This window comes from Diabrotica virgifera, chromosome 1 (assembly GCF_917563875.1).
Source record: "Diabrotica virgifera virgifera chromosome 1, PGI_DIABVI_V3a".
In the NCBI taxonomy this organism is placed as follows: Eukaryota; Metazoa; Arthropoda; class Insecta; order Coleoptera; family Chrysomelidae; genus Diabrotica; species Diabrotica virgifera.
The window spans coordinates 118,898,662-119,168,772 of NC_065443.1; the positions used below are offsets into that span (position 1 = coordinate 118,898,662).

The 270,111-nt window shown below is 33.9% G+C and overlaps 3 protein-coding genes across 3 annotated transcripts; 2 read left to right on the forward strand and 1 right to left on the reverse strand.

The window, feature by feature from the left end:
* Positions 1 to 13,004: 13,004 nt before the first annotated feature.
* On the forward strand, positions 13,005 to 23,942 carry LOC114324153 (probable peroxisomal membrane protein PEX13). Its single transcript, XM_028271900.2, has 2 exons — positions 13,005 to 13,150; positions 23,502 to 23,942. Exons 1-2 carry the CDS (start codon positions 13,127 to 13,129, stop codon positions 23,898 to 23,900), a joined length of 423 nt encoding a protein of 140 aa, XP_028127701.2. The 5' UTR covers positions 13,005 to 13,126; the 3' UTR covers positions 23,901 to 23,942.
* A 22,022-nt stretch (positions 23,943 to 45,964) lies between these two features.
* LOC114324154 (uncharacterized) lies at positions 45,965 to 175,937 on the reverse strand. The gene is made up of 12 exons (XM_050660782.1): positions 175,922 to 175,937; positions 175,661 to 175,828; positions 159,672 to 159,782; positions 128,602 to 128,744; positions 125,364 to 125,546; positions 103,362 to 103,514; positions 95,880 to 96,206; positions 95,412 to 95,762; positions 94,870 to 95,205; positions 68,939 to 69,385; positions 57,167 to 57,331; positions 45,965 to 47,022 (listed from the first exon to the last, which is right to left on the reverse strand). Exons 1-12 carry the CDS (start codon positions 175,935 to 175,937, stop codon positions 46,675 to 46,677), a joined length of 2,748 nt encoding a protein of 915 aa, XP_050516739.1. The 3' UTR covers positions 45,965 to 46,674.
* Positions 145,916 to 156,917, forward strand: LOC114324155 (serine/arginine-rich splicing factor 11-like). The gene is made up of 5 exons (XM_028271902.2): positions 145,916 to 146,089; positions 146,301 to 146,478; positions 148,812 to 149,160; positions 151,449 to 151,703; positions 156,747 to 156,917. The coding sequence occupies exons 2-5, from the start codon at positions 146,317 to 146,319 to the stop codon at positions 156,848 to 156,850; spliced, it is 870 nt and encodes a 289-aa protein (XP_028127703.2). The 5' UTR covers positions 145,916 to 146,089; positions 146,301 to 146,316; the 3' UTR covers positions 156,851 to 156,917.
* Positions 175,938 to 270,111: the final 94,174 nt, after the last annotated feature.

The window sequence follows — 270,111 nt, forward strand, 5'->3', positions numbered from 1 at the left end:
ACGCCACTGACGGAATTGCTATTTTAGTTTAATTTTTGGATCCTCCAATATTTTCTATGAAAATAATATCCTCTTCATTCGTAACGATAAAGTCATTAGTTTTCGAGATCTTTGAAGTTAAAAATGAAACGACACGGTTATTTTGATTAATGTAGTGTGTCGCTTCATTTTTAATTTCAAATATCTCGAAAACTAATAATTTTATCGTTACGAATGAAGAGTATATTATTTACGTAAAAAGTATTGGAAAATAAAAAAATTACCCTAAAATAGCAATTTCGTCATTCGCGTAGTTGGGAAGGGTCAACCAGCCACTATCCCCTGTCGTATGCTTCTGGTAGTAGCTAGAAACGTTTATTTATCTTAATTTTGTAGGGTATACAGTACCTACACTTTATGCCAAATATGATAAGGATAGACCAAATAGTTTTAAAGTACTGGCTACAAATAATTTTTAAATTTTAACAAAATAACTGTGCCGTTTCATATTTAACTTCAAATATCTCGAAAACTAATGAGTTTATCGTTACCAATGAAGAGTATATTATTTAGGCAAAAAGTATTGGAGAATATAAAAATGGCACTAAAATAGTAATTCCTCCAGTGGCGTACAATTTGAGAAGGGTCAACCATTCACTATCCCCTGTCGTACGCCTCTGGTAGTAGCTAGAAACGTTTGTGTACCATAATTTAGTAGGGTGTATAGTAGTCGCACTTTCTGCCAAGTATGAAAAGGATATGTCGAATAGTTTTAAAATGCTGAACAACAAAATTTTCAAATTTTTAGATAAAACACCCTGTAACTCAGTAAGGAACCACATTTTATTTAAGTGTTTTAAGTTAAATCTTCGAATTTTGAGCTAAGGTTTCTCCAATTACTATATTGACAATTATTAATGAAACACCCTGTATTTATCTGGTATATTTTTCAGAATTTTGTTCACAATTTTTTTATTTAGATTAACGTGTTTTAATACCTGGGATCAGACTGTGGCATTTAGATTAAGTAAAAGTACGTACAAATTATTATAAAATTACAAATAGTCCAGGAACCGAAGCTTTTCACCTCGCAATTTTTACAGAATGGATCGATTTGTTTGAAAATTTGAGAATAAGTAATGGATAGTCCAAGGATCAAAATCTATATGATGCTTAAAGGCGCTTTTACTACGGGGGGGCTGCCACCCCATCTCGGGGGTGGAAATTTTTTATTATATTTTGACCGCAAAATTTGATAAAAACATTCATTCTAAGCAAAAAATGCTCTATATATTTTTTTGATAAAATTAATAGTTTTCGATTTATTCGCTATCGAAATTGTTAGTTTTATATCGAAAATCAATGGTTTTCCAGAAAAAGGGTGTCCAGAAACTCTACCCACAAACGAAGACAGAAGATTCTTCAGATAATTCTAAGACAATTTAACCCTATTCACTTAGTCCGAAAATGCTTCCTAATGGAGCTAGAGCTCTTTGAAGATGGCGTCTTGTAATGAGTTTTTCTTAAATACCTCCAGAACGCTTCTATTTAGAAAAACAAAAATTGGTACGCGTATTTATCTTCTAGAGATAAATCTATTCCATCCATTGCGAATTTTTAGTACCGATCATAGGCGATCGTTTTGGGCAGGGCAACGGTTATTTTATCGCATAACTTTTTTGTCTTTAATTTTTAAGCATTTTTGACACTGTATTATTAAATTGTAAGGTTTCTAGTGCTAAAAGGTACTCTTGTATTAAGCCGGTAGGACACACCGTTTTCTAGAAAAATCGATTTGAAAATTTTTCGTTCTTTGAATATCAAAAAAAAATTCAAAAAAAACCTATTTAGAAAGACGAAAACTGCTACATTTATTTATATTCCAGAGGTGAATCGATTTCATTAATTGCGAATTTCTAGTACCGGTCATAGGCGTCCGTTTTGGGTAGGTCAACAGTTATTTTATAGCGTAACTTTTTGTCCTTAATTTTTAAGCATTTTTGACACTAGATTATTAGATAATGAGGTATTCGAGTACTAAAAGTTATTCTTGCTTTAAGTTAGTAAAATACATCTTTTTTTTTTGAAAATTTTTTTCAATTTTTTTCAAATTCCTAAAACGAAAAACTTTCAAATCGATTTTTCTAGAAAACGGTGTGTCCTACCGACTTAAAGTAAGAGTACCTTTTAGTACTAGAATACCTCACAATTTAATAATCCAGTGTCAAAAAGACCTAAAAGTTAAAGCCAAAAAAGTTATGCGATAAAATAACCGTTGCCCTACCCAAAACGGACGCCTCTGACCGGTACTAGAAATTCACAACTGATAGAATCGATTCATTTCTGGAAAGTAAATACGCATACCAATTTTCGTTTTCCTAAATAGAATCATTCTGGAGTTATTTAAGAAAAACCAATTACATGACGCCATCTTCAAAGAGCTCTAGCTCCCTTAGGACTAGCATTTTCGGACTAGGTGAATTGGGTTAAATTATCTTAAAATTATCTACAAAATCTCCTGTCTTCGTTTGTCGGTAGAGTTTCTGGACACCCTGTATACTCATTTAAGATTCACTTAATTTTCGCCGTAGAAAAAAATTTTTTAAACCAATTTCTTGGGCATTAAATAAACTACAATTTCATATTGAAATATTTTTTCGTATCTCTAATGCTAATCTTTCTATTCTGAAGAAAAAGCCATTTTTTTCCAAACTACAAAAATTCGTTATTCGCTTTTAACTCCATTTTTCAAACTAATCATTCTAACCCGATCAAACTTCTAAAACCTATTAATAATAGGTACATACAGGGTGAGTTTTTAGTGCGGGATCGGTCGATAATTCCATTATGGTATAGAATATCGAAAAAAGTTATTTAGAAAAAATGTAGGCAATGATATTCTCTAGGCTTGGAAAATATGTCCATTTCTACAGGGTGATCAATAACTGCGTGGTATATCAAACATATAATTTTTTAAATGGGACACCCTATATATTTTTTCATATTTATATTCTTCTCATAACTCTTGTTCATATAATATAGGGTTTTGCATTACTATACAGAGTATTTAACAAGTTATGACCATTTTTATTTCGAAATCCCTATGAGATTAACACCATGTATATAAAGAAGTAATTCGTGAACAATAATTTGTTTTACATAATAAGATTAACAATATACTGTAGTTTTTAAGTTAAGTTAAATTGAAATCATTGACAACTATTTGTATACAGGGTGAACTACAACACCAAATTACGATTTTCTTAATTTTTTTAAATGGATCACCCTATATTTTATTTTTTCAATATTTTGTATTTGTGATACTCTTTGATTTTTATATAGCATTCCCTATACCTAAACTCGTCAGTTTCCGAGATATTTTCAGTTTACTTCAAATTTCGGGAATACATTAAATTTTTCTACTACAATTACATGTTAGTATTGAGTGATAATATAACAAAATTATTTTAATTCAATAAATAACTAACACAGAATATAAATCATAACAATATGCAATAAATGTATCAATTAATATGATATTAAGGAATTATCATATTTTCCTAATATACAGAATCGTAAAATTCCTAAAAAAATATGTCTTGTGAGTAGTAATATAACAAGATTATTTTTATGTAATAAACAACTCACACAAAACATAAATCAAAACAATATACAACTGATGTAACAGTTTTTAGGTTATATCAACAGTATTTTAAGCCAAGAAGTTTTTAGTAACACATTCCTAATTGCAGATTGTGACGCGCAGTTATTAATACTATAATTTTCATACTAATTTTCATTAATATGCATCAAGAATTCCCTACTTTGTTTACACTCGTAGTCAAACTAGGTGATCTATAATTGACGGTTGAGGTTTTTACACGACGGTGCTCCAGTTCTTCCAAAATTGATTTTTTCATGTGGGTCTATATAAAAAACCTTGTATACCAGAAGCATCCAACAACGCCTAATGATATGAAAAATAGAATAAGAGGAGCTTTTAATATAATATTAACTTACAAAAATATTAAGAAATGTGGCTCGGTCATTTGAATATCGGTTACAAAATTGCATAGACGTTGAGCGTGGACGTTTTCAACATTTACTTTAGACGTAGGTATATCCTTAACATCACATTGATTGGTACATTCATTAAATATTGTTATGGTTTATATATTTTGTCAGAAATTCATTGAATGCGAATATTTGTTATATTATTACACAATACTTATTTGTTAAGTTATTTCTACTTATTAAAAATTGAATGTATTTCCTGCAAATGAAGAAAACTAAAAATATCTCAGAAACTAAGAAGATTAGGTATAGGAGACGCTTTATAAAAATGAAACAGTATCAAAAATACGACATTCCTAATAAATAAAATATAGGGTGATCATTTAGAAAATCGTAATTTTGTTTTGTAGTTTAAAAGTGCTTATAACATTGAATGTTTTACTAAAAGCTTCTTGGCCTAGAATATTGTTGATATGAACAATCTAAAAACTGTTACATCAGTTGTATATTGTTTTGATTTATGTTTTATGTGAGTTATTTATTGAATAAAAATAATTTTGTTATATTATTATATACAAGACACATTTTTTTTGTAGGAACTTTACGATTCTTGTATATTAGGGAAATATGATAATTTGTTAATATCACACTTATTGGTACATTCACTGCATATTGCTATGATTTATATTTTGTGTTAGTTATTTAATAAATAAAAATAATTTTGTTTAATTACCACTCAATACTAACTTATTTCTACTAGAAAAAATGAATGTATTCCCGAAATTTGAAGACAACTTAAAATATCTCGGAAAGTAATAAGTTTAGGTATAGGGAATGCTATACAAAAATGAAAGAGTATCACAAATACAACATTTTGAAAAAATAAAATATAGGGTGATCTATTTAAAAAAATTAAGAAAATCGTAATTTGGTGTTGTAGTTCACCCTGTATACAAATAGTTGTCAATAATTTCAATTTAACTTAACTTCAAAACTACAGTATATTGTTAATCTTATTATGTAAAACAAATTATTGTTTACGAATTACTTCTTTATATACATGGTGTTAATCTCATAGGGATTTCGAAATAAAAATGGTCATAACTTGTTAAATACTCTGTATAGTAATGCAAAACCCTATATTATATGAACAAGAATTATGAGAGGAATATAAATATGAAAAAATATATAGGGTGTCCCATTTAAAAAATTATATGTTTGATATACCACGCAGTTACTGATCACCCTGTCGAAATGGACATATTTTCCAAGCCTAGAGAATATCATTGCCTACATTTTTTCTAAATAACTTTTTTCGATATTCTATACCATACTGGAATTATCGACCGATCCCGCACTAAAAACTCACCCTGTATATAAAGAAGAGCAAATAAGGTCAATGACTAATTTTAATTAGGGTGGTGATTAGGGGTGGTTTCCGGTCACTTTTTCGCTGAAAAAAATAGGGACTGACTAGAGACTTTCTTTATTGAGCTAGAGACTTTTATTTCTGGAGATAGATATTTTTAAATACTTTAAATTAGTTTGAAGAAGTCATCTTCGAAAAAATGCACAGTTTCCTGGTTTTTTAACTTTGAAACTACAATATTTAGCATTTCACGAAGGCGAGCTAACATTATAATAAAGCATAGCTCGATTACTGTTGGTCCTAAAAAACTAGAAAAAAACGTTTTGTTTATTTTTTCAAAAGGTACATTTTTGTTAAACAAAGTTGTTTTGATTAAACGAAAACTTTTTGAGTTCTTAGCAGAAAACTGATTAAAACATTGATTTTTTTCGATATAAAACTAACATTTTCGAGAGCGAATAAATCAAAAACTATTAATTTTATCAAAACCAACCTTTTGCCAACTTTTGTGGTCAAAATATAATAAAAAATTTCGAACCCTGAGATGGGGTGGCAACCAATCACATTAGGCCACGGTAATAAGACAAAAATATACCCTGTTCGTGACACTTCAGCAGCCAGGGTACTGAAGCTTTTTTTCGACAGGTAATACCTACAGGAACAAATTATAACTATTTCCTGCGTAGGATCTGGCGGCCATTTTTATTTATAAACAATTAACTGTCAAAAATGGCATTTCCCCCTTTTTTTTTAAAGTCAACGGAAAACGGTAAAACTTATGATTTGTTTAGTACACATATCTTCGAGATTATGGAAATGCTTTAAAATGACGTATTACACAGTTTGATATACTCATTTATTGTTAATATAATTTCGAAAAAAGTCGGACTTGCAAAAAAAAATATTTTCTCAATAACTGTTGTAAAAATTAGTGTACAGCTTTGAAATTTTTATCAAATGAGGGTTCTTTGGTGCTTAATGTGTGATAAAAATTTCAAAGCTATTCATTCAATTGTTTAAATTTTTTTCAAATTGTTTATCCCAGAGAGAATTTTTTTTGCAATAACATAAGTCAGAAACAAATAACCTTAGAACCATGCCACAGGTGTCAAATAAAAGAGCATGAGTTATATTTTCAACATGGTTTAAAAAAGTAACTAAAAAATGCATTTATTAGTAATAAATAATTATACAAAAGTATCGTCAATTTTTCTTTATAAACTTTTTGAATAACTTTTTCCAAAAAAATTAACTTTTTTAGCCTGTTTTAAGTGCACAACTACCAAGTAACGTTATCTATATCATAATTATTAAAAAATTGTAATAAATATGTATAATTTCTTATATAACAAAATAAAAATTATATAAGGAAAGATTTACGATACTTTTTCATAATTATTTATTACTAATAAATGCATCTTTTATTCACCTTTTTTAAACCAAGTTGAAAACATAGCTCATGCTCTTTCATTTGACATTTGTGGAATGGTTCGAACGCCATTTTCTTCTGACTTATGTTATTGCAAAAAAATGCTCTCTGGGATAAACAATTTTAATAAAATTTAAACAATTGAATGAATCGCTTTGAAATTTTTATCACATATTAAGCAGCAAAGAACCCTTATCTGACAAAAATTTCAAAGCTGTACACTAATTTTTACAACAGTTATTGCGAAAATATTTTTTTTTGCAATTCCGACCTTTTTTCTTAATTATGTTAACAATAAATGAGTATATCAAATTTTGTAATACGTCGGTTTAAAGCTTTTTCCATAATCTCGAATATATTTGTACTAAAAAAACCATAAGTCTCCCTGTTTTCCATTGATTTGAAAAAAAAAGTGAAAAATGCCATTTTTTGACAGTTAATTGTTTATAAATAAAAATGGCCGCCAGATCCTACGCAGGAAATAGTTACAATTTGCTCTTATAGGTATTACCTGTCGAAAAAACGCTTCAGTACCCTGGCTGTTCGAGTGTCATGGAAAAAACCTTTATTAACCTTAAAATTATCCTGGGCTACATGGTCAAGTCGCCTTTCGGCCTCATATAGATTTTGATCCCTGGACTATCCACTAATTATTCTCAAATTTTCAAGCAAATCGATCCATTCTGTAACAATTGCTAGGTTTTGTCATATTTAAAGCTTCATTACTTGGACTAAAAAGTTACCCCAAAAATAAGAACTTACGAACCACACGATTCTAGTAAACAATAATAATTGGATTCCCAATCAATTTTGTAATAAACGGTGGTTCATTTAGAGGTACTTTTTTGGTGGGAATTTGATGAGAGCTCATGCATGAATTGTATCAGCTGACGTTGCGTTTTTATTTAGTATTGTTTGAGATCCTGAAAAGACTTAGCCATTATTCAGCCGTATTATGAAAATAGGCGTTCTGTGAGGAATATGTTTCGTGCACTTAGAACAACTTATTGTCCACTTAATTGGCCTTTCGAACGTGCAATTCGCTATATAATCAGTGAGTTTGAAACCCAGTTTTCCTTATTGGATAACACACGACCAAATAGGCCACGTGCACGCAAAAATAATGAAACATCGCTTTGTCGCCGTTCCCACCAGCTTGGCTTGTGGTATGCCACAACTTGGCGTATTTTACGAAAGAATCTTGGTTTAGAAGCATGCAAAATTTAATTTACAAGATCTGAAGCCAATCTACCTTCCAAGTCGTCATCGTTTTAGTCGACGTGCTCTTGATAAACTTACAGAAGATCCACTGTTTTCGAAATAAAAAATTTGTTTTCCGATGAGGCTCATTTTTTACTTAATGGGAACGTGAATAAACAAAATGCCCGCATTTGGGTTGATGAGCAACCCAAAAAGGTTCAAGAGTCACCATTACATCAAGAATTTTTTGCAATTGTTTGCTGTGGTTTATGGACCGATGTAATTGTCGGTCCACATCTCTTTAAAACAGAGGCATGTCAGAGTGTTACTGTGAATGGAGACCGTTATGGCGCCAATATAACAGATTATTGGGTATCAAAAATTGAAGACCATGGTCTCGACCATATCTGGTTCCAACAAGATGGTGCATGTACAGCCCGTGAAAGCATGGCTTTACTGCGAGAACGATTCGGTGAGCAATTTATTTCACGCTTCGGACCAGTGAATTGGCCGCCTATGTTCTGTGACATCACACCTCTAGACTTTTCCTTTGTGGCTCCCTAAATTTCAAAATCTACATGAATAAACCGGCTAAGATTGAAGCATTGGACGCCAATATTACTCGAGTCATTGGTCAAATACCAATCGAAATGCTCTAACGCGTAATCTAAAATTGAAACTTCAGAATGAACCATCTTCTTGGTTCTTTTGTATGATAGTATGATAATAAAGGTTTTTAAAAGGTTTTTAAATAAGATTCATTTGTTTCATTGTTTTTTCTTTTTGAAAAAAGTACCTCTAAATGAATTCCCTTTACATTTGACAATCTTTCCAGAAGTTTAAACACCGAATTTAAGAATCTCTTTATACTTCCTTGTAGATTGTAGTGTTTTATAAGAAAATAAAATACTTTATCTACATTACATTACAGGTCGAATGATGCAGTTACCATCAAAAACGACTGCTCTGAAAAGTGCATCTGATGAACATCCGTACCATTCTAGCTTCTTTTTCCTTGAATCGTTCCTTGCATAATCAGTTGGAGCAAGTTGTATCCCTCTCCACGTCTAAGATGTCGGAACTATTCCAATTTTCTGGCTTTAATTATATTTAAGACTTCCATTTCTTTATTCATTTTTCTCAGAATCTCGTTGTTTGGAACGTGTTGTGTCCATGATATTTTCAAAGTTCTTCTATACACCCACAACTCGAATGGTTCGTTTTTCATTTATGCCGCATTCACGATCGAAGGTTCCATTCCGTAAACCAAAGATGAGGAAACGTAGCACCTAGCCAACCTTACTCTCTTGTGCAGAGCACTTTTTTCATTTTATTAAAATTCGCTTTAGTATTTTTTATTCCAATTTTAATTTCCTGGAAGTAATCATTTGTGTTTACCAAACGCTGCCCAGCGTTTACCAAAAACGGGCAGCGTTTGGTAAACTGAGCTATGTATTTAAATCGGACTTACTCATATGCCTGAAAAGGAAAATCTTTGACCAGTGTGTATTGCCTGTACTCACTTATGGAGCGGAAACATTAACACTCACAAAAAAAGGTAGTGAACAAGATTCGCATAACTCAGAGGGCTATGGAGCGCCAGATGTTGGGTGTCTCCCTGAGAGACCGAATCCCAAACGAAGAAATACGTCGTAGAAAAAAAAAACAACGGACGCCGTCGAAAGAATCGCATCGCTCAAGTTGAATTGGGCAGGACACGTCTCCAGATTGTCAGACAACCGATGGACAAAACGTATTTTCGAGTGGATGCCACGAAAAGAAGCACTACGGACCAGAGGACGACCACTAACCAGATGGGCTGACGATCTGAAGCGTATTGTCGGCAACTGAATGCAAGCCGCACAAAACAGAGAAAGATGGAAAGAGCTGAGGAAGACCTATGTCCAGCAGTGGACGAGTACGGGTTGATGATGATGATGAATTATTTGTGGAGTTGATCATTGTTCCAAGATATGCATATTGGTCTACTCGTTCGTCATTGGTTCCGTTTATAAGGAGATTATTTATTTGCGTTTTAGATATTCTCATAAATTTTGTCTTCATCCTCATAAATTTTTGTCTTCTAATGAAGACAAAATCTGATATCTGATCTTCTTCTTCATGTGCCGTGCCCGATTATCGAGCGTTGGCTATCAAATTGGCTATAGTAATTTTGTTGACGGTAGCTCAGAAAAGGGATGTAGAGGATCTGTTAAACCATTCTCTCAGGTTTTTAAGCCATGACGTTCTTCTTCGACCTGGCCCTCTGCTTCCGTCTACCTTGCCTTGTATTACTATATGAAGTATATTATATCTCTCTGGGTGTCGTATAACATAAGTTTTCGATTTTTAAATGTTCTGACCACTTCCGTGACTTTTCTCGTCTGGTGCAAAACAACTTCGTTACGAACTCTATCCACCCAACTCATTCGTAGGATTCTCCGGTATACCCCGATTTCAAAGGCTTCCAATTTCTTGAGAAGAGTATCTGTTAAAGTCCAACCTTCGACACCGTGCAAAAGTGTAGAGAACACATAACATATCACTAATTTAATTTTAAGATTCAAAGTAATGTTGTTTTCGCATAAAAGTTTCTTTATCTTAAAGAATGCAGCTCTGGCCTTCTCTATACGTATTATAATTTCTTTGCTCATGTCCCAGTTCTCATTTAGATCACAACCAAGGTAGGTGATACATACTGTTAGTTCTCTCTAATTGTTTACCATAAGCTGTTGCTACTTCCGGTTGTATTGGCGTCTTACTGACAACCATCACCTTGGTCTTTGTGGTGTTTAGCTTGAGTCCATATTCATCACACGTAGTGGTAATCCTATTAATCAGATGTTGAAGTTCTTCATAATTACTCGCAATTAACACCGTGTCATCCGCGCATCTTAAATTATTAATATTGACGCCATTCATTCTGATACCACATTGAGCATTATCCACTGCTTTATTGAAAACAAACTCAGAATAGATGTTAAATATTAGTGGGGAAAACATGCAGCCCTGCCTTACTCCTCTTCGTATTTGAAGTTCTTCAGACGTGTCCCGGCCAATCTTGATGTTTGCACGTTGATGCCAGTAAAGATTTTTGATAATGCGTAGGTATTTATCATCAGTACCCACTTTCTGAAGAATAGCAATCATTTCAGTATGTTTTACTCGATCAAAGCCTTCTCAAAGTCAATGAATCACATATAAACCGGATGTCCATCTCTGCATCTCTGTACTATAACCTGAATACTAAACAGTGCTTCTCTGGTCCCAAGATTATTGCGGAATCCAAACTGTATATCACCAAGTTGTTCTTCTATTTTTGGTACATCCTAGAGTGCAAAATTTGTAGAAATATCTTTAAAACATGACTCTCCAAGCTAATGGTTCGGTAGTCACTACATCTTTTTGTTTTTAGGTACCGTCACAAAAGTCGACAGCAGCCAATCCGTTGGTATATAGCCAGTTTGATAAACTTTTTTAAAAAGAAGAAGGAGAGATCTTTTACCTGAACTTTCGAAGAGCTTTATTATTTCACTCGGTATTTCGTCTGATAATCTTATTAATTATTATTATCAGTTCATCCGTCATTGCCGCTCTCCCATATTTCAACAATTCAATTGGTATCTCATCTTTACCTGCAGCTTTTATGTTAAATATTTAGTTTTCCAAGTGTTTCCTGTAGGGATGGGAAAAACCTACCGGTTTAAACATAAAACCGGTTTTTTTACTTCGCAATAACCGGTTTTACCGGTTGTTTTTTGTCCCGGTTATAACCGGTTTTTTCTTTTTATAGTAAAAACCGGTTATTAGGTTTTTACGGTGATTAGGATTAGGTTAGGTATTATTTTGTATCCCAATCATAATTATTATTCTCAAGTAATTATTCCAAACAAAACCATAATTCAAATTTTATTTTATTTTATAAAATACAGAAGCAAACTGAAAGTGCAATCTCACATCAGCCAGAAACAATTATTAAGTTTTATTATAATATTTCCTTGAAAAGGTATTTGTAATCTTAATATTTACATAAGAAGTGATCTGGTTCAATTAGACGCAAACATCATCTATTTTTCACACTTAACTCTTGACATTGAAAGTGGGTGAATAACTTTTTCTGATCACCAAACATAATGCTCTGACTATGAATATCGAATTACTGATTACGAATACGAATCTCCAAGAATTTCGCTACGTTTTCAAAACGATACACTCATACAGGAAGTATTAAATAATGAGTTAAAATGTACCTATTCTACAAATATACAAACGTGTTAAAAGTAATACATGTTCTTTCGATAGTACTAATTTTGATCATATTGATATCGAGTCGAATGGAGTATCGCAAACTAAAGTGTATTGTAAATGTAACTTTGTAACCTATTGGATTAAAAAAACCGAAAACCGGTTTTTCCAAAAACTGTTTTTTTTTGGCCGGTTATAACCGCCAGGTTAAACCGTAAGCAAAAAATCCGGTATAACCGAAAACCGGTGTTTTGTCAAAAACCGCCATCCCTAGTTTCCTGTGCGTATGTTTGCTTATGTGAACTTCTTCGCTTATAGTAATTTGTGGTGTTTGCGGTTCCAACATCTTTTGTTTTTCTTTGGTATATTACTCCTTAAGATAGTCAATCCAGGCATTCTTTTCTGCGGACGCATTTGTATAGGCCAATAGACATGGTTCGAATCGTAGTTAATTACAAATTAATGTTTATAGAAATTTATTAAAATATTTTGCCCACTTTTTAAACGTATTTTATAGATATTTGTAGTTGATAACTATTTCCTCATATCAAAAAAGTGTACATCTTTTAAACATTCAGCTCTAGAATATTGACATTGTAAAGTTTACTTTAATATTTTATACCATTATAATTAGAAATACAAAAAAGTCGGGGTTTTCACTTTCGTATTTAAATTTAAATATGACGCAATATTTTGATTTCGTATATATCCTGGAAAATTTGAAGTTCACAATTTCGTTACCTACCTACTATATAAACATTATATGTCCACAATCAATTTAATCACTTAACACCTCGTTAAAATTTGTACTATTACCTTGTTCCAAAGTTAGTATAAAATAATTATTTTTTTTTTAATTCTGTTAGTTGCGTTGTGATCTGTATTGAAAAATGGCGAATAAATGTCTATATCTTGTAAGTACATACTATTGGGATTAGTGTTTATTTTTATTATTAATAAATAAAAACCCATTTTTATTTAGTAGCATAGGTTTTAGTAGCTTTCAATATTTATATATTTCCTGATTCAACTCTTTTGAACTATCCATCTCCATTATACCCCAGGCTGTGGGTGAAAAAACATGATATAATTCAGGAATTTTTTAAACCTATCAGGTGTTGTAAAGGACGATGCCAGCAATAACTTATACTAAAATGTAACCCAAAATTTTGTGCGGTTTTTTTTTTAAGATTTTTAATTTTGCAGCTTAGGATATTCATTTTAGAGAAAAACTTTTAAATAGAAAATTGTAGTAAATTAAAAAACCTACAATTTGAGCTATGGCAAGTTTAATTTCGTTAATACTTTATTGCAAAACAGCCTGCGAAAGGTCCAAAATGGCCGTTTTTTGCAATTGCCTTATTTATTGTAAAAATAACTTTTATGTATTTTTTAAGCCTTTAGAATGAAAATATTTCAAGACTCAACATAAAAAAAAATTGTGGTGCCCGATTGGTGAATTTGTTGTTTAGATATTATAATTTGTTTATCCCAAGAGGTCAAATGTCCAAGGCTATACCTTTTTGAAAAAAAAATCGTACAGAGTTAATCCAAGATCCACTCTCCTTCTAAAGACTTATATTTTCATATTCTGATGTAAATAAATGCGTGTAACATTTTTCAACCTATTATTTCGGGTTTGAAAATAAGGGGGCAAATTTCGTTATAAACATTTAGAACTGAAGCCGCCCCTGTACATCCTATGAGTTTTTAACTTGCAGGTTATTGTTGCTGAAGACAAAATAAAGATTCAAAACTAAATAAAAATTTTCTACAACCAACTGAATCCGAGATAATTGTTTTTGTTTTCTTAAATCGTAGTGACTTTATTTATAACAATTAAGAAATTATTTCACAGTCATTGACTAGAGAAAGACTTATATTATCTTAAAATAAAAAATTTTTTAACCGAAAATTACATTTAATTATTAAAAATGATTTTTAAAGTGTAATGGAGATTTATTTTTCGTTACGACTATGATTTATTGTGTCGGTTGCCCTTAGCAACGGCTAGCAACTTATAATACATTGTATCACGGTTTTCGCTTTAAATTTTAAAGCACCGCTTGGATTGACATGAAATTTGGCTAACACATAGATAACATGTTAAAGAATAAAAATGATATTGGGCCTCTGTGTGCTTTTGTCCTGGGGGTGAGTTTCACCCCTTATGAGGGGTGAAAAAATATATGTTCAAAATAAGTTCGGAAATGGATAAAACGTCTAATTCTAAGCACTTTTTGTTCTATAGCATTTTTTCATATACCTTTCGAGTTATTTTCGAGTAAATACCTTAATTTTTCAACAACAAAAAAACACGTTTTTAGGCGGTTTTTGACAAATAACTCAAAAAATAAGTGTTTTATTGAAAAAATGGGTTTTAACAAAAATATAGCAAATTAAAAATTGAAAAAAATGATGTATGCATGAAATCTCTAGACCAAGTATAAACAAAATTCTAGCTAATGAAAAATAGGTTCATATCCGTCAAATTTCAAAGTGAATTATTTCAACGTGAAATAATCAAAAAATCATACACTTCTTGGAAAAAAATCATTTTTTAAAGTATTTAAAAAATATGTATATCTGTTTTTAAAAATTGTTTATAGCATCAAAAGTAAGCAAGTTACTCTGAAAATAAAGTTGATCTCTTTTTTTTTGGTCAAAAAACTCAAAAGTCAACCCCCAATTAGCATCTTACTCAAATTAATCATTACCGCTTCACAAGTTACTTTGCTCATGTATTATTTATATGTTCTGTAAGTATCAGCGGTTCAAAGGGCTTATTTAAAAAAATGGTTTTAAAGTAAATCTGTTTTAATTTTTAATTAAAAAAAAATGTTTTTTCTAAATAACTTAAAATTTATTAATGTAACCAAAAATCTCAGAGTAAAAAAATTTAGTTTTTGCTGTTATGAATATTTTGGATTTTCTGCTTTTTTTTGGAAGGCAAAAATTTGTTAAGATATGGCTGTTCTAAATTTGCATACACTCGTGATTATTGACTAGTTCAAGTCCTTTTAACTACTGCCCCTTCAAAAATGAGCACTTTGAACCGATGAAACTTACAGACATAAACGAGACATACACGAGTAAAACAACATTGAAGTAAAATTGATTAATTTAATTTTTGATGCTAATTAGGGGGTGATTTTCCTGAGTTTTTTGACCAAAAAAAAAGAGATCAACTTTATTTTCAGCGTAACTTGCTTACTTTGGATGCTATAAACTTTTTTTTAAAACAGATATACATATTTTTTTATACACTTTAAAAAAGTTTTAATGATTTTTCTCAAAAAAGTGCATGATTTTTCGGTCATTTCACGTTGAAATAAATCACTTTGAAATTTGACGGATACGAACCTCTTTTCATTAGCTAGAACTTTGTTTCTACTGGGTCTAGAGATTTCACGCGTACATTTTTTTCAATTTTTAATTTTCTATATTTTTGTTATAACTCTTTTTTTCAATAAAATACTTACTTTTTGAGTTATTTGTCAAAAACCGCCTAAAAACGTGTTTTTTTTTGTTGTTGGTATTTACTTGGTATTTACTCGAAAATAACTCGAAAGGCATTAACTTGGTGAAAAAATGCTACAGAACAAAAGGTGCTTAGAATTAGACGTTTTATCCATTTCCGAACTTATTTTGAACATATAATTTTTCACCCCTTATAAGGGGTGAAACTCTCCCCTAGGACAAAAGCACACAAAGGCCACTATCATTTTTAATCTTTAACATATTATCTATGTGTCTGCCAAATTTCATGTCAATCCAAGCGGTGCTTTAAAATTTAAAGCGAAAACCGTGATTCAATGTATTATAAGTTGCTAGCCGTTGCTAAGGGCAACCGACACAATAACTCATAGTCGAAACGAAAAATAAATCTCCACTACACTTTAAAAATCATTTTTAATAATTAAATGTAATTTTCTGTCAAAATAATTTTTATTTTAAGATAATATCAGTTTTTCTTTAGTCAATGACTGTGAAATAATTTCTTAATTGTTATAAATAAAGTCACTACGATTTAAGAAAACAAAAACAATTATCTCGGCTTCAGTTGGTCGTAGAATATTTTTATTTGGTTTTTAATCTTTATTTTGGCTTCAGTAACAATAATATGCAAGTTAGAAACTCATAGGATGTACAAGGGCGGCTTCAGTTCTAAATGTTTATAACGAAATTTGCCCCCTTATTTTCGAACCCGAAATAAGAGGATGAAAAATGTTATACGCATTTATTTACACCAGAATATGAAAATATAAGTCTTAAGAAGGAGAGTGGACCTTGGATTAACACTGTACGATTTTTTTTTTCAAAAAGTTATAGCCTTGGACATTTGGCCTCTTGGGATAAACAAATTATAATATCTAAGCAACAAGTTCACAAATCGGGCACTACAAATTTTTTTATATTTAGTATTGAAAGATCTTCATTTTAAAGCCTTAAAAAATACATAAAAGTTATTTTTACAATAAATAACGCAATTGCAAAAAACGGCCATTTTGGACTTTTCGCAGGCTGTTTTGCAATAACGTATTAACAAAATTAAACTTGCAATAGCTCAAATTGTAGGTTTTTTAATTTACTACAATTTTCTATTCAAAACTTTTTCTCTAAAGTGAATATTCTAAGCTGCAAAATTAAAAATCTTGAAAAATTGCAAATTTAACAAATGAAAATCGTCATAAATAAAAAACCGCACAAAATTTTTGGTTACATTTTAGTAGAAGTTATTCCTGGCATCGTCCTTTACAACACCTGATAGGTTTCAAAAATTCCTGAATTATATCCTGAAATCGACCTATTTTTCACCCACAGCTTGGACTATTATAGAACCCTGCAATACAGTCTTCCTAGCTTTTTTGTAATTTCATCAAACTTGGAGGTTCAGGATTTTCTTTCTAACTCCAAGGTTTTCATTTGGTTGTTGTGTTTATTCATTTATTGACAACTTGAAATATACAGCTTGTCACTCCTCAATCTATCCAATTAGAGACTTTAACGTGCAGACACAGCCAAAAAAGCTGTAGTGACATTATCTAATAATAATTTTGTAGATATACAGGGTGTAACAAAAATACAGGTCATAAATTAAATCACATATTCTGGGACCAAAAATAGTTCGAATGAACCTAACTTACCTTAGTACAAATATGCACATAAAAAAAGTTACAAAATGAAAATCGATTTTTTCGAATATATCGAAAATTATTGGAGATTTTTTATTGAAAATGGACACGTGGCATTCTTATGGCAGGAACATCTTAAAGAAAAATTATAGTGAAATTTGTGCACCCCATAAAAATTTTATGGGGATTTTGTTCCCTTAAACCCCCTCCAAACTTTTGTGTACGTCGCAATTAAATTATTATTGTGGTACCATTAGTTAAATTCAATATTATTAAAACTTTTTTGCCTCTTAGTATTTTTTCAATAAGGCAGTTTTTATCGAGTTAAGGCTTATTTTTGAATATGTTTACATGAAAATTTTATGGGGGCTTTGTTCTTTTAAACCCCCCAAATGTTTGTGTACGTTCCAATTAAAATATAACTGCGGTACCATCAGTTAAACACAGTGGTTTTAAAACTTTTTTGCCTCTTTGTATTTTTTCGAAAAGGCACCTTTTATCGAAATGTGACTTCTTTTTTTAATAGGGTTCAAAATATCCCTAAAAATGTAAATCATAAATAAATGTTCATATTATTAGTAAGTCTCCATAATCGTACTTAACCATATACAAAAATATGTGGTGGATTTGACAAATATTCGAAATATCTCGATAAAAACTGACTTTTCGAAAAAGTACTAAGAGGCAAAAAAGTTTTAAAAACATTGTGTTTAACTAATGGTACTACAATAATAATTTAATTGGAAAGTACACAAAAGTTTGGGGGGATTAAAGGAACAAAACCCCCATAAAATTTTTATGGGGTGTCCAAATTTCAGTATAATTTTTTCTTAAGATGCTACTGCCATAAGAATGCCACATGTCCATTTTCAATAAAAGATCTCCAATAGTTTTCGATACATTCGAAAAAATCGATTTTAATTTTGTAAGTTAAAAGGGCAGTAACTTTTTTTATGTGCACATTTGTACTAAGGTAAGATAGGTTCAATCGAATTATTTTTGGTCCCAGAATATGTGATTAAATTTATGACCTGTATTTTTGTTACATCCTGTATAGAAAACAAAAGTTTTCAGTATTTTATTTTCGTTAATTAATTGATCAGTATTATTTTTTATACTATACCTTGCACTTGATTTTTTTCTACAGTTAGGTACTAATATTATGATTCTGCATTCATTTGTCATGTTTGCACTTCCATAATTTAATTAATAGGGAAGTGCATATAGATTTTCACTTCGGAAAAAATCAAACAAGATAGAACTTTTTGTAATTTCATTAAGAACTGTTTAATAAACAACATATCAAAAAGTTCTACTCGAGAAGTGGGTGCTTCATTTTTTATTAAACAAATGAACTGAGAAATTAGATGTTTTTTTAAATAACTCCGAAAATATAAATTTTAGAAAAAACTGACTTGACCATTAAAAAATTCAGAAAACAAAAAACCTTATACAAAGATTTTTCTTAAATTAAATCTGTAGCTTCTACAATTTTTTATTTATAACGCTAAAGTCACCCTTCTCACAAACATTGGCGCACTGTAAACTAGCGTACGGCGAAGTGCACAGTTGAGTTATTTTAATGTAATTCTTTAACTGATCTATCAAATGAAATTTTAAAAATTGGACATGAATGAAGAATAATTAAGCTATCTTATGGTTATAATAAAGAGAAATAAAATGTATGGGCATAAGTACGGTGTGGGCTGAAAGTGAGACTTACATGAATTTTGTTTAAAAATGATTTAAAAATGTGTAACTAATACAATTTTTCTTATAATACTCTCAATTTTGCACAGCTTACCTTTAAAACATCTTACTAAACAATGTTTTAAAAAAAAATCTAAAAAATTTCATTCAAATGATACGACGTCTCAAAAAAAATGTAATTTTTGAAAACTTCATAGTTTTACATAATTAACACCACTTTAAGACGGTATTACTCAAGTTTTAACAGGTCTATTACAGTTTTATAGGTGTTTTTAAAGCTAAGGATGTGGTCTTTAAAATTCACTAAATTATTTTACTTTAGAAATGAAATACACTATTTTTTGAGAAAATTAAGAAAGATAACAAAAATGTAATACAAAAACCGAAAATTACCAGCTAAAAAAAAGTTTATACAAAGTGATCAAAACTTTTTTCTGTAAAACTTACCTAAAATACAATTAATAATAAGCTTCAACGATAATAAATGTTTAACAAAATTTTTTTAGCTCTTATACAGTATGTCTGCGTAACTTGGAACTTATTGATAACTTTTTCATTATCAGTCTTACGAAAAAAACTTATTCTTTATAAAATACTCTGCATCATATGTGATCTTAGATGCAACTATCAAATATAAAATGTTATTAATTTTATACGTGGCATGTCAAAAATATGAATTTCACTCAGGAGTAAAGTAACTTTATAATTCACAATGTCGAAAATTGTTATTAAGAAAAGTTGTTTGGAGTTAAAAAATATGTTTCAGTGTTCAATTACATCCTTCTAATTAAAATATTGTGAATAATAAAGGCACTTAACTCTTAAGAAAAATTCATATTTTTTACATACCTCGTATAAAACTGAAAAAGTTTGATATCTGATGGCTATATCTTAGATTTTAGAACAGGTAAAGCATTTTATGAGGAATAACTTTTTTTCGTAAAATTGATAATAAAATAGTTACAATAATTAAAATAAAATGATGATGGGTGTTCTAATTTGAGAAAAAATTTAATTTTTTTTTTCGATTAGAATGATGTAATTGTATATTACAATATAATTTTTAATTTCAAACAACTTTTCATAATAGCATTTTTTGATATTCTGGAATATAAAGGTACCTGCTTTACTCTTTAAAGAAATTCATATTTTTAACATAACTCGTAAGTATAAAATGGATAAAATTTAATATCTGATGGTTGAATTTGAGATTTTTGACTATCCAGAGTATTTTATGAAGAATAACTTTTTTTCATAAAATTGATAATAAAATTTTTTTCATGTGGTTCCTAGCTACGCAAACATACTCTATAAGAGCTTCTGATTAAGAATTTTCAAATTGTAATGCCATATTCGGATTCAGCATAACCAAAAACAAAATAGAAATTTATTAGATCAAAGTAAAATGATGAATTCAACGATATTTTTAAAATTATTTATACAAAATAATTGTTATTGTTTAAACAATTAATAAACAATTAGCGGCCAAATCTACGAGTAGAACTTTTTACTTTAACATGTATATAAACTAACAAAACAAGTTTTAGAAAAATATAAGCTTGTTTGAATTATTCCGAAACAATGCATGTTTTCGTTCTAATTGCACTCCCCTATAAATTAACTTTTACTTTTCCTTATTTTTTAAAAGCTTTGAAGGTTTTCTATCAAATTATTCGTTTAATTTTAGTAATAAATTAACAATTGATAGTAATTTATAATAACTAAACATATTTCTTCTGTCGCTTTTTGTTCTTTTCTTCTTGTTGTTTTTATTTTTCTTCTTTGTGCATTGGGTTGTACCTTCATCTTATATTTTCACACCATCTTTTCCGTGGTCGGTCCAAACTTCTTCCCAACAGCGATTTTTCTTTTGTTGTCTTGACTATACTGGCGTCTGTCATTCTGCTTATTATGATTTTTATATTCTCTATTCATATTAGTCGCCTATTTTTTCTACCTTCTCCATCGTATTTGTTTTGGACGTATCAGATCTCGTTTCAGCAGTGTGTATTGTTATGCTCTACCTTTTATATTTATTTAGTTTAATTAGCGAATTCTTAATTTGATTGATTATCCAATTATTTTATTTATTGCCTATGTAAAGACATAACTAAATTCCAATTAAATTTTCCAATCAATTTTATTATCAGGGCTAATTTTGTATTTGATACAATACCTGTAATCTGTGGCTTCTAGTATTTCTAGTTGCTTACTTCCTCCAGGGTAGAAACAGGGAAATTGACAACACTCAAATTTATATAAATGTAATCTATTGTTTTTAGTAAATGCCGTGTACATATGATTCAAAAATATTAAAATTTAACTTTGTTGCAACAATCTCTAACTTAATAAATTAAAACTCTAACTCTGGTATCTCCTTGTTTTGACAAAATTATTTATTTAATTAATTTCTTATTTACTCATACTAAATTGAATGAATTTTACTTTTCTTCTTTTGAATTGATTTCTCAAATTTGAAATGACTAACTGTGTTACAAAATATTGTTCAATAAACAAGTAAACAAATATGGTCTTGATATAAATAACTTTTCTCCATTCAGACAAATGATTTGACTAACCTTTTATTCTTCACTCCCTCGTTTTCTGGATTGCGCTGTCCTTGATTCTCTCAACACGTACTCTCTGGTTGTTGCGAAAAAGTCCCCCTCGTCAAAACTGCTTCCAAGAAAAACACACAGGACTTGCTCGAATATATCTTGTGCACAAACGGATAATAATCAGCTACTCGTTCTAGACAAAGCAAAGGAATCTCCCTCAGACCAGGAAAATTAGCTCTTCAACCGGTCGACGATTTGGTTTCAACTTGATTCTGCTCGTAAAGGTTGATCACACCAACTCTACACTGATTATACACTTTTAAAAAACTCGGCTGCCTTCTCTCGATGTTCATTACACACTGACTTTTATTTTTCTCTCAAATCCATACTCTCACATCCATTATCCCTTCTCCCGATATTTTTCGTCCACTAAACAACAACCTCTCTTAAACCATTTATTTCTTAAGAAACCCAATATTCTTCCACATAACTTTTTCCAATTTGTCAAATTTCAAGGAAAATCAAAATTGGTTATTTTCTACTCTATACTTTCACAACTAAAAATAATACAGTTTGTATAACACATTAAAATACCTTCCCGGAAGGATCTGAAAAACGTTATTGTCCCGTCAACGCTCTCTCCACTTTCTAATCACCGAAATGTTTTGTTAATGTCCCGTCCATTTCGTCGAATAATTATCACTAATCGTTTTAATTTTTCCGAAACACTTGTTTACTAGTAAAATTAAATTCTAAACAAACTTGACAAAACCGCATCCATAGAAAAAGTACAGTGTACAACACATGAGAAAATGATATATTTCTCCCTCGCTTGATTTGCGGCACTCGCCTCGTGCCTCGGCTCGTGCCAACAAATTTCTGCGCTCGTGAGAAATATGTCTTTTTTCTTACTTGTTGTACAATATACTATATTTGCCTTCTATTTATTACCGGTTCTTCTTCATTATTTGTGACCAGGTCCATTCCTAATACATATCTTTATTTACTAAGAGGGGTAGTTCCATGGGTTGGCTGTATACCACATAGTTAAAAAACTCTAACCTGAAGTAAAACCACTTCTATGTAAAAGGTATATTTAATAAAATTTTAAAAATTCCAATGGATTAAATAAAATAGGTTCATTCAGAACGTTTTCGGACCTATCAGTCCATCATCAGTGAATCTAAAATAGAATAAGTAATCCCACTATTAAAATTGAAAAGACTTTTTAAAATTTTATTAAATATACCTTTTGCATAGAAGTGGTTTTACTTCATGTTAGAGTTTTTTATATCTTTATTTCCTATCTTATAATATTTACCTCTCTTTTGGTGATCGTTTTGATCTCTCGTTTATTGAGGGTTATAAAATTGTCGTCAAATTGTTGAGTTTCTTATCAACATTCTTGATTATTTTATTGGTCTGGATTTGCCGTTGAGTGGCCCACCATTTCTTTTGAGAATTCCTTATCAGCCACTTCTGACACTTGTTTCTCGTAGAATCTTTAGTGATGCCACATAATGGTTTTGGAGCTACAAAGGTTTTCTCAAACCTATTGTTCTGACAATAAATCTGCTAGTTCATTCACATACACCCCTCTTAATGATTCGACACCCATATTAAAGACACTTTATTATCTTTTGTGTGATTGTTGAGTAGATCTTTGCAGTTCCTCACCAGTTTTGATTTCGTGAGTGGGTTGTTTAATGTCAAAATAGCCGCTAACAGATGCAGAAATTTTGGTGATAACTAAGGTATTACTTTTAATCCAGAGCACATTTCTAACAAATCTGAAAGCAGTTATATTGCTCTAAACAGACAAAACTTTCATATTTAACAATATTTGGTGTGTATTATTGCAGATCCTTTTCCTATGTTCATTGGGTTATCTCCAAGAAACTACATGTGAAGCTGATCCACAACTTGGACTCGGGAATTTACTTGGCTACGGAAGAAGACCAGATTATCCTGGAAATTTTGGATACGGATCTAACAGTGGCTACAACTTTCCTGGAAATGGTGGATACGGATCTAACATAGGCTACAATCAATACAGACGACCATCTCGGTATCCATTTGGTGGTCAGTATCAACCAGGATATGGCTATGGTTCTGGAAGGGGATTTGGATATGGAAACAGGCCAGGAGATAGATTTCCTTCTAGTTCAGGTGGAGGTGTGTTATTTGGATATGCGTACCGTGGAGGAAGTAACTATCCAAATGGAAATATATTTAGTCGACCTAATTACGGCAAAAAATAAATTTACTATAAGTTATTAATAAAAAAATTAAAAAAAATTAAATTTGTAGATTATTTATTAATTGTATTTAATAAGATTGGTCTGGATAAAACAATTTTTTATGTTAAACACAGATGTTGTGTTAAACCAGGTTCTGAGGGTTCTTCCTGGACCTCGGTTTTCAAATATTTTTGATTCTTTTACTTCCTGATTTTCGGGTTTTTTAAGGGATGTGAGTTTTGCATAGGGATGGGGACAGGTAGGGTTATTTGATTTTTATCATGTCATAATGGCTACGACACTACTCTCTCATATCTGGAATCAATTTAAAGCAGAATATACGAAATAATAAAAGTATGTATGTATTTTCAAAAAAGATTTTAAGCCATACTACGACAGTTTTCGCCAATTCAGTCTGTGCCAATTCAATTTTACATCTTTTTCAGCTTTTATTTCTATATAGTCTCATTTTTCTTTATTTCTTGTTTTCACAAACATTAAAAATAGGTCTTATATCAGATTATATTAACACAAATTCCAACATAGGGCTTTTCTTAACATGGCTTTTTGCCTTACAATTTTCATCATCATCAGTGGTGCCACAGCCCTATAAAAGAGTCTCGAACTTCCCAAGTCTATTACGCCAGTCAGTTCCAACTGCTGCCAGTTTGCTGCGTCTATTTTTCTATCATCCTCATCTACACCATCCTTCCATCTGAGTTTTGGCCTACCCCTATTTCTACTTTTTAGAGGTACTATTTCTTTACCATCAAATATAATGTTTATACCTGTGGTATATCTCGTAGTTGTACCTCCTCCTCCAAACACCATTTTCACAGATATCACCGAATATTCCTCTCAGGATCCTTCATTCAATAATAAGCAGAAGGTTTTCATATGCCTTAGAGTTGGTCCACGTGTCCGATCCATATGTCAACGCTGGTTGTATAAGGGTTTTGAAAATGGTTATTTATGTATTTTGGCTTAAGTTTCACCTTCTCATATGTCTACTCAGTTGATTTCTTCCCTCATGACGTTCTCCTTGGTGATCCGGGAGCCTTAGTATGTGAATTTGTCCACCACTTCAAAGGTAGAGTTATCAACCGTGTATTGGTAACAGAGGTTTCTGGCTCTATTGTTGGATGTCGATGCCATCATCTTAGTTTTCTCCTCATTTACTTGCAGGCCCATATTCTTTGAGACATTTGAGAAGGTCATATACATTTCTTCTAGCTTGCGTGTTGGGCGGGCAACTAAGTCCACATCATCTGCATATTCCAAAATTTGGGATGATTTATTAAAAGTATTTCCTCTGTTGTATATTCCGGCATCTCTGACCGCCTTTTCCAGAGCTATGTGGAAAAGGAGACACGCCAGCGCATCTCCTTGTCGCAGCCCAAGATGTGTTTCAAACGGCTGTGATTGTTCGCTCTGCATTTTGATTTTGCAAACAACTTTACGCGTTGCAGCCTTAACCAATTATTTATTTCTAAGGACACTATCATAGGCCGATTTAAAATCTACAAAAAGATGGTATGTGTCGAAACTGAATTCATTGGTTTTTTCCAGTATTTGCCTTAGCACAAAGATCTGGTCTATTGTTGATCGGCTAGACCTAAAACCACTTTGATATTCGCTAAAAAGCTTGTCTGAATATGCACTTAGGCGACCATATAAGATACTCGAAAATATGTTGTATTCTGTATTGAGGAGGGTTATTCCCCTATAGTTTCTACATTCCAATTGATCACTCCTTTTTTGTAGCGGGCGAACGATTTCAATACACCACTCTTCCGGGATTTGTTCCTCGTTCCAGGCTGTCAGTATTATTTTATATATTTAATTAGTCAGAGTAGCACCTCCACATTTAATAAGTTCCTCGATATACCGTCACTTCCTGGAGATTTATTATTTGTAGGTGTTTTATTTCATCCCGTACTTCTTAAATTGATGGAGGCTCTAATGGTGTATTGTTGTTAGCTGCAGAGGGTGGTTGATTTTGGTCTTCTACTTCGATAGCACTCGATAGTTAGTAGTTCTTTATAGTATCCCCCCAGCTTTTCAATACTTCTGTTGTATTGAGTATATGCCCCTCCTTATCCGCCCCTCCTTATCCTTACTTAGTCTGAACCTTGGTTTAAAGTACTTTCTTGTATTACCTATTCAGAGTTTTATAAAATTTTCTTTTTTGATTTTCCTATTTGCCTCAAGATCTTCCAATATTCTATTTTCATAAGTTCGGTTTTTTCTTCTATGAAAGCACTTCTCTTCTCTTATAAGATCTTTATATTTTTGCTGTTTTTCTCGGGTTCCTCTTTGCTACCTCAGTTTATATGGCCGTAAAGAAGTCCGCAAGTATAAGGGTAGATTCTTAAAATAAATCCTTATAATTTCGTTGCATTTTTAATAATATAACTAAACTATTTCGTTTATTAAAGCTTTACGGTACGGTAGTGCAGTCACAACAAGGAAAAACTTAATATATTACGCCATCTTGGTAGGCAACACAATCATACCCAAAGAGTGGGAATCACCTGAGTTTATAGGGCTTTTCATTCCCAGTCATTTGTTTCGAGCTTCTGTCATATGTCACATAATATTAATATATCTACGTCATACGTTATTGGTATACACCAATGATACAAACAAGATACAAACCAAAGACGTATGGCGTAGATATATTAATATTAGGTGACACATGACAGAAGCTCGAAGAAAATAACAATAGATGAAAAGCCCTATTCGTCGCAATCTTGCCCAGAACTGATTGCACTTCAAGTAAAATCGGCGCAATCGTCCCATTATGGTATGTATGATACCCCTAGGAGGATATGATGCTCGAAGAAGAACAGTGATATTAACTAGGGAACACTATTTATGAGATAAAGATTAAATAAATAAATTAATAAGTTTTTGAGATATTTTATTAAAGAATTACATCTACATTCACTGTGTTTTGATACATTGATTCAAACTGTTTTCATCTACCATATTCTATTTTGCTAACATATATTATGAAACTTTCTAAATTATGATAAAGCAAAAAATTATTAAGCAAATAAAACCAAATGTTATTTTATTTTAATGAAACAGTTAACAATTATGAATAAAAATAACTTTTGAAAGGATGTCAAAAAAGCAATGAAAAAAGTACTTTCACAGTTTATTAAAGAAATTGACATAAAACCAATTGAGACCGCAAGAGCAATAATAGTCACCAAAATATCAAGTGGGGAAGTGGTTCAAGTACTTTAAACAATAAAGTAAATGCTGTTGGATCAGATGATATTCCTGGGGAACTGAGGACAGTATTATAGAACTGGAACAAATGCCAGACGAATAGAGAAGCAAAATATTAGTAGGTACCTGTTTACAAAAACATGGAAGATATACGACAATGTCCAATCTGCAGATTTATAAAACTAGAACTACAGAAAAATATGTGGGAGAGTAATTGATAGACGGAGACGTGAAGAAATCGAAATATCCGATAATCAGGTTTCTATGCAAGGCAGGAAACAAAGGAAAGCAGCAAAGGAAAGCCTCTAATAATCTCATTAAAAGATAAAGATGGAAAAGAAACAAGAGAAAAGAACAAAATCCTAAAAGTTACAGAAACATTTTACCGTGATTTTTATTCCTCAAATAAAGACCCAGATAACACTGCAAAGGAAAATCTTAAGAAAAAGGTAATAAATGTCAACTCGAAGTACTCCCTAATATAGAATCCTTCGAAATAAAACAAGCTATGGCACAACTAAAGAACAATAAGGCTCCGGGCCCAGATGGAATACTTGCCGAAATGTTAAAGGAGGGGAGTGAAATTATTCTCGAAGAATTGAAAAATCTTTTCAACGAATGCCTTCACAAAGGAGAAGTCCCAGATGATTGGAAAGAAAGCGTGACAATAGATTTCTCCAAAAAAGGAGACAGGGGAGATCTGAAGAACTATAGGCCAATTTCCCTGTTGTCCCAAATGTACAAACTGTTTATGAGAGTAATAACTAATACGCTATCGTCGAAGCTTGATAGATATCAACCGGTAGAGCAGGCAGGATTCCGAAAGGGTTACAATAGAGCGGATCACCTTCTTACAATCAGAACGCTAATAGAGAAAGCCAATGAATATCACTTGAACTTATACATTGGCTTCGTTGATTATGAAAATGCATTCGACTCCATAGAACTTTGGGCAATAGAGAGAGCTATGAACAACTGCAGGATAGATTCTCGATACAAAATGCTCATACATAATATTTATAAGAAAGCTACAAGGAAAATACAAATAGATGAGAAAACCAAAGCTATACCAATCGACAGAGGAGTTCGCCAGGGAGACGTTATTTTACCAAAGCTGTTCACACTGGGACTTGAAGATGTGTTCAAAGACATTAACTGAGTAGATAAAGGAATAAATGTTAATGGAAGAAAACTGAGTCATTTTAGATATGTTGACGACATTGTAATATTCGCTACAAGTTTCGAAGAATTACAGACCATGATGACGCAACTATTTTAAGCTTCCGAAAAAGTAGGTCTTAAGATGAACTTGGAAAAAACAAAAGTAATAACGAATACACCGAACATTACAAAAATAACGTTGAATGACATAAATTTAGAAAGAGTAAGCGAATACATCTACCTGGGACAGATAATGAAAGTTAACAAAGAAAATCAAACTGCCTAAATTACTAGAAGAATAAGGTTAGCGTGGGCAGGATTTGGAAACCTGAGTTGGATCTTGAAAAACACTAAAATAGAACAATATTTGAGAACCAGAGTTTACGATCAGTGTATCCTCCCTATACTTACGTATGGTTCACAGACGTGGACATTCACCAAGGTCAATATGGATAAAATAGTAAAGGCACAGCGAGCGATGGAAAGATCAATGCGCGGGTGAGGCTCATAGACAAAAAGCAAATACATGGATTAAAAGCAAAACCAAAGTAAAAGACGCAGGAGAGCATGCTGCCAAATTAAAATGGAGCTTCGCAGGACACAATGCCCGACTGAAGAATAAAAGATGGAATCACGAAATACAACAATGGAGATTGTTGTTAGGAAGAAGAAGTAGAGGAAGGCCACAAATCAGATAGGCCGATGACATAAAGAAGTTTGGAGGACACAACTGGAAACAGGTGGCGCAAAATAGACAACACTGGATTGAATTGGGGGAGGCCTATGTCCAAAATTGGATTACTGAAGGCTGAAGAAGAAGAAGAATGCAAGGCAGATCAACAAATGATGTAATTTTTTATTCTGACACTTTATGGAAAACTACAGCAATAAGGAAACAAACATTCACATGGTATTCATTGACCTTGAAAAAGCATATGATAGAATTCCTCGAGAGAGTCTGTAGTGGGCACTCAATAAGAACTGAATCCACGGTGAATATGTAAAGATTGTAAAAGACATTTATAGAGTAACAACTAGTATTAGGATATATGAGAGAGAGACGGATAAATTTCTTGTGAAAGTAGGATTGCACCAAGTCTTGGTATTTAGTCCCTATTTATACTCATTTGTGTTGGATCAGGGAACAGGGAAACTGCAGAGTAACATCCGTTGGTGCTTAATGTATACTAATACCAGTGTTAGTAGGAGATAGTGAAGGCGACTTAGAACAAAAACTAGAATAGTGGAGACAAGTTCTTGAGGGAAAAGAGTTAAACCTTAGTACGACAACATCAGAATATTTGGAATGTACATATATTGAAAAATTGAGTTACTACAAATAAAATGGTATCTTGGGATGGTAATGCACATGAAACGTAATAGTTGTAAGTAGCCAGGTATTAAAAAGTAATGGGATTGGATGGATGAAGTGGAAGAAAGCAATTGGTGTGTTGTATTACAGAAAAATTCCAATCAAGCTGAGGGGAAAATTCTATAAAACAGCCATAAGACCAGCTACGAAATGAATGTTTGGCAGTTAAAACGAAAGAGGAACAACGAGTGATATTTTAAAAACTGTTCTCGATTTATAAACTACAATTATGAAATATTACGAAATATATTATTTAAAAAGGAACAAAATTGACAGATTATCTATTTTTGTTCTGGTGTGATAAAAGTCACTTCTCATTGTGAGTGGTACAGATGGGGTAATTAGTTTGAGCTATCCTAAAGCTAGAAAATGGGTACATGAGTCATCCTTAACTCAAAATGGTTAGATTTATCAGTAGCTCATCCCTAGTTAGTGTTAAAGTGAAAGACTATACATTATCTAAAAATGGCAATAACTAAAGAGAGACAGAAAGGAAAAACTGTTGAACTTTTCGAAAATAATTGAAATATATGATTTGAAAACAGTTTGATTGTTTTTATTGCTTACACTAAAAAATTGCAAAATATGTACTTACTGAGATACAGACAATAAAAACATAGAGCTATTATGTAGGAATACGGTGAATTCATTGTCTAAACTACTTAAAATTGCAGAGGAAAAACAACTATTGGGTCACATTTTGAAGTAGACGTCGTCGCATAAAAAACAAAAAAAAAATTTAAAAAGGGGTCTCTTTATGAGTCAGAGTACAATAATAACTATTTATATATTATTTCTCCTATTTAAAAAGAATAGAAAGTAAGTATTGCTTATTTTTTTTGTAGAGGCCCCCTTTCGTTAAATACTATTGAAAAATTAAGTAAAATAATGTGTTACAAAAGTACACTAAGTAAAATAGTCCGCAATTACTACAAACCTATTTATAGTTCCTTACTCCTTTAGAACTCATAAATATTGATTTCTATATTTGGCAACAGTTTTAATACAAGTTTACACATTTGTTTAAAAAGTATATTAGTTAATATGTGAACAAATTCGTGATACAAATAATTTTGATAAATTTTACGTATTTGTTTTGTCTTCTAATTTCGTTACACGTAAGACAATAGCATGTAGAAACAATAAATAATCAAAAATAGAACTTGACAATAAAGATTTTTGGTACGTATATTTATTTTATGAATATTTTATGAGTAATCTTATGTTTCACCGTAAAAACCACAGAATCTTATTTTATTTTATTTTTCCTTTATTTACTACAGTTTGTAATATATTGCAACCCTTGGAGTACAGCCAGTGGGGTCTAAAAATTATTATACAAAAAAACCGACTACTTAGTTCCAAGAGAAAAACCAGAAATCCTTCAAATTGAAATGGGAATTTTAAAATCAAATAAAAACTGCAAACACTTGGGAGTCTCAATAATATAGAAAGCACGATATAACGAAAAAATACATTCGAGGTTTGGCCAAGTGAGATAAACAACTTGACAGCTACATGAACCATTCTGGGATAATAAAACAACAAATGAAAATAAGAGAAGAATAATTTATAAAAAAAATAATAGAGAGTATTGGGTTGTACGATGCCTAACTCTGGGAAATAAATTAAAGAAACAAATCAAAAATTAAGGCCATAGAAATGAACTATTGGAGCTGATTGAAGATGAACTATAGTTACTTTAGACATAGACAGAAGTACTGTATCTATGGAACTATTGGTACTAGCGATTGGTACTGACGAGTTTAATATACATAAAAAGCTTAAAGAAATTAACTACACTCAGAGAAAAAGAACTCCTCACTTTATGAGAAACTCCAAAGGTAAAATAATTCTCGACTTGGATGAAAAAAAGGAAGAATGGACTAACTATATAAAAGAGCTCTTCCTGGATATGAGGCCACCACTCAACACCACAAAGTATACGAATACTGGTCCTAGCATTTTAAAAGCGGAAGTAGAGAAAGCCATCAAACAGAGCAAAAATGGGAAATCTCCAGGCCCTGACCAAATACCATCAGACTGGCTCAAACTTCTGGATGACGACAATGTCTCACAACTAACAAACATTTATAACCATATATACGATATGGTTAGAGTCTACATTTATTCCACTCCCAAAAAAACCTAATACATCATCATGTAAAGACTTTAGACTAATTAGTCTCATGAGCCACTCCCTCAAGCTACTTCTTAAGATAATTCTTAATAGAATCAAGCAGAAATGTGAAGAGACAATGGGAAACAAACAATTCGGTTTCAGAGAAGGACTGGGAACAAGGGAAGCTTTCTTCTCAATGTTAACATTACTTTAACGATCATGGGAAGTACAGAAACCAATTTACGTCTGCTTTATAGATTTTGAGAAGGCGTTTGATAGAGTTCAACATGATAGGTTGTTTCAATATCTAGAAATGATTGGAATAGATGATAAAGATCTGAGACTTTTACAACATCTATATTGAAATCAACAAGCTTCTATTCTGGTAGAAGGCAAAGAAAAAGACAAAATTTGCATTCAAAGAGGTGTCAGACAGGTTTGTGTGTTATCCCCAACTTTGTTTAACTTCTTCTTCTTCAGGTGCCATCTCCGCTACGGAGGTTGGCAATCATCATAGCTATTTTAATTTTTGAGGCAGTAGCTCTAAATAGTTGTTTCGAGCTGCATCCAAACCACTCTCTCAGGTTCTTCAACCATGAAATTCGTCTTCTTCCGATGCTTCTTCTGCCATCTATCTTTCCCTGCATTATGAGTCGTAGGATGCCATACTTCTCGCCCCGCATCACATGTCCGAGATACTGTAGCTTCTTTTCTTTAATTGTAAGTTCAACTTCCTTTTCTTTTTCTTTTCTTTTCTTTTTGTTTAACGTATACTCAGAAATAATTTTTAATGAAGCCTTGGAAGGACAATGTGGAGTTCGAATCGGGGGTGAAACTATTAACATCAGATATGCAGACGATACCGTGATCATGGCTGAAAACATCGAAGATCTTCAATTCCTTATAGATCGAGTCACTAGAGAATGCTCCAATAACGGACTTAACATAAATGCAACAAAGACAAAGTTACTTGTGGTTAGTAAACAAGACGTCGGCCCTATGCAACTAATTGTCAGTGATGAATCAATAACAAAAGTTAACCATTTTAAATACCTATGATGTTGGATAAACGAGACACTAAATCCGGATGAAGAAACTAAAACTCGTATAGAAATTGCAAGAGGAGCATTTATGAAACTTAGGTCTATTCTGAGCAACTCTCAGCTGAACTTACAACTAAGAATCAAGTTCCTAAAATGTTATGTGTATCCTGTATTACTATTTTAATTTTTGCAATGGGAAATAAGCCACAATGTTATTAAAAAATGATTTTTTATTAACGTTTCGACGCCCAAATCGGGTGCCGTTGTCAAAATACAAAATACTACTAATACAAACAAAAATGTTGTTGCTTAGTAAAAAAATTCTTCTAATAATTTATTTAATTGGACTCATTTATATCGGCAATTCAGATACATATGATACATTTTAAAGTAGAAGACTTTAAAATGATATTGCCAATATTTATGAGTTGCGTTCCTGGGACGACTTTACTGAAAGATAGTTCATTCGATTACATGAAATAAACCCTAACTCAAGAATATCCGTCACAAAAAAATTTCATAGCATGTGATCTGTCTTTAAAAAGACAACCACATGCAACGTTGACATTAAAATTCTCGCGTTAGAGATCTCATAGTAAATCACGAGGGAAAACCAGGAAAAACCTCGTGATACTATCCCGACATCGTAAGTATTTGGTCTTACATTTAATTTACTCTCAAAATTAATACCAAATTCTGATTTTACTATAATTTTGTTTAAATTATAAATAATATCAATCATACATGGATATATAAGTAATACTAAAATATAAAATATGTATTAACTCGACTATTGACTTACTAATTGTGGTATTTTCTTTCTATTGACTTCCTCTTTCAGTATGGGTATCCACATCCTACTGCATTCCACCGAGGAATTTGCGACACAATTGGTTTCGTTTAGCATAATTAGAGCCGCTTCTTTGATTTTTCTTTTTTTACTATCTGTTTCTTTCAGGACTATACTTGACTCTCTCCACTGAACTCTATGTTCATTATCCCATGCGTGTTGACATATTTGAGATCTATCAAATTCTCTATTTTTAATATAAGATTGATGTTCACTTATTCTAACGTTTAATGGTCTTGATGTTTCACCTATATAAAACTGTTCGCATTCACAAGGTATTTTATAAATACAATTCTTTGTCCTTTCTTGTTCATTGTTAGGTTTAGTTTTAGATAGAATAGATCTCAATGTGTTGGTTGTTTTGAATGTTGTTGAAATGTTGAATTTATTTCCTATTGTTTTAAGTTTCTCGGATAGCCCTTTTATGTATGGTATTGATATTTTCCTCGTATTATTTCTTGTGAATGTTGTAGGATCCCGTTCTATGTTGTTCTGTTCCATTCGATCCAATCTTGACAATTCCTTATTTATAAACGATAAAGGATAATCATTTTTTAATAAAACAGATGTTAAGAATTGTTTTTCTTTTAAAAATGAATTTTCGTTAGAACAAGTAATTTTGGCTCTATCATATAAGGATTTTATGATTCCCTTTTTAACGTTGATGTTGTGATTTGATTTGTAATTGAGATATCTGTTGGTATGTGTTGGTTTTCTATACACTTGAGTCTCATATCCAGTATCCTTCTTTGAGACTAAAACATCGAGAAAAGGCAGGGTGTTATTATATTCCTTTTCCATTGTAAATTTTATTGCCTCTTCTTGATCGTTTATAATATTCAGGAATGTATCCAACAATTCTGATCTATGAGGCCATATTGAAAACACATCATCTACATATCTCCACCATACAGTGGGTTTTAAATTTTGTTTAGAAATGATATTAGTTTCGAAATCCTCCATAAATATATTAGCCAATAATGGAGATAAAGAGGAGCCCATTGCTTTCTTTGAAACTAATTTTAAAGAACCCATTCCCATTGCAAAAATTAAAATTGTAAAAATGCCACAAGAAAATAGCTTCAGAACAACTGTATTACTATATGGATGTGAAACCTGGATCATGAAGGTTATAACATGATGAACAAATTAGAAGCCTTTGAGATGTGGTCATATCGTAGAATGCTCAGAATATCTTGGGTTCAACGCATTTCTAACAGAGAATTCTTAAACAGAGTAGGTCAAGGCGAAGGTGACTTAATGAAGATGATAAAAAAGAGAAAACTTGAATATCTGGGGCATATAATGAGAGGTAGCAGATACAGGATGCTGCAGTTAATACTCAATGGAAAGATCGACGGAAAAAGAGGAATTGGTCGAAAGAAATATTCATGGCTCCGAAACCTTCGTCAATGGACTGGCTTATCAGCAGATCAATTGTTACATGCCGCACAAGATCGAGAACGATATTGGCAAGTTGTTATGGAAGCTACCCACGCCTAAAAAAATTTGGGCACGGTACTTAAAGAAGAAGATTGGTACTAGAAGTCAATGTAGAAAGCCGAAATCCAATACGAAAATTACAAGATGGACAGAACAAAAAAATAAAGACTCTGATCGGAAAATTCATACATGAAGCCGGCACAAGATCTGGCTCATTCCTGAGAAGGCCCCAGGAATGGAGAGGAGTAGGATACTGTTTTAAACTTAATGAAACGTAGTAGATACCTATTGAAAAACATTTTTAACAATCTGTCAAAATAATTGACATGGTAGCTATACAGGGTGTCCAGAAACTCTATACCGACAAATGAAGACAGGAGATCCTTCAGATAATTGTATGACAGTTTAACCAGATTCACCTAGTTCAAAGATGCTTCCTCAGGTAGCTAGAGCTCTTTGAAGATGGCATCTTGTAATTAGTTTTTCTTAAATACCTCCAGAACGCTTCAGGATAGAAAAACAAAAATTGGTACACATATTTATCTTTCAGATGTAAATCGATTCCATCTATTGTAAAATTCTAGTACCAGTCATAGGCGTCCGTTTTGGGTGGGAAAACGGTTATTTTATCGCATAACTTTTTCTTTTTAAGTTTTAAGCATTTTTGGTACTGGATTATTAAATTGTCAGGTATTCTAGTACTAAAAGGTACCCTTGCTTTAAGTCGATAGAACCCACCGTTTTCTAGAAAAATCGAATTGAAAATTTTTTGTTTCCTGAGTTGGAAAAAAAATTAAAAATAATTTTCAAAAAAAAAAAAAGAATGTGTGTGTACTTTGTACGCACGTAACAAGATATTCTTCTATTATATAATAGGTAATTTAAACGAAGTAAATATACTTAAAAGGTTATTTGTACTTATTTTATTTAAAAATCAAACTAACTTTCTTATCTACCACTTTCAAAAAAGAAGAATACATATCTTCAAAAATTATATAATAATATACTTACAATCATAAAATCTATAAAAAAAAAATAAAAAAATAATAACTTGCTTAGGGCTTGAACCCACTTCACGCCATTTCAAACTGCACCAAACTCTCGTATACGTCATGTGGGAATATACACAAACTAAACGTTTACACCATAAATTTATATGAATTTAATAAAATTATTAGTTTGATTTTTGTCGAAATAAAATACAACAAACTATAGAGTAAGAAAACGATATATGAGATGAAAATTTGTAGAAAGTTTGTTCGTAATCAGATTATGTAAATTAAAGCATTGCCTACTAATAGGTAACTACAATATTTTGTTCACATTTTCCAAATAGATAGGTATTGAAACTATTAGGTATTTCCAACTGAAACTTTTAGAATTACGTACCTGCGGCTTTTCAAAACTATTTACAAAGTCACTATAATTATAAATTTGATTTTATTTCTGTCCACACACCAATAAAAACTAATATACAATATTTTTGTTTACCGATAACCTCCATATTGAACAATTATTGACAGATCATTTCAAAATTTCAACACCCAATCAGAGCCCGTATAACAACTAATACCATACTGTCGGAGTGCGCATGCGCGCGGATCAATCAAATTTTACCCTCAATCGATTCGCCGCTAAAGAAGAATATCTTCAAAAACGGTTTATTTTACCAACTTAAAACAAAAGTAACTTTAAGTACTATAATACCTCACAATTTAATAATCTGGTGTAAAAAATTCTTAAAAATTAAAGACGAAAAAATAATGCGATAAAATAACCGTTGCCCTACCCAAAACGGACGCATATGACTGGAAGTAGAAATTCGCAATTAATGAAATCGATTCATCTCTAAAATATAAATAAACATATAGTATGATAGAATTGATTCAAAAAATGATATAACCCAGACATATAAAGTGAAAGTTATCCTCCAACACCAAATTGTTCATAATTGTTCAAATGGTCCATATAATGTTCAGAAAAAAGTCACACCTTTTTGAGCGTCGGGTTTGGGGGGGGGGAGAGGGAAGAAATAGGTAAATTCGTAGTTTTTTAAGTTCTTCGTCAATATTTCTAAAACTATGAGGTTTAGCATGAACAACCTTCTATACAAAAATGTTCTACAATAAATTTGAAATAAAAAACGTTCTATACACAATCCTTCTAAAATGAACGGTTCCAAAGTTACAGAGGTAGTATAATATAATTGGTCCAAAAAAAGGCCTAACCCTGACATCCATAGTAAAAGTTTTCCTCCAACACCAAATTGTTCTATATGGTCCACATATTGTTCAGTAAAAAGTTACATCATTTTGAGCGTCCGGTTTTGGGGGGGGGGGAGATGGGGGAGAAGTCGGTAAATTAGTAGTTTCTTTACGTTTTTCGTCAATATTTCTAAAACTATGTTTAAGCGTAAGCAATGCTCTATACAAAAACGTTCTACATAAAATTTAAAACAAAAATGGTCCTATCCATAATTGTTATAAAATCAATGGTTCCAGAGTTACGGAGGGTGAAATGTAGAGGTTTTCGACACTTTTTATATTTTTTGGGCAATTGATGATGATTTTGGGTGGTGAGGTTGACGTTTCTTCAAGGGCTTATTACTAACATACCATCGGTCACTGAAATAGCAAATCCTGTTAAAGGATTTTTTTTTTTTAAATCAGTATAAATATTATAAATTGCTCAAAAAATATAAAAAGTATCGAAAACCTCCACTTTTCACCCTCCGTAACTCTGGAATCATTGATTTTATAACAATTATGTATAGGACCTTTTTTGTTTTAAATTTGATGTAGAACATTTTTGTATAGAACATTGTTTACGCTAAAGCATATTTGTAGAAATATTGACGAAAAACATAAAAATACTACTAATTTACCGATTTCTCCCCTATCTCCCCCACAAACCGTACGCTCAAAATGTAGTAACTTTTTACTGAAAAATATCTGGACCATATAGAACAATTTGGTGTTGGAGGAAAACTTTTACTTTTAATGTCTGGGTTAGGCCTTTTTTGGAGCAATTATTAGTATACTATACTCCATAACTTTGGAACCGTTCATTTTAGAAGGATTATGCATAGAACCTTTTTTGTTTCAAATTTAATGTAGACCATTTTTGTATAGAAGGTTGTTGATGATAAACCGCATAGTTTTAGAAATATTGACGAAAAACTTAAAAAACTACGAATTTACCGATTTCTCCCCCCTCTTCCCCCAAACCCCCGCTTAAAATGGTGTGACTTTTTTCTGAGCATTATGTGGACCATATAGAACAATTTGGTGTTGGAGGATAACTTTCACTTTGGATGTCTGGGTTTGGATCTAGTTATACCAAACCAGTACCAATTTTCGTTTTTCTAAATAGTTTTTTTTTTAATTTTTCTTTGATATTCAAAAAACGAAAATTTTTCCAATCGATTTTTCTAGAAAACGGTGTATCCTATCGACTTTTAAGTAAGAGTACCTTTTATTACTACAATACCTTAAATTTTAAAAATCCAGACTCAAAAATGCTTAAAAACAAAAAAGTTACGCGATAATATAACTGTTGTACTACCCAAAACGGACGCCTATGACCGGTACTAGAAATTTGCAATGGATGAAATCGATTTATCTCTGGAACATAAATATGTGTATCAACTTTTGTTTTTCGAAATAGAAGGGTTCTGGAGATATTTCAGAAAAACTAATTACCAGACGCCATCTTCGAATAGCTCTAGCTCCTTTAGGAAGCATTTTCGGACTAGACGAATTAGGTTAAATTGTCTTAAAATTATCTGAGAAATCTCCTGTCTTCGTTTGTTGGTAGAGTTTCTGGACACCCTGTATATACGTAAAGAGCATTATTCGAGATTTAAACTATTTTGTTGTATTCACTTGATAACTGTAAAAATATCAAACACTTATATTTACGAAACGACTAAATCAATTTTTGATCACCTACGTGTAACGAAAATAATGATAAAATTCCTACATCTATCTAATTATTATTTTTAATTACTTATTATTCTAGGTGTTTTGGTGTTTACAATAAAAGTTTGCCACTTATTCACCATTTTATAGAAACATACAAAGAATAAATTTATATATTTATAACCGACCAGCGGTGTATGAAACAACTTTAAAATTAATACTAATCTACCAATAATTATCTAATTTTATAGAATACTGTTGGACCCATATTACACATAAGATAATAAATTTTCTGAATTTTTTTACCAAAATAACAACAAAAACACAAAAAAAACACGTTTAACACTAGAAAGTCCGTGTTAGCATACCTACCTAGAAAGCCTAAAGGGATCATTTTGGCCCCAAGTTCTTAAATCAATAAAAATTCAGTTTAAAGAAATTATATCAACTCTAGACGATAGAATCTGATTTGATTTTTAGTTTCATTGGTTAACACGTTCACTGCCTATCAAAAACCTTTGGAACACCATACAGTTTGCAGTTTTGGAAATTTGCAACACATTGCCTTGTCACGGCCGTGGCACTGATTGGAAGTATGATTTTCTTTAACAAAATATTTTCAAGTGACATTTTTTTCGTTTTTGGATACAAACAGTGCTGGTTGTTGGTAGAACTGGTGTTGCTGGGTGTAGTACCATATTTCGGGAGGCAAGGTATGGAGCTCATAATTTTCACACAGCTTAAGATTAAACTTACGAAAAATGAGTCTGCGTTCATCTACTTCTTTATAAATAATCCATGCATTTATTGCTCCTTCAAGGGTATAAAAAAACATGCGCATAGAACATTGTCTTGTAACAACTTTCGTAGTATAAAGACGCGTCATTTGGTCCTCTACACTCTACACCAACCCCATATATGGTTTGTTTATAAAAATATACTGTTTCAGGAAGTTTTTTCCGCAGACAGCAACATCCACTGATTGATGTAACGAGCTTAACAAACTCACATTTTTATCACTCTTTCATTGGGATTCAGTAAGTGTTATTTTTTGTCGCTCTGGAATATAAGGGTAATATACACAATTCTCTATTTTCACACTATACGCTTAGAAAATCTTCCTTTCTGTTGCGATTCAAAGTACCCACAAGACTTGTTAATTTCGTTTGCAATGGCTTGGCCAATTTCAACGAAGTGAAGTAGTTATCTATCGCAAAATTTTTGCATTTTCCCAGTTGATTTTCCATTATCCGCAAAACAACTGTTCACCAACAATTGTATCTTTATTGCCTAGATGATCAGTACCAGTATAAGGCTAACCATTTATAATAAACAACAAACATACATAAATATAACTTTACCCAACCGACAGGAATTTGAAAGAAAGGCTTGTCGAATTTCCGAGAAAACGATAATAACTTCCACATGGCCAATTTGGCCCCTTCAGACTTCTATGGTAGATTTGTTAGAAAAACCATTTAATAAATTTAGTAAACAATATTTTTTGTGTTAAATAAGGCTTTGTATCATAATACTATAGTCAAAAAATATAAAATTATTATTGCCTTGAATAAAAAAACTACAATAACTTCAAATCGCAACAGGAGCCAAATTGGCCCCTCTGACTTTCTAGTGTTAACAAAGGTCCATATTAAAGAACTCCATTAATAACCAAGACGAAAAGCTCGAGTTCGTTCCGAAAAATATTCACATGATATTTATTTACGTAATTAATAATTATTAAAAAACTCTAACAAGAAGTAAAACCACTTCTATGTAAATTGGTATATTTATTAAAACTTAAAAAAACCCAATGGATTGAATAAAATATGTCCAATTCAGAACGTTTTCAGACCTATCGGTCCATCATCAGTGAATGTGCATACTTGCTAAATATCCCCAGAACCAAACAATGGTTGAATTTAAAATTCAATTTACGTTATTTAAAAATAATATTAAACAGGCTAAACGCCGATGTTAAAGGATATAGCCTATGGAAACATGGTGAAACCCTACCAAAACCTCAATCAACCATCTTAGGCCAACTTTGACTATAAAGTGACTATAAAGTGAAAAAAGACTTTATAGTCAAAGTTGGTCTAAGATGGTTGATTGAGGTTTTGGTAGGGTTTCACCATGTTCCCATAGGCTATATCCTTTAACATCGGCGTTTAGCCTGTTTAATATTATTTTTAAATAACGTAAATTTTAAATTCAACCATTGCTTGGTTCTGGGGCTATGTAGCAAGTATGCACATTCACTGATGATGGACCGATAGGTCTGAAAACGTTCTGAATTGGACATATTTTATTCAATCCATTGGGATTTTTTAAGTTTTAATAAATATACCAATTTACATAGAAGTGGTTTTACTTCTTGTTAGAGTTGTTTAACTATATGGTATACAGCCAACCTAGGGAACTTCCCTTTTAGGCTAATAATTATTACTTTCATGAGATAACCCAGAATTAGGTTCAGGAGGTCGCTATGCGAAAATTGTATTTTTTAAACCAAATTATACATTTTTTTTTTATTTTAGTTTGTTATGGTGTATAATTCTGAATAAAAAAGGTGTCTTGTAATTTTTCTCTAACGTTTATCATTTTCAAGTATGTCATAGTGGATAAATTGTATAACTGATCTCAATATCGCGGATCGGAAAAGCTGGATCTTCAACACGATGAGGACTTCTTCTCTCGTGGTATAAAAGTAAGAATTTGTCTGCGTCTCCTTTGTCGTTTTTTATGGTGTTGAATCGTGGACCTTGAAATGTGCATACGTTCAGAAGCATATGATATGTGACTATATCGAGGATAACTTAAGATTCCGTGGATTGACTGAGTTACAAATGAGATCCTCAGAAAAATAAAAAATTAAATTTCGAAAGTTACAATACTTCGGTCACATCATGCGAAATAAATCCAGCATTTCAGCGGTGCTGCAGATAAGATAAAGATTGCCATGATGATTGCCAACATTTGTTACGGATAGATATCTACATCAAGTAGAGAAGATCTCAATATGCCTAATAATAATTTGTGCCGAAATTTTCTATGTTCTATAAACAAATAAAAGATAAAATATAGGCGAAACCCAAGACACTCCATTTCCAGATAAATATTATTTAAAAATAAAAATCTATTAGGCCGGAAACAAATTTTCGCTTACACCTATACCCTATCCTTCCATAATTTGCAAGGAAAAAGGGAGACAAATGCAAATGGTAGGGGAGCCCAAGCGGGGATTTTTGCAGTCACTCGAGCGCGTCAGATTAGCATATGGTGAGAAACCTGGTACTCTGCAGATGCACCTCTACTATATATTGGCTCTTAACACAGGGGAGTTCGTTAAGGGGGGCCCGAAAAAAAAAATCTACCCTTAAAAAAACTCGAAATTGTCAGATTAAGATAAGGTAGGTTAAGTACATGCAAAAGAGTGTATATTTCAAAAATCTGACGATTTGAGCCGTGCGTAAGGAAAAGGGTGAGTCCCAAAGTTTCACAAGAAAAAAGCGAATATTTCGCGAAATGAATGGCAGATCGAAAAACTAAAAAATGTATGCTCAATATTTTTTTTAAAATCTATCCAACGATACCAAACACGACTTCTCACGGAGAGGGGTGGGGGGTAAATTGAATATTTTAAATACGAATCCCGCGATATTTCGCGAAATAAACATCAGATCGAAAAACTGTAAAATACACTTATTCAATATTTTTGAAAAATATGTCGAAAGGCACCAAACACGACCCCCCATGGATGTGGGGTGGGGGGTTACTTTAAAATATTAAATAGGAACCCTCATTTTTTATTGCAGATTTGGATTCCTTACGTAAAAATAAGTAACTTTTATTCGAAACATTTTTTCGAATTATAGATAGATGTCGCAATAATCGGAAAAAACGATTGTTGGAAATGGAAAATTAAATTAAAAAATGGCAAGCGCCCACTAAAATGGAAAACTTTACTTAACTTTTTTTGGTTTTAGGACCTACTCTTTACAACCCAATAGGTCCCCAAAGCGCTCGAGTGACTGCACATTTAGCATACTTTGCTCCCCTACCAAAAGGTGTTGGAAATCTATAATATGCATTCAACAACACGTCAATTTATCTAGTAATCCAGGGCGCATCCGTTTTGTTTTGAGATGGGCGTTGAGAGGTGACTCATAATTTTTTGCAGAAATTGCTTGGAAATAACTCATATAATAATAATTGAATTATCCTTCCACTCAAAAATGTCCGGAACATTGTTTAAATAATCAAAATGTCAAAAAATGAAGGAAAATTCGATTTTTATCTTCGTTTTTTGATTATAACTTTAAAAGTGTTCACTTTTAGTGAATACTTTAGTGAATATAAAAGTAGTACTGACATAAAAATTGTGTAATTAAATTTTCTATAATATAGGATTGGTTAAAAATTTTAAAAATTGTCACCCTTGTTGAAAAATAGCAATAATTGCGAAAAAAAAAACCATAAAAAACAAATATTCGCATTTTACGTTTTTCAACCATTTATTCTACCCTTAGGACCTTTATATTTTACCCAAAAAAACTTTATGATATACTAAAAGAAATATAGTAAAAGATTATCCGTTAACATCTCGAGAATGAAGCATACATTTTTGTAAATATTAAAATATAGAACGTGTATGTGAAAATATATTGTTAAAAGTGTAATGTTATAATCATTAAAGTGCTTATTGAAAATGGCAAATAGCCGAAACGTTTAAGCAAGAATAGTGTTTCATGTATCAGACCGAAAAACCCAGGAATAAAAATATTTCTATGTAAAAGAATACTGTAAATTTCATTTAGATCGGTTCAATAGATTTTAGAAAATAAATTTTGCAATCCAGTTTTCAAAGCAAATGGCAAGTTGAACTTTTTTTACATATAGAAGAATACCGTACCTTTCATTTGCAATTTGCAAAATTAAAATCGGTTAAACACGACGGCGTCAGAATTTTTTTAAACATAAGTTTGGGGTGCTACGCGCAGGACAGCGGTATTTGATTCACACAAGTTGATTTCCACCAAAATTTCTTCCAATCTTTATTTAATATATTATTTTCTTACTCTATATTTTGTTGTATTTTAATAATTTATTTCCACAAATATCAAACTAATTTAATTATTGTTTGTGAAATATTGTTTAAACAATTGCATTCGTTTAAAAATAATAAACTTTCATTCTCTAAGTTAAAATATATGAACAGAGAAAGTTTTTGCTAAAAAAAGTGTTATCTCAAAGGACAGAGTATGTGTTTTTATTTTGCAATAAACACATTTATTTATTTATATCGAAATGTACTAAAAATTAAAATTTATCAATCATTATCAAAGGTCATTGAAATGCCCAATCAGATCAAACGTATCATCTGTCCTGCGCGTTATTTAAAATTTATGTTTATTTAAAAAAATTCCTGGCGTCGTGGTAGTTAACTGATTTTAATTTTGTAAATTGGAAATGAAAGGTTCAGTATTCTTATATATATATACGACCTCTTAAAATTATTAACCAATACTATGTTGTAGGAATTTTTTTCCTTCATTTTTTGACATTTTGATTATTTAAACAATGTTCCGGACCTTTTTAAGTGGGAGGATAACTCAAATATTATTATATGAGTTATATTCAAGCAATTTCTACAAAAAAATATGAGTCACCGCTCAACATCCAAATGTACTAATATTTTTACAGATGCGCCCTGGTCTATAGGTAAAGATCAACAAAAATTTGACTCCACACATGAGTAAAAAGCAAAGTAGGTAAAGGCAGTTAAGATTTTATTACGATTTAGAGACCACTACCATCTGTTTATGTACATTTTAACCTCTTGGTTTTCAAACAAAAGATGATTTGAAAAGTTTGACTTTACGTACTTATTTTGTTATTTGCTCTAATCTAAAGTTTCACATGAATTAAGAACAGAGGACCAAAGAGGCAAAGCTAATTGTCAAGTATTGTCTGAAAATAACGATATCAACTCACCTATTGCAACTACAGAGGCAATCATTGAGCCTTTTCAGATAGGGAGTTTTCATTAACATATAACAATACAGTGATACAACAAATTCAGAAAATTTCCTTATCTCCTAACAACAATCCTAAGGCACTTCCACATTCCTTCGAATACTTAAAGTTTAGTTATTGTAAAGTCTATAAAAATTATATATTCAACAATCTATCACAATATTTTCAGAGTATGTTTTAAAGTAAAAATGTGATAACCACTTCTAATCTACTAATAGATACAAGATAATCTACGTGGTATAAAAAATCTTAAAAATTGTCAAACGAAAACTATAAGTAATTATATTAAGACTCTAGTAAAAGTATTTATATATTTACGAGAATACTATAAATAAATGTAATAAAAGCAGATGTAAGGAATTATTTCTAAATTATTTCCACTATTATTTTAAAAGATTTTCATTGTGTTTTATCAATTAGCAACCCCTTCTAATTCCAAAGAAAACAAAAAAAAAGAATCCTTTAGACCTGAGTGTTGACTATTACCCTATATGGAGCGGAAGTATAGCCAATGACAACAACAATACGAAAAAAATACGAACAGTTGAATTGGACTTTATGAGAAAATATCTACAGGTCACCAGAGAAGATAAAATAAGAACAGAGGAAATATGGAACGGAATGGAAGTAAAATGCTCAATCACAGAAAATCTGGAAAACGGTGCCCTGCAGTGGTACGGGCATGTACAAAGAATGAGAGAGCACAGGTGTCCGAAAAGAATATTGGACTTGGACCAGCCGGGAACCGCTTCCTTAGAGGTCGGACTAAAGATCAAAATCAAGAAGACACAAGTAATGACTAATCTGGTGCGAAATCGTAATATTGTTGTTGATGGAATGGGTATTGAGCAGTCTGCAACTTATAAGTTTTTGGGATAAGAAATTAGGTTGGGAAGAGATAACCAGAAGTGCGAGCTCCCACGTCCAATAGGATTAGCCTGGGCAGCGTTTGGTAAACTGAACACTATGTACTTAAATCGGACTTACTCATATGCCTCAAAAGGAAAATCTTTGACCAGTGTGTATTGCCTGTACTCACTTATGGAGCTGAAACATTAACACACATACAAAAGTTAGTGAACAAGATTCACGTAACTCAGAGGGCTATAGATCGCCAGATGCTGAGTGTCTCCCTGAGAGACCCAATCCCTAACGAAGAAATACGCCCTAGAACAAAAGCAACAGACGCTGTCGAAAAAATGGGACAGGACATATCGCCAGATTGTTAGACAACCGATGGACAAAACGTATTGTGGAGTGGAGGCCACGAGAAGAAGCACTACGGAGCAGAGGACGCCCACCGACCAGATGGGCCGACGATCTGAAGCATGTTATCGGTAACTGGATGCAAGCCGCACAAAACAGAGAGAGATGGAAAGAGCTGAGGGAGACATATGTCCAGCAGTGGACGCGTACGGGTTGATGATGATGATACCTATATAAAATAATGGGGTTTTAGGCTTGCTATTTATGTTTCTTAATATTTACCTGCGATACAATTTTACTTTAAATTTATATTCGATTTACATAACATCCACTTTTATTAGATTACAACTTTTTAAAATACTGATCTATACCTATATATTGTACAATAATGCTACATATTTAAATATGTCCTTCAATTTCGTGCGCATGGTTGTAGGGTCCCACCCCATTACTAATAAAACCATTCGTATGTGTCTTTACACTGCCATTTGCCATATGGTTCACACCATTACTCACTTGTTTACTGATAGTGTCTATGGGCTCGTCATCGAGGTCTTGGACTTGGGTGTCTTGTGGGATATGGCCGTTGGATATGGCGTGGCCATTGGGGATATGTCCATTAGCGACATAGCCGTTTTGGGTAGCCATGGATGTTTCTTGAGACTGGGTCTTCAGGTACTCGATGTGTTCTTTGACGACGTTTCTAAAATCCGCTTGCACTGAGGGAGTATCTGTGTCGCCATCAACCTACAAATACATTTATTTTAGTCTCGTATAAATAATTGATAAAACAATTTTTACAATTCAAATTCAAAAATTGGTGTAAAATTGGTATCATATTTTTCAGCACTCTGTCAGGAAAGCAGACAGACAGACAAGCATTTGATAGAGTATGCAGGGCTAGACAGCGACGCAGGAACTTGGCTTTTCAAAAAGAAAACCAGTCAGTTTGATAAGGATGTGTATAGAACGATTACGATGTAAGGTGAGAGTTGGACAACAATACTCGGAGACATTTGAAATAAGCAATGGACTGAAACAGGGAGTTCACCAAACAGGGAGTTCACCACAACTCTTCAACTTAGCTCTAGAACACATAATCAGGAGTGCAAGAATCTAATTTTTTTTTAATATCCCATTTATTTACAATCTGTAATAATGATTACAATAAGTAAATTGTTTAACAATTAAAAGAGACTTGCAGGATACTGACAATAACCTATGAAATCATAATTTTAGTACTTAACAAAATTATTTGTGACTAATAAATAAAACCCTATAAATAAAACTCTAATAAAATATTTTTGAAAATTTAAAATTTAAAATCTTGTTCGTAGATCGCTTGGAGTGTGGCGCTTTAGTCTTCTGTTTACTTGGGGTCTCATTAGGTTCTTCGCTAGCCTGTTGGGGTAGTTTTGTAGTCGGATGTCGTATTTTTGGGCGTAACTGGCAATTTCTTCTTTGACAGTCTTCATTTGGAGATCACGATTGATGTGTTCGTTGGGCATGTACCACGGTGCATTTGTGATAATGCGCAAGGTTTTCGATTGGAATCTCTCCAGGATGTCGATATTGGATCTCGACGCAGATCCCCACAGTTGGATACCATAGCTCCATATTGGCTTAATCACTGCCTTGTATACTAAAATTTTATTGTACAAACTCAGTTGTGACCTTTTTCCTATCAGCCAGTACATTTTATTGAGTTTCAGACCCAACTGTTTTTTTTTCGTGAATATGTGTTTCTTCCACGTTAATCTGCGGTCTAAGTGCATACCTAGGTATTTTACATCATCCTTTTGTTGTAGTACTTGATTATTCAATGAGACGGTTGGGCACGTATCTTTTCGATTAGTGAACGTTATATGTACTGACTTGCTTTCGTTTACTTTAATTCGCCATGTTTGTAACCAGATATTTATTCTGTCGAAATTTGTCTGGAGCAGTTGCGAGGCGATGTACGGGTTTGAGTGAGCTGCAATGATTGCTGTGTCATCTGCATATGTGGCTGTGATGATGTTTTGGCTTGTAGGAAGATCTGCTGTATAGAGTAGGTAGAGAACTGGTCCAAGGACACTACCCTGAGGTACTCAAGCTTTGATTGGATATAAGTTAGTGCACTGATCATTAACTTTTACAAGGAAATGGCGGTCGGAGAGATAGAACTTGAGGATTAGAAAGAAGTTGAGAAGAAGGACTTTTCTTATTTTGTATAGCAGGCCAGTGTGCCAGACTTTATCAAAAGCCTGAGAGACATCCAAAAAGGCTGCAGAGCAGTATTGCTTCTCTTCTAAGGCTTTGTTTATGGGATTGCAGACTCGATGAATTTGCTCGGTGGTAGCATGTTATTGTCTAAATCCAAACTGGTGGTTGGGTATTAGCTGCTTTTCTACGAGGATTGGCTGTAATCTGTCTAGTAAGACTTTTTCAAAAACCTTTGACATCACTGAAAGTAGACTGATAGGTCTATAGGACTTAACTTCTTCTACAGGCTTGCCTGGTTTAGGTATTAAGATGATTTGTGCCACTTTCCACAAAAGGGGATAGTAAACAGTTCTTAAGATTGCGTTAAAAATCTGTGTCAAATATTGCACTCCTTTCTTGGGAAGTTCTTGTAAAATTCTTGCAGTGATTAAGTCGAACCCTGAGGACTTTTTCGGATTCATATCTGTTTGGATTTTATTGAAAACTTGTTTGGCTGTGAATTTCTCCAACGGTGCTTCTAGTTGGTATGGATATTCTAAATACAATTGCATATTATCTTCTGCATCATAGTTGTTGTTTTGGGCATGTGGTTGGAACACTTCCTCCACTGCAATCTAAAAATCGACTACAGTATTTCATCCAGAAGGATCAGACTTACTGCTGGCATTTGCAGACGATATAGATCTAATAGGAAACACCAGGTTAAGGACGAAGGAGACTTTCGTCAGGTTCCAGAAGGAATCAGAGAAGATAGGCTCCTAAGTAATGAAAATTAAACGAGTATATGAGCCAAAATAACCAAAGCAGAGACAGGACTGGTCAGAGCATCACCTTCGACGACTTTAACTTGGAGCGCGTTAGATAATTTAAGCATCTTGGAACAACAATAACTGAAGGCAATAACGGATCGCAAGAAATAACAATAACTATAACTAACAATACGTACATAGATACAACTCTATAAAATAATCATACGACCCGTTGTGATGTACAGAAACGAAACATGGACGATAAGCAAAGGCAAACGAAGAAAGACTACGTGTTTTGAAAAAAAAATATAAGGACGACCTTTGGATCTGTTCTTGATGAAGCAGCAGTACAAGGGCAGATGGGTAGTTTTGAAATCGGCACGTAAACGGCGGAGCATATCTGCTTCCAAACACGTGTGCATTTCAAGACGTTTAATTTTGAAATGCGCACTGGTTTGTAAAAGAACTTCGCGCCTAAGATTATCACAAATACGTGTTAAGTTGTAACATTATTTTATTTCATTTGAACTGTTGATCACAAATAGCTCCTATCTGCAGAATAACAAATTATCATTCATTGGATCTGTGGAAATAGAACAATTTTGTTACCTTCTTTTTTTCTTTATAATTTTTCAAAAAACTCAAAGTAGTGCCAAAATATCCTGTCAAAATAAACTATTACGATACGTATACATTTTGTAGTAATGCACAGCAATATAGTTACTAAAAGTGTTATGTATATTAAAAACATATTTTAGTTTCAGCTAAACAATTATTGTTTAGCAAACATATTTTTAGCTATTTTTAAAGCTATTTTTAAGGAAGCAATATCAGAGAAAGAACAGGGTACTTATATCAATAAACGGAAAATTCTTGAAAAACATAAGATTCGCAGAGTACACCGCTATTTTTGAAGACAGTTTAGAAGCACTGCAACGAGTAGTACCTAAATATATTACATCAAGTCAGTATAAAAATGGACTACGAATGAACGTTAAGAAAACCAAGTTCATGATTAATTCTAAGCAACATACAATAGGAAGGCTAGATATCGAGGGAAAACAAGTAGAAAGAGTGAATAACTACAAATATCTGGGAACCTGGGTAACAGAAAACAACGACCAAGGTAGAAAAATCAGGACACGAATCGAAATTGCAAGAAAAGCATTTATAAAAATGAAAAAAATGTTTGTTAATCGAGACCTTCCTCTGGAGCTGAAAATACGAGCCCTAAGACGATACGTGTTCTCGACTTTGTTGTATGGAATGGAAAGATGGACACTGAAAGTAGACAACATAAAGAAGTTGGAAGCATTTGAGATATGGTGCAATAGATAGATTTTGAAAATACCATGGATCCAACGAGTTACGAATGCACCTTAAATAATTGACTTAAACTTAAATACACAACACGACCCTCAAAGCTAAGTTGATAAACAGCAAGTGCAGCGAATAATATACCTATTAGTTCTATGCACTTATTTGTAGAATTCCAACGCCACATGTTTCGGTACAAACCCGTGCACATTTCGGGGGTTGGCGCTTTCAAATCAACACCTTTTTGGAACTAGATATGTATCACCGTTTCGGTGTCCGTTTCAAAACCGCAATGTCTTGAAATGAACACGCAAACGGAAATACCCGGCCGGATTTACCACTAGGCCGACAAGGCACTGGCCTAGAGCGCCAAATTTGTTATAGCGTGGAACGGGCGGATTTTGTTTGCAGGGAAGAGCGGCAATTGAATAAAGAAAAACTTCCTAAACTAACAAAAAATTTTTCTAAAGAAAAAGAGAGAGCAAATGAGAAGGACGAGGGCGGTCCGAGTGTTTTATCAACTAAACTAGTGGTTGAAAATGAAGATAGAGTAGTAGCAGTAAGTGAAGAGGACAAAAACGAGCAAGCTACGAAAATGAAAACACTGTATTTGAATGATGATACAAAGTGTAACTTAGTTGATGATTATGATGTTTGATGTTGGTGATAATGTCGGTTCTGATAACAATGACTATTCTTTGGCGGCATTTAAATTTCAATGTGACCCTGCAAACTGGAGTATATCTGAAGAGTTACGTGACTATGTGGCTCAAAACGGTGCATCACTAAACCGGCAACCAACTTACACATCATCAAAGCGGCACTATCCATCAGATAAAAAGACAGGTGTTGAACCGGAAGAATCGGTATACCAGAATTTGTGTTTTTACTGTTTTTTTTTTATGTAAAAATATGTTGTTTCTCTTTCAATTCTTTCACCCTGTATATGCTAATTTTTCAAAAAGGTAAAACCGGCGTTGAAAAGAGCGTAAAAATATTTTTTAGGAAATATTTTGAACTCTTTAGTTATATTAATTACCATTTAATAAATGCATAACGTATCTTCGCATGTAGGTACCTATGTGCGGCAGATTCGTGCAAATAATAATATAAGAATTATTGTGAATTTAATGGTAGAAGCATATAATTTGGACCACACATACTACACACACAAAGATTCAAATTTAGATATGAGACCATCTCAGATTTAGTCTTTTACAAAAATGGCGGGCATTTAAAATGAATCTGCCGCCCATAGGTACATGTGAACATACGTTTTGCATTTATTAAATGGTAATTAACACAACTGAAAAGTTAAAAATATTTTCAATGGCGGTATTACCTTTTTGAAAAAATTATATGTACAGAGTGAAAGAATTGAAAAAAGAACAACATATTTTTACATAAAAAAATAGTAAAAACACAAATTTTTTTAAACCGATCCTTTCGGTTCAAGACCTCGATATTATTCATAAAACAACAAACTATATACCAAATTTCGTTCAAATCTGACGTCTCGTTCAAAAGTTATCGTGCTATTAGTCACATATGTATAGTCGCCATTTTGAATACCCGCCATTTTTGTAAAAGGAACAAAAACTGAGATGGCCTCGTATCTAAATTTGAACATTTATATGTGTAGTATATGTGGTCTAAATTATATGCTTCTACCAGTAAATGCACAATAATTCTTATAATATTTGCACGAATCTGCCGCATATAGGCACATGTGAAGATACGTTTTGCATTTATTAAATGGTAATTAACATAACTAAAAAGTAAAAATATTTCCTAAAAAATATTTTTAAGCCCTTTTCAATGGCAGTATTAACTTTTTGAAAAATAAATGCATACAGGGTGAAAGAATTGAAAAAATAACAGCATATTTTTACATAAAAACCAGAAAAAACACAACTTCTGGTAAACCGATTTTTCTGGTTTAAGACCTCAGTCTTAAACATCAAAAAAAGAACCTATATACCAAATTTGGTTGAAATCTGAAGTCTCGTTCAAAAGTTATCGTGCTATTAGTCACATATGTATAGTCGCCATTTGGAATCCCCGCCATTTTTGTAAAAGACAAAATCTGAGATGGCCTCCCATCTAAATTTGAACCTTTATGTGTGTAGAATATGTGGTCTAAATTATATGCTTCTATCATTAAATGCACAATTGTTTCACATATCGGCTGCACTAAGGTTTTTTGTGTCCTTAAACTATTCAAAGAAAACATTTTAGGATTAGATTAAACATTTAAATATTTTTTTACACAAACTAATAACGTTGCCTTCTGAACTCGACGACCTAAAAGCATAGGTTGGAATGGGTAAAATTGGAAACTGTTTTTGAGTGAAACAAAATTGATTGTTAACATTTGCAAGGTCAAAGGTGTCCTCTTCGATCGCAACCAATCGTGTGCGAAGTAGGTATGAGGAGACCGGGGTAATTTTCAGAATGTTCAAGGTTGTCAAGGGCGGATCCAGGGAGGGGGCCATGGGGGCCATGGCCCCCTCCGAGAATTTAAAAAAATATAAATTTAAATATTTGCAATTCAAATGTTTTTAATTTCAAACATATGTACAGTCGAAAAAATGAAAGAATACCCACGAACGATCACATCAATCACATATTATTCAGATTATTAATAAAATCTATCTCTCTAGTTTGATATTTATGAAAAAAAAAACAGCAAATACAAAATATGTGATTGATGTGATCGTTCATGGGTATTCTTTCATTTTCCCGACTGTATATGTACAAAACAGGGTATAAATATGTTTTCTGGACTAGAATTGAACTAAGATAGTAGGTAACAGAAGCTTCCAGAATGACAGGATGTTTTTTTTTAAATCAAAATGTTGATAATTTTACAAAGTGCCAATTGTTAGAACGACCTTAATAGCCATCAAAATCGTATCAATTTCCATATTCTATACATACAAAGAATAAAAAAATCACTAGAACTTAGAACAAAGGAGTTGGTTAGTATTTTCGCACAGTCAAAAGGAATTGTTTTACAAGTATTGTGTTTTATTTTTCTAATGAAAAGTATGGTCACAATAAAGGGATGACAGCCAAAAGACTTGTCACGAAACCTTTAACATCTTTCACCATACTCATGAGCAAAGACGGAGCCATACAAACCCATGAAAAAACATCATACCACAAGGAGTGCGTTCAGGTTGAGCTGGATTTTCTACAAAGTTTTCGCAATCCTCAAAAGTCAGTTATTAACCAGATAGACTCTCAGATGTCTAAAAAGATACAAAAAAATAAAGAAAGACTACGACCTATAGTAGGCTCCTAAATATTCCTCTAAGAGACCATCGTGATGATGGCCTTCTGCTTCTGAACGAAGGTGCTGGACCTAGCAATGAGGGGAATTATTGTTAAGGTTTAAAATCGCATTAGGAGATAAGACTGTTAAACATCACCTATCCACAACATCTTCCTGAGCAACATACACTAGTAGCTCCAGCCAAAAGCAATTAATAACATGTTGTGGTGAAGAAATAATTGAACAAATAATAAATCAGGTTCAAAGTGCAAATTATTATATTAAAGTACTGTCTGTCATATTTGACGAAACGACCGACGTATTGCACGTGCAAAAGATTTCTCTAAATTTGAGATACATACACAATAACAACATTCGTGAAGACTTTGTCAAGTTCATTGACGCTTATGAGAACCTAAAAATAATTAGTGAAAGTCAAGAAAGAGGGAAAGAAAAATGCCTGATAGGAGAAGCATTGGGAAAATGGAAAATAGTATTAAACTTGTTGAAAAAAACTGCACTTGGATCCGAAGAAATGTGTAGGAATTGGTACTACGGCAGGAATGGTGAATTTTAAGGCACTTTTCATACACGGTAAAAGTTTGTGATAAGTGCCTTAAAACTCACCATTGTAACCCTAATTTTTAAAAATTACCGCCCGTACCTCCGGTACCTCTCCCCAAAAAAAGTTCATGGCCCCTCCCGAAAATCGGTCCTGGATCCGCCCTTGAAGGTTGTGTGAATTAGATCACAGAGAGGAATATGTTGTAAGCTCCTTCTGATTTACAACTTCTTCCTGTGGTTTTATATCCTAAGGGTTCAAGTAATTATAATATTTAAGCAGAGAATAAAAGTATACCGGTTGGTGAATTGGAAAACGGGCCATAGGAAACTTAATGTAAAATTCTAAATTGTCGAATTCCTGCTTCCCTAATTATTTTACATCAAAAGTCATGAGAAACTATTTGTAGAGGATTAAAATCTGTATTAAAAACAAAAGATAAAATTGTTTTACGATTTAAACAGAGTCCAAAATTTTGAAAATTTGAATACATTTGTCATACCTAAGTAAGTGCGTAAAAGTAAGGCCACACGTTACTATTTCTGACAGTAAGCAAACTATTGACTGAATAAAACATATTTATTATTTCTACTTTCTCCTCAACTGAGGACATCTTTTCGACTTTATTGTTTTTTAAACAATAGAAAGGATAAAATAAAAATACTGAGAGCATTGATTATAGACACGGTGTCTATAATCAATGCTGAGAGTTATTATATTAATAATTTCATTGTGACTGAAGCCAACCCTATACACATTCTTGTACTGTGTGTGGCCTAAATTTGGCAAATACTTTGATAAAATTTATTATATTTTACAAAATTTTAGAATGTGATTAATTCGTAGTAGACAAGACGAAAACGGCGGGTTCGTTAGAAAAAATATTCCCATGAGATTTTTTGCATAATCACATTCGTGAGACATCCCAGAATAAGGTTCAAGAAGTCGCCCACGTGAAAAGTGGTCCAATTTTTTTTAGTCAAATTGAAAAAATCAATATTTTTGGCGCCTACAAATATTTGTTAGGTTTTTTGGACCATTCTGAACAAAAAAGGTATCTTGTAATTTTTCTCTAAAGTTGATTGTTTTCGAGTTATAAACAATTTAAAATTGAAAAAAAAAGAAAAATGGCGATTTTTAAGGCTTAATAAATCGGTTAAAAGTTATTATGAAAGTCAGAAAGTGACTAAATAAAAGTTTAAAGCCCCCCCTACAAGATCCTGAAGAAATTTTTGTCATAATTTTATTACTAAGCTGTTATTTTTAAGTAATAATAATGAGCGCTAGCAAGTATTAGGCGAACATCTATGGTGAGTGCGAGAGAGATGCCATTCCGGCAGTCCAATGGGGCATTTACTCGCACTTACATTTACAGCCGCGTCAATACGCTCTACGGCCTATTGTTAATAATTAATAATAACAGCTTAGTAATAAATTAATGACACAAAAATTCTTCAGGATCATGTAGGGGGGGCTTTAAAATTTAATTTAGTCACTTTTGACTTTCATAAATAATAATTTTTAACCGAGTTATTAAGTCTTAAAAATAGCCATTTTTTGCGTTTTCAAATTTTAAATTGCTTATAAGTCGAAAACCATTAACTTTAGAGAAAAATTATAAGAGACCTTTTTTGTCCAGAATGGTCTAAAAAACTTAAGAAAAACTTTCCAGACCAAAAATAATAGTTTCTGCAATTTGATTAAAAAAATTGTTAAAAAAAATTTGGACCACTTTTCTCGTGGGCGACTTCTTGAACCTTATTCTGGGGTGTATTACAAATGTGATTATGCAAAAAAATCTCATGGTAATATTTTTCCAACGAACCCGCCGTTTTAGCCTTGTCTATAGAACACTTTTAAAAATTGTTTTCAAATAAAGGTTTCAATCGTCTACAAATAGTTTCTCATGTCTTTTGATGTAGAATAATTAGGGAAGCAGGAATTCACCAGTTTAGAATTTTACATTGAGTTTCCTAAGGCCTGTTTTTCAATTCACCACCCTGTATAGATTTTATATTATTTCATATTATACTGGATCCCAAACCCTTTTTTCAGTGCGTCATTAATTTTGACGTATATAGGATTTTAAGAATGTCTCAGATCATTAAATGACATTTTAGTTAAATCTGACAGTTGTCAGAATATTAATATTTAAAATATTTTAATGTAAAAATAAATAAATATAAAATCAAAATTTACTATACAATGTCCGAATATACCAATGACTTAAAATATTTATATTTAGGTCGCTAAAAAATACTAACCTAGAAATTACAATTGTCATTTTACCATATGACCGATTATTTTTGTGTCAAATTATCTTTACTCGCTTCATTGATTGGTTATATATTTAGATACCTTTGGTACCTATTGTAATCGCCAACTAATTATACATCTATAAGTATAAATCCGTTTTAATGTGCAAATACCCGTCAAGGAATACATAATTTTCTAAGTTGAATGTAATAATAATCACAGAGGTACGTTTTTTTCTGTCACTTCCAACTGTAATGGGTTAGAGAGAATTCGATAATCTGTGACGCACTGGAAAAAGGGTTTGGAACAATCTATATCCTTCAATAGGTTTGTTCTAGCATCAGTTTCAAACGGTTTGAAACCATCAGCGAATAGTGGACCATCGCGAGTAGAGGGGATAGCACTGGTGACTGTATTATGTTCTCTCACTGACCAAGTGTTTGCTGACGGTTTCTGACTAGATTGACTGTTTGCTAGAACAAACCTAATATGTGTTATTTTATCTTATGTATATAGCAAACTTACAATTGTTAACCTTCCTATACTATCCATAGCTCTCAACATCGGCAGAGATGATTGGCGAAAAATTTCTAACCTCCTTCTAAACGCTGTGACGCTGTCATCTAAACGTCCTCTTCCTAGTTGTAATTTTGAGCAATCTAGTAGAATAACTGCCGGTTTTTGTTTGTACTGAAACAAAAATAACACATTTATTATAACAAAACAGAACACAACAACTTGGAAAAAAAAAAATAAAAAAATATGAAAAAAAAGTTTTTAGGAAACGCTTTTCTTTAGTTCCGGGTGACTAAAATTATAAATATTAAAAAATCAACTAAAAAGCAAAAAATAAAAAATTGAAAAAATCCAACACATTCGTCAAAGAAAAGCGTGGGGCGTCTTCATCGAATAAACGGTTTTCGCCCCACGCTTTTCTTTAACGAATGTGTTGGATTTTTTCAATTTTTTTATTTTTTGCTTTTTAGTTGATTTTTTAATATTTATAATTTTAGTCACCCGGAACTAAAGAAAAGCGTTTCCTAAAAACTTTTTTTTCATATTTTTTTATTTTTTACTTTTTAGTCTTACACTTTTCAAACATTAAAATATATCGTCATGTTTATTAAAATATGTATATAAAACATATGATATACAAACATAAAAAGTAGTCGGAATCGGCAAAAAATTTGAAACTTCATTGTTTATTTGTGAAGCATAACGTAAACAATTAACGTAAAAAGTGAAATTATGTATAGTTCATATCATTAGCTACAATCCGTAAAAATTTCAAATTTCTAGATTGTAAAAAACAAGAGAATTTAAGCATTTTCCATTAAAATCGTTTTTTTAAACAATTATTAAACATAAACAATTTTTTTTTATTGACTATTCGTGTATTGTTCCCGCGAATGCATATGTCTGCAAATTTTCATTCATTTGCATTGATGAAAAGGCAGGCAAATTGACCTCTAAAGATTTGACGCAAACTATTGAACTAAAGAAAAGCGTTTAAAAAAAGAAGAATGTGTGTAACTTATTAAATTTAAATTAAAATACATTTTACTGCTGTCATAGACCAGACAAAAATGTTTATATCACAAACAATCATTTCCTTTCGCTTAAATTGAATGTTAAAACTTCCAAGAGGCAGGTGGCTGGCGGGAGCTGGCTTGAATATTTAGTTTAATCGAAAAGCAATGTTTATATCTGTAATACACATTTTTTCTGTTTACGGGCAACTGTAAAATGTATTCTGAGTTAAATAAATTACATACATTCTTCTTTTTGTCAAATAATTTAATTAAAAAATTATTTTTTGACATCCTGTACAAATAATTATATAAATTTTTACATTACTGATTAAAGAATTGAATTGCCTTTCAAATGAGCTATCGCATGTCCCCTATTCTCATTTAAAAAAATCATCGATTACGTCATCGCGCCCAGATGGATGACGTCACTTGTATGACATACTCGTATATGCCAAAATATCGTAATTTCAAAATAAAAATCGACCTCTTTCGAGATTTTCCTTAAAGTCGCCTTTTTACGAAATAACGAATTTATTCCTTTCATTTGCATAGTACTGTATAAACGAACATATGAGTGTTCAAAATTTAAAACTTTATTGTTTATTTATGACGCATAACGTAAAAAATTAACGTAAAAAGTGAAATTATGTATAGGTTATATCATTAGCTACAATCCGTAAAAGTTTCAAGTTTCTACATTGTAAAAAACAAGAGAATTTAGTCATTTTTCCATTAAAATCGTTTTTTTTTATTTAAACAATTAATAAACATAAACAAAAATTTTTTGTTGTCTATTCGTGTATTGTTCCCGCGAATGCATATGTCTGCAAATTTTCATTCATTTGAATGGAAGAAAAGGTAGTCAAATTAACATCCAAAGATTTGACGCAATCTATTGAACTAAATAAAAGCCTTTAAAAATCATCGATTACATCATCGCGCCCAGAAGGATGACGTCACTAGTATGACATATATGCCAAAATATCGTAATTTAAAAATAAAATCGACCTCTTTCGGGATTTTCCCTTAACCCTGGATTGCTACACTTATTTTCTAAACTCAATCTGCTACATCGAGGTACAGTGGTACCCCAAATAAAATCGACCTAAAATATTTATATATGTATGTTTTAAGAACTTATGACAAAAACAATCTTAAGATAACATGCTAAGAATTTATTTTGTATACAAAAATATTTTATTATATTATTATTCACAAGTTTATTTTCATATTTTCTACACCCACTACTGCAAATTGGTGTAACTTACAAACAAGGTTGGGGTACAAGTGTACCCCAGGTAGCATTCCAGGGTTCAAGTCGCCTTTTTACGAAATAACAAATTTATTCCTTTCACTTGCATCGTACTGTATAAACAAATATATGAGTGTTCAAAATTTAAAACTTTATTGTTTATTTATGACGCATAACGTAAACAATTAACGTAAAAAGTGAAATTATGTATAGGATATATCATTAGCTACCATCCGTAAAAGTTTCAAGTTTCTACATTGTAAAAAACAAGAGAATTTAGGCCTTTTTCCATTAAAATCGTTTTTTTTTAATTAAACAATTAATAAACATAAACAAAAATTTTTTGTTGTCTATTCGTGTATTGTCACCGCGAATGCATATGTCTGCAAATTTTCATTCATTTGCATGGAAGAAAAGGTAGTCAAATTAACATCCAAAGATTTGACGCAATCTATTGAACTAAATAAAAGCGTTTAATAATAATGGGCAATCGTACTTCCAAATCCATACAAAATATAGTATCAGATTAGACAATATCTACTAATCTCAAAAAGCCAGTGTTGTGGAATTTTGCAAGTTTTATACACTGACAATTTTTACAAGGAAAAATCAGTTTTAATTTTCTAAGAGCTTTACAATTTTATTGTGAACATTATCGGGACCGGGCGCTTTTCCAGTTTTCATGTTTTCAAATGGGTATTTTATTTCTGATGTTAGAACGGGTAAATTAGTATCAATCTTCAAACGTCTGATGATTGTTAGTATGTCACAATATCTATTATTGATATTTCCAATTAGTATCTTTATTTTCTTGTAAAGAAGTTTGTCATTGTGTTTTTTCTGTCACTTCTCTGTTTCTTCATTATGTTTCTGGACCCCACTTTTTCTTTTTTCTCTACTACTTTTCTCCTTATTTGTTTGCGGATTTCTTTATATTTGCTGTTGCCTTAATTCTCATGTTGTCTTCTCAAATTTATCAAGTCTAATATTTTATCAGTCATATATTTTTTGTGCCTGTTGGTTTGTATTTTTAGATTATCATCAGTTTGTTTGCTTACTGTTTTAATTCAGAGTACAACTTCATTCTCTTCAGAAAGAGATCGGATCTTCTCTCTCTCTCTCTCTCTCTCTCTCTCTCTCTCTCTCTCTCTCTCTCTCTCTCTCTCTTTCTCTATTTATCTCTTTCTCTCTCTCTCTATCTATTTCCCTCTCCACTTTCCATATTTGTATTTTAAATACTCGAAATTTTTAATAAGGTGGCTATATATAATATGTATTATATTTTCCTTCGTTTCTTCTTTCTTAAGTAAGTCCATGTCTGTTTTTGGTTCTTTCTTCTTTGTTTTGATTATTTTTAGTTTGTTTTGAATTTGGCTGCAAGCAAACTGTTGTCGGTAGGAAGATGTGCACTAGAGGAGGATTTTGCTCCTATAATGGTATTTAGATATCTTTTGATTTATCATTATGTAGTCTACCTAATTTCATTTTTCTTATTATCGTTATTTCATGTTTCTTATACGCCGCTAAGACTTGTATGTACATGGCTATAGAACTGTTTAATATTATTATCGGATTTATCGGTTATGGGAGCATAAACTTATATAAATTGATATTGATTGGCCTTCCTTGCAGTTGTAGAAGTACCATACTATCTGATAGACCATTTTGTAACGTCTTTTTCTATAGCTTCTCTTATTATGATTCCTACGATACCAGTGCTATTTTTGGTTACTACCTGAGTAATATATTATGATCTTCTTGTCGGTGTTCATTTTATTAATTGGCTCTTATGGCAAGGATATCAATATGTAATTTCTTTGATGATGTTTTGGATTTTGCCTGCCTCGAACATGTCGAAGTTCCAACCTAAATCATTTTTATGTTTATTTTTATGTTTTTCCACTTTCAGGTGGATCCTAAGCAGAGTCCTAACAGATCCTAAGTCTCCTTGCAGAGACTTTTCTCTTGATTTCCTTATTCCGTTCCGAACTTCCCTCTATACTTTTTCCTTTTCCTCTGCCTTATTTTGTAAGCACTTATTTTTGACTTGCTCATTCTGAAGTAGTGTGTGACACTTGTTTAAAGTCAAAGCAAAAGAAATCTGGAAATTGATAAACGAGGCATACCAACACTATTGTTTATTTCTCTAATAATGGCAGGCGAGCCCAAGCGGGGATTTTTGCAGCTACTCGAGTGAGTCAGATTATCATATGGGGAGAAACGTGTTACCTTCAGATGTACCTCTACCATATATTGGCTCTTAACACAGGGGAGTTCGTTCAGGGGGCCCGAAGAAAAATCACTCCTTAAAAATACTCGAAATTGTCAGATTAAGATAGTAGACGGAGAGGCAGCGCTGAAAAATCTATTTGAATTTACTAAAGCTAGATTTTTCACAGTTGATTACTGTGGGTGTGTAGAAAAACATACTGCGGTCGGTCAAGCGAAACGTAGAACAGGGGTTACTGAGAGGGTATCAAAGTTGCTTTCCTACGAAGGTAATTATTTCCATTTACTAAGGCTGAAAATCAGTACACACATTCTAAATTAAATATAAATAAAAGGTATTATAGTTGGTCAGATGTATGACGGGACAGAGCCGGTCGGTCGGCCCCAATAGTCAATTGAGGAAATGAAGCATTTTGGCTCGCAATTTTTCCGTCCAGCATGGATTTACTTGAAATTTTCACAGAAGGTAGGGAATAGTCCAAGGATCATTTTCTATATCATGTCTCTATCATACGCTAAAACCTTGGGGGTGGTTGCCACCCCATCTCAAGGGTGGGAATTTTTTATTACATTTTAACTATGTAACTCGATGGAAACAGTGATTCTAAGAAAAAAATATTTTTTACATTTTCTTCGTAAAACTAATATTTTTCGAGTTATTTGCGCTTGAAAATAACAGTTTTTCGGCGAAAAAATCGACTTTTTTAGAGGGTATTTTGAGAATACCTCAAAAAATATGCATTTAATCAAGAAAACTGTAAATATCAAAATTTTATCTTTTAGTAACACAAACCAAATTCTTTTCCAATAATATCTTTAAGACCAATACAAAGCGAGATACGGCATGTTAAAAGTTAGCTTTTTTCGTCAAATGCATAATTTGAAATATTCAAAGCCAAATAATGGGAAACATTTGCATTTTTCGAGGAAAACTTAAATAATCTTTTTTCAAGCATACAATTAGACCTTTCAAAAAAAATAACAAAAAGTTTCTAGCATGAAAATTAAGCGACTTATAACCAAAAAAATATCGGTACCTGCTTTTCTCTACGAAAAAATCAGTGAAAACAACCCCCTAACTACCTTCCTAATTCAAAATTGGTCTTCACCTTACTGTAGTTCCTTTTATATATATATATATTATCAATACACTGAAGGACCTATTTCAAATTCCTAATTTTGGAAAAATATATCTCACTGTGTACTGATTTTCAGCCTTAGTAAATGGATTTAATTACCTTTGTAGGAAAGCAACTTTGATACCCTCTCAGTAATGAGACCCCTCAAAAATGATTTTGTAGGATTTTTAAAGAGCTATAAGACTGTGTAAATTAACTTCCGTAAGATGCGTTAATTTTTAATTGGTGCGGGTTTAAAGGGGTCGAATAAGGGGATGTTTGCTGATAAATAGAGGTTTTAAACAGCTATATCTGGCTAACTATTCACTGTAATGAAAATCTATGCACAGGATAATTTTAGTCATTAAAAAAGCTACAATTTAGTAGTTTATAATTTTTTTCATGTCTTCAGTAATTTCGGAGATATTTTGAAGTAAAAGGTGAAAAATACCAAATTGCAAAAAATCAATTTTTCTTTAAACTCCAATTTTTCCAAAATTAGGCATTTTAAATAGGTCAAACTCCTTGAATGTATTGATAATATAAAGATAAAAGGAGCTACAGAAAGGTGAAGATCAATTTTGAATTAGGAAGGTAGTTGGGGGGTTGTTTTCACTGATTTTTTCATAGAGAAAAGCAGGTACCGACATTTTTTTGTAAGTCGCTTAATTTTCATGCTAGAAACTTTTTATTATTTTTTTGAAAGGTCTAATTGTATAGTTGAAAAAAGATTATTTAAGTTTTCCTCGAAAAATGCAAATTTTTCCCATTATTTGGCTTTGAAAATTTCAAATTGTACATTTGACGAAAAAAACTAAACTTTAACATGCCGTATCTCGGTTGGTATTGGTCTTAAATATATTATAGGAAAAGAATTTGGTTTATGTTACTAAAAGATACAATTTCGATATCCACAGTTATTTTTGATTAAATGCATATTTTTCTAGGTATTCTCAAAAAACCCTCTAAAAATGTTGATTTTTTCTTCGAAAAACTGTTATTTTCAAGCGCGAATAACTCGAAAAATATTAGTTTTACGAAGAAAATGTAAAAAACATTTTGTTCTTAGAACTACTTTTTCCATCGAATTACATGGTTAAAATGTAATAATAAATTCCCACCCCCGAGATGGGGTGGCATCCACCCCCAAGGTTTTAGCGTATGATAGCGGCATGATATAGAAAATGATCCTTGGACTATTCCCTATCTTCTGTGAAAATTTCAAGTAAATCCATGCTGTGTGAAAAAATTGCGAGCCAAAATGCTTCATTTCCTCAATTGATTATTGGGGCCGACCGACCGGCTCTGTCCCGTCATACAGCTGACCGACTATAATAACTTTTATTTATATTTAATTTAGAATGTGTGTACTGATTTTCAGCCTTAGTAAATGGAAATAATTACCTTCGTAGGAAAGCAACTTTGATACCCTCTCAATAACCCCTGTTCTACGTTTCGCTTGACCGACCGCAGTATGTTTCTCTACACACTCACAGTAATCAACTGTAAAAAATCTAGCTTTAGTAAATTCAAATAGATTTTTCAGCGCTGCCTCTTGGGTAAGTTAAGTACATGCAAAATAGTGTATATTTAAAAAATCTGACGATTTGAGCGAGGTGTACGGAAATGGGTGAGACAAAAATTTCACAAAAAAAAAACAAATATTTCGCGAAATGAACGTCAGATCGAAAAACTAAAAACTACGTGTTCGATATTTTTAAAAAATCTGTTGAAAGAGACCAAACATGACCCCCACGGAGATGGGGGGTAAATTTAATATTTTAAATACAAATCCCGCGATATTTCGCAAAATAAACATCAGATCGAAAAACCGCAAAATACAATTATTTAATATTTTTGAAAAAATCTATCGAATGGTACCAAACACGACCCCCCCATGGAGGTGAGGTGGGGGGTTACTTTAAAATCTTAAATGGGAGCCCACATTTTTTATTGCAGATTTGGATTCTTTTCATAAAAATAAGCAATTTTTATTCGAAACATTTTTTCGAATTATACATAGATGGCGCTATAATCGGAAAAAACCAAAAAAATGGAAAGTCCCCACTAAAATGGAAAATTTTACTTAACTTTTTTTGGTTTTAGGACCTACTCTTCACAACCCAATAGGTCCCCATAACGCTCGAGTGACTGCATATTTAGCATACTTTGCTCCCCTACAATAACAACTTTATGTATTACGATTTGGTATACCGAGCCACATACTATTTATTCCAAGTCGAAACAAATACTTATTTATTATTTTCCTATCGTTCGACCAATGTTTGTCATCGATGTCCTTGAAACAGTTCTGAATATTTTATACTGACATTCGACAAATTATGAATAACCGCTTTGTACCCGTTTTACTTCTAGAAACAACTTGAGAGTTACAATTATGACGTCAGAATGAAATATGTCGATTTCAAGCTAAAGTTGCTTATTATTACAGACTTGCTGGAAGTTTTTTGGTGTGATGTCTGTAACCGCTAATTATTGGTAGTAAAGTATAACTTCGTTAGTTTCGCTGTGCTGTATCGATTCTATGAATAATTGAATAATTGTACACCTGTAGTAAGAAATGTAGAAACCGATTTCTAAATAATTAAGATCAAGAACATATATCTATAAATTTAACCAATGATTAGTCTTAATCTTAACAGAGAAAGGTACGTCAGAAAGTATGCAATAACTAAACAAATCGTAACTAAATAGATGGACCACAAAGATTTGGTTACGAATAAAGCACTGAAAAACAAACACAAAACAAATTTCCTATTATTCTTGCTGCATTCATTGAGCCCTATAAGAACGTCGGATATTCATGGCATCTATCCACCTTTTATCGATTCCTGGGGTCTCCTACTATTTCATATGTTGAAATATTTTCCCCTCCTTTTTCTGGATTTGCTCTATCACGTTTTTTATTCGAACATTCTTGTCTGCTGATATTTTTCTTCTTTAACCCATTTGCTGCCGATCACTCGCCAAATTTGTCAACTGTCGGACATAGGCATCCTCAAGATGTCTCCACCCTTCTCTGTCCTGCGCAGCTGCAATCCAGTTTGTCGCTATTCTTTTAATGTCGTCGGTCCATCTGGTAGGTGGTCTTCCACTACTTCGTTTGTCCGCCCTTGGCCGCCACTCTAAAATCTTCTTTGTTCATCTGTTTTCTCTCTCTCTTGGACGTGTCCTGACCATTTCCACTTCAACTTCGTAATGCGTTTTATGATGTCTTCCACTCCAGTTCTTCGCCGTAACTCATCATTTCGTATTCTGTCTCTCAAAGTTATACCAAGCGTGGATCTTTACATTTTTCGTTGTGCTACTTGTTATTTTCTTATTGATGCTTTAGTCAATGTCAGTGTTTCAGCTCCATAAGTAAGCATCGGAAGTACGCACTGGTTAAATGCTTTTCTTTTTAGCTTTATTGGGATGTTTTCCTTGAACACGTCTCTTAGTTTGCCATACGCTGCTCGTCCTAAAGCTATTCTTATAGATAATTCGCACGTTTGGTTGTCTCTAGTTATTTGTATTTCGTGGCCCAGATAGATGTATTTGTCAACTGTTTCGATATGGCAGTGCTCAGTTTCAATGGTCCGCTAGGTACTAAATTGGTCATCATTTTAGTTTTCCCAAAGTTTATTTCCAACCCTACTTTTTGAGAAACTCGTTGTAGTTCTTACAGAATTTCATAGGCTTCCTTTAAGTCGTCGGTTATTAGAACTATATCATCTGCAAATCGTAGGTGGTTCAGCCTTTCGCCATCGACATTTAAACCTCTGTTTTCCCATTCTAACATCTGGAATGTATAGGAAACCCTAATAAGAATTGAAAGCTAAGTAAATTTTCTACGCGATAGACTAGTAAGATACAGGGTGTTCCTTTTAAAATCAGTAAGTTATTACAGCTTGCACTATTATTGATAGGGATGCATTCTCTCCCCACTACTGTTCAATCTATATTCAGAAAGTATCTTCCAGGAAGCTCTTGAGGAATGCGAAAGCGGCATCAAAGTGAATGGTACCTGGGTCAATAATATACGATATGCGGATGATTCGGTCTTAATAGCAGACAATATAGAAGACCTCCAAAACCTTCTTAATAAAATTGGAGAGCATAGCGAGAACATGGGACTTAGCATCAACATAAAAAAGACAAAGTTCCTTATAATCAGCCGTCAATTATGTCAACATCAAAATGCAAGACTAGCATATAACAACCAAGATGTAGAGCGCGTAAGAAAGTTTAAGTACCTGGGAACCTGGCTATGTGAAGACTGGATGTCGGATATGGAAATTAAATGTCGGATAGAAAGAGCCAGAAGTGCATTCATGAAATTCAGAAACGTCTTTACGAACTCTGAATTTGACTTAAACCTAAGATTAAGATTCACAAAATGCTATATATGGTCGGTGCTCCTATATGGCATGGAAGGATGGACTTTAAAAATAAACACAATGAATAAGCTAGAGGCATTTGAGATGTGGATCTATCGACGAATCCTTAAAGTTCCCTGGACCGCAAGAATAACAAATGAAGAAATCCTGAGAAGAATTGGTACAGAACGACAACTGATGTGCACAATTAAACAGAGAAAAACGGCATACCTGGGACACATAATTAGAAATGAAAGATATCAGTTTCTGCAAACCTTAATTGAAGGAAAAATCGAAGGAAGAAGGGGAGTGGGCAGGAAGAAAATGTCATGGCTCCGTAATGTCAAACAATGGACAGGACTAAAAAACATAGGAGACCTAATACATACTGCAAGGGATAGAGAAAAATGGTCAAACGTGATCGCGAACATCCATTAGTGGATTGCATAAGAAGAAGAAGAAGATTACAGCTTGAATTTGTTAATAGAACAATCTAATATTTTCACCACCCTGTAAAAAGATAGGTATAGGAAACTCTAATACAAATTGAAAGCTAAGTAAATTTTCTACGCGATAGACTAGTAAGATACAGGGTGTTCCATTTAAAATAAGTAAGTTATTACAGCTTGAATTTGTTAATAGAACAATCTCATATTTTGACCACCCTCTAAGAAATTTTGTTGCAATAAACATCTGTTTAAGTATGCTAAATAGTCTGTTATTAAGATCCAAGAAAGAATTTGTTACTGCTTCTTAGATTCTTAGATATTTATTTTTTTCTAAAACCTTACATTTTTATAAAAATCGAAATAAATCAAAACACCCTGTATTTAGGTATAGGAAACACTTATGAAAGTATAGCTTATTTTTTAAGGTCAATTCAATAATGTCATCAGATATAGGGCATTCCTTAAGAAAAAATATAACTTTGATATACCACTCTTTTTTGGAGCACCCTGTATAATTAATATTATTTTTAGATTATAGTATTAAAGACCGTGTATATTTTTGTGAAGAAACTTTTTTAAAATATCAAGTGGTTTTCCGTACAGAGACCGAGGCGAATAAGATGAACCACCCTGTATATGTTGAATAATGTTGGAATATCGGTAGTCGATTCTACAATCTCTCAAAGCTCTTAAGATGGCTATCATTTCGATAGTGTCAAAAGCTTTTTTGTAGTCAACAAATACTAGAGCTAGCAGCCGTTTTTACTCCACAGATTTTTCAATCAGGACCTTCAGACAAGTCGGATGGTCATTTGTACCATACCCAGGGCGGAAACCTGTCTGCTCTCTCGGTTGGCATGCCTCCAGTTTGTACTCAATTCTGGCAGTGATTATTCGAGCAAACAATATACCAAATATAGATACTTGATGATAATTACGCGCAACTCTGGTTTGACTTAGGGCCGGTTGTTCGAACGCTAATCAGCATTGATCACTATCAAATATTTAATTACTATCACAACTGTCAATGTCAACTTTGGTTGGGTTGCTGAAAACATAGTTAATTATAATTATGAGATTAGTTAGTCAATTAACATAACAATTATTAACATAATTGATTAACTAATTTAATAATTGTCATCAATAATTATATTTCCGGCAACCCAACCAAAGTTGACATTGACAGTTGTGACAGTAATTAAGTATTTGATAGTGATCAATGTTGATTAGCGTTCGAACAACCGGCCCATAGTATGAGAAAATTGATTACATATTTACCAAAGTATGTTTAGTTTTTTATTAAATATAAAATATTAAGTGTGTACTTAGAGTACTTACCCTAGCTTCAAACTCCGCAACTTGCGCCATATCCCTCGGATAACCATCCAGAATCAATCCGTCCTTCTCCATATTATCCGCCATTACCTTCTCCACTTGCCTCATAATAAACTCTTGTGGCACCAGCTCACCATTACTAATGCATTCCCTTAACTTAGCAACTTCCTTATTCTTTTTTGCGTCGGGTTGATCAGCCAAAGTCCTTAAGATCTTGCCCAGACTAACATGCTGCCAACCAGTCTCGTTTGCCACGCTTGCACACAAAGCTGCTTTGTTGCTTCCTGGTCCTCCTATCACCCATAATACTGGAGGGTATGCTTTGGTAGGAGATCTGAAGTTCGGAGTGCTTGGGTTCACTGATATTACTCTGGTTTTTGGTCGCTCTGGAGATTTTTGGAGCCGTTCTGAGTGAGGAATGGACGTCATTTGAGTTGTTGATGCAACAGGCTGAAACAGAGAAGTCATTGTATAAACTGTAATAAATGTTGAACTAAAGTAAAGAAGTTGTTCTAAATTATAGAAGAAACAAATAAAAAAGCAGTGAACCACAACAATATATCAACAATAGCGGATAAGAAAATGGGCACACACGTCTCAATAACAGAAAAAACATATTCTTCTTCTTCGTGTAGTCATTCACGTCCACATCTGAACACAAGCCTCTTTAAGTCTTCCTTAAAATATATAATAAGAGAGTCTTCTACAGCTGTCGCCGCTTCTCGCATCCTAATCTCCAGCGATTTCTGTCGAAGCAATTTTCAGTTTTTAAGTCTCTGGCGGTCATTGCATCTTCGACATCTTCTCTCCAGGATCGTCTTGGTCTACCTCGTTTCCTTCTTGTGGGTGGAGTCCATTTTTCTATTTTTTTCGGCCATCTATTTTCAGGCATTCTCTGAAGGTGTCCATACCAGTTAAGTCTTTTGGCTTCGATTGTGTCTATTATATCTAGATCGATTTCCATTTGTCTCCTAATATCTTCGTTTCTCACCCTATCAAGTCAAGTGAGTCGGCAACATCGTCTCCAATAGTTCATTTCCATCGCCTTGATTTTTGACTGGTTTCTTTGGTTGATTTCCCAGAGTTCAGCGCCGTACAACCCAATACTTTCTATTATTGTTTTATACATTCTTCTTTTATTTTCTTTTGTTATTTTATTACTCCACAATAGTCCGTGTAGCTGTCTGGTGGCTGATCTTGCTTGGCCAATCCTGGAATGTATTTCGTTGTTACTCCCTGCTTTTGAAGATATTTGGACTCCTAAGTATTTGAAGACTTCTGTTGGATTTATAGTTCCCATTTCAATTTGTAGGCGTTCTGGTGTTTCTCCTACAACTAAGTACTCGGTTTTTTGTATATTAATTGTAAGGCCCCACTTAGTGTACTCCTCTTCTAGTTTTCTGAGCATATAGTCTATATCACTCTCGTCTTCAGCTAGAATGGCTTGGTCGTCAGCGAAGTGTATTGTGTACAATCTATCGTCATCGATTGGGATGCCCATATTGCAGCACTTTCTTCTCCACAGTGAGAGTGCCTCATTTAAGTATATTTTAAAGAGTGTAGGTGCTATGCAGCATCCTTGCTTTAGGCCCTTACTAATAGGAATTTCTCTCGTTAATTTGTTTCCAGTTTTAATGTTTACCGTCATATTTTTGTAAAGCTGTTGTACTGCTTGCATATATTTTTTGCTTATTCCTTGTTTTTCCATTGCTATCCAGAGCATTGAAAGTGGTACACTATCGTATGCCTTTGTCAGATCAATAAAAACTATATGGGTGGAAAGGTTGTTGGCTAATCTTTTCTCAATAACTTGCTTTAGAGAAAATATGCTGTCCATACAGGATCTGCCTGCACGAAATCCATTTTGTTCTTCTACATCTGTCATCTCTTTTTCAATTTTATTTTTTATTATTTTTCCATAGAGTCTTGAGAGTGAGTTTATGACACTAAGCCCCCTGTAGTTTGAACAATTTTTTCTATCTCCTTTTTTGTATATATTGTTAATATGTGCTTTTGTCCACTCATGTGGTAAATCATGACCTTTATAGAATAAGGTGAAAATATACGCAAGTAATTCTCGTAATACTTGTGGGCTGTGTTTTAGTAATTCGTTCGGTATTCCTTGTGGTCCGCATGACTTTCGATTTTTTAGAGTTCGTATTGCATTCTCGACTTCCTGTACTGTTATTTCATCGTCTTCATGGTATTCTACTTCATATGTTGTTGTACTGATGTTCGTGAATTGCGGTCTTGTTTCAGTCAAAAGTTGCGAGTAATATTCGATCCAAGATCTTTCTTCTATTAAATCTATTCTAGTAGTCTCTTTTCTGTTTGTTCTCAGATTTTTTATCGTTTTCCATGCTTCTCTTGATCTTGTTGACCCTATATATTTGTTGAGCTCTTCGCATTTACTTTCCCAGGAATTATTTTTTGCTTTCGTTACTAGATTTTTTACTTCTTTGTTTGATCTTGCATACGTTCGTCTATCATCTGGGTCATTTGTTTGCAGCCATTTTTGATACGCTTGTTTCTTGTTATTTACTGCATTAGCAATGTCATCTGTCCACCACAATGGAGTATTCTTTTTGTTTCTTTCCACTGTGCCGAGCGCTTCATAAGCTGCTTCATTGATTTTATTTAATATCTCGTTATAGGCATTCTGGGCTGGGGAGTAGGTCAGGTTCGACAATTTTTGGCTAAGCCGCAGCTTATATAAAAATGATGTTGAGTCGTTTTGCAGTGCATCAATATTGTATTTACGTAGATCCATCTCGAGTGATTTTGATTGAGCTGGTTGGTTGTCATTTTGATGTAGTCGCGGTCGATACTGTAGAAAACATTTTGATCTTACCATATATGTCTTCCTTTTCATTGTTTTTTTATTGTACGCTACTTGTAGCCAATTTTGCCCGGCAGTCCGTTTCAGATCATCTGTCCATCTCATAGGAGGTCTGCCTCTTGGTCTTTTGTGTTGGTATGGTCTCCAGGTTAGAATTGTTCTGTGCCATTTTTTTTAGATTCCTCCTAGCGACCCAGCGTATTCCCATTTCAATTTTAATGATTTTTGTACCACATCGGTGACTTTGGTTTTCTGTCTTATCCATGTGTTTGTTTTCCTTTCCTTAAGTGATATGCCTAGCATTGCTCTTTCCATCGCATGTTGAGTGACTCTCGAGTATATCCATATTCTTTTTTGTGATTGTCCATGTTTGTGCCCCATATGTTAATATCGTAATAATGCATGCATCAAAAACTTTCTTCCTAAGATGTAGCTGAATTTGTTGATTTCACACAATACATATGCAACACATAATATCTCAACACAATATATAAAATTTAATTGTCAGTAAAATCAACTGTGGGTGATCTCATATAATATTTAACTCAGACAGGCCACAAAAAAACAGTTTAGACACAGCCTTATTTAGATTTATTGTTATAGTTAAAGACATACAGGTACATCAAACATCCATAGTCTAGCTTGGAGTGGATGGATCAGTAAATTTTCAGTGTATTGGTTTCTTTCGCACTCCAATACTAATTAGACCAGGAGTAATCTTTAAAAAAACGTCTATTTTTGGATGTGAGAGGTGGCATTCGGATTTTTGCAGATAAAGTTAGGTGACAGCTTCAGTAATAATAACGGACTTATGCTCCTTCTCAAATATGCCCGGAACATTAATAAAAAATTGAAATATTTAAAAATTTCGAAAAACATCGATTTTTTTCTGCTTTCTTTGCTTATAACTTTAAAACGATTCATTTTGGAACAAAGTCGTAGAAAAATAAAATAAAGATACAGTCGAACCCGCTTATTAGAATACCGGTTAAAGGAATATCCCGGTTTAAAGAATAGAAATTTGAGGTCCCAAAACATTTTTACTAGGCTTATATCATCGGTTATTAGAATATCTCTGTTATAATAATACTTTTTCTTGGCACGACGGCTATTCCAATAAGCGGGTTCGACTGTAATTGAATTTTGTATAATATACGACTGGTCCAAAATGTCTTAAGGTATTACCTTATCTGCAATATAGCAATAAATACAAAATAAGGGGGCAAAATACGCCTGTTGTTATTCAATGTTTCTTAACCACTTTGGTGGCACTTAGAACATTAGTAACTCGCTTAGAAAATTCTTATAACTTACTTAAATGGTCTACCAAATTTCATTAAAATCGACCTAATAGATTTTGCATAATAAATTTGCAATCTAAATGGTTTTAAAAAAGTTCAAATTTTTTAAAATCTTTCTGAACAAAAAGTAGACCATTTAGAAGTTGGCTAATTTTTTTTCATATAAATAGGTGCTCTGCCTATCTAATACACTTTACAGAATTAAAATCGGCTTATTTAAGGGGCCTCAGCAATGTTTTAAAATTATAAACAATTTTTTGGCTTATAAAAAAATAGCTTTGTTTAATAATAAAAAAATTCATTTTTAGCAATGCAAATAATTAAAACCGGTATAATTTGACTTAAACTTTCAAATGCTGTTAGCAGAATTGCTATTTTATTTTTTAATCAAAAGTTATTCGCGTTCAAAAATTGCAATTTTTAGATTTTTTGAAACTTCCATCGCGTTTATCTCGAAAACTATGCATCCTACGAAAAAACTTGTAAGAACGTTTTATTTTGCGAAAAATCGATGTTATGTAATTTCTCAAGTTCTTCGTTTATAACAATCTTATCGATATCCGGATCAACTGTTACCCAAAAAATTCGTGTTCTACGGGTCAAAATACATAAAGAAAACTTGGGTAAGTCCATCTAAATAAAGGAGCCCGTAGCACCCCCTCCTGGCCACAGCACTAATTTATTTATAAGCCAAAAAATTGTTTATAACTTTAAAACATTGCTGATGCTGCTTAAATAATCCCATTTCAATTCTGTAAAGTGCATTAGATAGGTGGAGTGCTTCTTTATAAGTTAAAAAAAATTGACAAACCTTTGTATGTTCTAGTTTTTGTTGTGCAAGATTTTAAAAAATTTTAATTTTTTAAAAAAAGTTTAGATTGCCAAATTATTATGCAAAATCTAGTAAGTCAATTTTAATGAAATTTGGTGGACGGTTTTAGCACATTACAAAAATTTTCTAAGCGAATTAGGAAGGTTCCAAGTGTAACCTAAGTTATGGAAAAACATTGAATAAAGACAGGCTTGTTTTGTCCCCTTATTTTATATTTATTGCTATTTTGCAGCAAGGGTGATAAATTATGACATTTTTAACCAATCGTAGCTGAGAGAAAATTTAATTATCTTTGTTTTATTCCTAAACAACTCTGTTCCAAATTGAATTGTTTTAAAGTTATAAACAAAGAAAGTAGAAAAGAAACGAAATTTTTTAAAAATTTTAAATATTTTATTTTTTCTATTAATGTCGCGGGCATATTTGAGAAGGAGCATAAGTCAATTATTATTAACGAAGTTATGACCTAACTTTATCCGCAAAAATCCTAATGCCACCTCTCACATCCACCTGAAAACAGATCCTTCCTGGTCTAAATGTATTATTTATAATAATGAATATTATGTTTTTATATTAATGAACATATTTTTCTTTGGATTCCTATGTTTACTAACTATGTAAAGAAGATATAAAGTTATTGATGGAAATCCTAAATGTTCTAGATCTTAAGTTTTTTGTAAAAGCGTATGTTGCCTGTAAACCTGTGACTTTATATTGCTAGAGTATGTCAAGAACGGGATTAGGCTGGTATTTGATCGGCCTATGGAAGAGCATTACGCCAAGGAATAGGGGCTTGCGGCTCTGTGATACTCCTCCATGGAAGTATATGAGCAAATATTCTGAATTCATTATTTTAAGAACATCTTCCGAATAAGATACCACAATTCGAATGCTTTTAATTTGTTAAGCATTGTGGTTTTTTATGTAAATGTGTCATAGCCATGACCATGAAATAGGACATTTATGTACCGGGGAAGACATTGTGAGCTTGTGTGGTTCTTGATGGAGAGAAAAATTAAAGGAATTGGATGTCCAGGTATGAGATATTAATTGTTAACAAGATTAGTTTTCAGAATTGTTGAAAACCTTCAGAAATGAAGAGGCACTCAAGATGTTATTTCCAAACTTCTGTTTAAAGTGGCTGGCAAAAGGTATTGCAGGTATTCATATAGTGGTATATAGTATAATTTAGGAGGTTGTGGGTTATGAACCCACAACCTCCTAAATTATACTCTTTTATTAAACTACACAAACTTGACCACCCAATATTACCTGTAGTTTCTTTTTATACAGCTCCGTCATATAAACTTAAAAAACAACTGTCAGATATTATTACAGAATACACTAAATTTTCACATAAATTCACCGTAAAAAATACACTAGAACTAGTTAATAAAATACAACATTTTCAATTGCCCAACCACTCCAGACTAATTTCATTTGACGTAAAAAATCGTTTTCCTAGTGTTCCTCCTACAGAAACTTTTGTTTTAGTTAAGAATCTTTTAGTCCATAATAGTACAAATCCGATCATTGCATCTGAAATTTTACACCTTCTTGAAATTTGCATAAATCAAGACTATTTTGAATTCAATAATCAAATATACACAAACAATAGTGCAGGACTTATTATGGGTAATCCTCTAAGCCCATTGCTATCAGATATACAATGAACCAACTTGAAACAACAATTTCTAAACATCCCTTATTTAAACAGTTCTTATATTGGTGGAGATACGTGGATGATATAGTAGTATGCTTTACAGAAACTAACAGACAACTTGACCAATTTCTATCATATATTAATTCACTTCATAATAATATTGAGTTTACAATAGAAACAGAACAGAATAACTCCATAAACTTTCTGGATGTAACGATTTCCAGACTACACAACAAACATGAGTTCTCCGTATATCATAAACCTACCCATACTGACACAACTATACACAATTCATCATCCCATCCTACACAACACAAATTAGCAGCCTACCGTAGCATGATACATAGACTGACAGAAATTCCCATGACAAAAAATAACTTCGAGATAGAACTAAACATCATTAAACAAATAGCAGTAAACAACGGCTATAACGAACAAACAGTTAACAAAATTTTAAACCAAAAACTCCATAAGAAAGCCCTGAAATTAGTGTATCCACCACCACAGAAAGAACCCAGTACCTTCTGCTCTCTCACATATACTGGCAAGATAACAACAAAAATAGCCAGATACATAAAAAAGAAAGGAATAACACCAGCTTTCAGAACTAACAACAACTTAAGCAAATATATTAAGAACAATAAAAGCCGAAAGAGAAAGTAACTACAGAGTGGTTTGTACAAACTAACGTGTGGTGACTGTCCGAAAACGTACATCGGTCAAACTGGCAGAACTTTTGACAAACTGATAGCAGAACACAAAAGGGCATTCAACAATAGAAAAACAGACACTTCTACATACGCAGTTCACCTTCTAGACCATAATCATTCTTTCATTGAAGAGTTTCAAATTCTGCATATTCAAAATAAAGGCCTTAAGCTATCTTTTTTAGAATCTATGGAAATTAATAAACTGAAAAATACAGATATAATTCTGAATGACCAACTCGAGACAAACAGCTCCCCACTCCTGAACCTCTTCAGTTGAAGACTTAAAAAGGCAAACACATTGTAAACTATATCACTTGAGAAAGGCACTCTGCCGAAACAGCTGTAGTCACTTAGTTATAATAAATTCTGTGGAAGTATAGAAAACAAACGTTTTCAGTGTTTTATTATTAGATGTTCAATTTTTTTTACAAACTGACGATTTATTTATTGCTTTAAAACCACTTGAGATATGCATTGAGATGGGTTTTAAGACGTAGTTAGTGCAAGGAAAAATCCAAGGACGAAGAAATCCAGGCCGTAGAAGAATGTCCTGGATGAGAAATTTGAGAGAGTGGTTTGGCTGTACCTCTAACGAATTGTTCAAAACAGCAGTAAATAAAATTAGAATCGCTCTAATAATATCCAATCTCCGATAGGAGAGGCACTCAAAGAAGAAGAAGAGTGCATATTTTTTGACATACAATTAAGAATTTAATATTCACCATTGGCGCGCCAACGGGTATTAGACCGATGATATTACCCGTATACACGCCAATGGTGAATATAAAATTCTTAATTGTATGTCAAAAAATGTGCAATAACTACGTCTAAAAACCCTCCAAATTTGATTTGCATATCTCAACTGGTTTTAAAGCAATAAATAAATCGTTAGTTTGTAAAAAAATTGAACATCCCGTATCTCGGAAACGAAGCGTTTGCGGACATATATGATTATAAAGCAAACTGTCATTATTTTCACATGTAAAATCACGTCTTAAAGTTTGTCGCACTTATTTAGAAACATCCTGTACTGATGACGAACATGGCCAGTTGTTAAAGTACCTAACTCTTTTATCATCCAACATAAGCGAATGAATCGAAAAATAGAATGTTAAGAAAACGTGAGGCTATAGTTGGGTTTTAATTTGATTATTTTACAAATGCTAGAATAGTCCACAGGGTGATTCGAACTTTGAGAAAAAAAAACACAGTTTGATTCATAAACTCGGTATACAATGACAGTTTACCTGTCTAGCAACAATATTATTGGTAAATACAACATGGTAAAGAATCACTTAAATCGGACAACATTTTTAGAAATTCGAGACATCAAAAATGACCAAATTTTTAAGTGGATCGATTTTTTTGCACCTGAGTGTATGATAGGACTATTATAGTAATGTTACTGAACGTATTCGGCTATGATTTTTAAATTATTTGTAATTGATTATAATTTCGAGGATTATGTTTTATAGTAATGTTCTAATGCAGCGTTTCTCAACCTTTTACCCTTTGCGACCCAATCTTCCATAATTATTTTCACCGCGCCCCCCCTCATTCAATAATTTTGACAAAAAACAGTAAAATCTTACTGTTTATTATTGAGTGCTCTTTATGATTATAACTCCTATTCAGTGGGCATGTGTATTTTATTTTTTATTTTGTCAGAATTTTGTTTTGCTTGATTTTAATAATTTAGTTAATGATGCTGGTGTATTTTTTTATATGCTCACGCCCCCCACTACTAAAAGCGCGCCCCCCTAGGGGGGCGCGCCCCACAGGTTGAGAATCGCTGTCTAATGCCTTGGAAGTCACAATAAGTCAAATTTCTAGTATATCTAAAAGTCGCTATTTCAATTATAAATTTTATACTGAAAACAATGAAAATAATCAAAATAAACATTGACTATATTGTCACCTTTTGTGTTTCTACATTGTTGTACTCTAAGTAATGACTATAAAATAGAAAATAATTAGGTGTAGTACATCTAAAATTACGTCTTGATACGGAATAATAATAATAATAATAGTAATATGCGTTTCGTGTTTACTTTTAATACATATACAAGTGTTTTGTAATTATTATTTGTACTGACAACATAGTTGATACGCCTAACAGAGTAATCGATAGACCAGGTGGTTGCGCTTGTGTTGTTTTCACGTCGTTCTTTTGATCATAAATATTCATAAGCTTCGAGCGTGTATTCAACAAATCTATATTCGCACTTCGACTTCCAAATTAAGAAGTTGTTCGATATTTTGAGATAAAAATTGGAAAAATCAATTTTGATTTAACCCTCTGCCATTTCGAAATTTTAGTTTTAGATCTTAACGAAGGGATGAATTTGATGAAATAGAGGACTGTTGTGCTTATAAGGTTTTGTTCTCCTCTTTTGCTCTCCTCTGCCATTCTACTAATGTGTTCGTTCCACTTCTGTTTCCGTTTTATCACCCATCCATTTATGTCTTCTGCATTGCATGCTCTTCTTATGTTTTCGCTTCTCTCCCTATCCAACAGATTTTGTCCTGATATTCGTCGGAATATTTTCATCTCTGTTGTTTCTAGTAGTCGTCTCGTTTTAGATGTGTCAGGTCTTGTTTCCGCCGTGCATGTCAATATAGGTCTAATTGCTGTTTTATAGATTCTTGGTTTTGTGTCTTGTCTTAGGTGTTTGTTCTTTCAGATTATGCAATTAAGTGATCCCGCCGGTTTACTTGCTTTTAAGTTTGTTGTCGTACTTCTTCAACATCTCCTTAACTAGTTGTATCTATTCCCAGATATCTAAACTTTGCTTCCTGCTTGACTATTTTACCATCAATTTCGATTTTACTTAGTAGTGGGTATTTAGATATTGTCATACATTTGCTCTTTGGAACTCTACCTGGTGGCAATGAAGACAGGACGTGAAGACAGGGTGGATTGAGTAGCTCAGTTGAGTAGTTGATGGGTCAGGTTAGCATCCTACCCATTGTAACATTGTAAAAGAAAACAAGGCTCAAAAAACCGATATAAAGCCTCAGAACCCGACTTGGACTTAATTTTACTATTTTTATGTTAACAACAGATATAAGATAATCCTGGATTTGTTATTCCTCTAGGAGCAAGATCGCTGTTCTTGTATTTTGACCAAAAGGTTTGAAAGTATTTAGAAGGTGTTTGCTTGAGCGATCGTTCTTTCAAATAGCCAACCATCAATTGTAAACATAGATTAAAAAAGTATCTTCTCTTATTGCTGTTGAGATTCTTAAACCTAAAGCCACGTTAGACCCATTTATGTCCAAAAGTACATAAATACACAGTAGATAAATAGATTCAATGACGTGGCTTTTGACTTATTCACTGCGACCGTTTAAGATAGATTGTAGTCGTCTAACTCTAGATTACTTTCTCTATCTCCAGGTGTCCTCTCGCAGATCTATCTCTCTTCCTCTTTTAAAAGGTGTAATAACTTTTGAGACTGAACCTGAACCTTTCATGTAGCTTTTTGTCGGTGGATTTTTTGTCCAAATGCAAAGAACCGTACATCTTCCGGGCTGTTATATTGACACAAAATGTACTGACAGAATCTGCATAAGTCATCATCAGCCAATCAATCAGTTTTAAATGCCTATTAAACTTACATACCATGTTAGCAGACCTACTATGGCTTTTACTGTTGTTAATGTTCTATAATAAACTGTTTAACCTGTCTTTGTCCTGGTAAATTCCTACATAATTCCAGATATTTATGAGTTACTCACTTCCTTTTAGCCATTCTTGTTACTGTCTTTGCAATACCACAGAAGGGTTCCGGTCTAACGAATGGCATTCATGAGCGTTGTTGGGCCATTTCACCTGCTTTGTGAAGGTGGTGTTGGGTTTATGAGCCTCGTGCCCCGGTATCAAGGCTATCATCACTTTGCTATGATCTCTTAATCTATTTAGGGCACCCACACAATCCCATATCAGTTTACAATTTATTTACCTCTACAAAATTGAACGCCTTAAGAACTGCCAGGCTATTTGTGAAGATTGGAATTAAACGATACGTTCATTACTGACTTTATGTTTCTTTCACGCAGTGATGTGTAAACTTGTGTAAAGTAGGTACCTATAACTCTTGTGTAACAACGAAACTTATAACAAACAATTTGAATGAAATTATAACATTAACAGAAGAACAACAAGGTTTTAGTTCGGGAAGGTCATGCAGTGACGCTATATTTATAATGAGCCAAGTTCAAGAGAATTCGTTGGAATACAACAAACCGGAATATTTATGTTTCGTGGACCTTAAGAAAGCATTTGACAGGGTCACATTAAAGGACGTTATCCGTTTGTTATACTCGAGAGAGGTACCTCTAGCAATAATTAAAACGATCGAAAACATCTACCAGAACGACACAATAAAAGTAAAAGTGGACGATGAGTTAACTGACCCAATTGAAGCCGGCAATGGGATAAGGCAGGGGGATTCCTTGAGTCCTTTATTGTTCAACCTGATCATGGACGAAATAATAATAAAAAAGTAAGAATTAAAAAGGATACCAAATGGGAGAAAAACAACTTAAAATAATCTGCAATGCGGACGATGCAATACTAATCTCTCAAAGTGAAGATGATTTACAACCTATGCTGCACCAATTCAACATAATAGCCAGAAAATTTAACGTGTTAATTTCCTCACAAACGACAAAATGCATGGTTATAACAGCAGATCCAATAAGACGTAAATTGGAGCTGGAAGGTCAGATAATAGAACCAGTGATGGAGTTCAAATACTTAGAAATCACACTATCTAGCTACGGAAGGCTCGAAACAGAAGTGAAAGATCAAGTGAATAGAGCAAACAGAGCCGCAGGTTGCCTGAATGACACAATATGGAGAAATAAAAGTATCGGAAAAGAAATGAAAAGCAGAATTTACAAAACTGTCATTAGGCCAATAATGACATACGCGGCAGAAACACGACCCGACACAAAGAGGACAAAAAGATTGCTCGAAACAGCGGAGATGAAAACGCTTCGAAAAATCGATAGTAAGACCCTATGGGACAGAGCTAGAAGTACAGATATACGACGGAGATGCAAGGTGTATAACATTAATAACTGGGTAAGAAACAGAAGAATAAAATGGAATGACAACATAAGCCGAATGACAACAAATAGGATAGTCAGGACAGCGAGAGACGGTTCCCCAATAGGAAGACGATCAGTGGGAAGACCACGAAAACGATGGAACGACAACTTACTAGAGGCACATCGAAAAAACAGACAGAGGCATGTCTATACAAAAAGAAGAAAAATAAGAAGAACTCTTGTGTATAACAATAGGGTCATTTTGGCGTTGAGTCCAAAATTCTTACCGCACATTTTTCTACATATGTTTAAGGAGATAATAGGTTTCTGTATGTTTTATTATGTGAGCATTCCATGTAAGCCTATAATAACAATATACCGTAGGTATTTTGTTTCTTTGGCAAATGCAATCTCTGTTCCTTCCATCACAGTGTGTTTTAGACGACTTTGTAACAGTGGCGGCTCGTGACCTTAGTATTTATGCGGGTAGACGACACATATACCTTTATATAATATACTCTATACTATACTATACTCTACATATTATATACTCGTATACCTATACACACACCACACAGTGTGTCGCATTTAAGATGAAGACACTCCTATATTGCGGCTATCAAAATCAATACAGATTTAAAATTTTGCAGTCAAGCAAGTGTGATGGTTCACATTTTTTATATTTATATTTTAAGATAGTCATAGTCAACTCAAATTTAAATTTTAAACGCTATCTACTCCGAATCTACAAACAGGGCGAATTTTCCATATTTTGCTTCGCGTAAGAGATATCGGAAAAAGTTATTTGGAAAAGTTGTTCCAAATATTATTCTAACTCCACGTACCAAATTTCATGACAGAATTCGCACTTTTAGTTTTTTTCAGTATTTGTAGTTAGGATCCTAAAACATACAATTGTCTATTCCGAGATGCAGCTCGGGACAACCATTACCGAAGGCTCAAACAAATGTAGCCTAACCTAGCCCCAAAAAGTTCCCGGAAATTCTCGTCCACTAGGGCTAGACAAGCCACAGTTAAAGCGCTGTGCTTAGCCTAAGAATGAGAGACGCATATCATTCTGTTCTGTTCTTTAGGTTAGGGGGATTTTAAAGTGCCTAACCATAGGGTAGTGATGGGGTAGTGCCATAATAGAAGTCAGTAGTACTACTACGAGGAGCGTACAATAATTACAACTTCGAAGAGAAATTAAAAAGTAGCTTTTTTATTTTAGATACTTACGCATTATGTCAAAATTTATAAGTTACAATTTTGAAATAAGTAATTTATATTAATAAATAATTTATTATTGTATTGTACATTTCAAGAGGTTAGGCAGCGCCTACCTTGCCTACTATGACGGGCCGCCCCTACTTTGTAATACTGTCTTTTATGAAGTTGATAACTTGTGTTGAGCAATGAACAGTCTCGTCAGTCTCTATTGTTTATGCCAGTTATCAACTATATTTAGGGTGACAGATAGACAGTAAAAGTCTTTTGGAACAAATTTTTGAGATCATCTACCAACGTTTCCCAAAGTCTTCTCCTTTACGTGCCATCTCCGTGACGAAAGTTGGCAATCATAACTGACTATTCTAACTTTTTACACCACAGCTCAAAAGAGTTAAGTTGAGCTGCATCCAAACCATTCTCTGGCATTTCTCAGCCAGGACATTTTTCCTCTACATATTCTGCGCTTTCCTTGAATCTTTCCCTGCATTATTAATTTAAGGAGTTCATGTATCTGTCACCACGTGTTATATGACCCAAGTATTGCAGTTTTCTTATTTTGATGGAATCCATTATATTCCCGCTGTTCTCTATTCTTCTCAGCAAATCTAAGAAGAATACAGATTCTTTTTAGTAATTCTAGTTCCAAAAGTAGAGGTACCCAAAAACACAGTAAGTTGTGATTCTCTTGTTATTTCAGCTTTTCGATGGCCTAGAAGCAATACCAGAGAACAATAACCACATTGTGGTTATTGTTCTCTGGCAATACCTCATAAGTACCAAAAATTCAAAAATCACGTTTTTGGCGCCTCAGTACTGATTTAAATCTTTTCTACCAATCACCAAAAATATAAAGGCGTAAAGCAATGAATATCGTACTTTTCATCATGTGCCAATACCTCGCCTAATTATTTTTGCGTGCAATACCTCGTATGTGTTTATTTTCCTATGGTAGTTAATGTCGATTATAATGTAAAAGTTTGTTTTGCAAGTTTATATTAGGTTTGTTCCAACTAGCGGTCAAACCAGTCAGAAACTATCAGCGAAAAGTCAGCCAACGCGAGTAGATGGGATAGTACTGCTGACTACATTATGTTCTCGAACTGGCCAACTGTTTGCTGACGATTTCTAACTAGTTTGACTGTTGGTTGGAACAGAACTAATAGTTTACCAGTTTATAAAGTTTACCAGTCTGGCGATTGGTAGAAAAGGTGTATGTCAGTATTATGACGCCAAAAGCGTGATTTTTGGTACATACGAGGTATTGCTTCTAGGCCATCGATAAAAAGTTTTTTGCTAAAAACCACAAATTTTGACAGATGCACTTACAAGGTATTGATGTTGTTCTGAAGCTATTTTCTTGTGGTATTGTTATAATCAATTAATTTTAATGGCAAATAAGCCACAATTTTACCAAAAAAAAAATGATTTTATTAACGTTTCGAAGCCCAAATCGAAAAAAATAACAACGAAACCAAATTTCGGCTTCGAAACGTTAATAAAATATTTTTTTTGTCTACCCCAAAATCCCGACAGCCAAAATCCCGACAGCCACATTCCCGACGGCCAAAATCCCGGCATGCCAGAATCCCGACAGGCCAAAATCCCAACAGGCCAGAATCCCGACACGTTTGATAAGTTTCTTTTTAACATATAATTGCATTTATTTCTTGTTTTCTGTTTATGGCCATCTGTTTTTTATTATTTGTTACTAAACAAAAGTATTTTGTATTAAAATTATTAAACAATAGTTGGAATTTTTATTTATGCGAGGATTGTTGCATGTCGGGATTTTGGCCTGTCGGGATTCTGGCCTGTCGGGATTCTGGGGTGTCGGTGTTTTGGCCGTCGGGATTTTGGCTGTCGGATTTTGGCTGTCGGGGGTTTTGGGCCGCACCGCTTATTTCCAATTAAAAGTAATTGATTACAAGGTATTGATTCTAGGCCATCGTTTTGTTGCTTTAAACACAAAAGTTTAATTTTAGGGTAAAAATTAATACGACCACAAAAAAAGATATGACATCAAGGCATTGCGGGAAAATTAACGAAGAGAAAACTGTAGGCCATTGTGCAGGCGGGCCAGTCCGGGCTTACTCTTTATACTAGTGTCTCATTTATCTTTGGTATAAATAAAAAAATAAACAAAGGTAAAATAATAAAAAAAAACAATAAAATCCTTTATAGAAGGTATACAGTGCTAGTCAAAAGTCCGTACCCCCCCTAGTATCTTTTGAACGGTTATACCTATAATAGTGAAATTTGGAGGGAGGAAATAAACGGACGTAAGCTTTCTAACTAGTCATGACAGGTGACGTAATAGTGACAGATGACTTTACAGCGCCACTGTGACAGATAATTTTAAATGGGACCTTATGGCAAGTGATACCTCGTTTGAACGGTATTTAAAATACCTATTCAGTCATACTATTTTTTTTTTGGTTTAAGTTGATTTTGATTTTGGTGAATAAATTAAATAAATATAATATTGTAGTTTCGAATTTAATTAATAAAAATTCAAATGTCCGCCTATGGATTTTTTTGTCAAAAAAGTTGACGTTTTTTACTTCTCTAGTAGTTTTTACGTCAACGTCAACCTGTTTGACAAGTAATCATAGGCGGAATTTTGAATTTTTATTAATTAAATGCGAAACTACAATTTTATATTTATTTCATTTGTACATTAAAATTAGCTTAAACTCAAACAAAATTAGTATGACTGAATAGGTATTTTCAATACCTTCCAAACGAGGTATCACTTGCCATAAGGTCCCATTTAAAATTATCGGTCACAGTGGCCTTGTAACGTCATCTGTCACCATTACGTCACCTGTCATTACTAGTTAAGAAGCTTACGTCCGTTTATTTCCTCTCTCCAAATTTCACTATTATAGGTATAACCGTTCAAAAGATAAGAGGGGGGGGTACGGACTTTTGACTAGCACTGTATATTTAAAATCCCTAAAAAGGGCTACATCACAGAACTAGTTTTCGATTGGATGACCAATCATCATCAGTGCTTACGTGAAATTTACATGCTAATCATCAAGATATAGTATTACAAAAATATGTGGGTAAAAACCCTTTACAAGTAATCCGTCAAGGAAAAATCGGTTAAAAATGCGAATTTAAGCATGGATGTTTAAAATATTCCATTAATACGCCCTAGGTAACATCTGAGCTATGGTTTGACTTGCTCACATGATGACAGTATGGCAGCAAGTGATGACAGTATGGCAGCGATGACAGTATGGCAGTACTTGCTGCCATACTGTCATCATGTGAACAAGTCAAACCATAGCTCAGATGTTACCTGGGGCGTATTAATGGAATTTTATAAACATCCATGCTTAAGTTCGCATTTTTAACCGATGTTTCCTTGACAGATTACTTGAAAAGGGTTTTTACCCACATACAGGGTGTCCCGGAAAATAGTGCGTTCCTTAAAGGTATAGGTAGAGGACACCATATAGGACAAAAAACTCTTATAACATTTTTTTCTAAATGCAACCGTTTGACCAAAAATTAAAATACATTTTGGTATGCAAATTAAAATGTGGCAACTATGTGAGGTACAAAAACTTAAACGTAGACAGTCCCATGTGTAGTAAACAGATAGTTTGGAAGAATCCTGTTTAGTGTCAATGCCGAAAATGTTTTCAAATCGTGAGTGCATTACCTATTATGTTATTATTTTGATTACTTATGGAAGATCACTAAATGGAAAGGCATACTATAATTATTATTTCTTTAAAAATGTTTGCCTGTATTTATTGTGGTATGAATACGTGTGTTCTTGAAAGTGGGTTACTTTACAGGTATAATAATTATTTTCAAGTAAGTACAACTTAATTATTTTAGCTCACAAATAAACAAATTACTGATACATTATTTGATGTATTTAATTTCCACTGTAAACTCCAATGTAATTCAGTTAAAGCCTTCGCCATTCAACACATTTAATACTCCAGGGAAATAAGGTTTTTGTCAGAACACTTGAGCAGCCAGGTTGCAAATGGGTTTTTTGGGTACTATATACCTAATACATTATACATACAAAAATGCCCGTCACAGTTCGGACGAGAATTTTAGTTATTAACAAATAAGGGTCAAAAATGGCAGTTTTTTCGTTTAAATCGCTACAGGTAAAAATAGGATAATTAAATATCTTATTTATAGTATTCTTCTTTTAGTAGATCAGCCAATGTTTAAAACGGCAGTTTTTAATTTTGGTCCGATTATTTGTTGCTTCGAAAATTGCAAAATAAAACTAAAATTTCGAAAATAAAAAATTTGCTATAACTTTCGCGAAAGTGACCTTACGACTTTTATATTTCACAAAAAGTTGGGTCAAAGAGTCCATATACTACACAAAAAATTATAAGACGATTTGTCAATTAGTGTAAATTTTATTCAATTTGTTTATCCCAAAGAGCTTCTTTTTTGTAACGTTATTGTTCAGAAAATAATAATTATGGGCCATTCCACGAACAAACGCCTGTCTTGGATTACTTCGACAACGAATATTTTACTGTGCAACATAAGAAGTACGAAAGTAAATGGCGCTAACAATTATTCCAATAAACAACAATGTAATTTGCAATTTACTTTTGTTCTTCTTATTTTGCACAGTAAAATATTCGTTGTCGAAGTAATCCAAAACAGGCGTATGTTCGTGGAATAGGGTATATATAGAAATTCTGTGAAAACCACATGAAATAACAATAGTCTTGTTTTCAAGTTATTGAAGAAAATCAGTAAAAATAATTTTTGTCACTACGAAAACATTTTACTAAAGTAGAGTCATTTTTGGCTTGAAAACAATTTGAATAGCTTTGTTAATATTGACTGTAGAGTAAATTTACCTTGAAATTTCAAAAGCTGGTATTTTTACACAAATTTTCAAAAAAATAACTTTTCGCCTATGTTAATTACGGTCAAAGTTAGCCAGTTTTATTATTTAATTCACAGTTACTTCAATATACATAAAATTCTCCTGTAACAGTGTTAGTTACCATACTACTCCGAAACGGCTTGGCCGATTTTTATGAAATTTTACAAGTGTATCATATGGGACTGAGAATAGGTTTTAATCTATTTTTCATATCCATAAGTTATAAGGGGGGGTTGCCCCCCTGACATTTTTTTTATTTTTTTGAACAAAATTATCTATCTTAATTTTATATGATGTAGGATTAAAAAATACATACAACCCTTAATTTACACTTTTCCATCACCAACCCTATTTGCCAATACCCATCTATATATTTACATCTATAAAATTCTCCTGTCACAGTGTTAGTTGTCATACTCCTCCGAGACCGCTTGACCGATTTTTATGAAATTATATATATATATATATATATATATATATAAGAAATACTGGATATTAGTGACTGTCAATATCAACAAACAAGTGGTTTATTAGGGTTGCAGTCAGAAGTTTGGCCAGGATATCAAAGAAACACTCTTTTGACTTTTTGTCTAGCTTTCGGGGTTGTTTGACCCCTTTATCAAGACTCTGTAATATAAAACAAAAATGTAAGTATTTTAAAATATTACATTGTTTTAGTAAACCTACTAGTCGTTGAGATTATTAAAGAGAAGCTTGATGATGCTCAACATTTCAAATTAACACAAATATTGAAAACAGAAAACAAAGGACACAATACATTTTAAAATTTTTGAATAATTAGCAGAAATACAATAATTATTCTGTCATGTTAACCTACTGATAATGTAAGTCAAAAACTCTGACACATAGAGAACAGAAAGAAGAAACAATCAAATTAAAAAGTATCAAATAAAAAAGTAATTAAGTGTTATGATTATTGTGGTTCTTTTTAAAACATCAGAGGCCCATACAAGGTGTGTTCAAATTCACTAACTGTACTTAAGAGTATGCAACTCATTATACGTCCATGTGTGTTTTGTAAAACAAACAAGTATTTTTTTTTTTTTATGTTTTGGTTTTTAGTGTTGCGCAAGTAGATAACAATATATGTTGCTAAGTTTTTCTATATCTGATTTTTTATTTATACATGAGTTGCTAGATTTTATGCAACACATTTCCACAAAAACGCGTTTACAGTGGTTTGTTTCCCTTGCCAAAATACAGGAACCCTCGAAATTGAACTCATGTTTCAATGTTATAGCATGTTCTGTTAGTGCACATGCATTTATTTTGTTAACTTTTATGTCACTACGGTGACTGATGGCTCTACTATGGAAATTACGAGATGTTTCGCCAATGTACACGTTGTTACAATTGAAACAAGGTATAGAATATACAACATTCGAAGATTCCTGCATAGTGAAGGGATCCTTAGTTTTTGTGTATAACATAGACACCGTTTTCACATTCTTTGTTGCGATTTTTAAGCCATTCACATTTTTGAAAATGTTGAATAGCTTCGGTGTCAGATCAGGAATGTAGGGCAAGGAACCTGGAATTTAGGGACCTGGAATTTAGGGATAGGGGACTAAAAAAGCTGAGATCCATATTATTAGAAAATTCTTATCCCATAGGGCTTCTAAACAAACTTATTTTTGGTTCTCCTTCTTGTCAATCAGCTGACGGACGAAATTGTCATAATAATGAAGTCCGACAACTGACAGGCAACACATCAGTAGTACCACCCAAAATAACTTTTGGTATATATATATATACTCGGTAGGTCTTAGAATCGGTCGTAATCTATTTTTCATATCCCTGAGTGACAAGGGGAACTCCCCCTAACATTTTGAAATGTTAGGTGGGAATTTACGTACATAACGTACTCTACAAGACTACGAGTACATACAATTTTAAAAAATTATGATCAAAATCCATCAACAAACTCTGGAGATATTAATCGCATCATATGTTTGAAGAATCAGTTTAATTTTTTGAGTGCACAGATTTTAATAATTCATTTCCACCGACCACAAATCTATTTCGTTAGAACGTTAATTTTAAAGCTTTATTAACAACTCTGTTGAAGTTTAAAGTTTACTCAAACTTTTACGCATAAACTATATACCTTCAACTTCGAAATGGCGCTAGTTGGGTTGCTTAATTGGTATAAACAAAGTAGCTGTCAATTAAATAAAAAAAGTGGCTAACTTTGACTGTAATTAACCTAGGCAAAAAGTGTTTTTTCGAAAATTCGTATAAAAATACCAGCTTTTCAAATCCCAAAGTACTTTTAATCTACAGTCAATATTAACAAAGCTATTCAAATTGTTTATGAACTAAAAATGACCCTACTTTATTAAAATGTTTTCGGAATGATAAAAATGACTTTTTAATAATTTTTGTTAAATACTTTGAAATCATGACTTTTTTTCTTTCACGTGGTTTTCACAGAATTGCTATTACATTACAATTTTCTGAACAATATTATTGCGAAAAAAAAGCTCATTGGGATAAACAAATTGAATAAAATTTAAACTAATTAACGAATCGTTTTAAAAATTTTTGTGCATTATACGGACCATTTGTCTCAACTTTTCGTGTAATATAAAACTCTTAAGGTCATTTTCACAAAAGTTATAGCAATTTCTTTATTTTCGAAATTTTAGTCTTATTTTGCAATTTCTGAAGCAACAAATGATCGAACCGAAATTCAAAAACTGCCATTTTAAACTTTGGCTCATCTGCTACGAGAATAACAGTATAAGTAAGATATTTAATTACCCTATTTTTACCCGTAGCGATTTAAACGAAAAAACTGCCATTTTTGACACTTATTTGTTAATAACTAAATTTCTCGTCCGAACTGTGACGGGCATTTTTGTATGTATAATGTATTAGGTATATAGTACACAAAAAACCCATTTGCAACCTGGCTGCTCAAGTGTCCCGAACATGGTATATTTTTGCCTTATTTTCCTGGAGTATAAAGCTTACTATTAAATACATAATACTAGTTCAGTTAAAAGGATGTGTTTTATGTTAAAAGACGTATAATTCGTTTAAAATTACGAAATAGGTATTTCAATACATTTAACAAAATTTTAGTAAACAAATAGTAAGTACATAAGTACATACTATTAGGTTGGAGTATTTTAAATACTGGAAATCACAAATAGACAAGGCGCAAACGGCGAGTTCGTTGGGAAAAATATTCCCATGAGATATTTTTGCATAATCACATTCGTGAGTCATCCCAGAATATGTTTCAAGAAGTCGCCCACGTGAAAAGTGGGCCAATTTTTTTTAACAATTTTTTTTAATGAAATTGCAAAAATCAATGTTTTTGGCCCGGACTATTTTTTTAGGTTTTTTTGCACCATACTGGACAAAAAAACTCTCTTATAATTTTTCTCTAAAGTTGATCTTTTTCGAGTTATAAGCAATTTAAAATTTGAAAAACGCGAAAATGGCCATTTTTGGAAAAATTATTATTATGAAAGTCAGAAAGTGACTAAATCAAAGTTTAAAGTCGCCGCTACATGATCCTGAAGAAATCTGTGTCATTAATTTACTACTAAGCTGTTATTTTTAATTAATAAAAAAGAGCGGTTAGATCATATTGACGCCGCTGTAAATGTGAGTGCGAGTAAGATGCACAATTGGACTGCTGGAATGGCTTCTCTCTCGCACTCAGAATTTACAGCGGCCGCACACGTGCATGGCGTTTAATATTGTTACTTAAAAATAACTGCTTAGTAATAAAATAATGACAAAAATTTCTTCAGGATCTTGTAGGGGGGGCTTTAAACTTTGATTTAGTCATATATATTGACTTTCATAATAATAACTTTTAACCGAGTTATTAAGCCTTGAAAATCGCCATTTTTCGTTTTTTCAATTTTAAATGGCTTATAAGTCGAAAACGATCAACTTTAGAGAAAAATTATAAGAGACCTTTTTTGTCCAGAATGGTCCAAAAAATTTAAGAAAAAATTGTTCGGGCCAAAAATATTGATTCTTGCAATTTGATTAAAAAAAAATTAAAAAAAAAAATTGGCCCACTTTTCACGTGGGCGACTTCTATAACCTTATTGTGGAATATTTCACGAATTTGATTATGCAAAAAATCTTATGGGAATATTTTTCCCTTCGAACCCGCCGTTTTCGCCTTGTCTAAAACGACTTCTATTTATCTGTTATTATTCCGTAGCGCGTACGATGTTGTTAGGCTATTTAAATTTCTAAACATTAAAATGCAGGTATATGGAAAACAATGTAATCTTTTTTTTGGAAACGGTTAACTTTAGAAAAAAATGGTACAGTACATTTTTGTTCTAAATTGTGTATTCTATCCATACTTTAAAGGAACGCACTATTTTTCGGGACACCCTGTATTTATATAATGGTGGTTAGCATGTAAATTTGGTTGTAAGCACTGTTGATGATTGGTCAACCAATCGAAAGCTATTTCTGCGATGTAGCCCTTTTTAGGGATTTTAAATATATACCTTTTATAAAGGATTTTATTGTTTTTTGTATTACATGGTATACAGCCAACTACAGGAAAACTTTTTCCTTGTGGATTTTTAAAGGTAAAATAATAAAGATTATGATATTATAATAATATAATTTCCTTCCATTGTCCCCGCCTATGTTTACTTTCGCATTCGACGATTTATCGTGATGATTATTATCGACGATCAAAAATAATGCTGCGCTAGCTAGTTGAATGTTTTTTGACATTTTGTTATTGAATAAAGTACCCTTTATGCTATGTCACGGCACGCAAGGTTAGGGTCATCCAGTAAATTAATTTTAAAAGAATATACGGTAAAAAGAATAGATATTTTATAACCACAAAAAAAAGAGACAACTGTATTTATTTGGAGAAAATACCAGAGTAAATGCAATTGATTATTATTCGTGTCGAAAACCAAAGTGAAGTTAATCCGAAAAAACCGAAAATGTATATCAATCTTGGACATTAAACGGGCATATTTTAGAACAAGTAAAAAAATTTAAATACCGGGGATGTTGGATCGATAGCAGCCTAATAAATCTTGCTTAAAATATCAAAAGGCTGCTATTATACCTGGATCCAGCGTATCAAAAAAAAGTTAATTAATAACAAGACGAAAAATTGTTAGTAGCTTAACGGTGTCTAGTCAGACAAATTGTGATATATGGGAACACTGGAACAGGGGAAGTTTTAATTGTGGAACAGGTTGAAAATTTGGAACGTTAGAGTACGAAAACGTTCTATGTATTTTGTCGGACAGAACTTCCAATAGATTTGTTACTATTTCATTAAACTCTCATGCAACAATCAGACTGGTGTTTATCATCAACTGGGCATTTTATTGAGTGGAACACGAAGAACATGTCAAATGGCAAGAATTATGTTTGTTAGTGAAAGCAGTCTGATTGTTGCATGAGAGTTTAATGTAAGGGTAACAAATCAATAGGATGTTCTGTCCCACAAAATACATGGGACGTTTTCGTAATCTGACGTTCCAAATTTTTAAACTGTTCCACAAATAAAACTTTCCTGTTCCAGTGTTCCTAAATATCAAAGTTTGTCTGACTAGACACCGTTAAGCTATTAACAAATTTTCAGCTTGCTATTAATCAATTTTTTTTTGGTACGCGGGATCCAGGTTTATATGTAATTCTCGAATAAGACTCGAAATTCGCTTATCAAAATGCTACGTCTGGTCGACTCTTCTCCATGCAGTTGAAAGCTGGATGCTTAAAACATCGACATTAAATAAATTGGAGGCCTTTGAAATGCAGATCTAACTGAAGGATCTTCAAGATTTCATGGATATCGCACACCTCAAACGAAGAAGTGGTGCATAAAATATTATAGTCCAGGAACCGAAGCTTTTCACCTCGCAATTCTTACAGAATGGATCGATTTGCTTGAAAATTTGAGAATAAGTACTAAATAGTCCAAGGATCTAAATCTATATGATACCGAAAGGCGATTTTTTTTACCGTAAAAGTTAATAAAAACGTTGATTCTAAGCAAAAAATGTTGTATACGTTTTTTTAATAAAATTAATAGTTTTCGATTTATTCGCTATCAAAAGTGTTAATTTTATATCGAAAAAATCAATGTTTTTCTATATAGGTACTCATTTACGATTCACTCAGTTTTTGCAGTAGAAATAATTTTTTCACACCAAGTTCTTGGTAGTTAAATAACCTATAATTTCATATTGAAACATTATTTCGTATCTCTGATACTAATCTTTCTATTCTGTAGAAAATGGCATTTTTTACCAAACTACAAAAATTCCTTATTCGCTTTTAACTCCCGTTATTTAAAAATTAATCATTTTAAGCCAGTCAAACTTCTAGAATCTATTAATAATACATAAATAATAAATAATAAATAAGGCCAACGACTAAAAACACTTATTATGCTAACTTACATTATTATGCTTTCAATTTGATTTTTCTTTTTTTTTAATATATTGATTTTTTAACCGTAACTTTTTTATTCTAGAATCTATTAATAATACATAAATAAAGGAGACTAAATAGGCCAATGACTAAAAACACCGCTAACTTACATTATTGTGCTCAAATGGGATTTCTCCATATTTTTTTTTTTCAAAAAAAATATTGATTTTATAACCTTAACTTTTTTTTATTTTTTATCTTAGAAAGTTTGTTAAAAAATAATTTTGTAGATTAAAATTAAATCCTTTTAAAAACCTCAGTCGTAAAAAGAGGTGACTTTGAAAGGGTTAGTGAAGGTGGTTTTTGCATGTTATTACAAGTTTGACTTGTCAATAGCTCACTCAATTTTTGCCGCAGAAAAAATTTTTACAAACCAAGTTCTTGGTAATTAAATAAACTACAATTTCATATCGTTGATTGGGAAGAATAGTATGATATTTCAAAAACATTAAGTTTACAGAAAAGACAATTAAAGATTGAGATGCGTTACGAGATCGGATTACTTAAGCAATACAATATTAAATAACCTTTTCATCAGAATAATTAAAACTTACAGTATTAACTGACAATATGGGTTTTACATCCAATCCATATACCACCCCCAACTCATATTTTTCATCCCCATTTTGAGTTATAATACTTTTCTTTATAAAAATTTTGTACTATTTCACAATTATAAGGTTATTAGGGACAATAAAACGGAACAGTTTAGATGTTTTATTAGAGTTTAAACAACAATTAATGAAAAAATCGCAGTTACAGTACAATACCAATATAAAAAAACAAAAAATTTGGGCTCCCATTAAAAAAAATGAAAGTTTCTACAAGTTTCCGTTTCTACAAGCGTAAAAATCCCTACAGTATTGTGGCATAACCGCTACATTCTTTTTTCTTTTCAAAAAGAGATAGCAGGCCAGCTTTCTTTTTTTCACTTATTCCCACTTTCTTCTTGTAAGCTTGTTTTAGAGTAACGTCACGTGCTGATGGAAGTCGTCGTTTGCTTTGAAGAACGTTTATGGTTTTAAATTCCTGTTCTTTGTACGACATTTTATATAGCATGTGACTAGGATTTTCTTTGGTAACTTTTAAAACGCATATTCCTGAGAGAGGGACTGACCCATCTCCTTCCGTCTTAAAAGAATCCTTTATGCCCATATCACTTGATAGTTGTTTTAGATCAAAAAAATTCTCATGACCCATTTCATGTACGTTGAATGGATTTCCATGCTTCTTTGCTTGTCTAACCAATGTTACATATTTATCTGGTGCGTAAACGTTCTATAACACTATATGTTCTATAAATTGAACGTTCTAATAACAGAATAAACGTGGTCTCCCTCGTTCTGAGTACGACCACTAATTAAAAATTTATGGGTGATGGACCTAATGTTTTCCAGAATAGAAACTCCATAGATGTATAAAGCAAATACGAAGCGGTTCTTATTTTGTCCGAAGCAGTTGTCAGTATAAAATACAACATCTACCATTTCACTATTTTTGTCGTTCACAGACTTCAAATAATTCCAAACGCACGAACCCACTTCATTTGCACCTCTGTGAGCAAGACCTTCGTGCCACATAAAGTACATTTCGTCCGTACTTTTAAGCTCGTACAATGTTAAATTATACACACTTAGTTTTGATACATAATAAAAAGAAGACGAGTCCCCTTGTGGACATGGCAATGCTGCCTGCATATCATAAACAGCGTCAATTTTATCCGGAGAATTTTTATCCATGTCCTTCTCTTTTCTTGCCAGTTCTTTGTCTTCAATATGGTTATTGTACTGTTCCTGAAGTTCTTGTTTTTCTACCTCGGAGGCATTAATAAAACCCTGGTAAAAATCACACTTATCTTTTTTTTTTGAATAAAAAAAAAGATAAATTAAACTCTCCTTTGAATTTATTGGAGTACATCAAGTAATTTACGTTAGGTTTCCCGAGTTCTTTACAACGCTGCTCATAATCTCTGTGCAGGTCGGCAATAGTTTTTCCTCCTTCAATGTATTATTTCTTTGATTGAGATCGGCAGTAGTGGCTCTCCATTCAAGGAATAGATCAATATGACTACGCACTTCTTCTTTCAACTCCTCAGGAACACTATGTTTTTCATGTCTACCTCGATTATCTGCCTGTATTATTCCATTTACTTCATTATTTTGTTTGCGTAAAATGGTCTCAATTACTTGAGAGTTAATGCAAAGAGTTGCCATAAAGAAAGATTTGCAAACACGAATTTTTTCTCCTGCGTATGTGAAAAAAAATGCGTTATTAAGTATCTAGTAAGAAAAAAATATTTTAAGGAATATAATGATAAAACGAAATAATTTCTTGGATTTGAGTGAAATTATGTTGAACACAATGTTAACTAAAAATATCACGTTATACTTAGCACAAAATTATATTCAAAACTATGTTAACTCAAAATGAAATAAAAATAAAATGCCCACAGGTGTACTTATTTTATTCAAGAGTATCATATTATTTGTAATCATCATACTGACCAAAATTATAATAAAAATAAATGCTTACCTGTTAAAGAAGGGTATGATATTTTGAAATGTAATTCTCTTGCTCCAAAAATATTCACTAATAAGATGCAAGCAGTGTTAATATTTTGACTTATAATAGTATTGATTAAATAAAAATGACCTAAGCTTAGCACGAACTGTAGACAACTGAGTTACCCGAGTCTTCTCCACACCGGTTGTGTGGAAGTGGGAGATGCCATACTTGGTCACAGAGCTCTCTAGTGCTTGTCGTTTAAACTGCACTTACAATACTTTTCTCCATAATAGATCCATTCATTCTGAGTAGTTTGTTGATATAAACTAAAAATGAACCATTTTTGACTTATCATACTATTCTTCCCAATCAACGATATTAAAATATTTTTTCGTATCTCTGGTGCTAATCTTTCTATTCTGAAAAAAGGGCGTTTTTTACCAAATTAAAAAAAATTCTTTATTCGCTTTTAAGTCCATTCTTTTAAAAAATAATCATTCTAAGCGGGTCAAACTTCTAGAACCTATTAATACTCAAATAAAGAAGAGCAAATAAGGTCAATAACTAATTTTAATTAGGGTGGTGATTAGGACGTTGTTTTCTATCACTGTTTCACTGAAAAAATAGGGACTGACATTCTTTTCATTGTAGGTCACTTAATTTTTGAGCCAGAGACTTTTTTGTATTTCTGGAGATAGAGATATTTTTAAATACTTTAAATTAATTTGATCAAGTTATCCTCAAAAAATGCATATAGTCCAGGGCGCATCTGTTTTGAGATGGACGTTGAGAGGTGACTCAAATTTTTTTGCAGAAATTGCTTGAAAATAAATCAAATAATATTTTAGTTATCCTCCCTCTCAAAAAGGTCCGGAACATTGTTTAAATAATCAAAATGGCAAAAAATGAAGGAAAAATTCGATTTTATTCTTCGTTTTTTGATTATAACTTTAAAAGTATTCATTTCCGAGAAAAGTGGTACTAACATAAAAGTTGCGTAATTAAATTTCCTATAATATAGAATTGTCTAAAAATTTAAAAAATTGTCACCCTAGTTGCAAAATAGCAATAATTTCGAAAAAAACATACAAAATCAAGTATTGGCATTTTACGTTTTTCAACCATTTATGCTACACTTAGGACCCTCATATTTCACCCAGAAAAACTTGATGATAAAGTAAAACAATACTGTAAATTTCATTAAGATCGGTTTAACAGATTTTGCAAAATAAATTTCGCAATCCAGCTTTCGCAAAAAAAAATTCATTTTTTAAAAATGTTACAGGACCGAAAATAAAGCAGATAGCAAGTTGAATTTTTTTTTGCTTATAAAAGTGTACTATACCTTTCATTTGCAATTCGCAAAATTAAAATCGATTAATTACCACGGCGTCAGGAAATTTTTTAAATAAACATTAATTTTGGTTCTACGCGCAGGACAGCGGTGTTTGATTCACACAAATTGATTTCCACCAAAATTTCTTTCAATCTTTATCTAATATAATATTTTCTTACTCTATATTTTGTTGTATTTTAATATTTTAATTCCACAAAAATCAAACTAATTTTATTATTGTTTGTGAAATATTGTTTAAACAATTGCATATATTTAAAAAAAATAATAAACTTTTATTCTCTAAGTTAAAATATATGAACAAAGAAAGTTTTTGCTAATAAAAGTGTTATTTCAAAGGATAGAGCATGTGTTTTAATTTTGCAATAAACAAATTTATTTATTTACATCGAAATGTAATAAAAATTAAAATGTATCAATCATTATCAAAGGTCATTGGAATGACCAATCAGAGCAAACTATCCGCTGTCCTGCGCGTAGCACCAATGATTAATGTTTAATTAAAAAAATTCCTGACGCCGTGGTGTTAATCGATTTTAATTCTGCAAAATTGCAAATGAAAGGTACAGTACATTTCTATAAGCAAAAAAAATTCAACTTGCTATCTGCTTTATTTTCAGTCCTGTAACATTTTGAAAAAATGAATTTTTTTTGCGAAAGCTCGATTGCGAAATTGATTTTGCAAAATCTATTGAACCGATCTTAATGAAATTTACCGTATTATTTTACTGTATCATAAAGTTTTTCTGGGTGAAATATGAAGGTCCTAAGTGTAGCATAAATGGTTTAAAAACGTAAAATGTGAATACTTGTTTTTGTATGTTTTTTTCGCAATCATTGCTATTTTGTAACAAGGGTGACTATTTTTTAAATTTTTAACCAATTCTATATTGTAGGAAATTTACATACGCAACTTTTATGTCAGTACAACTTTTCTCGGAAATGAATACTTTTAAAGTTATAATCAAAAAACGAAGAAAGAAATCGAATTTTTCCTTCATTTTTTGATGTTTGGATTATCTAAACAATGTTCCCGACCTTTTTGAGAGGGAGGATAACTCAAATATTATTATTTGATTTATTTTCAAGCAATTTCTGCAAAAAAATTTGAGTCACCTCTCAACGTCCAAATGTACTAATATTTTTACAGATGCGCCCTGGTCTAATAGTGTATCCGTCTTTTGACTTTGAAACTACAATATTTGCATTTGACGAAGAAGAGCTAACATATAATAAAGTATAACTCGATTACTATTGGCCTTAAAGAAAATAAAAAAAAAAACCCTTTTTTTTATTTTTGCAAAATAGGGTGGTGCGAAAAAAGTCAAGTTGATAATTCCGTATCGCTATAGTGCGGAAAAGTTGCGATTGGTAATTACAAGAAAAACAAAAAAAGAAATATTCAAATCGGACTTTATCTTCCGATCCCGCAACGGACGTAAAGATTATGAAAATAATGAAATTTTACCTTTTTTTCAAAAAATTTTATTTATCCTTCAAGTACGTTTTATTTATCGCTATAGTAAAATTTATTTAAACTTTGCATGGTTGAGTGCCAAAAAAATTGTTTTACGCATTTAACGGATATTTTCCGATCCTGCAAGGTCAATCAAAATCTATAAAAAATTGAAATTTTTGATGATTTTGAAAAATTAAAAAACATTTAGTTATCTCATTTTTTTGTTACATTGTGAAGCTCATCGCTTGTTTAGATATTGTATGAAAATATTTAAACAACCCAGATCTCAAAACGAGGGGGTGGTTGCACTTCAAGCTCCACACGCACCCTTGTCTCCAACCAACCAATAAGTGTGTGTTTTTTACATTATTTACAAATGTACATTTCTTTTTCATCTGTTTGTGTCCAGCTCTCAAACACCAATTTTGCATTGTGATTTCTTGATAAAATCTGGCAGCATGGACCTTGATTTAAGTGTTGTCCTGATGCATCCATCTCTTGATTGAGGCCCACATACATTAGTATTAGACGATGCTTCCGTGGCCAACTTTAGACACCGCTCATCAGCTGGCTTGTGGCAGGGATAATTTTGTACATACATCCCAGTCTTACATGTCGCCCGATGTAATACATGGAGTTATATCTTCATCTGAAACTCTTCGAGGAAGTGGTGGAGAAGATAGTTTTGCATCATTACAGTCTATTATTTTAGTGTAGTCCTGTGCTTCAACCTTTCAAGTCGTAGGGAGAAAGTTAACACATTATAGATAGCTAGGGCCACGAAGAGTGTTAATAGTCGGACAGACTAAAGCCAAGAGCAAAAGTATTAAGTATTAGAAATTTCATCCCCCCTACTTTAAATTTTCAAACAGAGGACTACACTGAAATAATAGACTGGAATGTTACAAAACTGTCTTCTCCACCAATTCTTCGAAGAGTTTCAAATGAAGATATAACTTCTTGCATTACATCGGAAGACATGCCAGGCTGGAATTTACAAAACTATCCCTGACACATGCAAGCTGACGAGCGCTGTCTGAAGTTGCCCACGGAAGCATCGTCTGATGCTAATGTATGTGGGCCCCAATCAGCAGATGGATTCGTCAGGAAAACATTTAAATCAAGGTGCATGCTGCCAGATTTTACCAAGAAATCACAATACAAAGTTGATGTTTAAGAACTGGACACAAACAGATAAAAAAGAAATGTACCTATGTAAATAATGTAAAAAACACACACTCATTGGTTGGTTGGATAGAGGGTGCGTGTGAAGCTAGAACTGCAACCACCCCCTGGTTTTGAGTCCTGGGTTGTTTAAATATTGTCATACAATATCTAAACAAGCGAAGAGCTTCACAATGTAACAGAAAAATGAGATAACTAAATGTTTTTAATTTATCAAAATCATCAAAAATTTCAAATTTTTATAGATTTTGATTGACTTTGCGGGATCGGAAAATATTCCTTAAATGCGTAAATCAATTTTTTCTACTACTCTATTATGCAAACTGTAAATAAATTTTACTATAGCGATAAATAAAACGTACACGAAGAATAAATAAAAATTTTTGGAAAAAAGGTAAAATTTCATTTTTCTCATAATCTTTAGGCCTGTTGCGGGATCGGAAGATAAAGTCCGATTTAAATAATTCTTTTTTTGTTTTTCTTGTAATTACCAATCGCAACTTTTCCGCACTATAGCGACACGGAATTATCAACTTGACTTTTTTCGCAAAACCCTATTGCACAAAGTACATTTTTGTTAAATAAAGTTGTTTTGATAAAACGAAAACTTTTTGAGTTATTAGCAAAAAACTGATTAAAAACATTGATTTTTTCGGGGTATACCCCAAAATCCCGACAGCCACAATCCCGACGGCCAAAATCCCGACACGCCAGAATCCCGACAGACCAAAATCCGGACAGGCCAGAAACCCGACAGGTTTGATAAGTTTATTTTTAACATATAATAATTACATTTAGTTCTTGTTTTTTGTTTATGGCCATCTGTTTTTTCATTTTTGTTACTAAACCAAATGTAATGGTCGCAATTTTTACTTATGCGAGGATTGTTCCATGTCGGGATTCTGGCGTGTCGGGATTTTGGCTGTCGGGCTTTTGGGCGGCACCGATTTTTTCGACATAAAACTAACACTTCCGATAGCGAATAAATCGAAAACTATTAATTTTATCAAAAAAATGTATAAAACATTTTTTGCTTAAATAAAAGAATTAAAGTTTTTGCCAATTTTTGCGGTCAAAATATAATAAAAAATTTCCACCCCCGAGATGGGGTGGCAACCACTCCCATGGTAAAAGCGCATTTCGGGATCATATAGATTTTGATCCCTGGACTGCCAACTGATTATTCCGAAATTATCAAGCTAATCGATCCATTCTGTAAAAATTGCGAGGTTTTGTCCTACTTTAAGCTTCATTACAGTCGGAAAAATGAAAGAATACCCATGAACGATCACATCAATCACTTATTTTGTATTTGCTGTCTTCTTCTATAAATAGCAAACGTTTGTTATAGAAAAAGATTGCAAATACAAAATAAGTGATTGATGTGATCGCTCATGGGTATTCTTTCATTTTTCCGACTGTACTTGGACTAATAGGCAAGGAACAAGAACTTTTGAACAGAGTGAAAGTTAGAAAAACATTATACCTAGGTCACATAATAAGAAATAATAAGTAGGTACCAATATCATCAACTAATAGTCAAACGAAAGATCGAGGAAAGAGAAGATTAGGAAGGAAATGGCTAAGAATGATCAGACAATGAACAGGGCTAAATTTTCAACAGCTAAGAAGAACAGCTGAAGATAGAAAAGAATTTCTACTAAAAAGAATTAGTATAGTCGGTTCGCTAAATTCAGACACAACTGGCTAGAGATTTTAGTCGGTAATTTTTTTGGTTTTTGCAAATTTTGCAAAAGTTGGCAAAATTACTAACTATTTAGTAATTATTAACTATATACAGTGCGTCCATAAAGTAACGCATAAATTCATTATTTCGTAAACCGGCGACTTTAAAGAAAAATCCCAAAACAGGTCTAGTTTTATTTTTAATTTCCTATTTTTTGGCATATATATCATACTAGTGACGTCATCCATCTGGGCGTGATGACGTAATCGATGATTTTTTTAAATAAGAATAGGGGTCACGTGATAGCTTATTTGAAAGGGTATTCAATTCTCGATTTCCTAATATAAACATTAACATAATTATTTATACACGGTGTTCAAAAAAACATTTTTTTAATTAAAATAATTGAGACAAAAAGAAGAATGTATGTAATTTATCTAATTCAAAATACGTTTTGATGTTGTCAGAAAACAGGAAAAAAATGTTTATTTGACAAATAAATATTGTTTTTCGCTTAAATCCAATTTTAAAGCTGCCACCCACCTGCCTCTTGCCAGTTTGAACATTTCGTTCAAGCGAAAATCAAATTATTTGTCAAATATTTTTTTTCTGTTTTCTGACAGTAGTAAAACGCATTCTGAATTAAATAAATTACATACATTCTTCTTTTTGTCTCAATTATTTTAATTAAAAAAATGTTTTTTGAACACCCTGTATAAATAATTATGTTAATGTTTACACTATTGAATAGAGAATTGAATGCCCTTTCAAATGAGCTATCATATGACCCCTATTCCCATTTTAAAAAATCATCGATTACGTCATCACGCCCAGATGGATGACGTCACTAGTATGATATATATGCCAAAAAATCGGAAATTAAAAATAAAAATCGACCTATTTTGGAACTTTTCCTTAAAGTCACCGGTTTACGAAATACTGAATTTATGCGTTACTTTATGGACGCACTGTATTTAGTAATTATTTTATGCCAATTTTACCAAAATTGTCAAAATTACTTACTTAAATCACTAACCAGTTGTGTCTGAGTTTAGCGAACGGATTATAGTAGCTAGCCTCCATTGAAAAGGGAGCACGTTAAATGTAAGAAGTATTCGTATTTTGTATTCGTATTGAAGTGAAATTTATTCCAAATTTTTGCGAATTTTTGGAAAAACTATCACCTCATAAACAGTAGTAGGTACTCAAATGTTAAAGCTCTAAGTTTTGTTATAGGTACTTACCACAAGTGGAAGTTCAGTCGAAACTACATCGTCAGGAACGGGGGCAACTTTCCCATTAGCGAAAACTGGAGGATTATCTTGCATTCCTAGAATTCGGATAACCGCATCTCTGAAATCTTGATAAACGTCTGCTGGTACCCGTTCACCATTTATCTGAGACAAGTAATAAAAAAGTCGTTTAGTGAGTGATTGTATTAAATTAAAATTTATATGTAGCCCCTTTGCTTATGACATCCTAAGTAATGTAGTGTTAATAATCCTAAGTAATATAATGTAGCGTGAACGGCCGTAGCTCAACGGCATGATGACTGGTCTCATACGCCAGGGCACACGGGTTCGAGCCCCGCCAACGACAATCAATGTTCATTTCTAAAAATGATACGAGCTGTTTCACCGTGCCTCGGAGAGCACGTTAAGCCATCGGTCCCCCTGGGCTAGTGTGTACATCGAAACTAGCTACTTGCAACAGGGTTAAAAATGTAAATGGCGCCGGAACCTGTCCGAAAGGATCTCCCCGGTAAAAATGCCATATGATATTATTATTATTATTATTATTAATATAGTAAGTTCATAATTTATAATACAGTGGAACCTCGATAACTCGGATTAATCGGGACCGCGGCCGATCCGGGTTATCGAAAATCCGGGTTAGCCGGAGAATATGGTAAAAATTAATAAAATACGGTATACTTACAGATAAACTCCGTTAGAATTGAAATAACATGAAATACATATATATATAAATATGCACAGTACCTACACATCTAAATAATTACTAAAAACACGCAAACACAAACGTAAGCAAACGGAAGCGAACAATACAAGACTGTACTACACACAATACAGTCACAATCGGAACGAAGTTATGTTATTTAAGAACAGTGAAAATTAAGACCATTGTTTAAAAAAAAATTTTTAAATAGTCTTTTAGTCTTTTTTAAACAATGCTAAGACAGTTTGAAATAAATAAAGGAATACTACAGACAGGTGCCTGTTGTTTCCGATAATCCGAGACTGCCGGCGTGTGTCATGAGTCATTTTTACTATCGTATAGTTCAAATTACACAAATACACATTATCTCTCAAATATTATATTACATACATTTGCTCAACGCCCAAATCGGGTGTGTTTGTCAAAATACAAAATATGTACTGAAAATCAAAATGTTTATCTGATGAAAGTCGGTCCGGGTTAGCCGGACTTCCGGGTTATCGGGGGCCGACTTATTGGGGTTCCACTGTAATAGATAATAAATAATATTTAATATGTTTCAGATATATACAAACAACGTCCCTAGAAGAAGCTGAAATAATTCTGAGGGCAGACCTAGAAGTTATGGGAAGTTACTTTAAAAATGAAGATTTGGTCCCAATGCCTTTAAAACCGAAGTAACCTGCTTTCACTTAAACAAAAATTTGGCGTCAAGAACACTTAGCGTTATACGATTCAACCACAGTAAACATACACAATACCTATTAGGCGTGAATTTGGACAGAATGTTAAGATTTAAAGAATTATGGAAGTTGGACAAATGCCAGACGAATGGAGAAGCAGTATATTAGTACCTGTCTACAAAAACAAGGGAGACATACAACAATGCACAAACTACAAGGCTATAAAACTACTTAGCCACACCATGAAAATATGAGAGAGAGTAATAATTGATAGACGGATACGTGAAGAAACCGAAATATCCGATAATCAATTTGGCTTTATGCAGGGCAGATCAACAACAGATGCAATTTTCATTGTAAGGCAACTGATAGAAAAATACAGGAATAAAGAGACCAACGCTCATATGGTATTCATTGATCTTGAGAAAGCATATGATAGAGTCCCTCGAGAGATTCTGTGGTGGGCACTCAATAAGAAAGGAGTCCCAGGCGAATATGTAAAGATTGTGAGAGATATGTATGAGGGAGTAACGACTAGTGTTAGAACAGGTGTGGGAGAGACTGATAAATTTCAGGTGAAAGTAGGATTGCACCAAGGCTCGGTGCTTAGTCCTTATTTATTTTCATTAGTTTTGGACCAGATAACAGCGAAACTGCAGGGTAGTATTCCATGGTGCCTAATGTATGCTGATGATATAGTGTTAGTAGGAAATAGTGAAAGAGACTTAGAACAAAAACTGGAACAGTGGAGACAAGCTCTGGAGAAAAAAGGTTTAAAACTTAGTAGGACAAAAACAGAGTATTTGGAATGTTCATTTAAAGATGGAGTTACTACAAACACATTGGTATTTTTGGATGGTGAAATGATTGTGAAAAGCAATAGTTTTAAGTACCTAGGATCGGTATTACAGAGTAATGGAGAAATAGATGGAGATGCATGCAGTAGAATTAGGGCTGGATGGATGAAGTGGAAAAAAGCGAGTGGTGTGTTGTGTGACAGAAAAATTTCAATGAAGCTGAAGGGAAAATTCTATAAAACAGCCATAATACCGGCTATGATGCACGGAACTGAATGTTGGGCAGTGAAAAAGAAAGAGGAACAACGAATGCATGTGGCGGAAATGAGAATGTTTAGATGGATAAGTGGAGTGACAAAGAAGGATAAAATTAGAAATGAGTATATTAGGGGAAGTCTAGGTGTGGCACCAATTGATGCCAAAATGAGAGAACATAGATTAAGATGGTTCAACGTCGAGACGTTAATCACCCAATACGAAGAATAGCTGAAGTGCAGATTCCTGGAAGGAGTAGGAGAGGAAGACCGAAGAAGACCTGGGGGGGGGAGACGATAAGGCAGGACATGTTGGTAAAGGGGATTAACATTGATATGAACCAAGATAGAATTGTGTGGAGAAATGCAATTAGGGAAGCCGACCCCGCATAGGGATAAGGCAAAAAGAATGATGATGTTAAGATTTAGAGAAAACTTAAGTACATTTTGCTGAAAAGATAAAAATCAGAAATAACACAATTCAGAAAATCTGCTGCACAGCAGGTATCATTGGCACCCACACTTAAGTCTTTAGGCTTAGTTCTTGTTTATTATGTTGCTGAATATTATGCACCTGTATGGATCGACAGTGCTCATATTCAAAATATTGATGTCCAGCTAAATAACACCATGAGAAGCATGACTGAGCGACACTTCACCTCCACATCTTCGCCGACTCAATCTATTAACCAAAGAATATAAAAAAATACATCCTTCCTTTCATTATATTTATGTCAATCCTGGACCCTAACCAAAAAAATATGCGTAAGCTAGCCACACGGAGAGCTATGGAAAGAGGAATGCTAAGAATATGATTGTCAAATAAAAAGAGGAACGACTGGTTAAGATCAAAAACAAAAGTCGAGGATATAACAACAAAAAATTGCCAAACTTAAATGGAACTTCGCAGGCCACACTACTATTAGATAAATAGACCAACATTGGAATGCCACAATACAACATTGGTGACCTTACGAAAATAAACGACCAAGAGAAAGACCATAAATGAGATGGATAGATGATATAAAAAGAACAGCCTAAACAAATTGGAGGAATGTTGCTCAGGATAGAGATCGATAAAGAGAGTTGGGAGAATGCTATCTCCAGACATAGAGGGCTAAGGAAGAGGAGTGCAAATAAATATCTCTTCTAAAAATCTCTTCTTCTTTAAGTGCCGTCTCCTAATTGGAGCTTGGATATGATCATCACTATCTTTACTCTATTTGCCGCTGCTCTGAGGAGTTCGATAGAACTGCATTTAAACCAGTCCCTTAAATTCTTTAACCATGACTCTCTCCTTTTTCCTATACTTCTTCCGCCTCTTATCTTTCCCAGTATTATCAGTCTTAGCATTTCATATCGCTGTCCCCTCATTACGTGTCCCAGATATTGTAAACTTCTTATTTTTATTGTGTTTATTATTTCGCATTCTTTACCCATTGCTTGCAATACTTCCGTGTTCGTTTTCTTCTGTGCCGATGCTATTCTAAGCATTCTTCTGTAACACCACATTTCAAATTACTGTAGCTTATTTATGTGTTCTTGCTTCAATGTCCAGCTTTTAAGTCCATATTGCAGTATCGAGAACACGTATGACGTAGCATCTCAAAGCTCTTACTCTCAGTTCCAAGCTAAGGTCTTTGTTGCAGAGAATTGTTTTCATTTTTACAAACGCATTTATATCCTGGTCCTTATTTCTGTTGTTTGATAATTTTTCTCTGAAATTCAAGTTCCTAGGTATTTGTATTTGTCAACGGTATATTTCCCAAATTTATGCTTGTTTGACTGTTTGTTTTCTTAGTTATTATCATGTATTTGGTCTTTTTTATATTCATTTTTAGTCCATATCCTTCACAGAAACTGTTTGTTTTGTTTAGTAGTAATTGGAGTTGTTCAGCAAAGCATTGCCATAATCACGGTGTAATCTACATACCTTATGTTGTTAATTCCGTTAATTGTTATTCCTCCACTTTGTGATAGTAATGCTTTTTCAAAAATGGCTTCACTATATGCATTAAAGAATAATGGAGACATAATACATCCCTGCCTAACTCCTCTCCTGATTTCAATTTCTGGACTGGGTTCGTTATCTATTACGATTTGTGCTCTTTAATTCCAGTGAAAGTTTGTTATTATTAAAAATGTTTGTTACTATTATCTAAAAATCTCACCAGATGATATTTTGGAAAAACCCGATCTAATTGACCGTGGCGCGTGCACTCCCGGGTTAAGGTCGTTTTAACAGAATTTTAAATTCACAATAGCTTTGTTGCGTTTATTTCAATCTTTATAAAACTTTTTTAGATATTTGAGTTTATCATAGATTAAAAAATATTTAAAAGCAAACCATTAGGCTAAATATTTTACAATCTTCGTGTTAGCTTACACAATAATGTCAATAAAATACATTAGAGTCTTTTATTGTAATATTCGTGCTGATAATTCCTGTTAGAACAAATCGATTGGTTATATCAATATACTAATTGTTTTAAAATAAAAATATAACAGTTTTATAGAGACTATGTATGTATATGTGGGCGCCACATTATATAGGTCTGGATCCCGCATAAGGAAAAAAAGTTGATTAATAGCAAGCTGAAAATTTGTTAATAGCTTAACGGTGTCTAGTCGGACAAACTTTCATATATGGGAACACTGAAACAGGGGAAGTTTTAATGTTGGAACAGGTTAAAAATTTGGAACGTCAGACTACGAAGACGTCAGATGTATTTTGTCAGACAGAACTTCTAATTGATTTGTTACCCTTTTATTAAACTCTCATGCAGACTGCTATTACTAACCAACATGATTCCTGTCATTTGACATGTTCTTCGTGTTCCACTCATTAAAATGCGCAGTTGGTGTTAAACACCAGTCTGATTTTTGCATGAGAGTTTAATGAAAGGGCAACAAATCAATTGGAAGTTCCGTCCGACAAAATACATCTGACGTTTTCGTAGTCTGACGTTTCAAATTTTTAACCTGTTCCACCATTAAAACTTCCTCTGTTCCAGTGTTCCCATATATCAAAGTTTCTCCGACTAGACACCGTTAAACTATTAACAAATTTTCAGCTTGTTATTAATCAACATTTTTTTCTTATGCGGGATCCAGACCTAATAGCCAAGACATAATAATGGTAATAGGCCTGGATCCCGCGTACCAAAAAAAAGTTTATTAATAACAAGATGAAAATTTGTTAATAGCTTAACGGTGTCTAGTCGGACAAACTTTGATGTATGGGAACACTGGAACAGGGACAGTTTTAATTGTGGAACAGGTTACAGGTTTCGAACGTCAGACTACGAAAACGTCCCATGTATTTTGTCGGACTGAACTTCCAATTGATTTGTTACTCTTTCATTAAACTCTCATGCAAAAATTGGACTGCTATTTACCACCAACATATTTCCTGTCATTTGGCATGTTCTACGTGTCGGACTTATTAAAATGCCCAACATATTTGTCGGAGAAACATTTTTTCATATATAGTTTGCTATTAATTAAACTTGAAATACAACCTGCTAGTTTTCACATCATAAACTTGTCAGGATGACACGTTTCACAATTAAAATTACGTTTCACGATTAAAACCTCCCCTGTTCCAGTGTTCCCATATATCAAAGTTTGTTCGACTAGACACCGTTAAGCTATTAACAAATTTTCAGCTTGCTATTAACAAACTTTTTTTAGTACGCGGGATCCAGGCTTATAATAGCATATAACAAAACCCCATGTTCGTTATTTTTTAAGAAATAGGGTAATATGGGAAATTACTTTTGACAGAATGACAAAAAAAAAATAAATATATACTTACTTACTTAGCCCTAAGCCTTTCTACCTTTAGGTGTAAGGCTGGTGGAGTTGAGTTTGGCATTGTAGTCTCCATGCTTTCCGATCTTGCGTTAGGTTTCTTGCACTTTCCAATGTCAATCCCTTCTTCTCGACTTCTTTCCTGATTTCATCTACCCACAACTCTTGGTCTTCCTCTTTTGTTTTTCCCCTGCACTCTCGTTTCGAACAATCGTTTTGTAAGCCTCTCGTTCGACATTCTACACACGTGCTCGAACCATCTAAGTTGTCCCTCCACTATTTTTTCATTAATTGGTTCCAGTTTTAGGTTTTGTCTAATTGTTTCGTTTCGTATTTTGTCTGTCCTCTTTCTGTTTGCTATTTTCCTCAGGAACCTCATTTCCATAGCATTGACTCTGGATTTTTGTCTCCCCGTCAATGTCCATGTCTCGCTGCTATACATGATTGTTGGTCTAACTACTGATTTAACGACTGCCGTTTTTACTTTCTCCGGTATCTCTTTTTTCCCCAAAAATTTTCCCCATTCTCTCGTTTATTTCCATGTCTTGTCTACCATTTGCTTCGATTATTACTCCTAGGTATTTAAAATATTCCACTTGCTCTAGTTGCTTCCCGTCTAATTCTATTGCGTGTGTCTTCCTCGTATTTGAAATTATCATTGTTTTTTTTCTCTGTATTAATTTTCATATTTATGTTTGATAGTTCTTCTTCTAGGATTCCAAGATTGTTCTGTAGGTCTTCTCTGTTTTCTGCTATCAATACCATGTCGTCTGCGAATAGTAGCTCCGATAGTTGAGTCCGTTTCATTTGTCAGTATCCTAATGTTAGTTTTCTCATTCTTCTCTTGGCTTTCTTTATCGCTTCATCCAGTACCACTGAAAATAGCAGTGGACTCAGCACGCATCCCTGTTTGACGCCTTGACTTGTAGTAAATTCTCTGGATTCCTCGTTATTGGTTCTTATTGTATTTGTATTATTTTTGTACATATCCTTTATTACTTCTAATATGTGTCTGTCGACTCCCCTTTCTTTTAGTGTCTTCCATACGTCCTTTCTTCGGATTCTGTCAAGCGCCTTTTCCAGGTCAATGAAGCACATATGTAATCTCTCTATTCTTCTTGATTACCTTCTCACTTACTTGTCCTAATGTGAATATTAGGTCTTGCGTGCTTCTTTCCTTCCTGAATCCACACTGTGTGTCTTCCATAGTTGTTTCTATTTGGGTTTTTATTCTTGTCTCTATTATTCTTGCAAATACCTTCCTAGGGATACTTGATATGGTGATACCTCGGCAATTATTACAGTTTTTCTTGTCTCCTTTTTTGTGTATTGGTAGTATAATGTCTTTCTTCCAGTCCTTTGGTAATTCTGCTCTATTTATGATATCATTCATTAGTTATTTCATGCTATCCATTCCCTCTGTCCCCATGAATTTTATCATTTCCGGGGTGATATGATCCTTGCCTGGTGCTTTGCCCAATTTTACTATTTCTATTGCTTTCTCTAATTCCTCTCTTGTTATGGATTCCACTTGTTGTTCTTCATTCCTTTCTTGTATCTGCATGAGTTAGCTCTTTGAAATGTTCTATCCATCTTTCCATTATTTGTTTTTCTTCTGTTAGTACGTTTCCATTCTTGTCTTTTATATTCGGCATCGTGTGCTCTTTCTTTTGTCTGAGTTGTTTTAATGCGCAGTAGAAGAGTTTTTGGTTTTCCCTATAATTTTTTGTCATTTTTTGTCCAAATCTCTCCCATGACCTTTCCTTTCCTGCTTTCACCGCTATTTTAACCTCTTTCCTTTTTCTTTATATGTCTCGTAATCTTCCGGGTGTTTTGTACTTAGGTATCTCTTCCATTTTTCTTTTTTGTTCTTTATTTTCTCTCGTATTTCTTCCGTCCACCATTCCGTTCTCCTCATGTTAGTATTTGCTATTTTTGCTTTCCCACAAGTTTCCTCAGCTGCTTTGATTATGCTGATTTTTAGATATTCCCATTTTTCATCTATATTTGTATTATAAAATACAAATATAAATATATACAACACCAAAAAAATGTAATCATTAAATAGTTAATGGTAACATTAAATTTGACACTCCGAAAAACAAATTCAAAATATATGAATAAACAGCTAAAAGGACCCCGCAGAAACTTTATGGGAAATGGCTCTCTGTCAAAAATGCTCTGAAACCTTGGGTTCTGCTAGTCCTTGATGTGTAGAACAAAAGACTCAATGGGCGTGTAGCTCCAAAAAATCATGGTTTTAAGATATAAGCCTCTGATGTTATAGGTGCAGTGAGGACGTTTGAGTTCGAATAAATTCATTTTCTCGAGAATGGACGATTCTGGAGATAAATTACGAATCAGGTCGATTTATATTTTTCAATTATAATTTTTTGGCATATATATCATACTAGTTACGTCATCCATCTGTGAGTGATGACGCAATCGATGATTTTTTTAAATAGGAATAGGGGTCGTATGATAGCTCATTTGGAAGGTTATTCAATTCTATATTCACTAATGTAAATATTAACATAATTATTTATAGTCCTGTCGCCAGGGGGGGTACAACGGCCTCCTTAATTCAGATGGACTTACCCAAGTTTTTTTTATATATTTTGACCCGTAGAATACGAATTTTTTGGGTAACAGTTGATCCGGATGTCGATAAGATTGTTATAGACAAAGAACTTGAGGAATTACATAACAGCGATTTCTCGCAAAACAAAACATATTTTTGTATTTTTTGGGTCATTTTAAGCAAAAAATATTCCTACAAGTTTTTTCGTAGAATGCATAGTTTTCGAGATAACCGCGGTTGAACTTTCAAAAAATTTAAAAAATTGCAATTTTTGAACCCGAATAACTTTTGATTAAAAAATAAAGTAGCAATTCTGCTTACCGCATTTGAAAGTTTAAGTCAAATTATATCGGTTTTGATTATTTGCATTGCTAAAAATTAATTTTTTTATTGTTAAACTAATCTATAAACACATAGTGTTTCCCGTGCCTAATACATGCGTTTTAACGCATGCTACGTAGAAATTGCCTCGCTTGCACTCGTAGCTACTCTACCTACTCGTTCGATTTTAAATGAGAAATAATTGAAAGCATCACTCACATACTAGGTGTTTATAGCTTTGTTTAACAATAAAATAATAAATTTGTAGCAATGCAAATAATAAAAACCGATATAATTTGACTTAAACTTTCAAATGCGGCAAGCAGAATTGCTACTTTATTTTTTAATCAAAAGTTATTCGGGTTCAAAAATTACAATTTTTAGATTTTTTGAAAGTTCAACCGCGGTTATCTCGAAAACTATGCATTCTACGAAAAAACTTGTAGGAATATTTTTTGCTTAAAATGACCCAAAAAATACAAAAAAGATGTTTTGTTTTGCGAGAAATCGCTGTTATGTAATTCCTCAAGTTCTTTGTCTATAACAATCTTATCGACATCCGGATCAACTGTTACCCAAAAAATTCGTATTCTGCGGGTCAAAATATATAAAAAAAACTTGGGTAAGTCCATCTGAATTAAGGAGGCCGTTGTACCCCCCCTGGCGACAGGACTATTATAGAGGGTGCCAAAAAATTTTGTTAAATTTAATTAATTGAGACAAAAAGAAAAATGTATATAATTTATTTTATTCGAAATACATTTTACTGCTGTCAGAAAACAGAAAAAAATATTAATTTGAAAAATATACATTGCTTTTCGTTTAAATTAAATGTTCAAACTGCTAAGAGGCAGGTGGGTGGCAGCTTTAATATTGAGTTTAAGCGAAAAACAATATTTATTTATCAAATAAACATTTTCTCCTGTTTTCGGACAACAGTAAAATTTATTTCGAATTAAATAAATTATGTACATTCTTCTTTTTGTCCCAATTAATTTAATTAAAAAAACATTTTTGAGCACCCTGTATCAATAATTATGTTAATGTTTATATCAGTGAACAGAGAATTAAATAACTTTTCAAATGAGCTATCACACGACCCGTATTCTTATTTAAAAAAATCATCGATTGCGTCATCACGCCCAGATGGATGACGTCACTAGTATGGTATATATGCCAAAAAATTATAATTTAAAAATAAAAACCGACCTGATTGGTAATATATCATTAGAGTCGCCCATACTCGAGAAAATGAATTTATTCCAACTCAAACGTCCTCACTGTACCTATAACTTCAGAGGCTTATATCTTAAAACCATGATATTTTGGAGCTACGCGCCCATTGAGTCTTTTGTTCTACACATCAAGGACTACCAGAACCCAAAGTTTCAGAGCATTTGACAGAGAGCCATTTACCATAAGGTTTCTGCGGTTCCTTTAGCAAAGGTGTGACTCTCTGTCTTCACCGCGCCGTTGTTTAATAATGTTATTAAATATGTCATAAGAGGAGCATTATTTGTTACTAAACAACAAAAAAACCAATTCGTTGTATCATATCTTTAGTACTGCTGTCCAAGAGCAAACTGCACTCTCCTGTACTTGAGCTTCTATACAGCATGCTACTTATATTTACAATATTTTAACATGATGAGTGTGTACCGCTTCTCCCTGCATGCAAACAGTTTCTTTTTCTATTACGTTCCTCCTTTGTCATCAGACAAGACTTGATTGATTGAATACATGTTAATAATTTAAAAACTCAAATCAAGCACAACAACAACTCTTCCAACAGAGGAAAAAGTGAAAACAGTATTTTTGTCACAAACTGTACAAGCACCTTACGAACCGGAGTTGGAGCCTAATATCAAAAATACCAAGCATCATAACAAAAATACAAATAACAGCCTCAACCTATATTTGACTGGTAGTACATTTTTCACGGTAATGGATAACAAAAAACAAAGGTAAACGAACGAATAAGAGCACTTAGCTTAAAATCCCACAAACAAAAAAGTAATGATCAAGATAGTGATTGTGATGCAAGTCTAACTGTTAAGGAGAATGATCAAGGTAGTGATATTGAAGATTTTTATTAGATGACAATATTTATGATGGTAGTTCATCATATTGACCAATGTGGCAAAAGATCCATGCGTTTGTTGGCCTGTATTCAAAATTCATTAGTTTTAAAAGATGGAAGATTAGATCACATTTCTCACTTTCCAGTTTGAACGCAGAAGCCACTGAGATAGAAATTACCGATTCATTTTTTTATACCTTTATAAAATGTAAAAATTATGTCACTATTGTAAATATTAAATACTACTTATACATTTTTTCTACGAGCGTGCAAAAAAGTCTACTTTTCCGCACGCGTTTTAGTTTGGAAAATTTTACTTTTCCTCATTACTTTTCCGCACTGAATTTACATTACGTATTGTGCTTTTAAGGCCCAATTGCTTCGCATGTCTTAGTTCGAAGATAACGTATAACTCAAAATTACTCTATATTAGGTAATTTGCAGATTTTGGATAGACTTATAAAATAAGCTAAAAACACTTCTTCTTTTAAGCTATTTACACTTTTTTCTTTACACCAACTTAAAAAAATGCTGTATTCTTTTTTGTACCGGTTTGCTGATTTTTCCGGTAACAGATCAAGATTATTGTCAAGAATAGATGGGGGCAGTTCTTCGTCACTTGATGACATCTAAATCACTGAATTATTTTAAAATTCGTAAGTAAAGATGCGTGGAAATTTTTAAAGTGTGTGACGTGCTATTTGACAATAATTGCTTTGTTTGACATCGTTGCTATGACTTTAAAATATTAAAACCTGTATTGATATACATTAACAGGTATTTAGGTACCGCATTGACTTTAATTCGGAATTATTATAACTTATTAGCGTTATTTTTTAATTCAATTAATTCATTAATATTAGGTCATTTTTTAAACGCTCGTAGAAAAAATATTGTTCTTAACTCTTGCGGAAAGTCTCTTTTCCGCACTCGACTGCTTGCCAAACTCCGCTTCGCGTCGTTCGGCAAACTGCAATCGCGTGCGGAAAAGTATGACTTTCCACACTAGTTAGGAAAATAACTACATATTTTAATACACACTGTAAATAAAATTATGTAACAATAAATCTTCTTTTCCTTTGAGATATTCCACCCCATACGGATTTTTAGCAAATTTATAACACAAAAAATTGAGAAAATAACTGTATTTAAAGAACAGAATTTTTATCAAGTTTTTATAATAATTATATTCGTACAAATCTGTTAAGTAACTGTTTTTTTTTTCGAGAAATGAAAATTTGCAGGTTTACTTTGGAACTACATTATATACTATTTTTTGAATGAAAATTCGTTAACTCAGACATTCATCCGGTTTGGCTAAAAATAACCCAATGAAGATTTTCTAAATAACTCTTCAGTTCTAAAAATACCAACGAAAACTAGAAAGAAATTGGTGTAAAAAACAGGAATTTCATGACTAGCTAATAGATGATTATTGTTGCTGCAATATCGCGTGCAAAACAAAACTTCACGGCTACACATCAAGACGATTAGAACGGGGAATTGATTAGAAAAAAGTGCCTTTACGTCAAGTGTTACTTCATCGTTTATAGTTATTTCTAGTGTTTCGTGATTTATTGCTCCCATATTAGATATTCACTCCATGTATCCTTTTCAATTTATATCGAGTTTACTAGTTCAGTTATTTAGCCTTTGATAAATCACCATAATCATTTTATAGACCAAAAAAATTTTGCCGCACTTGTTTTGAAAAACGTTTCTAGTGATTTTTTTGTTGGTTTTTTTATGTTTCTTATAAAATCCCATGTTTCGTTTCTTATTATGGTTCTGAAGCATGTTTCTATTTTTTCTGGCATGTTAATATATATACACCTTTTTTTTAAGCGTCGTCAGGGCCCTTCCGATAGGAATCTACGGAGGAGTGTCACCGAGCCGCAAGCCCTTATCCCTCGCCGAACCGCTTCTCCATATCCCGATCACCAGCTTATTCCAGAGCAAGTGGTACATTCTTTTTGAATTTTAGACTACGAAGTTAGCCTTTTTGTTTTGATTTCCACTTCTGAAATCGTTCTCAAAAATATAAATGGTAAGGATTCTAATATCATCATCATCATCATCATTCTTTTTTCATTTATCCCTATGTATCCTTTATAAGAGGCCAAAAAATGGAGATATTTACTAGAACCAAAACTATCTAAAACAGCTTTATCCCTATGCGAGGTCGACTTCTCTAATTACATTTCTACAGAATTTTCTATCTAGGGGATTGATATTTCATACCAGCATCAATCCTCTTTACCAACATGGCCGGCCTAAGCATCTCCCTCAGGTCCTCTTTAATCATCCTTTCCTACTAGTTTCAGAAACCCGTAGATTAGCAGTTCTTTGTATTGGGTGACTAAAGACTCGACATTTGACATGACCAAACTAGCATAACCAATATTCTCTTGTTTTGGAATCAATTTGTGCCACTCCTTAACATACTCATTCTTAATAGTATATTTTTTGACTCCACATATCTATTTCAGTATTGTCATTTGTTTTACATCAATTCGTTGTTCCTCTTTGTTTTTAACTGCTCAACATTACGGTAGATTATAGTTGACTTTATGGCTGTTTTATAAAATTTTCCGTTCATTTGAATTTTCTGTCACACAGCACACCACTCTATTTACTCCATTTCATCCATCCAATTGTAATGTTTTTTAATAAAATGTGGCTCATCTTAAAGATAGTGTATTATAAAAAAAAGACTAAGTTTTCACTCTAATGGCATATAGCATATCCCACCAGAATGAAAACAATGGGAACCTTCTCTGGTTACACCTCCGAGGCTTCTACAATTTGCAAGCCATACGGATGCTGAGACTAAGGAAGATGAGGGAATTCTACAATTTACAATTCACGTCCCATCTGCTCAGCGCGGTAAAGTTCCAACGAGACTGGTTCCCTACATACTCCACACAGAGTAAATGTAAATCAAAAATGAATAACCATTTTCAATTTCGTTGCAAAACGAAAATACAGCCGAACCATATTCCAGTCCAATCAGAGAGTGCTGCAAGCACCTCTACCGGTTTCGAAACTTATTAGTCTCTCATCAGGAGGCACATATGCTGCCCTCCCTGATCCAACCAAAACAAACCCCAGCGTGCAGTCCCGAATTGCAACGAACGAAATGGCATAGATGCCCTAGCGGCAACTGCTAGCAAAAGACTAAGTTTTCACTCTAATGGCATATAGCATATCCCACCAGAATGAAAACAATGGGAACCTTCTCTGGTTACACCTCCGAGGCTTCTACAATTTGCAAGCCATACGGATGCTGAGACTAAGGAAGATGAGGGAATTCTACAATTTACAATTCACGTCCCATCTGCTCAGCGCGGTAAAGTTCCAACGAGACTGGTTCCCTACATACTCCACACAGAGTAAATGTAAATCAAAAATGAATAACCATTTTCAATTTCGTTGCAAAACGAAAATACAGCCGAACCATATTCCAGTCCAATCAGAGAGTGCTGCAAGCACCTCTACCGGTTTCGAAACTTATTAGTCTCTCATCAGGAGGCACATATGCTGCCCTCCCTGATCCAACCAAAACAAACCCCAGCGTGCAGTCCCGAATTGCAACGAACGAAATGGCATAGATGCCCTAGCGGCAACTGCTAGCAAAAGACTAAGTTTTCACTCTAATGGCATATAGCATATCCCACCAGAATGAAAACAATGGGAACCTTCTCTGGTTACACCTCCGAGGCTTCTACAATTTGCAAGCCATACGGATGCTGAGACTAAGGAAGATGAGGGAATTCTACAATTTACAATTCACGTCCCATCTGCTCAGCGCGGTAAAGTTCCAACGAGACTGGTTCCCTACATACTCCACACAGAGTAAATGTAAATCAAAAATGAATAACCATTTTCAATTTCGTTGCAAAACGAAAATACAGCCGAACCATATTCCAGTCCAATCAGAGAGTGCTGCAAGCACCTCTACCGGTTTCGAAACTTATTAGTCTCTCATCAGGAGGCACATATGCTGCCCTCCCTGATCCAACCAAAACAAACCCCAGCGTGCAGTCCCGAATTGCAACGAACGAAATGGCATAGATGCCCTAGCGGCAACTGCTAGCAAAAGACTAAGTTTTCACTCTAATGGCATATAGCATATCCCACCAGAATGAAAACAATGGGAACCTTCTCTGGTTACACCTCCGAGGCTTCTACAATTTGCAAGCCATACGGATGCTGAGACTAAGGAAGATGAGGGAATTCTACAATTTACAATTCACGTCCCATCTGCTCAGCGCGGTAAAGTTCCAACGAGACTGGTTCCCTACATACTCCACACAGAGTAAATGTAAATCAAAAATGAATAACCATTTTCAATTTCGTTGCAAAACGAAAATACAGCCGAACCATATTCCAGTCCAATCAGAGAGTGCTGCAAGCACCTCTACCGGTTTCGAAACTTATTAGTCTCTCATCAGGAGGCACATATGCTGCCCTCCCTGATCCAACCAAAACAAACCCCAGCGTGCAGTCCCGAATTGCAACGAACGAAATGGCATAGATGCCCTAGCGGCAACTGCTAGCAAAAGACTAAGTTTTCACTCTAATGGCATATAGCATATCCCACCAGAATGAAAACAATGGGAACCTTCTCTGGTTACACCTCCGAGGCTTCTACAATTTGCAAGCCATACGGATGCTGAGACTAAGGAAGATGAGGGAATTCTACAATTTACAATTCACGTCCCATCTGCTCAGCGCGGTAAAGTTCCAACGAGACTGGTTCCCTACATACTCCACACAGAGTAAATGTAAATCAAAAATGAATAACCATTTTCAATTTCGTTGCAAAACGAAAATACAGCCGAACCATATTCCAGTCCAATCAGAGAGTGCTGCAAGCACCTCTACCGGTTTCGAAACTTATTAGTCTCTCATCAGGAGGCACATATGCTGCCCTCCCTGATCCAACCAAAACAAACCCCAGCGTGCAGTCCCGAATTGCAACGAACGAAATGGCATAGATGCCCTAGCGGCAACTGCTAGCAAAAGACTAAGTTTTCACTCTAATGGCATATAGCATATCCCACCAGAATGAAAACAATGGGAACCTTCTCTGGTTACACCTCCGAGGCTTCTACAATTTGCAAGCCATACGGATGCTGAGACTAAGGAAGATGAGGGAATTCTACAATTTACAATTCACGTCCCATCTGCTCAGCGCGGTAAAGTTCCAACGAGACTGGTTCCCTACATACTCCACACAGAGTAAATGTAAATCAAAAATGAATAACCATTTTCAATTTCGTTGCAAAACGAAAATACAGCCGAACCATATTCCAGTCCAATCAGAGAGTGCTGCAAGCACCTCTACCGGTTTCGAAACTTATTAGTCTCTCATCAGGAGGCACATATGCTGCCCTCCCTGATCCAACCAAAACAAACCCCAGCGTGCAGTCCCGAATTGCAACGAACGAAATGGCATAGATGCCCTAGCGGCAACTGCTAGCAAAAGACTAAGTTTTCACTCTAATGGCATATAGCATATCCCACCAGAATGAAAACAATGGGAACCTTCTCTGGTTACACCTCCGAGGCTTCTACAATTTGCAAGCCATACGGATGCTGAGACTAAGGAAGATGAGGGAATTCTACAATTTACAATTCACGTCCCATCTGCTCAGCGCGGTAAAGTTCCAACGAGACTGGTTCCCTACATACTCCACACAGAGTAAATGTAAATCAAAAATGAATAACCATTTTCAATTTCGTTGCAAAACGAAAATACAGCCGAACCATATTCCAGTCCAATCAGAGAGTGCTGCAAGCACCTCTACCGGTTTCGAAACTTATTAGTCTCTCATCAGGAGGCACATATGCTGCCCTCCGTGATCCAACCAAAACAAACCCCAGCGTGCAGTCCCGAATTGCAACGAACGAAATGGCATAGATGCCCTAGCGGCAACTGCTAGCAAAAGACTAAGTTTTCACTCTAATGGCATATAGCATATCCCACCAGAATGAAAACAATGGGAACCTTCTCTGGTTACACCTCCGAGGCTTCTACAATTTGCATTGAAAATGGTTATTCATTTTTGATTTACATTTACTCTGTGTGGAGTATGTAGGGAACCAGTCTCGTTGGAACTTTACCGCGCTGAGCAGATGGGACGTGAATTGTAAATTGTAGAATTCCCTCATCTTCCTTAGTCTCAGCATCCGTATGGCTTGCAAATTGTAGAAGCCTCGGAGGTGTAACCAGAGAAGGTTCCCATTGTTTTCATTCTGGTGGGATATGCTATATGCCATTAGAGTGAAAACTTAGTCTTTTGCTAGCAGTTGCCGCTAGGGCATCTATGCCATTTCGTTCGTTGCAATTCGGGACTGCACGCTGGGGTTTGTTTTGGTTGGATCAGGGAGGGCAGCATATGTGCCTCCTGATGAGAGACTAATAAGTTTCGAAACCGGTAGAGGTGCTTGCAGCACTCTCTGATTGGACTGGAATATGGTTCGGCTGTATTTTCGTTTTGCAACGAAATTGAAAATGGTTATTCATTTTTGATTTACATTTACTCTGTGTGGAGTATGTAGGGAACCAGTCTCGTTGGAACTTTACCGCGCTGAGCAGATGGGACGTGAATTGTAAATTGTAGAATTCCCTCATCTTCCTTAGTCTCAGCATCCGTATGGCTTGCAAATTGTAGAAGCCTCGGAGGTGTAACCAGAGAAGGTTCCCATTGTTTTCATTCTGGTGGGATATGCTATATGCCATTAGAGTGAAAACTTAGTCTTTTGCTAGCAGTTGCCGCTAGGGCATCTATGCCATTTCGTTCGTTGCAATTCGGGACTGCACGCTGGGGTTTGTTTTGGTTGGATCAGGGAGGGCAGCATATGTGCCTCCTGATGAGAGACTAATAAGTTTCGAAACCGGTAGAGGTGCTTGCAGCACTCTCTGATTGGACTGGAATATGGTTCGGCTGTATTTTCGTTTTGCAACGAAATTGAAAATGGTTATTCATTTTTGATTTACATTTACTCTGTGTGGAGTATGTAGGGAACCAGTCTCGTTGGAACTTTACCGCGCTGAGCAGATGGGACGTGAATTGTAAATTGTAGAATTCCCTCATCTTCCTTAGTCTCAGCATCCGTATGGCTTGCAAATTGTAGAAGCCTCGGAGGTGTAACCAGAGAAGGTTCCCATTGTTTTCATTCTGGTGGGATATGCTATATGCCATTAGAGTGAAAACTTAGTCTTTTGCTAGCAGTTGCCGCTAGGGCATCTATGCCATTTCGTTCGTTGCAATTCGGGACTGCACGCTGGGGTTTGTTTTGGTTGGATCAGGGAGGGCAGCATATGTGCCTCCTGATGAGAGACTAATAAGTTTCGAAACCGGTAGAGGTGCTTGCAGCACTCTCTGATTGGACTGGAATATGGTTCGGCTGTATTTTCGTTTTGCAACGAAATTGAAAATGGTTATTCATTTTTGATTTACATTTACTCTGTGTGGAGTATGTAGGGAACCAGTCTCGTTGGAACTTTACCGCGCTGAGCAGATGGGACGTGAATTGTAAATTGTAGAATTCCCTCATCTTCCTTAGTCTCAGCATCCGTATGGCTTGCAAATTGTAGAAGCCTCGGAGGTGTAACCAGAGAAGGTTCCCATTGTTTTCATTCTGGTGGGATATGCTATATGCCATTAGAGTGAAAACTTAGTCTTTTGCTAGCAGTTGCCGCTAGGGCATCTATGCCATTTCGTTCGTTGCAATTCGGGACTGCACGCTGGGGTTTGTTTTGGTTGGATCAGGGAGGGCAGCATATGTGCCTCCTGATGAGAGACTAATAAGTTTCGAAACCGGTAGAGGTGCTTGCAGCACTCTCTGATTGGACTGGAATATGGTTCGGCTGTATTTTCGTTTTGCAACGAAATTGAAAATGGTTATTCATTTTTGATTTACATTTACTCTGTGTGGAGTATGTAGGGAACCAGTCTCGTTGGAACTTTACCGCGCTGAGCAGATGGGACGTGAATTGTAAATTGTAGAATTCCCTCATCTTCCTTAGTCTCAGCATCCGTATGGCTTGCAAATTGTAGAAGCCTCGGAGGTGTAACCAGAGAAGGTTCCCATTGTTTTCATTCTGGTGGGATATGCTATATGCCATTAGAGTGAAAACTTAGTCTTTTGCTAGCAGTTGCCGCTAGGGCATCTATGCCATTTCGTTCGTTGCAATTCGGGACTGCACGCTGGGGTTTGTTTTGGTTGGATCAGGGAGGGCAGCATATGTGCCTCCTGATGAGAGACTAATAAGTTTCGAAACCGGTAGAGGTGCTTGCAGCACTCTCTGATTGGACTGGAATATGGTTCGGCTGTATTTTCGTTTTGCAACGAAATTGAAAATGGTTATTCATTTTTGATAGTGTATTATGTTTCAACCAATCTCCCGGACTATCAAAATGCTCGCTACGTTTGTTCCGGAAGGAGCTGTGTTAACAATATAGTGATTGAGAAGTGAAATTAGTAACATTAGTAATATTAATAATCCCGTGGCTGTGATTACTATAAAAACAAAAATAATTTGAGATCTTTGTGATACAAAATAACACAATATTACCATAAAATATTCAATGCCATTAAACAAAGAGCCAATTATTTCTTATCTCTGCTTGGTTGAGTAATAGCTACGATGTAATTAGGACTACAGGGTGTGCATAATTATTGGCCTAAAGACCAATGCGGTAAATTTTTTTATGTGGGCACACTTTAATAGGTCTATGCAGGGAAAAAATGTTTTCGTTAATGGAATATTGAATATACTCGGTAGAGATATTTAGAACAGAGAAAGAGAAAATTTTCTATCGGTCGGAGTGCAAAATCCTTAACTAGCTGATGCCTGAGCTTTTTACAAATTTATAAAGACACACGTAATGTTCACATTACTGTATTTGATATGTTTGAACGCAGCTCAATATTTTTGAGCTGTGTTTCCGGGACCTTATTAGAAAATGGTTCATTCGATTACATTACTCAACTTTAACTTAAGAATATCCGTCAGAAAACTCGTAGCATCTAATTTGTCGTTAAAAACACAATCACATGCAATAATGACAGTAAAATTCTTCTATTAGCGATCCCACAGTAAGTCGTGAGGGGAAAACCAGGAACAAACCTCATGATATTAGACTGTCATGGTAAATAATTTTTTTTTATTTAAACAATATAAATACACCTAATCTAAAAGATTAATCAGTATTTTTTCTTTAACCTAATTTCCCTAAAAATGTTTGTAAACTAGATGTCACCTGGTCCATCCTAGCTTTTTTTTACATGAAATGTCCACTTCTTTGTTGTGGCTACACAGCACAGCACTGACTCTGCTTTCCACTAATTGCTCACGTATTTGTTGTGGCTACAATACAATGCACAACACTAACTAAGCCCGGCACAACTTCACACATTACACGAGCTCGAACGGTTTAGTCCTCTTGAGCCTTCGCATCTGGGGTTCGTTGACAAGAAGCTGAAGTGCTTCATGGTTGGGATGCTTATGGAGCCTGTCTTCATGTCTCCTGGCGACTTTCTTAATTTCATTTGGAATAGATTCGATTTTAAGATCTCTACGCAAATCGTCGTTCCGAACATACCAAGGAGCACACACAATATTCCTTAATATTCGGTTCTGGAGCGTTTTTAAATTTCGGTAATTACTTTTTTTGGTACAGCCCCATAATTGTAGGCCATAGGTCTACACTGGTTTCAATATCTGTTGGTAAATTAGTACTTTGTTCTGGATGGAAAGTTGAGAGTACCTACCTATTAGCCAATACATATTTTTGTACTTTATCTTCATCTGTTCAGTTTTTTTTTAACGCGCTCCTTCCATTTTAGTTTGACGTCGAGATTTAAACCAGGTATTTCGCTGTTTTTTTATTAGGAACAACGTTGTTGTTTAGGATAATTGGAAGATTATTGATTTTCTTGTTAGTGAAGTTAATATGAACTGACTTCTGTTCATTAAACTTTATACGCCATTTTTTGGACCAGCCTTCTATGCCATTAATTGCATTTTATAAGTTAATCGTAGATTCCTCTATAGTTGCTCCTATTGTCATGACTGCTATATCATCAGCAAATGTGGCCAGTTGGATGTTTTCCCTCTCCGGAATGTCAGATGTGTACAAAAGGTATAGTATTGGTCCAAGAACGCTACCTTGTGGAACCCCTGCATTTAATTGCTTTAACTCAGAGTACTCGTTTTCCATTTTAACTCTAAATGTTCGCTGGTGTAGGTATGAACTCAATATTTCAACGAGTTGCATAGGAAATATTTTCTTTAGCTTCATTAACAGTCCGTCGTGCCATACTTTGTCAAATGCTTTTGCGATATCCAGGAATACTGCCGAACAAATTTTGTCCCCTTCCAGTGCTTTTTCTATTTCAGTTACTATTCGATGGATCTGGTCAATTGTGGAGTGTTTATCACGAAATCCAAATTGGTGAGTTGAAATAATATTTTTTTGTTCAATAATATGGTTCATTCTTCGTAGAAGTAATTTTTCAAACACCTTTGAGATTATGGATAGTAAGGAGATTGGCCTGTATGGTGTTAATTCATGGTTATGGTAAATAAACGGTTTTACACTTAGTTTACTCTCAATATTAACACCAAACTTTGATTTTATATGCATAGTAATTTTAAACATAAAACCTTTAGAATCTTCGATATTAAGCAGGTCTCAATGTCGGATTTACTTTGTACAAGTAAATAATTAATAGTAATTCGCTTACCGATATCAACATATTGCTTTGGTCGAAGTACTCGGCCACAGGTAAAACATTTCGATAAAAATTATTGAGTTCCATACGAGCTAAGGATAAAACAACTTGACCTAATTTGGCACCATAATCTATTTGTCGTTCTAAAACTTTTTGCCTCCATGATATCAGGATAACACCTTGTACAGTCTGAATCTAAAATAAAAATAAAATAGTCAAAAGAGTTACGTATACCTATTCAATTTGGACATTTTAATAATAACACCAACAATAGAGACAAATCAACTAGAATTGATTTACTAGGAAAAATCTATACTTCACAAAAGATGAACCACAAAATTGAATATAGATTAAAATACTTTGGACGCGTTTTGGCCATACACGAGCCATCATCAGCAACTACAGAAACAGAAAACACAAAATTCCTTTTTTTAATCAAACACGTGAAAAATTAGGAGAGACAATGCTCACCTCAGTCTAAAATCTTACCAACAGGAAGGAGAAAAATCAGTTGGCTTAGTCCAGTTAAAATACAACATGAATTTTTAATGTTCATGTTATATTTTATATGCCGGTTGCTGGATTATGTTAACCAGTATATTTATGTTTCGTGGGCCTTAAGAAAGCATTTGACAGTATCAAATTAAAGGACGTTATCCATTTGTTATACTGAAGAGAGGTATAGGAATAACTAAAACGATCGAAAATATCTACCAGAACAATACAATAAAAGTAAAAGTAGAAGATGACCTAAATGACCCAATTGAAGCTGGCAATGGGATAAGATAGGGGATTCCTTGAGTCCTTTATTGTTCAACCTCATCATGGACGAAATACTAAAAAAGTATGAACTAAAAAGGGTTACCAAATGGGAAAAAAACAACTTAAAATAATTTCCTACGCAGACGATGCAATACTAATCTCTCAAAGTTAAGTTGATTTACAACGTATGCTGCACAAATTTAATATAACCGCCAGAAAATTTAACATGTTAGTTTCACTAAAAAAGACAAAATGTATGGTTAAAACGGCAAATCCAATATGGTGCAAATTGCAGCTGGATGGTCAGAACAAGTGATTAGTTTAAATATCTAGGCATCACACTCTCCAGCTAAGTAATGCTCGACACAGAAGTGGAAGATCAAGTGAATAGAGCAAACAGAGCCGCAGGTTGACTGAACGACACAATATGGAGAAAATAAAATATGGGCAAAGAAATGAAAGGTAGAATTTACAAAACAGTCATCAGATCAATAATAACTTACGCGGCAGAAACACAACCTGATAACGAGAGGGCAAACGATCGCCCAAAACTTCGGAGATGAAAACTCTTCGAAAAATCGATGGTATGACACTATGGGACAGAGCTAGAAATACAGATACCTATACGACGTAGGTGCAAGGTGGAGAACATTAAAACTGGGTAAGAAACAGCAGACTAGAATAGAATGATCACATAAGTCGAATGACAACAAAAAGAGTAGTAAGTACAGCGACAGACGGTTCCCCAATTGGAAGACGATCAGTGGGGAGACCACGAAAACGATGAAACAACAACTTGAGGCAAATTGAAAAAACAGACAGAATCATGTCTATACAAGAAGAAGAAGAAGAAGAAGAAGATGAAGAAGAAGATATATTTTAACTGGAACTAATTCTTCCCCTTCCTCTTTGGTAAGTTTTTAGACTGAGGTGGGCCTCTCCTAATTTTTCACTTGTTTTAATAAAAAGTGTATTATAGGTTTGTTGTTCCTGTAATTGTTGATAATGCCTCGTGTTGGGCCTAAATGCGTCCAAAGTATTTTAATCTTTAATGTTTTTTATAAAGTTTGCAGTTCATCTTTCACAACGCACGTATCCATTACTTTGGTGCTCATTACTCCGTGTAGCAGCGCCATATGGTGGATACGTTGGTGTTCCCGCTCGGTGTTCAGCCTCGGAGATCCAATCCAATCGGTGGCGATTACATTATCCATTGGAGCTGTTACACAGAGTCCGGGGCATCAACTTAATAGATACGTGTCTTTAGAGAATGCATTAGAAATAATTTAAGCTATTCTGGTTTACACAGAGTAGGGAGCGGATTTTATGCTAAATGCATATTGCATGCATATTTCGCATATTTGAGAACTTTACTAAATTTTGCATATTTTTTTAAGAAAAATGCATATTTTGTGAATATTTAAAAACATTTAAGTCAAAAAAAAATTTATTTTTTAATTCGACACAAAATATTTCTCCGCACACGCTGTCGTATCTATTAATTCGAGAACTACCTGAAGAGAGACGGCTCCTTCAGTGCCTTTTCATTTTTTCTTAGAAAATACCCGATCTTTACACAAAGTACTTATAGTGCTGCTGTTATAAAATGATTGTAGGATGTTAAAATGATGAAGGATGGTTTACCGGGAAATAGAATAGAATAGAATAGAAATATGCTTTATTGTCACTGAAAATACAAATTTTATGGACAAAGCTTAATTAAAGTCAGAAAAAATAAATAAATAATATCTAACAATAAAAAAAATCCGATATATCGATAATTCGGATAAATCCGAATTTTAAGTATATTTAGTAGGTACCTATAACTCTGGTGATTTTTTAAATCCCCTATTGTTAAGAGAATTTACACCTTTAACCATAGTTTTACGATTTTCTAATGGAAATTGAAATATTCATGCTTTAGATCAGATCCCGTCTTTAAACGGCTTTAAAACTTTGGTGGACATATGCGAAATTTTGAAATTGATTTGGTGCAGAATTTTCGGCTTTAACAAGTTATTTTAAATACACCCCAATTAGTTCTGTTAATGTTGAAAGGATTTTTTTTAAGTTATAAAAATATTTTATCTAATCAAAGAAAACGTTTCCTCGTAAAAAATTTGGAAAAATACATTGTAGTGAATTATAATCGAAGATACCTATGTATAGTGATATTGTTGTTTTATTTTAAATAGGTAACTGTTGGAATCAGTTTTTGTAAAAAATGTGAATAAATTGCATATATAAAAATAATGATTTTATTTGAAAGATAATAAATAAGATTGCTGCCCACCCCCCCTATAAAAGAACCCCCTAGAATAGAATAGAACAGAAAATTTGTGGTTTCTCGAAATGCGCATTTTTAAAATTTTTGTGCATATCTTGCGCATATTTCGTAATTTCTTACTGCATATATATGCGCATATTTCACCAAAATTGATCGCATATAAATCCGCTCCCTAACACAGAGAAATAAAACAATTGTTACCTTTTCTGAGTATTCTACAACGTCTCGCATATTTCGTGGATATCCTGATACAAGGTAGGTTTTAGCATTGGGGGCCATCTTCATTTCTAACATGAGAACTTCTGTGACAGTCTTGCTGGAAAGAAGACCAAAATCTGGCATATCTGAAACAAAACGTAATTTTTGAGTTATTTAAACAGAATACTTGATTTTATTTACAAAAAATACGCCGCCGAGTATAAAATTAGGGTCACCTCGTAACTTAAACCTATTTTAGAAATATTTTTTATTTTTTTTTTTCGTTTTAACATACGTAGTTTACTAAAATAATTGTTAGAAAAGATCTGGTTGTTTTTTCGATAAGCGATTTATAAAAGAAGAACCCCATAACCCAATTTCTTAAATTCTTTATATCAGTATTTCCCAAACTATTTTATATCGGTGATCCCTTTTGGCAAAAAATTAGTTGGTGACTTCTCGTCTTACCATACCCATTCGCCATTTATTAACATTGGCAAAACAGGGGAAGCTCTAATAAGCCATCTAAAATTTGGTTGTTTAAGTTGTTTAATAGGGAAAAATGTTTCATCTATGGGCCAGTTATACAATTTAATTTTTCTTATGTTTCATTTCCGTATTTAATTAAGGGCGTAGGCGCAAAATTTCGCGCCAATGTGTTTTAAATGCATTCATTTTTTCGATACCAGAAGTATTTTTGAAAAAGTACCCTGCACAAACCTTGTGGAAATTAGGTCCCAATGGATTTAGTTCATACTTTGGGAAAATACCCTTTGAAGCATCCTGATAAAAAGTTCTCATGGGCACAACTCAATCGTATGGAGGATTTTCAAGATATAGAGGCACAATCTCAGAAAATTATAAGATTTACCGGGTATTCCAATTTCTTGACTTACTGGTTATCTGGCAATATGTAGAAGTTTGGATTAAATAAAAGTACTAGCAATGTAGGATTTTTTCCTGGCTATCCAATGGCGACCTTTACTTTGACCTTGACCTTCAGCGGACGTCATCTTCTAGAGTTTCGAGGGTTTTCTGCATTAAATTGATATAAACAGATTACTCATCGGTTTTTGGGATCGCTAGACACGAATCGGTCATCAGAATTGACCTCCGGAGCACATGGTGGCCAGGCCCACTGCAAGTTACGTCATCTTCTAGAGTTTCGATGCTTTTCGGCGTTTAATTGATGCAAATAAATATTACTGGAGGGTTTTTTGAGGTCGCTAAACAGGAATATGCCACCAGAACCGACTCCCGGAGCACCTGGTTTCCAAGGTCAATGAAAGGGGCTCTTGAAGTTTCGAGGGTCTTCGGTAGTATATTGATATAAACGGATTACTCATAGGTTTTTGGAGTTGCTGAACACGAATACCCCATCAGAACAGACATCGGGGTACCTGGTGCCTAAGGCACTTCCTGCTTTGGAGACTCGAGAGCTTTCGGTACTCAATTAATGTAAACTGATTACTCACAGGTTTTTGGGGCTGCTGAACGTGAATACTCCATCAGATCCGACCCACGGAGAACCTGGTGCCTAAAGCAGGTCTTCTTGTGGAGTTTTGACAGGTTTAGGCATTAAATTGATGCAGATGGGTAGTACTCATGGATTTTTGGGGCTGCTTAACACTAATACCCCATCATAACAGACATCGGGGTACCTGGTGCCTAAGGCACTTCCTGCTTTGGAGATTCGAGAGCTTTCGGTACTCAATTAATATAAACTGATTACTTACAGGTTTTTGGGCCTGCTGAACGTGAATACTCCATCAGATCCGACCCACGGAGCACCTGGTGCCTAAAGCAGGTCTTCTTGTGGAGTTTCGACAGGTTTCGGCATTAAATTGATGCAGATGGGTAGTACTCATGGATTTTTGTGGCTGCTGAACACTAATACCCCATCAGAACAGACATCGGGGTACCTGGTGCCTAAGGCACTTCTTGCTTTGGAGATTCGAGAGCTTTCGTTACTCAATTAATGTAAACTGACTACTCACAGGTTTTTTGGGCTGCTGAACGTGAATACTCTATCAGATCCGACCCACGGAGCACATGGTGCCTAAAGCAGGTCTTCTTGTAGAGTTTCGACAGGTTTCGGCATTAAATTGATGCAGATGGGTATTACTCATGGATTTCTGGGGCTGCTGAACACTAATACGCCATCAGAACAGACACCGGGGTATCTGGTGCCTAAGGCACGTCATCTTCTAGGCTTTCGAGAGTTCTCGGCACTAAATTGTTACAAGCGGATTACTCTTGTTCTTTTGGGGTTGCTGAACACGAATATGACTTGATAAATATCTCTGGAGTATCTAGCGACCACAATGAATAACCCTATCAAAATATGTAAAATATAGTAAATCGATTTTAAAATAAATGAAGGAAAAACTTAAAGGAAACCAACTCCCTAGCATCTTACGGTATCGTACACCGCTGACCTATTTTCTTGAAATAACTAATTTATTTTTTGCAGCTGACCGAAGCTTGGAATTGCAATTATAGCCATTTCCGACCGTTAAGCTGCATTCTGCATATATTTAAGATATTTATGGTTTTATCGCTGAACTATATTATAAGGTATGCAACTAGTCGTCTTATCTTATAAACCTTATGGACGATAACATTGCAGTGTTGCAGTGTTTGTAATAGGTATACGTAAAAAAAGTTTTCGTAATTCATTATAAATTTATAGCAGTATTATATTATTATTTAAATCGATTTTATGAGTTTTAGACCAGGACGGATCTGTTTTGAGGTGGATGTGAGAGGTGGCATTCGGATTTTTGCAGATAAAGTTAGGTGACAACTCCAATAATTATAATTTACTTATGCTCCTTCTCAGATATGTCCGGAACATTAATAAAAAAATTAAAATATTTAAAAATTTCGATACACATCAAAAAGACAATTAAATTTTGTATGATATACGACTGGGTAAAAATGTCTTAATGTCTTAACATTATCTGCAAAATAGCAATAAATACAAAATAAGGGGGCAAAATAAGCCTATTTTTGTTCAATGTTTTTCAACCACTTTGGGTACATTTAGAACCTTCGTAATTCGCTTAAAAATTCTTATAACATACTTAAACCCTCCATTAAATTTCATTAAAATGGACCTAATATATTTTACATAATAATTTTGCAATCTAAATGTCTTTAAAAAAGTTCAAATTTTTTAAAAACTTTCTGAACAAAAAGTAGACCATTGAAAAGTTGGCTAATTTTTTTTACATATAAACAGGCGCTCTACCCATTAGACCGGGCGGTATCGTCGCCCCCGCTAGCGAAATTATTCCGATTCGATTTTTTAGCACAAACTTACTCAAAAAGAGGTACTTATAACATATCCACAGGTTGCCGGGCGGTGCGGTGGTCGAAAAATTGTTAAAATAATTTTTTTTTAAACAAATTCACAAAAATAATTTTTTATTATGTTTTAGATAATTTGGGTCATTCTGAGCAAAAAAGATCTCTTGTCATTTTTCTCTAAAATTGATTGTTGTTGAGTTATATGCGATTAAAAATTAAAAAAATGCAAAAATGGCACTTTTCAGTGCTTAATAACTCGATTAAAAATTGACCCGTGTTGAGCTGCCCCCCCCCCCCACTTGCAAAAATTAAAAAACAAGTAGCCCTGATTTATGAGCTATTTATGAGCTCTCATATTGCGCAAACTAAAAATTTTGAGCTCGTTCCACTGAGCAGGAATTTAATACCATACTGACTCAGCCCCCCCCCCCCCCCCACTACTTAAAAATAGGAATATTGAATCGGTTTTTGCGGCAGAATTACGAGCTATTTATGAGCTCTTGAAATTATATAGTTTCGATTTTTGAGCTCATCCCCTTCACTCCCAAACAACCCTTTAATTGATTTAACTTAAGAGAAAGATGCTGAGAAAACTTAAAATATATCGTATTGCGGATATAATTCCTATAGCTTATATACTCTAAGAATAAACTATTAAATCAAGGGCATTTCGATTATTGAGCTACAACCCCTTCGCAAGAAAACCACCCTATCTTCCCGGCTTAAGAGAAAGTTATACTTAAAATGCGTTAAACTAATTATTTGGCGACTACATATCATTTAATAATTTATAAGCTTCCAAATTACGCGCATTTAGATAAGTAAATTGCAATTTATTTTGTATAGTGCAGTCACTGAAGGTAAAAAATCAACGATTACCTTCAATTTCGGTGAACCTTCATCGATTTTCACGAAAATTGGTCAGTGGTTAGAGGATACGTCAAGAAACAAAGGTGACATGGTACCACCTTGCACCTTTACCCTGAGGGTGGATACCGCCCCTTCTCGGGGGTGAAAATTATTTTATAAAAAATAAGAGCACAAATCAATAAAAGAACAAATTAAAAGCAAAATTTATTATACAAAATTAATAAAATAAGTCAATACTTTTTAAGTTATTAAAGATCAAAGATTTTAATTATTTGTGAAAAAAATGCATGTTTTAAAGAGGTTTTTTGTAAATCACTGAAAAACTGTAAGTTTTTACAAAAAAGTTAATAGTAGTTTAATTCGTATAGCTTATATTCTAAGAATAAACTCTAAAATCACGCGCCTTTCGATTATTGAACTACAACCCCTTCGCAAGAAAACCATCCCTTATTCCCGGCTTAAGAGAGGGTTGTATTTAAAATAATTTAAATTAATTATTTGTCGACTATATATTGTTTAATAATTTATGAGCTCGCAAAATATACGCATCTCAATTATTGAATTGCCATTTTCTTTCTATAGTGCAGTCACTGAAGGTAAAAATCAACTATGACCTTCGATTTCGGTAAATCTCCATTCATTTTCACGAAAATTGGTGAGCGGATTTTGATACTATCAACTTTTTCTGGATCTTATTTTTGATGGGTATTTCTAAGTACTTTGACAAGTATTTAGTACCTAAGTGTTATAAAATGCATCTTTTTCCCGTTATTTAAGCTTGAACCCTTAGATTTGAACAGTCGCGGAAAAAAATATACATTTAATTACCAATAACTTACTTTAAATTATCATTAAAGGTTTTTCAAGTAAGCAATTTATTATATTTTTTATTAGCTTCAATTTTAGTGATGAAAACTTTTTTGTAAAAACTTACAGTTTTTGATTCATTTATGAAAAATCGCTCTAAAGCATGCATTTTCTTTCCAAAAATTAAAATATTTGATCTTTAATAACTCAAAAAGTATTGATTTATTTTAATCACATTATATAACAAATTTTGCTTACAATTTGTCCCTCTCTCGATTTGTGGGGTTATTTTTAATAAAGTAGTTTTCACTCCCGAGAAGGGGTGACATATACCCCAGGCTAAAACCCCAAGTTGTTATTGTCAATTCGTGAAAATAAATGGAGATTTACCGAAATCGAAGGTAATAGTTGATTTTTACCTTCAGTGACTGCACTATAGAAAGAAAATGGCAATTCAATAATTGAGATGCGTACATTTTGCAAGCTAATAAATTATTAAACGATATGTAGTCGCCAAATAAACAATTTAAATTATTTTAAGAACAACTCTCTCTTAAGCCGGGAAAATGGGGTCGTTTTCTTGCGAAGGGGTTGTAGCTATGTAATCGAAAGCTGCGTGATTTAAGAGACTATTCTTAGAATATAAGCTATGCGAATTAAACTACTATAACCTTTTTTGTAAAAACTTACAGTTTTTCAGTGATTTACAAAAAACCTCTTCAAAACATGCATTTTTTTCACAAATAATTAAAATCTTTGATCTTTAATAACTTTTTTTTTTTTTTTTTTTTTTTTTTTTTCGTCTTTAAAGAGGGGGGGTCTGGAATCTTCAAAAGACACCTCAGTCCAGAACGCCGCCTGACTGACCTTAGTGCAGGATTCATTCTTCGTAGTACCAGCGATAGTTCCCGAGGTGCTTTAAAACGCTCTCTCGTCGCCGAGGCTACGCCGAATGCCTACCTGCTAAACCAGACCCTCCTCTGTCATCCAGCGCTCCGAAAACGGAATGGCCGCTGCAAGGTCGACATCGCTTCCGAAGCACTTTACCTTCATTTATCCACAGACTGTAAGCAAGGAGGCCCTTCATTTTCCCCGTTCCCCCTTTTTTTGGTCCCAAGATTGGGTTTTTTTTTTTGAGCTTCTTTCCCAGTCTGCCTCATACAATATATCTCACTTATTCGCCTCTCGTCAAAACTTATTCCCTCTGCCTTCTACTCGCCATATATTTCACCCCTATCGTTGGTACAGCTGTTTTTCCTCCTCTTATTTCTTCTTGATCACTACACGGATATAGTTGTGTATGCTAGTCCAACCAGTTTTATTTTCAATCATTCTCTCAATCATTTCTCGCACTGTCAAAAAATTCACACCTGTCTCTCTTTCCATTCTATTTCTTTCTACTATCCATCTGTTGCACTCTAGCATGGTATGTGTAACAGTGTCCGGGTGTCTGCAGTATAGATATTCGTCAGTGTCAGCCTTTCCAAACCTAGAGAGGTAGGCTCTAAAACACCCGTGTCCTGTGAGCACCTGCGTCAGGAAATAGTCCAGTCGCCTGTGACCACAGTCCATCCAATCCTTTAAGTTATGAAGCAGCATCTTTGTCCACTGTGCCACATGCTCCATGTTGTTCCATTCTTGCTGCCATCTTTCAATTGACCTTTCTCTTTCCTGTCTTCTCTCGGCCATAGTAAGCTCAAGGTCTCTTCTCTCATACAGTTCTTTTCTTTCTACTACCAACACATGCAGCGGAACACATCCAGTGATGGCCCACAAGGCTGCGGCAGACACAGTCCTGTAGGCGCATGCCACTCGCAGCAGACTTGTTCTGTCCACTCGTGTAATGAGCCCCCTGTAGGCCTGTATCCCTACCGCCTCACTCCAGACTGGAGCTGCATAGAGGACGATCGACTGAACAACACCGTGCAAGGCCCTCCTCCTTTCGGATATGGGTCCTCCAATGTTGGGCATCACCCTCCCCAACGCAGCCGCACTGTTTGCAGCCTTCCGGGTCACCACCTGCACGTGCTCCCCCCATTTTCCATTCTGGTGCATCGTCACTCCTAGGTACTTTACGTGTTTCTTGGGTGTTAGACACGCTCCTGCACATTGTAGCTCCACACTTTGCCTGTTCCTTTTCCCCTTCAGAATGATGGCCTCGGTCTTCTCTGCCGCGAGTTTCAGTCCATGCTGTGTCATCCATTTCTTCACGACGCCGCCTGCTTTCCGTACCCGGTATTTAAGATCTGGCTCGTCCCGCGCCAGTACCAGCACAGCGAGATCGTCTGCAAATGCGAAGGGAGACGTACCCTCTCCATATTCACAGTTCAGAATCCCGTCATATGCTAGATTCCATAGCGTCGGGCCCAAGACAGATCCCTGGGGAACACCTCCGTCACATCCACGATCGTGCCTTTCTCCACCATAATTCTTTTTTCAGACAGATATTCCGCTACCACGTTCATCAGGTATCCAGGACACTCTCTCTTCTCCATTGCCTTCATTACCTCGTTCCACTGCAGCGTATTGAATGCATTCCTAACATCGAACAACAACAGGGCCGCCCAACGGTGTTCATCCCCTCTATTGCGCAATGCGTCGAATACACTCACGATTGCATGAATCGTGCTTCTCCCTTTACAGAAACCAAACTGCCTCGGGAACAAGCCTCCCGACCTCTCAATCATGCCATCGATACGTCCCCGCAGCATTCTTTCATACAGCTTACCGACGCACGGAAGAAGGCAGATGGGTCGATACTTTTCCCCAGCTTTGGGAAGCAGTACCAACTTCGATGTCCTCCAAGGCTCAGGAAAGGTCTGTGCTTCCAGCAGTGCATTCATGTGCTCCAGAAGTTACGCGGGCTCCGCCCGTCCTAGACACCTCACCGCCTCAGGTGATATCTGATCCAAACCGGGGGACCTGCGCGTCTTAAGTGCGCCCAATGCCTCGACAAGTTCATCCATGGTAAAGGGTACAGCCCGCTCAGCTTCCTCGTCTCTCCGTACACCATGCCACCTGCCCGCGGGAAAGAGCTCTCGTGTTACCTCGAGCTTCTTATCCATAGGCATTTCATACGAGGGGTACGCATGGAACTTTTTCATGGCGATCCTGTATCCTTGACCCCAGACGTCCTCATCCAGTTTTTCACACAGTTCTCTCCAGTGCCTTCTCTTTTCTGCACGAATTTTCCTGTAGAGTTCCCTCTTCCGTAGGCGGTACTCCTCCTCGATCTCCTCGATGACATCAGGATCGACTCCTGCTCTGCCCCTTGCTCTCGTTAGCCTTCTTCTCATGACTATACATTCATTTCTTTGTGTCTCGATGTCCGCGTTCCACCAGTAGGGCATCTTGTTTATATCTCGCGACCCCTCCTGCTTCCCTCCATCGCTTCTTTAATTACCCTCTCCAGGTTTTCGACTGTCGGTGATTGACCCTGCATCATGCTAACTCTCCATTTGATCAGCTCCTCGTATACTTTCCAGTCATTTCCATCGCCGCATCCGCCTCCCGACGTACCAGACGCGCGGACTGCGTTAGTAGTTCCCGCCCCGACTATCGAGAATCCGATGTACTGATGCTCCGTTCCGGTGTAGTCTGGTAAAACCTTCCAGCCTCTTGCTTTCGCCGCTATTCCTTGTGTCGCCATAGTCACGTCGATGTACGTACCTGTACCTCTCCTAACAAACGTAGGCGCCAGACCTGTGTTCAGTACTACTAGATCCAGAGTACCCACCCAGTCGGTTAGTATCCTGCCGCGAGTGTCGGTGATAGGAGATCCCCACTCCGCTGCTTTTGCATTAAAGTCTCCCAGCACTACGCATTCTCCTCCTGTATTCCCCACTTCCTGCATGATCTCGTCCATCTTCCTCTCATACTCACCCACTGTTATGTTCGGAGAAACATAACAGCAGACCAGCTGCATCTTCTCCATCCGGACGATCACGTATCCTTCCTTCGGTTTAATTTCATACACTCGCAGCTTTCTATTGTAGATTCGTACAGCGGCCCTTCCAGTCGTATCCACAAACCATCCTCTTTTCTTAGCCGCTGTTGGGTTTGGCTCCGCCGTCACCAGCACGTCGATATTCTTTTCTACGGCGGCAGCCTCGGCGAGATCATGTGCTAATCTCGCCGTTCCCACGTTCGTTTGTAGTACTCTCAGCTCTCGGATCTTATTTCCTGTGTTCGCCATTTCTTAGACTCGGACTCCTTTCACGCTCTCTTTCATACTGTTTCCACTCGCGCGCTCTTCCTGGGACTAGTCCTTAGTGGTCCCTACTTTCAACCAGTCGGTTGAACTTTGGACATCTTCTTGAATTCGCCACATGCCCGGTCACATCGCAGTTGAGACATCTGATTGTTTCTGTCTTGCATTCCGACGCTATGTGACCCTCTTTGCCGCATCGGAAGCAACATCCTCTTCTGTTCTGCCCTTTACAGTTCCATTGCTTGTGTCCAAAGGCTAGGCATCTCAAGCATCTTGGTATTTCTGTCCTTGCTTCTATGACCCGACAGGAGGTATACTCTACCCTAATTCTTCTCATTCTTAGGATCTTTTCGGCCGCGTCTTCGTCGACATCCATCACTGCACTCATCATCCCTCTTTCTCCACCCCGTGTCTCGGTCCAGGTTTTTACTATGTCACATGCCCGCTCTTTACCTGCTGCTTCCTCTGTGGCCTTTTGGATCACATCCTCCGTTGTGTTGGGTGGGATTTCTTGCATCAAGATTCTTCTCTTTACGACGCCCCCTTTTGCCACTGCTCTCGACACACATGTGCTACCAGAGAGGAGTTTCTTCACTTCCTCCGCCATTTCCCTTCCTCCTCCCAGTTCCAGTGATATTCCTTGATTTCTGGTCTGTCTGATCCTTTTTATGTCGATGGATTTTCTTCCTGTGAGGTTACTTTTAACTTCTGTCATAAGGTCCGCAAATGATTTTTCCTTGTTTTTGCTGATAAGTACTACTCCACATTGTTCTCTGGGCTTGGTGTTAATGTTTGCCCACCCTCTTCTGGATTTTTTGCCTAGGAGCGTGATCTTCACACCCCTTCCTCTTGCTGCCCACTCCAGGATTCTCCTCGATGTCTCAACTCCTAGTGATGTTGGCGTGTGGATTCCCACTCTTTCTCTTCCTAGCTCCTCCATCTTCTGTACCAGTTTCCTGCATGTCTTGAGGAACTTCACCGACTCGAGTTCTTCCTTCTTGTTTGGGAGAAGTTTGAATCCATATTTCTCCTTGTCAATCCACGTTCCATCTACATGAGCAGACATCGTGACTCTCACAGTTCCCAGGCCTCCATCCTCATCTACCTCTGCTGGAACACCTGGTAGGTCAGGAAACATACCTTTCACCGTTTCCATGGCTTTTTTGTCCTCGTCGTTGTTGGTAACAAATACTGCCACGTCTGCTGCTATATCAGAGATGTCCCCCTCTTTCACTTCAGTTCTTTGGAAGACTTCCTCCGGCCAGTCCTCATTTAAGAACTCTGTTATTTCCTCGTACTCGCATATTGCCATTTTTTCCGTGATGGCGTCCACCCTCCTTTTAATGGCTTCTGGGTTCTCTAGGTCCACTTGAACACCCATTGTCGCCATTTTCTTGACTTTCAAGGGCTCCATGTTCGTCTGCACACCTCTGGATGTCGTGCAAACAGACTTCCTTGGAACCTCTTCTTTCTTCTTGCTTTCCTCCAGTTCCTCGGTATAATCGAACAACCGGTTTCTCAGGTTGTCGACCTCCTGCTTTATGGCAACCCTTGTATTTGGCACCTCAACCATGAGTTTTTCAAGGGCCGCTACACTATCCTATTCTCTTTCTTTCTTCTTCTCTCTTGGTTTGCAGTTCCCCTCTTACTTCCCTTGTTTCCCTCTTACCTTCTCTTTCTTTTCCCTTGCTTCTGTTTGCGCTGGTTCTAGATCCGGGGTCTTCCTTTTCTTCCACTTCTCTTCTCCATCTTTTCTCCCCTTGATTCTCGTCCCTTTCTTTTTCCCCGCCTCTTCTGTTTTCTTTTTCGCCCCCGCTGCTCTCTCTTCCGCCTTTTTTGTTTTTCTTTTTTTGTCCCATCTTCCTTCCCACGAGTTGGGTCGTGTTGATCTGTCCAGTGGGGCAGTGCGCCCTTGCCCCGCCAAGGCTGTTTTCCCCTCGGGTTCGCCATCTCCCTTAGGCATCGCTTGTAGCCCACTACGTTACCCCTGGGCCATGCACCCCTTCGGCACGATGGTGTTACACCTTGAGGTTGGGGTGGCGGTATACTAGGATGGTGCATAGCCGCAATCCCTATGCATATCCGTTTGTTTTCAGTGGTTTCCTCCACTGGTTTTTAAATTCGTGGAGGTTTTCTCCTCGGGTATAGGTTTGGGTATCAGGACGTGTTTGATGGTAGGGGTGGGTGTCATATGATAGTTGGGGGGTAATAACTATCACACAGGGGCAGGTTAGGAGCTGGGTTGAAGGACAGCGGTCAGCTGCTCCAATTTGTCGCCTTTTACGATGAGCAGGAGAAGCTGTGGAGGTATTCTACTTGAGAGGCCCGCCTCCACACGGGGAGATCTTTAATAACTTAAAAAGTATTGACTTATTTTATTAACTTTATATAATAAATTTTGCTTTTAATTTGTTCATTTATTGATTTGTGCAGTTATTTTTTATAAAATAATTTTCACCCCCGAGAAGGGGCGGTATCCACCCTCAGGGTAAAGGCGCAAGGTGGTACCATGTCACCTTTGTTTCTTGACGTATCCTCTAACCACTGACCAATTTTCGTGAAAATCGATGAAGGTTCACCGAACTTGAAGGTAATCGTTGATTTTTACCTTCAGTGACTGCACTATACAAAATAAATTGCAATTTACTTATCTAAATGCGCGTAATTTGGAAGCTTATAAATTATTAAATGATATGTAGTCGCCAAATAATTAGTTTAACGCATTTTAAATACAACTTTCTCTTAAGCCGGGAAGATAGGGTGGTTTTCTTGCGAAGGGGTTGCAGCTCAATAATCGAAATGCCCTTGATTTAATAGTTTATTCTTAGAGTATATAAGCTATAGGAATTATATCCGCAATACGATATATTTTAAGTTTTCTCAGCATCTTTCTCTTAAGTTAAATCAATTAAAGGGTTGTTTGGGGGTGAAGGGGATGAGCTCAAAAATCGAAACTATATAATTTCAAGAGCTCATAAATAGCTCGTAATTCTGCCGCAAAAACCGATTCAATATTCCTATTTTTAAGTAGTGGGGGTGCTGACTCAGCCCCCCCACTAGGGTATTAAATTCCTGCTCAGTGGAACGAGCTCAAAATTTTTAGTTTGCGGAATATGAGAGCTCATAAATAGCTCATAAATCAAGGCTATTTGTTTTTTAATTTTTGCAAGTGGGGGGGGGGCCAGCTCAACACGGGTTAAAAATTGTTATTATGAAATTCAAAAAGTGACAAAATTAAGCTTCAAACCCCTTTTTCAAGGTCCTGAAGAGATTTTTGTCATTATTTTATTACAAAGCTGCCATTTTTAATTATTAACAATTAGCGCTATAATAGTTCAACTGTATGGTCGCCCCCGTTAGCGAAACTATTTCGATTCGATTTTTTTCACAAACTTACTCAAAAAGAGGTCCTTATAACACATCCACAGGGTGCCGGGCGGTGCCGTGGTCGAAAAATTGTTTAAAAAATTTTCTTTAAACAAATTCACAAAAATAATTTTTTCATTGCGAACGATTTTTTTTAGATAATTTTTGATTATTTGTGATTTGTGATATATATAAAAATATGTGATTATTTGGCCGCGTGCGTATTATAAAGGTGGCCGTAAATACCAGATAATAAATAAGGGAATCTACATATAATTTGTTTGGTGAATTTTGAAATTGGCCGTTAGTACAGGTGACCGATTTTGACAGGTGGCCGGTAACACAGGTTTTACTATATCACGATTACAAAATAATTTTTTCATTTTTATAAAAGTAGACCTGGCAATTTCAATACGTCTTTTTAGCTCGTGATTTTGGTCACCTGTTTCATTGATAAGGGTTCCCAAGTATTTGTATTCGTTTACTTTTTCAAGTTGGGTACCGTTTATTGTGATACTAGTGTCATTTATTGGATTCTTACTGAAGGTCATATATTTGGTTTTTTTGACGCTCATCCTTATGCCATAGTTATTACATATCTCATTCATACTTTCAACTAGATGTTGTAGATCTTCCGCTGTTCTTGCCATTATCACAGTATCGTCAGCATATCAAATGTTATTGATAACTTCTCCATTGACTATTATCCCTTCGTTTGCGTATGAAAAAGCTTCTTGGCATATTTGTTCGCTGTAGATATTAAACAAGAGCGGTGACGATATACAACCCTGTCGTACCCCTCTACGTATTTCTATTTCGTCCGATGTTTGGTCTTCTATTTTTATATTAGCTCGCTGATTCCAGTTCAGATTTAATATTATTTGTATGTCTCTGGTGTCAATGTTCTTACTCTCCAGGATTTCTTTGAGTTTACTGTGGCGTACTTTGTCAAAGGCCTTTTCAAAATCTATAAAGCAGGCGTGTACCTCTTGGTTAACATCTAGGCATCTCTGTGTTAGAACGTTCAAGGCAAAGAGAGCATCCCTTGTACCTAATCCTTTTCTGAATCCCATCTGTGTATCGTTAATATCGATGTCTAGTTTTTGATAAATTCGGTTGTGGATGACTCTAAGGAATATTTTAAGCAGGTGACTCATCAAGGATATTGTTCGATCGCCCATTATTATGTTTTACGTTAATGTGTTGCTTTTTTATTGCTTTCAGCATTTCTTCTAAGTCGTTGTAGAATTATTCTATTTCATCGTCATCTTTATCTGCTGTTGGTGCATAGACTTGAATAAGATTTATTAAGTTATGTCTTTCTTTAATTTGTATTAATACTAAGCGTTCTGAGTAAGAAGTACAGGTAATCAGAGAATTTTTCCATTTCTTTGAAATGATGATTCCAACTCCGTACCGATGGGTGTCGTCGATTCCGGAGTAATAAAATACGCCATCATTTCGTGTTGAACATTTCCCAGATCCTGGCCATTATGTATCGCTGATTCCTAAAACATCGACGTTTAGTCTATTCATTTCTTGGTCAACAACATTTTTATCATTTATGGTTAAATTCACTTTGATGTATATCTTCTTTGCTACAATCATAAATTTAGTCTTTTTGATGTTGACTTTTAGACCACACTTATTGGTATGAGTGTTTATGTTTTCCAACAAATACTGTAAATTTGCTAGGTTATCTGTTAAATACTATTAGAGTCTCATCAGCGTATCGTATATTCTTAATTAACTATCCGTTAATGTTCATACCAATGTTTTGCGCTAGGAGCGCTTCCTGACATATGGTTTCACTATATATAGTGGAGAAAGGTCACAAATCTGACACACACCTCGACGAATCTCAATTTCTTCGGTTAACTCATTATCAACCTTGATTTTTGCTGTGTGCTCTCAGTACAACCTGGATATGATGTTAATGTCGCGACTGTCGATGTTTTTGCTTTTTAGGATTTCAGGATTAGGATTTTTTTTGTGTCTGACTTTATCGAAGGACTTCTCAAAATCTATGAAACCTACTTAGAGGTCTTGGTTTACATTCAAACATCTCTCTGCATTAACACACTCAGTCCAAACAAAGCTTCTCGTGTTCCCAGTCCACTTCTGAATCCAAACTGTGTGACACTTATGTCATCTTCTAATTTATTAAATATTCTTTGTAAACTATTTTTAAAAATACTTTCAATGTGTAGATCATCAATGCTATATACTTACTTACTTAGGATTATGAAAATGGCAAAAGAAGAAAAAGACAAAGGTAATACTACGAACATAGGATACATGAAACTGGAGATTAATGGGAAGGAGTGGAAATGGGACCATAATAATGGAAAAATTATACAAATTCACAGAAATACTGGGGACAGCACTCCAAAAAAGTAATAGAAAATAATGAGACCGGACCCACAACAATGACGACCAAGGCAATGAATGGGAAAAGCGACAGGGAAAAAGATGATGCAAAGGTAAACAAGGATGAGAATTAATGCTATATAAAAGGCAAAATAGTATTATTACAGCGGAAAACAATGAAAGGAAACTACAAAGTGCTGGTAATATTTTAGATGCGTGTTCAAAATTAATGTTAAAAAAAATTGTAAGTTAATCATTAATGATTAGTAACAACAATCTTCCAAGTACGTACAAGGTACATAACACTTACTAATGTACATACATATATTACAATATTTTCTTGTGACCTGCAATATACAATTTTCCTTCACTTCATTAGTCTAATATTGTATACGATATTTCTTATTGATTGCTACTTGAGTTTTGTTGAATATTGACTGTGGATAATAAATTACTTTCCATAATATTTATACCTTGTAAAAATTAATTTGATGGAAAGTGCCAGCTGGTTTGTAGGTTATTTTTAGCTGGAAATGTAGCAGTATCGGAATAAGTAGGTACTTGTTCGATTGAATTGATCACTCAAATTCTACAAAAATTAGCCAGCTTTCAATACCATCTAATAGAGACCAGGGCATTTAGCACAAAATAAATCGATTTTTAAATACAGCACCTATCGATTTGTAACTGTTTGCATTGTGTTTGAGATGACGTCAGAAAAAAAGTCCATAAGAGAAAAATCGGTGCAAATGCATAATTGTATTTTCTATAGTGCACAAAATGCATCTAAAAGTGCATGAACATATCAAAATAAGTGTATTAAGGACCAGCATTTGTTACTCGGGGGGTTTTTGGGACCGCTGAAGACGAATACGCCATCAGAACCAACCACCGGACCACCTGGTACCCAGGTTTACTGCTAAGGCACGTTATCTGAAGTTTCGAAGGTTTTCGCCACTAAACTGATGCAAATAGTTTACTAGGGGATTTTTGGGGTCAATAAACAAGAATGCTCCATCAGAACCAATCCCAGTGCACCTGGTACCCAAAACCCTCCAAACTCAAGAAGATAACACAACTTAGCAGTGACCGCGGGCACTAGTTGTTCCGGGGGTCGGTTCTGATAGCTTGTTCGTGTTCAGTAACCTCAAAAACCCGCTACTGTAATCTGTTTTTATCTAAAAATCCACAAGGAAAAGAAAAATTTTTCCCGTAGTTGGCTGTATGCCATCAATCACAAAAATTGAAAAAAATCCTTTGTAAAAGGTATACAATATTTTATTAAAAATCCCTTTAAGAGCTACATGACAGAACGCTCCCGATTTTATAGAAAAATCATCATCAGTGTTAAAACAGGTTGGATGCCAGCTGAGCCACCAAAGAAATATTAGGGTGAAAACCCTTTAAATATTATATAGTTGCATTAAAAGTGCATACTTAAATAAAACTCCTTAGGATGGAGACATATTGAATATAATAATCCCCTACTTTGTCCGGGCCAAAAATATTGATTTCTGCAATTTGATTAAAAAAAATTGTTAAAAAAAATTTGGCCCACTTTTCACGTGGGCGACTTCTTGAACCGTATTCTGCATGGGATGTCTCACGAATGTAATTATGCAAAAAAATCTCATTGGAATATTTTTCCCAACGAACGCGCCGTTTTCGCCTTGTCTAATAGTGGAGTAAAGGAGAATACAGAGGCTAATAAATTAGCAAATATAGACAATACTTAGATGTTCCTGCAGACATCAAAATAGATTAACTTGGCTTTTACCTTATATTAAACAAAAAGTTATAGATATTATAAAGGAGGCCAAACAGTTTAAAACAAAAAAGAAATGGTATCAACAATGCCAAAGTAATTTCTCTGCAAACCCTTGGTTTCACAAATTCACATTTGTGGATCGAAGGCGAAAGCACCTGACATAAATAATTGGGGTGCGAACAGGTCACTGCCTCACACCAGACCATTTGTTTAAAATCAATTTTAGTGATACTTATTTTTGTGAATTTGGACAAATAGGAAGTATAAACTTATATCTTGCTTGAATACCCAATTAACAAAATAAATAAATTTGACCTGTATCAGGAACTTGTTAATATAGGAAGTCCAACCCCCATTTCAATACAAAATCTCCTACATAATATTAATGACCCAACCTTAAGAAAGATCAATCAATTTATAACAACTTTTCAAATTAAAATACAAATTACTTAGTTATTTGACAATCATAATACAATTAATTTAACGAAAGGAATATGGAAAAATCCAGACCCTTTGAAAAAAGAATTCCTTTCCAACTAGTCCTAATACGAGAACTAGCCAAGTACCTAAGAGGTGGATGTCAAGAAACTAAAAGAAGAAGAAGAATGAAACAAATTTATCGGGAATAAAATACATAGTCATCCAAGAAAGTACGTCATGGCAACGATTAATATTTAAAAAATTGTTTGCGATATACAATCCGTCAAAATTGATCATTTTTTTAGAAATGATATATTTTTTACATAATTCTGATTTTTAATCCCTTTTAACAAATTTTTGTGTAATAGGTAAGTTTGTTAGATATTTTAGATATATAAATTACGTAATTACGTATCTCTAACTTATTAGGTCAAAATGTATTATCATTTTTTTTTGGTAATGACATATTTGTAAATCTTTTTTGATGTGTCCCTTTTAAAGTATTGCATAAAAGAAAAAAATTTAACTACAGATAGTACAAGTTTATATCGCTTTTATAATTTATTTTTATGTGTTTAGAAACTTTACAGAAAATATGAAGCGAGGTCCCCTCAATCGTCCCCGCTTATTTAACGAAGTGATTGAAGCTATTGCTTCTCTAAAAGAATCACATGGCTCTACGAAGGATAGGATCATGGATCAAGTGGAAACCATCCTGAGTAAAAGAATAACTCGTTTGAAGAATGACAAAACACAGGTTTGGTATTATTTGTAAAATTTTATTTTATTGGTCATTTCTTGTTTACTTTCCAGTTCTCAAGCTCCATATATTTCTGTTTAAAGGTACCATTCCGACAACGACTGCAGACGGTAGACGGCAACTGCAGACGGCAGTTACAGTTGTCACCATGACAGACCTCATTACTTGCACTATTAATTTGTATAATTATTAGCAACTAAGGTTCTGCCGGGCAGCAGCACCTCGATTTTTGAGCATTTGCTTCGTTATCGATCATTCGTTATCTGTACACTAAACAGATACGAAGCGAATACGTTCGATAACGAAGCGAAGGGTCAAAAATCGAGGTCTTGTTGCAGTCAGATATCTGAATCAGTCTCATACAAATTACTAGTGCAAAGTAGTGACCTCCGTCATGGAGACAACTGCAACTGACGTCAGCAGTTGGCATCTGTCGTCTGCAAACGTTGTCTGAATCGTACTTTAAGTCGTCTCTTATAAACCAGTCGATTGATTCGATTGATTTTTGATACCAATTTCAGAATTCTGGATCCCTGTACAGTATAACAGATTAACAAAAACCCTCAAGGTCACTTGCACCACATAACGAACGTCTGTCGTCTCTTCTCCTCACGGCTGCAGATAAATAGGTTTTACTATACCAGCCTGTTACCAGCCTGTACAGTACAGGTTTAGTAGATGGATGCCATGTGTGTTTGGTGTCCCTCGGTGGTCTCCAAAAAGTATTTGCTACCGTTTAGTAACCTTATCTAGCATGTCAGCATGATAGATCTTATAATAATGCAAAATAAATATTTCTCTACTACAGATTCTGCAGCTTAAGTCTCCATAAAATCTCCACACTGGGTGTTGGAATCCATTAACGGTAGTTATGAGATATTCTAATCCAGGATTTTTCTGTTAACCTACAATGCTTTTAGGCACTCCTACTACTGGCTCTAGACTGAAGAATTTTATATTTTTGAATGATCTGGAATCCATCTAATGTGGCATTTGTTTATCTAATCTATCGAGTTCTTAACATTTCCACATTGCGTGGGTCAGGTCTTCTCACAGTTTCATACAATATCTCATTCTCGCTTAATTCCTTATACTTAATGATATGTATAGGAAGAAAGTCTAGTAGGGCATTCATAGCTGCTGTTATTTGTCCCCCAGAGTCCCTGGGATTCTAAGTCAAGCAAGGCTTCGCAGCTGAAACTCTAGATTTTTCCAAATTTTTGCTGTCTGGCTACCATAAAATGAGTCAGTATTATCTTGATTATTTTTCTTGTCTGCTGTTTCCAAGTAAGACCCGGATCACCCCAAAGGACTTTATTTAACTCACTCACTTTCAATTTGGTATGATTTAGACTTAGGGATCGTTTTAACTTTAGCCTTCTAGAGACTTGTTTTAACCTTTAAAGCGAAGTTAATCCTGTATCTACCGCCAGAGCCTGTTGCATTCTATCTCTGTGTCAATAAATTTACTGTGAGCTAAAATCATCAGTTCATCTGTAAAGTCCATAACATTTTGTCTGTGGTTGCTGTGTTTAGCTATTAGCCTATCTCGGACCAGGCTCTACAAGAGAGATAATATTTATTACTTTTAGACCGAACGGTACTGGCGTTATCAAGGAGTGTCATTGTGTCATGAACCATAACAGCTAACAGTTCCATTCCATGTGGCAATATGGAGGATATACAGCAACGTACCATCTCAATTTTTTTACTTTTATTGCAATATCTTTATTTAAAACAATGTTCTACAGGTAGGAAGATGGTACTGACTTCTTCAAGGCTTGTTATTTTCCCTTTTCTGATATTTTGGTTTTTATTATGATTGGCCCTTATATTCAAATGGTGATGTTATCTCTTTTTGTATTCCATATTCTCTGATCGTTACTGGCTGTTCCACAAATATCAACAGCGTAGACGCAGAATAAAAAATCGTAAAATAAAATGTTTTGTAATGTCTTCTTTTTTTGTCTTCCTTAGTAATTTGCGCTCAAATATTATCAGTTAATTTTTATCAGTGATTGAGAGGGTCCAAGTTTCACATCCATATGTGATCAGTGGACGACCCCGATTTTTGACCCTTCGCTTCGTTATCGATCATTCGCTATCTGTACACTTTACATATACAGATAGCGAATGACCGATAAAGCAGCGAAGGATAAAAAATTGGGGTCCTGGTCACTTAAAATGGTATTAAAAATGTTTTTAATATCTGAAGCAAAAACTTACGTTTTATTGATAATTTTTGGAGCATCACTCAGACTTTCCACAACCTATCTACTGATATTTGTTTTTAAAATAATGCTTAATTAATGAACCTATTTATTTTTCAGATACATAGAGCTTTGAAACATGGTTTAACAACGGGCCTAATCAAAGTAAAAAACGGAAAATATGTTCTTGGTATGAACCAAAAAGATTATGGAGCTTTTAAGAAATTAAAAATGCTTGGATCCATGGGAGATATGCTTATGCAGTCTAGAAGACGCGGAGGTAGACGCAAAAGGAGAAGCAGATCTAGGCGAGGCAGAAAAGGTAGGAGAGGTAGACGAGGAAGGAGAGGCAGGCGAGGAGGAAAAACTAGGAAACGATCAGATTTGAGCGAATCTGAAGATGGTAGTGAATATGACGACGACGATGATCTTGATGATGATTCTAGTGTTGACAGCATTAAATCTGGAGGTAAATAAGATATTTATTTAAAACGATATCCTTCACAGTTTTTCTTTCTGAACGAGTTTAGATGCTCAATCTTCTATAAAATCCTTTTTGCAATATTAATTTATCGGTATTACTCCTTTGTTGCATCCACGTAACTGCAAATTCTAAATTCTACATAATGTCTACAAAAATCAGAAAACTCCACTCTTACGGTATTTATAATTTTCCAAACATTCTTATCTATCTAAACCGCCCCATCTTTAGATAAGTTCTTCTTCCATTCTTGTCTATCATAGCAAATCCATTTGGGCCAGAATGTTTTTTCAGATAATTTCATTTTATTTGCCTTTCCCCTTTTTTTAGTTTGTATTTTCGTGGTCTCTACTGTAGATACTAAGTATATTATTTCTTCTATAATCTTTTTGCCTTTTTTCTAATATTAATCATACCCAACTACTAGATCTATGTAAACTGGCACAGGGTACCAGAACTCTGGAATTTGTATTATGAATAAATTTGTAAGATGAGCAATAAACTACATATTTTTTTTGTAACTAGAACATTAAAAGGTATCTCCTTTTTTGCATCTATGGTGCAAAGTATTCCACTATCCCAATCACTGGAGAAGGATATTTTTGTCCAAATTTCTTTCATGAGCTGCTTTAGTATCATTAGGTTATAGTGGCCACCTTCTTTATATAGTTCAGCTGGAAGATTATCTATTCCGTGTGATTTTTTCTGTCTAGATTTGAAACAGCGTCATTAATTTCAAGAATCATTGGTGGTTCCAATTCCCTCTCATTTGTTCAGCGTACCTGATCTCTTTTGTCTCCCATGTTTTCTTCTTTCTTCCTATTATACACGGTGTCCCGAAAAGATTGGTCATAAATTAAACCACACATTCTGGGGTCAAAAATAGTTCGATTGAACCTGACTTACCTTAGTACAAATGTGCTCATAAAAAAAGTTATAGCCCTTTGGAGTTGCAAAATGAAAATCGATTTTTTTCAATAGATCGAAAACTGTTAGAGATTTTTTATTGAAAATGGACATGTATCATTCTTATGACAGGAGCATCTTAAAACTAAATTATAGTGAAGTATGTCCACCCCATAAAAATTTTATGGGGGTTTTCTTCCCTTAAACCCCCCCAAACTTTTGTGTACGTTCCAATTAATTTATAATTGTGGTACCATTAGTTAAACACAACATTTTTAAAACTTTTTTGCCTCTTAGTATTTTTTCGATAAGCCAGTTTTTATCGAGCTGCGGGTTCTTTTTAATATATTTACATAAAAATTTTATGGGGGTTTTGTTGCTTTAAACCCCCCAAATGTTTGTGGACGTTTATATTAAACTATTTTTGTGATACCATTAGTTAAACACAGTGTTTTTAAAACGTTTTTGCGTCCTAGTCTTTTTTTGACGAGTTACATTTTATCGAGATGTGGCTTTTTTCAAAATATACCTAAAAATGTAAATTATAAATAAATTTTCAGATTATTAACAGGTCTCTATAACCGTACTTAACCGTATACAAATATGTGGTGGATTCGACAAATATTCAAAATATGTCGATAAACACTGGCTTATCAAAAAAATAATAAGAGGCAAAAAAGTTTTAAAAACATTGTATTTAACTAATGGTGTCACAATAATAATTTAATTGGAACGTACACAAAAGTTTGGGGGGGTTTAAAAGAACAAAACCCCCATAAAATTTTTATAGGGTGCAAAAATTTCACTTTAATGTTTTTTTAAGATGTTGCTGCCATAAGAATAACACATGTCTATTTTCAATAAAAAATCTCTTTTTGATATATGAAAAAAAATCGATTTTCATTTTGTAACTTCAAAGGGCTGTAACTCTTTTTGTGTGCACTATTGTATATAGGTAAGTGAGGTTCAATCAACATATTTTTGATCCCAGAATCTGTGGTATAATTTATGACCAATCTTTTCGGGACACCCTGTATATTAAGTTCCTATATATTGTATAAATATCCGGTTAAAGTAATCCTTACCATTCAGACTTCTCCATTGGTTTGTAGTTGCCTTAAATTATTTTATGATGGCAACGTTCTTATAGAATGCTCTAAATTCTTTCTCCATGTTAATATTCTCTAGATATTTAAGTTCCTTATTTAAGTAGTTTCGTTTCTTTCTTTTGTGTATCTTCTTTACTTCTCTTCTCTTTGTCTGGTCATTTGTACTAATCTAAATTGTTCTTGTTATTGTGTTGTAAAACCTACATAAAAGCAAGGTTCAATAAAAAATGTTAATGGTTTCATTCACCCTTTCTGTTTTAGAAGGAAGCGGTTCGCTAGAAGATCGAGCGAGAAGACGACGACGTCGTAGAAGGAGAGGAAGAGGTGGTAGAAAAGGCGGAAAGAGAGGAAAAGGAAGAAGGAGAAGGAGAGGAAGAAGGGGAATAAGGAAACGGAGTACAGACGGTATTGTAGATATACATCGTCATACAGAAAGTGAAAACAAATTTGAGGTCTCTTCCAAGAGTTCTGACGAGGAATTAAAGAGGGATTCAGACACTTCTCCTCACGAACATAGTAAGTATAATTATTTTTTAGTGTAAACACTGTAGTTAAATCAAACTAAATGGTGAACAATAATTTCTAATTTCTACATTTTATAAAGTAGATAATATATTTTTTGACTACTGAAATCACAAAACATCTTACTATAGTATAAATACAGTTTAGGACAAAACAATACAAGATTTAGAGAATGATGGTGACGACCATGTTGATGCATTATATTATTCGTGAATAGTCTGTAGCACCAAATTTGGAATGGCTCTACGCATTTTGTGACCATCTTGTGTGATTTAAACTTCCTACCACATAGAGGAAAACTACAGTAATAATTATACCTATTACAGGACTTTCTTAAATGAATTCTACAGCTAGTCATTTCGCTATTTTTCTCTTTATTCTCTTGACTCCTGACTTATTCGAAAGTGGCTCATTTTGCCTGAGAAACATCTTACCTTAGTATTAATTTCCACTAGGTTGCCATAATTTTAAACTTTTTCTTGATGTCTTCTTCTTCTTAGAGTGCTTGTCCGTTCCAAATGTTGGCGATCATTCTGGCTATAATGATTTTGTTGGTTGCTATAAGGAAAAGTTGTATTGAGATCTCTCTATACCATGTTCTCAGGTTAGCAAGCCAGGATATTCGTCTTCGTCCTGGGGCCCTTTTTTCTTCAATTTCACCTTGCAAAATGCATTGGAGTAGCTCATATTTGCCTTTATTTCTCATTATATGTCCCAAGTACTGCAGCTTACGACCATTCTCTATGTTTACCAAATCTGTGGTTGTGTTCATCCTCCGTAGTACACCTTCATTGGTGACTTTGTCTGCCTATCCGTAAAGAATGATATCGATCACCATGGCAATCTTTATCTAACTGCAGGAGCGCGGAAAAGCTACACATATATTGAGTTGAGCTAGGTTCTGAACTTATTCAACCAGGATGTTCTTCTTCTTCCTGGACCCCGCTTTCCAAATATTTTTCCTTGCATGATGGCTTGTAGGAGGGCATATCTGGAATTATTTCGCATAATGTGTCCGAAATTTTGTAATTTTCGAGATTTGATGGTGGTCAGTACCTCATTTGTGACTCAGTTAGGCCACTGGATTTTAACTACTATTCTCCGATATATCCTGCCACATGTCAAATGCTTCCAATTTTTTGCATATATCTTCGTTCAAGGTACACGGTCCATGATTCAACACCTTAAAAAAGGACAGAAAAGACGTAGCATCGCAACATTCTTACTTTTACACCAAGAGATAGGTTGAGGCTCTTGAAAAAAGCCTCCCCCAGTTTCTTAATTTAGTTAAATTGCATAAGGTGTTTTCACGCCTGATTGCCATTTCTATAATTCTCATATAGTCCAGAAAGCCACTGCGCGTCCGCTAGGAAAAATATTCTAATTCGGATTTTTTGCACAATCTTACTCAAAAAGGACTCCTTTTAACAAATTTGCATGTTGCCAGGACCAAAAGGTGGTCAAAAATTTTTTAAACGTTTTCTTTTGTTTTTTTCTTAAAATTATTTTTTTTGCATAGAACAAAGTTTTTTAGGTTTTTTGTATCATTCCAAACAGAAAAGGTCTTTAGTGACTTTTCTCTAAAGTTGATAGTTTTTGACATATAAGCGATTAAAAATTGAAAAATTGCAAAATCGGCCATTTTTAACCTTCAAAAACTATGTGAAAAACTTAAAATTTGAATGTTGCCAAGGTAGGTAGATATTCTTTAAACATCGGTTTATAAAATCTCGAAAAGTTTTTTTGCAATACAGTATTCAAAACTTCTTTGTTTTTTAATTTCTAATCACGCGTGCGCGACACCGTTGCATGTGTATACAGTATGGTGCAAATGAAAGGAATAAATTCGTTATTTCGTAAACCGGCGACTTTAAGGAAAGAACCCGAAATAGGTCGATTTTTATTTTTAAGTTATGATATTGTGGCATGTATGGTATACTAGTGACGTCATCCATCTGGGCGTGATGACGTAATCGATGGTTTTTTTAAATGAGAATAGGGGCCGTGTGCTAGCTCATTTGAAAGGTTCTTCAATTTTCTATTCAGTAGTATAAACATTTATATAATTATTTATACAGGGTGTCCAAAAAATTTTTATTAAATTAAATTATTTGACAAAAAAAGAAGTAGAAGGACACTCTGTATAAATAATTATATAAATGTTTATACTACTGAATAGAAAATTGAAGAAACTTTCAAATGAGCTAGCACACGACCCCTATTCTCATTTAAAAAAATCATCGATTACGTCATCACGCCCAGATTGATGACGTCACTATTATACCATATATGCCACAATATCATAACCTAAAAATAAAAATCGATCTGTTTCGGGTTTTTTTCTTAAAGTCGCCGGTTTACGAAATAACGAATTTATTCCTTTCATTTGCACCATACTGTCGGTGGAAAATAGTGTCGCGCACGCTTGATTATCAATTAAAAACAAAGGAGTTTTGAATATTGTATTGCAAAAAACTCTTCGGGATTCCATCAACCGATGTTTAAGAAGTATCTACCTACTTTTGCAACATTTAAATTTTCAGTTTTTCACATAGTTTTTGAGGGTTAAAAATGGCCGATTTCGCAATTTTTCAATTTTTAATCGCTTATGTCAAAAACTATCATTTTTAGAGAAAAGTCACTAAAGACCTTTTCTGTTTGGAATGATCCAAAAAACTTAAAAAAACTTAAAAAAACTTTGTTCCATGCAAAAAAAATAATTTTAGGAAAAAAACAAAAAAAACGTTTAAAAAATGTTTGACCACCTTTTGGTCCTGGCAACATGCAAATTTGTTAAAAGGAGTCCTTTTTGAGTAAGATTGTGCAAAAAATCCGAATTAGAATAGTTTTCCTAGCGGATGCGCAGTGGCTTTCTGGACTAATACCCATTATGATTTTGTCAACACACGTCTTCTTCTTCCAGTGCAGACTCCACTAATGAAGGTTGGCTATAACTACTGCAAATTCGTCTCTATCTTCTGCTTTTCTAGAAAGCGTCTACGTGTTTAACCTGGTCCAGTCGCGAATGTTTTTCAGTCAGGATATTTGGTGTCTACCAGGATCCCTTTTTCCTTCGATTTAACATACACAGCACTAATGCAATATTACACCGTACCCCGTATGTTGGTGCAAATAAAACTATACTTTGGTCAACGTGAAGTTATAATTAAATCAAAAATATAATAGGGCAGTCAATGACGGTATTTGGCTCCGAATTCCATCCTACTATATCGATTTACTTGATACTTTCACAGTAAGTAGGGAATAGCTCAAGAAACAAAGTCTACCATATGCTGAGGTGCACTTTTATCTTGAGGGGTGGTTTACACCCCTTCTCGGGGGTGAAAAATGTTTTGGTTAAAATAGCCACGGAAGAGGCTATAGAACCTAGTTTTAAGCAAAAACTTCGATAATTATTTTTTGAAAACTCAATACTTTTTGAGTTATTCGTGGTTGAAAATTGGCCACTTTCATTGAAAAATGACACCTTTTCGGAAGGATATTTGGGAATAACTTTAAAACTATGCATCTAACAAAACACTATACAATATATTTCTCTAGGTTATAAAAAAACAAAGAGATTCGTTCCTTCATAAATCTTCTAGTTAAAATACAAAGAGGGATACGGTAGGTAAGAAGAATTTGTTTTTTGCTGCATGCTCAGATCAGTGTTTTCAACTTGAAATAACAGAAAAACTGTCGAATTTAGGTGTATAATGATACTAATAACTTTTTTAGTGATTGAAGAGACCTTTAAAATGAGCAATATTAAATGTCAATTACATTCAAACTAAGCGAGATATTTTTCAAAAAGTTGATAACTAAATGTATTTTAAGAAGAAATGAGAAGAAAATACATCGTTTTCCTTCTACAATACTTTTTATTATAGTGTTATTTCTATGTTCAAACAAAAAGTTGGACTGGATTAAAATGAATGGTTTTTGAAAAAAATAAGACCAAATTATAGAGCGCATTTTAAAATTTTCTTAAAAATCTTCCTTTTCCTCCATATAACTCGAAAAAGATAAGAGATACGAAACAAGACACCACACAAAAAGTAGAGCTTTTTTAGATGAAAATTTCCTTTTTATTTTTCATTACTGTGTCTCTTATTTTCAAGTTTCAAAGGAAGATTTTTAAGAAAATTAGAAATGCTCCCTATAATTTGATCTTTTTTTCTAAAACTATTCATTTTAAACCCGTCCAACTTTTTGAACATAGAAATAACACTATAATAAAAGGTATTGTGGAAGGAAAACGATGTGTTTACATTTTGGTGGATGGGGGTTAAAATTACTTCTCATTTTTTCTTAAAGTACATTAGTTATCAATTTTGTTTACAGCATATCTCGCTTAGTTTTATTGTAATGGACCTTTAAGATAGCTCATTTTAAAGGTCATTTCAAGCACTACAAAAGATATTGGTAGCATTATATACATAAAATCTACCGTTTCTCTGTTATTTCAAGTTTATACACCAATTTGAGAATGTACCAAAAAAACAAACTATTTTCACGGTATGCATAGTTTTTAAGGTATTCGCAAAAACCGTTCAAAAAGGTATTATGTTTCAATGCAAATGGCCAATTTTCAACCACTAATATCTCAAAAAGTATTGAGTTTTCAAAAAAAAATTATGGAACAGTTTTTGCTTAGAATTGGGTTCTCTAGAGAATTCCGTGGTACTTTTAACGAAAAAAATGTAGGGTTGGTAACCACCCCCAAGATAAAAGCACACATTGGCATAAAGGTAGACTTTGAATTAGGAGATAAGTAGAGTCTAGGTCCAAAATTTCATTAAAATTCATGCAGTAGTATAGAACTCGGAGGTAATATCCAATTCTTGCTCCCATTGACTGGCATATAATAATTCATTATGTTTATTACTGTTTCTGAATGTTTAGTTTTATTGTGTTTTTCTTTGTTTTTCTCTCATTTTATCAGCGTACTTTTAATTCTAAGCTTCTAGCTTTAAGCTCTTCTTATGCAGGGCTTTAATCAGTATCTATAAGTTTATGACATATTGTATATTTCAGATCCAGATATTACCCAGGTCCACAATGATGAAGAGCCAATGGATGATGGCCATCTCAAATGTGAAAAAGAAAATTGTTTATGTAACTCCCACAATGATCATTGAAGATTATTGAAGTAAATTGTCTTTGTATAATATGTGCTGTGTAATAAATTTGCAAGTACTGGAATAAGTAGTTTTAATATTTGTAATCTAATATGTTATAGATTACTACAAAGGATCTTTTTGTTTTCTTCTTGTTTTACTTCTTTTTAATTAAGGTGAACCACCTTCTGGTTCAATTCCCAGTTAATAAGATAGGAACCTTGTCATTTAGCATTTTTCAACGGCATAGGATGTGTATGGTAGTCCATTTTCCTTTTTCGTATTTTTTTACATTCGTCCATTCATCTTACCTACCTTTTATAGATGTTTTCTTAACCCGCGAGTGGTCGCTATATGAGATTTTCTCTCACGGTTTCAGAAAATTGCGCACAACTTTTTTTCTGGGAAATTATACGCGCTGTAGTTCCTTCTAGTCTCCTAACTATCCTCCCTCGACAATCTAATAGACTCGTCCGCTCAAATAGTGACTCAGTTTACTTAGTATCACCATATTGTTGAGTCAGTGCGCTTCATGTGAGAGATTCTCTCATCAAGCGACCACTGGCGTCACAGTTGGTGAAGCCAGTTTAATAAAAATTAATTTGATTATTCCCCTTAAAACCTAAAATAATATCCTTTTATGGTGTAATAAAAGGTGGCGTGGATGTGGTCGATGATATGAAAATCCTATATTCTGTTTCACGGGTTAGTTGTAGATGGTCACTTACCACATATTTTTCAATGTTAAATATTGGCGGCATCAATAGTCACATTTTGTATAAAGATAATAATAATAAAACAGAAAAACGTCGTGTCTTTTTAAAGCAAATGGCTTTATCATTGATGAAACCTCATCTTTTTTGTAAAATTTTGTAAAGGAAGGCAAAAGTTGGATATGTGAGAGAAAATCTCACGCGCGACCACTTGCGTAACAACCAGCCTAGCGACCAATGCCGGGTTAAACGACAATGCCCAGTCACCAATGCGGTGACCGTTTTAATTTCTTGTTTATTGAGGTTCATGAAATTAACCCAGAGCTTTTTATCAATATTATTATCAATATAGAAGCTTCTCTTCTAAACCTCGGTTCTTACAGCATCTTTGGAGGCAATGCTTCTGGACCTATAAAGGTTTCTCCCATATTAACACTTTATTTTTTTGGTCATCTTGTTGAGACCTTTGAAGTTTATCACCAGCATTTATTTAGTGTGTGGATTTGTGTAAACATCTATACCGCAGTTTAATGCTAAAGAATCAGTTAGCTCGCTCTCCAATTTTGACGGCTTCAATTTTGCAATCCACCCCTGAAACAAAATTTTGAATGTATGATGATAACGACCAATCACGCCAAACGCAGAATGCCGTAAGCTGTCACTCATCTGCGCTAAGGACTAAAATTTTTGATGAATTTGGTGACATTATCACCAAAAACGATTTTTCGAGGAGTGAGCCTGCTAACTCTTTAGAATAACACTGTGTCTATTGTAGTTTTTATAATATTAAGTGATTTGGTAAATACACTCACCGGCAGAGAAAACGGGCACCCCAAAAAATGGGTCATTTTTAATGTCTTGTATTTCCTAAACCTGATGTCCGATTTAAGTAATTTTTTTAATATGTTATAGCCTTATTCTTTATCAATATCGCTGTAATAATATTGTTGCTAGACAGGTACATTGTCATTGTATACAGGGTGTACGAATCAAACTGTGTTTTTTTCTCAAACTTTGAAACACCCTGTGGAATGTTCTAGCTTTTATAAAATACTGAATTTAAAACCCAACTATAGCCACAGATTTTCTTAACATTCTGTTTTTTTATTCATTCGCTTATGTTGGATAATAAAAAGTTAGGCACTTTAACAACTACCACTGTTTTTCGTCAATACAGGGTGTTTTTAAATAAGTACGGCAAGCTTTAAGGGGTAATTCTGCATGATAAAATAATGACAGTTTGTTTAATAAACTTATGCCCGCAAATAATTCGTTTCTGAGATAGGGGGTGTTGAAATTGTTCTTACAAACTTATTTATTGCTCTAAAACGGTTTATGATATGCAAATGAAATTTGGTAGATTTTAAGATCTAGTTATTGGGCATTTTTTGGCATACAATTGAGAATTTTATATTCACCATTGGCGTGCATACGGGATATATCTAAAATATTAATACCCGTATGCACGCCAATGGTGAATATAAAATTCTTAATTGTATGCCAAAAAATGCGCAATAACTAACTCTTAAAATCTACCAAATTTCATTTGCATATCACAAACCTTTTTAGAGAAATAAATAAATCGTCAGTTTGTAAGAACAATTTCAACGCCCCCTATCTCGGAAACGAAGCATTTGCGGGCATACGTTTATAAAGCAAACTGTCATTATTTTATCATGCAGAATTACCCCTTAAAGTTTGCCGTACTTATTTAAAAACACCCTGTATTAACGAAAAACAGGGGTAGTTGTTAAAGTGCTTAACTTTTTTATTATCCAACATAAGCGAATGAATAAAAAAAAATAATGTTAAGAAAACCTGAGGCTATAGTTTGGTTATAATTTTAGTATTTTTTAAGAGCTAGAACATTCCAGAAGGTGCTCCAAAATTTGAGAAAAAAACACAGTTTGATTCGTACACCCTGTATACAATGACAATGTACCTGTCTAGCAACAATATTATTACAGCGATATTGATAAAGAATAAGGCTATAACATATTAAAAAAATTACTTAAATCGGACATCAGGTTTAGGAAATACAAGACATTAAAAATGACCCATTTTTTGGGGTGCCCGTTTTCTCTGCCGGTGAGTGTATATAAAGCAAAATGACGTAACTCTAAACATACCATTTCCTATTGCATACTGTTGCAGAAGATCGGTCATGTTGATATGGGTAACCCCCTTTTTCTCCTGCATTAGATTATCACAATGGGTCACCTTACCGCTTCCTGGACCACCTGAAAAATAAAAAAAAATATATAGCATTTTTCGCAAAATAGTTATTAGTTTCCACCCCTTCTTGTACTTATAGTTCTATCCATATACATTTCAGGTACTCATTTCGAATTATTCCTAATTGTGATCTTAAACTCATCTTAAAATCCATTTTGGTTGCTAAGAGCTTGTGTCTCTTAGCCTTTATTATCTCCCAAACTTGTGAGCTGTAGTGTATAATACTGTTAACTATGATTTTAATAATGCCTTTTTCCCGTGCCTCCTTTTATTGATCTGGTCTGGAGAAGGGAAGTCTGTATAATCGCTCTGCCTTTGTTAATTTTACTTTGTATTTCGTGCTCGCCACTTCCTTTTTGAAAGACTTCTTTAGGTGCCGTGTCAATATTCATAGGATGACCGTCATCATGTCTATAAGTTCTTGAAACTTTCCTCTATCGGATGCTGCGCGAAATAATTCTTCTACTATGGAACTACACCATTGTCTAATGTTACGCAACCATGGATGTTTCTACCAATCCATGTCTTTCTCTCCCTTTGCCTTGTATTATAAAGCGAAGTAGATGATATTTACGTCTTATAATAATAAGGCCGAAGTATTTTGTTTTTCTCCTCTTTATGATGTTTGTGAGCAGACGTTCTGAATTCACCATTTGGAGAACACCTTTATTGGAAGTGGGAGAAACCCACGATATATTTAGGATTCCTCGATATCACCACAATTCGAATGCTTCTAATTTATTTGGAATTGTGGTTTTAACGTCCATGTCCCACAACCATACAATCAGATAGACTACACATAACATTTCAGGACCTTCCAGCGAATATTCATCGACAGGATTCGGTTACACAAAACTGGTTTCCAGGCCATAAAAGCTTTACGTGATATTTAGATCCTGTTATTATCTCTTCATCACAGTCGCAAATTACATTTAACCAACTGACAAGGTATTTAAAATGGTTTACCCATTTGATCTCCTCTCCATCAAGAGAAAGCACACCTTTATCTACATTAATCTTTCCAACTGCCATCCACTTTGTCTTTGAAATATTGATTTTTAGACCTCTCCGATAACTTGCTTCACTGACATAGATTTACTAATGTCTAAAGTAAATTTTTCCGCAAGAATTACTGTGTCGTTTTAATGTTTTAAAGACTACTGCTAGATATTTATTTTTTCTAAATCTTTTGTAATTTCCGTATCTAAAATTAGCCTTCTATTTCACTGTTTCCGACCATCAGGTGTGCATGTGAAAGGAAATTATTAGCACGTCAAATCAATTCTGCCCATGGCTTCATTGGCCATTCTCCTCCATTACTTCTTTCTCACTGCTTTCATCCCCCAACTTGTGACGTTGAGTCTTTTTAGATCATCTGCCTCCATTTTCCATCTTGTATTGGGTTGACCTCTTATCTGACGTCCTCCTATTTATACCTGGATCCCGCGTACCAAAAAAAAGTTTATTAATAGCAAGCTGAAAATTTGTTAATAGTTTAACGGTGTCTAGTCGGACAAACTTTGATGTATGGGAAAACTGGAACAGGGGAAGTTTTAATTGTGGAATAGATTAAAAATTTGAAACCCCAGACTACGAAAACGTCACATGTATTTTGTCGGACAAAACTTCCAATTGATTTGTTACCCATTGGTTAAACTCTCATGCAAAAATCAGACTAGTATTCATCACCAACTGGGCATTTTAATAAGTCCGACAAGTGTAACATGTTCGATGACAGGAATTATGTTGGTGATAAATAGCAGTCTGATTATTGCATGAGAGTTTAACGAAAGGGCAACAAATCAATTGGAACTTCTGTCCGACAAAATACATAGGACGTTTTCGTAGTCTGGTGTTCCAAATTTTTAACCTGTTCCAGAATTAAAACTTCCCCTGTTCCAGTGTTCCCGTACATCACAAAGTTTGTCCGACAAGACACTCTTAAGCTATTAACAAATTTTCAGCTTGCTATTAATCAACTTTTTTTGGTACGCGGGATCCACGCCTAATAATTGTACTTGACAGTAACATGCGTTTAAATTTTTCAAAAATACTTTATAGTTTTCTCAGGATTCGAAAAAAAATTTTTTCTCTCTCTCTGATTCTGGCCTTGGTTTAGAACTAAAACCTTTAGCCACGTAATTGTATAACTTATCACTAACTCAGGTGTAATGTGTAGTGTGTGTTGAGTAAGTGCCTTGTTACTTTGCAAAGTCGACGTCATTGTCTTTGCAAAGAGACGCTAATTGTATCCGAACGTCTGCGGGCCGTCCGGTGAGTACTGATCCCACAAGGACAGAAACTATTTTCATTTATTAATTTATAATAAATAAAAGAAAAAAAATTAATACATTTAAAACACATTGAAAATTTTGACATGCGTCAAAATTTTGCATTTTGCTCCGTTTCCCTTAATATAATATAGATTTTTTATGTTTTTTCTTCTAATTTTTAATTATTCGTATCACTTCCAGCATCTAACAGTTTGCTTCTAGCTCCATCAACATATTAAAAAATATATTTATAATATTGCTATATCATCAGCGAACACCAGGCATTCATGATTTTTATCATTCCTTATTTCTTTTCTATTTATTTTGGCTTCCTGCAGTATGTTTTCCAGGTGAAGACTAAAGAGAATATATATGTAAGGGGACCACAGTACGTTACACCTTCATTTATCAGGAAATTGTCTGCTTCTCTTCTTGGTAGTGTTAATTGGATTACTCTAATAATGTTTATGCTTATTTCTAGTTCTTCAAGTGATTTATACAGCTCCTTCATTTTTACTTATTCAAATGCTTGTTTAATGTCTACAAATAATATCATCCATTTTATCGTCGATTTTTCGTATTGATAGCTTTTCTTCTAGTATTTTAAGAAAAGAAAATCTGTTATCTTGTACTTCTTCTTTGTCTATGAACCTCCTGGTATTCAGTAATTATGTCCCTTATTTTTTTTACTATATTGTAATCATCACAAAAAACATAAGTTCTTGAAAAGTGGAAAACATAATGTATTTAGCATGACAACAAAGATTTATATTCATCTGCATTTCTACTTTTATAAGTACCACTAAAAAATCCTCATTTAACTAAGCTCTAAAAATACATTCCAGCATAAAAAATGTTCATAAATCCTATAGATGCATACACATTACACATGCAAAAGTAATCTGTATGTTAAGCAGTATTTTTCAAAACTTTGTACTGAAAGAGATAAGCAAACTGGTGTTTTATTCTTGCGGTTTATTTTCTGTGCCCTCTTTAAATTTCCAAATATTTGAATTGCAAATACCACCATCGCATGCAGCTTTGATGTTATTGTACGTATATGTTAGTAGGTTAATACTCCAGAAATAGAAACACTTATGGAAATATGTACTTATAGATCATGTTTATTTCCAGAACGGCTGTTGAACTCTCATTGACTCAACTGTTGCTCAGTGTTAAAAACAGAAACTAAATATCCACTGCAAATTACTATTTTTATTGGGAATAAACCACAATTTTACTTTCAAATAAGCTTGTCGATGCTTCGATTTCCACTTTGGAAATTGTTCTCAAAATACAAAATCAATTATACTTCATGATGTGAAAACGTTTGTAATGTAAATGTTTAATTCAGCATTTTAGAACTTTTTTTTAACTCATTTTTGTTGCCAAAATTGAAAATCGAAATTTCATGTTATGTTTTTTTAAGACTACGAAGGCTCTAGGAAATTCCATAGCGACCAGTCAATAAAAGTGATACATTTTATTGTTCTCATGAGAATCGTAAAAACTTGCTAAAATCGCACAACGTTTTAGTTAACATCTTTATAGAAACTGACTTTACATGCTTAAAATGGAAAAATTGTACACAGTATCTGCACTCTTCATCCAAAAAAGGCATTTTGATTTTGGTAGATAGGATCAAAAGATATCGAATTTTTACTGTTGAGTTGATAAACATTTAAAATATTCATTCAAAATTTGAGCACGGCTTAGTCTATACAAAAAGTGAACATTTTTGTTCATAATTATCTCTAATAAGAGGGTGGTTTAGGGGAGCTCGAGGTAGGAATGGCAAACTTTCTTGCATTTTTCTTGAGGTTCCAAAATTGACAACCACAGCAAAATCGAGCCTGTTCGTCTCATTTTTAGAGATCAAATCTCTCGGCGGGTATAATTTCCTCACCAAAATTATTTTTTGCCTGCGTTTGAAAGGGTATGTCTTAATCCTACAGGTATTTTCCTTACCAAAACTGAAATTGTTGTTTCAGGTAGATTTTACTAAAAGGCATTCAAGGGAATTATTTATCTACTATAAAATTACAGTAGGTACTTATAATAATTAATTAATTAATTATAGTATTTTATTTTTAGTCATAAATGGAATTTTGACAAAAATGGCATGTTTAATAGAAAGTAATCGCGCTAAACCTTTACTGCTATTTGAAAATTTTATTTGTTATAAGGTGAAAGTTTCAAAAAGTGAAGAAGTTTTCTGGAGGTAATAAAACAACTTGTAGTGCGAAATTGTTTACTATTGGGGCAAATTTTACAATGACTAGAAGTAGCCTATAACATAATCATGAACCAGATCGTCAGAAGATAGATCGAAAAATTGTTTCTAACTCTTTAAACGTAAAGCCGAAGAGAATATACTGAAAAACCAGCAAAAATTATTTTCCAAGAGCTGGCAGCTAATTTGCCTGAAACAATTACTACGATTGATGTCGGTTAGATAAGAAAAAATATATATGTTACAGTTCAAGTTGATTCTCAGTTAGAGTTGACTCCAACTAGTTGGAGTCAACTCCAACTGAAACGAGCAGTAAGAGTTGATTTTAAAAATTTAAATCAACTTTTACTCGTTGGAGTTGACTCTTCCTGGATCGATTCAGTAAATGTTGATTATACGAGAATCTCAAGTGCATTTTTGATGAGTGTGCGTTTCTTTGTTTTGGCCGTTTTAACTACTTATTAGTATAGTCTGTAACGTCGCTCCCCTTAGGTAAATTATTCTGATTCGATTTTTTGCACAAACTTACTCAAAGAAATACATCCGTATTACAATTGTTCGCGGTCGAAAAATTGTTTAACCAATTTTTGTTAACCAAATTCAAAATAATAATTTTTATCTACTCTATCTCATATTATGTAAAATGTAAAGGTTTTCTTGGGTGAAAATTGTAAATATAGATAGCAGTACATGAAGAGTTTAAAGTGTGTCTGAAGTAACAATGTATTTTAAATGGGTTTTACTTTTTCGCACTGTGTTTTAGCACACTTTCATATAATTAAACATCCTTAACTTTCGTCTTCGGGAGGAAATCAGACACGCCCTTGCAACGGCAACTGAAATGCTCACAAAATAGCGAGCACGGAAGCAAAGATGGATGACAGAGGAAATATTGGATTTAATGGATGAAAGAAGAAAATGCAAACAGCACAAAGCAATGTACAAAGCATTAAATAGAAATATTAAACAAAAAATAAAAATTGCAAAAGAAAAATGGATAACAGAACAATGTGAAGAAATCGAAAACTTATATAAAAAACATGATGACTTATTCTTATTCTGTTCTGTATCATACAGAACAGAATATATTATACAAAAATGTGACGAGGTCACCGGTCAAGAACAATTTGGCTTCAAGAAAGGTATGGGGACACGAGAAGCAATATTCTGTCTTCAAACTCTGGCACAAAGATACAAAGATCAGCAAGCAGACCTTTTTATCTGTTTCATAGATTTTGAGAAAGCGTTCGATAGGGTGAAGCACAAGACCTTGATAGAAAGATTGAACTACATCGGAGTCGACAAAAGAGATTCTAAAATTATAGAGGCTATTTATTGGAATCAGACAGAAATCATAAAGACTAATGGTAATACGTCAAGGCCAATTGAAATACAACGAGGTATTAGAGAGGGTCGTGTGCTATCACCCATACTTTTAACGTCTACTCTAAGGTAATATTTGCGAACTCTTTATCGCACCCTTCAGAAGGAATCAGAATAAACGGTCAGAAAGTAAATAACATCCGCTATGCAGATGACACAGTATTAATGACTGATTCGGACCATAGTCTGCAGATACTGTTGGATAGGGTTACTGAGAGTTGTGAAAATATGGGGATGAAGATCAATACTGCGAAAACCAAAGTTATAAGAATATCAAGGAACAAAAATTTACCTCTTCCAATAAATATGTGAAACACCAACAGCTTGAATACGTAAGCCAGTACAAATATCTTGGTTGCTGGTTCAACAATCAACTTGATTATAAACAAGAAGTCAAGAGCGAGAATAGAGGTAGCCCGACAGGGGTTTATCAAAATGAAAAGTTTATTTTGTAACAGTAGCATTAATATCAGCCTTAGATGTCGTTTTCTGCATTGCTATGTGTGGTCAATACTTTTGTATGGAACGGAGGCCTGAACACAACACAACACTGATGAACAAGTTGGACGCCTTTGAACTCTGGCTTTATAGAAGAGACTTGAAAATACCTTGGACAACCCACACCACCAACGAATATGTTCTGAGGAGAATAGGTACAGATAGGGAACTGCTAAAAATCATTAAAGTCAGAAAAGTTAGCTACCTGGGACACATAATGAGAAACGAAAAGTACCGCCTCACGCAACTGATCATCCAGGGTAAGATTGAAGGAAAACGGGGTCCCGGTAGGCGCCAGATTTCATGGATTAGAAATATCAGAAACTGGACCGGCCTTGATTCAACATCTTTGTTTAGAGCCGCATTGGACAGTGACAGATTTGCCAGTGTAGTCGCTAACCTCCACTAAAGGAGAAAGCACCACAAGAAGAAGAACTTTCGCCTTGTCATGGTGATGACATGTGAGCAATAAATTACAAAAAAAAGTTTTGACACTTTTGTGGTTTAACAGAAGTTTGAATTTTTAAATGTCAAAATGGTGCAATGATGCATCTCACTCGCACTCACATTTATAGCTGCGTCAATAGGCTCCTAGCGCTCATTGTTAATAATTAAAAATATGTAACCGCTTAGTAATAAAATAATAACAAAAATTTCTTCCGTATCTTGTAAGGGGGTCGTTAAAATTTTATTTGGTGACTTTCGGACTTTCATAATAATAATTTTTAACTGAGTTATTAAGCCTTGAAAATGGTCATTTTCGTATTTTGCAAATTTTAAATCGCGTATAACTCGAGAACAATAAATTTTACAGAAAAATCACAAAAGACCCCTTTTGCTCCGAATGACCCAAATGATGTAAAGAAAATTGTCGTAAATGAATTTTTTTTGTGAGTTTGTTTAAAAAAAATGTTTAAACCATTTTTCGACCACAGTACCATCCGACACCCTGTGGATTCGTTATAAGGACCTCTTTTTGAGTAAGTTTGTGCAAAAAAATCGAACTGAAATAATTTACCTAACGGGGGCGACGATACAGCCTAGACTAATTTGAACATATTCAGTAACATTTAATTTCTAGAATCGGCTGTTTGTGTGAATCAGAATCAACTTTTACTAAATGGCATTGGGAAGAGTATACTTTTCCTAGTTGGAGTCTACTTTTACTAGTAAACGTTGAATATAAATCTTCATTTTATATTTATAATCAACTTTTACTGAAACCAGCCGTTAGAGTTGACTCCAACTAGTTGGAGTCAACTCCAACTGGATAATCAACTTGAACTGTAACATATATACGTTATCGGCGAAAAATGATGCCTGATAGACTTTCTTCCAATATTGATGAGGTTCAAGAATTTGTGAAGAGCTGTGCTCAAAAAACATCCAAGGGGGAAAAGTTTCTCTTTATAAACTGTGCCAAAACTAAGGTAACTGTATTTAGTTGTGAAACAAAACTTTTAGCCACATTGAATTTTATACATAGAGGGGCAAAATTGTGGAATACATTCATTTTCTGTAAAATGGACAATTTTGGAAAATAATCCCGAAACTGGTCGATTTTTAGTTTTAAATTACAATTTTTCTCTATCTCTAGATTAGATCTCTAGCATTAAAGACATGACTTTATTCAATTAATATTAAGTAAATACTTAAATACTTGTAAGTAAAAGCAAATACTTCTTTTTATTCAATAGACCCAAAGTGTCACGAGGGCAAAAAATCTATATTAATTTTAGAGTTCGAGTGCAATTTGTTGCGATTATTTCATGAATAAAACTGTTCAAAACCCAAATTTTATTGTAATTTATTTATGTAAGTACAAATTAGTACAATTACACACAAAGTTTTTATAAATATTTGACGATTAAAAGTCATCACTTTTATAATTTTTAAAACATTAATTGTCATTAATGTCACTGAATGTATTTTTTCGTAGCAACGAAGGGCATCTGACATAATATACTTATACTTAATGACGAGCAATTATCAAAAATTATCAATTTAATTCAGATTTCTGTAGCTTTCTATTGGTCAGAATCTCCTATGAATGAAATAATCTATTTAATACAAAATAGTCTCGAGAGCAGTCTCGATACTGCACTCACAAATACATATGGTTATGGGGGAACTCTTAGGGTTTGCTCACTATGGAGACCAAAGGATGGTATCCTAGCCTCGAGTTTAGTATCCTACGCTACATTTTGGTGAACGCTCGCATTTAAAATAATGCATCTGGCGATCGATAATATGGTACGATCAGTACGAGGGATACCAGGGAGCTAGGGTCGACGCCTCGTTGTGAGCACAACTTTAACGTGTGCTCACTATGGAGACCAAAGGATGTTATCCTAGCCTAGAGCATAGTATCCTACTCTTCATATTCGTGAATACTGGCATTCAAAATAATGCATTTATTTTACATAAAGTTTTACATATAGTTTCGATCGCCAGGTAAAATAAATACTTTATTTTAAATGCGAGAATTCACGAATATAAAGAGTAGGATACTCTGTTCTAGGCGAGGATATCATCCTTTGGTCTCCATAGTGAGCAAACCCTTAGAGGCAAGCTGTGACTCGTCGCCGAGACTGCGCTTTTCACAAATGGACATTTATGATCTCGAGATCTAATTTCCAGTCCTCTATATATGCCAGAAGAGCTGAGACTAGTCTCAGGTTGGTGTTTCGTAAAAAAGTAAATATTGGCTTTCTAAAAAATAGGTGCGCGACATTGGACAGATGATGTTATTTTGTAATTACTTTCTCTTTACGAATAAAAAGAATTGTTGTGTCATTTTAACCTCAAGTTATACGGGTGTGTGTGAAAAAAAATGAGTTTTTATGATAAGATCACACAATTTAAATTTATATTCTCTTAAATCTGGTGTTTTATTAGTCTAGTTTTGTGCAGTCCAAACTGCACAGCAGACATTCGAACAAAATTATTGGTTATTTGTTATTTATATTATTTTTCTTTTGACTGTGTGTAAGCTTTGTCCATAAAATTGTAAAAATTTTCAGTGGCAATAAAACATATTTCTATTCTATTCTATTCTAAATTTTTGAATTGCTCTGCATCCCTTAACTACAACTCATTTACGAGAGCTTAACTGACTCCCAAGTTAATTCGATGATCTACCAATTTTTTCTTCCAACACTCCTTTTTTTTTCATCTTTTTTTTTCGTTTTTGTGCAATCGTATATGCAATTATAAAAGGTAGTGCTTGACACGCATACAATTTTGCTGTCACACAGTGGCATAGGCGCCCATACTCACGGGCAGGGGGAGCGGTGCCCCCTAGCTTTTCGGGTGTTTTAAACTACACTCACCGGCACAAAATTCCGCCACCCAAAATTTTTGATTAAGTTTGACAATTTATAACCTTATTATTTGTGCTCCGATTTTCAAGATTATTACACCAGTTTGTAGGTACATGTATTAATATCTTCTTCTTCTTGTAGTGCCTCTCCGTTTCGGATGTTGGCGACCATCATGGCAATCTGCACTTTGCACACTGCTGCTCTGAAAAGATTTGTAGTGGTTGTGTTGAACCACGTTCGTAGATTTTTCAGCCAGGAAATCCTTCGCCTTCCTGGTCCTCGCTTTCCCTCTACTTTTCCCTGCAAGACCAGTTGCAGCAGTCCATATCTCTCACTGTTCTTCATGATGTGACCGAGGTATTCGATTTTGGCTGTTTTTATTTTGATTAACAGCTCTTTTTTGTATTAATATCGTTTGGTATTATTCCGGTATCACAAAAATTTTGTCGGCATGGCATTATACAGGGGTGAAGGGAAGCGTTGTATTTTCTTGGGGGGCTGATTTTGTTTCATAGTCCTGTCATATTATCCTGGTGATCACTAAAATTTTGTTTTTTGAATTATCCGAATATTTTTTTTTCTTGTAAGAGCTGTACCATTTTTTGTAAATAAAAACATTGATTGTAAGTAAGGTATGCTTTATTGTCATAAAATTTTACCAATTTGTGGACAAAGCTTATACAAAATAAAAAAATGCAATAAAAAACAAAAAATAATAAAAAACTACAGACAAAACAAAAACAGAAACCAAGTAAATGGCGTGAGTTATACTACTTAATATAATTTACAGTTATTAAGTACACATTAAAAAATTAAAAATTTTGCAAACAATATGTATACAACGTCAGCGTCAGAGCAAAAGAAGGCGAACAAGGAAAAGGATTGACTCATAAAATAAAGGTTGGATTGATAAGATTAGAATGGCCCGCATGCAGCCCAGATCTCAATCGTATTGAACATTTATGGGATGAATTAAAAAAAAGGCTATTCGTCGTCCTCCTAGACCTCCAGAAAATTTGGTACAGTTATGGGCCTGGTAGAGGAATACTGGGCTATTCCCCAGGCAAGGATAACACATTTTTTTTTCGATACCAAACAGGTTGCGAGCAGACGTTGCTGCAACAGGTGGACATATCCGCTATTTAATTGTTGTGTTTTGTTGTTAATTTTGTTTTGTTTTGTTAATTTTAGTGCGTTTGATATTTTTAATTAAAAAAACCTTCAAAGCAGTGTTTTTATTTACACCTCTTACAAGAAAAGAGATATTCAGATAATTCAAAAAACAAATCCTTAGTGATACCTCCAGGATACCAGAAACGGAGTATGAAACAACACCAGCCCTTCATTTTTCCACAGAATATTTTAAAATTAGGAGAAAATACGTTTCAATTCACCCCCGTATAATTCCATTTAAGCAAAAAAATGTTGTTACCGGAATAATAAAAAACGACATCAATACATGTACCCACAAACTGATGCAAGAATCTTGAAAATCGGAATACAAATAATAAAGTTATAGATTGTCAAACTCAATAAAAACTTTTGGGTGGCGGAATTTTGTGCCGGTGAGTGTATATATGGTGTATGTTAATATGTATATATTAATTATAAGGGCGCCCGTGCACAGTGGCCTATGTATTTACTTTCTAGTCGACACGTTATTATCTTGGTCTCGTGACCAGAGCTGGGCAATACCCGGGTACAAGTACCCGAATTTTGTACTCTAAGTACATTTTGGGGTACTCAGTACCCAGTACCCGAGTACATTTTCAATAAAGTACTCGGTACTCGTACCCGTAGCGTATGGGTAAAATACCCGGTTCCCGCGTTTACTATACGAGTACCTTTTCCGAGTACTTTTTGCAAGTATAAACTTGTCGCTGCATATGGGATAGCAAATTAATAGCAACACGCAAAACGCCGTTTTCAGTATCAGCTCATTCGCAAAGTCAAGCAAATGCCTATTCTCTTATGCCATCATAATTAATAGCCCAAGAAGAAATGCTCCGAAAAACTGATGAAACTTTGAAAAATGAGTTATATTAAAAGCCAATAAAATTAATCAGTGAGTGTGAGTGGTGTTATTCTGATTACAGTAAAACCTGTGTTGCCGGCCACTTGTACTTATAGTCCAGGAACTGAAGCTTTTCACCTCGCAATTTTTACAGAATGGACCGATTTGCTTGAAAATTTGAGAACAAGTAGTAGATAGTCCAAGGATTAAAATCAATATGATGCCGAAAGGCGCTTTTACCATGGGGTGGTTGCCACCCCATCCCGGGGGTGGAAATTTGTTATTATATTTTGACCGCAAAAGTTTGATAAAAACATTCATTCTAAGCAAAAAATATTCTATAAATTTTTTTGATAAAATGAATAGTTTACGATTTATTCGCTATCGAAAGTGTTAGTTTTATATCGAAAAAATAAGTGTTTTTCAATAATATATTAATTTACGATTCACCCAATTTTTGCCGTACAAAAAATTTTCTCAAACCAATTTCTTGGGAATTAGATAACCTACAATTTCATATTTAAACATTTTTTCGTATCTCTGATGCTAATGTTTCTATTCTGAAGAAATCGACATTTTTACCAAACTACAAAAATTCGTTATTCGCTTTTAACTCCAGTTTTTTAAAAACTAATCTTTCTAAGCCAGTCAAACTTCTAGAATCTATTAATAATACATAAATAAAGAAGAATGAATAAGGCCAATGACTAAAAACACCGCTAACTTACATTATTATGCTTCTAATTGGATTTCTCCTTTTTTTTTTCTAAAAAAATATATTGATTTTTTAACCGTAACTTTTCTATTTTTGATTTTAGAAAGTTTGGCAAAAAAGAATTTTGTAGGTTTTTATAAGGTCTATAAGCCTATTAATATTAATTCTTTTTAAAATCCTCAGTCGCAAAAAGAGGTGACTTTGAAAGGGTTGGTAAAGGTGGTTTTTGCATGTTATTACAAGTCTTAATTATCCATAGCTCACTAAATTTTTGCTTTAGTAAAAATTTTTGCAAACCAGTTTTTTGAGAATTAAATAAGCTACAATTTCATATTTACACATTTTTTCGTATCTCTGATGCTAATATTTCTATTCTGAAGAAAAGGCCATTTTTTACCAAACTACAAAAATTCGTTATTCGCTTTTAACTCCATTTTTTAAAAACTAATCTTTCTAAGCCAGTCAAACTTCTAGAATCTATTAATAATACATAAATAAAGAAGAATGAATAAGGCCAATGACTAAAAACACCGCTAACTTACATTATTATGCTTGTAATTGGATTTCTCCTTTTTTTTTCTAAAAAATATATTGATTTTTTAACCGTAACTTTTCTATTTTTGATTTTAGAAAGTTTAGCAAAAAAGAATTTTGTAGGTTTTTATAAGGTCTATAAGCCTATTAATATTAATTCTTTTTAAAATCCTCAGTCGCAAAAAGATGTGACTTTGAAAGGGTTGGTAAAGGTGGTTTTTGCATGTTATTACAAGTCTTAATTATCCATAGCTCACTAAATTTTTGCTTTAGTAAAAATTTTTGCAAACCAATTTCTTGAGAATTAAATAAGCTACAATTTCATATTTACACATTTTTTCGTATCTCTGATGCTAATCTTTCTATTCTGAAGAAAAGGCCATTTTTTTCCAAACTACAAAAATTCGTTATTCGCTTTTAACTCCATTTTTTAAAAACTAATCATTCTAAGCCTGTCAAACTTCTAGAGCCTATTAATAATATAAAAATAAAGAAGACCAAATAAGGTTAATGACTAATTTTAATTAGGGTGGTGATTAGGAGGTTGCTTCGGATCACTTTTTCGCTGAAAAAAGTAGGGACTAACATTCTTTTCAATATACGTCACTTAATTTTTGAGCTAAAGACTTTCTTTTAATTTCTGGAGATAGATATTTTCAGGATCTAGGACGTTTCATCGCCGCCAGTTCATCGCCGCCGTTTCGATGCCGCCAGTTCATCGCCGGCCGATTCATCGCCGGCCGTTTCGATGCCGCCGATTCATCGCCAGTCAGTTAATCGCTAACTGATATATGTCCGGATTTTCGACCAATTTTCGACAGTTACATTTATTATTTATTTTTAATATTAATTAGGAATTCTAGGAAATGCGAGATATGACCATTCCCGTTGCCATACTTAATCTTTAAATAGACTTTTAAACTTTTATAATATAAAATATAATTTAACACTACAAATTTAATACTGTTTAGTATCAAATTTAGGGGAAGTAGAAATAGAACAGTAAATTAATATAATAATATTTTTTATCTATTAATTTGTCATAAGTTTTGAACTGAATTTAACGTCGTGTCGTGTCATCTCCGATAATACAAGATCAACTAACTAACTGGCGATGAAACGGCCGGCGATGAAACGGCCGGCGATGAAACGGACTGGCGATGAACCGGCGGAATCGAAACGGCGGCGATGAACCGGCGGCGATGAAACGTCCCATTCCGATATTTTCAAATGCTTTAAATTAGTTTGAATAAGTTATCCTCGAAAAATGCATAGTTTTGCCGTCTTTTGACTTTGAAACTACAGTATTTAGAATTTGACCAAGAAGAGCTATCATTTAATAATGTATAGCTCGATTACTATTGGTCTTAAAAAAATTAAAAGAAACGGTTTTGTTTATTGTTTCAAAAGGTACATTTTTGTTAAGTAAAGTTGTTTTAATAAAATGAAAACTTTTGGAGTTATTAGCCGAAAACTTGTTAACAACATTGATTTTTTCGATATAAAACTAACACTTTCGACAGCGAATAAATCGAAAACTATTAATTTGATGAAAAAAATGTATAGAACGTTTTTTGCTTAGAATGAATGTTTTTACTAACTTTTGCGGTCAAAATATAATAAAAAATTTCCACCCCCGAGATGGGGTGACAACCACCCCCATAGTAAAAGCGCCTTTCGGCATCATATAGATTTTGATCCTTGGACTATCCACTACTTATCTCAAATTTTCAAGCAAATCGATCCATTCTGTAAAAATTGCGAGGTTTTGTCCTATTTTAAGCTTCATTACTTGGACTATTACGGCCGGTTTCAAAATTCCCCAAACCAATTATATGTATGTTTGTATATTCCCTTATTTATATATCATCTTTATAATACGGACGCGGCCAAATAATCATAAATTTTTAAAGCCCACTTTATAAAAAATTAATGTAAATGTCGGTCAAAATAATTTTGTCTATTTGTTGATGGAAGTACTATTTATTGGGACCTATTGTATCTACCTAAACAGGAGATTAAATAACCTGCGTCGGGTGGGTGGTCCCAAAGTTCTTAAAATCCTAAAATAAAATGTCGTAAAAGCGTTGTAAAAGAGAAACGTTTGTAAAAATATGGTGTAAAGACTCAATTTTTTAACAAAAGATATAAAAAATAAAAGTGAGTAAAACATCAATCTGTTTTTTCCGTAGTATAGTATGTACCTATCTAGTTTTGTTTTATATTAGTATATTAGTTTTAGTAGTTTCCGATGTATAGAATGATATTTGCTTTTATTAATAAAATAAATTAAGTTCCAATTATCTTTTATGTAAGTATTTGTGGACTACAAAAACTGGAAATACCAGCCACCTTTCTATGTCGACCAATAGTTCCTTCAGTTTTAGTGGCCGTTACTGGCAGGATTTACTGTATTAATCAATGATCAATTTTTAAAATTTGTATTTTTTTTTATTTAAGTTGGAATTGTACGTTATTTTATGATTTCATGACTCATAAAATAAAAAATATGTGTAGTGGGGGGCAGAGATAATTATTACTTTCTTACCTTTTTTCGGGTTCTATATTCAAATTAATGTACTCGAAATAAGTACCCGAGAATTCGGGTAACTGTACTTTGAGTATTGTACTCTGAGTACTTTTTTTGATCAATGTACTCGGTACTCTGTACTCGTTCCTCAAATATGAAAAGTACCCGGTACTCTGTACCCGAGTACAATTTATCAGTACCCGGCCCAGCTCTGCTCGTGACTAAAGTCATCAACGAGTCTTCCATGCCGATCTCGAGACCGCAAGTGATCATCTCAAATGAACAACACCTTGAGACTAATCTCGAGATTTCATCTCGAGATTTTATCTCGAGATTTTAGTTAAAATTTATGTTCAGTACAGTATAAAAAAGTTGCTTACCCAAAACGAATATAACAGGCACCTTTGGCGATTCGAAATGTACATTGGTTCCGTTAAGCATCGGAAATTTTCCTGCTGGAGGTGTGGCAACGTTGGCAGCGGCTCGGGGAGTATTTTGGGCCCAAGTCTCTTGTCCTTCTTCGAAATTCTGAGAACCATCACTTTTGTCTGAAACAACAAAAATTATTTATGACTAAAAAATATTATAGGTTATGTAGATTAACTCAAAATGCGGACTGTAACAATAGCGGTGCAACGAACTCTCGACAGAAGACATTAGAGAAAAGTTTAGCTCTTTGAACAGCTATTTTATAAATCAAAATACTAACGCTGATTGTAAAATTTTGTAGCAATGGTACCTGAAGCAGAAAATATAAGACATGTACAAACACAATTAGAAAATTCTCGACGCGTCAAATATAACGATGACAGCACTCAGTTACCTTAAAATGGACACCCCTTCCCAGGGCCGCGGCCGTCTTAAGCATACACGGCGCCGGGGTGCAGGACTCATCTTTGCGCCCCCTTTTTTCAGAAGATTATAGGTATAGGTTACAGGTACGCTAAAACTAAAACTAATTATGGTTTAATTATTCAAAAAAGATCAATCTTATAACAGTCTACTATACCAAAGTCAACAGTTCTAGCTTTTAAGTTGGTAAAAGTTTTTATTACTTCGGTTTTTTTTTGTTACAAACGCCATCTGTTTATTTCAAACTATAAACACTAAGCATTTTTGTTGAACAGAATTTTTAAGAGTGATCGCCCAGTGGCTATAACTCTATTGGTTGAGTATTTTTCTAACTTGATATACATTGGTATGACTTATATCTATTTACACTACTTAATCTAAACTTATTCTAAACTTTTACTTGTTGTCTATTGTCTAAAGGGCAAATCCAGTGGACTACGAATATTTAGTCTGTTATTTTGTACACTGTTATCAAGGAGACCGATTACAAGATTGTTGGAGTGCACTTCAAGACGCTTTAGATATTTATCACTACACTGCGCGATCACTTGTTTCACTGTAGGGATTTTTAAATCACTGTAAATGACCTGGTTTGAGATAAACCAAGGGGCAGTCGTTATAGTTCTTAAAGTCTTTGACTGGAATCGTTCTAGGATCGCTATGTTGCTGTCAGATGCTGTACCCCAGAGTTGTACGCCGTATGTCCAAATAGGCTTTATGATGGAACTGTAGACCAGGAGTCTATTTTTTAATGATAATGGTGAGTTACTTCCAACTAGCCAGTAGTGTTCTTTAAGTACAATTCCTAGTTGTTTACGTTTGTTCCAGATATGTGTTTTCCAAGTTAGCCTTCTGTCTAGATGCAATCCCAAGCAGAGATGGGCATCGACACGTCGACTTTAATTGTCGACACGGACGTGTCGACAATGTCGAGAACGTGTCAACAATGTCGACAATGTCGACAATGTCAGCAACGTGTCCATAATGGAAAAAAGTGAGGTTATGTTATGAAATTATTCACTTGTAAACTTTCTGATCAGAATCAGAATCTAAACTTCAGTAATCTGATCAGAATCAAAATGAGTGGCAGAAAACTGAATAAAAACTATGATATATTATCATTCAAAGTATTAAAGATAGAAGGAAAGCACGCGGCTAAATGTTGTGTATGTGGAAATGTGATAAAAAATATAGCTGCAGCAAGATTGCAAAGTCACAGGTAAGAAGAAATATTTTAATTAATTTTAGCTGGATAGCTATAGAGATTTATTCTCTGAAATTGATATTTGTATCGGCTGATAACTAACCCCGTCCCGTACTTTCATTTTAAGAAACGTCTGCAAGTTAGATCGTGGCAATGGTAATCAATCCAATAATGAAATGTCGCATGTTTCGATATACGAAAATACTGGCTCAGACACAGGTTTTACACCTACAGTTAATCCACAAGTGAGTATATAGGACGTATGTTCTACTACATATTTAGCAGGGGCGGATCTAGAAAAAATTTTGGGGGGAACTTTTTGAAATTACATTTATCTATAATATAAAAATGAATCGTAAAATGTGTTCGGAGCCGCATAACTCAACAACGCATGGATCACCATTTCGGTAGTAGTATATTGGAGAAAACATGGCGTCAAAAACCGTATAGCCATCTAACGGCAAGAAGTGAAAATAACGCACTATATATTATTGTAGATTTCTTGATTACTATTTAATTCGAATTCGGAAGGGGACATAAATTGCATCAGTTTTCACCCCAGAATTTGTATTCTGAGGTTTTCACGTTGTTGCATCTCTATATACAGGGTGTCCCATTTAAAAAACACCAAGTTTAGTATTTTACGGCAAAAAACGGATTGGCCTATTGAATTAAGTACAAAACGCTGTATCTATGCCAACTTCTGTATACAGGGTGTCCGTAGATCCGCCCTTCATATTTAGTCACCTTAGAGTTTCTTTTTATTTTGAATTTTAGAATACAACGAACGGTAGTTACGAAGTTATGGAAGATGGTTCGCTAGCTATTGTGACTGGAACTTCACCTGAAAACATGCTAGATGGAATTATAGAAAATTCATTAGATACCGATGCCGCCTTATTGGAATTGGAAGAAAACAATGGTGTAGCAATTCAAGGCACTCATAGTATTGTTGAAAATATGATGTTATCAACTACTGATACTGAGAGTAGTAATTTGACTAACTTAAATACTCCAACTTCCTCCAGCACAAGCTACACAAGCACGAATAAAAGAAATTTATTCGCTACATCTCAAGCTAGACCAGCCAAAAAATCAAAGAAAATCACCGACTATATGGACATATTACAAGAGTATGAAGAGGAGAAGATAAGCACTGCACTAGCCAAATTTATATTCGGCTGTAACTTACCATTTACTGTGGTAGAATCACCTCTCTTTAAAAATTTTATAAAAACGATCCGTCCTGCTTATTTAGACAAAATTCCTGGCCGGAAAAAACTTTGTACATCGCTTTTAAATAAGTGCTATGAAGACTGTATTGAGATTTCACGTAAAAAAGTGGAAACCGAGTCAGTCATTTTGTATGACGGTTGGAAAAACTCATCTACTAATTCTAAAACGGTTGTGACAATGTTGCATAGTGCAGACGGAAAAAATGCCTTTCTTGATGCTTGGGATTTAACCACGGAGTCTGAGACTGGAGAAAAACTTGCCGAAATAATAACAGAATCTAAAAAAATTGCAAAAGAAAAATACGATGTAGATGCGTACGGTATAGTTTCGGATAATGCTAGTGCAATGATTAAAATGGGATCCCTCCTCAAGCACAACATGTGGCACTCTACGTGCAGTAGCCACACCGGCAACCTTTTAGCCAAAGACGTGCTGGATAAAAAGTTAGTCGACAATGTGGTCATTGTCCTCAAAGAATTTAAGCAACCAGATTTAGAAAAAATGATAGTTGGTAAGGGAGGGCGCAGAATCAAATTGCCGGCCGAAACAAGATGGTGCTCTTACCGAGATTCTTTCGAAAGTCTCCTAGAAAATCTGGTATATATGAAACAAGTAGCCGCTGTAACGAAAAAAAAGATTAAGCCGAAAGTCAAGGAATTAATCTTCAACGATGAATTTGTGGATGAGATTCAACAGAACATAGAAATTTATGAACCCATTTGTAATCTGATCAATGTTTGTCAGAAATCTGACACATCTGTAGCAGATGCCGTTCATCTGTGGCTCAATTTGAATCTGCCAGATAACCTTAAAGAAAAATTGAAACACAGACAACAAATGACGTTAAACGTGTACGCATTAACTGCGTACTATCTGCATCCGAAATATGAAAATTCCAAGCTTACGTCAGAGCACACTGGTATAATAACTCAGTTCTTACTCAGAAAGTTGTGCAATCAGGGCATAGAAGAATGGGACAAATTTAACACTAAATCGGGTAAGTCTTTCAGACAAAATTATCGCTCTTTTGATTTTTAATATATTAGGTTTACAATTTCAGGAATATTCTCAACACTTTGGGAAAAAGGAGTTGAAAAGCCTCTAGTATTTTGGCGAGTGGTCAAACTGGAATGCCCAATTCTTGCTAAAATGGCTCTCAGACTTCTAAAAATGCCAGCCTCCTCAGCTCAAATCGAGAGACTCTTTTCAAATTGGGGACACATTCACAGTCTGATAAGAAATAGATTAACGTTCACTAATTCCAAGAAATTGGTACATATTTATGTTTCATTAAAGGGAGAGTATCCTGATAAAAATAGTTATGACCTGGACGAGGAAGAAATTGTAGATATGGACGGGGAAAGTACAACTATTTGATGTATTATTGGTTAAATGTTTTCTTTGGTTAAAAATTAGCAAAACCGCAAAATGTTGTAATGTTTTTATTATGCAGTCTCTGCCAAAGCACGAAGAGATTCAACACTGTTTCAGTAATTATTATACTATAATTATTATAATAAAGAGTTAGTAAAATTTAAAAAAAAGTAAACGAAATGTTAGGAAACAAGGTAAGGTTTCAATGTACTGAGATATGTTTGATTGTGGTTTTGAATCTTACCTCGTTTACTGACGTTTAGGTTTACGTTTCTTTTTAATTTTTTTAAACCTTTCTGTAAATGTTACGAGTTTACGAGTAACGATAGAAAATTAAAAATCTATGAAAATTTGTTTTGCTGGTTTTTTCTGGTTTTGCATCTATATGGTAATATTTTAGATTCATTACATTGCATTACTCTATCATGAGGTTTGCACATAATAAATTGTCTCTATATGAATCTATTTAAAATTCATTTACACTTGAAAAACCTGCAATCAAACAATTATGGAATATCCTATGAATTTGACAATCGCAAGTTAATAGTGAGGTTAAAAGTTTCAAAAGTTTGAGATTATTTGGTCTCTTTGCAACTTGTTGAAACATTAATGCATACTTTTTCAATAAGTCAGCGCAGCCAGATTAACCTAAAATTTCAAATTAGTGCGCACGGAACGTCATTCTGATCGTTTGCTAATTGTCCACATACTCGACATTGTCGACATTGGCAACAACTTTAAATCACTCGACATCGACATGATTGTCGACATGTCGACAATCGAATTGTCGACATGACATTATCGACACCGCCCATCCCTGATCCCAAGTACTTGGCACTATCTTTTTTTGGTATTAGGTGGTTGTTCTAATATATTGATGGTGTGTCACCTTGGCATTTTGTGAAAGTTACATAGACTGATTTTTCGTCGTTTATTTTAATTCTCCATCTACAAGCCCACTTATGTGTTTTGTTTACTCTTGTTTGTAATGTGCGAGTCGCCATTTCGGGATTTTTGTCTTTCACCATAATTGCAGTGTCATCTACAAAAGTAGCTGTTAGGTGATGGTCATCGGTTGGAAAGTCAGCTGTAAACAAAGTATAAAGTATGGGACCAAGTATACTTCCTTGGGGCACACCAGCTTTTATAGGATGAATGTCTGTTATAAAGCCATCATATCTTATTTGAAGGTGCCTTTCTTCAAGATAAGATTTGAGCAAGATGTAGAGTGGATGAGGTTTTTCTTTAGTTTATAAAGCAATCCGGGGTGCCAAACCTTGTCGAAAGCTTGACTTATATCCAGGAATACAGCATTACTTCGGTGATATCTATTTTTACTTGCTTTTCTTCTCTATTAAAGCCAGGTTTGTTAATCTGTCTTGGCCCATTGTTGAGCGCAGATAATTTTTTATCAATTTAAGTTTAGAAAAAGACCTTTCTCCTTCAATCCTGTTGTCCGATTTAAGTAATTTTTTTTTAATATGTTATAGCCATATTCTTTAACAATATCGCAGTAATAATATTGTTGCTAGACAGGTAAATTGTCATTGTATACCGGGTGTACCAATCAAACTGTGATTTTTTCTCAAAGTTCGCGTAACCCTATGGAATATTCTAGCATTTATAAAATACCGAAATTAAAGAACCCAACTATAGCCTTAGGTTTCCTTAACATCCTTTTATTTTAATTCATGTTGGATAACAGAAAAGTTAGGGACTTTAACAACTAGCCATGTTTGCTTTATAAACATATTTCCGCAAATGCTTCCTTTCCAAGATACGGGATGTTGAATTTTTTCTGCTAAACTGACGGTTTATTTATTGCTCTAAAACCGGTTGACAATATAAATTAAATTTGCTAGATTTTAAGAGGTAGTTATTGCGCTTTTTTTAACATACAATGCACGCCAATGGTGAATATAAAATTTTTAATTTTATGTCAAAAAATGCACAATAACTACCTCTTAAAACCTACCAAATTTAATTTGCATATCGCAACCGTATTTAAAGAAATAAATAAAGCATCAGTTTGTAAGAAAATCCCGTAATTATGTTCATAAAGCAAACGGTCATTATATGATTTTTTCATGTAGAATTACCCCTTAAGGATTACCCCCTTGTCGCACTTATTTAGAAACAACCTGTATTGATGAAGAACATGGCTAGTTGTTAAAGTCCTTAACTTTTTTATTATCCAAAACCGGAGGCTATAGTTTTAGGAGTTTATAGGTTTTATTTTCAGTATTTTATAAAGGCTAGAATATTCCACAAGGTGGTGTGAACATTGAGGAGAAAACACTCTTTGATTGGTACACCCGGTAAACAATGACAATTTATCTGTCTAGCAACAATGCTATTACAGCGATATTGTTAAAGAATGAGGGCGTTCCGAAGTAAGCGCCGAGTCCGTGTGCAAATAATCCTTCGTATTTAAACGGGTCTGTCCAAAGTGCACCAACGCGCTCTTATTAGGATTATTCGCACATGGACTCTTCTTTCTGACTCGAAAACCAGCGTGCACTATGGACGCGCCCTAAGGCTATAATATATTGAAAAAATCACTCGAATCCGACAACAGGTTTAGGAAATTCGAGACATCAAAAATTACCAATTTTTTAGGGTGTCTGTTTTCTCTGACGCGCAGTGTATTTTCTAATTATTACAGATTCTACTGCCACCTTTAAAAAATACCGACTATAGGTTTGTTCCAACACAACGAGAAACCGTACATATGTAACGATCACCGTCCTGCGCAGTACCATGGAACGTATTATTTCGTTCCCATGGAACCCATGAAACGGTAATTATCTAGTAACGTGATCGTTACATGACGGTTATTCGTTGTGTTGGAACAAACCTAATAGCATGTAATGCTGCGCTTTTACATAAAATATTATATACATAGCTCCCCAAATGGCAATTATACTTTTTCCACCTACCTCTACCGAAAGTATACTTTTCCGGACCTGATTGTAGGGAGCAAAGTTGTACTTTTCCTCCCTAGGGAGGAAAAGTAAAAGTGACGTCATGGTATTTCATTCATGAAATATAACTTATTGACGCCCTGTACAATATCTATTTTCTATTACGTAAGTATCTATACATTTTAACGTTTATTTAAAAACACTCTGTATTTTGCAGAATGGTAAAAAACAGTAAATTGTTATTCTGATTTAACAATGTTTACATTAATAATTTGACTTATATGTATTTGACAGTTGACAGTTATATTGTACGTACTTGTTAGTTTTAGTTCTAATAAATTTTGTTGGTTAGTTACATAAATAAATTAAGTAAAAATGAAAAAATTACTTGTTATTTGAGGAAGGTGGAAAAACCATATGTATAACATGGGAGTAAAGTGCCTTTTCCTCCCTTGAATGATTACTGCCCTCCGCTACGCGTCGGGCAGTAAACTTCATTCTCGGGAGGAAAAGTAGCACTTTCCTTCCTTGTTATACAAATAGCTATTGTTAGCAGAATTGGATACAGTGATAATTTTTACAAGATAGTGATTCATTGTCACTCGACATTCAATTTTGGTCAAAATTACTCGTCACCTTCTTGAAATTATTGTCGGAATAATCTAAATGGGTTTCATATTTCATTTGCATATCGTTCGTAGGTGTAGTAAGCATTAAAGCCTTTGTAAAAAATACCGAAAGTGCACTTGTATATTTTTGTTATTTGTAGTTTTTTTTTTAGAGGTAACACAGACGGGGCGGCATACGTCGACTGAACCCCCGCTGAGATGTCGATAGCGACGCATCCCTTACTATACTTTGATGCAGTAAAGAGGAAAACTGACAGAGCGTGTTGCGACATTATGAGTGAAATAAAAAAATGTAACAGAAAAAGATAAAAACTGAAGACGGAATTCAACCCAACGTGAAAAAGATTAAACGTAAGAAGAGATAGAGAAATTTCTGTCAAAATTTGGTATTTATGACCCTTAAAATAACACCAAATGCTAAAATTTATTAGCCTGTGGATAGTGTGGATGTCTCGTCAGACGAGGGTATGATCAGTGGCGTGGTAATTTTATGGTCAAACTACGTTTTGTTCTAATTTTTATCATTGTGAGAATTAAAAAAACCAACTAATATTTTTATCTCCACCACTGAGAGCGGTCAACTTTTTGGTTGCCTGTATTCTTCGGGACATATTCGGGACATTTTATCACAAAGTGTAAATATTACTAATTTTACCGTCTTGTAGGGTATCTGCGTTCTCTTTCTTTTCCACTATTATATATATTATATCTCTCTTTGCCGACGTTTAAATTAGGACCCACTTGAATCTCGCTTCAACACGCGCCTCGACCTCGTCGTGAGAATTCTCCATAACACACACCAGACGTTCTTACAGTTTTCCATCCAGCGGCTTTCTGGCGACATATCCTGGAACCCATCCACCGCCAATCGGTTTTATGACTTCGACGGCATATCATAAATGCGTGTATCGTGGTGCAACACAGACGTTTCAGCTGTTTTCTAGCGAATTCTGTAGTGACTGTTGTCAGATCGTGTTTTTGTGATGGGAAATACACATGTAGAAAAATTAATTAATGAAATTCAGATGAGACCAGCTATTTGGGATATGCGCATTGATGAATATTCAAACAAAATAATAAAGAAACCTTATTTATTATTATTTATTATTTTATTTATTTATTTATTATTTTATTTATTATGCTCTACAGGCCTTGTATTTACAATTTTAGATAATACAGTTTATGCTAATAATTTATATATAATTTTACTTGATGTCTATGTAAAAATTGCTGAACTATGGTTCTCCACTATATTTATCCTATTTTTCAGCTCCTCTTTCCAGTGTGTAATTTCCATCGATACTACACCTTCCTGAAACTTTCTTGCCGTCTTTTTCTTCGTCTACCTCATCTCCTAGTCCCAACTGGTCTTCTGTGCAGTACCATCTTTGGTATTCTTCCCTTATCCATCCCCTCGACATGACCTGCCCACCTGATTCTTTATGACTTTGTGTATCTTGTTACACTTGGTTCCTTGTACAGCATCCTTAATTCTTGATTGGTGCTTCTATGCCAGCCGTCTTCTGTATCTGTGTTCTTTCCCCTGAAAATAGCACGTTCCGTTCTCAACTCTATATCTTTTTTTCTTCTGTTTTATTTAGCACCCATGTCTCACATCCGTAGGTGGCTGTTGCTCTTATTACGGTTTTGTATATTCTGGTTTTCGTCTTTGTCGATACGTACTTTGGCTTTAATTTGAATAATTTTTTTAATCAATTTAACAGCTGTATTTGCTCAGTGGCGTACCATAGAATGGAATGCCTCTTAGCGTTATAAATAGTTTTTCTTAGGTGATATGCTTTCCCTCATAACGGTGTTATTTCTTGAACACGGCTTTTTAATACTCACTAATAACTCCTGAAAAGATTATTTAGACATTCTTGTAAAATTAAAAAACATCTCTGGGCCTTTATTATATTAATTTCGTTAATATAATGTGTAAAAAATCCCTTATAATTTCGTTCCTTTATGATCGGATGTATCCAATATCTGCGTTTCTTTTTTTCTTTAATCTAAGATAAAATAAACTTGTATTTATTACAAAAGACAAATCGTCATAACTTTCAGACATCTTATCGTACAGCAGCCAACACGCGACTAAATTTGGCAACAACGAAATACAAATACTTTAAATCGTAGCATAGCTGCCGCTGTTATACCGCGCCATGTGGTTTGCGCTGCCTCGACGTCGATTCGACGCGCGCCGCCTGGTGTGTCCTTGCTCTTAAGGACAAGAAGCGTAAGTTTGAGCCTAGAAAGTGTTCGGCTTGCGCCCCTTGGACTTGGCGCCCGGGTGACTTGCACCCCCGGGTTGAGACGGCCCTGCCCCTTCCTTATATTAACACTATATACAAATCTCACAAGTTCTTCAACCATGAAGTTCTTCTTCATTCTGGACTGCGTTTGCCTGCTATTTATTTTGTATAGTATGTCTGTATAATATTTTTAGCACCACATTTCGAAAGTTTCAAGGCGATTTGGATCGATTTTATTCACAGTCCAAAACCTGACACCATAAAGTAAGACCGGGAACACGTAGCAGCGAAGGAGGCTGATCCTCAATGTCAATTTTAGGTCTCTGTTATATAATACCTTGATATCCATAATAATAATACCATAATAATCCTTCTAATGCTGGCCACTCACTTACGGATAACGAAGAGGATATGGCATGCAGGCCAAGACTGAAGGCCGTTATCGAAAACCGACACACACTAGAATCAGTTCGTTATCTGACGACCTTTTTCTTCAGGTAAAGATCTGTAGGGAATCGTAACTCTTGCCACACACAGTGCAATTATCGACGAGAAAGCATGTCCCTCTCATGAAAAAAAGCGTGTGCGTTAATAATTGTGCTAGAAAGCCGGAAGAAAAAGAAAAGAGCGTACTGGGTTAAAGATTGGCTCATGAAAAGAAACAGGTTATTTTTATCTCACATGGCATTTATGGCAGAATTAAAACTTTCCTGTACGGAAGATTATAAAAGATATTTAAAAATGGATGAAACAAGTTTTAAAAAGCTATTAAAACTAGTGACACCTTTAACAAAGAAACAAAACACTAGAATGAGAAGTGCCATTAGTGCGGAAGAGAGACTAACTGCAACATTAAGGTTTTTACCTTTCTCTCTTAAATCCCGATTCGCGTAACATTTATCTTTAACCTTCCATAGGCAAGGATGTGATTGATAAATATCAATAAATTGACGTAAAAACTCAGGATTCTTTGCGTTCTTGTTTGCCATTTTCTCTTTAAAAAATCCGATTTGCCGATCGATGCCAGTTAAGTTAACGATCTGCAGTCCAGATGTCACACACTTGCAGTTTTGTGAAGCGATCGCGTCAAGGTCTGAATGACAACTGCGTGTGGGTGGTAGTTTTGACCTTCGGTTAAGGGCTTGTCAGGCGCCAGGCCTCTAGTGATGTTGATTATCGTTACTTTCGAGTAATCGTTACAAATCGTTACTTTTGTATAAAGTAATCATTTACAGTATTCGTTACTTTAATTACTTCGATTAGGTACTTTTGTTACTTTTGTATTTGAGTACCGGCAATCATATGGAGAATCACATTTCTCAGTACATACTTTGTATTAGTAGGATATTTTGATTAATATGATTACTTTTGTATTTGAGTACCGGTAATCATATCGATAATCGCATTTCTCAGTATTTCGTATAAGATAAAAAATAATGAAAAGAAAAAAAAGAAAGTTCCTTCTTTTCATGTTTCTTTTTTGAATAGTAGAATTAATTCGCTTGTTCTCCATTCTTCCGGTATTTTATTGTATTTTATGATTTTGTTAATAATTAATGTTGTTAATTGTTCTGTCATTGCTGCTCCACAATATCAATAATCTCGAGTATTCTGTTTGCATCAATTATGTGCCAAAAAACAAACCCTCGAAACTCTAGATGACGTACCTTAGCAGTAACCCTGGGCACCCAGGTGCTTCGGAGGTCGGTTCTGATTGCATATTCGTGTTCAGTGACCCCAAATACCCCGAAATAAGAAAATCTGGCACTTAATATACTGATTTAACATGTTTATGCATTTTTCGATGCGTTTTATACTACACTTTAAAATGTAATAATTCATTTCTACCCATTTTTCTATTGTAGATTTTTTTCCAGACGTCACCCTAATCCTAAATACAATGCAAAAAGTTGCAAGTCTCTATGTACCTACTATATTTAAAAATATATTTATTCCTGTGTTTTTAGTGTTAAATGGCCTGGTCTAATAAAAACAATGCCAACATGTAAAATTAAAGTTGATGATCATAGTCTAGAAATATTATCATTTCTACATTTTTTCCAGTCAATCTAAACTAGGTATTGTCCTTCACATTACATTTCGAACATTTGTACTTATGGTAGTGGTATTTTCGGGCCACTGATCACAGTTTAAAAAAGCAGAAGAAGAAAACAGAAGATTATCAAGCTTCTTGACACGTGACGTGCGCGCATCACTGTTTTTTTTTATTTCATTTTTATCGCACAAGACATGGGTGGGTTCAAAAGAATCAATGGGGGAGCGTACAAATGTTCGAAATGCAAGATAGGACAATTATGATTGTCCCTCCTTAACAGGTAAGTCAACCAATCAATTAATTTTTTTCTAGGCCTGATAAGTATTTGTTATTAAAATCTAATGTGCTCCATTTTTATTTTCAAAGGAACAAACATCTGTGAATTATATAACTCGACAAATCGTATTTTATCGTATAGACATCTGTTTCTGGGTGCATGTTTTGTTAAATGATTTACCTCCCTCTGTTTCAGCTACTTCTCAGCGCCCTGTGTTCCTGTAAAACTGTCCATAGCCTTCGCCCTTCATAGATAAAATTTTAGTTAAGTGTACTGATACCGAACACTCGTGGAGTACCGGTCCGATTCCGATATCAAGCGATTGTAGATACAATACTCAAATAGGTACTCGCTCTGATAGGATTGGTACGAAGTAATCAGAGTAATCAAAGTAACGATTTGCCTCTCTATATAGTAATCGTTGCTTTCGGTATTCGTAAGTAACGAGTACTTTGTAACGAATAGTTACTTTTTCAACATCACTACAGGCCTCTTCGTTATCCGTAAGTGAGTGGCCAGCATAAGAGCGGCTGATCTAATTTCACCGCCATTATCTGCGTTACAATTTAGCTGATATCCAAGATAAATAATTTGACTAACTAGCTCAAGTTTGGTATTATTTACATACATATAAGTATACAGATGCTTTTATATTCTGTTGTTTACTTATTATGACTATTTTGGTTTTCCGTATGTTCATATCCAAACCTGCTTCTTACAACTCTTAAAGACACTATTAAGTAATGATTGCAGCTCTTCTTGAGAAGAAGCTAGGAGTACTGTATCGTCCACATCTCAAATTATTGATGACTTTACCGTTCACAAGTATCATTCCTTAGTAATATATTATATTGTCTATATTCCTCTTCTTTTGAGGTTTGAGGATAACTTGATTTAACGAAGAAATATTTTGACGTAACCATGTTGCATGAAAGTGGTGTTTTAAAGAAGAGAAGTGGACTTGCACAATGGCAAAGGCGTATTAACTGGAGACAAGATTATTGATTACTTATGAAGTTGTGTGATGAGAGTTGGCATGCAAGTAGTGGTTGGTAAACAGTTATGTTTTTGGTAAACAGAGTGATGAAAAGCTTGGGACTGATTTTTCTTTATGAAAAAAAAAATGGAGAAACGGTAGGGATGAATCATTTTCCATCTTTATCGTGAATTGGATACTATCATAAACATACATATACCATTCAGATGAGTTTGAAAATATATCAAAGCATCCTGACCATAGGGTGAAATGGCGAACCCCAATTTCAAACCCATATTGTTGGTATACATCACGGTGATTACCTTAAACTCACCTATACCAATTGCCAATTACAACTATTTTTAGAATAATTTCGTTTTTTTTTTTCAAATACATTATAATAAAATATTGATATACTTGTATATATAACTTGTATATATACATAAGAATGAATAAATACTTGATATATGTACTGTTATATTCTTGTTTGACATGAAAAATAAAAGACTATATTTATATTTAAAATTCAAGTTGAAATAAAAATTTTCATATTTCTCAACCACGAGCATATAAATTTTGAACACCCTGTATAAGACAAAATTTGTAAAAATAGTTATAGCTAGTTTTTAAGAAAGTGTTTTCGCCGAAGTTTTTACTAGTCACATGAACAATGCATTTTAAGTAAGCAATTAGGGTGCTGCTAAGAAAGTGTTCTTTGAACTGTTTATCAAAACCACGGACAATAATATAATAGATCATTAAGTTTTTCAAGATATGCGGGTAGGTAATTCATTAAGCGTACGGTACATAATAGATAGTTAAAATATACCTGTGTATTAAGATTTTTAAACATAGATAAAAATATGATTAGTGTAGAACATAGAATTGAAATAGTCGGAATATTCTTTTTTCTTGGAAATCCATAAAGACATGTTTATCAAATGCAAAGAGCTTTTTTTTTGTAAATACGTCATGAGTGAAAGTTGTTTTTGATTGGTTGGAAGATTAATTCTGGTAGGGGAACGATTTGGAAGGATGAGAATGAATGAGGAGAGAAGGTCAGTGTGTTTTGTTGGATCGAAATGAAGAGTTAAGTTTTGAGGGTAGTGTACAACAAAAGTAAAACCCCCGTTGGTTTTGTGGAAAAGTGGCAAGCATCATATCGTGGAACGACTAATAGGCCAAGTCGAGAGATGATATAACTCTTTGAGTCTAAAGTATCCAATTGTGTTTAAGTGTTTCAAAAAGTTGGAATACTGCATCAGGAGAAAGCCGGAACGAGTACTGTACGAGACATAGTGAGGAAAGGGAGAACGAGTTTGCATAGGAGCAGGAACATTATTGGAAAACGTGGACGAGTTTCTTTGGATCGCAACACCAGCAGAGAGGGAAACTTGTTTTGTGTGAAGACATTGTCGAATTATCAGCAATGGCCAGTTCTAATATTTTTGTTGAGACATGAATGTATGGTTTTGCGTCTTAAATACCACAGTGCGTATTGAACTACACATTTCACTATTATAAAATCATCAAACCTCAATCAATTTTGTTACTTATATATCGTTACAGATGATTTTTTTTATATACAATAATATTGATAAAATAAAAAATTTTTTATATTAAAATTTGAACAGTTAGAACATCCTCCTGTATAGCAGAGGTAGAGAGATTCATAGTTAATTATTTAAAAAAACAAATTTGGCGACAAAAAGAAATAAGATTCCTATTTTCATAATTGTTAGATAAAACAAAGATAGAAGAATAAATAAAATTTGCAATATTGAACATTTATTTCCGTTTGATAAAATAAACGACTTTTATAATTTCTAACTGAAATTCATATGTGTATTATTTTATTATCTTTTATCTATCCCTATTAGGAAAACATTGAGAATTATTTTGAAGCCACGAAAGTAAGTATTGATACCATAATTTAGCCCTGAGATTTACAATTTACTTATGATTGATTTTTTTTTATTAATGAGATAATTAACTGATTAATTAATCCAAGTAGATCACAACAGTACATTGACTAAAACAAAATAGCATTTTAAAAGTTCATTATAGTACATTCTTTAAAGAACAAAATATAAGAAATGCTTTTTCCTTCTGCCACCAGCAACAGAATGTATCACGTGCACAGGCGCTGTATTTACGATTGGGTCTGGATTTATGAATGGCTCGAAAGTTTTACACGCCAAATCCAAAACAAAATCGGTTTCCAAAAGGACATTTGTAGGGGCCGTTTAGTATTCCAATATTAATGAAGGCCAGGTCGCGTGTGTATAAGGAATAAGCTGAAATCACCTTCAAATTGAAACGATCGATCGAAAAAGTTCACACTCTGGGAAAAAGGCTCATTCGAAATTTTGTGAAATATTTTTACTAAACCCATATTAAAAGGCTATAAATATAAATATGAAAAGTTACGGGAAGGAAATAATTAAGATAAAAATTAGGCATTGATGAGTTTTTAATTGTACGTATATGTATGAAGGTGTTTCCTTAAAAACATATTTTAAACAGTGAAGACGTGTTAAGTATGGTAATGGTATGCCGGGTGTGGTATTAGTAGAGTACTTTCACTCGTTTAAAGTACCCCGCACAAACCTTATGGAAATTAGGTCCCAGTGGATTTCGTTCATACTTTGGGAAAATACCCTTTGAAGCATCCTGATAAAAAGTTCTCATGGGCACAACTCAATCGTATGAAGAATTTTCAAGATATAGAGGCACAAACTCGGAAAATTATAAGATTTACTAGGTATTCCAACTTCCTGAGTTACTGGTTATCTGGCAACATGTAGACGTTTGGATCAAGAAAAAGTACTAGTAGTCTGGGATTTTTTCCTGGCTATCCAATGGCCACCTTTACTTTGACCTTGACCTTCAACGGACGTCATCTTCTAGAGTTTCGAGGGTTTTTGGCCTTAAATTGATATAAACAAATTATGCATGGGTTTTTGGGATCGCTAAACACGAATATGCCATCAGAATTGACCTCTGCAGGACATGGTGGCCAGGGTCACTGCAAGGGACGTCATCTTCTAGAGTTTCTAAGGTTTTTGGCATTTAATTGATGCAAATGAATTACTAGAGGGTTTTTTGAGGTCGATTAACACGAATATGTCACCAGAATCGACTCAAGGAGCACCTGGTTTCCAAGGTAAATAAAAGGCGCTCCTGGGGTTTCGATGGTCTTTGGTACTACATTAATGCAAACGGATTAATTATAGGTTTTTGGGGTTGCTGAACACGAATAAATGATCAGCACACACACAGGAACACCTGGTGCCTAAGACAGGTTATCTTCTTGAGTTAAGAACTTAAGAGTAATCCATTTGATTCCTCCATTTGATTCCTCCGAAACTCCAGAAGATAACCTGTCTTAGGCACCAGGTGGTCCTGTGTCTGTGGTGATCACGTATTCGTGTTCAGCAACCCCAAAAACCCATAACTAATCCGTTTGCATTAATGTAGTGCCAAAGGTCCTCGAAATTCCAGGAGCGCCTTTCATTGACCTTGGAAACCAGGTGCTCCTGGAGTCGGTTCTGGTGGCATATACATGTTTAGCAACCTCAAAAACCCTCTAGTAATTCATTTGCATCAATTAAATGCCAAAAACCATCGAAACTCTAGAAGATGACATCCCTTGCAGTGGCCTTGGCCACCACGTCCTCCGGAGGTCAATTCTGATGGCATATTCGTGTTTAGCGATCCCAAAAACCCATGAGTAATCTGTTTATATCAATTTAATGCCTAAAACCCTCGAAACTCTAGAAGATGACGTCCGTGGAAAGTCAAGGTCAAAGTAAAGGTCGCCATTGGATAGCCAGGAAAAAATCCTAGACAACTAGTACTTTTCCTTGATCCAAACTTCTACATGTTGCCATATAACCAGTAACTCAGGGAATTGGAATAACCAGTAAATCTTATAATTTTCCGAGTTTGTGCCTCTATATCTTGAAAATCCTTCACACAATTGAATTGTGCCCATGAAAACTTTTTATAAGGATGCTTCAAAGAGTATTTTACCAAAGTATGAACGAAATCCACTGGGACCTAATTTCCATAAGGTTTGTGCGGGGTACTTTATAAATAGATTATTGATCAATGAAATTGGAGGGAATATCAGGGGATACATGCAAATAGCCGAACAGTTTAGAGAACGTCAGTGAGGAAATATCTGGTGGTTTTAATTCTTGGAACTAGAAGGCTCTATAAATAAATATGTTATATAAAGATGAAACGGAGTGAGCTAGAGAGCTATAGCCAGAGACCGGATGCAGTGAGGAGAAGAGGCAATCCCAGAGCACGATTTAAGGACCAGGTGGAAGACGACTTGCGAGTGTTAGGAGTGCGAAATTGGAAAACAAAGACGAAGGACAGGAAGGAACGGAAGCTGATTCTGGAACAGGTCAAGACTCACCATGGGTTGTAGAGCCAATAATGATGATGATAGAGATGCAACGAGATAACGCTCTTTAGCAAATAATAGTGAATGGTTAAATTTCTAGAAAATAAAGTACACAGGCCTGTACTTTTTAAGTAAGTACTATTTCACGCATTTGATAGGAGACGATTGGGAAGTAGTTCATTAGGTCAAACTCAATAAATTCATATTATCGGTAGATTATTATTAACAAGTTTTACTCTATTATTAACAATTTTGGAGTGCAAAAAGAGATTTGCAGGATTTCTCAACAATAAAGTCGGAATAAAAGATGAAATCTACACTACACATATAGGACTGTTTATAGAAATGACCAAAAATGCCAATGGAAGGAGATTTTGGAGGCTGAAATTTTGCACATTACTCAAGAATTAATAAACAAATTTTGCACATTAACAATAACTAATATAATTTTTATAAACAAATAAATCCACATGTTAGAGAATACAAAAGTTGAACTGAAATGAAATTCATAACTTATAAGTACCTACTAAATTCCAATAAGACACTCAGTGCATGTAAACAATGATTCTAGTTGTTAAAGGTGTTCAAAATTTATCGACTCGTACCATAGTAACAGTATTTGATTAAAATCATATTATCACTTTTTCTCTTTTCTCGAGTATTAGTTTTTGTTTTATAGTATCTATATAAATTCTTTTAATCAGTGAATACATAGATAGTAAAAAATAATCATATTCATTAAATTAATGAATAATTTATGCGATTTTACAAGTAACTGTTATCCAAAAATGTTCAAAAACTGAACGAAATAGCCATCTCTATGTTCCTGATGACGACATCGCTGTAAACTAATGTTTACATGTAGTGCATAGCTTATGCGAATAAACCATAACCATATACTAGTTCAAAGCGGTGATAGAAGAAAATACTACTACTACTATCGGTTTACAGCGTTCTCTGACGTCTTCCGACTCTGTATAACCATTCCTCTCTGTCAGCCATAGACCTGGAGGGATTTCTCTTTCCTCAAGTTCGTTATCTATTCCCTCCCTTTACCTTCTTCTCGGCCCTCCTCTGTCCCTTCTCCCTTGTGGTGTCCACGCCAAAATCTGTTTAGGCATCTTGTCATCTGGCATTCTCTGTACATGGCCGTATCATATAAGTTTTTTATGTCATCAATAATTTATTGTATGTGCGACTCCCATGATTTCTCGTATTCGCTCATTGGCTATCCCATCTCTTCTTGATTTTCCTGTTGCTCTTCTTTAGAAGTCCATTCCTGTCATTAGTAACATTTTCTCTGATTTTTGCTTCAGTGGCCAAACTTCGTTGCCATAAATATGTGATTATACTTGGTATTGTATATGCGCTGTTTGTTCGCTTTAGATACTGTTGGTCCCACAGAATGCCGTTCATCATGAACATGGAAAGTTGGCTTTTTTACCCTGTATTTTTATGTCTTTTACAGCAGCAACAAGTGTTCCTTCTTGATTTATCTTCATGCCCAGGTATTATGTCTGTTTCAATCCTTTCGTGATCTTATATCCCTTCTTCCATCCAATGACACTACAGCCCAAATCGAGCCTTGCTTCCTACAACAAGCTTCTCCAATCATTTCGATTTACCGCTGTTCTTTTCCATGAACGCGTTCCCAGGAAATTCCTGGCATCCTCATCGACTTCGTCTTCCCATCTCTTTTTAGGTCTTCCAACAGATCTTATATCCCTCAGACATCCTTAATACTGTTTTAATTTTTGCAGTCAATTCATTATATCTACAGACTTTGGACTGCTTTGATAAGACCATGTTTAAGGTTGGTTTGCTGTAGGGTTGACCATAGTTTGCTGAGGGACACACTGTTATATGAATTTTGTAAGTCTACGTACACCAGTTGAACTTCTTCTAGACTAGAAGAAAATATTGGATTACAAAAATACACAACGAACCCAAAATAGGCAACAATCATTACATGGCAGTAACTAAGATTCGAGAATAAATAGAAAAGAAGAAAAAACCTATTATAGAAAAAACAATCCAATTAGAACAGAGACGATAAAAATATATAAACTAAGAAACAAAGAAATGGAAAAAAATATTTAGGAAAGAAGTAAACGAAGAACAATAAAAGAAATAGAAAATAATATTAATATAAACAACTTATGGAACAACTATAAGAATCAACCATTGGATGCAGCTAGTATGTGAAACAAGTAAAACATACTGCTCAATGAAAAAAAGAAAGCGTTGTGGTCCATAGATATAAAAAATCAAGTAAAAGTAGGGAAAAAAGCATGGAAACAATCTCTGAAAGGTAAAATCAACGAGAATTACATTCACTATAAAAAATGGAAAAAAGTAAAAATTTTAGCCAGATCAGCAAAAACAGATAATTGGCAAACAATCAGAGATAAAATGGAAGAAGGTAGTCAAAGTAACCAGAACCTGTTTCTTCATGGGTAGAAACTAGAGATGCATCAAGTCAAACTAGTTTGATTTTATTCAACAAACTTGACTTGACTTGAAAACCAAACTTTTTTGTAAAAAAGTTTGACTTGACTTGATTTCGATATCTTTAGGTTTGACTTGAAATCAAACTTCTTCAAACAGTTTGAAGTTTGAATATCATATTGCGCAACGTGTTTATTTCCCATTCTAATTGAGAGCGTACCGACTTTTGTTTTGACTTATTTGGGTAGGTCTGAATCTGTACTCTGCTACTCCGCAAATTCTTTGAAGTTCATATTAAGTAGTCTATGCTTGGCGTGTTTATTACGTTCGTTTTGAAGTGTGTGCTTTTTGAAATAATATCTCAACCTGAATATTTTTCGGCTCAAACTAAGTACATACCAGAAAAAAATGAGTCTGATGTTGAAGCTATTCCCACTGCACAAATTAACACATTTATTTATTTATACGGGCAAGCCCAATTCGGTAATACATTAATAAGATATTGATAATTACAGTGTTGAATATATAAGAATAAAATGAGAGATTACAAAACATTTAAAAAGACATGACAAAGTAAATAATTACAAAACATTAATTTCTAACAAATAACAAGGTTATGTCATTGCTAAATATTTAATTTGGTTAAATGGTTCTTAAAAACATCAACAGAGTTACCAAAAAGTAAAAGGTCACCTAGGGAGTTAGCAAGTCTTAGTGTTCTAGGAACAAAAGTAAAAATATGAATAATTATATCTATGAAAAGAAATATGAAAGGTTTGAATTTGTCTTGTTGATCGTGGTGGAACAAACAACAATATTTTAGCAAGGAGTTCAGGGCAGTAATATATGCCATTGATAATATTAAACAATACTGTAAGATCTTTACGCTTCCTACGGACATCCAGAGAAGAGATATTCAAAAATCGTTCCATATCTGTATAATTATAATTGATGTGTTTTTTGAACCCAATATATCTAAGAAAATTATGTTGAACACTATCAAGTTTGTTCTTGAGGTGTAAATAATGTGGGGACCAAACTGGAGAACAGTAGTCAAGGTGCGTCCTGACTAAAGAACAATAGAGCATTTTAATAGCGAACACGTTCCTGAAATCAAGAGTTGTCCTTTTAACAAAGCCAAGCATTTTCATGGATCTTTGAGTAATATTGTTGATGTGATGGTTAAAGCTCAGAGAGGAATCAAGAACAACACCTAAATCTTTAATTGAGTCTACCGTATCCAATAATTGATCATTTATGGTATAATTAAATACTGATAAATGATGATTCCGACAAAACCGGATAATGTGACACTTGTTGACATTCAAATCCATCCCATTATCAAGACACCAGTTGGCTAAATTATCTAAATCTGATTGCAATGATATTGCATCATCTTGATTATTAATGATTTGATAACATTTAAGATCATCAGCGAATAAGAGAGCAGAAGTGTTAGAGAAGCAGGTGACGATGTCGTTAATATACAGGTTAAACAAAAGTGGACCCAAATGAGAGCCCTGAGGTACACCAGAGGTTACTAGAAAAGTGTTGGAGTAATGATGATTAACCCTAACCTGCTGTGTTCTATTTGTTAGGTAACTGCCCAACCACTTCAACACAGAACCTTCTATGCCATATAATTTGAGCTTATGTAAAAAAAAGATCATGGTTCACCCTATCAAAAGCCTTGCAGAAGTCAGTATACACTGAATCAATCTGCAACCCCCTCTCCAAATCTTCAGACAAGGTATCAACATAAAGCAACAAACTAAGTTCTGCTGATTTACCACAAGAAAATCCGAACTGTTGAGAAGTTAGTATCCAAGAGCAGTCATAATTAAGGTAATCAGTAACAATACTCTCAAATACCTTGGAAATTGTGCCGAGAATAGAAATAGGACGATAATTCGTTATGTCAGCTTTATTACCTGCTTTGTAAATTGGAGTGACATAGGATAGTTTCCAAAAGTCAGGAAATTCCCCCAACTGAAGGGATTGAATAAAAATATGATAAAGCGGCCGAGACAGAATAAAAGAGAATCGTTTAAGAAAAATGGGAGAAATACCATCTGGCCCAGGTCCCTTATTGACATTAAGAGTTGAAAGTTTTTCGTATATTTTTGAAATTGGTATAATATAGGAAGATACACAGACCTTAGACTGTATTAAATTGTCATTATGCTTAAGAGTTTTATTACTAAAAACTGAAGAGAAATGGCTAGCAAATAAATTTGCAATATCGTTGCCATTAGAGGCTAGTGTATTGTTGAGTGACATTGAGACAGGCATACTATTATTTTCTTTCTTACTGTTTACAAATTTCCAAAAATTTTTTGGATTAGCTTGGATCGAAATCTCATTTGAATGTATACAATTAGCATAACAATTTTTTGATAAAATTTTGCACTGAGCTCTAAGTTGACTAAAACCTGCATAATTCTCAGGAGACCTGTTACTCTTGTAAATTAAATGGGCAGTCTTTTTGTCACGTATTAATTGTGTAAGTTCACTAGAATACCAACCAGGAAATTTCTTTGTACAAACTTTTTTCAATGGAACATACATATTAAGCACACAGTAAAGAATATCATAGAAAGTACCTATCATCTCGGAAAGTTCTTTATCACTTATAAGACTGTCCCAGTCAATTGCTTCCTAAATATTGATAAATGCAAGGAAGATTAGCTTTATGAAAATCATAGTAGTATTCACCATCACCTGCAGTAGTGTTTTGATCAAAGTGTAGCTGTAAGATAGTTTCAAGTGGAGGATGATATAAGTCTGGAGGAATCAATATATTAACTGCCGAGGTTATCACAAGCTCTTCTGATGAGAGAACAAGGTCTAGAATAGCGCCTCTAGAATTGACAATGTTACTTGATTGGAATAGATTATGAAGAGCACACATATTTGAGATAACACCAATCGCCTCCGTTTCTGCAAACGATGTATTAGGTTTAGCAGTTGCCGATGAGCAAAAGTCTTCAAGTTCCCAATCAGCTGATGGCAGGTTGTAGTCACCAAAGAGGTATAATTTAGAATTTGAATATTGTTCACCTATACTAATAAGCTGATCGAAGTGCACTTGGTACTTGTTAGGTGTAGACTTTGGTGGAATATACAATGCTCCCAAGATAAACTTACCACACAAGTGAACAAAAAGTTGCTCAATGGAGGAATCTGACGGAGTAATTTTTACGGAAAATTTCTTCTTAGTGGCTATTAAAACTCCCCCTCCTCTTACAAATTTGCTAGATTCAGGTGTACGATCTTGTCTGAAAATGTTGTAATTTGTCAATCCAAGTTCAGCATCATTGAAATCGGCAGTAAGCCAAGTTTCTGTAAAAATGATTACATCGTTGACACAGTTTGACACATTAATACTTAAATCAGTTAATGTGGTACGGAGTCCTCTAACGTTTTGGTAATAAAGAGATAGCTTGCCCGGGTTTAGTGGTTTTTTTGGTTCCTTTGGACAATTTTTGGTACGTTATTGATATATTTAATTATTATATCTTGTTCACCTGCATCCTGACGGGCTAGTAGTTCAGTCGTGACGGTGTCAAACAGTTTCCGTTGAGTAGGTGTTTGGTCAAGAGATATGAAGATCTTTTTCTCTCGACTAACCTTTATCTTGTTTTTAGTTTTCAAATGAACATCCTCATCTGAAGATAATATTAATTTCAGTGGTCGATGCCCATTTTTGTTTTTCTTGCCAAAACGTACCATTTTCATACCATCCAATTTAACAGAATCATCAGCAGTAGATAGAATATTTTTCACTTGTTCAACGTCTTCAGGAGTATTGTTTGGTTCAGGAAGATTAAATATGAGTAAATTGTTTGATCTCTTTTGACGTTCATGTAATTCATATGTTACTTCCTCCATCGAGAAGGATGCTTTTTCCTTGAGTTTAGAGATGTCCCTTTTTAAAGTAGTGACTTCCTTTTTAAGGCTTTCCATTTCACGTAAAATCTTCGGTACACTTTTAAAAGAAGAGCTACATTCATTGCAGAAATAGATAAGAGTTCTTTTCTGCAGTATAACTGCACGAAGTTCAGAGGCGGCTAATGCTGTGCAATCTTCAGTTGGATGTGAGACTACACGACAACTGTCACAAGCGATATGCTTATCCCCAAGTTTGTCCCTGCAGCAGTAACAAATGTCAGCCATTTACAGCGAATCAATCAGCCTAGGTCACAAATTATAAGTTATCTCGTTGACTATAACAGAAAACCATAAAGTGAATTACTGTTATCAGCAGTTTTGCTTATTGTTTTGTTTTTGCACTTTTTATTGCCAAAAGTGATAGAAATATGTTCAAAAACAGTATTGTATAACCACTATAAATATGTATAAATTTTCTTTTGACCAGTGAAGAAAATACTACAGAAATCACTGGCGAAATAGCGAAATTTTTAAACGACTTCCAACCACATGAAATCAATAAAAACTAGCACAGACAATCAACACTGCCATTATAGACAATTTCCGAATTTCTTTTTCAAAGAGAAAAAAATCTGTAGTCGAAGCACAATTAAAAGAAAAAATTAATATACTGATTTATTTGATGTTGCGGCAGGTGATTTCAAAACAATGAAAATTGCAAAGTGCATACTTGTATTATGTAAAATAAAGAACAGCGTTATAAAATAACAAATAGTAAACTAATTAATTATATTCAAATGGGAAATAAGCCACAATTTTACCTAAAAATGATTTTATTAACGTTTCGACGCCCAAGTCGGGTGTCATTTGAATATACTTGATTATAAAAATGCAACAAGAAAATAGCTTCATTATTTGAATATACTTGATTATAAAAATGCCACAAGAAAATAGCTTCAGAACAACAGTAAACTAATTCTTTAAAACGACATTGAAAAGTCGCAAAAAATTTATTAAACCTACTCTATCAATTGTTCCTTCATACATTTTTGTTAAAGTAGATTAAACCACGCTTGGTATGATAAAAATCCATCCAACTAATTCTTTGTTTTATTTTAGTAACACCCAAATAGAAATACAAAAAAGTGATCGATAAAACGAAACTTGTCAGCAAGCAATTCTAAGCGTATAGGAATCATTTTCAAGAAAGTTACGACCCTATTTTGACTATAATCGCTCCTTTATCAAGATACTCTTTTATGGAACTCATTGTATTATTAATTTTCTTATCTTAATTGGCAACTAACATGTCTATCTCGGTAAAATAGTATATTTACTGAATAAATTATTTTTCAAACTAGTTTGACAAACAGTTTGAATTTTCAAACCTGTACGATTGACCAGTTTGACTTGACTTGAATTATTTGTCAGAAGGATTGACTTGAGTTTGACTTAAAATTAAGTCAAACTCAAGTCAATTTTAAATATTCAAGTCAAACTTGTGCAACTCTAGTAGAAACCTTTAAATGTTAACAAAATATTTACTATAACATATTTTGAAAACGTTTAAAGGGTTTCCACCCATGTATTTTTGGTGGCTGAGCATATGATTTGCCTGTATCAGCACTGATGATGATCTATGTAGATCAAAAACCTTCTGTGATATAGATGTGGCCGTTTGAGGGTTTTTTTTTAAATAAATATATACCTTTTATAAAGGATTTTTCAATAATTTTTTAAATATTTAAATTAGACATGCCACAAGAATACAGTTTCAGAGTGAACTCTTATATTTATTATCTTCTTCTTCTTCTTTTTCCTCTTTATAAGCAATTCTGCTTGTTCATTGGCGGATTGAGACCTCTATGGAAGGTTGTCACTCCATCTTTTGCGCGGTCGGCCGATACTTCTTCTACCGATTGGTGATTTATCTCTTAATAATAATAATAATAGCTTTATTGCCCAACAGTTTGCCATTTACAGGACAATGATTAAAATATTACATAATTTATAACACCTCTTATAGGTAAGATAAAGATTTAAGCGGTAGTACCAAAAAAATAACATTAATAATACAAGTTAGACTAAAATTAATATAAATTCAAACAGAAAAAGAAAATAAATTAATAAAAAAACTAAAACAAAAAATTAGTGCTTATTTCAGACACTCAATAGCTACTTTTATAAAGTTCCTTTGAGAACAAGAAAAAATGTCACAATGCTTACCAATAACATTAAAATTTCTACACATTACATTAATAGGAGCCTTACATAGAATATTTGTACGAGCTCTTGTACACCTAAATAATACATTTGTTCTTAAATTTGACCTTGGAATATTAAAATTAATGTTTTCTAATATTGAAATACAATCAATTGCATTATTAACAAGTTTGTACAAAAAAATTAAAGATGCAACTTTTCTTCTTAATTCTAAACTACACATACTAAAACGATCACACAAGTAATTATTATCTACACCTCTAGCCGGATAAAGACCATTTACTTTAAACATTAAAAATTTTAGAAATTTTCTCTGAACGCTTTCAATTGCAATGTTATGACAATCATAGAAAGGACTCCATACAATACTGGCATATTCAAGTTTAGAGCGGACATAAGTATAATATAGCAATGTTAATGACTTTATATTATTAAATGACTTACAATTGCGAATTAAAAACCCATAAGCCTTCAACGCTTCAGAAACTTTAACACACATATGTTCCACAAAAGTGAGTTTTGTGTCAAAAATTACACCCAAATCCTTAACCGTGTTCTGTCTTTCTAATATTCTATCGTGACAACTATAGCTAAATACAAATAAACTTGATTTCCTAGAAAAAGTGACTACTTTACATTTTTTTGTGTTAAGTTGTAATTTGTTGCTGTTGCACCAATTTTCCAATATTTCTATATTATGCTGAAGTTGGTTACAATCATTCAGCTCCCTAATAGTAGAAAATATTTTCAAATCGTCAGCAAAGCCCAGTCTTTCGCATGAAATATTTTTAAGAAGGTCATTAATAAATAGTAGAAAGAGCAATGGACCGAGATTGGAACCTTGAGGCACACCAGACGCAGCAAGATAATTTTCTGAGACATAACCATTATATGCTACAAACTGCATCCTTCCCTGAAGATACGATTTTAACAATAAAAGAGCACTGTCAGTAAAACCAAATGTTGAAAGCTTGCTAAGTAATACTTCATGATCAATTCTGTCAAAAGCGTTCGAAAAATCGGTATATATAACATCAACTTGGCCATTATCGTCAATAACTTCAGAAACATATTGGGTAAAATAAACCAAGTTGGTTACAGTTGATCTTTTATTAACAAAACCATGCTGACGAGATGAAATATAAAGTTGAACAGAAGATAAGATCCTATTATATAATACGATTTCGAAAACCTTTGAAAAATTAGATAAAATAGAGACAGCTCTATAGTTTTCTATTTCTGACTTTACCCCAGCCTTAAATATCGGACATACCCTTGCTTCCTTCCATAGCTCTGGATACTTCATTTGTTGTATAGATAAGTTTATAATCTTGGTTAAAGGTATGACAAACGCACCAGCGCAATCTTTAATAAGAAACGAGGGAATCTTGTCAGGGCCTGATGTCATCTTATCTTTTAACTTTCTGATAGCAGCATTTATTTCATCCTCTGTAACCGATTGAAAATTAATTGATGCCATATATGGGTTTATTGGATAATTGCAACCACCTTCATCATCAGAAACTAAATACACACTACTGAAAAATTCCGCAAAAGCATTCACTATGATTTGCGGATCTTTGTAATCACTTCCCTCAAAACTCATGTTGCCAGGAATTCGTGATGATTTATTTCTAGAGTGAATGTAAGACCAGAACTTAGTCTTGTCTTGAGAAATATTTGTTTGAATATCCTCCAAGTAATTGTCATATGCCACCTTGACCTGATATTTTACTAGTCGTCGTAATCTTTTAAACTCAATAAAATCGGAATGAATCTTAGATTTTTTATATTTGCGTCGGAATTTAGCTTTTAGTTTTATGTTTTTTATAATCGCGGAATCAAACCAAGGTGGATATTTATGAGCATAATTTTTGTAAAACGGAATATGCTTATCAAAAATTTCATAAATTTTATTATAAAAAGTTTGTACAGCAATATCTACTTCGTCGCAGCATTCGATAAAACTCCAATCACTCTGTAGGATACTTGAATATAAGTTAACAAAATCTGCATTCCCAAAATTATAAGCTTTATCAAGTGAATTTGGAATAAACGTTACTTCCTTAGAAAATATGTTGTTAAAATTTATTAGTAGAGCCGGATGATGATCATCCTCAGCTACAAGAGGCAAATCATCGTGAGACACAGTACATTTTATATTAGATGCTATCAAATCAAGTATTCGTTCAAGTGTATTTTTTATATTATTATATTGATCCAAGTTATTAGTATTAAATAAATTTAAAATTGCTGCAGTTTTTCTATCCGATATGTCATTCCCAATAAATTTAGGCGCATTAAAATCTCCCAAAATAATCACAAAATTCTCATTCAAATAATCAAGTTGCTCTAAAGATTCAAACAAAAATTCAAAATCTAATAAACTTAACTTATCAAGAATATATAATACCATTACATAAAAAACGATATATCTTATGCTGCATTTAACCATCGCTTGCTAAAATAACATCTCTTGCTATTTTGACCACACGTGTCTCCCCGATTCTGATTATGTGGTTGTTTCATTCTTTTTTTCTATTTAGTGTCAATTCGTTTATACACTGTAGGTTACATTGTGTTCTGACATATTCGCTCCTCTTTGGAGCTCTCAGTGTATTTCCTGTAATTCTTCTCAGGACTCTCATCTCTGCCGTTTCCAGTAGTCTTTGTGTTGTGGCTGTATCGGGTCTTGTTTCTGATGCATATGTCATTATTGGTCTTACACTGGCTTTATAAATTGTTGACTTCACCTCACCGTTAATATGTCGGTTTCGCCATATAGTGTTATTAAGGCATCCTGCCAATCTATTTGCTTTTTTTACTTGATTTCTCACTTCTTTGTCTAGGTCTCCGTAGCTTGACAATGTAATTCCAAGGTATTTTACTTCCATTACTTGTTCAATACTGATAACATCAATTTCTATTTTGCATCTGATTGGTTCTTTACTGATTACTAGAGTTCGGATTTAAAAGCATAAAAAATGCAAAAAAGCGCTTAAAAAGCATAAGGATTTTATGAAGAAAAGCATGAATATTATACAAAAAAAAGCATGAAAATAAGCATATAAATTTTGACAAACCATTTTTTTTACGAAAATAAGCCTAAAATATAATAATTATTTATAAGCTTAGCTTTTAGAAATAGCAAGTCCTTATTATAAATTTAAAAATAAAATAAAAGAAACAAAAAAAAGTAGATAACTGAAACCAAAATGCTTCAACCTAGTTTTTATTGACACGCTTTGGATGAAGGAAAACATCATTTTTGTTTAAAGCATGAAATAACTAAATACTCATTTAAATGTTCCATCGTAAAGTTTTGGCGCCTCTCACTCAAAACATTTTTGTATATCGAAAAGCTTCTTTTAATGTCCACAATGTTATCGGTGCATACTTACACTTTGTCACTACTGCCGGATCCATATTTATATCTTCAACGTATTCTCCATTTAAAATTGACAATATTTTATTCATCTTTTGAAATCCATCGTTTTTTGTTAATACATCTTTGACTTTTGTTAATACTATCTTACCAATTTTTCTAGGGATACCTTTTATCTTTTTTTTAAAAACTGCTTATTTTTTGGATCGACTCAACTAATGACATTTGCTGGTTCTCCAAATATTTTATTGTTTCACTCAAAAAACAAAAGTTTCTTTTGATAAAAACAATATTTTTTTGCAATTCCGTTTCACCTAAATCATCCCGACAATTTTTTATCGATTTGCTAGCAGTATCTTTAGGGTCCAATGCGAAGCTTTTAAAATTTTCGAAATATTCGGCGTAGTGTACAGCTGCATCTAACCATGTACCCCACCTAGTTAACACTAGTTGCAGTGGTAATGGAGTATTAGGGAATTTTTCTCTAAAAAGTTGCACCCTTAAAGGAGATCTAATGAAAATATTTTCCCATTTTTTATAAACTCATTAACAAGGGGAAATTGCAGCCGTATAGTCTCAGCAACGCGACTCAGGCCATGTGCTAGACACGTACAGTGAATTAGATTTTGATAAAAATGATGAAAATATAGAAAAAAAAGCACCAAATAAGCACAAAAGTTCAAAAAAGGCATATAAATTAAAAAAAAGCAAAAAAGCATAAAAAAGTGCTGTCAAAATGACATATTTTTGCATATTTCGTTCATTTTTAAAAAGAAAATAGTCCTGCTTGTCTTATTTACCATAAGCATTATGCTTAGAAATCCGGACTCTACTGATTACCATTGTTTTGGTTTTCTGAGATGAAATTGTCATATTGAATTCTTTTGCTCTTATGTCAAACCTGTGGACTAATCTTTGCAGACTATGCTCATCTTGGGCTATCAATATTGCGTCGTCTGTGTAGCAGAGTATTTTAACTTCTGTGTTTCCCATTCTATATCCTCGTCTTTTGTTGACTTTTTTGATGATTTCATCCATGATTAAATTGAAAAGCATAGGACTCAATGAGTCTCCCTGTCTTATTCCGCTGCCTATATCTATAGGTTCTGTAAGTTGTCCATCTATTCTGACTTCCATTTTGTTGTTTTGGTAGATTGATTTTCTCAATAGTTTTTATGATATCTAGGGGGATGAATGAATAGTCATTATACTGTATGTAATTGTGCGATCACCCAAAACATATTCAATAATTTCGGGGATAGTGAACCCTTTAAGACAACTTTTCATATGTTACAGTCATAAATCAAAGTTAACAATAACCCATATCAAAAAGGTATTGTTATTTGCTGAAAAACAAAAATTACTATAATTTTCCGGTTGTATTTCAAAACTACTGATTACAGCTTATTTCAAATAAAAGTTTAATCTACAAAATACAGTCCATTTAGTTATTACGACTTTGTGATAGAAGCAATCAATAATACAGCGGTAGGAAAACAAACAATTTCATACAAACATCAATATATATTGTCTGCTATTTGGAATTTCCAATATCTACTAATTCTTAATTCGTTTTAAGAACATTAGTTTTGAAATGCGACATAACAGCAGTTAAAATTATTATAATATTAAAACTGTCCTCGTTTAGTGTTATTAGTTTGTTTTAATTTTATTTTAATCCATAATCCATAAGTATATGTAATTTCAAAGTTGAGGCCATGAGAGCCAGAGTGGCCTAACTGATTTTAACATTACTTTACATAATCAAAGGAAATGATCAGAAGCTATCAATATCCGATTGTTTTAGTAATTGTATGTTGACCAATAATGATTCTTGGTCAACATAAAACTACTAAATCAATCGGACATTATTAGCTTCTGATCATTTTCTTTGATTATGTAAAGTAAAGTTAAAATCAGTTAGGCCACTCTGGCTCTCATGGGCACAATTGTAACCACTAATTCCAATAAATGATTCATGATAATTCAGCATTATGCTTGGTCTTCCAGTGGCGTACAACATTTGTTAGAGTTAAGTGAGTTAAATGTAACACTACTTTTATTGAAGAATGTTTACTAATTATATTTATGTACTACACTATTCTCTTCAAACTAGAGAAACAAACTACACTATCCCAGAAACGGGTTCAATACCAGTGGCCATCTACTTACGATGAGACTGTTAATAGAGAAATCAAACAAATTATAATATACCCCTTTTTGTGGCCTTCATTGACTTTGAGGAGGCGTTTGATAGCGTTGAGCACTGGGCGATAAAAACCCCATTGCACAAAAGCAGAATTGACAAAAGATATATTTATTGATTAATTAAGTACGGAAAACCTAAAACTATAATAAAATCACAGCAGAACACAGAACCAATACCGATTAAGAGACGAATCAGACAGGGCAATACCATCTCGCCAAAACTATTCAATCAAGCGCTGGAAGACCTGTTTAAGAAGTTGACATGGAAAAAACAGGAATTAACAACAATGGACAATTCCTGAATGACATTCGCTACATAGATGACATTGTCCTGATAGCTGAAGACAAAAATGAGTCCCAAAAAATACTGAAAGAGCTAGATACAGAAGCAAAATGTAGGGTTAAAAATGAACTTTCAGAAACCAAAAACAATAAATATATATTAAGTATATCTTTAATGGATAAGAAAAATCACTAAGAACAAAGATGAAAAAATAGCAAAACTGAAATGGAAATTCGCTGGGCATAATGCAAGACAAAAGAACGGCAGATGGAATAACCAAATACTACACTAGAGACCTTGGGAATTAGTGATGTTGAAAAAGTAACTATTCGGTACAAAGTACTCGTTACTTACGAATACCGAAAGTAACGATTACTATAATGCAGAGAGGCAAATCGTTACTTTGATTACTCTGATTACTTCGTACCAACCGTATCAGAGCCAGTAACGACTACTGTACCTATCTACTTTGATTACTCTGATTACTTCGTTACTTCATACCAATTGTATTAGAGCGAGTAGCGACTATTGTATCTACTTTGATTACTTTGATTACTCTGATTACTTCGTACCAATCGTATCAGAGCGAGTACCGACTATTGTATCTACTTTGATTACTCTGATTACTTCGTACCAATCGTATCAGAGCGAGTAACGACTATTGTATCTACTTTGATTACTTTGATTACTCTGATTACTTCGTACTTCGTGAAGGTCGTTATTATATCGGAATACCTATACAAAATACCTACCTACTGAGAAATACGATTCTCGATACGATTACCGGTACTCAAATACAAAAGAAATCATAGTAATCAAATCATTTTTATCCCTTAAACAGATCGGTGAAGGTCGTTGTTATACCGGAATACCTATACAAAATACCTACCTACTCAGAAATACGATTCTTGATATGATTACGGGTACTCAAATACAAAAGTAATCATAGTAATCAAAGTAACGAAAACTGTAAATGATTACTTTATACAAAAGTAACGATTTGTAACGAATACTCGAAAGTAACTATAATCAACATCACTGCTGGGAATACCGAAGACGATCTCAAAAAACACACTGGGGAGGCCTACGTTCAAAATGGGCGAAATAGGCTATAGATAGATAGACACTATTCTCTTCCTAGTGGTAAGAAATTTCTAAACAAATACGTGGAATCAGTCGTACGGCAACTGAATCATTTCGACATCAGATTCTTATTCTTAGTCGCTAACCTGATACAGCTACCGTGATATCATGAAGATATTAGCTGATTTTTCCAATGTTCCTGTATTTCTACCTATCTTCTGTGCCATTCTAGCACATTCTGGAGCATCAACATTAACAACAATATGGACGGTGTATCGTATGGGACATCTACCTCGACTCCTTTTCCCCTTTATCTTTCCGTGGACGGTAAGATTTTCAAGGCAATTTCTTTGAAGCATGTGTCCAAAACAGCCTACCTATTACTTGTTCTGATGTTTGTGTTCTTAGTATATTCTTTATATTTAGCTTTGTTAGTAAAAATTCACTTGTTTGTCTGGTTGCCTATAGCCGGGGTTACCAATTAGTTTCCCTGAGGGTCCCTTATGACACTTCCGGTGTCCGGGTTTAATGCTACCTGTGTCTGGTTGTTCTGATATAGCTTCTTTGCGGATTCTTGTTAAAAAATATACCCTATAAAAAAATCAGAAGGGTGCTGGGCGAAATTTTTGGGCAAAAACTTTTTAACAATTATTTTAACACATTAAAAACATCACCTTTTTTGTCCCCAATAACATGATTTTAAAATTTTTGGGTCATCTTAAACAAAAAAGATCTGTGATTTTCCCAAAACTGGGTTTTAAGCGATTTAAAATTTGAAAAAATGCAAAAATAAGCATTTTTCAAACTTGAAAACTCGTGTTTAAATTATTATTTTTGCGGTGGTCAAGTGTCTAAATTGAAGTTTAAACATCCAATTTCAAGATTCTAATGAGTAATCGGGGCTTATTTCAATTATTTATAGTCTAAATTTTAGATCGTTGTTTTTAATTGTTATATATGCGCGATTATTTCATTCATAGGAGATTCTGACCAATAGAAAGCTACAGAAATAAAAATTAAGGTGATTATTTTTTGATGATTTTAACTTCCAATCGTATAGTAAGATATTTGATCACGTGTTTAATTCTGTCTAATCAGATTAAAATTTTACTGAGAATTTTCTACTGTAGAAAATTACCGATAGAATTTTTTTAAGTAGATTGTTTCTGTTTAATGGCAACCAGTTTCCTAGTTTTGACAACTGTCACATTTAAGAAAATATCCATAATATACGTATTAAAAAATAATCTTACGAATATCACACGACAGTAAGAATAAATAAGAAAATAATGGTTCATTTTTACTCAAATTTGTTGTCATTGGGTAATAGCGACTCGAGCCCTGCGGGCTCTCGTGTCTATTGCCAGACAACAAATTTTTGAAAAACTGTTGCATTATTTTCAATTTATTCTCACTCTCTTGTGATATTATACCCGATTATTTTTTAATGATTTTAACTTCCAATCGTATAGTAAGATTTTTGATCACGTGTTTAATTATGTCCAATCAGATTAAAATTATACTGGGAATAATCTGCTGTAGAAAATTACCGATAGAATTTTTTTAAGTAGATTGTTTTTGTTTAATTGCAACCAGTTTTCTAGTTTTGGCAACTGTCACATTTAAGAAATTTTCAGTAGTAATTGCACAAGAGCTCTAAAATTCTATATTAATTTTAGAGATCGAGTGCAATTTGTTGCGATTATTTCATGAATAAAACTGTTCAAAACCAAAATTTTATTGTAATTTATTTATGTAAGTACAAATTAGTACAATTAAATACACAGTTGTTATAAATATGTATTTGACGGTTGAAAGTCATCACTTTTATAATTTTTAAAACATTTGTCATTAATGTCACTGAATGTATTTTTTCGTAGCAACGAAGGGCATCTGACGTAATATGCTTCACAATGGGCAATTATCAAAAAAGTTATCAGTTTAATTTAGATTTCTGTAGCTTTCTATTGGTCAGAATCTCCTATGAATGAAATAATCCATAATATATTTTAGTTCTGCATCTAATGTCAAATTGTCACGAGGAGAACAAAAATAGGCACATTTAAGCGCTTGATTTATTTCGGTAAGATTATTTCATGAATAAAACTGTATTTATAAATAAATTAACTAATATTTTATTAATATCTTCATCTAAATATTTGCTAAACTCTGCTTTTCACTTTGATAAGTTGAAAAATGTGAGTCATGTTAATTGGGAACAATGTCACTGACTGTCTTTATACAAAGATTTGAATTAGATAATATGTAAGTATTAAAGACTTCTTCTTCTTCTTTTTCTTCTTTTATATAGGCAGTACTGCCTGTTTTTCTTCAACGGTGCCTTTCATTCTGCCCCTAAGTTGTCATTCCATCTTTTTCTTGGGCGTCCTATACTTCTCCTGCCTAACGGTGACTTGTCCCTGGCTATTCTTACTATCCTTGATTCAGACATCCTGCTTATGTGCTCATTCCACTCTTCTTTTCTGTTCTTTACCCAGGTATTTATATTGTAACTCCACATATGCGTCTGATTTCCTCACTTCTTACCCTATCCTGTAGTCCTTTTCCAGCAATCCTTCTTAAGATCTTCATTTCGTTGGTTTCCAGATGTCTTCGTGTTTTGCTTGTATCTGGTCTTGTTTCGGCAGTGTAAGTCATAACTGGCCTAATAACTGACTTATATATTTGGGCCTTTGTTTCCAATCTTAGGTGTTTGTTTTTCCAAATTGTGTCGTTTAGGCATCCGGCCGTTCTACTGGCTTTAATTATTTGGTCTTTTACCTCTTCTTCGATATTGTTGTCGGCTGATAGATTAATTCCCAGATATTTGAAAGTCATTACTTGTTGTATAATTTGATTGTCTAACTCCAATTTGCATCTTATTGGTTCTTTGGCAGTTACTAAGCTTTTTGTTTTTTGGACTGATATTTTCATATTCATTTCTTTTGCGTTAATGTTGAACTCGTGCAATAATTTTTGTAGGTCGTCTTCGCACTCTGCTACTAACACGGTGTCATCAGCGTAACAGAGTATTTTTATCTCTCTATTGCCCATTTTGTACCCTCTTTTTTTCTTCACTTGTTTTATTATTGCATCCAATATTATGTTAAACAGTAGAGGGCTTAGTGAATCTCCTTGCCGGATTCCTGTGTTTGTTTCTATGGGTTCTGTTATTATTCCATTAAAAACTAATCTTACGAATATCACACGACAGTAAGAATAAATAAGAAAATAATGCTTCGTTTTTTATCCAATTTGTTGTCATTGGGCAATAGACACGAGAGCTCGCAGGGCTCGAGGACAACAAATTTTCGAAAAACTCTCGCATTATTGTCAAATTATTCTCACTCTCTTGTGATATTATACCCGATAATTTTTGATAATATCCCGTCGTCAAGTATATTACGTCAGATACCCTTCGTTGCTACGAAAAAATACATTCAGTAACATTAATGACAATTAATATTTTAACAGTTATAAAATTGATGACTTTCAACCGTCAGATATTTATAACAACTGTTTGTTTAATTGTACTAATGTGTACTTACATAAATAAATTACAATTTTGGTTTTGAACAGTATTATTCATGAAATAATCGCAGCAAATTGCACTCGATCTCTAAAATTATTATCGAATTCTTGCCCTCGTGACACTTTGACATAATTTCACTCCCCTTCGGGTCGTGAAACTAAAACTGTCAAAGGGTCACTCGGGAAAAATTAGATAATTTTAGAGCTTTGTGCAATTACTACTGATTATTTCATTCATGGGATATTCTGACCAATAGGAAGCTACAGAAATTAAAATTAAACTGATAATTTTTGATAATATCTCGTCGTCAAGTATATTACGTCAGATGGCCTTCGTTGCTACGAAAAAATATATTCAGTGACATTAATGACAATTAATGTTTAAAAAATTATAAAAGTGATGAGGTTCAACCGTCAAATAGTTATAATAACTGTGTGTTTAATTGTACTAATTTGTACTTACATAAATAAATTACAAAAAAAGTTTGGTTTTGAACGGTTTTATTCATGAAATAAATCACAACAAATTGCACTCGATCTCTAAAATTATTATCGAATTTTTGCCCTCGTGACACTTTGACTAATTTCACTCCCCTTCTGGTCGTGAAATTAAAACTGTCAAAGTGTCACTCGGGAAAAATTAGATAATTTTAGAGCTTTGTGCAATTACTACTGATAATTCTCGCGAAATAAGCCCCGATTACTCATTAGAATCTTGAAATTGAATGAATAATCTTTAATTTAGATATTTGGCCACCTGAAATAATTTAAATATGAGTTTTCAAGTATCGAAAATGCTTATTTTCGCATTTTTCAGATTTTAGTCGCTGATAACTCGGAAATTATCAACTTTTCAGAAATATGACATGAGAAATCTTTTGTTTAAAAAGGCAGAAAGGTAATTTTGAATTTGTTTAAAAAATTGTTTCTCCCGGCACCCTTGTGATTACTCCAGTTACTATATGGACAGTTGTTAATGGAACAGCATGTATATAGATACATCTCAAAGGCTTTCTCCTTTCTCTCCATTTATTCTCCTTTCTTTTTTAGGGTCCATTTTCGAACTTTCTAAAAGAGGCACTATTTTGTTTGCGCGTTCTCTTACAAAAAAGTTGTGAGTTCCGACAGAACGTTTATGTTCCTTTTATCGACCTCGAGAAGGCTTTCGACCAGGTACAACATGATACACTTTTCGATGCACTTGACGATATAAGAATGCTGAAATACTTATATTACAATCAAGTAGCCTGTATCCAAATTGGAGACAGTCGTACTGAAAAACTACCCATAAAACGTTTTATCACCCACCCCTTTTAATCTGCACTCTGAAGATATCTTTAGGGAGGCTTTGGATGATAGACAAGAGGGAGTAAGACTAGGCGGAGAATAATCAACAATATTAGATACGCTGACGATATAGCCATTCTTGCACAAAATTTACAAGATATTCAGACACTATAAATCTGGTCAGTGAAGAAAGTTATCGGAGAGGCATTCTGTTGTAATTAAGACTGAAGGAAGACTTATTAGTTTAATTTTAATAATAAACTTTATTAAATACACATTACATGATAAGCCACGTTGATTCTGGCAACCTAACCTATATTCTTCTAACCTATGATGTCACTGTTGACAAGTCCATAATTGTGGCTACATACACAATTGTGGCTGAAGTGCCAAGGCCTATACAACATCTTCCCCCTTAACTAAAAATTCATAATGAAATCTTTGTACTGACATGGTCTCTTTATTGATCGTCCCGATCTGGTCACTAGCTCACCTTCACTATTGCACAATTCACCCATGTCCTTTTCACTTATCTCTGTACGGTTTACACTATTATTATCAAAGGAACACTGATCAAGAGCCTCAGCTGAGTTTTCCCGTACCACATCTTTAGGAGGAACAGACTCCATGTGAGCTGAACTCTCAACTGAGGGTCCTGCATTACCTGAGTCAAACTTACTATTTCTAAAATTATGACTATAGTTATGATCTGTGCACATTTTGAACTCATTATGTGTAGGCTTCAAATGTGATGAATTGCGTCTTAACTCATTACCTTGATGATCCTTTATTATGAATGATCTAGGGGCATGATGTTGGGATATAATTTTAGCAGGTTCCCAAATCTTATTTTTCCTTACTAGTGCATTATTACCAAATTTTAGCTCTTTTGATACTTTTGCAGTCTTATTATAATAAGTTTTATAATGATTTTGTTTTTTAATTAATTTATCATGTACATATCTACTATTTTCTGGTTTTAGTAAATTAGAATGAGTTGGTAATTTTGTCCTAACTCTTCTGCCAAAAAGCAACTGAGCAGGAGTTAAATTAATTTCATGTATCGGGGTGTTTCTGTATTCTAATAAGGCAGTTTCCAGATCAGTTTTAGTATAATTGCATTTTTTAAGAATGTTTTTAGATGTTTGGACTGCGCGTTCAGCAAGACCATTACTTTTAGGATACCTAGGTGAACTAAACTTGAACTGGAAATTCCAACTGTTAGAAAATTGTTTACATTCGTTTGAGCTGAAAGGCATTTTATCACAAATTACTGTTTTAGGTATTCCATGTGTGGAAAATACTGATTTTAATTTTTTAATTACCTCACTGGAGGTTTTATCATTAACATGCAAAATTTCTAGCCATTTAGAATAATAATCTTGAATAACTAAATAACTTTTACCATTAAATTCAAAAAAGGCACAACCTACTTTGTTAAATGGAATATCAGGTATGTCATGTTCCATGATCGGTTCCTTAGTTTTTGGGTTCGAGAATCTCTCACAAACAGAACAAGTTGAAATCATTCGTTCTATATCTGACATTAGTCCAGGCCAATAAACAGCTTGCCTTGCTCTTTCTTTTGTCCTAGTGATGCCAAAATGTGCCTCATGCAATAAATTCAGTATGTATGACCTCAATGTCTCAGGCACAATAACACGACGATTGAAAAATAATAACTCATCTTCAACAGATATCTCTGTTTGATGTTTATAATAGTGTTTAATATTATCTGAAACCTCATTTTTACTCTTGGGCCAACCATTAAAGAAATAATATTTGAGTTTAGAAAGTAATGGATCTGCTACCGTAGCTTGCTGAAATTGAATTCTTTTTTCATCAGTTATATTTAAGCCTGCACTTAATGAATGCACCATTTCATTAACCCATTCATCAGTATTTTCATGATCATCTGTCAAGTAAGACCTCGACAGCAAGTCTGCAATGTGCAAAAATTTACCAGGTTTAAAAGAGACATTAATGTTGTATTTTAATAGTCTAATTTTCATTCTTTGAAGTCTAGATGAGGCTCCGTCACACACCCTTTTGTTCAAAATACTAACGAGAGGTTTATGATATGTGATTATATTAATTTTTTTTCCATATATAAAATTATGAAATTTAGTTGTGGCAAATACAATTCCAAGTAATTCTTTTTCTATTTGTGGAAAATTTGATTCTGAGTTGGTTAAACTTCTCGAGGCATAAAAAACAGGCCTGTTTTCTTGTAACAGACAGCATCCTAATCCACTTTGACTGGCATCTGTCTCAATTGTGATTTCCTTTTGTTCTGAAAAGTTAGCTAGCACTGGTGCCTCTGTTATTCTTTGTTTAATTTTTTTAAGTGTTTCTGTGTGAATGGGTAGCCACAAAAATTCATTTTTTTCTTTTAAAAGTTCCCTTAAGGGAAACGTTAATTCAGATAGATTATTTACAAATTTCGAGAGAAAGTTTGTCATGCCTAATATGCTCTGTAATTGCTTCTTATTGGCTGGATTTTTAATAGCTGAAATTGCTCTTATGCGTTCTGTATCAATTTCCATGCCATTTGCTGAAAACATGTGACCAAGATATTTAACTTGTCCAACTTTAAATTGCACTTTATTAACATTAAATTTGACACCTAAATTCCTAGCCCTAGTCATCACTTTTGACAATATTAAGTCGTGATCCTGCTCATTTTCAGCAGCTATGAGTATATCATCAAAGTAAACAAGTACTCCCGGAATATCTGAGAAATTTTTTGTATTAATATATTGAAAATATTCTGGAGCCATATTTAATCCATATGGAAGCCTTAAAAATTTCCAGCATCCATATGGAGTTGAAAACGTACACAGATCACTGGATTTTTTATCTAGAGGAATTTGCCAAAACCCTTCTTTCAAGTCTAATACAGTGAATATTTTTTTATTTGTTAAATTGTATGTTATATCTTCTAAGGTGGGGATTAAAACATTTTTAGGTCGTTTAATTACTGAATTTAAATTTTTTGGATCAAGACATAACCTAAGTGTTTTATCTTTTTTCTCAATTATCACCAGGTTACTAACCCACCCAGTCGGATTTTCCACTCTTTCTATTATACCACGTTTTTCCAGCTCTTTTAACGTTTTTTTCAGTTCTCCTCTAAGGGACAATGGAATACGCCTAGGGGGATTAGCAACTGGTTGACTACCCTCTTTTATTTCTATTGTACATTTATCCTTAAACGTCCCTGTATCTTCAAAAAGATCTAAGTGATCTTTAATAAATAATTTTTTCTCATTACTGATACTAGTTTCCTTTACTCTACTTATCAAGTTTAATTTGACACAACTATTAATCCCTAATAATGGACAATTAATATCTTTGACAACTAAAAATTTTTCAATGGTACTTACATTTTTAACATTACATTCTAAATAGACAAATCCCTCTGGTTTTATGATGGCCCCCCCAAAAGCTTCTAATTTCACAATTGTTGGTTCTAGTTGCTGATTTACACCAAGTTCTCTATAAACATTATATGGTAGAATATTGACTTCAGCCCCTGTGTCTAGCTTAAAATTAACAGGTTTATTTATTACATTTACAGTTTCAAACCAAGAATTGGATTTAACATCCATAACAGATAAAGTATACATTAAAAACTCACTATTATTATCTCCTTGGCTTGAATTATTTGGGCCTACCTCCACTCACTCTTCCAGCTGACGAACCATTCGAACACGACAAGCAACAGCAAAATGATTTAATTTTCCACATTTTTCACACTTGCGATTAAATGCTGGACATTCTCTAAAGGCAAGCGTCCACAGACCCGCATCGTACGCATCGGACGCATCGTACGCAACGGATTTTAGTTTGCCTTGTACAGAAACTTATGTAACCGCGTCCACTGATCCGCATCGTACGGATCGCATTATCGATTGTCAAACTAAAATCCGTTGCGTACGATGCGTACGATGCGGGTCTGTGGACGCTTGACTTAAGGCCATGAATCCTGGTACACCTGGTACACTTAAACTTTCCTGGACTTACATTGGTGGAATTGAGTGCATGGTTTGATTTCTTTTCATTTGTTCGTTTTTCAATAACATTTATGCTTTCATTCTGAGTTACGTGCGAGTCGTTTTTACCTTGAAGAGTTTTTGCCTGCTTCTTGGAAATCTCTGCTGTTCTACCTGCATTTATTACCTTGTCTAGGTTCAAGTCGTTCTCACCTAGCAATCTTTGCTGCAGTTGCGTGTCTCTTATTCCTATTACTAGGCGATCTCTGATCATTTCATCTCTAAATGTGGTAAATTCACAGGTTTGCGCTAATTTTTTAACATCTGCTAAGAACTGATTGAAACTTTCTCCTTCTAACTGCTTCCTTTTATGAAATTTAAATCTTTCATATATTACATTTTTTTTTTGGATTACAATAAGACTCAAATGCCTCGATTATTTTAGCCTCGTCCTTTTTATCTTCATCTTCGAGGCCAAATGTGTTGAACAACTCTACTGCATCTTCACCCGCTAAGCTTAGCAGGACATTCGCTTTAATTTCAGAAGATTTTTCATTCTTCTCTGAGGCTACCATATAAATATTATAGTTCTGTTTGAATTTTCGCCAGTTGTCACTCAGGCTGCCTTCGAGATTTAATGTACTAGGTTTTCTAGTGTATTCTGACATTTTATACTTATATAGACACTTTTGTTAAATTGTATTAATAAAATTTTTCTTTGTTCAGACCTTTCGCAGCGCCATGTTGTAATTAAGACTGAAGGAAGACTTATTAGTTTAATTTTAATAATAAACTTTATTAAATACACATTACATGATAAGCCACGTTGATTCTGGCAACCTAACCTATATTCTTCTAACCTATGATGTCACTGTTGACAAGTACATAATTGTGGCTACATACACAAATGTGGCTGAAGTGCCAAGGCCTATACAACACATTCAAATCAATATTTCAAAGGCAAAGTGGATGGCAGTTAGAAATATTAATATAGATCAAGGACTGCTTTCTGTTAATGGAGAGGAGATAGAACGGCTAAACCATTTTAGCAGCTGGTTAAATGTAAATTGTGACTCTAATGAAGAGATTCGAAGATGCGAAGAAGATCTCGAAGATACCCAATTTGGTTTTAGAAATGCTATGGGTACCAGGGAGGCACTTTTTGCGCTTAACATCCTATTACAAAAGTGCCGTGATCGAAGAAAATATGTATTTGCATGTTTCGTGGACTTCGAAAAGGCATTCGATAAAGTACAGCATGTAAAGTTAATGCAAATACTGAAAAATATCGGAATAGATGACAAAGATATTCGTGTCATTAAAAATTTGTACTGGAATCAAACTGCTACGGTCAAAATTGGAGATAACTACACCGATGAAATCTCCATACAACGAGGCGTCAGACAAGGTTGCATTTTGTCACCAACATTGTTTAATGTTTACTCGGACCAGTTATTTAAAAAGGCACTTGAGAGACAGCCATATGGAATAAAAATCAACGGAGAACTACTTAATGTGATAAGATATGCAGACGATACAGTAATTCTGTCAGATAATATTGAAGGTCTCCAAATTCTGCTTGATCGTATTCACGAGGTAGGAGAGGAAATGGGTATTAAAATAAACTCAAACAAAACCAAATTTTTAGTGTTTAGTCGTGACCCACATCCCGATGCAAAGCTTCAATTAAACGGAGTCCAAGTTGAGAAGGTTCACAAAATGACATATCTGGGAACTGTGATAACGGACCAACTAGATCCAGACATAGAAATAAAACGTAGAATAGCAATGACTAAAACTACTTTTACGAAAATGAAGTCATTTCTTTGCAATAATCATCTCAGTTTAGAACTAAGACAAAGAATGGTCAAGTGCTATGTTTGGTCCGTACTTTTGTATAGTTTAGAAGTGTGGACGCTAAAAGTATCGATTACGAGCAGAATTGAAGCATTAGAAATGTGGATTCATAGACGGATGCTGAAGATACCCTGGACAGCAAGAAAAACTAATGAAGAAGTACTAAGGAAGGTCAACAAAGATAGAGAACTGCTAAAGACTGTTAAACACCGAAAAATGTCTTATCTGGGACATATAGTGAGGGGAAGTCGATATAAAATATTACAACTAATCCTTAAAGGCAAAATAGAGGGCCATAGAGGTGTAGGAAGAAAACAAGTTTCTTGGTTAAAAAACATTCGTGAATGGACTCAGATATCAAATGCAGGACAACTATTCCATATTGCAGAAGATCGAGAAGCCTTCGCAATGGTGATCGCCAACGTCGGATAATTCTGATATGGCACGTGAAGAAGAAGAAGAATGAAGAGAAAATAACCAGGATCGAAATATCAAGTAAGGCTTTTATGAGCTGGAAACCAGTTTTATGTAACAGAAACTTGCCGACGCATATTCGCAAGAAAGTTCTGAAATATTATGTGTGATCTCTTATATAGTTCTGAGACATGGACATTAAAAACCACAATGCCAAATAAATTAGAAGCATTCGCATTGTGGTGATATCGAGGAATCCTAAAGATATCGTGGGTTTCGCCCACTTCCAATGAAGGTGTTCTCCAAATGATGAATTCAGAACGTCTGCTCATAACCATCGAAAAGAGGAGAAAGCCAGAATACTTCGGCTATATAATTCGAAAAAGCTGATTTATTTGCTGAACATCTAACTGAAGTCATCAAGCCACACGACAATGACCAAGTACAAGAAGTAGAGCAGGAACTAGTCTTACCAATTAATCAACGAGAGCGACTAACTTTAATTATACCGAAGGAGATCAAAGATAAAATTAATCATTTGAATGAAAAGAAGGCACCAGGCACGGATCTCATAACATCAACAATGCTAAAACAACTTCCTAAGAAGGGTATAATGAAGTTATTGTACATATTAAATGCAATTTTAAGACTTAATTATTGGCCTAAATCACTAAAAATTGCCCAAGTAATTATGATACAGAAACCTGGTAACGCTTTAACGGATGTTTCATCATACCTCCCAATAAGTCTACTGCCAATAATATCAAAACTTCTTGAAAAGCTGTTACTTAAAAGAATTATGAGCGACCTAGAATTCCAAAACTGGATCAATGGGATCCAAAACTGGAACACCAATTTGGATTTTGACAAGCTCATTCTACAGTGCAACAATGCCATCGCGTATCAAATGTAATTAATAGAGCTTTAGACGGTAAACAATATTACAGAGCAGCGTTTCTGGATATCAGCCAAGCATTTGATAAGGTGTGGCACCCAGGATTACTTTATAAAATCAACAAATCTCTACCCAACAAATATTTTGACTTATTAAAATCGTATCTAAATTAAAGAGAATTTGAAACTAAAGTGGAGGATGAACTATCAAACTGTAACCAATTCAGTCATGAGTCCCATAAGGTAGTATACTGGGTCCACTTCTTTATGTACTGTACACATCCGATTTACTAACCTCTCCACAAACCACAATTGGAACTTTCGCTGATGACACAGCAATATTTGCAACTGAAGAGGATCCAACAGCTGCAGTATTAAAACTTCAAGAACACCTGGACCAAATTGGACAGTGGTAAAAAATGGAAGATAAAAGCTAATGAAACACAAAGTCAACACATATAACTTTCACAATAAGGAAAGACCAATATCCAAATATTAGCCTTAATCAAGTCAACATACCCCAACAGAATATCGTCCAATACCTGGGGCTTCATCTTGATTCTAAATTAAACTGGAAACAACATATTCTAACGAAGAAGAAACAAATTGAGTTGAAAGTTAAAGAAATTAATTGGCTTATAGGTCGAAAATCTCGACTCTCAATTGTGAACAAACTGCTCGTTTATAAAACAGTCATCAAACCTATATGGACGTACGGAATCGAACTATGGAGTTGTGCCAGCAAATCAAATACAAAAATAATCCAAAGAACTCAATCAAAAATTCTACGCACCATCGCAAATTCCCCGTGGTACATTTCCAGCCAAACACTCCATAGAGACCTAAACATCCCGTTAATCAGCACAGTTATTCAGGGAAAAGCCAACAGACACCATGAGAAATTGGAGGGCCACCCCAACCAATTTATATATTACCACTACTGCAGCCACTAAACAACAGAAGATTGCGAAGATTATGGCCCATAGATCTTTGCTGAAACTGAGGTGAAACCGCTGGGTGATGTACCTCATAACGCCATATTAGTGTACAATACTAAAGCTGATAATAATAAAAGTTGTTGTACTTATTATCAAATTAACTCATAGAAAATGTAATTCTGATTGTTAATAAATGCTTATAAAGAAATATATATAATTACAGGACCTAAATAGTATCTGCTTCGCCTTATAATACAAGGAAAAGTGGAGGGAAAGAGATGGATTGGTCGAAAGAAACTTTCATGGCTGCGTAATATTAGACAATGGTGTGGCTCCACAGTAGAAGAATTATTTATATAGCGCAGCAGCTTTTTATTTATTTATATAGCTATTTATTTTATTTGTATAGCGCAGCAGCTAATAGAGAAAGGTTTCAGGAAATTGTAAAATGATGACGGCCAACGTCTGAATACAGACACGACACCTAAAGAAGAAGAAGTCCAACTTTCATAGCCATAAAGCAAGACAGAAAACACATAACATTTAATCTTTCGGATTTTGAGCTCCAGACTATGGTCTAATCTTGTAAAACATGTTTTCATGTTCATGAGTGTTTTCCTCTATCTCTATATATTACACCAGGGAAATAAGGCAAAATATACCATGTTCGGGACACTTGAGCAGCCAGGTTGCAAATGGGTTTTTTGGGTACTATATACCTAATACATTATAAATACAAAAATGCCCGTCATAGTTTGGACGAGAAATTTAGTTATTAACAAGTAAGTGTCAAAAATGGCAGTTTTTTCGTTTAAGCCGCCACAGGTAAAAATACGGTAATTAAATATATTATTTATACTATTATTCTTTTAGTAGATCAGCCAAGGTTTATAATAGCAGTTTTTGAATTTCGTTTCGATCATTTGTTGCTTAGGAAATTGCAAAATAAGACTAAAATTTCGAAAATAAAAAAATTTCTATAACTTTTGTGAAAATGACTTTAAGACTTTCATATTAAATGAAAAGTTGAGACAACCAGTCCATATAGTATACACAAAATTTTAAGACGATTCGTTAATTAGTTTAAATTTTATTCAATTTGTTTTTCCCAGTGAGCTTTTTTTTTGCCATATTATTGTTCAGAAAATAGTAACGACATAACAATTCTGTGAAAACCACATGAAAGAAGAAAAGTCATACTTTCAAAATATTTTAAGAAAATCATTAAAAAGTCATTTTTATCATTCCGAAAACATTTTAATAAAGTAGGGTCATTTTTAGTTCATAAACAATTTGAATAACTTTATTAATATTGACTGCAGATTTAAACTACTTTGGGATTTGAAAAGCTGGTATTCTTATACGAATTTTCAAAAGAACCATTTTTTGTCTTGGTTAATTACAGTCAAAGTTAGCCACTTTTTTTATTTAATTGACAGCTACTTTGTTTATAACAATTAAGCCACCCAACTAGCGCCATTTCGAAGTTGAAGGTATATAGTTTATGTGTAAAAGTTTTAGTAAACTTTAAACTTCAACAGAGTTGTTAATAAAGCTTTAAAAATAACTTTCTAACGAAATCGATTTGTGGTCGGTAGAAATAAATTATTAAAATCCGTGCACTCAAAAAATGAAACTGATTCTTCAAACATATGTTGCGATTAATATCTCCAGAGCTTGTTGATGGATTTTGATCATAATTTTTTTAAATTGTATGTACTCGTAGTCTTGTAGAGTACGTTATGTACGTAAATCTTCACCTAACGTTTCAAAATGTTAGTGGGAGTTCCCCTTATCACTCAGGGATATGAAAAATAAATTACGGCCGATTCTGAGACCTACCGAATATACATATATAATTTCATAAAAATCGGTCAAGCGGTCTCGGAGGAGTATGACAACTAACACTGTGACAGGAGAATTTTATAGATGTAAATATATAGATGGCTATTAACAAATAGGGGTTGGTGATGGAAAAGTGTAAATTAAGGGTTGTATGTATTTTTTGATCCTACATCATATAAAATTAAGATAGACAATTTTGTCTAAAAAAATAAAAAAAAATGTCAGGGGGGCAACCCCCGTATAACTTATGGGTATGAGAAATAGATTAGAAACTATTCTGAGTCCCATAGGCTACAATTGTAAAATTTCATAAAAATTGGCCAAGCCGTTTCGGAGTGGTATGGTAACTAACACTGTTACAGGAGAATTTTATGTATATTGAAGTAACTGTAAATTAAATAATAGAAGTGGCTAACTTTGACCGTAATTAACCTAGGCGAAAAGGTTTTTTTTTTGAAAATTTGTGTAAAAATACCAGCTTTTGAAATTCCAAGGTAAATTTACTCTACAGTCAATACTAACAAAACTATTCACATTGTTTACAAGCCAACAATGACTTCACTTTAGTAAAATGTTTTCGTAGTGACAAAAACTACTTTTTAATGATTTTCTTCAATTATTTCAAAAAAAAGACTATTGTTCTTTCATGTGGTTTTCACAGAATTTCTATTTAATTATTATTTTCTGAACAATAACATTACAAAAAAATAGCTCTTTGGGATAAACAAATCGAATAAAATTTAAACTAATTGACGAATCGTCTTAAAATTTTTTGTGCAGTATGTGGACTCTTTGACTCAACTTTTTGTGAAATATAAAAGTCGTAAGGTCACTATCGCGAAAGTTATAGCAATTTTTTTATTTTCGAAATATTAGTTTAATTTTTCAATTTTCGAAGCAACAAATGATCGGACCAAAATTTAAAAACTGCCGTTTTAAACATTGGCTCATCTATTAAGAGAAAAATGCTATAAATAAGATATTTAATTATTCTATTCTTACCTATTCTCGTCCCAACTGTGACGGGCATTTTTGTATGTATAATGTATTAGGTATATAGTACCCAAAAAACCCATTTGCAACTTGGCTGCTCAAGTGTCCCGACAAAAACCTTATTTCTCTGGACTAATATGTGATTTTCTAAATTACGGCTATGATGGACTATATTATAAAAATGCTATATTTTTTTCATAATGACCGAATGTATCCTCGACATTGATCGTGAATTGATGAAACATAGAAGTTGAACATAGAAAATAGAAGTGCCTTAAAAACCTTTCTACATAATTTGATATAATCATGTTTCATATGGTGAAGCGTCCATGATAATGGCCGTGGCGAAAATCGATGATAAAACATTTGTGAGAAGTAATTTAACTAGTTGTTTATGTTTTTCATGGAGACCTTGAAAACATAAAATCAATGTTTTATGGGTCGGGTCATCAGTATGTCTTCATTTCCTTCACACCTCAACTAGAATTAAATCTGAATGTGTTAGGTTTTTTCAATTTTTTACCGAATGTGTGATTTTGTTTTCGTGTAGGAAAAATTAAATAAGCGTCTATTAGTTTAAGTTACGAAAATTGTGTAGTATTTTAAGTGGAAAGACCATAGGCGTAGTTTGTCAAGGTTACTGAGGGGCGTAGGTCTTTCTTCAAATGAGGAATTCATCAATTGGTTATGATTTCTACTAGAAGACTCTTGTCTTTTTCTTTTTAAGTAGATATGACTTTGTCTATTTTTCAATGTGCTTCCAGAAAATTGTTGCATCGTTTTTGTGCCCTTCCCATTGATCGTCTTCTTTTTTGGAACCGTCTCTCGCCGTCTTTACTTATCTATTTTCTTGCATTCGACTTATACAGGGTGTAACAAAAAAGCAGCTCATAAATTAACCACATAATATGGGACCAAAAATAGTTCGATTGAATCTAACTTACCTTAGTATAAATGTGCACAAAAAAAAAGTTACAGCCGTTTGAAGTTACAAAATTAAACTCGATTTTTTCGAATATATCGAAAACTATTAGAGATTTTTTATTGAAAATGGACATGTGGTATTCTTATGGTAGGAACATCGCAAAAAAATAATAACAGTAAAATTTGTACACCCCATAAAAAATGTATGGGGGTTTTGTTCCCTTAAACCCCCAAAGTTTTGTGAACGTTCCAATTAAATTATCTCTGCGGTACCATTAGTTAAACACAATGATTTTAAAACTTTTTTGCCTCTTAATATTTTTTCGATAAGCCAATTTTTATCGCGATGCGGCTTCTTTTTTGATATGTTTACCTAAAAATTTTATGGGGTTTTGTTCTTTACCAGGTCTCTATAATACTACCATATAAAAATTTGTGTTGGATTTTACAAATGTTCAAAATATCTCTGTAAAAACTGACTTACCGAAAAATTACAAAGAGACAAAAAAAGTTTTAAAAATATTTTGTTTAACTAATGGTACCACAATAATAATTTAATGGGAACGTACACAAATATTTGGGGGGATTAAAAAAACGCAACCCCCATAAAATTTTTAGGGGGGGCACAAATTTTACTTTTTTTTTAGAGATATTTCAGCCATATGAATGCCACATGTCCATTTTCAATAAAAAATCTCTAATAGTGTTCAATATATTGGAAAAAATAAATTTTTATTTTGTAACTTCAAGGGGCTATTTATAACCTTTTTTATGATACAAATTTTGTACTAAGTTAAGTTAGGTTCAATCGAACTATTTTTGGTCCCAGAACATGTGATATAATTTATGACGTGTATTTTTGTTACACCCTGTATAATCGTTTTATTCTACTTTTCTCTCTCATACTTAGTGTTGCCCAAATGCAAGACCAAGACGAGACTTAGAGAGCCTTGGTCTTGGTCTTGCACCAATACACCTGGTCTTGGTCTTGGTCTTGGTATTGCACTCCCGGTCTTGGTCTTGGTCTTGGTCTTGCAGCAAGAGTCTTGCAAGTCTCGCAGTTGCCCACTAGCATATTACTATTTATTAAACGTTACTTTAGATCTTAGAACAACGTAACAGTATAGGTACATTTTCAGCTTGACTTAACATACATGGTGAGGCAGATAAACTTTCCTGTTAAAAATATCTCCAGAACTAAACACAACAGAATCATGAAAATTGGATTGGAGTGTTTTGAAGGGTGATCTATTTAATGAAAATATTTTATCTATTTCCTACTTCCAGTTATACCGGAAGTTGCCTATAACTTCGTTTTTTTACATGGGACACCCTGTATATTTTTACATTTCTGAATTCTCTTCCATGTCTTCATTCTGATATATGTGGTTTTGTAATATCATATAGGGTAGTTTAAAAGATAATTACGTTTTCTTATTAATTTCGTAGCAGTTTTCACACCCTGTAGAATTGGTTATTTGACATCAAAAACTTTATTTATGTTCAAATGATTTTTAATATAGTCCACTATTGTTAAAAATTATTAGTGTAGCTAAATGTTGAATTTGGTATTCAGGGTTGGTCGAAACTCGGAATGAATAGTTTCTGAGTTTTCTTAAATGGAACGCCCTGTATTTTAGTATTGTAATGAAATGATATTTTATGGTACTTTTTTATTTATTAAGCATTCTCGATACCTAACTGCCTTAATTTGTGCTTAATTGTTAATCGCACTAACAATCTTAACTACGTAGGTATTTTGATAGCTCAACAATTATTGGTAATTTTTAGGATCAGTCTAGACTTCTAGACTCTAGATTAATATGTATCTATTTCCGAAAAATTATTTGTTATTGAATTATTTGCGAACATTTTATGTTCACGACCAACCTAATAAAATGTCACATATTTTTTGTTGCAAATAATATTTGGCTTGAATCACCAATAACTCACAAACTAAAGCAGTTAGGTATAGGAAATGCTTAAGAAATAAAAAAGTACCATATTATATCATTACAATACTAAAATACAGGGTGCTCCATTTAAGCAAACTCAGAAAATACTCATTCCGAGTTTCGACCAACCCTGTATTCTAAAAGTAAAAAATTAACTATTAGGTGTATTCCACGAATATACGACTGTTTTGGATTACCGCGAAGACGAATATTTTAGTATGCAACATAAGCAGTACGAAAGTATTTTGCTCTAATAATTACTCCAATAAACAACAATATAATTTGCAATTTTCTTTCGTCCTTCATATTTTGCACAGTAAAATATTCGTTGTCGCGATAATCCAAGAGAGTCGTACCTATATTCGTGGAATGGGGTATACTAACAATTCTTAACAATAGTAGATTATATTAAAAATCATCTGAACATAAATATAGTTTTGGATGTCAAACTACTACAATTCTACATTGCTGCGAAATTAAGAAAAAAAATGAATCCTCTTTTAAACTACCTTATATAACATTACAAAACATTTTAACAACGAAGACATCGAGGAGAATTTAAAAATGTAAGTAAAAATATACAGGGTATTCCATTCAAAAAAATGAAGTTATAAGCAACTTCCGGTATAACCGGAAGTAGGAAATAGATGAAAATATTTTCATTAAATAGATCACTCTTTAAAACCCCTTCGTTCCAATTTTAGTGATTCTGTTCCTTTAGTTACAAAACCAACCAAATTAATAAACAACTCACATCGGGTGGGGTTTGAACTCACGATCTAAACTATCTCTGCCTATAGGTACTCTCACTAACTGAACTATCTACGATGTCCCACGGGAGTCAGTCTGTTTCTTAATAAACATTTGCATTTAATAACCTTACATGTGCTAAAAACATGGTTAAAACACAAAAAATCCAATAAATGGCATAAACTTGACTGTATTAAAAACATTTGTCTAGAATGGTATTTTGTTTGACCCATTGATATAATTGCACACTCTGCAAAAAGTTTATATACCTATAGTCCAGAAAGCCACTGCGCATCCGCTAGGAAAAATATTCTAATTCGGATTTTTTGCACAATCTTACTCAAAAAGGACCCCCTTTAACAAATGTGCATGTTGCCAGGACCAAAAGGTGGTCAAACATTTTTTAAAAGTTTTTTTTTTGTTTTTTTCCTAAAATTATTTTTTTTTGTCTGGAAAAAGTTTTTTTTAGGTTTTTTGGATCATTCCAAATAAAAAAGGTCTTTAGTGACTTTTCTCTAAAAATGATATTTTTTGACATATAAGCGATTAAAAATTGAAAAATTGCGAAATCGGCCATTTTTAACCCTCAAAAACTATGTAAAAAGCTGAAAATTTGAATGTTACCAAGGTAGGTAGATATTCTTTAAACATCGATTGATGAAATCCCAAAGAGTTTTTTGCAATACAGTATTCAAAACTCCTTTGTTTTTTAATTGATAATCAAGCGTGCGCGACACTATTTTCCACCGACAGTATGGTGTAAATGAAAGGAATAAATTCGTTATTTCGTAAACCGGTGATTTTAAGGAAAAATCCGAAACAGGTCGATTTTTATTTTTAAGTTATGATATTGTGGCATATATGGTATAGTAGTGACGTCATCCGTCTGGGCGTGATGACGTAATCGATGATTTTTTTTAAATAAGAATAGGGGTCGTGTGGTAGCTCATTTGAAAGGTTCTTCAATTCTCTATTCAGTAATGTAAACATTTACATAATTATTTATACAGGGTGTCCTTCTACTTCTTTTTTTGTCAAATAATTTAATTTAATAAAAATTTTTTGGACACCTTGTATAAATAATTATGTGAATGTTTACATTACTAAATAGAGAATTGAAGAACCTTTCAAATGAGCTAGAACACGACCCCTCGAGCTAATCACACGATTACGTCATCACGCCCAGACGGATGACGTCACTAGTATACCATATATGCCACAATATCATAACTTAAAAATAAAAATCGACCTGTTTCGGGTTTTTTCCTTAAAGTCACCGGTTTACGAAATAACGAATTTATTCCTTTCATTTGCACCATACTGTCGGTGGAAAATAGTGTCTCGCACGCTGGATTAGCAATTAAAAAACAAAGGAGTTTTGAATATTGTACTGCAAAAAGCTCTTTGGGATTTCATCAATCGATGTTTAAATAATATCTACCTACCTCAGCAACATTCAAATTTTCAGTTTTTCACATAGTTTTTGAGGGTTAAAAATGGCCGATTTCGCAATTTTTTAATTTTTAATCGCTTATATGTCAAAAACTATCATTTTTAGAGAAAAGTCACTAAAGACCTTTTCTGTTTGGAATGATCCAAGAAACCTAAAAAAACTTTTTCCATCCAAAAAAAAAATAATTTTAGGAAAAAAACAAAAAAAAAAAAACGTTTAAAAAATGTTTGACCACCTTTTGGTCCTGGCAACATGCAAATTTGTTAAAAGGAGTCCTTTTTAAGTAAGATTGTGCAAAAAATCCGAATTATAATATTTTTCCTAGCGGATGCGCAGTGGCTTTCTGGACTACTACGATAGTCTTTAGTCTTTAAACTGATAAGGAAAAACAATCAAGTGGGTGTCGTATTATATCAGCTTTGGTGACATCATAACAAGTTTCAAAAGGATATTTATTACTGTCGGTGTCAAAACACAAGATTATTTTATGAAAGGACCTATTCTCAAAATCTAGACAATTACAATGAATTTCAGAGCGAAGGCGTCGGTCGTCTGCTATATAAGAAAGAATGTATTATAAAATATTTTATTTTTACATTGTACAAATTTATTATGACCTCTGAGTACGTGTCAAATAAATATGTCAAGTGTTCTTTTAACACTCGTAAAGCGGTGCTTAGATTCTTACGTAAACAACGGTGCGGGGTGCATTTGCACCCCATCTGTATATCCATTTTTTTATATGTGAACGTCGGGAAAATTGATTTGAAAGATAATTATGCCTTCTTTATTATAGTATGAAACATAATTTTACAAACAAAGTACCCATTTCTTCTTAAAAAAAATTATTCTCGTTGCAAGATAAACACATGAAATTTTTCACAGAGTGACCAACACAAAGTTTTTACACAAAATACAGTTATGTCGGGACTTTCGGTCTTTTTTCTCTGACATAAGTAACATCGACCTTGTCCCGTAGCTCTGTTAGCTCCAAGTGGAACACCATTTTTCTAAAAAATCACGTACACGGTAAAACTTTTTAGATGCTGCAATGGGTGTAATGTGTTTAGAATTGAATTTAATGCGAATAAAAAAATGGACAAAAAATCAAAAAAAAATTATTAAAAAAGATAGGTGAGAAAAACGAGGTCTGGGGTGCAGCTGCACCCCGCACCGCCTTACGAGGGTTAATGTATATTTTGATTCGCTATGTATGTTTATTGTATTGTTCATAATGCGCATAAGTCCAATTTTCCAAATTTTTTTTACCTTTTTTTGCGTCTCATAGTCTCTAAGCATATACCCGAACTATTATATTCCCTAAAACGACACTCAATCCTAACTGCAAGACGCAAGAGTCTTGCAGGCTTAGTCTTGTTCTTGCTCAAGTCTTGCACGGTCAGTCTTGGTCTTGGTCTTGCTAAAATAAAGCGGTCTTGGTCTTGGTCTTGGTCTTGCGAAAATGCAAGAACAAGACCAAGACTGCAAGACCAAGACCGATTTTGGGCAACACTACTCATACTTAGTTCTTGATGATCTCCAGTTTGTGTCTTCGTCGTATGTCTACCCCTATAGATCTTTCCCATAGTGTCTTTTTGTTCTCTTTGTGTCAGGTCGTGTTACTGTCTGGCACGCTATTATTGGTCTGCTGAGTCTTTGGTAGATTCTGTCTTTCATTTCTTTCCCGATACTTTTATTTCTCCATATTGTTTCATTCAGGCATTCTACGGCTCTGTTATTTCTGTACTTCTGTTTCAAGCTGTCCGTGGCTTGATGTGCATCTAAAAATTGATATTTAAACTCCATTATAAATAAATTTTAATGAAAAAATCCTTTATAAATAGTTATTTTCCTAACTAGTGCGGAAAGTGATACTTTCACGCACGAGACTGCCGTTGACCCGAACGACGCGATAGCGGAGTTCGGGCAAGCAGTCGAGTGCGGGGAAGACACTTTCCGCATGAGTTAGGAAAAATATGTTTTCTACGAGCGTCCAAAAATGTCTACTTTCGCGCACGCATTTTAGTTTAGAAAGTTTCACTTTTCCGCACGCGTGTTACTTTTCCGCACGCGTGTTACTTTTCCGCACGCGGTTTTTACTTTTCCGCACGCGTGTTAATTTAGATATGTTAATATGGCCTTCAAGTAATTATAATACATGCAATAAACTAATATTTAGATATTATTTACTAATTTATTTCAAATATATGTTATTGTGTTCCTGTTTTGATGAAATTAACGCGACAATTCGATGAAATAAAATTATTTTGACATAATATTCGAAAGTCAAATCGGTAGACAATAACAGTCGTTTTGAATCATCGTCATGGAAACCAAGATCGTCGTCATGCTAACTAATTATATTGAAAGTTTGGTTTTGACAACCTTGTCAAAGAATTAATTTGTGTATGTATTTTCAATAGTAATACCACTAGTGATTCAATTTTCGCGATAAGTCTGTCGATTTACTTCTAAACGAAACTGAGTTGCTTGAAAACACCACGAGTCCGTAGGACGAGTGGTGTTTTCTTTAAGCAACTCAGTTGAGTTTAGAAATAAAAGACAGACTTATAAGATAAATTAAATCACGAGTGGTATTTTATTAGACTATTTCACGAACAAAGTGATAGGTCAAAAATTCAGTAGAATGAGAGGAAGGAATTTAATAATAATACATTTGATCTAGGTAACCCAAATCTACCCATTTTTTGAATAATTCACAATTAGTCATAATCATGAAATATTTGTTAAAACTATAAATAATTTGTTATAATTATTTTTTACCTATAACAATAAATAATTTGTACACGAAAAAAATACATTATTTTCGACTATAATTATTATAAACGGTGCAATTGTAAAAATTTTTAATAGTATGACCGTTATTAGGTGGATACAATGTATTGTTGCTATTATTACTTGATGTACTTGGAGTATTCCTAAAAGTATTCACTATGTTCTGATGATGTTCGGCACTAAGATGTAAATACGGTTTCATCGAGTTCGAACTTCCATGTCCAGTAATTTTCATAGCTTGTTGTTCACTAACGCCAGATTGTAGTAACTGACTAACTGGAGTGGCACGATTAGAGTGATTCGTTATTTTCACTTTTTTAGTGTCTAATCCTATCTTTTCTGCAGACATTTTTGTCCATTTGGATATTGTATTAATACCAATAGGACAATTCTTGTACCAATTACTATTATTATATTTATTCCACTTGCCATTCACAGTCAGAAAAAGTCTATCATTGGTAATAGTTTCCCTTTTCGATATAAGTTTCCGGTATAATCTCACAGGGCACATTTCAGGATTCTTCAAATTCTGAGTAAGCCATTTATTATCTGCACAGTTTTTATCACCACCTTGGCGGGTTTTGGAGAATATCGAATTATATGCAATTCTGTTTGTTAAACAGCCTTTGTTGTTAGTCTCTTCCTTGAAAAAATGTAACATGGAAAAACTTGCTTCGTTACTTCTCCAAGCTAATTCTACGGCAGCTATATGAAAAAACTTCTTTTGGAGTCCCTCTGGCGTGTCTTCGTCCCATTGTAAGCACATATTTTTATATTCATCCGAAGTCATAGCGACAGAACTCATTTTCCTTTTATCGGGTACAGTTTGCAACAATTTTCTCTTACTATCACGAGCCGCTCTCGCTTCCTTGAAGGTTATATCTTTGAAGGGATCAATATGTCTCTGATACTCACAGAAATATTTTTCTTGTACCAATTTTGCAGTAGTGTTCCATATGGTTTTAATAACACTCTCCTTGTAATCACTACCATCAATTTTTCGCATGTTGAAGGCCCAGTCTTTTAGAATTAATGCTAGTCTTTCGTTGTTATTTTCTGCATCTAATTTGTAGTTGCGATCCACACAGAACATCATAAATTGTCTCCACATATAAGATTTAGATTTTCTTGTGTTACTCGGTATATTTTCTTCAATGTTTTGGTTTATAACTTCGTTTGAAGTACCACCGAAACGACTCATTTTGACGTATACAGCTACAATAATTTTTTTGGCAAACGTCAAACTTTGCTTTGCGATCGGTATCCATGGTTACGTCGTTGAAAACACGAAGCTGATAGACCAATCAGAATTGAAAGACAGTTGGTGTTTTCGCGATAACACAAGCTGTCTTTGGTTTGTGATTGGTCAGATTATGTGAAAATTTTAAGATGAGTGAAATAGTCATATTAATTAAATTAATTGATTAAGATTTGGTAATTTTTTAAAGACTCTTAGAAAAAATATTGTTCCTAACTCTTGCAGAAAGTCTCTTTTCCGCACTCGACTGCTTGCCGAACTCCCGCTTCGCGTCGTTCGGCAACTGCAGTCGCGTGCGGAAAAGAATGACTTTCTGCACTTGTTAGGAAAATAACTATTTCTAAAGCCGTACATTTGGAAAAAAGCCACAAAAATAGAGTCATATCAATTTTTATTTAGGAGTGAAAATCCACAAATTAATTCTTTGAGAAGGTTGTCAAAACCAACCTTTCAATATAATGGTTTATCACGACGACGATATTGGTTTCCATGACGACGATTCAAAACCATTGTAATTGTCTACTGATTTGACTTTTAAATATTATGTCAAAATAATTTTATTTCATCGAATTTTTGCGTCAATTTCATTAACACATATCTAAATATTAGTTTATTGCATGTATTATAGTATATTATAATGCCATATTAGAAGGTATTCTACTTTCTCGCACGTCGTGCGGGAAAATTTACTTTCCCGCACGCCTTGCGGAGAAGTGCATCTTTCGTCAACGAAATGCGTGCGGGAAAGTGGCTTTTTAGCACGGCCGTAGAAAAAGGTATATTTATTTAAAACACCCTTAAAGGCTACATCTATCATAAAACGTTTTCGCTCTAAGTAGAGCATCATCAGCGCTGTTACCTAACCGTCTAAGTATAAGCATATTAGCGAAGACAAATGTTACAAATTGAAATGTTGACCAAGGTAAAAAAGCAAAATTTGGTTAAACTTACAGGCATCACATGCTAAGCCACCAAAAATACAAAGATAAAAACCCTTTGATTATTAACAAAATGTGTAACAATAGCATAATTTGTTGAAAATGCCAATTGATAATCGTGAGAATATGACCTTTGGCATTATATAAATCAAAGCGAGAATTATGGCTGGTTATCGTTTTGCTCTAAATAACTTATTAAGGAGTAAAAAAATGGCATTGTGAGATAACCTGTAAGAGAGATATAACTGTAACAGTGATAAGATGGATAAGACCTATAGTATTACATGCCAGTGAAACATGGACGATGAACAAATCTGAGCAAGTCATGCTGAAAATGTGGAAAAAAAGTCCTCAGGAAAAATTTGGAGGAATAATATCGTCGCCTTAATACTATAACTTGATAACTCGAAATTAATAGTTCTAAGATAAACGGGTTTAAAGATTTTAAAGATACTTGTGCTGCTACCATGATGGTATTAAATATGGGATTCACTCTGCAGCTCTAAAATACTGTTTCTTAACCCTTTGGCTACTGATCTATTTAGGAATACGGTGCAAATTTGTTTTCCAATATGGAAAATAACATGAAAAATTAAAGTTATCAACTTTTAGCACTACCATAATGTCAACATTTGGTAATGTCGCATGTCGTGCCAAGTTGCATCTAAGTGAACTTTTTAACAAAACTAATATTTTAAGCATTATTTTGGTGAAAATTAGACCGCTGCCATGGGGGTTGCTAGATCTGCTAACAATTCTCGAATTTTTGCATTAACATGAATTGAATAAACAGATAGCAATTACGCGGTAAGCTCAATGATTTCAGAAAAACACGTACTACAACTAGATAACTGGAGTTAGCTAGTTGTAGCATCCAGTGTATGTCGTAAAAAAGTCTTAAAAATGCTTATTTTTAATCTTCTAAAGTGTACTAGTACCTTAAACACGCATTTAAATGTATTTTCTGAAGAAAATCGCATTCTGAAAGTTTTTGTCCTTGAAACAGCTTTTTATGATTTTCCACTTTATTATCAGACTAAATATAAGAGCGAACCAATCCGTCTTTGTTACTTCAACCACTTTTTTATAATTCAAAGTGAATATTCGTCATTATCAAACATAATTGAATAATGGCGTATTGTGTTTTACCTCAAACCACTCTCCTATTAGCCGAATCGAATACAACATTCAATGTCATGCATTGATCTTTTATATAATCTGAATAGAAATAGTTATCGATTACTGTTTTTCGAGGGAAGGTTTTGACAATAACCGTGACCCTCACTTTATTCCCTGGACGAAACAAAAGCATCAAGTAGACCGTCAATGTTAATTTTATCAATTGTTCAATCAAATAAGGTTAAAAGGGTTTTATTCGAGTAACTGAGGAGCTTTTTGAATAAACAGAATGAAATAGATACAAATCCATTGAAAAATCTGATAAATCAAACTGCATGATTTCTTTAAATGAATTTATAATTAGAGACAGGACTTTATGATAATTGAATATTTGTTGCATATTTTTCATATAATTGTTTTTTATTATTTCTGCCCATTTTGCAATATTGGACATATTATAGTATATTTTCTACAAGATCTTATTTCCAAAATAAAATTATTCAGAAATGTAAATAAATAATACCTAGCTTAGTAATGCCGGAAGCTGACAATACTTTATTGCAAGGAAATAAATAGCAGATTACAATGATTATGACTTGAAACTTCTGAAATGCCGAAGAATTGTCGTGAATTATTATCGATGTATCCTAGTATAAAAATTAAATAATAAATGTTTCATGGAACTGTTTCAGGTACCGATATTCTTAAACTACTTGTTAATAAAGAACCTTTTACTTATCTACCATCTCTTTCTCTCTGTCTCTCTCTCTCTCTCTCTCTCTTGTCGTTTCCGCATTACTGAGGATCGTGATTTCTTCCAATATTCCTAACAATGTTTCTCCATTGGTCTCTATCTTCAGCTGCTCTAAGAGCTTCTCAGAATGAGTTTTCAGCTGAATTCTTTATTTGGTCGGACCATCCAGTTGGTGATCGTCCTCTTGATCTTCTCCCCGGAACGTTTCCAGAAACAATTAATCTCTCCAAACTGTCCTCATCTCTGCGAACCACGTGACCAAAGAATTGCAGTATTCTTTGCAGACATATTGTGGACAGCCTTTTTTTAATCATGAGTTGGTTTAGAATGGAAACGTTTGTCCTATGAGCTGTTCAAGGTATGCGCAGCATTCTTCTACAGCACCACATCTCAAAGGCATCATTTTTTTGGCGCTCGCATACGCGAACAGCCAAGTCTCTGCTCTGTATAGAAATATTGAGAATACAAGGGAATTCACCAGTCTCATCTTGATATTTTGAGAGGTAGATCTGTCTTTCCAAACTTTAGTTAGGCGACTCATCGCATTTTTTGCCATACCAATTAATACGTCTCCGAACTTCTGCTTTACAGTTACAATCGTTAGTTATACTACACCCGAGATAGACAAAGGTGTTTACTATCTGGTATTCCTGTAACATGTTAGTCAGTTGAATAGTGTCAAATCTGTCGACCACCATTATTTTTGTCTTAGCTTTATTGATTTTCAGACCAACTTAATTGCTTTCGTTCTCAACTCTTCGCAGAGGATCAAACATTTCTTGCTCATTTGCTGCTATAAATGTAGTATCATCAGCAAATCTTAAATTGGAGATTTTCCTACCAGCTACTGTTACTCCACCGGCCCATCCTTCTAAAACCATCCTCATGACATGTTTACCATTAATGTTAAATAAGTCACGTGACAACACGCATCCTTGTCTAATACCTCTCTCGGTCTTGAATTGGTTTGAGAACTTCTGATCTAGTCGTTCTGTCGCTATATTAGACTGGTGCAGATTTTTAATTAGTGTCACCAGGTGCATTTGTGCGCATATTTCTATTAAAATTGACCACAGATTTATCCAGCTTACAAAATCAAATGCCTTTTGGTAGTCAACGAAGCATATAATCATAGGTACTTGAAATTCTCTAGACTTTTCAATGAGTTGTCTCAGGTTCAGGATTTGTTCCCTTGTACCTTTACCCTTTACAAACCCCTCTTGTTCCTGAGGTATTTGGTAATGTAGATACGTTTTTAATCTGTTTTGATGATATGCAACAAGATTTTACTAGCATGTGTTATAAGCGACAGTGTGCGATAGTTTTCACATCTGGTAGTAGTTCCTTTTTTTGTGTAGTGGGATATAAATTATTGAGGTACACCAATCAGATGGCCATTTTCCTGAATTTCAAACAGCGACACAGCAGAATGAACGATATGTAATCCTTTGTCACCTAGTAACTGTAGTATTTCACATGGTATTGAATCAATGCCTGGAGATTTATTTCTCTTTAGTGATTTAATTGCATCGTTGACATCAACGAGTAAGACAGTAGGGTCTCTAGGGTAGTCAGAATGGTATCTGCCATAGTTCAGTGTAAATTGACGTAACGTAGATTTATATACAATATACATGTTCGTGTCTTTTTAAAATACCGTAAGTGCTATTTGGTGATGTCTTGGACTAAACATTTTACGGTGTCGCGATAAACTACCACAGATAATACGGTTGAAAAATAATATTTCAAACAAATATCATAGTTATCATTTACCCTAGCCTATCTCATAATCTCAAGGTGTGTGTTCGTCTTGTCCTAATCAAAAATTTGAACGATGAAGATCTGGATCGGAATATTGGAAGCAAACAATACAACATTTTAACTAATCATGTTTATTTTTCAATAAAGATATAATACAATATGACTGTACAAGAAGTATGTAAGTATTCAGAAGAAGACTCAGAACGGGGACAAGGCAGATAATAAAGATTAAAGATAGAAATGGTCATCTTACAACTAACAGAGAGGAAACCCTTAAAATAGTTGAAGGCTTCTACAAATTGCTGTACACAAACTAACACAAAAGAAATATAGCAAAGAAGATCAAGTACCAGAAATATTAACAAGGAAAAAGGGCATTGCCAACCAAGGATCAGAACTACTACCGGAAATCACAATAGACGAAATAAAACTAGCCCTAAGAAAAGCTAAGAATAACAAATATCCAGGCAAAGATTGTGTAGTTACTGATGCAATGAAAATCGGAGGCACTTGTCTTCTTAAGAAAATAAAAAATATTTTTAATATGTGCCTTTTGGATAGTAATATACCCGACAAATGGCACAATGCTGAAGTAATTCTATTGTACAAAAAAGGAGATCCCCATGAATTAGAAAAATACAGACGTATAAGCCTTCTTAGTCACTTATACAAACTCCTTACAATGATAGTAACGAATCGTCTTGAGAAAAAACTTGATTTCTACCATCCAATAGAGCAAGCGGGATTTCATACGGGATTTGGAACAAATTAATGATTACCTACAGAGCATTAAAACGGTAACAGAAAAGACTATCAAATACAATCGACCACTCGTTTTGGCTTTTGTAGATTTCCATGAAGCCTTTATCACGGTAGATTTGTCAAAATTCTGGAAGCACTACAAGCACGCCACATTGACTACCGATAAAAAAGGTTAATTTACAATACATACAAGAATGAAACTATGCCGGTGAAACTATATAAAAACACGGATCATATCCCAATTGGCAGAGGAATCCGACAGGGCGATACCTTATCGCCTAAACTGTTTACTGCAGTACTAGATTATGCTGGTAAAAAACTTAACTGGGAAGAGAGAGGCCTGAATATTAACAGTGAAAGATTAACAAATTTGAAATTCGCAGACGACATAGTTTTATTCTCTGACAACCTCAAGGAGATATGTACAATGCTACATGAACTTCAGTTAGTGTCTGCCAGTGTAGGTCTTAAAATAAACAACTCCAAAACAAAATTCATGACAAATCTAGTACCTACGAAGATGCCAACATGCGATACCTGGACAACCAAACATGCCAACTAAGAAAAAGAATAAACTTAGCATGGGCAGCCTATGGAAAACTCAAAGACATATTTAAAAGCGATAAACCAATTTCTTTAAATCGTAAAACATTCGACCAATGTGTGTTGCCTGTGATGACTTATGGTGCAGAAATTTTGACATTGACAGCTACAACTTTTAAAATGCTGCAAACAGCTCAGAGGAAATTGGAAAGGTCAATGCCGAGTATATCGCTTCGTGACCGACTTAGAAATGAAGACTTAAGACGAAGAACAGGAGTTACCGACGTAATGTCTCGAATTGCCACCCTGAAATGGAACGGGGCCGGACACGTCGCCCGAATCAGTGATGGGAGGTGGACGAAGAGATTACTTGAGTGGAGGCCAAGATTAGACAAAACAAGTAAAAGAAGACCCCTACTCGTTGGACTGACGATCTCAAGAAAATGTCAAGTTATTGAATGCAAAGTGCTCAAAATAGAGCACAATGGACAAAAATGAGAGATGCCTATGTCCAGCAGTGGACGTAAAGAGCTGGATGATTATAATGATGATGACAATATGACTTATTAAATTCAATGACATATATATTCAAATTCTTTTTTTTTTGCGATTTCAGGGTTCTAACTACGAAAATAGACTTAGAGATATACTAAGAATTTTAATGTACCTATTCCCTAAAATTATGATTTCTCTTTCATTTCATTTATTTTAATGTTTTAACAATCATATGATGTACACAAACCTAGAAATGTTGTTAAAAAACTAATTTTCCACTACATAATTGATCGTAATACGTGTTGTTAGCACATGAATACTTTATTTGTGAACGTCCCTGAAGTCATCACGAAAGAGCTTTTTACAAAAGTTTGTCATGATAATTTTTAAATTATCCGGCCCTATAATATTAAATGATATTAAAGTTAAAAAATAAAAATAAAAATTATTAGAAGGTCCAAAGACGGTATTAGAACATGTTAATTGGGCACTGTTAAGCACAACAGAAAAATATTTAGTAAACTCAGTAAATAAAAGGAAAAAACACTATGAGACAAGGGTACTCCCCGTAGGCAAAATGCCCTCACTCCCAGAATTCAATTTTGTTAATTTTTTTACGTTCTATGCAATTAAAAAATGAGATTACGCGGATTTTTTGCTCGCCACCCCCCTTACCCCTCCCCCCAAAGCCAAAAACGTAGATTTTTAGATTTAATTTTTTTTAGTTGGGTTGTAATTAATTTAAAAATTTCAAAACATTCACGCGCATAGCTGAGGCTTTTACAAAACATGTCCATTTTTTGTGGACCCGTAGGTCGAGTGTACATAACCTCAATTTTGTCTTTAATTTTTTAAAAGCTTATAACTTTTTTTTAAGATGGCTGCAGGTCCATTTTTTTGCATTTTGTGTATTTTATCAAAAACTAACACTCTAATTTTTTTCAGATTTTTCCGTTAACTGCGCCATCTTGAAAAATCTAGAAAACTGGTTTTTTAGGGTTTTTTTAGGATTTTCTCCATTTTATAGACTTCAAAATAGACCAACTCAAGGTTTTTTAAATAGATTATGTACAATTTGAAACAACTGAGTAATTTAGGATATTTAAAAATTGGACAAAACACATTTAAACCCCCCAAAACCATATTTTTCAAGTTATGTAAGGGTTTTTGCGGGTTTAATGATATTCTTTGAAATCGATACAGCCTTACTATTTTTTTTTTCAATATTTTACGTTATGTGTGATTAAAAAATAAGATTCATCGCAGTTTTAGCCTACCCCTCCCTCTGCCCCCACAAAAACCTCAATTTTTCTATTTTTTTTGCTTAGTTAAGTTGCAATTTATTTAAAAATTTTATGAGGATTCTACAAAATATGTCTATTTTTTATGGGCCCATAGGTAGAGTGTACGTACATATGACATCAAAATTCCTTTTTTATTTTTTGAAAACGTAATTTTGACTTTCAATCGATATTTTTTTAAAACGTCCAATGAATGGTACATCTCTCTCGCGGACGGCCGCCTCAATACGTGCTTAGTTAATTATTAAAAACAATTTCTTCTTTAGGCTCTTGTAGAGGGGGGGGGGGGCTTTAAAATTTGATTTGGTCACTTTCTGACTTCCATAATAATAATTCTAAATCGAGTTATTAAGCCTTGAAAATGGCCATTTTCGCGTTTTTCAAATTTTAAATCGCGTATAATTCGACAACAATGAATTTTAGAGAAAAATCACAAGAGACCTGTTTTGCTCAGATTGATCCAGAGAATGTAAAACAAATTTGTCCTAAGTGAAAAAATTTATTTTTTTGAATTTGTTTAAACATTGTTTAAACAATTTTCCGACCGCGGTACTGCCTGGTACGTTGTGGATTTGTTATAAGGACCTGTTTTTGAGTAAGTTTGTGCAAAAAAAAAACAATCGGAATTAATTCACCTAATGGGGGCAAGCATACAGCCTGAACTATTTGCATTATGAGGTTGCGCAAACAGCAACATAACAATAGGCTGTTGTTCGCATCTGGCTGCCTTAAAATAATATTATAATTTATCGCATGGAAGATATTTTACAAAAATCATCAAGCCAGCAGAATATCTTACAAAACTCTTTGACAATACAGATGTTATACACTCAAAAAAATTTAGTTCGTAATATTGATTAACAGTGATTATTGAATAGTATTTCGTTCTTACAACAATTTAATTTGTTGTTTCAACGAACTTTTAGACATTGACGAATGTACTTGGTTATTGTCACAATGATTGAATAATAATTGTGAGAATAACTAGAGTACATTAATCAATAACACTCAATTTATTCAGCCAATAACTTAGTTTCGTATATTTAATAAATACTGTTAATTGTGGCAGCAACTCACGTTCTTGATTTCGTAGATGACAAGCAATTACCTTGGTTTATCGTGACAACGTACAGATTTCATTAAAATAATGTACAAATGTTGTTAATATAGAGTAATATATGATTGAATAGATGTAAATTGATTGTTGTGCCAACGAATGCATTAATTAATCTACTACTGCCTTTAATTCCCACAATCAATGCGTTAATTGTGACAATAATCGTGGTTGTTGAGACAATAAATGTTTTGCTTGACCATTTGAAATGTAACGGCTTTTCCTTGAAAGTGCCGAATAATAATTGCATTTTGTTTCCAAGTGTAGTCCGTAGTAGAAGGAAGATAAGGATAAGATATTACTTATTTTTTATATTTGAATAAAAGTAAGTTTTTTCTGATAAGGTAAATACGGGAGAACATTCTAATTAAAAATAAACTTGTCAGTGTCTTATGTTTGTAAGTGTTTACTTTTAATATTGTCTTGTGATGTTATTTATAAGATGACCTGAAAATGAATTTTCGAATCCTGAATGAAAAAAAATAATTAGTATTTTTGAAAATTTAAACGCAGAATAAAATATTACAGTATTATCGAGGGTCTGACGTCCCTGAGAACTTCTATAATGATTATTTTAATAAGTCACAGGGGTGAAAAATAGAAAATTTAGTATGATTATTTTTATTCAAATATACTATTCAAAAGAAACTTTTTGTTTGTTCTAAGGGACTTTCAGCCCTCAGTAATAATGTAGTCATTTATTCTGCGGTTAAATTTGGGGGGTTTAAAAGTGTTTCGCCCAATTTTTGAATATTCTAAAATACCCAGCTAACACAATCTATTAACAAAGCCTTGAGTTGATCTATTTTGAAGACTATAAAATGGAGAAATCCCTGAAAACCCCCTAAAAAAACATTTTTCCGGATTTTTCAAGATGGCGCAGTTTACGGAAAAATCTGAAAAAAATCAGACGCTAAAAATGCGATGCATCGTATTCTTTAATCACATATAACGTAAAATAATGAAAAAAATATTAAGGCTGTATCGATCTCAAAGAATATCATAAAACCCGCAAAAACCCTTACATAACTTGAAAAACATGGTTTTGGGGGGTTTAAACGTGTTTTGCCCAATTTTTAAATATCCTAAATTACTCATTTATTTCAAATTTCAAACCTTGAGTTGGTCTATTTTGAAGTCTATAAAATGGAGAAAATCCACAAAAACCCCCTAAAAAAACAGTTTTCCGGATTTTCAAGATGGCGCAGTTGACGACGACGAAATCTGAAAAAATCAGAGAGATAGTTTTTGATAAAATACACAAAATGCAAAAAAAATTGGACCTGCAGCCATCTTGAAAAAAAAAGTTATAAGCTTTTAAAAAATTAAAGACAAAATTGAGGTTATGTACACTCGACCTACGGGTCCATAAAAAATGGACATGTTTTGTAAAGGCCTCAGTTACCGTGTGAATTTTTTGAAATTTTTAAATCAATTACAACCCAACTAAAAAAAATTAAATCTAAAAATCTACGTTTTTGGCTGTGGGGGGAGGGGTAAGGGGGTGGCGAGCAAAAAATCCGCGTAATCTCATTTTTTATTTGCATAGAACGTAAAAAAATTAACAAAATTGAATTCTGGGAGTGAGGGCATTTTGCCTATCTTAACCCTTTTTGAATTGATGACGATCGTAATACATCCAGCAATAAAAATATATCAAATTATACACGCTTGAAGGGAGAAACCTTTTTCTAGCGCCTACTCGACTCCACTAATGAAATATTTCGAAGTCTGGATTACGTAAGACCTAAATCTGAAATCAAAAATCGATCAAAAATAGAGCAATAAAGAGTATTTAACCCTCGCAGGACCAACCTTTTAGTAGAAACAGCGAGGACCAAGGAGGGTCAATAAATAATGCCCACACATAAATTAATCAAAAACGTGCTTCTTTATTTAAACTAATTTAAAAATAACACTTTTATAATTCTTAGACGTTATCAACAAACCATGGTTGTTTTTGCCCACTTTTTGGCCTTTTTTCTTTTAGATTTTGCTAATTTGACACATGAATGGTATCGTCCCTTTCCATTTTGGGATAGTGTTGAAGGTATTCAAGGGGATTTTATAGTCCACTGTCAAGTTTTTATAAAAGTAACAAAGGTATTTAAAAAAACGGATGAAATGCAATGTTGTGGATACTTTTTAACCCTCCTTGGTCCTTTTAGGGTTAATAGATGAGGACATTTCTGAGTAACCAAAGACTCAATCTGTTTATCCGACATCGGATTTGCGATATCGGCTTATGGCCTAGAAAGAGGTGGAAAGGTGCAGTCAGAGAAGATCTGGAAAAAATGGGAGTAAGAAAATGGGAAATAGTATGTCCCACTCTGACATGTATGATCAGGATTGCCAATTTAGAAATAGTTTTGTAAAACTGAGATGACTGGCTAGGCGATCCACGTGTCGGTAGACATTCACTTGAGATCCACTTAGAGTAATTATATGGCAGAGAATATAGACGATTTACAAATTCTCCTAGAAATCATTAACAGAGAAAGCAAAAAGATGAGACTAACAATGAATATAGATGAAATCAAATACATGGTGATCTCAAATAACCCTGTTGACAACATACATCCGACATTTGAGGGTAAACCGCCAGAGATGGTCGACAAGTATAAATACCAGAAGCGTGACCCGACAAAATGGCCCGGTCCAAACAGCCCAGTCAAAAAAGCCCCGTCAAAATAGCCCGGATACGAAATAGCCTCGACAAAATAGCCCGTAAACAAAATAGCCCCCACAAAATAGATCGCACATAAAATAGCCCCGATCAAGACAGCCTCGGCGAAAATAGCCACAATAAAAATTTTACCTTTTAACGGAGTACCATATATTTTAAATCACTATTCTAATTGGGAAATAAGCCACAATTTAACTTTAAAAAATGATTTTATTAACGTTTTGACTTCCACTTCGGACGTCGTTGTCAAAATACAAAATATTAATAAATTAAACAAAAATGTTGTTGCTTAGTAAAAAAATTCTTCCAATAATGTAATTTAATCTGATTCATTCATATCGGCAAATCAGACATATATTATACATTTTAAAGCAGAAGACTTTAAAATTATATTGCCAATATTATTTATGAGTTGCCTTCCTGGGACGACTTTTATTGTTAAGCGGCTATTTTGTCCGAGGGCTATTTTGTCGGAGCTTTTCTGTGCGAGATATTATGTCGGGGCTATTTTGTCGGAGCTTTTTCGGCGAGGCTATTTTGACTGGGTACCACCTAGGAGCAATTATCAACTCACAGTTAGATCAAGATGAGGATTTAAAGGTCAGAATAGAAATAGCTCGAAATAGTTTTAGAAAATACAAATCAATGTTTAAAAATAAGAAATTAAGTATGGTTATCAGATTGAAGTTCGTCGAATGTAATGTTTGGTGGAAACTATTATGTGGGTAGAAGCATAGGACTCTGAAAGCCCAATCCGTAACAAAATTAGAGGTATTTGAAACTCTTTGGTCAGCAAAATTCTCAAAAGAAGAAGTGTTAAGACAAATTGGACGTGTCAGAAAGCTTATGAACACAATTAAAATAAGAAAAACATCGTATCTTTGCCACATATTTCGAAACGGTAAATAGTCTCTGCTACAAGTCATCATGCAGGGAGAAATAGATGGAAAAAAGCTTGGGAAGAAAGAAGAAATGATTGCTGAGGGACATTAGAGATTACGCTGACCCTAGTGTTAAACAGATATTTCACGTAGCAAAAAAAAAGAGAAACGTTTAAAGAAGTTATCGTCAAATTTCATTAGATACCGTCACAAGAAGAAGAAGAAGAGATATATCGAAATGTTGTAATGTCAGTTTTAGTGTAGAGAGTAAAGACATGGACGTTAAATGTCTTAATAAAATTTGATGTAGATTTATCGACGTAATAATAAACTACTATGCACCGCAAGAGGGCGCAACGAGGAGGTCTTAACAATCAAATTGGGAGACAGCCAAATATATTTAAAAAGGGAGTAGATAGAAGGGAATAGAAAGGAAAAAACTGGGAATTGAAACTGGACAGGATTACCTACAAAGTCAACTTTTGAGCCAAATTTTCAAAAAAATGTGGTTGTATCTTCTTTAGATACGTTTTCTGTAAGGATGTTGGTAATCATTACAGCTATTTTCACTTTTGAGATTGCAGCGCTGAACAAGTCGATGTAACTGAAATAATACCACTTTCTCAGATTACTGAGCCAGGACATGCGCCTTCTTCCAATACTTCGTTTTCCCCGTATTTTTCCCTGCATTATGGCAGAGATATTGTAACTTTCTTATCTTAATCGTATTCATGGTTTCCTTTCTCTTTTTCCTCAACATCTTTCTAAGGACCTCAACATTTGGTATTCGGTCTACCCAACTTATTTTTAATATGTGGTTGTATGATAAGCAACAAATAGGATAAAAGCTTTGAAAATAAACTTAACCGCAAAAGTTTTGCCCCACCCAAATTTATGCTCAACTTAAAAGTTGTTTTTCTCGTTAACAGGTTAATGGATTCTGCTATTTTTTTTATTATTTTAATTGGTATTCACACTGTTGAGAAAATGTTTAACTCAAACTTTTTTTGGGCTTATATCGGGTGGAAGAAATGAAATGTTTTTCTGTTAACGAGACACCTTGGAAGGACAAGGTGCAAGGGTGAGTATACACCAAAATTTTGTTATAGTTTTATGTTTTGTGAACATTTTGTTTCTTGAATTTCCCTGATACCCTCTAAAATAAAGAAAATAGATGGTTTTTTTCTTTGATATGTGTTTGAACTGAAGCAATACTAACTTAACAATAAATAATAACAACAGTCAAAAAAAGTTAAAAACAAAAAGGCCCTTAGGGTAAACAGTTCTAATCGATAATGAGTTATTTGTCAACCATCTGAGCGGTGTGCACAGCGCAACATAAGAGAGACGAGAATTGCTTAATGGAGGCTCTGTGATCTTTTGGGGAGGAATTTCTTTGAGAGAAAAACAGATTTGGTGTCGTTACTCAATGTTTAACAGGGGTGAATATTTAGATATTGAATTGGCCACTTCACAGTACCTAAATGGATCGTATGGATCCCTTAATTATGGGATATTGTCGGTAGACAATTATTAAGTCCTATTATAGGACTTCCTCAGCCCCTTCCTGCTTCCCTACAAGACATAGAAACTATGGTTATTACTATCTGAAACTCTATAAGCCAAACTCAAACAGCCTGCTTGATACCTAACATGCCCAGGCGATGTGAAGCTGTTATTAGAATTAAAGAGAGAACACGCGATATCAGTTTACGTTACATTTCTTTCTGTTTTTAATGTTTCGTTAACTGTTGTGATTTTCCATTATTAATTTAGTATTGTTTCAGTTAAAATACATGTTAAAGAATAAAACCGGCTATTTTGTCTGTTTTTAAAGATATCAGGGTAATTAAAAAAAAACAAATGTTCACAAAACATAAGTCTATAACACGATTTTGATGTATACCTACCCTGGTATTTTGTGTTTTCTACGGGGTGTCTCAAACTAAGCATAAGAAAAACATTTCTTTTATTCCACCCTGTATAAGCGCAACAAAGAAGTTTAAATAAACATTTTTAAACAGTGTAAATACTAAAGAAACATGTAAAATAATGAAGAAAAGTTAGCGGAATCCGTTAATCCGTTCACGAGAAAAGAAAAAACCAACTATGGAAATGAGCATATTTTTTTGGTAGTGCAAAACTTTTGCGGTTATAATTAAATATAACCAATTACCTGTATCCAAACAGATTCCCATATTCCACTTCACGTGTAATATAGCAGTTTTCTCAAAAAACAGGGATGCAAACACAGACGCGGCTTCCGCGCTTCCGTTTGCATGAGACACATCGAGGCGCAAGAACCACCTGTCTAGTTCCCCACGACTCAACGACACAAACGATTCAAACGCCGAAAATAAAAAGACTCTCAGCCACCCCGAAACACTAACCCATTAAAACCCACGAGTCTGGAACGCGTAGATCAGAAAGTTCAATCACGAAAAGAGCTGATAGGTAGCACGAAATGCACTGCTTACGACGGCTTGGCGAAAACTACTTGGCCAGGTGGAAAAGTGGCTTGTCTTTCAATTGGAAAGCGCCGTGAAATTTGAATAATTGATGACCATCGTCGGTTAGCCATTGGTTGCTATGGCTTTGCGTCGACGTGTATGGTGTGGACAAATGGAGATTGAAAAAGTGTTATTTGGTATACAACTTTCCAACAATTTAAAAAACTAATTCTTAGAAATACGATGACTAATCTTCAGAAAGAGTATGTGGCTTTGTGCTCTAGTTTATTTGCCCTGGAATAGAAATTAAAATCACGTTGCCATATACTTTACAGCTTATACGTCGATTGGTCCATCTCTAGATATTCCGTTCTTCTTCCTCTTCCTCTTTATAAACAATTGTGCTTGTTCATTGGCGGATAGATACCGCTATGGAAGGTTGTCACTCAATCTTTTGCGCGGTAGGCCGATATTTCTTCTACCGATTGGTGATTTATCTCTTGCTATTTTGACCACACGAGTTTTATGTGGTTATTCCATTCTTTATCAACAGCAATAATCACAAAGATACTCAAACATATTCAACAACATATACAACTCTGGACAAATACCAACAGAATGGCTGAAGTCTGAGTTTATTGCAATTCCAAAAAAACCAGGAGCCAAAAAGTGCGAAGAATACCGTACGATAAGCCTGATGAGTCATCTCCTAAAATTGTTCCTAAAGGTAATACATACGAGAATTTACAAGCTATGTGAAAGTCAAATTTCGCCCAACCAGTTCGGGTTCATAAATGCTGTTGGTACGAGAGAGGCTTTGTTTTCAATACAAGTCTTATTCCAGAGATGCAGAGACGTAAATTGCGACGTATACGCATGTCTGGTTGATTACGAGAAGGCGTTTGATCGAGTACAACACGCCAAGATGATGCAAATACTTAAATAAGCAGGAATAAACAACGAAGATCTGAAATAATTAGAAACCTTTACTGGAATCAGACTGCAAACCTCAGAGTTGACGGTGAACTTACCGAATATGTCAAAATCATGCATGGAGTGAGGCAAGGCTGCATTTTGTCCCCCCTAATTTTCAGTCTTTACTCTGAAAAAATATTTATCGAAGCTTTGCACGAAACTGAAAAAGGTATTCTACTAAACGGGTACCGGCTAAATAATATCAGGTATGCAGATGACACCATAGTATTTGCGGACAACCTAGAAGACCTACAAGTCCTCATGGACAAAATCACGTATTACAGTCAACAATATGCACTCAATATAAACGTAAAGAAAACAAAGCTTATGATCGTTAGCAATAAAAGGATAGCATAGCACTACAACTACCTCGGCACCATAATAAATGAAGAATGGACCAATAACCAAGAAATAAGAGCGCGCATCGGAAAAGCTAGATCGATCTTCAACCGTATGGGAGCGTTTTTTAAGAGCCACAACCTTTCTCTTGGTATAAAAGTAAGAATGCTGAGATTTTACGTCTTCTCTGTCCTTTTTTATGGTGTTGAATCATGGACCTTGAACGAGGATATGTGCCGAAAATTGGAAGCATTTGAGATGTGGCTATATCGGAGAATTCACAAATGAGGCGGTTCTTAGAAGAATGGGGAAGAACCGAGAAGTACTAACCACCATCAAATCTCGAAAGTTGGAATACTTTGGACACATTATGCGAAATGAATCCAGATATGCCCTCCTACAAGTCATCCTGCAAGGAAAAATATTTGGAAAGCGAGGTCCAGGAAGAAGAAGAACATCCTGGTTAAAGAACCTCAGAACCTGGTTCAACACAACATCTGTGCAGCTTTTCCGCGTTGCTGCAGATAAAGTGAAGATTTCCATGATAATCACCAACATTCGTCACGGATAGGCACATCAAGAAGAAGATCCCATTCTTTTGTGTACTTGTGTTCATCTCAGATTAGGTATGCCTCTGGTTCATTTACCTGGTAGTATCCATTCCGTTATAACTTATAACTCTTAACGGATTGCTGTTCTCTCTTTACATTATGTGTCATTATCATCTAATTATTGTACTTATCTATGCTTTTATGGCTTTATGCTTTTTTTCTTTGATCTTTAACACTTTTTCTTTGATCTTTAACTAAACATTAACACGTTGACGGATAGTACGTCAAATGTGTAAGCAAGTGTTGTGACACTATATGTATTTTGCAAAGTAGAATAGGGAAAAATGCAACGTCTATAGACGTTGTGTCACATTACATCAATGAAATTAGACGTCTATAGACGTTCTGTTCCTCAGCGTGTTAAATAAAATACTGTAAGAGGATGATAAATAAGTGATAAATGTGTCACTTTTCTTGAGCACATACGCCGATTGTTTTGAATAAAGCAATCATATATACTGACTTAACTCGACAAATGACGCTTAATATAAATTTTACATGGACAAATGCCTTGCACAAGTCCATATGTTCACTGTTTATGTTCGGTGCGCAGTTGATTTTGGTTAATCTGATTGACTCTAGTGTCATCTAACGAAAAATGCTTGAAATATAAACGTAACACTCCTTTGAAACGAAAACGACACTAGACCACCCCAGCTAATTAAAATAACATTCGAAGATAATATTTCAACCAACTAAGATAGCTATCGTTCACGTCAGCCTAGCTTAGTCTCTCAGGGTGTGTGTTCGTCTTGTCCTAATCTTAGATGTGAACTCTCAAAATTTAGAATGAAGCAAACAAAACAGTATTTTTAACCAATCATGTTTATTTATGGGCCGGCGTAGCGCAGGCGGTAGTCTCCATGCTGGTAAGCCGGGGTTCAAATCCCACCTCCGGAAAGAACAACTAGACATTTTTAAAATGTCTATAGGCCCCAGGTCGACTCAGCCTGAATAGAAGGATTACCTTGGGTAAAACCAGGGGTAATAATAGGCGGTTGAAGCGTAGCACTGGCCCTGTTACCTTCCTTGTATACCGTAGGCCCTAGATATTGCAGACTACCCTGCCACAGCATAGAAAACGCAACAGCAGTGACACACTAGTAGGCGGGAAAAGTTCGCGCACTATTACTGCGCAGATCGTCGGCCATTTTGTGCGTAGTACCAGAAAATGTAGAAAATCGACAGTGTTGCCGATTTGTACATAATTATCAGATTTACTTAACTTTTACGACATTCATATTTTTTAACATAATTTTATACGTATGCCTGTGGGAATTATGTCAATAATTGGGACATGACACAAAATATTGACGATTAATGGCGATTGTATTGTTAATCTTTTGCATAAATTCCAGAAATTATTCAAAAAGAATCTCTTACGGGTAATAAAGTTGGTGACATCGGCAACACTGATGAACCAACACATCACATCACCACTGAGATGTACTACGCGAAAAATGGCGACCCTGTACTTTTCAACTTCAAAGGCGGCATCAGGGAGTGTCCTTGCTGGTTTCGTTTATTATGCTGTGACCCTGCTATAACCAAAGCTGCGTCAGCGGTATAAAACGGGAGACTATTATATTATGTTTATTTGTCCAATAAAAATATAATAAAAATATGAATTAAATGTACTAAAAAATACAGGGTGTCCCGGAAAATAGTGCGTTCCTTAAAGGTGTGGATAGAATGCACCATTTAAAAGAAAACTTTCTTATAATTTTTTTTTCTAAAGTCATATGTTGCCCCAAAAAATTAAAATATTGTCTTTTACTAAAATTTACATTTGGCAACACGGCAGTTTTATTTATTTTGACACAGCAAAGATAAAAATACACAATAATTGTAAACACAAAAGTCACATCATAATCACCTGTAACCCCAGAATAGGTACATCGTATTGTTGTGATATTGTCATGATTTCGATCGCGAGTATCATGATATTATGTTAATTACATTTAGTGCAAGATTTACAGCAAGGCTATTTACCTCGAAGAAAAACAAAATCTTCAGAGAACCCGAATTTCTGTGTAAAGTGTTGTGTGCAGATAAAGTTTATTTTACGAATGGTGTGTTTAACTTTCATGGTTGCGAAAAGTATGAATTTGTGGGCTGGGATTATTTTTTATAATCATCTGATTGAACCATTCGGACTTCCCAGAAGAATGGAGAAATGTAGGTACTCAAATGTTTGCAACAATATCGATACTTCTTGAAGACGTAGCTTTATTGTGATAAAAATTTTTCATGTAAGTCAAAACACTATACAAACCTTATTTATTAGATATTTAATAAACACAAATATTATGCTGTTTTTCTATCACTGTTACATATCAGTATTTTATCAATGCATATTATGCCTATGGTCGATGATTCATGATAGTTGGCCGTAAAATTATTTTAGCACAGAAGAAGGAACGCAGCGCTGCCGGCTGTGTTTGCTTTTCTGTGGACATTAATCAAATTCATTAAAATTAACAAATTATTTTTTTGAAAACGGTTGACTTTACAAAAAAATTTTATCAGACTTTTTTGCTCTAAATGGTGCACTTAGCCCATACCTTTAAGGAATGCACTATTTTCCGGGACACCCTGTATATTCAAATTCTTGCCAAAAACTAACAATTCTGGATTATCCTTATGGCTTTTAGTATCTGATTCGCTGGTAACTTCTTGATGTCGAATGGTACTGCTGTAGACTTCTTGTAGACCTGGACAGATGTTCGGCCCTAGGCCCCTGCAGCTGGACGTGGTAGTCGTTGCAGTCTAACTAGATGTCATGTTGCCTTCGCCTTATAAGTAGCATCACCGGTGATGTTGACGGCTTGAGGCTCCCGAAGGGAGAAAGGTTGATTTATTCCCAAAAACTGTAAGAGTAAAACACATATCAAATATCAAGAAGAAAAATCAAAAACGAGCCTTTGCCAAACAATCGTAAAAAGTAGTTATTGGCAAAGGGTAAATTAAATGGAATTAAGATAAGGGGAATAGTTAAAATTTGATTTGGACACGTACATATATAAAAATTAGAAAGAAATAGGTATTTAAAACTGACCATGTGCTCGCAGACATGGAAGGTTAGGTTAGATACCTAAAAATGATATGATTGTAATTAATAAGATAAGAATAAGATAAAAATGTGTGTACCATTTTTATATATTCGGCTGCAATACGAAGGAAAAACAATCTTACTTTTTAATTAGAACAAGGAGTGCAGCCAGTCCCTTTAACTGCAGTTTTCTGCTCTTATTGGAGCGTCATCAGAAGGAACGTAGGCACTGTTCTCCGTATTTCGTATTTCGTATAAGAATAAGAACTCACCCCAAGAGAATATGTAGTCTGGAAATAAAATGAAGATGTGATGGGCGTATCTCTTTAAATAAATACATGTTTCCCCTCCAGTACTAATTGCCACCCTCATTGACATGACAGCGCAAAGTATGAGTAGATGGAAAGCCATGTTTCGTAGTAAAAGACAGATATCTAGAGAGTAAGGATTTACGGGGTACGTTCAGTATGTTCAGTTGATGATTTAGATGTTAGATGAAAAGAGGGATAGGAAATAGAGGGTAATAAAAGAGGGTAATAAAAGAGGATAATAAAAGAGGGAGCCAACGAGTTTTTAACGAAGAAAACAGCTAAAACAATAAATAGAAGAACATTATTAACCCTTAAACGCCCAAGGGTGGGTAAAAAATGTCCACCTAATGCGTATTCCCTTGTAACTTATTTATTACATGTGTAAACATTTTTCAAAAATTATTTATTGTTACAAATACAGCCCTTTATCTAATGTTAATTTGGTGTTACCGATATTTTTAAAAATAAGAGTAATATCTTGAGTTAAATATGGGTGGTCATAAAAGTACACCTTTTGTAAAACTTGTTACTAAAGGTTTCTCTATAATTTCTCGTTGGTAGGAACATAATCCATATAATTATAGACGTATAATTACATTATCGACATAATTATCCGCCAATGAGGAGGCTGAAAGGAAGAATGTGGAGAAAATCGACAAATTTGAATTAATGGGAGTTACTGGTATGTTAATTTTTATTTATATTGTAATTTTGTTTTAAGGTTTGTAAATTGTTTATATTAATATTTTAGAAGATGCTGTGTTTCTTAAGCATCAGATTCTTAAGTTTAATCCATTTCCAACAACTCTCAATAAATATATTAGCTATTTTCAAGGTGAACATTTTTTACCCACCCTTGGGCCTACATGGGACCTAAAAAAGGTTGGGCGTTTAAGGGTTAATGAAATATTAAAGCAAATAGAATAAAATATTTATTTAAAAATAAAATATCAAAGATGTGATATTTGTAACGTTACACCTTGAGATAATATTTTGTAGTTTTATTAAACTATTGGTGCAATAAAACCTTTTTTATTTATTTTTTTTTTTGAGTTGTGACACCATTTGAACGGAAGTGCGATTTGGTATTAGCCAAGAGACCTGTCTCACCTCTCTTTTACCAGTTACTGATTGGTAATCTGTAGTAAGGAATTATGAATTATAAAAAATATCACACATTTTCTAAGTGATATTTTCTTCAGTGTTCATCCGAAATTCTGCATTCAATGATTTTATACAAGGAATCATTATGGACCAAACGACAAATTTCTCAGTAGTGGACAAACTATAACATAGCGCCTGGCGCATGATTGTTCATAATTCAATCAGATATTCCTACCTTTTGAGACATATTGCTCCATAAATTTATTATTTACACATTGATCTGCTCAGAACTTTCGATTTTCAATAGATTTGTCACCGACCACTGATAGTTTTGTAAGACACGAAAGCTTTTTTATATTCTAATATAAGTATTAAAATTAATATTAAATGAATACATGTTTTCAATGCTCGACCAATTTTTTACTTAATTTTGTTCCTGAACGTATTTTCTCGTGGAATTTTTTATGTTACCTATGAAAATGCATTTATTTTAACGTTCTGTAAATACAAATTTAACAAATTATTTCGTATTGTTACTTGGTAATACAAAAAACTTTGTCTTCTTACATTGCCGTATCCTTAAGGACGTTGGCCATTACATTTGCCCATTTAATCATATTTGCAGCCGCCCTGAATAGTTCTATGGTCATATTTGTCCATTGTCGTAGGTTTTTAAGGCAAGAGTTGCGTCTTCTTCCTGGTCCCCTTTTGCTATTGATTTTGTCTTCGAAGTTGGAGCAGTTCATACTTTTGATTTCTTACGATGCGACCAAAATATTGTGTTTTCCGTTCTTTTATTATGACCATAAGCTCTCTTTCCTTGTTTATCTGTGGTATTGCTCATGTAGGAGATTCTAAGCATTTTACGGTAGTACCAGAGTTCCAATGCATGGATTCTTTTTTGTGTGGCTTCTGCCATTGTCCAGGTTTCAACACCATAGAGCAAGGTGGAGAAAACATAGCACTTAAGTATTCTAGTTCTCAATGAGATACCCATCTGATGGTTACATAGAACTTTTTGCATTTTGTAATACACTGTACGTGCCTTTTCCAGACGTGTTCTGATCTCTAGTAAGTGGTCCCAAGTTTCATCAAGTTTACTTCCAAGGTTGCTTCCACAAAATTGGCGGAAATATGCAAAAATTGTTAAAGAAATGCGTAATATATGCAGATATGCAGAAGTTTTCCAACTTTTCCGAGCTGCCTTTAACAAAATTGCTATAGCCAATTTGATAGTCAACGTTCGATAATCGAGCACGGCACATGAAAAAAAAAGGTGCAGAAGTTATCGTCCTGTTCATAAATTCTGCATTTAGAAACCAATTATTCATTTAATTATTTTCTAAAATAGCTTTCTTTTAGTATTTAACCCGGCAGTGGACGGGTGGTCTGAAAATATCACCATTGGACGGGTGGGGTCTATCAGGACCAAAATTTAATTGACCCACACATTTTACATAACATTCACATATTGCTTTTAGCTCTTAACTATTGACGTGGATGTTTCAGGATGTAGACACTGACATGCGGTATGTCATACCGTTGCTTATTATTAAAGCTCGGATTTATAGGCAACAAAAATTGAAGAAAAAGGCGCCTATATAGGCAAAGATTTTTATTAAAAAAGGCAGGAATATTAACATTTAGGCAAAATATAGGCAATAAAGGAATATAACTTATTATTTATAACCACTTAAAATTTTATCATTATTAGAAACAACTAAATGTTTTTCAATATTTTCGGTCTTAAAACTATGTCTTCAATCACTTAAAATTAATTTGTACATTGAAAACGAACGTTAGACATCGACAGATGTAATTGGAGCATATTTCAGAGCGGATAATAAATCTGGCATAATTTGTAATTCCTGGGAAAATGTCCCATTCAAAACTTTAGCAACATTAGATAAAAACGAAAAACCTTCATTCTTGTCGAAAACATATTTCATTTTTTTAAAGATTAATTGACCGTTACTTCCAGGTGCCGATTTAATTTTCGTCTTTAAATTATCTATTAATTTTACTGACTCACATAAATTTATCTCTTGTTTTTCTAATAAGGTAATTGTGGTAACTATTAATTTATAATTGTCATTGATATAAGCGAGTTCCTGTTTCAATTTGGGATTTTTTAATATTTTTTTTGCTTCTCGAATGGCTTCGGAAATATCATCATCAAATTCTGACACAACTAATTCTATTTCATTGCAGTGTTCAAAGTAAAAATAACTGCTTCGAGCCAGGTTCCCCACCTTGTAATTACTGGTTTAGGTGGCAAAGGGACACCGGGAAGTCTTTCTTTATATATTTGCACCCTCAACGGAGCCTTTACAAAAACTTTTTTCATAAAATTTATAAAATTATTTACCAACGGAAACAGATTTCTTATTTCTTCAGCAATTCTATTTACCCCGTGGGCTACATAAGTGCAATTAATTAAATTAGGATAAAAATCTTTAAATTAACAGCAGCTTTTAACATATATGCCGCAGCATCTGAAAGCATTAAAACTATTTTATTCACTGGTATAGGGTTGGGTAAAAAGAGGTTTGTTAAACTATCTTGTATAAATCGACTTATTGTTAAATTGTTTGTTTTTTCCAATTCTTTAACGGCAACTAAATAAGGTTTTCTCGCAAAGTTTTCGTTCAAAATTCCAATCATTAAATTAGCTATATACCTGCCGCATACATCTGTCGTTTCATCCACGATAATATACAAAAAATTGCCCTCTAACTCCCGCTTAATTTTTGAAATACATTCCACATAACATTTTTCCACAGTATGTTTTCTCAATGTACTCTCGTCCGGTAAGGATTTATTAAGATATTATTCGAAAAAGCATTTAAAACTAGGGTTATTAACTTTATATAGAGGAATGTTGGATGCGATCATCATCTGGCATAAATCAAATTTAAATGCGTCTTCCTCCTTTTTTTTGAACTGCTTAAACTATCCCGCAGAGATATTTGGGCTAACTTATAGGAATTTAATTTTTCCAAATTACGTTTATGAAGTGGGGTTCCACAATGCTGGTCAATAAAGTACTTTTTTCTACTTGAAATCTGAGAATTAAAAAAAAATAATTAGAATTCTAAAACCGCTTTAGAATTTAGTTATGTTGTGGGACGAGCAAAAATAAAACTTACCGATTTGCCGCATGGTTTACAAAATGCTCCATCTCCTTCTAGAGAAAGTTCCGAATAAGGTGCGATCCATAGCCTTAATTTAGATGTCATCTTTTCACACAAATGTCTAAAACGTTTTAAAACGTGTTCTTTGCTTTTCGGTATACACAACAAAACTAAACTAGGATATAGCAATTTGTGACTAAACTCTGATGTAACCGACTGTACAACTGATAATAAACTAATAAAGCTTAGGGATTTCCAAATAGTTAACCCTCAAGTCTCGATCAGGTACATTTTCCTAGAAATCTGTTATATAAACAAACCATTGATATTTTATTATTGACCCAAAATTTTATTATAGAATGGTTTAGTAATAGAATAATATCATGGGTAGTACCATGAAATTTTAAAAAAGGCACAAATAGGCGGAATTTACGAAAAAAGGCAAAAAGTGCAAAAAACAATTATAATAGGCAAAATAGCCAAAAAAAAGGCATTTTGCCTATAATCCGAGCTTTACTTATTATACTTTGTTTTTAATATGAGTTTATCGTATATCACTGTAGTTGTTTTTTACATCAACTATGGAATTATTCTTCACACTGCTGTAAAATAAATTACTGCTCCAAATAAAATAAACTTTATATTTTCAAGAAAATTATGAACGCATGCATATTAAAAAAAATGGTGGAGGTTCTTAAAAAATCTTTATAAACTGAATTACACATAAAAACGAGTATTGTTAACTAAAAAATAGTAAAACAATATTGAAAGTACTTGAAAGTAAAACAACTGGCGCTTGCTGCCATTGTAATATTGAAAGAATGCTAAATGGACTGCTTTTAACTATAGACACGTAAACACTGACATGCGAAACGCGATACCGCCAGAAAACTTTACGTCAACGTAGCTGAAAGACTAAGGGCCAAACCAGAGGTGCCACTTTGCAGCGCTACTCTGTGGATCCACAAAGCAGTTTCCGATTATTTACCGTGGGTTCTTATGTGAAGTGGACGGTGCACCCCAGACGAGCGACTGTGGCCAGCCACAGTCACCGAGTCTCACTGGTAGTAGCGTCCACTAGTGGCAAACGCCATTCAGACGGACTACTTTTGTAGTGCCGCAGATGTTTACGAGAATTTATAGGGTGAGCACCTAAAATGAATTTCGATTCGGAACGGTTTTTGATTGAAGTGAAAAACAGACCGGATATATGTGATACAAGAACCCGAGGGCCTATTTATAGGACATTAAAAGGAAAAGCGTGGGACGTCATCTTTGAATTATTTGTTTCTGATTTTAAAGAAGATAGCCCTATCGAAAATAATAAATCCCATAAGCAATGTTTTCTCTATTCATATTTACATTTTATTATACATTGGATGCATTTGAACTGAACAAAACAAATATGTATTCACAATCTTGTTTGTTTATTCATGTTAAATAGTGGGGTCCCATCCTAGGTCAAAAAAGGTTTTATTGTTTGTTGTTGAAAACAAAACGATAAGATATCAGTTAAAAGGGGGTTGCAAGCTAACACATTTTTCACTTTCACTCAGTTGTCAAGTTGTATCAAACTATTTTACGCCTGTAGGATATCAGATGTACCGGTTGATTTTTATGTGCTTCTTTCTGTGATATAGCTGTTTTTGTCTGGTTTTTCTTAATTCCATTTATGGAGTTTATTGGTATTTTTTAAAAGCGTTGAAATTTTATAAAATATTTAAAACTATGGACATTACAAACACTGATTTTGACGAACACACTTTTTTAAAAAAATATTAGCCAGCGAGTTTTTAATCATTTGATTAAACTTACTGTTTTCTCTCACCCATTACATTAAACGCCGCACCCTTCCAACCGATCCACTTCGCAGCGTAGTCTACGGCGCTAGAAAATCACCTGTTTCAGCCACTCTGTGGATCCACAGAGTAGCGCTGCGCTGCAGAGTGGCCCTTCTGGTTTGGGCCTAAACAATACTAAAACTGGAGCAGTTGGGAGGAGGTACAATTATCCACCACTTGAAGGTACACATGTGGTGTTCGAAGGAATCTTTTGTAAAACAAGTTTTACAACAAAATATATTTTCGGCGAGCCATGGCACACCGCATGTCAGTGGTTAAGGGCAACGTATTATGTCGGTTTACCTGTCTATAAAATGACTTCGTGTCATTGTATCTTCAATTTGTTTTATTTTTCAAAAAATATAGCAATTAATATAAAACTTAGCATACTCTGCTTTGTTTAACTTTTATTAGCATTGATTAATAAATAAATGTTTTCTCAAATTGCTACAAATGTTTTAAAAAAATACAAATATTAAGCTACACAAACTTGGTTAAAAACAAAAAATAGAAACATTCTCTGCAATAAAATACAAAAGTTTGAATTTTACCCCAAATTTTGCTCTAGGCACTCAGAATAACGGGCTACAATATGCTCCATGCACAATCAGGACAGACAAAATGTGCTAAAATATCGCGTTTTCCGTCTTTTCTAGATTTGCAATTTCCTCTTTTATTGGTGGCAGAAGAGTTTCTCGACACTTCTTCTTCTTCATGTACCATGTCCTTTCAGAACGTTGGTTACTATCATAGCTATCTTAATTTTATTCACTGCCACCCTAAATAGCATGCTTGTATCAACACCATACCAATCTCGCAAGTTCTTCAACCATGAGTTTCCTCTTCGTCCTGGGCTGCGTTTGCCTACTATTTTTCCTTGCATAATATTTTGCAGCAACCTATATTTGGGACCTCTCAATACATGTCCGAAATACTCCAGCTTTATCTGCTTGATGATTTTTATTATCGCAGTAGTCTTGCCGAGACGTTCTAGTATAGTGAAGTTTCGAATCTTCTCCACCCAGGAAACTTTAAAAATTCTTCTATAGCACCACATTTCAAAAGCCTCAAGGCGATTTAGGTCGATTTTATTCACAGTCCAGGACTCGAAACCATAACGTAAGACCGAGAACACGTAGCAGCGAAGTAGGCGGATCCTCAATGCCAATTTTAGGTCTCTGTGACATAACACCTTGGTCATCCTTCTAAGAGCGGCTCTGGCCTGCTCTATCCTAGATCTAATCTCACGATGACTTTCTGCGTCACAATTTAATTGCTGCCCAAGGTAAATTATTTTATCAACTTGCTCAAGTTTGGTATTATTTACATATATATATATATATATATATATATATATATATATATATATATATATATATATATATATATATATAGACGGTTTTATAGGCTGTTGTTTGCTTATTACGAATATTTTGGTTTTCGTATGTTCAGATCCAGACCTACCTCTCTACAACTCTCAACGACACTATCAAGTAGTGTTTGCAGATCTTCTTCACTAGAAGCTAGGAGTACTGTATCGTCGGCATATCGCAAATTATTGATGACTTCACCGTTCACACTTATTCCTTCTTCTTTTCAGAAAGTGCATTTCTAAAAATTCTTTCGGAGTAAACGTTGAAAAGCAGAGGTGACAAGAGGCATCCCTGCTGTACTCCTCTTTTAACATTAAGAGCATGTGATTCCACACCATCTACTAAAACTGATGTTGTTTGATTCCAATACAAATTTTCAATTATGCAAACATCTCTGACATCCAAGCCTATATCTTTTAGAGCTTCAATCAATATAGAGTACCGTAGAATGGGGATACATTGATCATTTTTAAATTTTAATGTTAAACAAAACTTTTATCTAAGAGTTAAAATCGACTAAAAAAATCAGTAATAATCGGGTTTCGTTTATCAAGACACACAATAAATATTAACACTAAATGTTTGATACTTTTCAAGAAAAAAAATTTAAAGGACCTGATCAAAGATATACTGTAGATGGGGATATTTTGATCACACATGTAATTTTAGTTTAATATGAAAGTATCCCCAATGTTATTCACTTTGAAAACATATTTTGACAAATCTTATTTTATTATGACTTTTTAGGGTAAAAAAAAATTATGAAACTTACAGAAAATAATGTATTTGATGATAATGAAATAAAACTGCACTTCAACAACTTAAAAACTACGAATTTTACAGAAAAATAAGGTATGTTAACGTGTTTCAAATTAAACTAAACTTCAACTACTTTAATGTCTTTTTTAAAAATGCATTTGGTGCTTTCATCTAAACACTCTGTAGATGCGGGATTTGGTAAAAATTCAACTATATCCTCCTTACTAATTTGGGATATGTCGGCATCAATCATCTTAAATTCTGTCTTGCTGGGTTTTATGGATTTATAGCCTATGACTATTACTTCCGGCTCTACCTCCAAAATTTTACAGACATAGATATAAGTTTTTTTTCCTCTCTGAGATAAGAATTTTGCTAAAATATATCTACCTGCTTGAACCTTATCTACTTCAGACTGCACTTCGTAGTTTTCTTCATTTTCTAACAAGTCTGATTCATTTTCGGACTCGGATTCATCTGACTGTTATATGTGGCTTTCTTTATCTGAACTATCTTCTGATTGCTGCTCAATTATTGCTGTTGACACACTAGCTCCGGGAGCTACATCTAGTTTCTTTTTTCTTGTTTTTGGTCTCTCTGGTCCTCCAAATCTTTGCTCCTTTAGAAGTGCAGTTAATGCATTTTCAACGGCGTCCGTGGGATCTTGTGGAGCGTCGTCTGTTGGCAATTTCTTATAAACTTCACCCGGGCAAAACGGATAAATACCAGTAGAACGAAAGGAGCTAATTAAGTTTCGCTTTACTGCTGACGCAATTTTATCCGTTTGTTGGGATGGACCACCTTTCGAAACTCGAGGAGTGACTTCGTCAAGAGTTTTTAATGTTTTCCTTAAAAGAGATGAAAACATATCTTTTGGAACTGTACTTAGTCGCAAATTTTGTAATTTCCAATCCGTTAACGTCGTCCTCCAAGCCTGTTTCATTGGCCTGAAAAAGCCCACGTCCAGTGGTTGGCACAAATGGGTAGAATTTGGAACTAAGCATATGACGTCAATTTCATGTTCAGCACACATCTTAAGAACTTCAACATCCATGTGTGACGACAAATTATCTCCTATCAAAGCTTTTCTTCCTTCTAAACGTCGTGCATGGGGTAAAAAGCAAGTTGTGAACCAGTCTCTAAAAGTTACGCCATCTATCCATCCACTTTGAGTACGATTATACCTTGTCCCTTGGTTGCAGCAAGGTAAACCACGCGGTCCATTTTCCTTCCACGTATCATACAGGTGAATGCTTTTATAAATGACGTAGGGTGGGAGAAGAGTTCCGTCTGCAGCAGCACATACCATAATAGTGGTACAACTTTTGGAGTGATTCATCACTTTTTCGGGGTACTTAATGCCTCTTATGTATATGCAACGTTTTTTCCCTGGATCGTCTGACAAATTAGATTCGTCATAGTTGAAAATGTTGGAACTGGGCAAATCTTTAATTACTGGCTCCAAGTTATTATAAAACTCTTCTAGTGTAACTCTTGAAACAGCAGCTCTAGCACGTTTAATATTTGTTGCTAGTCGTTGCCCAAACGAATCCTTATGCCTATTAAGTAGGCTGTATGCCCAGTCAATACCAGGCAGATTATTTTGAAATATAGCCACGTTTTTTCCTTGTTGATCCAAATACCATTTTGCCATCATTCGTAGGTCCTGAATAGATAAAGGAAAGCCCCAGTCAGCACATTTAGCGGCTGCTTTTAAAATTGCTACCTCCTCTCCTTTGGTGAAAATAGTAGGACGTCCGGGGGTGCCAATATGTTTTCCTTTATATCTGTTATACAGGGTACCAAAGGGAATTTTATATTGTCTTGATGCTTCTCTAATAGATAGTGTACCTTCAACTACCCGTTCAATGGCTCTTTCTAAATTTGCTGGAGGGTAATCAGCGTAACTTCTGCTGCCAAGTAATCTTTTATGCTTACGGGGCATTTTCCTGCAAGAAAGAATACGTTTAAATAATATTTATTTGATTAATATTTTCATCTGTTCGAAAAAACGATTATACGGATCGTCTGGGGTAACATTGATCACACGATCAATGGTGCCCATTGTATTGATCAATGTTTCCCCCAGTAATTTCACGCCTTACTCTTAATCACTCCCATAACCTGCTTACGTTATTTTCAGTGAGATTCATGATCAAAGTACTTCTAATCACTACATGAAAGAATACGTTGTATAAACAATATACTTACCGTGATATGTACGAAGTTTTTCACCGTGTGTATCGGTATCGAATGGTCATAAATACTAAATAACAGTAACCTTGCTGCCGACTAGGCAAAATTCGGTTATCGGCAGTGGCTAAGCGCACACGCCTGAGGCATATAATTAATTTTTAAAGTTTTGATCAAAATAACCCCCGAGTTCAAAGTATCCCCAATCTACGGTACTTAACACGATATAAATTGCCTTTTGGAAGTCAATAAAACAACAGTATTACGTCTACAGATATATCTCGACATCTTTGAGCAAATACGTTCATCCCAAACAATGCCTCTATCATTCCAAACCCGTTACGGAAACCAAACTGTGTGTCACTTAGGTATTCCTCAGAAAAATTTTCAATAAATGGTTCAACAAACTAATTGTTCTATAATCAGCACAGGTTTTTGGCGTTGTCTACTTAGGTAGAGATATAAATAGTGAATTGGACCAACCATTAGGTAGTTGTCCGCTGGTATAAATGGTATTGAAAAACGAAGTAATACCCTCTAATACATTGCTATCATTCATAAGCTTGTATATTTCCGTTGAAATTTTATCAGGACCTTTCTTTTCAATAACTTTGGTGAAGGTCATGGCGCGTCTCATACCCTGTTATTTAAACTCCCTTAGTCAACGTGTAATTATCTTCAATAATCGAACTTTTCGAGATGATTAATGGGTATATTACTTTTTAAAAGAAGGAGTAAGCCTTCAATCATTAATGGGCCGTAACCCACTACGTGTCGTACTTGAAACGTCAATTTCTTCCACAAACAAAAAAATGTGCCTTTAACTCTAAGAAATTTATATAAGTGGTTTTGTGTATTTTAATTTTTAACTAATTAAAGGTGCTCAATTTTAATACTGTTCTGAAGCCATTTTATTGTGGTATCTTAACAGAATTTAACCCTTTCAATACCATTTTTTATTCGGCAAACGAAAAAATATTTTTTGTCGAAAATTTACTTAAAACAGTTCATATAAAACTTTTTGGCCATTACTAAAAATATACAGGTATATATTATAAAAATACAGGTATATATTATATAAAAAAACTATTATGGGTACATTTGTACTCAAAAGTACAAATGAGTACTTTGTACTTTTGGGTACAAATCTAAAAAACTAGCGCATATGAAACATAAGAAAGCAATTTATTTCCTTTTGAAGGCACAAATGGATATTGTACTTCTGGCATTTTCATATTGATTTTCCTGCACAACCAGGGTTTTTGCATCTTAAAGGTAAAGGTTGATATCGGGATTCCGGAAAATATCTAATACTATCAAATTCCACCTCAGTAATTTTAATTTCAATGTTTTGGCGTTTTGCAGCTACTACTGGACTAGCTGTACCGCTTGAAGGTCTTCCCCGTTTTCGGTTATTGAAAGAATTGACTTTTATGAGGGCTTCGCCAAATTTCATCGTAAAGTGTAGAAGGTTTATGATCTCTTTTTGTGGAATTCCTACTTCTCTGTCTTACTGTTATTTCTTTTTCGCAGTCACTGTCATCACTAGCACGTCTTTCTATGCCTTACAGTGGTTCTAGATCTAGTATTTCCTTCTCCGTTAAATATTTTTTTGGACGTATTGTACTCTGAAAACAAAAATAGGTCTTAGTCATTTTGGATACAATTGTGCTTATCAAGTTTGAAGTGCACTTCTATATTTGAAAAACTAAGATTCCAATTAAATATATTCACAATAAGTAAGAAGTAACACCTCTTTCAACATTGCACTGAAATATAAACCACGATTAACTTTTATTTTTAAAGAAACAAGTACACTTATCTCTTACCAACAATGGAATTGCAGCCATATTGCTTTTGACATTCATTTTCCTTTAAAATAAAATGACTAATGCGCTAACTGCGTACAAAAGGCAGAAGTATACCGGGTGAGGCAGATAAAAGTCCTATTAGAAATATCTCGAAAACTAAAGGCAACAGGATTATGAAAATCGGAATAGAGGGGGTTTGAAGAGTGATCTATTCAATGAAAATATTTTCATCTATTTGGTACTTCCGGTTATACCGGAAGTTGCTTATAACTTCGTTTTTTTTTTAATGGGACACCCTGTATATTTGTACATTTGTGGATTTTCCCTTATGTCTTATTTCTTAAAATATTGGGTTTTGTAATATTATACAGGGTAGTTTAAAAGATAATTAAGTACGTTTTTTTCTTAATTTCGTAGCAATATTCACACCCTGTAGAATTGTATTAGTTTGACATCGAAAACTCTTTTTATGTTCAAATGGTTTTTAATATAGTCTACTATTGTTAATAATAATTGTTAGTATAGCTAATTTTTTAATTTTAGTATACAGGGTTAGTTGAAACTCGGAATGAGTATTTTCTGAGTTTTTTTTAAATGGGACACCCTGAATTTTAGTATTGTAAAGGAATGATATTTTATGGTACTTTTTTATTTATTAATCATTCTTTATACCTAACTGCTTTATATTGGGAGTTATGGGTGATTAAATCCAAGTATTAATTGTAACAAAAAATACGTGAAATTTTATATGGTTGGCCGTGAAAATATTCAATCACAAATAATTTTTCGGAAATGAATACATATTAATCTAGACTGATCCTTAAAATTCGCAATAATGGTTGAGCTATCAAAATAACTACTTAATTAAGATTGTTGGTTCAATTAACAACTAAGCACAAATAAAAGAAATTAGGTGTAGGAAATGCTTAAGAAATAAAAAAGTATAATAAAAAATCATTTCATTACAATAATAAAATATAGGGTGTTCCATTTAAGAAAGCTCAGAGAATACTCTTTCCGAGTTTCGGCCAACCCTGTATACTAAAATTAAAAAATTAGCTATACTGAAAATTCTTAACAATAGTAGATTATATTAAAAACCATTTAAACATAAACAAAGTTTTTGTTGTCAAACTGCTACAATTCTACAGGGTGCGAATTTTGCTACGAAATTTAGAAGAAAACGTAATTATCTTTTAAACTACCCTGTATAATATTACAAAACCTCATATTTTAATAAAGGAGACATCGAGGAAAATCCAAGAATGTAAAAATATACAGGATGTCCCATTTAAAAAAACGAAGTTATTAGTAACTTCCGGTATGACCGGAAGTAGCAAATAGGTGAAAATATTTTCATTAAATATATTTCTAATAGGCCAGTTATCTGCCTCACCCTATAGTACTTATAGAATATAAATTTCTTTAAACTGGTTTCCTTAAAAAAGGATACAGATTCCTGTAGAATTAAATATGCATACAAATTAATGGGTACATTTGTACCCAACATGGCTGAAAGGTTTAATATTTTTACTCGAAAGAAGCCACAATTTTTCTTAAGTAAAATTTTATCAAAGGAATATTCTAGATTTTTGCTAGTAAAAATAATAAATAGTACCAAATTACATAATTGGTAAATATTCAATGAGCAAAAATGTTATAGAAAACTATTTGTTATTATATTAATTATTATTTACTTTACCCCAATGTGCAAACACAAACATCACCAGAAAAGTTAATAAATAAAACTGATTAAATTACTTGTAACACACCATGTATATAAATATTCAATATATTTCAGTTGTATTTTACGGTACGTTTTTACTGGAGCGTCTGTTGCAATCATCGTTGAGCGATCGTCGCTGAGCGATGATTGCCGTGTACTGCTTGTGTCGTGTGTTAACCCTTATCCGGGCAACACATTTTACTTACGTAACCGGGCAACTCGGGTCCGTTGGGCCCACCACTGTTCGGTGAATGGTCTATTCATATATACCCCTATATTTCTAATATTATTAGAGTCATTTTTTATTCATTATTATTCGTTATTATCATTTTTTACTAAAGTTAAATTTAAATTGTCTAGATTAATAAAAGGTGCTACTGTAGTATGCGGTCTACCTTGAGGGTGCGATCTACCTGAAGGAATGCCATATTTTATGCCATACTTATTTGGCTTTGAAGGCATATACTGCTTGAAACGAAACCTACCTAGATACGTAACAAGTTGCTCATCTACCGTTATGTTTTTCCTGGTAAATAGTATTTCTAAAAGATTTGTTTGACTTGATTCCACACATCGCGTATCGCTGCTAATTTGTCGTTCCTTCTTCGTTCAGACCTCGTGTCCTTATCGTAAAATCGAACAAATCTTAGCAAATTTTTGAATCGTTTTAACCCCATGGTAGCTTTAAATATAGTAGGTTCATAAGACTTACTCCAAAGTATATCTAGGGGAGAGTTGGATAAAACGGGATAGTCGGATAAAACGGGATACTTGCCTGCCTGAAAACTTGTTCTCAGTCGCCATTTCAACATTCTCAGTTCGTTTTACCTCGATGCCACTATTTGATGAAAAGTTTTTGGTACTTTGTACTTTTAAGTGCGTTGTTTTCTACATTATATTGCCTACATATCTAAACATATAATTCTGGTGATTATTACATTTAATTAAGCACTTATTAACGAATATTCTCATGTGTAGTCTACCTAATTTTACTTTCACGTTTAGGCAGGAGCCATTTTTCTTTTGAAAAATGTCTGAGTTAGACAAAACGGGACACTTATAAGTTGGATAAATGGGATACAGTTTTTATGTCCCGTTTTATCCACCTATTTATGTGATGGCCTATAATTTTTTTTTTAAATAGCGATAAAGCCTGTTCTCATACTGCAGAATAGAACAACATATTTTTATGTGACTTTTGTTCTGATATACGCACCTAGTTCTAAACAAAAGGTCTTATTTCCCATTTTGCAATAAAACATAAAAAAGGCCTATTTTTAAGTTTCTGACTACTAAAAATATTGTTTTTTCAAAGGTAAATTTTGCTTTGCAGTTTTATATCTACTTTAATATACTTTTTAGATAATTTTATGCAAAAAATTAAATATTGTGAACCTATCCCGTTTTATCCAACCGTGGTATGATAAAACGGGATGTGCAGGTCTTTAATAAATATTTTTTTAACTATTTTCCAGTCATTAAAAATAGCTAAAAATATGTTTTTTGTGTGCTTCAATAAATGTTATACCTATAAAAAATAATATGATAATTTCTTTAACATTTTTTCCGTAATAAAAATAAATAAGAATGGTATCCCGTTTTGTCCAACTCTCCCCTACATTATGGAAGTTCCTGCAGTTAGTAGTAGTCCAATAAAGGCATATAGCTCTGTAGAGTCGCAATATTTCCAGGACTTTTCGGCTTCTTCATTTGTACACTTAACACAAATTTTGTTTACAATTTCGTTCACAAACAAACAAAAGGAATCAACAGAATCATCTACACTTTGACCAGGGGCTAACATTACTAGGGGCTTTTTATTATGTCGCAAGATCGCATACGTCCTGTCGGTTGTGGTTAACTCTTGCAGTTAATTCCATCCTTAGTTTCAAAAATTACACACTCTGAAATATGGGAACTTGTAGCTATACATTCTTCTTCATTATCACTCAATTATACTTGCTGATCATCCTCTTCACTTGCTTCCGAAAAATGATCTTGAATTTCAGAGTCACTTTCAATGCCACCTACTCCAGTATATTCTTCATCATTGAAATCCCATAAATTATTAGCAATATCTTGCAGTTCTGCAGCTGATAATGCTTTTCGGGACATTTTATTAGCACTATCTACTTTCACTGTAATTCAATCTAATTTTAGGAGCTTAGTTGTCGACACTAACATCAA

Coding starts and splice junctions, on each gene's coding strand:
- LOC114324153 (XM_028271900.2), top strand. CDS start 13,127: ATGGCGAATAAATGTCTATATCTT. Junction 13,151..23,501: donor CGAATAAATGTCTATATCTT/GTAAGTACATAC, acceptor GTATTATTGCAG/ATCCTTTTCCTATGTTCATT.
- LOC114324155 (XM_028271902.2), top strand. CDS start 146,317: ATGAAGCGAGGTCCCCTCAATCGTCCCCGCTTATTTAACGAAGTGATT. Junction 146,479..148,811: donor TGAAGAATGACAAAACACAG/GTTTGGTATTAT, acceptor TTTATTTTTCAG/ATACATAGAGCTTTGAAACA. Junction 149,161..151,448: donor TGACAGCATTAAATCTGGAG/GTAAATAAGATA, acceptor TTTCTGTTTTAG/AAGGAAGCGGTTCGCTAGAA.
- LOC114324154 (XM_050660782.1), bottom strand. Junction 128,745..159,671: donor ACAGTATGCAATAGGAAATG/GTATGTTTAGAG, acceptor GTTTTGTTTCAG/ATATGCCAGATTTTGGTCTT. Junction 57,332..68,938: donor TTGCGGAGTTTGAAGCTAGG/GTAAGTACTCTA, acceptor TTTTTGTTTCAG/TACAAACAAAAACCGGCAGT.